The 288358-nt window shown below is 41.4% G+C and overlaps 6 protein-coding genes across 8 annotated transcripts in view; 1 reads left to right on the plus strand and 5 right to left on the minus strand.

Moving 5' to 3' along the window:
- Positions 1-48347: 48347 nt before the first annotated feature.
- On the minus strand, positions 48348-51689 carry MIS18A (MIS18 kinetochore protein A; the record flags this gene model as incomplete). The annotated part of the gene is made up of 5 exons (XM_082498571.1): positions 48348-48643; positions 49348-49441; positions 50721-50843; positions 51278-51344; positions 51458-51689. The coding sequence occupies 5 exons, from the start codon at positions 51687-51689 to the stop codon at positions 48563-48565; spliced, it is 597 nt and encodes a 198-aa protein (XP_082354697.1). The 3' UTR covers positions 48348-48562.
- A 23235-nt stretch (positions 51690-74924) lies between these two features.
- URB1 (URB1 ribosome biogenesis homolog) lies at positions 74925-131489 on the minus strand. Its single transcript, XM_082485535.1, has 40 exons — positions 131179-131489; positions 130732-130871; positions 129184-129335; positions 126235-126367; positions 124004-124100; positions 122517-122602; positions 120447-120572; positions 118516-118646; positions 117196-117391; positions 115741-115878; positions 115179-115352; positions 114391-114541; positions 111754-111876; positions 109452-109564; positions 108115-108234; positions 104626-104742; positions 103825-103963; positions 102540-102710; positions 101099-101295; positions 100312-100536; positions 99602-99781; positions 97726-98581; positions 96254-96455; positions 95860-96037; positions 94613-94671; positions 93691-93884; positions 91937-92047; positions 91782-91845; positions 89815-89986; positions 89155-89257; positions 84846-85006; positions 84350-84461; positions 83310-83416; positions 82640-82783; positions 81762-81871; positions 80325-80501; positions 79148-79389; positions 77253-77488; positions 76886-77141; positions 74925-76244 (listed from the first exon to the last, which is right to left on the minus strand). The coding sequence occupies exons 1-40, from the start codon at positions 131336-131338 to the stop codon at positions 76054-76056; spliced, it is 6744 nt and encodes a 2247-aa protein (XP_082341661.1). The 5' UTR covers positions 131339-131489; the 3' UTR covers positions 74925-76053.
- A 10391-nt stretch (positions 131490-141880) lies between these two features.
- On the plus strand, positions 141881-182230 carry EVA1C (eva-1 homolog C). Its single transcript, XM_082497167.1, has 8 exons — positions 141881-142127; positions 158331-158527; positions 161897-162020; positions 165043-165195; positions 174895-175038; positions 179443-179514; positions 180294-180383; positions 181699-182230. Exons 1-8 carry the CDS (start codon positions 142001-142003, stop codon positions 182085-182087), a joined length of 1296 nt encoding a protein of 431 aa, XP_082353293.1. The 5' UTR covers positions 141881-142000; the 3' UTR covers positions 182088-182230.
- Positions 182231-193657: 11427 nt separating this feature from the next.
- On the minus strand, positions 193658-205289 carry LOC309680454 (cilia- and flagella-associated protein 298-like). Of its 3 annotated transcripts, XM_082494072.1 has the most exons (8): positions 205248-205268; positions 204892-205066; positions 202913-203080; positions 200520-200587; positions 197313-197471; positions 196681-196812; positions 194420-194515; positions 193658-194319 (listed from the first exon to the last, which is right to left on the minus strand). In XM_082494072.1, exons 2-8 carry the CDS (start codon positions 205028-205030, stop codon positions 194209-194211), a joined length of 873 nt encoding a protein of 290 aa, XP_082350198.1. In that variant the 5' UTR covers positions 205031-205066; positions 205248-205268; the 3' UTR covers positions 193658-194208. The 3 variants fall into 3 exon arrangements, with proteins under 3 accessions (XP_082350198.1, XP_082350199.1, XP_082350197.1); XM_082494073.1 differs by having other exon boundaries at positions 202913-203029; positions 204892-205289; XM_082494071.1 differs by having other exon boundaries at positions 204892-205289.
- Positions 205290-205396: 107 nt separating this feature from the next.
- Positions 205397-273685, minus strand: SYNJ1 (synaptojanin 1). The gene is made up of 28 exons (XM_082480685.1): positions 273521-273685; positions 261979-262065; positions 261307-261574; positions 258658-258883; positions 256820-256903; positions 255971-256032; positions 255267-255363; positions 253779-253948; positions 251649-251730; positions 248673-248825; positions 245432-245597; positions 238517-238708; positions 238286-238370; positions 236883-237023; positions 236307-236499; positions 234832-234990; positions 232475-232631; positions 231526-231643; positions 231194-231409; positions 230150-230228; positions 228968-229130; positions 226104-226354; positions 225253-225355; positions 219592-219639; positions 217710-217780; positions 214018-214126; positions 213069-213289; positions 205397-208645 (listed from the first exon to the last, which is right to left on the minus strand). Exons 1-28 carry the CDS (start codon positions 273642-273644, stop codon positions 207791-207793), a joined length of 4680 nt encoding a protein of 1559 aa, XP_082336811.1. The 5' UTR covers positions 273645-273685; the 3' UTR covers positions 205397-207790.
- A 10023-nt stretch (positions 273686-283708) lies between these two features.
- Positions 283709-288358, minus strand: part of PAXBP1 (PAX3 and PAX7 binding protein 1) — a 27226-nt gene continuing 22576 nt past the window's right edge. Inside the window, exons 16-18 of the mRNA XM_082481790.1 lie at positions 287897-288043; positions 287365-287519; positions 283709-285189 (exon numbers count right to left, since the gene is read on the minus strand). Coding sequence (XP_082337916.1) covers positions 285072-285189; positions 287365-287519; positions 287897-288043 — 420 coding nt within the window. The 3' untranslated portion in view covers positions 283709-285071. The remainder of the gene's footprint in view (positions 285190-287364; positions 287520-287896; positions 288044-288358) is intronic.

Genomic DNA, 288358 nt, shown 5'->3' on the forward strand with positions numbered 1-288358 from the left:
GCAAAACAGTTAATGTTAGTGGCAGATGCTCTATTCCTGTTTAACAAGTACTTTCAGGCTTTTTTTTGCTTAAAGAGCAGTGTCTCTTTTCTCACATTAACGGAGATGGTTCTTCTATAAAGCAGCAAAGAATAAAACATATTTATTCTGAATGGAAACGCAATTACCTTAGTGATGTTCCCCTGGGCATAAAAATCTACATGCACTACTCAGTGGAGTTACAGTAACCTGCTTTTTCCAAGTCGTTTAGCAGGTGGAATTGAGTTGTTTTTAATTGCTTGTTGAATTTCCTGGGTTTTAGCTCTCAGCCCTTCCAGTTGCAAATTGGTTACAAGCTGAAGTGGGAAATACAGAGAAGCTGTGGTTTTAAAAGAAGCCTATAAAGTGCTTTCCTCCTCATATAAGGAATTTCCAATCTGAATTGAAATTGTTCTTCTATCAGAAAAAAAGAAATTGCTGGGGATGCACCATTCAAACTTCTAAATTCTCATTCAGGTTCTCCCAGATGGAAGGAGAACAACTTTTAGGTGGTTTTGACTTAGTTTCTACCTATCAAAGACAATAGATTGCCTCAGTGTTATCTACAGCTAATATGAAGGAACAGGTTCGCACCCATAATAACTAGGGTTTTTTTTTTTAAATCCTTTGGTGTATGAAAAGATGAGATTAACTGGAATTTTTAAATGGATGGGTTTTCTTGAGTTAGCTGAGGATCCTGGCTTGGATGTTAAAAAATCCGTTCTGACCCCTGCTGTTAGTTTTAGGGAAAATAACATTTTCAGCAGCAACAGTAATGCAATCCTGGAAGCTGATCTGGAGAAGAAATGGTATCACCACAAAACGTCAGTGAGTTGAAAGCCAATTACTTGAGGCTGAACCAGACTTTACTGGTTTCTACAGTTCAGCAACTGAAACTCCCACCAAAGTCCAGGACAACCAACAATGTATTTGCTTCAGCAGGGCCTGGCCAGGCCTGGCCTGCTTTGCTGTATCTCCCACATTGTCTCTTGCTTGGGGGCCTCAAAGTCCCTTCCTCTGCTCTGGATCTGAGCATGCTTCTGTAGAAGCAAGGCAACCCAGCTCCTCTCGCTCCTCTATAACCAGAAATAATAGTAAGTGGATTTTTTTTCCCCTCAGTCTCTTGCTCTTCCCATGCTCTTTTTTGTGTGACAGTGTTTGAATCCCAGAGTTCAAAGATCTCAACCTTCTATGCCTCTGAAAAAAACTTCCTGTGTCCTTTAAGCAGTCCTCCTGTCCACAGCTCTGTTCCTGTGCATTTGCACTGACACTGTGTTGAGACAGTAATGATGCTCTTGTGTCATCTCCACAGGCATGTAATGACAGGCTTCTGTGTTGTCCCGATGTGGAAATTCACCCTCTGCTCAGCCAGATGTATAGCTACATAACGACGAAGAAAAAAAGGAATGCATCACGAACTGGAGGAAAAGGACTGCTTGCAGACTGGAAGATTTTTAACATTTCAAACACCGGGGAAGCTGGAACCTCAAAAGCAACCCACACCCGTGCTTCAGAGCTCTATAAAACAAAACTGTGATGGCAAGTAGAAGCAAAGCCAAGCCCCACACTGAAGATACCACTTAATACTTTGCAAATGTGCGTATTTTCTTCTGTCATATTTGTTTGCTAAATTCCATTCTGACGCAATTTGAAGCAGCTGGGACCTTTACATCCTGTGGTGACCTTGGCCTTCCTAAAATCAGAGCTTTCAGCACCATGCTGTTCCTTGTCACCACAGGACTCTGCCTCCTTTTCATCTGGCAACAAGGGCTGTGTAGTTGCCACCAGAGCCTTCAACACCTCCGGGTCTTCTTGGTTGTCACAGTCCTGTACCTTGGAAGGAAGCTGTCCTTCTGACTCCCTGCCCGGCCCTTTTTTACCATGGGAGTGACAAGGACATAGCCTCATTCAAATGCTAAAGCTCCATGCTCTCATTATCTTTGAGCCTTGGTGGCTGTTCACAGTGGATTTCTCCAAATGCTTTGTACCCTGTGTGGGTGACTAAATCCCATCCTGGGGAAGGTAGTATCAGCTGTTCCCACATGCCACAGCAAAGAGCACGCTGTGTATCCTGTTTTGTGTAGCTTCATCCCAAAGTTGCTAGGATTTTGCCGCCTAGCAAGACATCTCCCATTTAAACCGGCCAAGAAATCTGGGATTCCACCTCGTTTGCTGCTCACAAGCAACGAGGTTGGAAAGTCAGTCAGAGAATAAGCATGTGCTCTCTGCTGGAGGAGCACAGATGCTACATAGTGACCCTACACCTGGAGGTCCAAACTAGGCTGTGACAGGAAGCACCAGAAACAATAACACACTAAAGGTAGAACAAACATAAACGAGTGTTGAGCTGAATACAGTGGAGGGGCAGCCAAGAAAATCATAGTCTCTGTGTGCTACTGCTTTTGCCAAGCTAGATCCTATAGCATGTGCAGCCTATAGACTCTCAAGGCCCTGCTAGGTTGTGTGTTGCACTGAGCTGCTGACTCCTGCAATGAAAACTCAAGGAGGAGTAAGTTCAGTCAGCACATACATTACATCACACTTTTATTTTCGTTTTCCCCTGCAAATTGTAACTGGCATTTTTTTTCCAGTGTGATTCAAATACCAGTCTGAGGAGGTCATTGAGAGGAAGGATTTGTTCTTTTCTTAGCTGGCTGGAAACCAGCATTATGCTTTGGACACGGCTGTGCTTTGAGACCTGACTAATGCACAAAAAGCACTGTTTAGATGTCCCGCACAAAGCTGTGGCCTCCTTTTTCACTGTTCTGCAGGGAGTTACCCACTGGAGTAAGGCAACGAGGTATGTTTTTCTGTGCTGACGTAGCCATCATTGCCAGAGACAACGGAACTGCAGCACCCTCAGGTCAGGAGTTCTGTGTTTCACCCTGTGGCTGATTAAAAGCTCATAGACATTGCTGGAAAGTCTCCTGTTGACTCTGATGGTCTCTGGGGCAAACCTGCACACAGCATAAACGCGGTGGTAGACTGCAGCTGCACATCAGATAATGTTCGGAGCAGGGATGAAATCCAGGCTCATGTCCTCGGTTCTGCAGATCATTGCTACACGTGCTTACAGGGGAGAAAGAGTGTGTATGAAGTCAAGCAGGAGGAGATTTACTGAACAGGAGGGCCCGACTGTCCCGTCCCATTAACCACAGCTGCTACCACATGTATGCTGTCAGCTGTGTGATGCGGTAGAGGCCACGTAACTCCTGAGTGCCCCCTGCTCTCCATCCTCACAACAGCTGCATCCAGCCCTATATGCATACAGAAATGCCCCTGTGGAAGTCCTTTCAAGCCCGTTACAGCTGTGACCTTGCAGAGTCCAGCTCAGCAAGCTGGCAGAGCCAGAAGCACACTGAAGCTGTTTTTGACTCAGAATGGGTCATTGTAAAATTCCTCTCTTCTTTCTAGTTATGTCTTCCTTACAGGAAGTTTTTAACATGGCTTTGGTCCAGCTGGTTCTCTGAGGAAAGGAGAGTCTTTCCACACATAAACCTGCTCTGAACTTTATGATATTTTTTTTAAAAATTACAAAGTTAAACATGTCCATTGTCAGTTGGTTTAATGAAAGAAGGGAGAGGAAAGAGGTAGTTTTAGGCATGTGAGACATCTTGTTCTTAAAAACAAAATGGAATCTTAGAACCAATCAGTGCTGCAATGGTTTCTGCAGGCAATGGGAATGCAAATAAAGAGGGTTATTTTAAGAACTCAGTAAGTAATCAAGTTCCCATTTAGGCTGGACTGATCACAAGCAAATGAATAGGTCCTTCAATTTCAGAGCACAGCCTTGGGAAGTCCCAGTACTGCAGTGGCTAGCCTTTAAAGCAGTTTGCAGCCTCTCCGTGAGAGTTAATTTGAGGACAAAGGGAATAAAATCGGAAGCATACCACTTTGTTGATGTGTGATATGTGTCTTATCTGTTCCAGAAAGCATTCTCCCACAGGGAGGAAAAAGGACTGATCTTTACTGGCACAGCAAGGCCTTTCTGCTGACACTCTTACAAAGGGTCTGAAGTAGATAAAAAACCCTCTCCAAAATTCGTCCAGATCATCCCTGCCTGGTAATGTTTTCAGACACTTTTATGAGAAATGAGGACTATAGAGATCTCTTTGAAAGGAGCCAATAGTGCCACTGTCTCCAAGGAAAATTACTCCTGAGGCCACTTACGGTCTTAGAAATACTCCTTTTGGTCCAGCGCAATAGGTACAGATGGACTAGCAACAAAATGAATATGACTCTGACTGCAGTGCACCTATCTGGATTGGCAGGAAGGGACTTAGTGACAGACCAAGGGATTCAGCAGAAAGCGGACCTCTGAAATGGGAAAGGCCAGATTCAGCTCTGGTGTAAGCAGCACAAGTCTTAGCCACTCAAGACTCCATTTGTTTTAAGTACTCCCCAAAATGAAGCCATGCCTTCCTCTGGTGCACAGCTATGTATCCCCAACGCAGTATGAGTCTCACGAGCACATGACTCTCTGCTGGGTCTTACCAGACCCCAGGAGCACAGCCGCAAGGTCCCACGTTGAGCTGGGTGGCTCTATGTTAGCTCTCTAGTGACTGACAAAGAAGTTGCATTTCCCTCGGGCCCATCAGGGAAACTGGGCCCATAAAAGTGAACCAGAGACCAAAGAGCACTTTGTGAGCTTGCCTCTACCAGCATGGGGAGGTCAGTGGATTCCTGAGCTTGACAGAATTTAGATCTGACCCTGTTTTAGCCTCTCATTGGAGATAAGCCAGCTAATTCAATCTGCAAGTCTGACTAACTTGAGTAAGAGACATTTGTACCCAGACAGGCAGCATAATTATGTAATAATTCAATTGAATTTCTGTTGAAGATGTATTCTTAGAGTAAATACAATTATTTAGACATGTAACAGGAATTCAGGATGAGCATAACATAGAAATTACTTATGTTGAGTGATCTTCCTGGATGTTTTGTGGCTGTGCACAGATGATGAAGACATCTAATCTAGTGAGCGAGGACTTATCTCAATGTCTTCCCAAGGTGAGGACTGACATAAAGAATTTTCAGATCTGGTCATCTACATGGAAAACGGGAAAACGGACAAAAATACACAATGAACAGACTGAAAGGAATTTGTGGGAAAGCTAAATTACCTTAACTTTTATTTTAGTTTTGTTCTGCTGCTCTAAAAGGCAGATGAATGAGTTGACACGTACTGCAAAGCCATTTTTTTGTGTGTCTGTGCGTACATATAGGTATCTCTCTGCCTGTACTAATGTACAAAATTTGCCCAGAACCTGCTTCTTCTACGAATCGGCAACCCATTAGGCTCAGGGCAAAGTGCAATTTCTATTGAAAAAAAAAAAAGGATAATTGCAGTTCATTAGTAGACTAGGCACTCCATTCTCTTTCACTTTTGAGCATTTTCTTTTCTTTCTATTGAAGCAATGTTTAAAAAAAAAAACCACAAAAGCAGTATAACTGTAAATGCCAGTAAGGAGGAGAAAAACACTTTTAAGCCTAGAGAAATCCCCCTGTTTTTTAAACTTTGTGGGTAAAATCTTGGACTTACAGAAGCCAAAGGCAAGACTTCCACTCATTTTAGCGGGGCCAAGATTTCAACATGCTTTGTGTATTCTCAGTGTGTATAACTTGAACCCTTCTTAAAAGATTTATAGCAGGCAGGAGAAACTACAACACTATAAAATGTTGGTGTGTACATACAAAGAGAATTAGTAGACACAAAAGACTTTGGCACTTAAAATAAGGTTTGAAAATGTAGCCCTTTATCAGCTTGAGCAAATGTGTGTAGTAAATCCTGATAATTCCTGTAGAACTGCTTGCACTTTTTTGAGAATGTGGTTTCTGTGTACTATACTCTTTCCTTGTCTAGAGCCAGTCTGCAATCAGCGGCAGTTCTGTCTGAGCAAGGACTTAAGACCGCATCCCTGTAATGCATTACAGAATATTCTGTTCCTCATGTATTATCTCCACAGACAGTAAGTATAGATGTTAAATCTGGAAACTTTCTGTGGGGAATTCAATTGATTTTCCGTACACAAAAATACTACCTACACATTGAAACACATGAGTTCTTATTTGCAGAAAATGGCACACCTGGATACAAAGCAGAGTTTTAAAATGTTATGCCGTGAATTTTGCATGAAGCGGAAACATGATCGAAGAAGTCTAGCAAAGTCAAGCTGTGACGTTTTAAACATACAGCCCAGCATTAAATGAATACATCTGAGATTCCTCCTGGTAACAAAAGACAGAAATCATATTCACTGCACTACATAGATGGACTCAAAATTAATCTTGAAAAAGATCTTTAAGCAACCTAAATTCTCTGGCAATTATGAAACTCAAAGTTGATTATTGATCTGCAATGAAAATTCATTTTTAAATTTCAAGGTTCCCTGTGAAATGGAAAGGACAGCTGACAGGCAAGTTAGTGTAAAATTGGCTCTGGATTCACTTTCATAGCCGGTCAGACACAGGCCACCTTTGACTGTGGCACATGCATGGCAGGGATCTGCTCCATGGCCTTTCATCCATGAATTCAGTGCCTGGACAACAGCGATAACTTCAGTGGAAGCACTTCCAAGAATTGTCACATTCTGCTTGACTCCCCAGCCCTTTTCTGCCTGCCCGGTGAGGCCAGCCGTGCACGGCACCGTGCTGTGGCAGCCTGTCTGCAGCCATGTCCCTGCAGGCGGCTGGGAAGGGGCTTCCCTGCAGAGCAGGAGCCCCACACGGGGGGTCATGTTGGATCAGGTTCCAGAGCCCTGGCAGGGGAGACACAAATGCTTAATTAAGCATAAAAATAAATCTATTATGAATCCAGCTAGCATAACCCGACATTTTCTTTTCAAATGGCTCCAAGGAAGCTACGTATTGCTGCTTGCTATTACGAGGTCTTTCAGGAACACGATGCAGTGTGCAATGGTGCCTGCTGCTCACTGGGCACCCACCTTTGAAGTGACATGCAAGTTGTGTGCCCCTGCCTGGGTAGAAACGAGCTGGTCACTACTCTGTGGGGGACAGGCAGCACCCACAGCCATGGAGCTGCCTCTCCAGCCACTCTGGCTGGCCATACCTTGACTGCAGCTTGGGGAGGTAGAAGATCTGCATGCAGACAGCACACAACCAACCCATGCAGCAAAGCACCATCTTTTGATGTTCTTGCTCCCATGCTGCCCCTCCCTGCGCCCGCTCCCAAGACTGTGGGGCTGAGTGCCTGGCCATGGGGAACGAGAGGGGCAGGCCTGTGAACCTGGTCCCTCTCTCTGAATGTAGCCAGCAGGTGACCTCTGCTGTGACAGGCAATGGCAGACCGGGTGTGGTGACTTTGCTGGCCCCACATCTCTCACCCCATGGGGTGCTCAGGAGAAGGCTGGTTGGGTGCCCATGCCACCCCCAGACCCAGGTTGTCCTAGCAGTGAGGAGGTTGTAGGGGAAGGATTGCCCAGGGGTGTTTTCCCTGCTTCTCCCCACACAGTGGGCACTGTTTGCCCACCATGAGCTCAGAGCCGGCTGGGGTGGCAGTGGGGCCATGGGCATCCAACTGGGGATGATGAGCTGTCTTGACTCTGGGGCTGCATGGGACAGACAGCCCCTGGGGAAGATCACCCACCCCAGGGGCAAAGCTGGGTTTTCCTGCAGATGAGAACAAAACAAGTCATGTTGGGTTAAAGGCACGTTCAGCCCCGATGGAGCCAGCAATGGGGGCGGCTGATGGGGAGGGAGCTGGGCTCAGGCACCGCAGGGCAGAAGTGGTGGCCTCTTCAGGCCACCCCAGCCTCCATAACAGGGGAGTGCTGTGGTGGCAGCCACAGCAGAGGTGGCAGCACAGAGGACCAAATACGATGCCGTCTCCACAAAGGCACCCCGGTGGAGAAACCACTGACTACAGATGGTGTCTGATCCCCCACAAAACAGCGTGGGGCAAGCTGCTGTGCAGACACACATGCTTCCCACCGCAGCCCGGTGTGCCCAGGACCCATTGGGTGCCCTCGCCTCCACAGGGGACCACCTTCCCACAGTGGACCCCAGGGCATGGCCCAAGTGTAGTAGCCTGATGACGCTTGAGGCTTAGGCCCCCACCCCACTCCCACCTCAAATTTCACTAAAACTGGGGTTTATGAGTTGCTGTGCTGCGGCACTTTATAAAGGGCGAATTGGAAGTGCAGAGGGCAGTGACTCTGTAGGCAAACAGAGTGGCCATTATGTGCTTAGCAGTGTTCAGGGCCCTGAACGTTAGGGTCTGTTTTATGGAGGGAATAAATACAGGTCAGAGGGGTGAGGTTATCCTGTCCTCACTGAAAAATGCACCATGACTTCTTTAAATACTGTCTAGTCAGCAACCAGAGAGACCTCACCGAAAAAGGCTCTTGCAGCTCTTTCAGTCAGATTACTTTTCAAAGGTGAAATATCTGGGCTGATAATAAAGGTATTAATCTGAAGTGCTGCCTATGCATTTACCTAAATGCCCATAAACTGTCAAGCTGTAAAAGCAAAATGTTTTATTGAATTCCAAAATAGACTTGCATAACCTTAACTCTCCAGCTTGGCGAAAGGAAAACATCATGCGTATAAAATACACTGTCCAAGATCCAAAGGCAGTACGGTTTCACCCTCAGGCTTTTCCACAACTGTTGTGCTTGAGGCTGCAATTAAACTTTTCAACTTCAAAAAGAAACATTTTTTAAAACAAGAATAATCCTCCAAATTATTCTGACACAAGCTAGAATGTTTACTTTGCATAAATCAATAAGGACTGAAGAACTTTAAACAGGATTCAAGGTGCTGCAAGAAATTTACCACCTACAATACTGAGGCAAAGGCAGCGTGGGGAGTGTTTCAGTGACAGGCAGAGGTATGCGATGGAATTAGTCAGGGGAAAGATTTATTTTCTTCTGCCTGTAGGAAATGGATTTCCTAAGATCTTAGAGCTATTGAAACACAGTTCCTAACCCTTTAACAATCTAGGTCATACATTATGTACATGATACTCCCTTGCATATTCTACAAAGGATTAAAATGATGAGTAGATATTATAAGAAGTTGCTGACATGAACAGTGTGGGCTGCAGATGGTTATAAGTGCATCAGGAGGAGCCTGATTCTAAAGATCCCATTGACCAATGGTGTCGGTCTTCCTTCCTTTCTAAGCACAGTGAAATACTTGAAAGTTGAGAAGGTTTTCAACACTAATCAACACTTATGGAATAACAGATCATTAAATAAAAAGAGAAAAAACATCAGGGCAAGTGTATAGACTTTTAATACGGGAAAGTAGAGTGATCAGAAGAACTGTCCCGACACCCACCACACAAATGTTTCTGGGATGGGGCAGAAGGGCAGCTGTACATCCACACAAACAGGCTCTCCACTAGCTCACCTTGCCAGGAGTGGATGTTCACAGGTGTTTAGGGAAGGCATACACAGAACAGGGTTGGTAAAATGTGCTCCTTCCCCAGCAAACCATCTATACTTCCAGGGACTAGAGACAATAAGAGGCTCTTTAAATCACAAATTTAAAGTCAAGGGTCTTTCTTTAAAGTTTGCTCTAACTACATGCTTCCCAGATAAATCCTTCCATACTTTAATTCCCAGGATACTTTACTAATTTTTATTTGTTGAACTGTTTCAGTTCAATCTGAGTTTAGAGCAACAATTTCTCTTTTGCACTCAATTCCCCACTTCTTGCCCTGCCCCATGCTCAGAAGCAAACTGTGATATTGAGTACACATGGTGCTTTTCGGCTAGTTTTTGTTTCTCATTCACACAAAGATGAATGACAAGCCCACGCACTGAGGGGCCTGACCCACTCTGGGTTATGTGTGCTCCTTTGCCTCAGTGCAAGCATGACTGCCTGCACAAGCGGGACATTTGCCCCTGTGTGACTGATCATTCCATTTACCAAGAAAGGCTGTTTGTGAAAACAGTTTAAGCCATTTGGCCTTTTCAAAGTGGTACTTCTTTCTGCTCTTGCCAGGCAAGAGAAGAATTACGTTCCCCTTTATATGACAATTTTGAAAGAAGTTGGTTCAAAACAAACAGTAAAAGGAGCTTAGAGGAATTCCTCACTCTATCACAGAATGATGTATGTAGCCTTCTGAAATATTTGCAGTTTGTTAGAATCATCAAATTGCTTAAAGAATCCAATCATCCACCAGACAAATACTTTCTGGTTGACATGATGTTATGGTTTCCTTGGCCTCCATCTGCCTTTCGCTGGCTTGTGTTGTATTCATCTCACAAATTCTCTGCAGCAAGGAGCATCTTCTTATCCACTGTTCTCAGTGTCCCCAGCATAAATAGGTCCCAGCTAAGGCTGGTGGGTGTTGTCATGACAGAAATAATTGCAAATATCAGATTTACAGTGGATCCTCCACGGCCCTTCTTGAGGTTAAGCAGCTCTGTTTCCCTTAACTTTGCAGCCTGGTTTGCAAACCACACTTATTCTGGGGATTTTCTGACAGAAACTTGGCTTGTAGTGAGGACTTAAGCCCATGAACTGTTGCTATTACACTGTATTGAAATGCTTTCTTGAACAGGGGTGGACTGAAATCCACATATACATATTTTGCTGTACGTGTTTTTTAAAGCCCACTTCCCTGGAAGACGTGTTGTCTGTCTTACTCCTCTCCAGGCCTTAATTTCATGTGCTTTTGAGCCAGATAGTTTCTCTGAGGTGGCACAGTTCCTCTTCCGGAGTCTGCAGTGGGCTTCTAGCCACATCATTAGTGCCCTCGGGGAGGAAGTGTGACCCCATGCAGAATGAACCAAGCTTCCTACCCTGGGCCTTGAATTACTGGACCTGCAATCACTGCACTTTGCATTATTCATGAAAAACAAGCCTTTCCTCAAGATCCCTTCTGCCAGCACCAGTGGACAATCTGAAGCATCAACTGCATATGCTACTATTCTTGCTGGGATTATTACTAATATGCATTATAATAAGAAAGCTATTCCCTATTCCTAACAAACAGGGAGGATTTAAACATCTCCCTTCTAGAGAAAACAGGTGATTCATCTCTCTTACTGGGAGGAAAACTGACATATGCTGAGCATATTGTACCCTCTCTTGTGAAGTTATAAAGCTTCCTCTGTAGGCAAGGATCACTAAGAAGAAAATGCCTTCCTTTGCTCTCCCTTCCCCCCTCAAAATGGAAACCATTTGATCCTTCCCTACGCTATAAACAAAGCTGCCTGTGTGCAATTGAGAAGAGCTGTTCAAAGATGTGAGATGTACAACTGAAGTCAACCACAGAAAGAATGGCTGAGGCTTGGCTAAATTTAATTAAAGTCATTCCCTTACTTAGGCTGGGAACCCAGACAATCTAAAAATACTCTGGCTCTTTTTTCTGACTCTGATTTTAGGCATGTGCTCTGTATTTATTTCTTTTCGGGGATAGAAAACGTTACCTAAGAAGTTGTTGGATTTATTTTAACATGGGCTTTTCACAAATCCTTTTCTGAAAGCTGGACCATAGATTTTACAACAGGTGGGGAATAGCACACATCCTGTGCATTGGTAAGATGTGTTTTAATCTATACCCATTTGTCTGTTGAAAAAAATGCAGGTACCTGTTTTATGGTGGGATTTTTTTAGACTGCAGCCTAGCTGAATAGCCAAAGCAAAATTCCTACCCTTATTTTTTTTGAGCTTGTCACACAATTCTAATGCCACAATTCTGATTCTTTTGCTTCTGCAAAATGGTCCTGAAAATACTCACACCCAAATTTTCTCTTTGAGCAGAAGGACTGGATTAACAAAAAGAACGCTGCTTTACACCATACTGACGTCTGTGTATGTGCAATGCTGCCGTCTCTGAGAGATGGTCTGATCTGATCTTTCTGGCTAATTTTGAAAGAAATCAAGAGGAATTCTCCAGCTTCCTCTGGATGACTTTGTTTTGAGGCCTGGATCATAAAAATATATTGAAGATCAAGGAATCCAAAGGACGCAAGCTGAAAAGTTTTCAGTAAATTGATTGATTGTCATTATTACATACACAGAAGCAGAAAACAACTTTTTAGAACACTTTATACATTGTTGATTTCTCCTTTCAGTTTTATTAACTACTGAGAAAGAATGAAATGACCTGCCAGTCACACTGGCATATAAAAAAAATATAATTGAAAAATGTATTTTTTCCCAAACATGGTCATGGAAATGCTGTCTTTTTAACCAAAAACTTCAAATGTCAACCAAAATGGTGAGTCAGTTTCAAGTTTTTATAAGCTTTATAGCTGATTGGAAACAAGATTATATTTTCAACCTTTTCAGCTGAAATTGTTGATCAAAATGAAATATCTAGACCTAAACAGCAAATTTTGCGTATTATAAAAGCAACAGATCATTTTTTGCGCATATAAAAGTAAGTGTCTCATGGTATGGCTGTAATATCTACATCACAACACAAGATGTTATGAAAGAAGAATGCAATTAAAATAACATTTAAAAAAAATTAACTAGTGAATGGACAACGGTACAACAAGAATAGGAGATGGCGGAACTCATTCTTTTCTCTTATAATCTTAAATTGAGACACTCGTCCTCACTCTTGCAAAACATTGATCTTCGGGGTATTTTCACAGAGCACTTAACATACTGCCACATCATTCTTCTCAAGCGCCTTCAGTATTTTTCTAAGGGCTTGGGAGCTCTCCTATGGGTGCTCTGCCCTTGCCTTTTGGGAACAAGTTCCCCCAAAACTTCTAGGAAAGCAGCTTTCTCACTCCAGCTGCTGCAGTAACCCTGGACACCCAGCGGTCCTCTCTTCTGACCTTTCAGGTCCATTTCCCAAGCCCAGACACTACTGCACTAATAAAGGAGCTCCTCCAAAACAGTTCCCTCTGGAGTTAGCTCTGCAGTCCTGGCATCCGCCTCCTGCTTCCCTTCTCCAGCCGACTTCTCCCTGGCTTTTTTCTCAGCCTCTTCTAGGCCCACCAGCAGCTGGGGAAGAAACTGCTGCTCTGACAAATGCGTTCATCTACATTTGGATAGTCTGCAAAGCAACACATGTGTGGGAGAGCCCTACTGAATATATGCATCCAGGCACTGGTGGTACCCCTGCACAGAGAGCTGCTGCATTGCTAATGTGCTTCGAAGCTTGAAGAGACAGCGACTACCTGCAAAGTGGTGTCACATCCTTCCCAGGGAATCTCCCCATCCAGAGAGTAGGGCAGCACAGTGGCTCAGGTCAGATTTTCCGGTCTGCCTAGGAGGGCACCAGCAGGATGAGCCTGGAGGCTCTGGGTGAAAGCTGCTCCCCACAGGGACAAGAGCAGGGAACGCCGGGACAGCAGGCTGCTCACCTAGTCACAGCTCCTCCGCTGCGCCAGCAGCCCCAGCCTTGCAGGGACTGCGTGATACACCCCCACGCTTGGCTCCCGCCGCACCTCCCGCAGATTGGAGGTTTCATCACATGTCCTTGCCCCACAGAGCAGCTGCAAGAGCTGCACCAATACCGCTGTACAGCTATCGCACGTCCACCTGAGCTACCTGCAGCCAAGCTCCTCTGGGTACTAGAGAAGCCCATCTGTGGCAGCAAGGGGCCATGAAGGAGCTAAAAAGCAGATGAGCCTCACGTGGGCTAAGCCCTGCATCTAGGGGTCTGCCAGAGGAGGGATGTGCTGGGGGGCTTAGTTACAGTGCCAGCTCTGCCCCGTGTGGCCCCGTAGCCTGCCCCGTCCACAGGTCGTACCCTGATAAGCAGTGCAGCCCCATGTCCCTGGAGTAGCCAGGGTCTCAGAGGGTGAAGAGTGGGTCCCTCACCCTTCTACCATCACCGCCCATGGGTATTGTACTTGGAAAGCTCCTTCTCCCACCAGCGTGGGCCTCCCACGCGCTCTGCTCATAAAACTTCCCCTCCACCCCTCCACACTCCCATCGCCTTCAACTGCTGCAGTCACATGCTTGGGGGAGGCATCGCAGCTTTCCCAGGTGATGCAAGTGATGGTGAAATACATGCAGTAAAAACTTGATTAAAAAAAGCTACCTCCTGTCAAAACGGGTCCTGAGCTCTGAATGGGGACCAGACTGCAGAGGGGTTTATACAAGAAAAGAAAAACACTAGATTTTACTTTTTCTGCTAAAAAAATATATGAATAACCACACTTATACTAAGCATATAAGCACACATGTGGAAAGACTTGCAGTAAAGTATGATTAAGACCCTCAGCATTGCCAAAGCAGAGCAATGGCAAGCAGATGTTTCATAGGGCCGTTTGGTACTCCGATATCACGGCAGCAGGGAGTTGCACCATCACTAAGACTCTTAAAAGCCTCTCTGTGGCTCGATCCTATATCCCTGTGAGTTTTGTCCCATTCACAGCGCCCTTGAATGTAAAGGAGATCAGGAAATGCAGACATATACCTTGGGCAGTCTCTGCATGAACTGAAATAGGTTACTTGAAGTGACAGCTTGACAAAAGGGTCAGGGAAAATATGTTAAGTTAGTTTCCATAGTAGTGGCTGCTCAAGTACTGAAACCTGAGAAATCTGAACCAAGTACACCAGCTGCTGTCCAAAAAATCCAGTAAAGAGTGCAGGTAGGAGGAACAGGTACATTGCTCAGGGTCTATGTTCTTGGCACTTGAGCTGAACTTTGAGTGGCTGCATGCCAGACGAGGCACAGAAATTTATCCCAGTGTGTCAAGTCGTACCATTTTCTCCCAACCCATGCTTTCCTTCAAGGTCCCTGCCCAGTGCTATTGGGGAGCTCCACCATCCAGATTGCATGGGCTACCCCAGCACGGACCAGCTGTACAGGGACATGTCGGGAAGGCTGTGCCCCGGCGACCTTCCCCACAAAGCCGTTGCTTTTCTTGCAGCCTGGAAAGGTAGCCGGACCCCTGCAACGCAACTCCCAGGTCATTGCAGGGCCAGAGCAAAACTCTCTGATGCCTGGCAGACAGAGTGCCCAGGTGTACAGACACCCTATCTTTCTTTCTTTCACACATATTTTTTTAGACTTTCTGGTGCGGAGAGAAAGCAAACACTACATTCTTAAAAAGGTAAGATTTTGCACCTCTAGGGGCAGAAACTATCTTTTCAACAGGCGTGTAATCTCTTCCCAGCCAGATGTTACGAGTTGAAAATATTTCCCTTTTGGGTGTTCTTTTTTACTCCCTCTCACACAGTAAAAAAATGACCACAATAACTTTCTGCCTCTGCTTTTGCTGATCCCTGGTAAAGGTTGTGCAGCTGGCTGAGATTCTGACTAGTTAATCACAGTAAGTGATGCTTTAACCTTTAGATATCTGAGAAGGGGCCACCCGTAACAGATACAAGGCTTGAATTTATGGTCACATTGCAATTGAGAGCTTATGGCACTTTTTCCCAACATTTTTGTGTGTTACTGCCACGTTGAAATTACGCTACATAAAAACTGTCAAGAAACTTGCAGAAAATGGACAGGAAAAGGAAAAACAATTGAAATTTTAAAGTATGAATAACTTAAGAAAACAAACCAGAAGATTCCAATAATACCTGAAACCTTGGGTCAAAGGAACTTCAAAACATCAAGATATATGTCAAGTACTCTCCCCCAAAAGTTAGAACACTTTGAGCAGGTGACTATTGTTTTCCAAGCAATAAAATCACAGAAAAATGTAGTTCTTGGTTAACCAATGCTATTCACAACTTCAGGTCAAAGTATCATACATTGTTTCAGTTAAAAAAAAAAAATAGGAAAAACAAAAGCATTCAGAGAATTCAAAATGTTTCAGCTTCTATTTGCACAATGGCATTTTCAACTCATTTCACAATGACATTTTCATTTCAAATTGACCTTAAAAAAGGATTTCAAAATGGGATAAAACATTTGGATCATCCTCAGGCAATTGTCTCTTTTGTCCTCCCTTTCTTTACTGCTCAGGATCCAAATCAACCCCCCAAACCATTATTCGTTTACCTGCATGTTTTTTAAAGACGAAAGGAGTCTTCCCAGAACTGGAAATCTTTTGCATACCAGAGACCTCATATTTTTTTCCTGAGTTACAGAAGTGACCAATATAGTAACAGATCCCTTCAGACTGTGGACAGATCTAGTAAGTGCCAAACTCATTTAATCCGGAATACTTGCAGCAAATGCCAAGGATGCCTTCATTAATATTCCACAAAGGTTTTAAGATCAACAGTAGCATGCATAATAGTATTTAATGACAGCAGGGCTTATTATCAGAATGATTCGGCCTCATCTGGCCTCTTTTGGCAAAATAATGTGCATAATAAGGTATGTTAATGTTAGGCTCTTTGGCAGGTCTTAGAAGATGAGACAGTACAGCTGGCAGGACGAAATGGGAGCAGCTGGAAGAGGAAGACTTGGTTTCTACATATTAAAACATTTGACATTTGGTATCTGAAGGGAACACTGTTTGTTTAGAGCTAATAAATAACTCGCCAATGATGACAACCTGTAATGACAGCTTTTATTATGGTCTGGTTAATCCTCAAATTCAGCTTTGTCCTATTAGACCATCTGCTGTCATTTTTTTTCTTTTTTTTTTTTTCTTTTTTTGCTTTGTTAAGTGTCATGCTCTTGAAAAGTTGTAGCCATGCAAATACGGAACATAAGTCTTGGAGTCATTGCTTGCACGGGGAGGGGAACTAGCAGCAAGGGTCAAAGGAAAAGATGCGGAAATGAGCACACAGAGCATCTGAGTGGGGAAGCGGGGATTTTGCCATAGATCATCTAGTGTTCTCCCTCCAGATGACGGTCGATGGATTCTGGCTTCTGTGCAGGTCCGGTTGAATGCACTCTTCTTCAAGGATTCGCATTTCTAGGCATGGGAAAATGCCACTTTTTTTCCCACTGAATGAACGTGGCCTGTTTCTGCCAGAGAAATTATAAGCCTCTCGCTCTACAAACATCAAACACATCAGCACCAACAATTTCTTCAAAGCCTGAGGTGATAACCAGGCAAGGCCATACATATTCCTTGCAGACACGTCTGGTCACCATGGATGTGGTGTTACTGTGTCTCTTCCAGTCCTCATGATGTCTGATGTCACTCATTTTCGGTCCGTTGTCAGATCTAATAACTCTGCCTGAAAGACAGTCATTTTCACAGATAGCCTGCCAAGATGCCAAATGTCTAGGAAATCCAGACGAAACACCATAGTCCGTGTTCAAATTGACTGCAACGCATGCACAGTGTATTGCATGCATCTTGGAAGCGACAGACTGGTTGCAAATACGCCATAGGGCTGATTTCCAGGTACACAAACAGCACCAACCAGGAAAGAACTGCAACTCAGAGCAGAACATGTACTAAAGAATAAAAGGAGCACTTAGAAAATTATGAACCGAGGCAAGTGGTCTGGGAGGGACGACACCTATAGCATGTCAGGAGGTGTTTGTCAACTCGTTAAGGAAAAGGCTCGTTTGGCAGTGTGATGAGTTAGATGCACTCCTGTCTCAGAAATTTAACTTGCCAAGTTAGGAAGGAGGAAAAGTAGTGGAGGCAAGTTTGGAAAGGAAGCCGGTTGTGGACAAGTCTGGAAGTTGCCCATTTCATAAATCAGCCCTTTATGTAGAACAGGTGCAAACACTACAGAAGTTAAAAAAGGAAAAAACAAAAGACTCCACATCCCACTTAAAAACAATAGTTTGCAGAAACAACCGCTTTGCCCAGAGCTATGCAGATGATGATCTCTGCATTCAAAACCTTGGCTCCAGTACAGTGACAGGACTTTCCTCTTTTCTCTGTTCTCTGGGCCCGTATTTTCTCATCTCACTGGAAAGGCCACACCATGGATGCCCTCTCTGAGCACCACAAGGGAGCCGCTGAGATGCAGCCACCCTGGAAACTGCAGCTGCAGCAGCCTGCTCTGGAAGTGGATGCTGTCCATATCCTCAGGGCATTGAGGTGTGCTTAAAGGTGGCAGTCTGCTGGTTTTCAGGGACCTTGAGACAGGCCAGAGGGAGCCAAAGCCTCGAAAAGCATGTCCCACAGCACATATAGTCATAATCCTATGGTGCCTCAGACACCTTACCAGATGTCTTGGTGTTTTCCTGGCTCAGGCTTCTGAACTATGCGGTTTGCACTTTAAAATTCCACTGGATCTCTGCTTTGGGAACCGGTGCTCTGCTCCCACCTGCACTATAGGTTTCCAGCATAACCTTGAGTGAAGTCTTCAACTTCTTTGTCCAACAGGGGTCCTACCTGTAAAATGGGAGTAACAACCTTCCCCACCCCAGCCAGGTTCTGTGAGGTTAACTTCCCTCGCATTAGTAAGCACCTATCTGCAGAGCATTTAGCATATAGGATGTAGTATAAAAACATTTTTTAGGCCAAAAAAGAGGGATTTATAACACTGTAGATGATAGTATACGTTTTAAAAATATTCTTCAGCTGCCCTTAGGGAAGAAATTAAAAACTTCCAAACGAATGGTTCAGCCTTCATCTGTGTGGGTTTCCTTTTGTCGTTTAATGAGTAAGATCCCAAGGAAGAACTGAGTGCCCTTTTCAGATAGCGTTTCATGTACCAGCGTGTTTTTTCACCTGTTAATTGATTTCCATCACATTACTCACGTTGTGAGATATGCATCACAGCAGCCTTCTCTGAATATTAAGTGCAATGTATAAAAACAGGTCTGTCTACTGATCATGCACTTAATCATATCTAATAATGCTTAAATATAACCATGGAGAGTAATTAGAATCAAGAGCGAACATCTTACTACTGATTTCACAGCATTTTTTTCTGTGAAGTTTCCTTTGAGATACTGAATGAAATGAATCAAGCAGAATATTTTAACACAGTGCTACTCTATGAGTAGCCTAGAATGACCAGCAATTCTAAACCTATTCAGAAAAAGGCTCTAATTAGGCCACTTACATTAGTCGGGCAAAATCAATGTTTACATAAAAAAAAAAAGCCTTCAAGTGAACGCAGCAGAGTGAAAAATATTATCTTTTTTCCACCGGGGCAAATTAGATGGGGCTGTCTGCCAGGTTGTCTATTATATACATTTCCATCAGGACTGAGAAGTTGCAGAGCCAGCCCAGCTCGGTCACGTCTGACCTACCTCAGCACTGTTCAGCCCAAGAGGGGACAGGCTGTGAGGAAACAGGTCCTGCACGGGAAGGCGCTTATATCACCTAGTGCACGGCTTCCTGATAGGCAAAGTAGTCGTCATACTATGAGGACAGCAAACAAATTATTCTTGTGCTATACCACTCCATTTTGAGCAGGCTGATGACTCTCCTGGGAAGCCTGGCTCAGAGGCAGTCTGGATCTGCTTCACTGTATAAGGAAACGGCATGCCGAAATGGGCTGGTTGTTCATCTTTTGCTGCGTCCTGTCTCCGGTGCCAGTCCCGCAGGGCTTCCCCAGCCACATGGAACAAGGACTGCTCCCAGACTCTGAGTACAGGATGGGGGTGAAGGTGCCAAGGGTCTGGAGATAACCTCCCCATCACGTATTTTCAAGTGAGAGTGACAGGGGAGTTGTCCTAGTATGTAGAAAGGACCCCAAGCATGGCCTCCAGCACTGTGTGCTGGGGAGGTTTAATCTCTGGGAAACACCATCATAATTCCTTTAAACTCAGGAAAATTGCTCTTTCCATGTGCAAGAGGGGTCCATTGTCTCTCACCTCTCTTCTGGCTTGGTAAGCTCACGGCTGCAAGAGGCTGGCACTGTGGTGAAGGCATTAGCCTGTGTCCAGTGCACTCAAGGACATCTTATGGGACACTGGGCAACTACCTGAATCTTTTTTCCTTTGGGTACCTCTTTGTAAACCAGGTATGAGACTTGCTTATGTCCAAAGATGGTTTAAATTCAATAAAACTTGTGAGGTCCTCAGTGAGCAGAAATACATTTGCTGAGAGACTTAAAAATGTGTTAACTCCGACGTCAAACGTATTTCTCCAGTCACGTCCATATTTTTTTAGCCTGCTTTAACCCAACTATCCTGGTTTCCACAAGAGTGTAGAAACAGCATCACTGCAAATCCTGCCCATAGCACTGGGCAATTGCCCATCCATCCAAGCCATGCCGCGCTCCATGGTGCCATGGCCACACTCTTACCAGCACCCATGCTTCCTACTTTAAAGCTCATTTGGATCTATCTTTATAAGCAGTTGCTGCACCTCTTCTTGGAGTGTGGCCTTACCCTTCCATATGGCGGTACCCTGGGACGCTGGGTTTCTAGCCCAGCACTGGTGGCTTCAGCAACAGACAGCTTGCTGGTGTTATCTGAGGTAGCTTTCTCTGTCTCTAAAATAAATGCTAAAATAATGCCTCTTTATAAAGTGCTGATAAATTATGTGACAAACACTAAGAGAAATTCAGGACACTGGAGGCTTTTTCACGCTACTCATGGCATGATCATTACAGAAACATACATAGAAAAAAAACCTCATACCAGACAGTCTTGGCTTTTTTATAATAGATGAGCCACAGATGTCCTTTACAGAGTAAATTATAAAATACATGTAAACATTTGTCACTGAGTGGTTTTTTTTTAATGTCTCACTCCTGTCTTTCAGTGGGACTTTGAGTTGACTTCTTGGGAAAAGCAATGAAAAAACCTTAATTAAAATTTTGTTGCTCCCTGGACATCTGTTCTTGAGTGTTATATAAAATATTACACATCGTTATAAATATACATTCATATTTTATTTTAAACACATTAGTAATTGGGATTTTATAGGGCCATAGTGATTTATTAGGCATAGGATTGCAGCAATAGAAGCGTATATGCACACACGCATACACACTTATATATAGATGTTGACATAGATGTATGCATGTATAAAATTTTGTGATGTCAACAAAATTATGGGAAAGCTTTTTGGCAAAGAAGCAGTCAACTTCCACATTTACAGTGTGCGTTTTGCTTCTGATGTTCATGCTAGACTCACCATTGCTCTTGCCACTGCAAAAATGACTCAGATGTGCTATAAATGAAGGGGTATTCAGGGACAGTAATAACCAGCAGTATTTTTCATCCTTTTTAATGCTCTATAAATGGGTATCTGCTACAAGGCATGCTATTTAATGAAAAGCATCTCCTAAGGATGCATTTGTAACCTCTAGCCAGTCAAGACCATCAATGGAGAACTTTACAATGAACGCTCCAATACTTAGAAATGATGCAAAGAAGGCTGTGAAGGCTCATCATTCATTTATTCACCTGCTCTGGATGATCCAATAGATGAGATTATTTATTTTCCAGAAAATTTTGGAAGAACTTGCAACGAGTTTAAAAATAAAAACTTGCCTTCAGTTATGAACCTAGTTACCATTACAGCCCTGATCCATTTTCAGAGTAAGTCTAAGGAGTCTCAGACTTTCTGAAGCTTCTCTAATGATCATGGCACATCATATGAAAAATGCATTGCTAATTAATAGCAACTCTTTCTTGGCAACTGCTCCCAGTCTGGTTCACCCCCATTTAATCATCAGCTAGAAAGTCTAGAAGCAGAGGCCCTTGAGCATGCTGCCTCAGAAGTGCTACTGCACTTTCAAGGCTGCATGGAGTCCTACTTTCAGCAGCAAAGGAGACAGCATGTGGACAGTTTCTCTTTCACAAACCTGAGCACTCCAGACCAAAAGCTGAAGGTGATGAATAGACCAGAACAGTGCTAGCAGAAGAAAAATCTCAGCATTTCTTCCAGTGTCACATCAGACTACATGGGACAAATGTAGCAAGTCAGCCGCAACACAGATTCTGTCAGATTAGTTGCCTGTTTGACTTGGGACTTTCCCTGAACTCCCATCCCTCTTTACTTTTATTCTTTTTCCTTTCTGCACCATCTTCAGAGCTGTCTGTCACATTGGCCTCTCCCAACCTGTGCAGATGCACAGAGCTTTACAGCTCAACAGCACAAGCTCAAAATGGAAACAGTCTGATGCTGCCGACTCACTGAATAAGGAACATTTTGTCCGAAACAAGCGACTTCAGTGAGCTTATTATCCAGCCCAGTGCACAGGACACAGGGAAGAACCTGGGTTAGATTCACGGCACATTGCCCTGGAGCTGGCATCCTCGTGGACATGCAGCCTGGAAATCCACAACTACCAGGAAAATCATAAAATCTTCACTACTGCCTGGACCACAGCTGCAGGCATTCGCACCTCGGGGGTCCAGCTGAGCTGGTATTCTCCTGAGCTCTCTGAAAACACCTGGTGCCTGAAGTTTCTCATTTCATCTCATAGGACTGTGAGTTGCCAGGCAGACTTTGTTTGGAACTGTTGTTTTCAAATTAAACTTTCTTGGAATTCCACAGATTGTGGAAAAATTGCAAATATTTCTGAATTTGATCTGGTTTTGGGTCAAAGCCAACAGTAAAAAAAAAACAGCATGGCTCACACATCCTGCTTTCTAGCCAGTTTAAGCATTTGTGATGACCAAAAATAGTAATTACACTTGCTGCTTAAGACTAGAAAAGGCTTCCTCTTTACAATTAGTATAACCCACCAACCAAAAAAACCAACAAAGGGCCAAGTTTAGGATTTCAATGTGAATGTTAGCTTGGGAGCATGCAATATGAGCCCTAGATCATTGTATTGTGTCCACCACGCTGCCCTTGACTGCACACATGATATATGAAGCTCATTGACACTGCACTTGACTTGCACAGTTAATGCAACTTATGTCCAGGTCTGAATTACCAAAGCTGCAGTTTCCAGAGCAGGGATTCACAGCCTACAAAGCTATATCAAGCTTCCCATGGTTTCTCTTGGGAAGTGCGTGAGATCTGGAACAGTCTTCAGTAGGAGTTTGACATGGAGGCATGAAAGTTCATAAGATCTGCCGACAAATGGTCTGTGGGACACACTGGGCTATTGCACATGTGTCTAATGCTGGATTTATCTACAGCAGAATGAAGCTTTACAAAATGTTTGCTCTTCCCATTTGGTGGTCAATGGTGGGAAGTCACATGCCTGTTGAGTTACTGCCTCAGCTAACATGTGCCTCTGCACTGGCAGTATCAATAGAGGCCATTTATTTAGTGTTATATTATATATTTTTTCACAATTGCATATGAATTTTTTTCCTGTCCTCATTTCTCAAATACTTTGGTAAGCCAGGGACAAGAAAAGGGTCAGAAGAGGAAAGATTCCTCCCCCAAAGGTACTTTAAGGAATTTCAGGGTGGTTTGTAAAGTTCCCCAGCCATGCAAGAGAGGTTTCCAATGATTCCTTATAGCTAAATGTCTGACCTGGGTTTTGCAACGCCTCAACATTATACCTGTACTTGATTGCAATTTGAAGCCTCCAACTTATTGATGTAGCTTTTAGGAAGACGTGGGGCTGAGGCCTTGCAGCTGACATAAGTTTCAGAGCACCCATCCTCATATCATGTCACTCAGGTTTAATTTGTGTTACGCAACGAGTGAGGAAAATCCGTCCTAATACCACCCTGTCTTGGGAAACAGGTGTCTCAGGACATGATGTCCTTCACAAGGGGGTTATTGCAGTTTGCATGGGTTATAGGAGATGCCTCACTCCGTGAAAAAGGATTAAAACATGAGTGAGCCTCCCTTTTTCAAGCCTGGGAAATGATTCCTGGAACCAGTGAAACTGCGTGAGCTGGTTCACTGCACGCAGCTTAGCGATCTGAACTGCGCTTTGTCCAAGGGGTGCACAGTCATTCTTGACAGAGCAACCGAAACCTCAGACCATGTATTAGTTCTGGTGAATTAACGCTGGATCTCCTGTCTGCCTGGCATAACCGTGGATTTCCCTGTCCTTCTCCAAAGCTTGACAGAAGCCCAAGCTGCCTGTTGTGGTGATGAAAGCCAACTCACATAGCCCATATCTAATGCCTTTGGGCATTGTAGCCTCCCTCTTTCTTGACTGCTTCCCCAGCCTCTGAGCTTGCTACCACCGAGTCCATCCAAAACACAGATGCCTCCCTGGTATGCTTGGGCTTGCCTTACCTTGGCCCCTTCCTCTCCAGATCCCAGTCCTTGCTAACAGCAGCGAGACTAGGGATGAGCCCTCACCCCTGCGATGACTCGCCCTGGTCCCAGGAATCACTTTAGACCATATAGTGTTATAATTTTAGCCTGTGCTCAAGCCTTTGGGAGGATCGCTTGCCACGGTCCTTCCACTTTCCTGCCATGGACATGGTGCTTGTGCCCAGTGCCAGACTGGGAGCACTGGAGACACTGCCACTCTGTCACCTGGACCCTTCTCCAATGCTTCGTGCCATCAGCCTCGAGTTTGCAGATAGCTGGCCACCCTCACAGGCCTGATGCAACCAAAACCCAGCCAGTGCAGCACAGGCAGGTAACTTTCTACTTATTTTCTCACCCGAGGCATCAAGAAGCCATCCCTCAGCTCTAAAGCAGAGCGAAGCAGCCACCGGATGGCAGGAATTGCCACAGGAGCCTGGCCATATCCTGGCAGAAGGAGAGGCGGTGAGGATGTGCGTACCCACCCCCTGGGGAAGAACACAGCTTGTTTCATGCAGAAGTGGACTTGGCAAGCCTGACCTACATTGTGGATGGCTCTGGTGCAGCAGACTGGAAACTCAGTGGCAGCTCCAGATAAATTAAAAATGGGGCAGGCTTTTGTTGGATTATGGAAATTATTAGCGTGAAACATGAGTCTGTCTTACTTAATTGCATTAATTGAATGTCCCCACATCGTGTTTCATATTCAACATGCTGCTGGATATTGTATGGAAAATAGCCACACAGAGGGGAGCTGAATGTCCAGCCTAGCAGAGAGAGAAAGATTGAGATTTTTTAACTGTGAAAGCGTAAGAATATATTGGGAATGAGTCTGTACATTGGATGTTTCCACTAAAATGAGAAGTAGGTAAATAGTCAAAAGCACCAATATTTGCATTTTCATTGTTAGGTTCTAGAGTCAACTGCCACATACATTGAAATACAAGATTTAGGCCCAGGACTCAGACTCATTGTGGGGCTGTTTGCAGATTCAGACAAGCCTTGTTGACAGATTTCCTAGTGGGTTTCTCTGAGCTCCATGTCAAGATTTACTTCACAACTACGTTAGCTAAAGATTACAGCTGGTTAAAAACTGGTATTTCGCACATTCACACAAAAATGCTCTAGGTCTTCCTACTCCCCTTCAGACTTAGAGGGTAATTTTCCTGAGAAGGTTATTTGTGATGCTGTAGCAATTTCAACCAGACTAGTCAGTAGCTGTTTGAGGCTAGTTTGGGTATTTTATATGCTCTGTTTTCCTTATGAATATGCTCAGCAAGCTTGCAAGTAGGCAGTTGTTTTAAATCTTCCATCAGCTCTACACAGACAAATAAATATGCACTTGTAAGAGAGAAGTAATTTTTCCTGATGAGCACAACGACTAGCTACTTCAACACAAGCTTTGTTGTCTGACTGAAAGGTCAAATCAACAAGTTCAAGCCAATATGACTGCTCCAGTCAATCCACAGTGGTCCACTGAATGATTTCCTAAATGAACCCATAATTACTTTAAATTGATGGATCTGAAAGGCAGTTCTATTCTAATATCTTTAACTTTAGTAATTGCGAGGCTGATACTTGGATGTCAATTTTCAGGCTGCTACCACAGGAAAATGCTGAACCATGTGCATCACACTCTGTTTCTATGAACTGAAGAGGGTTGCCGAGCACAGGGAAAACGTGCCTGCAGCTCAGGGTTTGTTAGCTGAGCATCTGAAGTTATGAAGACAGAAAGGCTGAAACCAAATTTCTGGAATGGAAGGTACCTGAGTTTTGGCTGTGGCTAAATATGGCAAGTTGTGCAAGTAGCTACCTGTAAAGGTGGCTATGCAGTGAAGTCAGAGGGCTGCAGGTGTGGGCCCATCTGTGCCGCCTCCAGAGAGGGGGTCCTGGGTGGGTCACAGCACCCCTTGCCCCTGGGAGGTGCATCTGGGACACAGCTGCCAGGGAACTGCGAAACACATTGCTGCGTAACCAAATGCCTTCTAACTTCAGCCCCTCTCCGACCAGGGAAAGCAGGCTCTGGAGCAGGTTGTGCTAAACTCCGGTGCTCGCCCTCAGACAGGTATCAAAGCTGCCCTTCCCCATTGCTGCTCTCCCTGCAGACTCTCCTTTGTACTGCCTTTTTAAGCAGTTACGTTTGGGTTTTTTTTTTTTTCAAAGGGGCTCCCCATTCCCCCTCCTTTGGCCCATCTCCTGACTCACAAGCTGCGTTCCTCATCACACAATGTAAAAAGTTCCAACAAGGCAACGTGGTTTAAGTGTCAGTACTATGTAACTAAGGTCAAAAGCCAGTTGCTGTGTAGCAATGGGGTGATATTGTTGGAGTGTTTGCTGTTATGTCAGGATACCACCCCCCAAAACCAGGTGCATTGATCCTATTAGAGGCATTAGGACACACCTCAGCAGTTCAACCAAATGAAATGCTGAAGTGACATGTGGTATGGGCTGGACTAGAGCTTACAGCTGGCACAAAGCTGGGAGGGAGCACTGGCTGTCATGCCAGTTGCCTTTGGTACAAGGACTACGCTGAGAAAAGGGGGTGTTTCTGGGCAGCAAGTGATGTCTAAGCTAAGCCTATATGTATGGTTACTACATTGCACAGCTATACCTTCTAATCCAGCTTGGGACCAACGCTGACAAGTCACCCAAGAAAGGATGATAGTTGCCCTTAGCTGGGGAATTGCCATTCCTTCTTGGCAAGCTCTGAGGTGTTCTGCTGGGAAGAAGAAATGCGTTCTGCAGAGGCAATGGCAGCCTGTTAAGATTTTTATGTCTTCAAGCCCATGCTTTGATTAGCTTTCTCCTTGCCTGTTCAAGGTGGCAGACTACAATTCTGTATCTGAAAACAGAAATAATATAACCACTACTGGCACTGTCTACATGCACGCAGGGGAATTGCGTTGCTGATTCCTCCTGGAATTGTTTGAATTGAAACATTCTTACTTTTACAGACATTTCAAGGAAGATCATCTTTTATAGAAGTTCCTCATCTTGGAAATGACAATGCATTTCCACGTCATTCATGAGCAAGGCAATGGATCATCTGCAAAAATTTATCCTTGACCTGTGTATTTCCATTCTTGGATTGCTTCCTCATTTTCTTCAAAAAGAGCAAAATGCAGTCATGTCCTGTTCATATCACCTGCCAGGTGCCACTGAGCACTCCTTGCTGTGCTGGCCCATCTTCCTCAGATGTTGTGTTTGGTCATAAAATGTTCTCCTCCAGAGGAGGTAACTGATGATGGTCAGCCAGATCCTCCACTGCTGGACATGTCATCATCATGTTACCCACAAGAAGTTGTGTGAAATGATTAAGCCTCTCTTAGGAGCTGTGTTGCCACTGAAAATTCTTCTTATGTCATATAGGATTTGGCATGTTTTAGGTATGAAGAAGCCAATGTTACGAAACTTAAGTGTACAGCATGAATTTTATAAGCCCGTGTTTATGCCTCTAAACAACAACAGCATGATTTTCAGAGGGGTCTAACCTTTTCAGCTTTCATTGCTCCTTTCCTGTTCCCCCCCAGGAGCCAAAAGTGTTTCACTTACTCCATAAGGATCAAGGCTAAAGGGCAGAACCTCTGTGGGAAGGACTTCAGAGACTGAAGCAGACAGCTTTGCCACAGACACCTCCTAAGCTACATAGGGCAGAATTTGACCAAAGGGGTGAGACCATTAATTAAGCTGATCTGCTGAGAGATAAGTGCCTAGCAACAAGATGGAAACCTCCTCTCTGACTCAGAAAAGCCTTCCCCAAAACTGGGCCAAGGCACCTGCAGGCAGTACTGTTCACAAAAAAAATTCATCAATAATTCAACAAGAGCAAATTGCTCCTTCTTCGGACACAGTTAGCTCCGTCCTGTGTCCTTGCCTCCATCCCAGATTCCCAGCCAGAAGGACATCATCTGTCAGTGCTGATCTTGTTTGTGATGCTTCAGGCTTTAGATAAAGGGGAAGGGATAGACACAGACCTCAAGGAGCATCTTGGAAGGGAAAGAGCAGAAGAGCTTCAAGTGCTGGGTAGCCTGAAGCCTGTGATCTCAAGAGGCACCTGCCTGTTGCAAGGGGAAGTTGTCTCTCTCTAAAAATCAGTGATGTTTTCTACTTCCTCCTCCTAGTTCTTCCCAGAGAAAAGCCCCCTGTGCAGTGCTGAGTGGAGGTGGAGATCAGCCGCTCCAACACAAAGATTTCAAAAGGACTGGATGCTGACAGCCTCAAAGGAAAAACAAAACCCATGGGACATATCCTCCTCATCCCGTGAAAAGGTATTTGGAACACACAGAGTTTCTTTTCTCTCCTTTTTGTCTGCAGCTGAAGAGGGGCTGGGGCTCAGCCCCTGAGCTCCTTTGCTGGGGCAGGCAGCCCTAATTGGTTTTCCAGCTGGATTGCTCGGCAGCATCCCCTGGTCCTCCCTGGCACCCTGTGAATGAGCAGCATTTATGGAGGTCTTCAGGGCTCTTTTGTTTTCATGGCCTGGGCACAGAGGTACTTAGAGAAGGGCCAGGGCATTGACACAGTCCTGCTGGGTCTCTAACAGAAACGTGAAAAATTTTGGGTGCCCTTGCGAAGCTGGTATCGTTCCTGTTTAGATACCGCTGCGGATGGGTAAGCTCTTGGCTTAAATTCCTGGAAAAGGTTCACACACCACTGCGGTCCTTCGGGTCACGTCATGGATTTCAGGAGAAAGTACAGCATTTTCTTTGAGAAAAAGCTTTAATATTCACATTAATTATGATACAGTGTGACAGGAGGGGGAGGTGTGCGGTAGGAGAGAAGGGGAGGAAGGCTTTTACCAGCAGACAGCGGTTTCCTCTGCTGCTGTGCCCAATATGGAGGACACACAGTGAGGTTTCCCCCAGAAAGCCATAAATGAAGTAGTGCTGTGGGGGCCTGTTGGGGATTGTCTCCAAAGAGAAATGGAATATTTTCCTTATGGTGAACCACAAGAGAATGTTACTACATCCTGCTCCTTGCATGGTATATAAATAGAAGGAGGAAAGGAATAACTAGTTAACTGTTTGACCTCTGTTTGGGGGAAAAAACTCACAAGAAACCTCAGGAACTCACCCCATTAAGCATACAGGAAAATGTCACTGATCTGGCACCTTAATTATATGCTAATGACATCCTACCAGGAAGAAAAGCTTCACGGCTGAAAGAAAAATATATGACTGAAAAGGGTTGTGTATGCTCACAGAGCTTTTTCTGACAACTATTCCCTCTTTCTTTTTGTCTTTTCTTTTAGCATATGAAAAACAAAACAAAATACAAAAGCAGAATGAAGAACTAGGTGAACCTTTGACAGTTGTGTTTGATTTTGAGCCCCTGGGCATGAACTGAAAACAAAACAAATCCTGCTGCAGAGAGGTTTGTCAAATGTGCAGACTTTCAATGACCCTTCTGTTAACACTTTTCTGATTCACTTTTAGCTAACATTGCAAATGGTCTTTACCCATCACCTTCTGGTGAACTTGCCTGCAAAATACTTATTATTTTCCTATAAACTTATTTGTTCCACATGAAAAAAAAAAACTAAGCTAGTATAAATGTGTAGCAAAATTAGTTAAGGTATACCCAGATATGCAATCCAAGTACCTTGTATTTGTTGACTTACTGGTTTGTTCAAATTTTTATTTTCCAAGGACTTCGCGTTACACCTGAATGCTTAGAGAACCCTCTACTGATAGCAGAAGCTAATGATGACATCTATTTGGACAGTTTTTCTGACTCATGTTTACATCCATTCCCATGTGGCACATTTATTGACACTGAAATTATACTGTATTTGATTGTTGAACATTCTTCTGCAAAGCTTTGGATCTTGGTTCACATGCCATTTCAAACCTCAGTTTGACTGGTACTGAAAACCAGACCTGAACCTGCTGACGAGGAAGCCCGTAACCCATCTATGGACCCCAAAGAGGTGGGATGCAGCCTGATGTGCCCAGGTCTTTCCTTCAAGAAACCTTTGCACAGTGCTCGGGGATGGGGCGGAGGGGAGCCAGGGCAGGGTCCTCGCCTCATGGAACTCACTGTGGGAACAGAAGGGGCCTCAGCTCTTGTTTCAAGGTCTGCAAAAATGGTTCTGCACAGACATCAATTGTGAATGGAAGCAAAGCTGTTTGCATATGTAATAACTGCAAAAAAAAAAAAAAGAAAGGAAAGGAGTATCTCCAATCAACGTCTGGAAATAATTAGAAAAAAAAAAAGGAAAAAAAAAAACCAAACAGTTCAGGAAGGACTACTGAACATTTATGGACCAAAAAAAAAAAAAAAGAAGAAAAGCCTCCATCATTATAAAAGCAATCCCCAAAATCATGCTAGAAAACTTGCCTTTGTCTGCACCAAGCGGAAAAAACACTTGAGTCCAGACTGGCATCTCCAGGCCTAGCCAGCACAGGGCTCACAGGCAAAGGCCGGGCCCGGCTGCACAGGGAAACTAACAGAAATGGCAATGGCAGAACAGATACTGTTGTAAAAGAATTAGTGCGTTTCCAGAGAGAAGTCACTACTCTGGAATAAAATCATTTCTACTCTGTAAGAGTCCCCGCCCGAGGTGGTTATTCCAGGAGAGCCTGTGTGGGAAACCTAACGAGACACTTGCTATTGTTTTCTCCAAATGGGCAAGTCTGTACTTACAAGACTAGTCCTACTGACTTCCCAGGGACGTCTCATACAGGGAAATGCTGCAGACTTGAGAACACTACCTTGCTTGTTACAAAACCGTGAAACTATTTGGCTTTCACTCCCATTTTTTCCCCCCTTTCTCCTTTGGGATGGTTATTTTTGCTTTTCATCAATATGGGGTCTATAATTCTCGGCAAAGGCTATGTGATAATCCCATTAGGTTTTATTTAACATTTGGGAAACAGCCCTGATACTTCTGCACTAAATAGGGGTTTGGTTTCTCCTGGAAGACATAAATGGGGTTCACTAGATTTAATTTATTAATGGAATGAAAAAAAAATGTTCTATTTAAATGATACTAAAAACATTAGCCTTGTGTCTGTCACAAGGAGTAGCAGGCAGGGGACACAACAGCATGGTTTTCAAGAGATGTAGAAAGCAGACAGCTGAAGCTAGTAAGAGGTTTTCTTCATTGCTAAAAGATGTGCCGTTTACTTCGATATAACCAGGCCATATGGGCTAGCCAAAAGTGAAACCCCATCAAAGCTATTTGAGGTGTGTTAGATTTACTTTGAGACAGTCTTGCGAAGATTAGCCTCATCATCCTGCCATTTGGGTTTGTTTAAGGATAAAACAGGACTGGGTTCCTCTTTGATACCTCTTAGGGCTTTTAGCTTTTGTCCAGCAAAAAAGATTCCCCTTTTGTGTCTTCCCCTTTTTCAGTAATGAAATCATCCTGGTCCGGGAGCACGTTACAGCGATACCTGAGCAGAGCTGCACAGATCGGTGTGAGCAATGTCAGCACATCCCCTCCACCTAAGGGAGTAAGTCCCAGCCCTCCTTTGCCATCTTCCTCCTCCCTCCCTCCCTGCCCCAGGACATTCGCTCTGGTTGCTGCACTTCAGGTAGCCCTGCTGCTCAGCTCATCAGATTCAAACTCCCCAGTAGAGCAGAAGACAGCAAAGAAGCAAGCTTTTTTTCCAAGTTCATGACTCACTTAAGCGACTCGCTTGCCTGCCAGAGTGAGTGCAGAGGCGAGGAAGGATGTCATGGTGGGGTGCAAGTGGAGCAGGAAGCCAAGACGAGGAAAGGAAACTCTTTGTCTGGCTGAGCTGGTCTGACCCTGAAGCCTCTCGTACTTGGAATCCCCACAACACTCAGGAGTGGTGGATCCCAGCATAGACATGCCATCCTCCACTCTGCATCCCGTCTCGCTACCCCTGCTCCACCTCTGTTCCTTGTGTTGGGGGTGGGATACAGACGCCCTTTGCAGTGCTATGCAGACCCAGGCACTTTCATATCTAGAGATGCATTCCTCTCCTAATTTATAGCCAAGTAACTCAAGGACAGGTAAAATAGACAGATAGGGCTTTTTGTGGGAAAGGCACACGGTACCCTGTTGGGTCAGCCAAGCATACCAAAGGTTAAGCTGTCAATTAGATATTTGCTGTGTTAAATTCATGACCATTCATGCATTATCAGCCTTTCTAAAAGAACAATTATCATGTGTTATTGATACCTGACAGATCTCATAGTAAGTTTCTCTGGCTGGGCAAGATTTTGAGGACGGTTTCTTCCTGTCACTTCCACCCCAGATGAGGGGATGTGGCCCTCACTCCTTATTGGCATTATTTGATGTTCTCTCTGCCAATTAATTGGGAAGACGCTGTACTTACAGAGCCATCCCACCCGTAGCATGGCTGTCTTCAGCTGAGAATTGAGCAGCTAAGAATTGAGCAGCTAACATGACTGCTTCCAGCATGAGCTGAGCAATCACTGAACATATGTGCATAGGACCTACATTAATATGAAGAGAGAAAACATGCCTGCAGCTGTCCAGAAGTGCATGGAAAAGTGGGTGTATGCTTGTGGACATGTATGGGTGTGCATGCAAGTGTGTCTGCACACAAGAGTCCACGGGCTTGTATATGCAAAAACAGAGAAAGACAAGCAGATTGTATCTTTGAAGCAGTGGGAGTCTGCATGAGTGAAAATGAACAACAGGAGCTCCTATTCAACCAAGACGGACAAATGGGGTCAAGGAAGTTCTCCCAAAGTCTCCGCTGAACACTTCAGCTCACACAGCGGCACTAAACTCACAACTCTTCCCTCACCTCTGCTCGATGGGCCTGCTAACTCTTTCCAGATGAACGTTGTTTATTTAGCTTATTGATTAAGCCAGCTGCTGCAGCTAACAGGAACCTCACATTTTCCAGAAAGACAGATATGAAACTTTAAAACTGGTGACCGTTCCCATCCGCCCCCCTTTCAAGAGGGTATAACTGCTCTTTGTGAAGAGGGCCAGCTTGCGTTATACAAGGCTGTACAGCTACAGAACCAGGAGTCTGAAGAGGAAATGAAAGCAAGTTCTGCTTGAAGGAAATTTCTAGAACTTGAGTGCCTGTTTCTTTTTTTTTAACACAAAATTACTAATTTCCTTTAGTATGAAAACTGAGATGGCATCGGCAAATACAGTCACTAAATCAGCTTCATTTATAAAAATCTTCAGACTACCTTGTCACACTGATAAGTGAAGTGATACGCTAGACAAAAGGCTTTGGGTTTGAATGGAGGAGAACAGGGAATTTCTTTTCAGCCGTTGCAGCACCACCTACGTTGGGAACGCCGCTCTCAGTGACCGTAAGAAGTTACCTGCAGACTGACTTCCCAGGGGGTTCACCACTGGTGAGCACTCGAAAGCTAAGATCCCATCCCCTCATGGTGTACAGCTGCCTTCTTCTATCCTTGCTTCCCAAGCAAGGAACAAAGAGCGATCTGGACAAGCCAACACAGCAACCCAGCAATATACCTGGAAATAGGCCTCAGCTCACCTCCATGTTTGGTGTCCTAGGCACAAAGCCAGCTTTCCTTGCTGCTAGCTATGCCCGTGGCCTTCCCTTTTTCGGTGGGAGGTGATGTGGTTTCTTTCTCTGAGGAAGTTGTTGACACATCTGTGCACCTGGATCCTTCAAGCCCGGTGGAAAACTGTGTTGCTCCTGGTTGTACTGAAACCAAAGGCCACTCACTGCCTTAGCTGGCGCTCAGGGGGAGATGGTGGGGCAGCAAGCATGGCACAGCTGTCTCCTGGCCTGGGCTGCCTTTCAGCTGCACCCATCCAAACTGCAATCTCATTGTCGGTGGGTCAAGGGTTGTGTACTGGCTTCAGCAAAATAAACTGCAAAGTTTTCCTTGATTTTACCAGGACAAATCAGAGGGTCAGCTCGCTCAGTCTGCCATTCACTTTTGCTTAGGACATGCTGGTCTTATAGGACCCCTCTGGCATGTACAAACAAGATCTTTCATTCCCAACCTTCGAATCTTTTCACTTGCCTTTGCAACACCATTGAAAACCTCTGGAGGACAAAGGAGCAAAAGGTTGAGTATTATTATCAGACTCTGAGTCTGAATAACGGCTTTGGATCCATAAAGTTGTGTAAGTACTTCATGCCCTAACAACTGAAAGGAGAAGCTGGGCAGAATCTAAACCAAAATGCCAAAGAACATAATTTCTTATTATGCCCCATGCCCAAGACAATGAGGAGCACATCCAGCCAACATAATCAGTTAGACATTAGGACACCCATCACAAAATCAAACATACAGTACAAAAGCTACAGGATTTCTTAAGGAGTGATGTCCCTGATCCGTACTCCCTCTGCCAACACTGCAGTAGCTCCAGCTGCTCCATGTCCCCATCACACCCATACCAGATGAAAGCTGTCATGTGCTGCAGTTCCTCTGAGGCTATATGAGTCCAGAATGTATAATGATTTAATTCTGCCCGCTTTTCCCTTAGTAGGACACTGTATATTGCTTCCTCACCATAGTCCTGAATTTCACAAAGCTTATAGCCCTAAGTTACCTTGGACACTCTTACCACTTTCTGAAAGTTGGCTGAAATGCCCATGAAAAGTTACCGCAGGGAGAGACAAACAAACAGGCAGACAAGCAAGCCCATCTCCATATATAAAAAAAAAAAAAATCACACATGAGGACTGGCACAGTGCCTGCAAAACATGTTCAAATGCCAGCTTGTAGGAGACACAAAGCCATGTGATGAGGCAGTGCCATCGGCTTTCCTGCGCACCACTCTGGTGCTTGGTGAGGGAGCTCCTGGTGAAGCAACCACCCCTTGCTTCTTACACTTCCAGAGGGAAGCACTGGGGTTGCTGCAGACAAATGTCGAGCAGTCTGCAAGGAAATTGCCTTCTTGTTCCCTCCTGATAGGGAGCTAACCTCAGGGAGCACCTGACTGAAAGCTGTGCGTTTTGAATCTGCTCCCTTCTGCTAAGAAAACATCCAAGGGAGGACATCTTTCCTGCAGCTTGGAGAAATTCCAGCAGTCTGATAAAACATGACGGCTGTGATACAAAAAAATCCCAGAGGAAAAGATAGCTCTCAGCGATCTCCCTGCTGACTGACACGTGGCAGTGAGCATTGCACATTTCCTCGGGCTCCTATGCTTTAGTATAATTCTCCAAGATTTCTTACCACACAAAGCAGAGAGACAGCAAACAACTATTTTGCTGTGAGATGCCAATTTATCTGTAATACATCTAATTGAAACTCTGGTTGTCCTCATTTCTTTTTCTCCAGGAAGGAAGGAAGGGAGTTTCGGCTGTGCTAGAAACCAGTGTGCATGAAATGATTGAATTAGTGAGCATTTTCAAAGTTCACTTCAGCAAAAGACTCAGTGTTTGATCTTCCTTCCCCTGCCACCACTGGCAATACTCCCACTAGTTTCAATGGAAGCAGGAGGAGAGCTTCAGAGCCGACACCACAAACAGCACTGACCTCAGTTACCAGAAAAAGAAAATAGAAATGAGCCTGAATGCAAGTCAGGACTTACCCATCTAGGTTAACATGAGTGTTATGTTTGAGAAACCCATAACAATTTATTGTCGTTTAGACAATTCATTCTATCACCGGATGACCCCTCCCCACCTGGGAAGGGGAATCAGGGAAAAACAAGGAAACCCAGGGGTTGAAATATAAAGAGATCTAATAGAATAAGATTAGATAATTAACATTAATAGCACTAAAGAACCAATATTGATCCCAATACCAATACAGAATATGCAAAGATTATACTCAGCCAATTCCATCAGTAAAAAGCTGTGCACTCCCAGCAGTGACAGCAAATGTCGGACACTGAACGCTACGGCTTTGGGAGGAAGGGAAGGCCTCAGGGGTCTGGCACCGGGGCAAGAAGTTCTCAGGATGGCAACCATCAAGGCGGAGAGAGAACTTTCTAATTTATATTGAATGTGGTGTTCACGGTATGAAATAATCCTGTTCACCAGCTTGGGTCAAGAGCTCAGGTCTTGCTCCTCCTCATCCCTGCACCTGGTAAGCTCAAAAACACTGAGACCTTGAAACCCACAGACCGTAGCTGGCTATAAAGTAAATATTTTCACAAATTCAGACACCAGAGTCTTCTAAAAGTGCAGTCTTCCCAAGTACTAGAAGATAAACTAGCCTTGTGTCGCTCAAACCAGGACAGCAAGCAAAGGACACAAGTTAACCTAAACACAGTAAAGTAACGAGAAGTAAATGAATGCACTGCACTATTCAATGCTGTTGAAAATCAGATAAATTTTATTCAAGTTTTACACGGGATATTTGAAAACTTTGGCACTTAGCAAATTGTCCTTCTTCTGTGGTGTGCTCATGACTAGGTGCACACACTCAGGCAGCCAAGCACACCAACAAATATAGATAAGATTTCTCTTCTCCCCGTTTAGTACCTCCACTCATTGCACCTTTTTCAAGTCCCATAGAAGTCTGAAAGGCACAGAACAGCTTAAAAGCAACCTCTCAGCCATGCCAACCAGGAGTGCTTCTCCATCACCCTTTCCTCTGTCAGATAGACCTTACCAGAAGAGAGAGCACAAGTGATGGGGACAATGAACAGGGCTGGGTTTTCCATTATCTTTTTACATGAAGGGTCCACCAAGCCCTCTTGAAAGAAACAAGCCAAGCCAGTAGCACAGTAGTGCAAGAAGAAACCAGGTTTGCATGAAATTCTTCAACCCTCCCGTGAACCCTAACACAAGCTATGCATGGGTTTGGATGAAGTTTCCCTCACAAAGCTCTTCTTTTCTTTCTTTCCTTTTCCTTTTTTTAAAAGTCATGAAGGAAGACAGCTGGCAGTGGCACCCAATCTGCCCTCAGTTCCTTCTGCGTGTCCTTTCCACCCATCCAAAAGACTTCTCAAGAGAAAACAGAGTGCAGATAGGTACTACTCCCATCTTGTGCTTTGTGACTGAAGTATGACTTGGAACTTGTTCATTTAGAAATAAGAGATGGATGAAGAAATGAGGGAGCGAAAGACAAGCTCTTCTCCACCCCCACAGGAAAAATGCCCTCTTCAGTCTGTGAAAATCACTTTTCCAATATAGCATCCTGAGGCTTGAATGCACAACAGGTTTTGCTTATGCTACTCAATAATTTTCTTGTTAAAATAAGGGAGAAATACTTTTGCTAGCTTTAATGAAACCAAGCCCTAGGCTGGCTGGTGTGAACCAGCATTGCTCCTATAAGGGCAGACAGATTCCCCTAAAACTGCACCTCCCAAGGACTGGGGTGCATTACAGAGGCAGCAGGTGAGAGGCACACTTATTAAAGGCCATATTGTTAATGCAAATGAAGGCAGATGGCATCTCCACTGCAGGGAACACAAACCTCTCAAGAGCTTTTGAACATCCTGCGAGTTTTAATGACCCATTCAATGCTTTAGTGATTTTGCCCTTCAGTCACAATTCAATAGCTTTAAACATGCAGGAAGCCTACTGTCTATAAGGGAGAGTATTTCTTAGGTCTTTACTAAATAACAGTTTAAGTTGGCTTTCTTTCTTTGTTCTGTAGTGAGTATGATTTTTGCAAGACAGAAATCCAGGAGGAAGATACTGGACTCGTCAGAATCCATATAGTACTTGAAGCAGTTACATGGCTCCTGTGTGAAAGCATTTTTTTTTTTTCAGGCAGTAACTCCATCCAAGTGTGTATTTTGATCAGTATCAATGTCATCATCTGTGGTAAGGTAGCTTGAAGGTGTCCCAGCCAGGCTCAGGATTTCATTCTCCTGAGCTTTGGTGACAGCCAGCTGGAGAGCTGTAGCAAATTAAAGGGAGGTAACGGAGAGGAAGGAGGGGGAGAAGCGTGGATGATTGCATAGGATAGCATAGGCACGACCTTGTGAAAAGACTTTGTAAACAATAAAGTGGTTTAAAACCAAAATACAAACCCAGTAGCCACCCCCTCCCCACAGTGGGTTTTTGTTATTTGTACACTGAATGCCCATACGAATTCCCTTGAGGAAGGGAGCATGAGAAGAAACACACACAAAGCTGTGGTATAAGCTCCTTAACCAGTACAGGGCACAGCAGGCTCTGTTATCAGTCTCCAGAGATCAGATGCTTCTCAGAAAATCACACCAACTTCAGTTCTCCCTCCAGATACAACAGCCAGCTGTGGGGTCCAGGCTCCCAAACCATGAGAAGCCGTTTACTGAAAGGCTTACCGTGGTATTGTCTCTGTTTTCAAAGATAACATTCACTTCTTCCAAGTAGAGCAGAAAAAAACCCACCCCAAAACAAAACAATATCTTCAAAAAGGATGTGATCATCCCCCGAAAAACCTGTCATATGTCATTGGGGCAAACAGGTGATTAGATAATTCTCATAAGGGTAAAACAGGCAGCAATTTAAGAGGTACTAGGGCTCCTACTGCAAATATTCTGAAGCATACTTGAGAAACAAAAGAGGAAGCAGAAACTAGGAGATGCCTTTTGGATTAGCAGTGAATAAAATCTCACCAGCAGGAAAAGCATTGCGAACAACCAAGGCAGTGCTAGCTCCTTGCCAGTTCACGATGAGATACTGAAGTTGAGGCACTGGTCCCGTGGGAGCCAGCCAGCCCTGGGCAGCTTACCGACTCCAGCAGATTCAGCATCTCCTGCCCTGTGTGGTGGCACCTATTTGCTTAGCTTCATAACCAACATGTAAAAAAAAAAATTCTGGGAAACAATATGTGTTTTCTGGCATTTAAACTATTTGAGTTGGGTTTTTTTTCTGAGCTATCTGGATTAGATAACAAGTCTGTTAATGGTGCTCACTGCTGCATTGACAGACTCTGCTCTGTGTCATGTTGGGGTGCTATCTTTCTGTGTTTCCTGATCAAATTTACAAACATTATGTTGTTTACTAAACTTTTTAAATGGTATTTCCTCCTCTCAGTGTGGAACTGGATCTGCCTCATCTGAATGACAGACCCACGTAGCCTTGAATTATTTGGGGCCCTGTGGCCCCATTCCTTTCTGACTCAAAGGCTTTTCCTCTCAGCCTTATGCAACCATCTGTTAGAAGTTGTGTTTTACCCCCGTAGGTGCCAGATTTAACACCAGCAAGTGCTAAGGAGGTTCTTTGGCTTGGGCCAGTAATTCTCTGCAAGGGCAGAGTAATCCAAAGGACATCACTATCACGTGTTGCAAAGCTTGCAGCCACTCTGAAACTGTGACGGACCTCTGACCCCTGGTAGATGTCCACCATCTGCCATCAGGGAAGCACCTTGGCAGTGTTCTGCAGGCAGCTCCTGCAGATACCATGATCACAGCTGGTCCTGGCAAGGGACAGGGTTTCTTTGTGTCAAAGACGTGGTTGAGGAAAGACTCACTGGAAACACCCACCCTCCCCCACCACATCCAAGAGCAGGTGTTTCCCAGTGGGTGTGTATAAGGTTGGGACTAGTGCACCATCAAAGCAATAGTCCACGTCTGTGTAAAAGGCAGCAAAGGACTGCTGTGATGGTGGTGAAGCTAGAGAAGAGTTGGGTCCCCATTAAGCAGTGGGAGGCAGAAGCACGTCCACCATCCCAAACACATTATGGACTTATACCAGGGACAGAGGCAGTTGCCACACAGGAATGATGTTGGTGACAAGGGCCTGAGGAGGTCACAGCTCTTGGAAGCCAGGATGTCTGTGCTCACCTGGTTGCTGAGGGCCCACCAAACACCTGGACAGCAGAGAGGAGGGCTGGGCCATCCCTAACATCCCATCTGTGGGAAGAGGGAGGCACGATAGGAGGCAAGCTCCATAACAGGTCCCTGCCTTTACCCTGACACAGCAGGATTATGTTTTGACATCTGGCCAGCCTTGTGACTGGCCAATGGCTGTGATTGTTTACCCCTGAAGTTAATCTTTTTTTTTTTAAAAAAAAAATGTTAAACGCCAAGAAGTCATATTTGGCCAGAAGCTGGACAATATTTAAAATATCTACTGAAGCTGACTTTTCATGCAGAGCAATGTTTGTACCACATTATCTGACTTCTGCGCTGATGTGGTGTCCAGTGATGAGGCACCACACCCATGGTTTCTCTTATACCTGTCCTAGGATCAGATAAGCTTGACCATTTCAAAAGGACCATACATGACCTGGCCCAACACCATTTCAGTGAAAATTGCTGATCTGACCATGTAAACATGAGGCAGTTAAATATGCTAGTCTTCAGTGGAAATCAACAACAGTAGGTAAAAAAATCTATCCAAGAAAAAATCTGACAAGTTTTTGGAAAGGAACACAGCATACACACACAATGTGCAAGTTTTTGTACCTCAACTGCTGCTGCAGTAGCCAGGGTAGAGGAGAGAACAAAAATCATAGTTTGGGAAAAGTCTATTTCTACAAAATGATGGATTCCAGATTGAATTTTACAGTTTCAGTGATGATTTTCCATGCACATTACTGCCTTTAGTCGCACCGTCCATCTTGGGCTAAGTAAGAGACGGTTGCTTATGCCTAATATTGAGTCAGTAAGTGCCATCAGCAATTCAGTCATCCTGGTCTGATCTGGCAACAGAGTTTCACAGCTGGAGACCGTGGACTTAGCAAAGACCCTGGTGGCAGCAGAGAAGGCTCAGTGAGGTGGGGGAGGACTGTGGGTCATCTGAAGCATGTTCACTACTCCAAGCACCTCCAAATGCCTGATATTTTTGCACATGACTTTGGCTCTCCGCTGCCTTGGCCTTTCCCGACTCCTGCATGCTCAGAAGAGCTTTTGCGAAGTTTGTGGTGAGTAAAACGCAATCACGAGGGATGCAGAGCAGTCAGAGGGAGGAGCTGTGAGCTTCAATGCCACATGGTGGGAACTCTGCTTCTGCAACCAGAGCCACCCAAACAAGTGAGTGGTGGCGTTGGTCATTCACAGCTGGGACTGACATCCTGGGGAGCAGGTGCCAGCACAGAGGTCATTGCTGTAGCACTATGTGTGATGGGCTTCAGTGTGTTGCAATCTCTGGCTGGGGCTCAGAGTCAAGCTTTGGGCTGGTGAGTGCCCCCACATGGAGTGATGTAACAGGGACAGCACAGTCAGGGCTGCAACTGTATGACACTGCCTATTCTTCTGTTTTGAGTTCAGCAGCAATGCATAACCAAGTGTGCAGGCAGAAAAGACAGCCGGACCGGGAAAGAGCACAACAGCAGAACAAATGAACTCACCACCACCACTGCAGGAGCCTCAAACCAGGACAGGGTCTGGCACCACTTATATTTGCAGAGGGAGAAGAGCCTCCATGGACTTTTCCAGTAGCTACAAGTCCTGCTTGCAGTTCCCCTGCAGAGGACTTTTGTCACCACACAAGCCTCTCTGTGTTGAGGTCTGCTCTGGTCTTGTGAGCCAGGTGACATGGGGTGCAAGGTGCAGAGTGGTGATGGACGCATGTGTCATTGATGGCCAGGAACTCCTAGGAGGTGGCTCTTCCCTTGCTTGCCTTGGGGTAGCAGGTGCTGCCCAGCCTCTGGCGTATGGGGTGTCACAGAGAGATGTGGCAGCACTGTGTCCATGGGGTGAGCAGAGCGTGGGGAGGGGGTGGATCGGCTGCTCAGACCATGAGGGATGACCATCTCATGCTGCAGATGCATCCATGTGCTTTCCTTCTGGCTGACCCACTAATGATAATGCAGGAGCTTCAAAGCAGTTAGTGAGGACTCTCCATCGCCAACCAACCATCTAGATTTTTTTGACTCAAGACAGCTAATAAAGACAATTACCAGTTTAAAGTTGACTGGCCAATGGTTTGCCAAGGAAAAGTTCCCTGAAGGGAATCCGGTCCAAGCACCTTTTTGTGGGTTATTCAGTATGGCTTATTTCTGCTGAATAAAGCCTTTGGGACTAACTAACATTGCAGTCAAAAACCCATCCAAATAAGAAAACTGGTTTGCAAGTTGTGTCCCTGAGCCCTGGCTCCAGCTACCCAGCTTCCACTGTGCCTAAGGGGCTGGGTTAATGCTGCAGCAAGGGGGGTAAGGAGGCACAAGGCTAGATAAAATAAGCCACTTGAAATTTAACAGCAGCATTATGAATGGAGATTTTCATGGCTAAGCCAACCCAGCCCTCCATATTTATTGGGGTTGGGGAGGAGACGCTTCAAGAAAAGACGACTTCTGACAGCAGCAACCAGGAAGAGCTTGTGTCTGCAAACTGCTTCCAAGCCTTGTTAATTCTTGCTCAAATATGAAGCTTCGTAAGCTTAACCCTCCTTTCTCATCAGCTTCTTTCAGAAAAGCCCTCCCGGCCTGATATAATGCAGAGCTTTGCTTATGCAGCACTTAAAAAACAGCCATTAAAAAATATCATTAGTATTGAAGAATCACCAGTTTTCAGGAGTTCACCTTAAATCCAGCATTCTTCTCTGGATGCGTGTTACTCAGCTCAAAAGAGGATGCAGAAATTGGTGATGTGGAAAAAAATATGCAGAAAACAATTGAAGTGTGAACAATGAAGAGCCTATTGTTACTCATACAGGAATCAGTGCACAAAGTCACTCTGTCCCAGGATATTTTTAAATACATACTCAGTGGGTAGATGTTTTGGTTCTTTTAGGAACTGTTTGAGATTTGCCAGCAGTGTTAATTACCTAGTGGTGAACGGTGTGCAGTTTGGCATTCAAAACTTAGGCTGTGGGCTCCATTTCTAAAGTATCACAGTGCCGGTGGAAACTAGATTATGGTCTATTTATAAAATCCTGAAATAGGCAAGTTTTCATGTTTTTGACCTTACCTTACTTTGCTTTTTAAAGATAAACTAAATGGTTTTAGTTTCTGTCAAATCACGGAAATTTCCTCCCCAATATGGATTAAATGAATGCTTGCTACATTTTATTGCTTCTATAACATCTCATATATCAGAAACAAAAGACAGATGTGAGCCCAAATCTACTCCCAAGATTAGAAAAATCTGTCTTGTTCTCTTTTTTTGTTTTCCATAGAAAGCATTACAGTAATAATAGCACATCATCCCCAAGGAACCCCTGGGGAAGTAACAGATGAGAGTCCTACAGACTCCTTTGTGGCTCTGTCTTAACAGTTTTGAGTCTAAACAGTATTTATTCAGCAAACCCATACCTCCAACCCCCAAGTAACAAAGCAGGGCAGCTGGCAGTCTCCAGCTCGCCTGCAAATTCATCTTGAAGAGCAAACAGGCGAAGAAAGCAAGGCGAAAACCTCGCAGCACTACATAGTGAAACACCAATGTCCCAAGTGAGCAGAATAAGATGGAGAGGAAAAACCTAATTGTCAGTGCTAAGCATCAGTGAAATCTCTTATGGAGATGTGCCCTCTCCCGGCCTCACCAGGAAAATGTGGTGGGACCACAGGTGCCTGGGGAGGACATACAGGCACCACCGGGTGCTTCGGGAGCCTGTATTACTCCGCTGTGACATAAGCAAGCAAGAGAATGAAATGCATATCAGCCTGGCAGTTACATATTAACAAGTCCTGTGGGTCAAGATTTAAATAAATGGAGGGGCTGCCCAAAGTTCAGCTCCCAGGTGGCCATTTAAGCATCAGTTTCTCACAAGCCCAGGAGCATCTGAGCATAAAGCAGACTTCAGTTGCATTTGGGCAGTTGCCAGCAGCTTGGAAGTCACACCTCCTGTTTGGATGCTTGAAGATGGCTATCTGAACCCAGCTTTCATCCCTGTTTTTTTAAGTTGGGTGGGTTTTTTTCCTATTGTTGTTGTTATTGCTGTTCTTGTTTGTTTGTGGTTTTAAATTGGGGCCCAGGGAAGGCTGCCCATACCCAAGCCCTGCCAGATGGCGCAAACCCCGCACCTCTTGGGGGCTTCTCTGAACAGTGCCACCCACACAGCTATGGCCCAGGGACCCCGCACAAACCCAATGCCAGCTCTGAACAGGGCCTGTCTTACACATTTCCAGCTGTGCTCAAATAAAGGATGCTCCACATCAGTGCATAGGAGTTGCCTTACTGATTCTGTTAAAAATCCTACACTGCCAATATGATTTTTGCCTAAGCTCGCAGTCCAAACCACTGCTCCCTCCTGTGCCGCCAGGCTCAGGGTCCCTGCAGTAACAGAGCTCTGTTTCTCAGGAATGAGCTGACAGACAACACTTAAACTTCTGTTCCCTGAATACGCTAAATATTTGGAACAGTTAAAATCTTTAATGAAATAAAACATATTTTGCTATCCTTAAAACATTTTCCTGCCCTCTTCAGTATCACCACACCCCTCAAACGACACACATCAAGAAAGAACATGGTCTTCCAGGAACAGCCTCCCTGTCCTAGCCTCTGCTAGAGTTAGTGCCCACTATTTAGTTCTTCCATCTGAAACACCACAAGAAACACATCTGTGCCTGACCTCTCATAGCAAATTCTTATCAGAGAAGAAAATGGCATAGAAAATTATTTTGAAATGTTAAAAGTGGCTCTACTAACAGAGTCGATTAGTGTGATGTTGTACAGTAACATAATGTCATTTTGACAGTCTGGCATAGCTAAAAGTAAGTCAGAAGAGCCAAATGCATTTCAGGTTTTTAATTCGTTATTGTTTGAATCATCTACTTGCTGTGCTGAGAGATTTGGGAAGAGTTTTCTCTCCATTTACAAAAGCTTTAAAACAAATCTTCTCTGTCATCCTAGTATAAGCACTAGCCCTCAGGGGTTAGGGGGGAAATTTAGCTTTCACACCAGCAGGGAGTGAAAACAAGGGGATCTTTCCTGATTTATGTCCCCAGTGCTTTTGTCCTAGCAGTAAACACAAAGCCCTGTACTATAAAGTTACATAGGTTTGGTCTCCTGGGTGACTTGGCTGAGCTTGGAGTTCTTGTTAATTTAAAAGAAAACACAATTGTGTTTCTGTGCTCATTTTCAAGCTGACGACAATACTCCACTCCTCTGGCCACACGGTAGGAAGCCATGGGAGACATATGGAAAGACTTGCTGGGATAGTGTCACACTACTTGGCATTACAGAAACGAGCCTTACTTCTATTGTAGCCCCATAGCACAGTCAATATAGTGCCACCATTGCTGTTAGCAGGCCACAGACCTTATTGCCATGAGAATGTAAGAGGCTTAAGGGTTTGAGAAACACAGTCAATATGCTGTGTCAGTTTACTCTCCAGTAGCTGTATCTGTCAGTTTGCCTGTGTACACAAGACCTAGAGGAATCTGGTGTTCAGATCTCTCTAGAACTAAACCAATTCAGGTGCTTTGCCTGGAATCACACTTCTATTTTCTTCATGCTTACTCCCACAGGATCATGCTTTCCTGTCAGGATATTACGTGCCAGTTTCCTCTTCACCTTCTGTTCCTTCTGCTCCAGTACATTTTCTCCAGTTCAGGCTCTTCAGCTTTTCTCCATCCAACCAGCTGAAGAGGAAAGAGGCATTGATGGAGACAGTTTTCAGCTAGTGGATTCTCAAAGCCCAAGTGTGAATAAACTACTACAGGTCACTAGTGGACACTGAGGGTTCCTGCCAAATGGTTCATTTCACTTTACACCTCTACCTCAGGTCTCCAAGTGAGGCTGCCACGTTCAGTCAGGCAAGAAGCCTCTTTTCCTGTCAAAGGAAGACAGAGGGACCCTAACCTCCCGATCTAGAGACCTCAGTCAAGGGCTGTTCTCCTTTCTCATGAGCACTCAGCATAGCAATAAGTGTCTTCACCTTCATCTCAGTCCCCCTGCCCCCAATCCCCTTCTCCCTCCAAGACAGACCTGTCCCACCTAGAATAGCAGTTGTTTCACACTTGCACTTCTTTCCTTTCCTTGTGTCTTTACAGCCATCTTGCTTGCTTGGTGTCTTTCCAGGCAGCCGCAGCTGTATCCATGGTGCTTTAAGCCTACCAGCAGCAATTACCATTTTCAGGCAACTGCTGGTGCTATCTGCTGGACCTCTGCTCTACTGCATCTTGCCATACAGTGCAAATCTAGACTGTTCCCTATGCTTTTTTCAATGCCTTTTTAGAGCAGCAATCACATCCAGATAAGAACATTAGTTTCTGTTTATTTCCTACTCATCTCCAGTGTTTTATTACCAAACAGTTGAACAACAGCTAGGAAAGTTTTGGGAACAACTACAGCTTTCTTCAATGGTTAAAAATTGTTCAAGTGTACCATAATACACATTTATACATTTAAACAGAAAAAAAAAATCTATTATATTACCTTCAGCCCAGTTAACTACTTAAGATACTAGTTCCTAATTGAACTTCACAGTAAAAAAAGTTATTTGAGCTTCTTGGAACAATGTACATACCCAAATACACACATTTCCCCATGCAGATATAAGTATCTCTACATCCATATGAAATTTATTCTAAATTTAGACTGTTCATTGCACACCTTATCAAAGCAGCAGCTGGGAAACCTTGAGAGTGTGGAAACACTATTTTAAGAGAGTCTGTTGTGTTAATGTACTCCAGCTCCCACCTACAATATGCTGAGACATTGTTCTAAATATACACTAATACCAAATGCAGGTATTCAATAAAGATATAGAAGACCATAATACTAAACCAAGGATAAAAATGGTTACTTAACACACACTTTTAAAGTGTTACCTGTGTATGTTCCATCACAGGAACACATAATCTAATCCAGATTCTTTGTAGTCACTTTTGCCTGCGGGTTCAGGGACATAATGGTGAGATTGTTTTTTGGGTTCCTTCTTCAGCAGGTATCTTCCCTACAGTATTAGGAAAGAGGGATCATTATGGAATTCACATGCTTACCTTAAGATAAGCAACAATTTCTTATTTTGAATACTTGCTTACATATATGCACTTCACTTTCATTACACATAGTAGCAACATATATAGTACAGAGACAGGTGCTAGGAATCTACCTAAATGAGTCTCAGAAGGAACTCAGCTGGTGAATCTATTTAGGGAACTCACTCTAAACCACAGTTAGCTGCCCACCATGTTTAACAGAGGAACATGTTTAAAGCTGCAGGTGGTGCTTGAGGCCAGCAAACCTGTTTTTTTCCATCAATTGGAGACCCAAAATGGTTATTTCACAATATAATGGAACAAATACAAAAGCCCACTTAAAAACTACTTCCATGTTGATAAACATTAGGTTATTTAATCTCCCACCTCTAACATGCCAACAATTTGGGTAGGGAAACATCAGAAAATCATGCAAGCTTATCTTTGTACCTTTGTGTCTTGCTGCTACTTCGTTGGAATATAGATGTAAAAGATTATGCTGTCTTGTCTCAATCTTCGGTTAAAAAAAAAAAAATTGAGCACACATTCATCTAAAAAAAAAAAAAATCCTTTTTAAAAAAAAAAAAAAAAAAAAAGATCCTTATGGGCTTGTGTCCCTGCTCCCATAGTTGTCCTTAAGAGAAAAGGAAATCCACATGTTGAAAAAAATACATATCTGAAAAAAGCATTACATCTGAAAAAGTAGGCCTATTAAGTCATCAACTGTTAACATCTCAACAAAAATATACTCCACATACAATGAAAAACATCAACCAACCTTCAATTAAAGGGCAGAGTTCATGGTTCTCTTCAGACATCCAGGATGAAGTCTACTATGTCACCTCTCTAACAAGTTTTTGAATGTTGGTAAGAAACTACCTCAAAAGTTACACTGGAGTAATTTGATTGGAAAGATTAGTGCTTTTAACAATTCCTTTGGCAGGTGTGCAAGTAACAAAGTGTTTTAGTTACCGGAAGATGAAAGAATAAGAGACCCCATCACTAAAGAATAAACTTCAGTACTACTTCAAAACAAAGCAGTAAATAGAGAAAAGGGGGGGGGGGAGAAGCTTTTATAAAGAGAAACAGTGCCTTCATTCCAGGTTTTTAGAGAAAACCTAAAAAAAACTTGCAGTAGTAAAATTAAGTACTGTCAGGTAACAAAACCAAACCTTTTCAAAATTATTCTTCCTTTAGACTACAACTGGAACACTCACACTATAAAAGAAACCCTGACAATTAGTTAAATACACAGAAGATCAAAGACAAATAACCAAAATATCTGCATTAAACAAAATACTGACAAGCATCCTTAATTGGCATTTTGATTCGTTGCTCAAATATACACCAAGCTTTGCTTAAAGGTGTGCTGTTACCAGCCTTGTTTATTTTCCTCCCTTTGAAGCTGTAAAACATATGGCTTTCCACACAGTATTGAAGATCATTTTATCTAACACTTTTAAAGCTTTCTCTTACATTACATTTTAGCCCCAAGCTTGCCAAAAAAAAAAGACAATCAACAAACCACCCCAGGCAGTTGTTGGGCCATTCCCGTCTCTGAGCACAGGTCAAGCAAAGGCTGTGGAGACAAGAAAAATGACATATGTTGTTCCTTCAGACAAAGGGTTTGGGTTTTTTTATTATTGGTTTAGGAAGGAGAAGCACACCCAGTTCAGTAGATATTGAGTAGAAGCGAAGTCAGGAGATAAATGCTTTGCTTTCACAGATAACAATTTAAATAAATATTTACACTTAAACCAGAAGTCTACAGAAACTTGATTAAAAAAAAAAATCTATTTCTTTCTGGGGTATCCTTTTAATAGAAAAGAAAGGCACTCCTTGTCTATGGTGAAAACTCAGTCAGCATTGTTCTATTGCAGCACAAGCCAAAAACGTCTTTCAGTTCTTTGCACAGTTTTTATAATGTTCCCACAGATTCCAGAGGATTACAAAGACAAGTTTCTCATACACCATTCTCCAGCAGTTAAACTTCCTGCACGTAATTTCTTTCAGACTTTATTGTGAAGAGAAGCAATACTTGATTCAACAGCAGTCAGTCTTGTCTCCAGAGCCTTTAATACAGTGTCCGCCTGTAAACAGGGAAAGATGCTTGGTTATAAACAGAACTTGCCAATACAAAGAGCAAGAGTAGATGCAAGTGCTTGAATCTGATCTTGCATCACCAATGCTATTTGATTCTATTCCTGCAACTTTCATAGTTTGAAAGTTCACTCAACTCTAACATTAACTCTCCATACTTTCTCAACTCTCTAATTGTTTCCAATCTGGGTGTCAGTTCCACACATTCAGCCTTTGCTAGACAACCATCAGCTTTCAGAAATGACTTTGACAGAGCTGCTCCCAACTGGCTGCTACCTGCAATCAAAAGTTTTCAGTGGAGCAAAATGTCAACTTTATTTATAATATTTCAATACAAAGTTACAGAAAAAGCATTGTCAGTTTACATGAAAGACAGAAAAGACATGACTAAAACAAAGTTAAGTGAAAATCTGGAGAAGTGAATCAGAACAAATTAGAAATGAAATTTCTAATTACGGACACAGATAGGAATCTAAAGCTGTGCTTGGTAAACAGAAAATGCTAATTATCATTAAAATTGAAGGAAAAGTTACTGAAAGTCTTGCATAACACCAGATATTAATAGCATGAAGTATTAAAGCATATGTTAAAACCCACAGAACTGTCTGGATGAAATAAGCTGCTTTGTAGAAACTAGTCATTCAGATTTCATGGAGGTGATTTAAACAAAGAATGATATAAGGTTAAATCTTACCCTTTGTAGCACCTCTTCCAAGACAGCTCGACTTTCAAGAGTTAAAGGTTCCTCATCAGTAAGAGCTTGCTTTTCTGAGGATCCTAGAATGTAACTGATAAGCTACAGTTTAGATCATGCACTTTTCACTCTGAAGGCAAAAATATAAGTGTAGGACTCATCCATTGTTCTCAATGATTATGATTAATACACTAGCAGAGTGAAAACACGATTCCAGTGACAGTAAATAAAATATCTATATTTGGTAATCTTGTAAGCAAACTGTACAGTGGAATGAAAACAGTTTTAAGCACAGAACTACCAAGACACCACTGCTTAATGAAAGTTAGACTCCAAGAGACGGTCAGGAATTCTGGTGTTACAGGATATGGTGAAAAATTATGCAGACATTGAGAACAGTGTAGCACTAGCTGGGAGAACCAGCCATCAGCATTACTGCCCAAGAAAATGTCATTTTGTCACTATGTTAGTGTTTCAGAGAATTTTACTGCCACGGAAAAATCAGAGTATCACAGCTGTGGGAAGAGGGGAAAAAAAAACCCCACACCTGTCCTGATTGGGAAGGTGAACAGCCACATAAATACAGCAAAATAAACTGGAACTTAACAAAAAGCAGAAACATTCAATCTAGCCCAGACAGAAACAAAGGTAACCTATCACTGTTTACTACAGTAATCCTTGGATAAAAGCACTCTGGTGTGGAGACTTAACTCAGGATATAGTTGTTGAAGAGCATTTTAAGACCACTTTTAAGTGCTGTAAACCAGTTAAAACCAATACAATAGCACATCTTCATTATCTAGACAGTTTTTGACTGTAATACAGTTAAGTAAGAGCCTCAAGCACACATTCAGTTTTAAGATTTACTTTTGCCTACCTTAGCAAGGAAAAAAAAGCAGATTTGATCAGTGCAGGTCAGATGTCAACCTAAGTTCTGCTTAAGCACCTCTCCCCATGTTCTCTGCTGATATTTACCTCTAACAGCTAGGCCTATTTGGTACTACCTATGACTACTGGCTCATTTTATGTTGTCGAAAGCAGAGCACATACATAGTCTTCTGATCAAATGAGAAGGAACCCTCCTGCATTGTATACCTACTATTATTTCCTTGGGTGGTATGCAATTTCATATACAAAAGGCAGCCCTGGTATTTTCTTTTTTCTAGGATTTGTCTAATGTTATGCAGGTGATATTCCTCCCATTTCAGCACTACGATGCTAACAGCAGTAATTCAAGAAAACAACTCTGGAACAGAGCAGCAGAAACAGCTACCTCTAGGCATGCCACAAACACCAACAGGAACATCCCTCAGTAAGATGGGTGGCAGGTGAAGCACAGTTAGCAGGCTTACTAATAGAAATCCCGCCTTTACCTTTCAATTGAGTCAACATTGAAACAGAACAAATCCCTCTTGTAGTCGAGATGCTTTGGGGTGCATCTGTAGATGTTGCCAAGTACCATTGAGCAGCCAGAGCAGAATAACGTTTCAATCATGCTGTAAGTGAAATATGTAACATTTATTCAGGAGAAAAGAAAAAGAAACACCTCCCCCCACCCCTATTCTAAAAAAAAATTGTGAATTATGATGTTTTTAGAGCACTCACTCCTACTGTACATACTGTAATTACAAGCACTTATCTTCCAGCCTATGTTCCCAGCAGCTCCTCTGGCTGGCTCACCCCGGCAGGGCTACCACAGAACCACTTTGCACAGACCACCCAAAAGAAGCGTTCCAGGCCCAGACCCAGGCTCCCCAGCCCTGCCCGGGGGAACAGGACCCGCGGGGTCCGGTATCAGGCTTCTTCTTCAGCGCCTTCCCCGGGGGCCTCTCGGCTTCCTCGGGAGAGGGAGGGAGGGAGGGAAGGGCGCTGGCGGGGACCCCCCCCTCCCACCCCCGGGGGGGCAGCAAGCAGAGCTCCGGGGCCTCACCATCCGCACTCGCCGGGCCGCTTGGAGAGCTTCCGCTCGGAGTCCACCGAGACGCTACCGGCCGCACCTGCGGAGAGGGGGGAGGGAGGGAGGAATGGATGGAGGGAAGGAGGGAGATGACCAACGGCCGCCGGGCGTGGCGGGGCGTGGCAGGGAGTGGCGGGGCAGGGCGGGACTCACTGCTCAGCAGGATGCAGCCCGCCTCCTCGTCGTTGGTGACCCAGCTCAGCGTGTCGCCCACCGGCCGCTTGCAGCCGGCGCAGAGGAACACCATGGGCAGCAGATCTGCGTTCTCTGCGCCCGCCTGCCGCTCTGCTGCTGCCGCCGCCTGCCCACCGCCCGCCTCCAGCAGCGACAGGGAGGAGTTCAACTCCGCTACTAGGCCCGGCGGTGGGTAGAGCGCGCCCGCCATCGCCTTCAAACCCCCCGCGCCGGAAGCGGCAGTGACGCCAGCCCGCTGCCCGCCCGGGCGGCAAATAGCGCCTGACCCGCCTAGGGGGTGGGGATGCGTTGCGTGTGGTTACGCCTCCCCCGCGCGCACACACCGAGGTCCCGCTCCACCTACTCCCTCGGCCGTTAACGGCGTCGGTGTGGGGCGGCAGGTGTAGCCCCGCCGCTGTCCCCGCGGAGGGGGTGGGGCTGTTCCTGCAGGCCTCAGCGGCGCCTCGGAGGGGTGGGAGGCACGGGGAAGATGGCGATACGTGTCTTGAAAGCCGCCTTTAACCGAGCTGGGGCTTTATGTGCTGTGTTTGCGTACCTTGCTGTCGGCTCCCGTCTTTCCCCCGTGAGGCCCAGGCCGGTGCTTGAGTGAGCAGCCCTGGTCTACCCGGCCGCAGCGTAGCCCAGGGGCATTAGGGATGCAGCAGAAACCGGGCTGAGGGCCTGTGTCACAGTTGGGGTGAGCAATTGCGGGTCTGTGAACCTCAGCGAGGCTCATAGGGGTATGTTTGCCGAGGTACAAGACCGCTGTGGGCCAGACGGCTTCCACTGGCCTGCCTTCGTCTTGGTTGGGAGCCTGCCTGGCCATGCATTGCCTTCGGGGTGGAGGGAGTGAAGAAGCAGCAAGGCGAAATGCATGGTTATTCCACTACGGCCTTTGTTCGCGAAGCTTTTTGTCAGGTCTTACCTACATTTTTACATCAAGAGAAATACAGAAATGTCTTTCGGGCCAGCTGTTTTCAGTAGCTCCAGAGAGCGCTGCATTGGTGCAGGTTTCTGAGAGGGAAGGGTTTGTTACCCAGCTGGCACTTCTCCAGCCCATTCTTGGGTCATTTGACATCCGTCTGAGTTTAAAATATGCCAAGGAATATTTAAAATACACTGAGGAATAACAATTGTCCACCAGGAAGTGAGGATTACATTTTAAGGGCTGCAGTTTCATATCTCTCAGACATTAATATTCATTGCTGCTAGATGTTTTTTAGTACCAAGGCAGTCCTTGAGCTGCAGGACCCCAGAGTGATTTACATAGGCATCAGTTATGCAATCTCTTTCTGAGGGCGCTGAAGTACAATGAAAAAAAGTATTTGGTTGGAGTTCTGAGCTGGTTTAAAATGCACTACTGAAATGGCTAACAGAACTAACTCCTCTGAATATTTTTGGTCGTATGAATATTATTGGGATTACGTAGATCCAATTCCAGTAGATGGAAGCAAGTTGAAGGTTAATAAATGTAAGTATTATAGAGTAGTAGGTGCTAATCTGGTACAGGAAAAATACTGCATAGCTTGTCTCGTTGACTTATTTTTTAATTTTCCTTGCAATAGAGACCATGCCGAGTTATATGTGTGTGGTTTATATGGATGGGTGTCTACCTTCCAAAACAACTATGCTCTAATGGCAGTTTTTACTAATACTGAAACTCTTTGCTTTATCTTACAGTATTTGAGATGGTATGACTGCTGATACTAATTCTTATTTAGAACAACAGATTCTTTTTTAGCCATTTGCTAAGTGGATATATAATGAATTGCAAATCTGTAGTTTGGGGTGTTAGTTACCTGCATGCTACTATCAGAAAAATTGACTGAATGAGCAGAGTTTTTCATAAGACTATCATGTTCTCGTCTTGGGATGTAAGGCTTACGTTACAACTGATAAACATTCAAAACCTTAGTAAAAGAAGAAGCGTATGTTTCCACTAGCCAGGAACAAGCTGAACACATATTGTATTACCTTTGCTCCTTTGACTTAGTGCTACTGAACTGTAAGATAAAGTAGTAATATACATTATTGTCAAAATACTTTATTGCCACGAAAGCTGATTCTGCTGGGTTTAGAAGTTTATTTTCAAAGTATATAACATGAAATAGCATTCATTAAATTCACTGTGGGACAGTTATTTCTGCTTCACAATTGATTTTTGCACAATGAGATAGCGATGTCTTTTTATAGTTACTTAAAGTGGCAAGTAATTTTTTTTTTTCTAATGTAACAGCATTGGTTAGGTTTTGATAAGATAAAATGACAAGCTATGTCATGAGAGATTAACTTAACCAAGTATGGTTGGATGGATTAACGAAGATCGAGGGAGAGCGGGTAGGCATGTTTGAGTCACTTAGGCTATAGGCAGCATTTTTCCTCAATTTCTGCTGAGTCGCTACCTATAGTTGTGTCCTCATCTGAGTGACAAAGCTATGGGCTTTGTTCCTGTTTAGTTTACTGGAGACAACTATGACTGCTCAGATATGGTTTCAGAGACTAAAATTGCTTTCCCCAAGATTATTATAGTGATCTGGTACATAAGGAAAATGTGATAGTCTTTCAAAATATTTTCACGTCTCTCTAATTAACTGTGCAAGAAACTGTCTTTCTAATATTGAAGATTAAACTGGACAATGCTAGGAGCTTCATGTCCTTTGCTTGCCTTACAAGAGCAAGAATAGGGAGTAGAAACTCTTATTCTGCGCTACCTCTAGAAAAGCTTTTCTGTCCACTCTGATGAACCTGGGGTTTATTGCCTCCAAACTTACAGCACCATGCCTTAAAGTAGGTGGTGTAAATATCCACATCCTTTTATATCTAAAATCTTACTCCATAATGCTGTAGAGCAACATTTGGTGCTGCTGGGATCAGGCAGGTTATAGGCAGCTTCTCTAATTCTCTTGATTTTAAAGTTAGGGCAGATAATTACCCCCAAGTTCCACCAGGGAAACCCCAAACTGCTGAGTTAAGCTAGCTCTAAGTCCCTGACATGTGTCTGGCTTTGCAAAAAACAACAACAACAACAAAAAAAAACCAAAACCAAACAACCAAAAAAAACACCCCAAAACAACAGAAATGAGGAATCTAATCTTTCTCTTTTTTTTTTTTTTTCTCATTAATGACATCTTTCTAAAATTTGGGTTACCTGATACACAATAGAGGTGGAGTTTGTGTGACACCATTTCCCTCCATGGAATTTTATATATATATAATATTCTCTTTACCCTGCTGCCTGTTTTCTTGAAACTTGTAGAAATTGTGCTTCTGAGAGAAGACGCTCCCCCTCTGTTAGATTTAATTTAAATTTGTTGGTAGTTTCATGGAGGAAATTACCACACACACGTGTGTGAGTGCTTATGAGTCATCTCATAAGCCTTATTTCATTAAAAAAGCTGAGTAAACTGATCTCTCATTAGTTTTAGAGGTGGTTTGTTTTTTTTTTTTTTTTAGTAATTCTCTGCTCCTAAAGAAGTAGAGTTCTGCCACTTTTCAGGTCTTTTTATATTCTAAGGGGACAATTTATGCAATGATACTTTGTTTTTATGCACCTCATCTGCTACTACAGTAACTCCAACTTCATCTAGTTACAAAGGAGTGGATGCCTCAAAGATATAAAATATCTGCAAGTTCCTACAGCTGGTAACTAGATAATAGATGAAGAACATTGTGAGTGAAGACCTTTACTGACAAAAAGGCTGCAGGGTGAGATCGTGCCCTCTTGGACACCGAAGGAAATCACCTTTGGGCTCAGCTTTGGGAAACAAATCTGCAAGAAGCCAGGCTTCTGTATTTCAGATGCTCAGCTCCCAGGCAAAGAAAGAGAAAGATGCAAGTGTAGGGTTAGGGATGTACTTTTTTTTTCCCCTCAGCAGGTTAATGTTAAGGCAGTTTGAGTTCCCTGGGGCAGCTGTTTATGTAAGATAATTCTAGGCAGCTTGTCAAAATGGAGTTCTGCTCCATGATTTGTGTCTTTTTTAAAGTGCCCACAATGACTGTACTGATTTCTAAACTAAAAGTGTTGGGTTTGGTTTTCTGATAGCCAGGGAAGTTAAACTGTTTTTCTTTTTCTTTTTTTTTTCTTTTGCTTCCTATAAAAATAGACATTTTTCCATGTCAGCAGTCTAGGACGAATGGAGACTGCGTCATCTTGTTACTTTTATTTTTCCTTCTCCAAATACCAGTGGGAGAACAGTGAGTTACAAGTTATAAAGAAAACACCAGGGGAAATAATTCCACAGTTGGTCATTTTTTATTTTGTTTTGAGTACAAGCACTAGTCAAGCTATGAATATACTTCGTAAGTTTTCCTGTCTTTGCATAATATTTACATTCTTATACCTTTAAAAGCCCCTGTTGGGATTATTGTCTTCACCTGCTTGGAAGTATGTAAACGAAATAAGTTCAGCAAGTCCTTGCCCTTTGTGCTGAAGATAAAATCTGATAATTTCCCCTCAGATAGCCACAAACATTCCAAGTTTGTCAAAATGTAGGATATCTCCAGGATTATGGTAACCGCTGTGTTGATGTTCCAGAGGGCCTTTGCTGATTGACTGCAATGGGACCTGAGCATTTGTTTAGGTGCATTGCTGAGTCAGCCCAAATGAATCATACATTTGTCATAACCCCTGGGGTAGGATTATAGCTCCCTAATTCAATTTTGCCTGTTTTTTTTTTTATTTAATGTAAAACAGAGACTTGAATCTCTGCACTTTCTTTCCTCTTATGTGGCCTGTCCCTGAAGTATTGTGAGACCATGTTTGTCTCATGAAAATGAATTGAAATCCAGCTATAAAGTCGTGGTCTTGCTTTCTATTAATAGAGTTGTGCAGCTCTCTCAATTTTGTATACAAATAATAAAAAGCTTAATTGGCCCATGAACTAATGGGCTATTTAAAAACATATGCACGCACACACAAAAAAGGTGACTGTAAAATTTAGCAATAGAAAAGCTTTTTACAGATTGTTAAAATATGTTATCCCAGTTTAAAAAAAAAGCAAACCTGATTTCAGAACTTTAAAAACAGTCAAGAAGTTTCTGTTTATCCCTCAAGAGTTCAAACTCGCCCTGAGACCTGAAGAAAATTTGATTAGACTTAGTGAATTCCATGAATCGTATTAAAGCTGCTTTTAAAAGATGAAACCAAAATAGCTCTGATGATAGGGAATTCTGTAAATCCAAACTCTTCATTTCTGTCCTGATGGCTTTGCACATTTCAAAACTTTGAGCTTTTCAAAATATCCCTGGACCATGAGCTTGCTTTTTGCCTTTTTTTTTTTTTTTTTTTTTTAAAAAAAAAAAACAGAAGTCCCCTAATTGTCCCTTGAGGAGTTGGAGTTGGCCAATAGCACCCTGTCACTTTTTCCCATAATAAGTTTGGGAAGAGCAGGTCAGAATATTTGCCCTCACATGCTAATTTGCCATCCTCAGAATTAAAGTTCAGTAAAACTTTTTTTTTTTTTTTTTTTTTTTTAACAGAGGAAGAATAAAATAAGCTGACCTCCACATTCTTATTTCTCAGTAGCCCAGCCAAAACTCAGCTTTCTGATAAGACTCTGGCTGGGTCAGCTCTAGTTTTAGGTTTAAAAGGAGCTGGGATAATTCCCCCTAATCTCTTTGTGGCTCTGATGACAACACGTTCTGAACTTTTTCACAAAGAAACACCTAATCAAATATATTGGACCTGTTTCAAAGAACACAATGTTTTCTGTCCTTTGAGATGGAAGATTTATTTTCACTTGGTCAATATTTGTCTCTGGAGTCAATGACCCTTCTTTTTCACCTCACACTGAGTGAGTAGCCGGTTATGAATTCAGGGCATTTCTCAACTTTTGCCCTGCAGAACACCCAACCTTTTCAAGGCTTTAACTGGGACATTCACCACCACCACTCTGATCCCAGGAAAGAGCATTTTTGAAACAGTGACTGAATGTGCTACTGGGGCAGGAGGAGATTCATCCCATCTGACAGTAAGCCCGTAACTGAGGCAGTAATTTGCGCAGCACCGTAGCCTTCATTCATGAAAGAGCAACTCGCTTTTCTCCCCAAGCCACCTTAGACTTCCATTAGTTCTGGTCACCAAGATCAGGGATCAGTTCATCTTCTTTTTTCTTTTATTAATTAAAAAAAAAGTTTTCCTCTGAACCAGGATAGCAGCAGTGACAGGTTCTTGGGCTGGTTTAAACCAATTGTGAACAAATACTTTGGTACTAGGAATCCACTTATTTGTTCCTTAAAGAAACCACCTAGTCCTGGTAAAGTAGACTGCATTTTGAACTGGTTTATGATGATTACAAAAGTATTGCAGCTGAACAGGGGAAGGTTCACATTCTCTTCCACTGGACTGATGTGCTGTGAGGGTCACAGGCATGTTTCAACAACCTTTCTTTGGTATTTCTCTTGGTAGAAAATGTTTTCAAGGCTAGAATTCCCTCCCTAAAAGCATCGTCTTAAAGATCATGGGTTGTTGTACTTTTTCCCCCAAGAACAAGATTTGGCTACGCACTGAGCAGTAACGGCTCAGTCTTGAGTACCACACTGCTTACTGCAGTGTGATGTAAAAGGAACCGTATCCCTTGCAAAGAGATGAGACTGTGAAAAGCATCTTAAGTGTTCAGTATTACCTTTTAAATATATGCACAGTACTAGTGACCGTCACACTTACTAGGTTTTTTTTTTTCCAACCTCTCCCCCAGCCCTGACCATGCACTGTTACAATAAACTGTTAGGAGGCTCTTAAGATTTTCAACAAATTGGCACTCAGATTCCTCTCTCTTAAGGGTTTAATTGAATTGAAATAATTAAATTACACACCTTTCTTGGAGATCATAAATTATATTGCTGAGTTTTATATTTGCTATGGTACCAGTGACAGAACTACTGTGTTGTATCCACAGATTCTATTGTCATAGCCTTTTGGGTTGGGCTTGCTGCGTTTGTGACGTTTCTTTTCCTTATTTTACTGTATATGTCCCGCTCTGGATCAACTCCCGTAAAGTAAGTACAACCAGAGATAAAGTAAGTATAGATCAGTGTGATAAAATAATCTGCATGAAACATTCATTCACTGCTTCAAGTGATTCAGAGATGACACTTCTTATGTTGTTATTTGGTTTGAGTGTCTCTCAACCCACTGCTGTTTGCTGTTTATATTAATCACCTGGATAAAAATAAATTCATAACTGATGAGGTTTGCAGATGACAGAAAGATGGGGGAACAGTAAACCACGAGGATAGGCAGAGCAGTCTGGACTGCTTGGTATGTTGGCAAACAACATGTGTTTTACTTACGCCAGCTGTCCAGGTTGCATGCTATGGAAGTAAGAGTGTGTGTTTTACACACAGAGTGGGAAAGTACCTCTTGTAAACCACACCTGAGAAGGAAGTAGGAATCATGGTGGTAAAGCAGGTGAACACAAGCTCCCAAAGCAATTCCATAATGCTTAATCAAATTAAGAAAAAAATTATTAGTGAGATCAGGAAGATAATAGTATGTGCACCATTGCTTAGATCACCCCAAGAATGTTGTACTTACATTAGAATGCACTCTTTAGAAGGAGTATTAAAGAAATTGGGAAGAACTGGGAAAAAATTATTTGAGTTCCAGAAATGCATCCTACAGTGAGAGAAATCAACTCAAATCAATTAGTTTCTCAAGGAGCAGTGGCTCAAAGATGCTCCTTGTGAACTATCTGCATCTTTTAGAACTCTAGTGTCTACACTAGTGAGGGTTCACTAGAACACTAGTTGAAGAGCCCCATGATAACTATCAAATGGTAAAGTACCATACAAAAACGCAATGGCTGGAAGCTGATGCAACACAAACTCAGATGTACCACATATTTTTTGTGAGGGTAATGATTCACTGGAACAATTTAGAGTAGAGTATTAAATGGGTTGTGATTAATTCTTTTTTTACTTGATGACTGAACATCTGAAAAACATGCATTTGTATTCATCCAAAAATTACTGTGAGGAGCCTATGGTCTATCATTCTCTGGCCTGTTATGCAGAAGGTTAGGCAAGCTTCTTTCTTGCCTCAAATAAGTGTATGACTCAGTCCCTAAACACTTTTAAGTTCTTGTAGGTTAAATTAACTCCGTGAAATTATTGATTTATAATTGGCTGAAGATCCGAGCAAATTTCCCCCCCCCCCCCCCTTTTTTTTTTCCCCAAATGCTGGAGGATTATGACAATACTTTCCTTTCCAAAGATGGCCCATATCTGAACTTCTGTCTTTCAGCATAGTAAGCCCACAGTAAAACTACAAATACACTTAGAGAGAATATTAATCAGTTGGAAGTATGGTTGTGAAATGACTTGAAACACCTGCCAACCGTGGATGGGTAACATTCACAGTACGGATCAGCTTAGGAGTGAGACAACGTGGTCAGATTGGGTTTTCTGTTGGGGCAGAATCTCCTGGAATTAGCCTCAGGCCATTTCATTAGCTGGGCTTGACAAAACAGGGAGATATCCTGGACAGGATCGATGGAATAGCTAATCTGTCGAGTGCACCCTCAGCAAGTTTGCCGATGATACCAAGCTCTTTGGCGAGGTAGACATGCTGGAGGGGAGGGATGCCATCCAGAGGGGCCTGGACAAGCTGGAGAGGTGGGCCCAAGCCAACCTCATGAAGTTCAACAAGGCCAAGTGCAAGGTCTTGCATCTGGGTCGGGGCAATCCCAAGCACAAATACAGGCTCAGCAGGGAATGGCTGGAGAGCAGCCCTGAGAAGGACCTGGGTGTGCTGATTGACGAGAAACTCAACATGAGCCAGCAGTGTGCGCTCACAGCCCAGAAGGCCAACCGTATCCTGGGCTGCATCAAAAGAAGTGTGGCCAGCAGGTCCAAGGAGGTGATTCTGCCCCTCTTCTCCACTCTCGTGAAACCCCACCTGGAGTACTGCATCCAGCTCTGGAGTCCCCAACATAAGAAACACATGGACCTGCTGGAGTATGTCCAGAGGAGAGTCACAAGGATGGTCCGAGGGCTAGAGCACCTCTCCTATGAGGAGAGGCTGAAAGAGTTGGGGCTGTTCAGCCTGGAGAAGAGCAGGCTCCGGGGAGATCTTATTGCAGCCTTGCAGTACCTAAAGGGGGCCTACAGGAGAGCTGGGAAAGGACTTTTTACTAGGGCATGTAGCGATAGGATGAGGGGGAATGGCTTTAAACTAGAAGAGGGCAGGTTCAGATTGAACATTAGGAAGAAGTTTTTCACTTTAAGGGTGGTAAGGCACTGGAACAGGTTTCCCAGAGAGGTTGTTGAGGCCTCATCCCTGGAGGTGTTCAAGGCCAGGCCGGACGTGGCCTTGTACAACCTGGTCAAGTGAGAGGTGCCCTTGCCTATGGCAGGGGGGTTGGAACTCGATGATCTTCAAGGTCCTTTCCAACCTAAACCATTCTATGATTTTATGATCTGTCTAGTAGGGTGTGTCCACCTGTAACCTCCATGACTGAAAAAAGAGGCTGCATCAATACCTCACTGTTGATGGGCTTGTCCCCAGTCTCCTAAAAGATTATAGAACCTGTCCTGTGAAAGTAGCTGTAGTGGATGTGCCTGATGGAGATGCAGTGCCCGCTGACATGCACCCCTCATGTGTTGAATGGGAATGTAGTTTAATGCTGCCTGTGATTTTGAACTTTGTTTAAGGAACTTTGTTTGCTGCTAGTTTTTCTGGCAAACACGTTTTATGCAAACAAGGATGCATTTGCCCACTGCACCTCCTAGTCTGATGAGGACCCAGAAAATTCAGCTCAGCAGATTAGGCAGAAGTTCAAGATTGGGTCACAAACAAGCAGAGGGAATAGAGTATAATGTGGTAGTAAAAAGGAGCACTAATATTCTAATTTATTTGCACCCTAAGGCCTCTGGCATGCTCACAAAAGGTAACAACAACAATAAAAAAGGCAACTTGCCCAAATAAGCTACAAAGTAGGAGGCAAGCTAACAATACAAGAAACACATGGAAATGGGCGTAAAATTACAGGGTAACAGAGGCATGTTCTCATTAATTTACTGTTCCTAAAAAACTGGCAGGAAAGGTCTATATACATGAAAATCTCAGAGCGTTTGGAAGACTTAAACAAAGGTGTTAATTTATTTTTTTTTAATTTTTCACTTTTGCATCATGTTACTGAGTGAGTTACTTGGCTTAGAAATATCCGTATTTATCCCTAATACGTTCATTTTTGCCCATCGAAAGAGCTACTGTGAACAAAGCCCAGGAATCATTATTAGAAAGCAGTATTGGATGAGATTTGCTTAGGCTTTGAAATCATCCTATCTTATCATTTTTCTAGGCTTGAAATATACAGTAAGAAAACAATTTTGGGACTGAAGAGACTATTACCGCCACGTTGCCCCTTTTGGTTGAGTTCCATTTGTTTTTTAGCCCCCACTCCAATTACACCTCTCCCAATTCCAGCAGTAAAACAAAGTGGGGTGCCCAAAAGAACTTCTTCCTGTTAACTTCCACCATCCTCCCCTATCGTCTTCTTTTTATGTAATCTATCCATTACCCTTGGCATGACTATCATCTAATTTCTGTATTGAAATCTCCTGCCTCTTTCCCCATGATAATTCTGATACATTCACTCAACAAATGTACAGATATGTCACTGGTCAAGGCTAGAGAACTTTTACTTTCACTGTTTCTGTGCTCATCCATCTCTCTGTCAAGCCCAGGGACGTATAGAGCAGTGTGTACTCTTCCAGATTGCTCAACCACCTGGTGAAATAAGCATGCTTTCAAGTCTGGTAGTTCATAAGAGCGTACCTTCTTGCTTCAGTTGACTGTCGAGCAAACCCCCACCACCCTGTGGCAGCTGTCTTTATTGTCAGCTGGATCTCTGTGGGATCCCTGAAGGTGACATTTTGGCCTTGTATAGCATGTAGTGAGTACCTCTCTTCCAGCACTGTGTGCATCAAGGCCTTGCTATTTTGTCAACAGCATGCCATCTACCACAGTGTAGTCTGCTGATTTTTACCGTGTCCGCACAGAAAAGAAGTTGGTGTCAAAGTGTCTTCTGAAAGGCATATCACAGAATGGTTTAGGTTGGAAGGGACCTTGAAGATCATTGAGTTCCAACCCCCATGCCCTGGGCAGGGACACCTCCCACTGGACCAGGTTGCTCAAAGTCCCATCCAGCCTGGCCTTGAACACTTCCAGGGATGGGGCAGTCACAACTCTGGGCAACCTGTTCCAGTGTCTCACCACCTTCACAGTAAAGAATTTCTTCCAAATATCTCATCTAAATCTCCTCTCTTCCAGTTTAAAACCATTACCCCTTATCCTATCACTGCACTCCCTGATAAAGAGTCCCTCCCCATCTTTCCCGTAGGCCCTCTTTAAGTACTGGAAGGCTGCTCTAAGGTCTCCCTGGAGCCTTCTCTTCTCCAGGCCGAACAATCCCAATGTACAACAACTAGATCTACTTATGCTACAGCATAATCCTTAGACACTGAGAGGTCCTGGACCTGAATCCATGGTCTGATTGCACCATGCTCTTCTCTGCAATACAAAGTAATTTGGTGCCAAGTCAGATGAGTGAGTTCAGGACGGGGGGAGGGTTGATGCTCGCAAGAGAGCTGTAGCAAGGAATCCATGTCCCAGTCCCTTTTGTCACTGTTACACTATCCCTACAGAAAGAAAGAAAGAAAGAAAGAAAGAAAGAAAGAAAGAAAAAAAAAGTTTTGGGGCATGGGACCAATTATTTCAAACCCATTAGCATGCCAAGGCAGTTGATTACCACACTGCTGTAATCAAAAGCCAGCATTAATATTTGCATCAACTATATCTCTTACCAGCCAAAATGATACAGAAAAATAAGGGTTAGTGGAAGGGGAGACAGTTCCTGGCCAAGGCTGGAACTAAATGCGGTGGAAGGGGGAAGTTCCTTCAGGGACCTCTCCAGAGGACACCCGGGTTTCACATGCATTTCACTGGAAGCTGTGCATTCCTGACAGCCGTGACTGAGACCGCTGTGGACATCCAAAATCTTCTGGCTATCACTTTACTCCCACACAGTATAATGTAGAAAAAAAAAAAAAATTGGGTACCCGGAGTGTTGGAAAATCTGCATGTCTCATCCGCATTTCTTGCTGTTGTAGTAGCCTCAGAGAGGCTCAATTAAGGGACTCTGGACTCCTTGGCAGTGTGAGCCTTGCTGGCTTCAGACCGATTTCTTGCAATAAGAAACCTGATTCACTGTTTAGACATTTTTTTCCCCTGACTGCCACCAACTTTTACCCAACGTTTCTGGGGCATATGGTAACATAGTTTGAGGATACCACTTGCCAGACAGAGATGTGTGAGTTGGCTTGAAAATACTTATTCTGCAGTCAGCTTTCTTCTCAGTTCGCAGGTGAGAGTTTCCTTCATGGACAGACAGATAACCACAGATTTGGTGGACAGACTGTACATTGTCCACGTGCTCTTTCAAATTTTTGCTCCATCCAGATCAATTGCAACAGCTGCGTCATTCCTGGAACTGGGGAACTGATTTGGATATTTGGCAGCTCAGGGGTTTTGGTCTGTATGACAGAAAAAAAAATCCTAGGAATATCCTAGATGTCACATGAGGGCAGATGATAGTTTTCAGAGGGTTTGATTTTTTTTTAGCTTACCTTCAAGACTGTAATATTCATTAGTGAACAATATAACCACTGTATATTACAGTAACAAAAAAAGTACCTATTCCTATACACAAAAGCAGCGAATCTGACACTCGAGGCACCATGTTCCTCCAGATGATAGTAAGATGTGTCATAGTTCTACCAGGGCATGCTACCTTGTCTTTGGGAGAGGAAGTCCTTTTTAATACTATGGTAAGAAGGTACTTCTCTGGCTAAGCAGACCACGCTCTTGTTTTCTACTTAACGCAGCTGCTCCTGTTCCTACTTTCTTCAGCCCTCTCTTTCCTATGACAGTAGACCGTTTCCTGGAGTCAAGGTAATTTGTCTGTCTATAAATTCACTTAAGATATACTCAACTGTGATCTCTACCTACTGGCTCTCACTGGCAGTAATCATGTATTCTCACATGCAGGTATCTTGAACTTCCTAGCCAAGATTGGCTAAGAGCTCAGAAAGAACCCACTTTCTCAGTGGTACTGAAATCTCATGGTCGGGATTCTCACAAGAGAGTCTATTTGTCTCCTATTTGAGGTCTGCATAGATTGCAGCATCATTCCTTGTGTCAATAGAAGCTGAGACAGCTAAGTCTTTACAGTGGGCTTCCCACATACAGTGTTCCTGGGGATCTATCCCAGTTTCTCCCCAATACAATTTCTGAATTTAATCTCAAACAGCAGATAACAAATCTTGCTATTCTCAAGCCTCTGGTTTGAAGGGATAAAGCTGTCTTTCACACCTCCATCATTAGGAGAACTTTCTCTTTTTATGTTGACAGAACCAGCTTCCTTTGATATAAGCAGCTGTCAGACCCACAGGAGCAGGAGCTGTGAAAATGGTTAGCTATAAACTGGCAAAGCCTGTTATAAGACTTCAGTCACCAGCGCTCAAATTATGGAGTCTTCACAGGAAAGTATTCTCACTCCTGTCATCTAAAGAAACATGCTCCATACCTTTTAGCAGGTATCACGCCACTGGAGAGAGGCCTGGGACTGGTATCACACTTGGTAGGGTGGTGCTGAGGTTGTTCAGAGATAACTGATCTCCAAGTGAAAACTAAAGGGCTGGGATTTTGTTTAGCACCAGCCACTGTGTGAATGTATGCGTGAACTCAAAGCCAGGAATAGAGGTCACTTACCAGTAGCCAGTGTCCCTCCAGAACTCCCACGTGCTGAGACTCTGCAGCTGAGAGGACACCGTCTGCTGAACTTGAGGTCAGAACATGCCCTCTGCAGCTGCTGCTTAAACATGGGGCCACCAGACAAACATCCATCCAGCTGGGCCCTGCTCTCCAGGGATGGCACTGCTGAGGTACTGGGAAGCAGGCTGGCTGTGTTAGCATTGAGGTGCTCTCTGTTGCTTTCTGAAATTCTTTGTAGTTCCTGCTCTTTCTCCTACGCACTGAAATTATAGGGCTTTTTGTTTTCAAACTGTTAAATGGTTTTAAATGACACAAAAAGGTTTCCATCTGATAGTGACCAGACAGACATTTACTAATGACAATGAAAAGAGTGAAATAACTCTTGAGCCATGCATTCAAATAGTGTCCTGTGAACAACTGTATTATCTAATCCAACATTATCTCCTAAGAGGGTGCAGAATGCCCAGTCCTGGCAGTCTGGAGATTATGTCAGCTCACTCTCAAGGGACGTAAACCAAACCACAGACAACTCATGCACTGGAAGAGATTTGAGAGTGCTGCCCACTGCGGGCAGGGATGCAGGCTCCCGAAGTCTCTGCCCAGGTCCTATACCTCTGCAGAGGAGAACAAGTTCTCGTGTTTATTAAGCTGGTCAGTATTTCTTATTTCTCTACCTAGTCAAATCACAATGCTTTGGCATTGCATCTTGGCTTAACTGATAAGCTTCTTCAATAAAATTAGAGCTAAACATGCATTTGCATTAAAAAAATTATAATTATAGTTCTTCATTAATGAAGAATGCCAAAAAGTGATCACTGTGGATAGATAGTGTGATAAATATAAGTAATTTTGGAATCACAGTACCACCTACTCCAGGCTTTCAAAGATGATGTCTGTCCCAGGAAATCCATAGATACAAAATATTAGCTCTACCTTTTTTTTTCCTGAATATTTCAAGCTTTTCTGTGTGCCACAATTCACTGTCTTTAGGGATAATAGTTTATGAAAAACCTGCAGCTCTTAATGAAAATTATTATTGCCAGGGTTGAGGCTTTAAATTTAATATATTATTTTGTTTGAATAGGTCCATCTTAACTAGCTGTCCAGTCTGTGCTATATGACTGTTTGCTCCTCCTCGTATTGCTGTGTCTTTATCTGCATCTTTCATTCAGAGTGAGTTTATTTTGACTTCCAGATCACTGATGAAAATGCCGAACAGGGTGGGGTGCCTATGGAGCCCTGCTAGAAACAGCCAGTCAGAGATCATTCTCCAGTTACTCTTTGAGAAGCCTAATTCACATAACACCTGTTTAATGGGGCTTGGGTATAGTTCTTTTTGAAGAAGGCAGTATGGAATACTAAGTCAAACGCCTTACTGCAGTTTAAATAGCGACATATGTGCGGCTCCCTTTATCCTCCAAATTGTGTTCCCCTCAAAAAATGACATCAGACATTTTTCGCTGTACCTGTCTTTCTATAAAACCACACTGTCTGGAATTAGTTTTTCTGTCCTTTGAAATACTTTTGTGGTTGCATCTTATCTTAGCTTTAATTCCATGATTTTGCCTGGTGCTGAGGTCAATTGCACTGCCTTACAGTGACCTGGCTTGACCAGTTCACTTTCTTTGAGTACTGGGACACTGGGGCTCTTCCGGCCTCCTCAAAATTCCCCACTGTTCCAGGGATGGTTAACGATTAACAAGAGCCGGCCAGAGTTCTCCTCAGACAGTTCCCAGGTCTCTGGTATGCAAATTCTCCAGCTGATTTTAAAATATGGATAGCTAGCTAATGATATTTAGCTACTTAATGGACTGGAAAGAAAACATCCTGTTTTGGTAAGAATATTTTTGCATTGCTTCTGTCAAACAGAGAGAAGAGACATCTCTTGAATATGCCTACATCATAGCAAAGAAAACCCCAAACCTGCCTGCCTCCATCCTGCGGTGGGCCCATGGCTGAGACTTTTGGAGTTTGTTTTGGTTTGGTTTTTTAATTACCTTTCAGCAAAATCCCTGCTGTGTTAGTCTTGTCAGGCACAGATGTTTTAAGCTTTCATTAGCAATTAATGAATATAAATTTGAAGTTATAAAGTTGATATTTTCCTTCCTCCATATAATTAAAAATAATTATTTTCCTTTTCATCCCATTTATTTTATCATGTTTTTGAGATTTTCTTACATTTGTCTAGCCACTGAAACAAACATGGCTTTTAGTCAAAGATGTCTTCTTTCTCATCTCTAAAGCCATGGCTCCAGGACATTAATAAGACTTTTCAAAAATTTTCCATTTTCATTCTTACTTTTGGATTACATTTTTCTTCTCAATATAATTTTCCTCCCCACCTTTGAAGCCCTAAGGATAATAGTAGTTGTTGGGATCTTGCGTTTAGCCATACTGAATTGAACTTAGTGCTTCTAGGCCAGGACTCATCAGCTATCTATTTTTTAAGGGTGAAGTCTGGGAAGGTGCTGGGAGGGGGACTCAGGGAGGAGGAGGCAGGGTGCGCTCTGCTATTCTCATATCATCGCCCCCTCCACCCCACCACTAACTTGTTTTTCCAGCAGAACCATACATCTTTGTGCTGTTATTATTTGTACACTGGAAATTTCCTGCTATCCTGGTCCTACCCGGTCCTTTTTAGTCCTTCCCATTTTCTTGCCCCGATCTGCACCACCCCTTACAGCTGTGTCTTGCCATTTCCCACCCCCAGTGTCAGGGAATCTCCCCCAGATATCCCACAGCCCTCTTGTTCTTGCCCCCAGTGTGGCCGTGTCCCTTATTCACCCATTCGCTGTCACATGAAGCTCTTATCTCCCTTCTCTTTTCCCTGGGAAAGTGAGAGCCATGACAGTTCCCTTCACCCTCAGTACAGAGCAAGTCATAGCAAAGTTTCTAGTTTCCTCTTTAAAAATCCAGCTAAAGAACCATGCTTAAGGGCTGGAGTGAAGGTCCCGCCTTGAAGGGGAAGGGGGGAGTCACGAATATCACCCACAGCTCACACTTTTGCCGTTGGTCATACTCCATTTCCAGGTAAAGACATGATTCTTGTGGTAGATAAAGAGAGCTGAAGGCCAAAAGCATCTCTAATGATGGATTCAATGTCTTTGTGTTAGAAGAACCATCTTCTGTACTTTTTAAAATTTTGATAATGTACCTCCTCATGAAACTGCTGCTGTCTGTCTTCCAAACTGGTGTCCCTGATAACTGTACTTTTTTTTTTTTTCCTCCACACGTTACAGACAGGTGATTGTGGGGAACCAGGTAGAAGAAAGAAGTTCCAATGGGGAACAGCCTCACCGCAGTGATCTCAGTGTCTCATACTCAGATGTTGTCGTTTCTGAAACACCTTCCTCCCTTTCACATGAAACTGGCATTCATGGAAGGATCTGAGCCTGACTTAAAACTGAAACAAGTTAAACAAAACCTGCAGTACAGTCCTCCTGACTGCAGAGAAAAGTTCAGTGCTGTGACTGCCTAATAAACACTGATAGAATGAACCTGAGTTAGTTCAGAAGAAGAAAAATGTCTTTCAGCAAAGGCCAAACCTGAAAAGTCCTGGATGCATAAAAGGAAGTTGCAATGGCCATATTTGAGCAACGTTGCTGGGGTTGCCTGCTAGAAGAGCAATTTAGATCCTCATGATCACAGTATCACAGTATCACAGTATGCTAGGGATTGGAAGGGACCTCAAAAGATCATCTAGTCCAATCCCCCTATCGGAGCAGGAACACCTAGATGAGGTTGCACAGGAAGGCGTCCAGGCGAGTTTTGAATGTCTCCAGAGAAGGAGACTCCACAACCTCCCTGGGCAGCCTGTTCCAGTGCTCTGTCACCCTCACTGAGAAGAAGTTTCTTCTCAAATTTAAGTGGAACCTCTTGTGTTCCAGCTTGAATCCATTACCCCTTGTCCTATCATTGGTTGCTACTGAGAAGAGCCTGGCTCCATCCTCATGACATTCCCCCTTTATATATTTATAAACGCTAATAAGATCACCCCTCAGTCTCCTCTTCTCCAGACTAAAGAGACCCAGCTCCCTCAGTCTTTCCTCATAAGGGAGATGCTCCACTCCCTTAATCATCTTAGTTGCCCTACGCTGGACTCTCTCCAGCAGCTCTCTGTCCTTCTTGAACTGAGGGGCCCAGAACTGGACACAATATTCCAGATGCGGTCTCACCAGGGCAGAGTAGAGGGGAAGGAGGACCTCTCTCGATCTGCTAACCACCCCCCTTCTAATACAGCCCAGGATGCCATTGGCCTTCTTGGCCACAAGGGCACAGTGCTGGCTCATGGTCATCCTGCTGTCCACCAGGACCCCCAGGTCCCTTTCCTCTACACTGCTCTCTAACAGGTAGCTCCCCATCCTATACTGGAACCTGGGGTTGTTTCTGCCCAGATGTAGGACCCTACACTTTCCCTTGTTGTATTTCATGAAGTTATTCCCTGCCCAAATCTCCAGCCTGTCCAAGTCTCTCTGGATGGCAGCACAGCCCTCTGGCGTGTCAGCCACTCCTCCTAGCTTAGTGTCATCAGCAAACTTGCTGATAGTACACTCAATTCCCTCATCTAAATCATTGATGAATATATTGAATAATATGGGCCCCAGTACCGACCCTTGAGGCACTCCACTGGTTACCGGCCTCCAACTGGACTCTGCCCCATTGACTACGACTCTCTGGCTTCTCTCCTTCAGCCAGTTCGCAGTCCACCTAATTATCCGGTCATCCAGTCCACACTTCCTCAGTTTAGCCATGAGGATGCTGTGGGAGACCGTGTCAAATGCTTTACTGAAGTCAAGGTAGACCACATCTACCGCTCTGCCATCATCCATCCACCTCGTTATTTCCTCATAAAAGGCTATGAGGTTGGTCAAGCATGACTTCCCCTTGGAAAAGCCATGCTGACTGCCCCTAATAACCCTCTTATCCTTGATATGCCTTGAGAGGGCACCAAGGATAAGCTGTTCCATCATGATGATGACTGTAAAATTTCTCTTCTATTCTTTTTCTAAGGATTCAGACTCAAATTCCTCTCCCAGTTACACAGTGCAAAGAGCGTGCTGCTGGTTGAGTGATTCTCATTAAGACTCATTTGGCCGAGAGCAGATTCACTCCTCCAGCAGTAAGTCTATACCATTTCCAACCCAAGCCCCGTAAAGAGTTCTGCCTTGCTCACCTGAATGCGCACTCAGTCCTGTTGGCTGTAGCTGTGCAGCATCAATTTTCAATGGGTTGTCTTGCTGTGAAAGAAAGCAGCATCCCATTGATCTTACTCAACAGGCAGCATAACCCGTATTGTTTATATATCATGGGAGCCACAAGTCATCTGTTTCTGGCTCTGCCCTCAGGTCACACTCATCAGCTGCATCGTAGTGACACCTCCGCTTGGTCTTCTGCTGAAAAATAAGCAGCAATGTCAAAGGCAACATCAACAATAAAACTCTGCTTCTAGAAAGGTTACGACTTGCTTCACTATCTTAAAGCTCAGCAGTTCCCTCGAGGATAGAATATGCTTCTTATTTACATTTCTGTTGAAAAAAATATTGGGTTATTTAAAATTTATTAAAACACTTTACCTAGAACAGCCTTTAAAAAGCTAATGGCAGCACTAGCTGTCTCAAGCGAGTGTCTTACTGAATCAAGCCATTAGTTTTTACCAGCTGCCCAGAAATGCACTTTTGCTACCAATAACCAATTGCTTTTTGCTTTCATTTTGAAATGGTAGGTGGAGAAGAAAATGTTAATATTGAACAGTCTTGCAATGGTACCTGCCAGTTGCCCAGGCATTAGGAAAAAGAGAATTCTGTCATATTTTATGGAATAATACTGGCAAAACCACAGAAGCAACATCGTATTTCTGCTCGAGTTGTCTGCTGTGAGCTGGGGCTGACAAACAGCTTAAGAGAAGCTACAGCCCTCTTGAGGATCACAGAAGCTTTTTGGTGAGGTGGAGAGGATGGGTTTAGCTCAGCTGGAGCAGAGTCAGAAGGGCCACTCGCACTCCCTCCCCCTTCAGTGGTCTCTGCTGTCTCCACCTCTCCTCACCCATGGAGCTCCACCAAACCCAGGCAGAACCAGGCAAAGGTCTGCAAGAAGGTGAAGAACTCTTAGAGCTCCAGTAAGCGTGAAGCTGGGACTGCAGAGTCGGGGCGAGGAAGGCAGTGAGCGCTGGAAGGTGTTAAGAGTGCATGGCTCATGGCTAGTTGGTGGGCTGAGGACAACTCAAAATTCATTCGAAACTTCAGGAGAAGCTTAGAAATTCCATGTCCCCAAGCAGGCAGCAAAAACTCCTACAGCAAAGCACTGCCAGAGCTTCATACAGGGAGAGTGGGCTGTGATGTTACCAGAGAGTGGGTGGGTTGGGCTGTGTTAAAAAAGCCTTAAACACAAGAGACAGACTAAACCACCAGGCATATGTTTGTATTGTGGTTGGGTGGTGGTTGGTTTTTTTTTTTTTAATCTCCAAATTTTTTAATCTTTGAGATAAACACTTCTGCAGTTTGCTTTTTGAGCAAACTGACTGCTGCTACTGTATTGGGCTTGGAAACCTGGCAAGGTGTAAAGTCTGTTGAGTCAGACTGAGTCATGGGCAGATGGAGAAAACAAGGAAAGGCTGCAGGAACTGAAGGTGCAAGGTGGACAGATATACATCAGAGAACCAAAGACTTCCATCAGTCAACTCAGATGGCCACAACAGCATTCCCCTGCCCTCAGATACCCTTACCTTTTGCTAGAGCTGAGGTAGTTCTCACAGGAGACATGAATCAATCCCCTTGTTGGCACCAGCTCTCCCGCTGCAAATTGGGATGGTGACCTTTAGCCCCACTGCAATCACACAGCATCATCAAAGACAGCTTGAAGAGGACCTGACCATGTAGACCCATTTTCCTTCTCAAGGATGCAGCAGCTGCACTTCGATCATTCCTGCCATGTGTCTCTAACCTGAGCTAGAAAATCTCCCCTGCAACAGTTCTGCACCACCTCCTGGCATAGTCTGCTCCACTGTCCTCCTCCTAGACTCACATCATCTTGTTTTTCAAGAATCTCTTCTCTACAAATGGATTCCAAGGGGATTTCTGGAACACATGAGTGCTCCCATTCGTAACAACTGGTGTTCTTTCATTAGTTGCACCGGAACATGACTCAAAGTACATAAACACTGAAAAGACTTGGTTTTTTTTCCTTTCAAATTACCTGGAAGGCATATAGTATGAAGTATATAAACAGTGATAAATAATATGCAAAATGCAAGCCTATCTTCTAGCACCTAACTTGGGAGGAGGGGAAAGAGGGGGAGAGATGGATTTCCTTCTGCGACGTTTCCATACGTACCCATTTCAAGGCCCTTCCAGTGCTTTGCTCTCCGCAGTGAGCACTTTATTTCCCCTTGCCCCAGAGTCCTCCATTAACCGAGGCCTTCCCTGTGTGGTCTGCAGCATTTGCGGATGGTTGCAATGCTGCACCCCTCAGTCAACAATGCATGACCCAAATCAGCTCATGCTGCTGGTTCAAAGACATAGCTGACTTCTTTAAAAATGTCACCCCAAACCACTACCCCCACTAAAGCCACTTCGTTCTGCCCAGTTGCTCATGCTATGTGAGACACTCTCCTGCCAACATGTCAGATGTCCTCGTCTGAGCACTGGCACTAGCAGCCCATTGCTGAGATCCATTTCAAATCCTGAGGACCCCCACCTGCAACTCAAACCGTACATGGTCTATACACCAGGTACAACAAGAAGCAACATGTTCTTCTGGGCTGTTGACTTCACTGAGGGTTTGTGAGTTTTGAGTAAAAGGCTCCAAAGGCCTGTCCCGGCCATGACTTCTGCGAGGACAGCCCAGACCGCTGGGCCCCCTGCAGAGGCCTCTGGAGCTTCATCCACATGGTTCTCATCACAACAGCATCCAAGCGTGTAACTTGTATTAAACTGTAGAAACTCTCTGTTTTAAAACATAGGCCCATATCTGGAGCAAGCGTTCCATTTCCAAATGCTCTCCACAATTTATTTTAATCAAGCTTAATTTCTTAAGATAATGACTCTCCATCTATGTAATTTATTAAAATGCATTTTGAATATGTTGGCAGTAACTCACACATACGAGTCATTCAACTGCTAACCATCTACGGCTTTTAAAGATAGTTGACCATTATTTCTAGAATGACTTCATAATTATCTTTTAATTGCCACATGACTAGAATATATTGAAGCTCAGAGGCAGTGAGAGATTAAGCCTTATTTTTAAAGGTTTCCATACACACAGCTACATTCCCTTTACTGATAAGCACATATGGGCTACGTATCTTTCTACATGACAGGCTAGTAGCTTTAAATTGTCAGTTCATTTGCGTTATTTTTCTTTTTCTGTTTCCAAAATCACCATTTGAAAAAAAGGAAAAGAAATGCGTATGAACCACCCTCTCCTCCAACCTTGAGTAGTTTGATAATAGCAGTATTGGAGATAGTAACAAAATGTTACAAGCTAGGGAGAAATACTCACTGCTGGGCCTTTCGGAATACTTAAGGCCGTCAGAAAATCATCATTTAAGTATGACCCCTTGGTGTGGATTCACATGCAATCGGTCAGGATTTACATGCGCTACTGTAAGAAAGCGTACCAACGTGCATGACCAGCCCTAGTCGTAGTCGCGGTCTCCTGACACTACTTTCCACTTCTATAGCAGCGTGCATCTCATTAGCTAAAGCCCGCTATAGGCTTGGAAGTCATCTTACTTATTTTAGCAGCGACAAAACTGCATTCAGAAATGCCTATTTCCATCCACAGAGGGAAATGCCAAGGTGTACAAATAGCTGTTCAAGCGTAAGTAATTTAGCACACTTGTTTGCATCTGCTGTACCTGTGTCTAGAATCAGATCTCACTCAAGAATGACTCTTCCAACTGGCTGAGCTTCATCACATCAATTAAGCTCCCGCAGGTGCCACAGTTACACAATTATTTTTTTTTTTTAAGTAAGCTTGGCCAAAGGGCATGTGAAAGGCTACTGAAATGCACGCGAGTGCACACCTGAAAACATTCTGGGCTTGTGACTTGCTGGCTGGAGACAGTGTAACAATGAGGTTTGGGGGGTTGTTAATTTATTAAGGGATGGGATGGGCTACGCTACCCCACATTGCATATTGTGGCAGGTTGGGCTTGGCTAGCTGCCCCGTGCCTACCCAGCCGCTCTCACACTCCCCTCAGCAGGAGGACAGGGCAGGGAAATGGGATGACAAAGCTCCTGGGTCAGGATTAAGATAGGGAGATCGCTTACCAGTTACCATCCAAGTCAACACAGATTAAACTTGAGGAAAATTAATTTATTTTATTGCCAATTAAGACAGATTTGGGTAGAGAAAACATGTTTCTGCATTACTGGCGTTAGGTTGGTTGAACGGTCTTACCTCATTAATTCTCTCAAGAAAATCATACTATAAACCCCTGTTAGATGTGCTCAGTCCCTCAAAACGGCTGAAAAACTCTTTCCCTATGTGTCATGAGTATTTTCTTGTCCAGTTAGATGAGATAGCAGGACACCTTTCATTTTGGAACTCCTTTGGTTTCATTTTACCTGTTTTTTTTTAATTATTGCAATTATTCATTGCAAAGAAAATTTCCTGTTGTCACACCCTAGAGATTTTATGAGACACAAAAATTAGCCTCTAAGAGGCTCACAGCTCTCTCAAGAAGTATTTTTTACTTTTAAATCAAGTCTCGATACAGATACTGTGGGTTCTTTAGAACAAGAATATTTACCCGCAGAAGCAATCCTCATTATTTGTGTCTCATGTTTTTTTATTTTTTTAAAAAGGACATTACAGAAACATCACAAGGAATGTGCATTTTTGATTTTTTTCCCCGTACAGAATTTGTACAAAGTACCTAGGCACAGCACATATTCATGAGTCAATTTAATAAATCCTGTTTTACATTTCAAAGGTTCAAGTTCAGGCTCTGTATGTTTGCATATCTGGAATGGTATGTTAAACTGCCCTCGAGGCCACACTCAAGAGAAATTTATCAGATTTCACAGAGAATTTCCAATAAAAGCCATGTATAATCAATGAGCAGCACGTCATGTGGGTTTTACTTCCATCTCTCATCTTTTCAGAGTGGAGAGAAGATGGGCCTTTGTTGCAAGTCCCAGCAGTGGTGATGGTCAGGGCTTTTTCTAATTAAAAACCCAAACAAAACAGAAAGGAGAATAAAACCAGACCAGCTCTAATATAAATGCTTTCAAAAGCAGTATAATTTTAAAATAAGAAGAATCCCAGACCATCATGATTCCAGTGTTCAGAGTCTTACATTCATACTAGTTTTGATATCATATATCATGAAAGAAACTGGGTTCTTCAAGAAATAGTAAATCGTTGTGGCTAATCCTCTGACTACTCCTTCTTTGCACTTATACCACATTGTAGTGAAGTTCTGCAGCCTTTTTCCCAATCTTCTGTTGGAGAAAAGATGGATTTTAAGTACATGGGGACTGAAATACAGTTCAGAGGCAATGCACTAATCACTCTTTTTTGGTTCTTCATAAAGTTAAAAATTCCTGTAATAAAAATTATATAAATAACATTGTGTCCCATACTGTTCAAGAAAAGGTAAAATTATGGCTTTAATGTTCCACCGAGAGATGACAAATACAATTTTCTCCCTCTGAGTTTGCACACAGTAATAAAATATTGATCTTTACGACAAAACAAGTTAGATTTGTATGGAGAACAGTTCAGGAGGGTTTCATGGCTCACAGCAATGATGGCAGAGCATATAACATTAAAGATTAAGTGTCAGTTCACTGAATTAATGCCCCAATGTAGCCGAGTAAAGGGTTTTACAAAGAGGCATAATAGTTTCTTCTCCTTGTTTATGAGTTTCCGATTTATCATCTGTAGTACCGCAGATCAGTTTGACATGGGTTATTAACATATCTGGCTCCTGTGCTCCAAGCCATATGTCCCCAATGTAAACAGAAGTCAGGAATACACAAACAGCTGTGGAAGAAAAATTAGAGAAAAATCAGAACACATATTCTTCTATTTCCACACAGTAATACAAAACCAAACCACTTTACCTCCAGACCCATGTTTTAAAACAGTTTCCTAACTCCTTCCCTAGATGGAAAATTTGTGGGGTTCTTGCTCACATAAAGGCAAAGATCCTTCCCACACTAACAGAAGAAAACAGTTTCTTGTTAGCATACTCTTCTGATACCTTTAAATAAAAAGGTCTGAAATCGGACCTCTGGTTTTTGCAATCAAATGATAACATTAAACAGTATATGGGTCAGAACCCAGCACCCATATGGACTATGGCTATGGCTATGCAGGCTATTTTTCCCCTTGGAATTACATTTTATATACCTTACTGAACTCCATTTTAATCCTAGAGAGGACAGTTTCTTTGGGGGAGTATGACTGTTGTACTGTCAGAAACTTCTACATGTGACCCTATTCTGCGCTACCAACCCCTGTGCCCATACCACCAAAGACACAGTTTTTATTTTGTGAAGTGACGAGCACAAGAGACGACACAGGCAAACTTCAGACTTTTGATGAATTAACAATAACATGGAACTACTTATTTTCTACCATTTGCGCCTTGTAATGTAAGTGAAAAGGAGAGGACTAGTCACCTTTCTTGTTCGCATCCTCTTCTGTCATTGCCGACAGGCACAACACTTTCACGAGTTCATGAAAGCTGTTGTTGGTCAGGCCCTGAGCATCCATGAGGTGAAGCATGATTGAACTGAACACACAGAGCTCTTTAAGGAGTCCAGGCGTCCCACTGCTGGCCTCACAGACCCGGGTGTAAAACCTGAAGATGTTGTTTCTCAGTGTCTCATCCCTGAGCATCTCCTGCACTGCCACCGGGTGAGGCAAGATGCAATTCTGTAGCCACCGCAGAGTTAATGACACATTTTGCATATTGAGGCTGTGCTCAACCATGGACTTTACCAGCCATTTAGTTACTATGTAAGTGGATACACAGGCAAGACTGACTGTTTCATCCTTAAGGTCAGCAGATTTGAAGGGCTCCCCTGGATGTTTGGTAGGCAGTGCTGGGAAAACAGGCTCCCAATGGGCAAATATGGAATTCAGATGATCTCTGCATTTCTCCAGCTCAGAGACTTTCAGGTCTGCAGCAATGTTGTCTTCTCTTTCTGTCACATTCTTTTTTCGAATGTGATGATACGCATGAGATGAGGCTTGAGATTTGTTCTTTTCTTTAATGTTTCCTGTAGGAAGAAAAACACCACCACCAAAACAAACATCTGATATTTCAAAGGGTTTTCTTGGTACAAAATTATGTAAGACAGACAGTATCGCGTTGTTTCCATTGCTAAAAGGGTAAGTATTAGCCTCATTTGGCAGCCTAATTGAACCTATGCAATTCAGAGCAAAGGGGCTACAGGCAGCTCCCAGTGACTCACAGGCTGAAACACTTTTTGAACTGGATTGCTGAACTTTGACGTGAGCTGACCCAGGCCCTGGCCCAAAGCCCAGCGAGGCCAAGGCAGTATTTCAGAGGTCCACGAGAGGCAGTTTTGCCAGTGAGGCTACATTATTTACACCACCTCGTGAGAAATGCTCAAGCTGCTGTTCTGCGGGCTAGCAGAGGCACAGCACACGCCTGCCTACGGAAGGCGACAGCAGCACAGCTACGGTGCTTTTGAATGACGGACTAAAGCAGCGAAGACAGCCTTCCTCCAGCCCAGCCACATGCTGGCCGAATGTGTGGCTGGTGAGGTGCTGCTAACCAAGGGCACGTGAATTTTTCACAGCCCCAAGGAAGACACAGGCAGCTGAACTGCGTACCAGCGGGGCTGCCCTCCGTTAGATGCTGCCTGTGTCATGGGAGCAGCAAAGCTCCCAAACAGCAACAGCACTTTGCCACCAGTCCACTGCACAGGGCATTTTATGGCTATCTGGTTTTGAGGAGTCATTGAGAAAATCATCAGAAATTTCAATTATGTTGCACTCTGCAGCTTAAAAATCAACCAAATGCTTTTCAATATTTTTTTCCCAGGGGCTGTGGGGGATGGGGTTGACTCTTGAAATGTAACCTCAGAAAAAAAATTCAGATAAGGATCCATATTTCTGACTACTTTATAAGCTGCTGAGGCTTGGAGCAGCAGATTTTTTTAAACTTCACATATAGTAAGTTGCAGATGCCACTATAATTCTCTAAAAATCCTCAGAAAGACACTAAAAGGGTATGAAAAAACTTTAGAAAAACTAAAGCTTTTATAGTATCCCTTAAATACAGTGATACTTTAAAAATCAGTTTAACTGATACAGAACATTTAAAGAAACCTAGAGAAGTTTTAATGTGCACCAAGAGCACTTGTATTTGCAGGAAACTAGCGTTGTTTAACACCTCCCACTACAAAATTCCTTCTACATTTTATTCACAGAGATAACAAGAGAGAAGTCATACAAGTCCAAATGTATTTTTGCTTTCTTCCAACACTGACAACAATATGAAAAATTAACTATTTCATTTTCACTTGCTTTGCTGCTATTTTTTACTCAATTTTTACTTTCAGATCCACCATCCACACTCAGAATGGCTCAAATCTTTGAGCACAAATCCTCCAAGCACCAGGGATTTTTTTTCAAAGCCTGATGCCAGATCTGCAACTAAGTTTCATTTTAAAGCTCTCTGCCTTTTTAAAACCATATTTCTCCAAAGCTTCCAGAATTGTGTTAAAGTTAGAAATCATTACAACAAAGACCTGAAAAATGACTTTCCATTTCCGTTCCTCCTCCCCCAAGCTATATCAGATTGTCTGGCAAAAGTTATTAATACTTCCATCTATGAAGTTTGCCTCACTTGCACGGTTAGCTTGTAACAGCCTCAACAATATTTCTTTCTGAATTATTTTAGTACTTACTAAGCAATTCTTTGATTTGGTATTTCTGAGCAAGAGTCTGCATATCCTCTTGCAGTTGCAGGTCTTTTTCAACGACGCTCCACTTATGCAGCAGCAGCAGGATCTCTTTGTTTGAGAGAACGCTGTCATTCACAGTGAATCGGCTCATTTCTTTGAAGGCCTCAACAACTATAGCACGATATTCCAGCACAGAATTGAGCGTACTGAAAAACTGAGTCAGTTTGTCTAGATCTAAATTAGTCCTATGAAAAGAAAACAAAAAGGGCCATGTATTTTTCTGCATGCTAATTAATAAAATAAGCACAGGTTTTTTCTCCTTACAGTTTTTCTTCCTACAGTTTTTTCCTGCAGTTCTTTAGACATATACTTTTGTTTCTCAGGATGTAGTAATAATTAGTTTCGTGCCCACCAAATCGCCAGTACTTTGCTCCATTAGTGTTTGGCAGAACAGACCATGAAACACAGTCTTTGCCCTCCTGCCTGTAAATAGTAAAGGCAGATGGCACACAAGGAAGAGGACACAGGTCTGGAGATTTACCTACGCTTCTTTATTTTGCATGAATTTTCAAAATTTTGAGGACATAAACATAGCTTCTCCAGGTTGTGGCAATACTTGTCTGCACAAAGAGCTACAGGTGCTTATATGAACCCAAACAGAACTGCTTACCCATTTGCTTTCTACTATCCCTGCTGCAACTGCTGCGCTTAGACAGGTTAAGTGCACTAGGTCTGGAGAGAAGAGACTGACTCCTTCTTAAGATTGTCATGTAGAACTTTGCACGGTTACTCCTTGTACAATTTGCAGACATGGTACAGACACAGAAAGTCTAAACCTTCACAGAGTATGGAAGATCTTTCCAGCAAAGACCATTGCTAACTGCATGCTCTAATCCATCAGGAAAAAAGGTTAAACGCAGCTAAAAATGGCCAGTAATTAAGGATGTAGAACCTGACAGTAACTGTGCACCAGCTGTTATTTTATTCCCCATGTATTTAAACAGCTAAACCTTCCTGTCAAAGAAATCTCATCAAAATTCAGTAGTCAACATTCAAACTGAAGGGAGAAAAAAGCATTAAACTACCAGAGATCAAGAAATTCTTCTGGCCTTAGTAAATTTCAAACTGGACAGAGGATGAGATGCAAATTGATTAAAAAAAAAAAAAAAAAAAGACTTACCGAATGTGTTTGATTAGCGTGATTAAAACATACAGAAATTCATTTACGAGCTGAATAGGAAGAAACTTTCTGTTCTCCTGGGACTGATTCTTGCTTTCTCTCTTGCTTCCTAAATTTGTTAGCCACAGAGTATCAAGTAAGGAAATAATTCTATTTAACAGCTTGTTTTCCAGAAACCTGAAAAACAAACAAAAAAGAAGCAAAAAGAAGCGTTTGGAAGGCAGATCCTAATCAGGAACCAGTCCATCACCTAGAGGGGACCATACCCTTGTGCACTTTTGGAGCCATGAATGCCAACAGGTGCCACTCAGCCAGGACCGCACCAGGGCACGAGAGCTCACCCCTTTGAAGCTCCAGCCACACAGAGGCCCTGGTTACTGCCCTCCTCAGACAAGGAAAACAACCAGTACCTCCTCCTGCCATAATGCCGCTGGGGAAACACAATAGTGTATTGCAGCCCCTGCATGAGACTAGTGATTTCTGACTGGCATCTTTCATTACAGACCTCTGCCAAGTATTCCATTACATTGCAACCATTGCCACCGTTTCTTTAGAGCAGTTACTGTTCAATATAGCTTGGTTCCTTACGATCTTAAGACTTTAAGTAATAACAGCAATGCTTACAGCACAATACCAGGAGCCATATTTACTTTGTTATTTTAAGGGGGGAGGGAAGAATCTCATTTTTGTGCAGAGCATGCAAGATGAATATTCCTCAAAAGTACAATCACAAGTATTGGGTGCCAGAGATGAAATCCAGAGTTTTTAACTTCCAAATGTCCCAAAATGTACCAAACGTGTGCACGACAAGGGAGCAGTACTTGTCCCCAGCACCAGCTCGTGGGAACTGTATGCACTCTGCAGTTCCTATTGTGGGGTGCTCACTGGAAACCTGTTCAGGCCTATCCCACTGCAGATGGATCCTGAAACCTTGCTTGAACCTGCCAGGGGAATCTAGGCAAAAGAGATTTTTTGTATGTGTGTGTGCACTTATGTGAGGGAGAGACAAGGGGAGGAGGAAGAAGTGGGAGGAGGAATGTTATAGCCAACTCAAATTCATTATCATACCAAGTACTGTGTAGGAGGTCCTACAACAGGATGTGAGTTGTGGGTATTTGAAATGAAAGTGTCGCACATGTATATATATAAAAAATAATGTGCCATTTTGTTTTCTAAGTTTTTCAAGAAAGCATTATCAAAAGCATGAAGCCCCCCCTCGCATCATCCCTCCTACTACAACCATAAAGTGTCTTGGTTTTGTTTTTAAAAACACAAAGGAACACTTCAAAGTTCAGCGAGTATGGCCCTAAGTGCCAAATGTCACAACCACTGACAGGCCATCTCCATATCTGTCACCCTTGGTTTATACTCATTTGCATAGTTATTCTACTGTGGACACTAAAATTGTTCCCATTTCACTAGTATTTCCCTAGTTACCTTTTCTCTAAGATGTGCAGTATCCAGGTTAAGAGGCTATGATCTTGTATCAGCTCATAGGCAGCTCTTGTGACATGGGCAGCATTTTGTAGTATCTCCAGAATACGACTCTGAAACAGAAAATGTAATTTGTTCTTTTACAAAATTAGAATATAGTCAGGATCTAACTATTATCAATCTTTCAGAAGGATATAATTAGCAATCTGACTGGTATATGGGATCTGATCAACTTAAAGTTAAAATGTATTACCAAACACCACATGTTCTTAGCAACCCCCGGGAAGAAAAGACATTCTCTTTGCAAGGCTTCATACACACAGGCACAACTCTTCAAAAGAAGTCTTAAGGTAGCAAGACAATTTTCTCTTTTTGTCCAAGATTTTGCTACCTAACTGAGACAGTTATAACAGACTGGATTTCTCAGGGCGGATGCTTATGAACATGAGAGCTTCTGGCATGTGATTTTTCTTCCTGCTAAAGCACTGTACAGGTAACATGCTGGTTAGGGAATAAGGAGACCTAAAAAAAAAAAGCAAAGGCCCTGACCATATGAGCAAAACTGCGGTATCTGCAATACTTTCCATGAAGCAGTAGAAATACGACTGGAGCCAGACCACCAGTTGATGAAACTGAGTGAGGTTCCATGATTTCAAGGGACAAGGATGTGACCGTGGTTTAGACATAAGTGATTATTTCCCCCTCCACACATACATAAAATCAACAAGGAACAGATTTTCAAGAGGGCAAGGAAGAGTCAACTGCTCCTTTCTGCTTTGTAGTTGTATAAGATCTCCAAAACATACAAACTTTTGTGGGTTTGAGGGTTTTTTTTGTGGATGGGTGGTTGGTTTTTTTTAAAAAAAAAACCCAAACCTTACCTGGGAGCCCTCATCACACAAAGGACTGTTGAAAAAGGAAAGAATGACGTGAAAAATCCTTTGGTAGTCATAAAGCTCGTAGCAATGTTTATCACGCAGCCCTTCTCCAAGAAGTCTGAGAATCCATTCACGCTCTGTTTTATACTAGAAGCCATAAGAAAAATACCACTATCAGACGTTTCAAAATAATGCCTGCTCGTAAGAGCACAAAAAAACTGGTTGCCTGAGAGTGCCAGCACAGTGTTTAACAGCTTCTTCTGCACTTCTCAATTTTCATCCCTATCAAATTTAATCAATAACATCCATCAGGAAGTTACTCTGCAGCCCAAATATGCACTCATAATGAAGCTTTAAAATTTGCTGTTTCTAAAATATCTCAATTGAACTCAACATTAATATTCTAAAATCAAATATGAATGTAACCTAGCTAGGGCAGAACATTCTGGGTTTTGTGCTTACAGAGTGCGCCCAGCACAACTCATGATTTCATTATGTGTTATTAAAAAAAACAAAGAAACCCAGAAATAATACTTCTAATTCAAATACAAAACAAACCAAATATGCCTCTATAATTACTTATAGAAGAATAATATTTTACTGTATTGTTATGGTTTTTTTTCTATTATTTTCTGAAGAATTAGTGGATACCTAATATGGATTCTCACATTACCTCGAAATCAAAACTGTAGAAAAGCTGGAAAAACCCTGGTACTTTCCTCAAGTCCAAATACTGGTGTGACAGAAGGAATCTGTTTACCTTCATATACATGTGCTCCTCTGTGAAGGGAAACAATTGCTATTGTGGAGGAGAACAATATTCACAATACACAGCCACGCAGAAAAACAAATGGAACCTGTACTTTCCAGTGTTTCAGCTAGCTGTCAGAGCAGTATGTTAAGTACAATGAGAAGGGCTTTTGCTCTGAGGCTGTCCCTCCTCTTCTCTTCCCCAAAATGAAAAGCTTATTCAGAGTGCGCACAAAGCAGGTGAGGAGGTAAACATTCAACATGACTCTGATTTCAGCAAATCCAATGTTACTTCATTTACAAAACAGAAATCTACAGCACAGTAAGAGGCAAATTTCTCCACGTATTAAGCAATCATAATTTTTAACCTACAGACCAGATATGTCCCCCATAAGCAGTGACTGGATCAGACTGTACAGTCCCCATCCTTGGAGACTTTCTAGATCAGTCTAGAGGTCTGGAGGTTTTCTAGGATAAAGCCCTGAGCAAAGTAGTCTGCCCTCATATCTTTCCCTGCTTTGGATTTTAGCTAGAGTCTTCACAAGGTCCCTTTCCAGCCTGAACTACTCCCAGTTGCTAGGATTCTCCTTTGCAACAGTGACTTACATTGGTTCAGTGTCTAAGGACAAAAGGAGAATTGGGCCAACCTACTCTGATCTACTGAACGGGATCCACACACTCATCTAGTCCTTTGCTCCCCTCCACCCCAAAATTACGAGGAGGTAGTGGCTTCATCCCTGATGGGTCAGCCTGGTTTTGTACACAAATCAAAACATCACTTTCCACTTCTCCAGTAAGGCAGTCTACACAAGCATTGAAAGTTTTTCTTCGAAACACAGGAAAGCATACTTCATGGCTCCTACCAGTGTCACAGCTATCTCATCTTCTAGTATCGGTCACGGACATTACTCCATGCACCGTGACTCACTCCAGGAGTTCAACATGCGCAGTAGGTTACAGTACCTGGCTTCAGAATCTGCTGTGCCACACGAGCAATGTAGAGGGTCAAAGAGAAGGTAAATCTGAGGTTTGGCCGCCCGATTCCATTTTGCACAGCATCCAAGAGATACAGCAACTGCAGCACAAGAGCACAGGGGAGAAAAGCTTGAACCATAACCCAAACAATCACAACAGGAGAGCACAAATACATAAACAAACTTTTAGGATATTTCATAGGCCATAAATCAAATACTAATCCTATCAGGATTTCCATTCGTACAAATAAAATTTGTAAGAATTTCTAAAACACATTTTCCCCCTTTTTCTGCCCATTGATTATAACAGGAGGAAACATTAGAGGGAAACAATAGAGGGGAAACAGTGGAATAGAGGATAAAAAGCTTCTTTTAGCTCTTTCACCATATGCATGTAGATGGATGAGTAAAGCAGCCACTCTCCCATAAGTGTTCACAACCTAAAAGGTCTAACCTGGCAACCTATCAATTGATCTCAGTCTTACCTGACTCTTCTCTCGAAAGCGAGCTCCTTCCAGATGAGAACGAAAGGAAGCCAGGACAAAATATGCAGCTGCTCTCATGTTGGAATCATAGCTGCTAAGGGCAGCTACTGTTAGACCCAGGCCATTGACTTCGACAAACTTGTGACATGCCACTACACACTCTGAGTAGGAAGAGGGAAAGAAACGAAAGAAGGACACCCCGTGAATTATATTGACATGTCATAGAGTATATAACAGCACTATAATCCTTTAGAAAACTTCTATTCATCAACACCAATTTCTAGTTCTACCCATACAAACTATTACTTCACTACATGCTGAAGGCTTCTTCAGCTAACAAAGGCATTCCGCAAACCACTGTGAACAGGAATTCTTTACCTGGGCCAAAATTAATGTGGTTAGTCTCGTGTACATGAGACAAAGATGATTCTGCCTGCTAGACCATGCAAAGTTAGGAGTAAATTCTGTAAAGACATCACATATCTCACTGTTTCAGGAAAGTTAAGTACAAAAAAGAACAAGAGGGAAAATTCTCCTCCTTAAAACATTTTCTGGGCGCTTGATAAGTCTGAGCCTGAAAGAAACATGAGGATAGCCAATGAAAAGCCTATCTGCACTGAAGAGCTTCTGTAATAGAACGGACAGGAGAATAATACATAAATAAGCCATTAGCCACACCAGTTGTTACCATGCAGGCATAAGCAATTCTGCTGGTAAGGCATGCTCCAAACAAAGTACTAAACCATACCCCTGTGCCCTTCTGGGACAAACAAAATCCAGCAATAAACAGTAACCAGTCAAACAGAAAACAGAAAACACACCATTGAATCTAACATTTTTCTTCCATAGATAAGGATATCAATGCAATCAGGATTTAGAGTTTCTCATTTAAGGGCCGTGTGTTTTGAAGAGCTGGTGCCATTTCTACCCACTGATGTCTACAAATGACTTAATGTAAAACCTCCAGAATATCTCCTGTGCTATTTCTATTCCATTCACCAGTAATGGAGTGCAATGGCACCTCAGTTGTGTTTTACCAGCTAAAGCGCAAATGTATTGTGGTTCTGAGTTGAGCAACAATATTCACATATTTTCTTGTTATTCACACTGAAGGTCAAGAGGAAGTTTCTGAGAAACAAATATTCCTTTTTAAGAGGAGGCTGTAGTCTTACTGACAAGTACCTGTATTTGGGCCATTGATTTCCTCCCCCCCCACCACCTACACACAACTTTTATATATATATATATATATATATATATATATAAAATATATATTTATGTAAAAATCACAGTTTATGTATGTCCCTGCAGCAGCAGCTGGGCTGTTTCTCTCATATTTTCCTCAACTGCCAGAACTCCTACTTCAATTTAGTGACTGCCAATTTCATACCCAGCTCTGGTAGTCATGGGCCAGGCAACGGCACGGTCTCCACCTTCCAGAACTGCCTCCCAACCAGCCCACTGCTACGTGACCAATGCAAAGGCATCACCAAATTGCAATAACAAATCTTTTCAGTGAGTGGTTTTACAAGTTATTTCAATGCTAGCAATCACCATACACTTCGCTACACCGCTCCTCACCAAAGCACATCAAGTTTAACTGGCGTAATGCAAAACACCTCAGTCATTCTCCCAGTGAGCAAAAAGATCCCTCATTTGTTAGCATAGGATACCTCCCACATCGTCAGAGCTCGTACAGATACAGTTCTACTCCCCTTCTACTTCCAGGCACTGGGAAAGGCCACCACCTGACTGTCAAAGTAAAAATGGTGAGAGGAGTAGCAACAACAGGGCAGGAGAAACAGAGCCCAGACAGACACCTAATCTGTGCCTTCGACTACTTTCTGCCTGTGGCAAAGCAGCTCTGCACTTCCCACTCTTCAGGAAAGATGCAAGGGTGCAAGGTAAGCACTGGGAAATGGATGCTTTCTGTTAAATCCCAAGGGAACATTCAAAGACGATCTAAAACTCATCTGCCTGCAGAGGATTCCTCATCACTTATGGACATACCACACACAGCCCTAGCATATACAACAACTCCTCTTCAGTACAGAATCAAATTATGTGTTGTACGCCCTTTCACAGCAAGTCACCACAGGGCTCTCCTTCAAACTACTACTGTACAGCAACTAGACAGACAAAGCGGATAATTTTATGGGGCGGTAGCACATAGTGAAATCCAAGGTCCTCACTTCAGCAGTGAAGTTCATGCTGGTCACAGAAAGATTTATTTGGAAAACCTTCTTTCACTGAAAACATGCAGTGGAAATATTTTCCATCCAGCTGACCTTGGAGAGCGTGTTCAACAACTAACATAACATAACAAGCTGTTATTAACAAAATAGTTAATTCTATGTCTGACATACAGTTTGTTTTAAGTACCTTGAGAACCATGATGGAAAAGCTTTCCACAAGATGCTTATCAGAGCTAAAGTTAGACAGAACTTGCTATCTGCCCAACTCTAGACTTACTTTTTACTCAGTGAGCATTAAACACTGTGTAATAAGTCTACGATTATAAATTCAGCAGTTATATAACATCTGTGCACAGGGCACTGTGCAGCCAGTACACAGAGCAAATAAATAAAGAGGAACTGGGAATTCCAAGAGCAACTGACATGGTTTAGGAGCACGATGGGACTTGAACTCATATATCACTCGGGCCTTTTAAAAATGTCTCTTAGGACACAGACTCTCAGTGTGGAGCAGTTAAGAGAACTACTTTTCCCTTCTCCAGTTTTAGAATCAGCCTATGTTGGGATATCCACTGCCTCCACAGCTCCACAAGAACACGATGTGCAAGAGATCCCCCAACTCCACTGCTTCCCACACAAGCTGTTGTCTTCGCTGCCTAACTGTAGCGCTGCTGAGGCTGACCAACAGCCACCAAACACCTCCCACCAGTTAAGGTGGTGGCCTCCAGGTGGTGGGTGATGATGACAGGCACATGATAGCAGTGCGTTTTTCAACTACTACACTCAGGTGCAAAACACACTGGCTGTCCATGCTTTTCATCAGTAACAATCCTGAAGATGCAACATTAACTGGATTGTCTAAGATCTATCCTACTGCAAAACCCCAAATAGTTCTGGTACCCTTTTTTCCTGAGTAAACTAAAAGACAGGGTTTTTTACTGCTGTCAAAATTATACAGCATGGTTTACAACTATAGCTAAGTATAGTCTAAGACCACACAAAACAGGTACTGTGTTATAAGGCTACAGGTGAACAAAGAAGGACCGTTAATTATGATTTCACTGAAAGACAGTTATCAGCCTGCCAATCACTTCTGATGCTATTGTGGAAAGCAAAACCCAGCTGTAACTACACACAGTGGTTAACGATCATCAACATAGGGAGGGAGCTGGTTAGGAAATTCCTTATGATACTTCCCCATTCTATAACCACAGCCTGTAACAGGCCAGATCTTCAGTCAATGCAGTCATGGTGACCCTCACAGCAATCAATACCCCTGCAAAGATTCACTCAGGTCAGAAAACACTTTCACCATTCCCCAGCAATGGTGGTTTCTGCTTTACGCCCAGAGAACTCCTCCAACATTGCAGGGTATGTTCTCCAACCTGCCCCCTACCTCTGCCCAGCTGCCACTGAGAGCAGAGCTGAAAGGAGACGATCACAGCTCCCAAAAACTCAGCCACAAAGCAGCCTCAGATCAGAGCAGTCTGATCAGCTGCAGGTGGGGCACTGCATGTAGCAGCAGAAGATACCATCCTTCTCATGCCCGTTTTGCTCATCACGTTGCTGTAACACCATAGCTGATTCAGAATACAGCTCTACATGTTCACCAGAAAAAATATAGCCTTCCAGTGGGGAATATTCTCTACCGATCCCTCATGCTATTTTATAATTACATTGTGCTGGGTTTTGTAATATACAGGATTCTGTTTGATAGATCAGAGAACTACTTTTTGTCTCTTCCAAGTTATTCCCAGTTCCAGTTCAAAAACCTCTCCTCATCTTAAGCAGATCAATCTCTCTACACAGGGTTAACCCACAACATTTAAAAGAGCTATGAGGGAGCACCTAGTCCTCTGGACAAGAGCAGCTTGGCAGGAACACCCGTCTGCTGCTACATTGCTCTATTTCTGAGTAGCCAAATCTCACAAAATATATTGCATTATTTGGAAAAGTGCTTTAAAGAAACCCAAAAGACTTTATGATATATATTTCTTCTCTCCAAAGCCAGGCACAAATTTCTTTGTAGCATTAGCTCTTAGATCAAGAGTAACAGAGCTACAGATGGAGCCATGCAAATGACGCTAAATATCAAAGAGAAACATTCACTTTACCTGGTCTGGTCAGTTCACTAAAGAGCTGAAGTAGAAAACAAGGATCGTAGAAGTCATCAAGACTCTTGACACTTTCATCTCGATATAGCGACTCTTGTACCTCCTGAAACCAAAAACAAACCAGTATTTGTACAGAACACCAATTCCCAGTTTGGTTTCAAATTTCCCCAACCACCTCATCCCATTATAAAGGAAATGATAATAAACTTTGCAAAATATAATGCAACACAGGGTGAGACATCCTTGTGTTTAAATCTGGCTTTCACTACCAGGGTTCCAAAATTATTTCCTCTGACTAGCACAAACAGGCATAGAAGCATGTTAGCAAACTGTATGAAAGACTGAAGAGCCCATTGTCAGTGGATCCTTGGACAGTCAAATTTAACAACTGTTAAAAATTCAAATTCTGGTATTACTTATACATGGCAATCTTTTCAATTCTACACAATCACACCTGCCAACAAGATGTGGTCTATATATTGCAATTAATCTGAAAAGTGTTCCCAAATAATTAATTCCAGCCCTCCTATGCATTTAAATTACTCTCCTGAAGTAAACATATTGCAATATATTACACGAATGCAAGAAAGAAATTACTAAAGTGAAAGGCTCTTTTTCTACATCAAAAGAAGGATAATTCAGCAGTCTGAACCAAAGCACCTGTGATGACAGCAGACGGCGATGCTGAGGGAAAGACAGAATTGTCTTCATCATCTTTTCTCGATCTAGCAGACACAGAATCTCCTCCATGCTTGGCTGCTGCCATAGTGACTTCCCTAGACTCTTGCAAGTCTTATGATGCTCCACAGCAGCTGGACCCCATAGCAGGATTCTTAAACATTGTTAAGAGTAAAAGCATTAGTCAACAGACTGCTAGCACTGAATGAAAAGCAATTACAGAGGATATAAATTAGTATTTAAATTTTCTCTTCACTTGTACTTATTATCCTGTGGGAACTTGAAATTAGAACTTGTTTCCCTGGCAACACCTTTTTCATCCATCCAAAAGCTTTTCAAGTTCAGTCTGAGAGTGTCTCATTAACTATTTCCTACCCTAATAATCAAAGTCAGAACTTCTCAGAAAAAAAATACTTTTTTATTTAAGCTATAAATGCAGGTAAGTATGATAGCAGCTGCATGAAGAGGCAATGATCAAGACCTGGTCAGACAAGGTTGTCCCAAATGCAATTGATATTTCAAACCAGCATCACCGTGGGTCAGTAAAACCCCTTACTCTCCTCCTCTGAGTTGCTCCTTAGACCCCACTTACTTGCTATTATGCTTTAAGTGCTATTGATATTGCCATTTATTATGTGGGTACTGCCAGCAGCATGCCTTACTGTCAGTGAGGCAGCTGAAGGGATGGTGTTAGGCTTCTTATCACCCAGAACCCGAAGGCTCCCATTTGTGACACAAGCTGAGCTCTGCTGGGTTGCATGTACAGCACTTTTCCTGAATGTTCCCTATATTCACTCAAACCCTTCAGTGCTGGGATCAAGTGTAACCGAGTGTCTTGCTACCAATTCACTTCAGATTACAATATGAAATTGTTTTTCCTTTAAATAGCCTACAAAAGTTTCAAGACCTAACTACCTCTGAAATCACTCTCCTCCTCGCATAACACCCTCCCATTTGCAAACACTTTCAGTAAAGATTTACGCAAGATGCAGCTAGTGCCAGAGCCCTGCCTTCTGGAAGCTTCTTCAATTCTGTGCTAACAAGAACCTTCATTTCCTGTCCCCCTTCACAGGCCGCAAGGATTATCTATATTGTCAGACAAAGGGAGGTTCCTAATTCAGAGTCCTGTCCAGCTCCAGCTGTCTGAATCAGTACTCTTGCATTGCTGTTAATATTTATGCCCATATCTCAAAGACAGAAAAGCGCATTTGAGCAAGGCAGAGCAAAACCACCAGTGTCTGTAAGAACGAACTGTTACTAACAGACTTCTCTGTGGACTGCTTGGGCACAGGGCCTGAAAAGAAACTTGATTATTTTATACAATACATGGTTCTCTCTTATGAAGCATATAGACGTATTGCAAGGCTGTGCTATAAGGAAAGATACAGTTCAGACTGGTGAAAGACAAGGAAGGCATCGATACCATGTTAGTACCCCAAAACTAACAATACATGTGTTCACGCAAGAGGTTATACGCTCACTCCTCCACTGGCATATTCCTCTCCTCTCCAGCAAAGCACCACAGCCGAGTATCACACATACAGGGGCAAGGTCATTGAAAAGGGGAAGGGCTGTGCCGAGTGGTGAGTCCTGTATGCCAAGGGAATAGGGAAGGGGGAGAAGTCCTACACTAGCAACTTGTGCTTTGGCCTTCAGCTGTGATGAAATGCCTATAGCGGGTTCTTACTGTAGAGAGTGACGGACTAGTGAAATCAGACAGTTCCTCACCCAACCCATGCCCGTGCCCACCCAAAAGTTTGGGCAACACACGAGAATTACGTTAAGAATAGGAAATATATGGGAAAAATGTTTCCAAAAGCAACATTCACCTCTAGGTTTGACCTTACATACTGTTTATCTCAGTTAAAAATAAGTCCCTGGAAAAACGCTAGTTGTGAGATTGCTTATTTGCGTGTAGTTAGTCGACCAAAGGAAGGTGGTCAGCTTACCTGGAATTTATGAGACTTTGATTATTCTTCTCATATAACCGAAGCAGTAGCAGTACCTTCTGATCTAAAAAACAAGATGAAACACAAAGTCAGTCACCTATGAAGATGAAAACCAGATATAGTAGGAAGTATCTTTCCCAGGCTAACACACTTACCTACAGCACTCAGCGTAGCCCCATAGGCACCCAGCAACACGGCAAGGTGACTGCTTTCACAGAGAGAGGGGCTGAGTTTCACAACTGTCAGCAGTATATCCACCAAGGCCTCTGAAATAAACACACAGCTTTAGCTTTGTTGCTCTCTCAGTTAGATAGTGCATATATAAATACCCCTACACATATATACCCTCTCTAAATAGAAGTACACACAGTACTGTACATTTTAGATCAAGATCTATCTCTAAGTACCAAAAACCATTTCCCCAACTACACTAAAGGATGATTATAATGCATTTAATTCAAGTGGAAAAACTTTTTTGAAGACATTAAAAGAGTGTTTCCAAGCTGGACACACAAATATTATTGTGAGGTGAGGTCCACAATGTGGCATACTACCCTGCAGAAACTTTCCATGTGTACACATTTGCCCTCTAGCTAAAAAGAAGTGCTATCCCCTATCCTACCTTACCGAGTTCCCTCCTCTCCCAGGAAGGCATCTTAAATTAGCTCAGGAGATGCACAGAGTAACTCCCCAAGCTACTCAAGAAGTTACAGCTAGAACTCGTAAGTTCAGACCTCAGCTGCAGTAACTTATCAAAATGCTTCTACACTATGCATCATTGCAGAATCCAATTTGTTAGCAAGCTACAGGAACTCTGTCCTGGAGCGTACAGAAATTATCCACCTTTATTTTATAACTAGCTGGAAAACAGATCAAATAAATGATAAGGTTACTCAAAGGCATATAAGGTATCTGTGGCAGATTCAGGACCCGAATTCAGATTTCTTTACTCCCAGTACCTGAAAAGGCACAGCCTTTTCCCCCTAGTATCTACAGGAATATAAAATGTATGTCAAAACAAAACAGACCATAAAGACAACAGCCTGTATGATGCACTCTTGACACCAAGTTTCTGAATTACTGAAGTTAGCCTCAAATAATCCACCTTGCTGCTCTACAGACATACATTCAAAAGGTTAAACACACATAGTATGGAGCAAAATCTATTACTTATTTTTAATTTCACTAAATTTGTGATTTCACAAGAGCTTTTTGCTATTTTCAGGCGATTTACAACTTTAAAGTTTGTTTACATGTTGCTCACAGGTTCTTTGAATCTCAAAGCCCTGAACAGTGGGGAAAAGCTGAGGTGTAGGCAAATTAAATGACTGGTTCAAGGTCAGGCAGTATTTCAGTTGGCAGAGACAAAGAAACAAAGCCAATCCAACACATGAACTAGCACCCAATTTATATTACTCACGGAAGGATATTCCTCGTGAAAGGTTGCAATATCAAATACACATGAATTAAATTAACATTTTTGATACAACTTGCAAAATCAACTTAAAATCTTCTGTATCAATCTATTTTAAAAGAAGTTTACATGTCACATATATTTCTAAATGAACCTATCTGCACCTATAAGTGATTTTACACTAACAGCCTCACAGAAACCAAAAGAATCAATTCAAGATTTCAACAGGGTTTAAAATCAACCAAACAAAAAGCCCCAAACCCACCTTTTCAGTATTTTTAGAAAACAAAAGTGTTTAAAACTGGCAGCCATAAAATGAATGCAACATTTGGATCCAAGTAGAGATAGAATTTAAAATTAAATGCTAATATTCTGGAATTGCTTAATAGCTCTGCAAGTATATGTAGGTGGGTAGGTTACTGGATGGATAAAATACAATGCGAGAAAGACAAGATTACTAAATATAGTTAAAGGGAAGAAGATGATAAAAAATACCTCTTGTCTGGATGTTCATGCCATCTTCTTCTCTTGACCTTAGTATGGCTGACAAAAATAGAGAGTGCTGCGTGACCATCATGTGAAGTTTGGAGAGCTTGACTAATCTCTGACTAAGTGAGGATTCTTTCTTGTATAATAACTGAATAGCAATGTTCAGGACTTTCAAAAATGCTTCATCTCTGTAGCGGTACCTTTAGGAGCAAGGATCACAGAAAAGTCAGACCCCCAACCCAAGCTACAGAAACCAGCTTGAAAAAATCTGTTTAAGAAATGAAAGCTTTGCAAAGAAAGCAAACTTAGTAACACCAAAACAAAAAAAAAAATGAGCACACATATACCTCTTTCCCTGAGCCGTTTTAAGTCTTTTTAAGCTATACTGGTATCTTAATTATAAAAAAATAAAGGAGAATCAACACATAGTCACACTTGCAGCTGCACTGATCTTAATAAAGGATTAAAATTTTGCCTACTAACCCAGATTAACACTTCTACCTCCACAGAAGGTAAAAACTAGCTTAGGATAATCTTTTTTCCTTTATTTAAATGGTCTAAATTTAAAGGTGAAAGATCTGATTCTGCTTTCATATGAATTGTATTTAAGAAATATCTTAAATAAAAGAAGTTATATGAGCATAAAGCTTCTTTATGCCAGTTGAAAAGAAGCTAGTCCAGCTATCCAGTTAGCTATGGTAGTTGTGCTAACTGGAGCACAAAATCCAAATCTGCCTGCAGCTGTGCAGGTTCAGGCTCCAATGAAGCCAGTGGATGCGACATAAAGTGCACCTTGAGAAACAAGGAACACCACCAAATTTGACAGAATTCAAGGGAGACAGGGTGTTTCCAGTAAAATGCAGGACAAGGCCAAGTGAACAGAACTGTACGTCCTACAGTACCCTTGGTGTATCTCAAAATTACTTACTTGAGTCCTGTCTTCACAAAGTTGTACCAGTCATCTGGGTCCACTTCTTCAACAAAGTGCTGAGCATGCAGTAAGTAGAAACAGATTGTTTACATTTAGTACATAGAGCTTCTACAGATCATCAAGACCAGCAGTTTTTGTTCAACAGACACACTAACAACACGCAAGCCAAACACTCAGGTGGGGTGATCAAAGGATAACGGGGAAGAAAGCTCTTGGATACAACAATTCTACTTCCTCATTCAAATGAAACCGCAAGTCTTGTTTTGTTGGTCCTGAGATCAAGGGAGCAAGTATGCAATTAAAAAGCAAGCTGATCTGAAGGTACCAAAAAACCCAGTCTTAAACTCTTCGCACTTCCAAAGTGTGAAAGGAATAAAAAGTCAGCAAGTCAAAGCAAGAGATACAGGTACTGGGTTTTTGTGAACCTACAATATGTTTAAGTTAATCAACCTTTGCATGCGGCAAACAGGGGTGACTGGGTGTACGTGTTATTAACAAAAACAGATCTTCCCTGAAATACTATAAACCACAATAAACAACAATTGGTTTTAAGAAGACTGACAGCTGCACATGCCAGCTGTCCCAGTGTTAGCACCAGTAGGTGCTAACCTTGTCAGGCCTGCAAACACCATCAGGGTGAACGTTATGAAGTGGTGCCTCAGCTCCTGCAAGACTCCCATCCTGTACAACCAATCATGTACTAAAAGGGAGTCTCACCAGAAGCCAGCAAGAAGTCAAAGGCATTTACTGCCTGCAGAGACCTTCATTTTTATGCCTTGCATGGATCCACCTACCTTACTGAACTACAAAACAAACAGTAGTACAGAGGCAATGATCAAGTAGTGTTCTTTATGATCAAAGTCTGGATTTCCATGATCAACCAGATTTCTGCCACAGAATTCAGAGGGCACCGTAGGTGGGTCTTGTCAGAAGTGTCTCTATCACTTGTTTTTTTTTAATAAAAACATCCATTGGCAACGTTTGATTTTGAGCACTTGAAAACCTCACACTCTGATTTTCTAAACGGACTGTAGCAGAAAGCCATCATCATGAACAACCGAAAACTGCTTCTTATAAAGGATTAGCAGGGCTAAGTTAACACTGTAAAAGCTATTAAAAGCCAACAGAAGCCATAATCTATAAAATAGAAAATAAAGTCCTGTCTGTATTTACCCAAGATAGAAGAGTACAGTAACATACATGGACACAGTCACATTCTGGTAATGCAGATAGAGAAGACTCACCAACAGTTCTTCTAGCCTCAGCAGCATGGACCTCTCCACTTCTTGCTTGCTTTCTTCTTTGCTGCTGTTGTACATGACAATTAACCCCTTCATGCAGGCTGATAACAGGCGTCTCCTCCAGGAATGCAGCTCTTCAGAGTTTTCAAGCACTCTAGATACGGCATCTGCCACTGTCCAACTGCAGAAAGATATTTATTTATTTATTTTAATGTTATAACATGCTTTACATGCTTTTTATATATGCTAAAGATGTCTTGTTGCCAAAGCTTTGAAGTGACAGATTCTCTGAGGAGAGGATGCTATTGCCGTTCACAATATTTGCATTCACACATATCTATCACAATGCTTTATGGGACAAACCTAGTCCTGAAACAGGGCAACTGGATTTGCCTACCTCTCATTATTTTCTGCATTCTCAAGAGCAGCAGGAAGCTGGTCGATAAGCTTTCGCAGCCCTTTGCTTTCTGAAGATGGCAACAACTTTGAAAGAACTTGCAGTTTCACAGTGGTCTCATGCGATGCTTCTGTGTCTTGAAATACACTGCAGAGCTCCTTCCACAGAGCTTTCCTCAAGACAGGTATAACAGCTGATGCAACTGTTGGGAGAGAGCAGGGGACGCAGGTTTCACCATCTAAGTGTGTTAAGCAACAACAGACTTATAATTACAAAAGTCCCAAATCACTTTTCTAATCAAGCTCCAGATTACTTAGTTTCTAGGAAATTACACACAGTAGCTGCTAATGTGCTACAGAGAAACACGCTCTGTATTGCTCCATAGCAGCATTAGGAGGTATTTAGCATATGTACCAGACAACAACTTGCACACAGCTGAAACGATTAGACATAAGCAAACAATGCAAACCTTGAAAAGAGGGACAACTTCCTGATAAGAGGCCTTGTCCTTGCATCTCAGGAAGAATGAAACCTTACCAGTTCTCTGACCCTGGGCTCAAAGGAAATTTTCTCTCACATCAACAGACAGCTAACAGATACCTTATAAATCAAGTCAGTCAGACAGCAGTTTCCCCTTCTAGTTTCATGCACGAAACTAGTTTCTAGTTTCCCTTCCCCATTCACGCACGAAACCACCAGTGTGCACTACATGCTAGAGAAAAACTTAGTTCTTTAAACGTTCCTCTACTTTCCTGTGTTCTGACATGGTCTTTTCACTACTTGAACTTCTCCTAGATAGAGCTATCCTTCTCCACCAACAGCTACAGTCAGCCTGCTTCTGTTGCTATTCACATTTCTACGGAGTAAGAGAAATTAAATCAAAGTGACCCTGTTCTGTCAAGTTGAATCCTAACTCGTAGTTTTGCTAGTAGAAAATTTAACAGTCTTGTCAATTTAATGCTGCTATTCGTTTGGAAAGTTTTGGACTGCCAGCTTAGGAAGGCTTTACTGTAGGAAGCTATATTTGGAGATTTATTTCAGAAGAAAGTCTTGGACTCTTACACTAGTAAAAGTGAAAGCTTACGTTCTGCAAGACCATATGGCTATGGCATTCCACTCACCAGACAGTGTTCTATCTATGCCCAAGAAAAAGTTTTTACCTCCTATACTAAACTAAGATAAGCATGAAGACAGATTTCCACATGCGCTAAGTATTAAATAAGGGCTTCAAAAGAGAAAACTGGGCAACAGCAACTGTAAGAGTACTTTCCTTCAATCCAACAGTCAACCTTCACTACAGTTCTTTACATTTTATGCTGCAGAGGTACTTATAAGACAATCATTACAAGTTAGACCTGTAAATTTTATCACCACTACTTATTGTGCAGAGGATCCAAGACTTTAAGGCCAGCAGAGCCTACACTGGGAATTTGGCCTCCCGAATCACAAAGAGGTATCAGCTGTGGCTTTACCTGTGGCAGGTCGGGTGAAATCATACTGGTCTCTGCACTGCAAATACACATTAATGAGTGGAAGAAAGCTCTCCATGTTTTTCCTGAGGTACTTTCCAGTGGCACTGCTCAGACACCACAGCTCAAACTGCAGCAGGTGAGTCCTACTGTGTTTTATCAGCATGGCTACGATGGCAAGGGAGATTTCTGACCTCTGGTTAAGGCAGTGAACGTGCACCTCTACACTGACTGCGTGTGCAAGGACTGGCTCGCTTTGGAGAGCCTGAAGGAAAACTTTCTCCAAATCTTTGCTGGCTGATGCTGACATCAACATCCCCAAAGCTTTAATGTGCTCTGTGGATAGCAGTAGTTCTCCTCGTTGGGGCTGCCTTTGGTAGCTCACTATGAGGAGTTGCACCAAAATCTGTCCGTAGAAGCTTAATTGTTTCCCTTTTTTAGGGTATTTTTCAGATTTCTGAGTAGTCAAGCTCATCTCAGGAAGTCGCAGCATGGTTAAAGTGATCTCCTTCAGCTGACCTGCAGCCATGTATATGTGCAACTCCTCCAGAGCCTCTAGCTGGTGAGACTTCTTGGGAGAGACCTGGCTTGTGTCTTTCCCCGCAGCCTGTAGTTCTTTCAAGACACTTTTTGTGATAGCTTCAAAATACTTTGATAACACATGCTTGTGATCCATGCTCTGCAGCATCGGGGCACCCGTTTTCAACAGCTGGAGCACACCAGAATTGAGGTGAGCTGACAGAAGCTTCACAGTGACAGGGTTTAAACTGTGCTGAGGAAGAGAACGTTGCTCTAAAGCCAGGAACCAATTCTCCAGCATAGGATGTCGGAAAATCAACAGGAGCACATCTTCTAGTGTCTGTAACAAATGGTTGTAACATTATCACTGAATGGGTAACTATAGTTTGGGGAAAGAAAAAAAAAAAATCATTCATCTACCTATTTTCCAGAGCATGTTTATTACAGTTACTGAACATGAAATTGGCTATTAACTGGTCAGAGGATAAAAATGTTAATGAATTACAATCACATAAATACCATTCTTCCAACACTTATGATGTGGGAGGCGTGCCTTCACTCAACATTCTCCACACGTCTAAGCACAGTTCCAGGGGAAAACTGTATATTGTGGGGTTTGTCAATACAATTCCATTCTAATCTCCACAAATCCAAAGAACAGATGAAAGGGGGGCAACAATTCACTCCTCCAAGTACATAGGTTTCATAACCGGGTTTTACACAGGGCTTAGGGAATACAATTTCTTCTGCAAAGGTGAGTGATCTGTCAGGACCTCTCCTGACTGTATTCGAGCTCAGGGGTGAGACTGTGGATGATGCAGCTTGGCCAAATCTCAAGACAATAATTTTGTAACTGCTAGAGCACATGCTCAAAGTTTGTAAGTCCTCCTCCTAGACCATAACAGCATATCTCTGCATCAACCAGTTTCCATTCAACACAACTCTGTGAAATACAGAGCGTACAATAACTCCCTGCCCTTCTGAGGACCTGGCAAAAGTTATAGTAATACTTCTACAAAGCAGTAAAACCCTATTCAAGCCTTTATACAGCAAGCATGTGACAAACACTTTAAATCCTAACTGAAATCCCAGAAATCCTCATGACTATTATCAAGTTGCAGCACTCATAAAGCCTGATCCCTGCTAGATCACCTGTCCTCTGTCACGTTTAGCCAGTTCCATGTTTTGGTGATCGGTGAAAATGTATCAACGTAATTTGTGCTCAGAAATCATTCATGTTTAAGATAATTTTCTTTAATTAATGGTTCAGCAAAACTTATGACTATTTCCCTAGAGAATAAATCAAATCAAAGTTTACCAACAGGTGAACTTCTGGCCTGTGTATCAAGGGATTTGGTACCTTGTCATTTGAAGACTCTTCTGTAATCAGAGATTCCTCATCCACAAAGAGATCTGATTCAGTCTGACGCTCTTCTCGTTTCTGCTGATTATCCAACTCTATCTGATTTCCCCGGCACAACAAGCTGCTCAGCAGGTCCACATAAAGGTCAACAAGGTGAGGACCACAAGTTTTACTAAGCTGTGAAAATAACAGATTTGAGAAAAGAGAAGGATGGGAGCAGAAGGATAATTATCCAACAGAACAGAAATCAACTAAGAACTTCCTAGATTCCAACCTTTTCTGTGGAAGGAATCACTCCCATCTATAGAAACCTGATTCTAAGAAAAGTCTCAGGGTGCCAAATAAGTATTTATAGATTTTCATCTATACTGTGACTTCTGGCGTAACACAGACCAATGAATTTCACTCTCTGGAGAGTATTCTTATGGAAACCCAGGAGCTAGACTAAAATCTGGAGTTTATCTGCACTATGCACAGATCAGTAAGGTAACCCATGCAAAGTAAATCCAAGTCTCCTCAACAATCAGAAGCACAAACATTTGTTTACAAATTAGGTGCAGGTTTGGTGCTCTATAGCCTCAGTGAGAGCCGAGTATGTGAAAAAACTGCAGAACTGAATCACTAAGTTTTAACAGCCAAGTCATCTGTATTTTCTGCACTAAAATAAAACAAACAAACCCACAATATCATCACAATACTGCTCTTACACTGCCGAAGTTCTCCACTGTGGATTTTAGGTAGAGCAACACATGCTTTACTCCTAACAAAAGCTGTTCACACGGGAGCTGGGAAGCCAAGTCTCTCAATTTTGTCTGGATATCATCTTCTAATAAGGTATTGCTTCCTCTCTCATAGGCTTTCTTTAGCAAAGTGGTAAATACAGAATCCAAGACCACAGCAGGTTCTTTGCATACCTCTTTGCATTTTTTAAACTGTTTAAAATGGAAAAAAAAACATAAAAGAAAAATAACCATGAGTATGAATCGGAAGTTTCTTTAGCTACCTCTGTTTTGAAATTACTTCTGTGCTGAAAGCGGGACTGAAGCTCCAGGAACATACGTGTACACTCCTGCTATCACAGAGCTAGTCAAAGGTGTCCCATGGCAAATCTGTACATGGTCACTGCTGGATTAACAGAAAAACACAGCAACCCCCAGCACAGCTGGTCCATGCATTCCCAACCCACACCTGGGTGAACTCCAACCACTGTAAACTGGCTCCTCTGGCCACATCATACATTATGCTACACTCTGCCTGATAGGAGCTGTAGTCTGGGTGATTGTGTACAACCTTTGAGCCCTGGCTTCACTTCCCAACCACAGCATTAAAAAAAAAACCCACCCTTGAGTAAATTTTTGTCTCAATGTCATCAAGAAGCAATACAGAATAAGCTTAATGTAAACGCACTTTCTGATGAAAACGTAACCTTTATACACTGTGACATTTTATAGTAATACTGGCTCAAGCATTCAAGTGACTTCAGGTATTCCATACCACAGGTTCCTGAGATTGCTGGGGTATCCAAAGTTTATAGTACTGGTTAAATTGGTAGAGCTGAGGATACTTAGAAACTTTCAGGGACTGCAGATCTTTATCATAGAGCTGGAACATCAAGCAGAGGGCGAGGGGTTCTCTCTGAGAGTGTAAGAGGTCAGTGAAAACGGCAACAAGATACTCTACGATGTGTGCTCCTACATAAGCAAAATAAAAAAAAAGAAAAGAAATTTCTGTTGAGAGAAGTAATCTGCATGAGCACAAACACTAGGGCAACCCTCTTTCCTTAAACCCTGGGCAAATGGCCATATAGCATCATTTAGCAAAATACTGAATAGGATTAAAAGGTGTTTGTGGCAAGCTAGACAAGTGTTCCTGATCCAGTGTGGTATCTGGAAAAATACTCCATACAGTAATCCTTGTTGACATAAATAATCACCCCACTTTAAGATACATGCTCAGGTTGGCCTGTTTACTTCCAGACAAGCATAAAACTAACTCTGCCTTTGCTGTGTTATGCTAAACTTGTCTGTATTTGGACGGATAAAGACCCCAGCCAAGCACCACCTAAGAGGACAACTGATTTGTACTGGGGGAACACACCCAGGTTTACATGCACTGGTTAGATATGTAGGATTTTCTTTCAGAACTGGGACTTTCAGTCCCACCCCATGTGCTACTCAACCGCCAAATATACACAGGACTTAGGTGCTGTGCAGTTGGCAAATCCTGCTCTGAGGCCAACTGCTGCCCCTGTAACTCCACACTCCAAATCCTTTCCTCAAGGAGGTGGCAGAACTTTGCAACATTCACCCCTGGAGCTTCATCTCTGAAGAATTTTTCTTTGGAAAACACATCCATTTTCTATTCAACAGTACTGTCCTCTTTCCTACTGACTGGTCTCAGTGGAATAGCTGCCTACAGCCATTGAAACCATCTTCCTTTCACGATCTGCACACTCTGTGCTTAAAACAGTTATTGAAGCGCAACTGCCTCCAGGCCAAGACTGTCCATGCAGGGACAGTGTCTCTGCATTGTGTCTCAGTCCCCATTATACTGTGCTTAGAGCCTGGGGTCATTCTCCTCCTCCACTTCCCTGCATCTCATCGAGGAAAGGTGGGCTCTCTTTTTCGAACCTGGAAAAGTTTGTTTTACCACAGTAGGAGCTCTCTAGAGTCAAATGGCAGTTTATAGAATGCCTGCATTTCCATCTATTTTCCCTACTCCAGAAACCAAGAGCAAGCTTCTTTAAGGTCAGGAAAAAAGGACAGAAGCACTTCATAAGCTTTAATGCCTCTCTTGAGCAGGGAACACCACGGATCTGCACCTCCTTCTGCTTGCAACGAAGATGATAAAATGTCTCAAGGAGCTCATTGGGTAAGAATGATCCCACTTCCACTCCACCAGCATAGACAATACATAGAAACAAAAAATTCTGTACCTGTTCCATTTTCAGTCTGAAGCAACAGTATATTCCTGACTTCTAATGCAGCAGGGACAACAGCACTGAATGGAAATGTTTGGACAATCATGTCTTCGTTTAAAGCGAACCCAATTTCTTCATCTAAGCCATCACTGCCCTCAATTAGGACATCCACCATATCCAGAACATCTATTAAGTGAAGAAAAAAGGTAAGCCGATGATTTAGACTAACTAGAAAACAACAGAGGTAGAATCCAACACTCCAGGAATACAAGGCAGCTTCTGAATTCCAAAAGCAGAAAAAATTATGAAAGACATATTGGTCTAGCAATGGGGTGAATGGGGTGAATGGTAAGTGCAACTGTAAAAATCACTGCCTCTTACTGTATGTTTAACTTTACTTTTTGCCTTTCAACATTGCTGTCCAGCTGACAAAAGTAAGGGAGGGGAAGAGGTGCATCACCTACTGCTATCTTTATGGCATTAGGTAAAGATGATCAGAGAACAACCATGACAGGAAATGAGTATGAGGAAGTACGAAGGAAGCATGAAGGAAGCAGCCATTTCCCCATTAAAAGAACATTCTGAGCAGTCCTTGAAAAGATCCTCCGCTCTGTGGTTAGAGAACCACACCTTGGTCATGAAAGAGTCAAAGACAACTTTAACATACAAAGAAGATACCATGTATTCCGTGGCTGACATTACACCTCTGTAATACAGTCAACTCCAGGCAACTTAACCATCTGCTACCAAGTGTTAAACTACCTCAATTATCTTACATTTATGTACTGCAAAATCCTATGCATGGACTGTTACAGCAGAACAGCTAGCACATGGTAAGTTGTCCAAGTGTCCACATCTGCAGAATTCTGAGTTTGTCTGCAGTAGGGCTGTGACTGGTCCCAGAGAGCAGGAGCAGCAAAATTCCAGCTGTGCGCCTGGGAGTAAGAACATTCCCTCGGCACCCCAGACCCTTTCTCTCAGATGAACAGATATGAGCAGCCCCAGGGAGAGGAACTGTAATAGTTTTCATTTTAGTTAGAAAATGCTGCTGCAGAAGCCTGAAGAGAGACATTTAAAATACTGTTAAAACAGCTTAACTGCATCAGAAATTAATTTTGGAGGTAAGGTGATAACTTTGCAATTCAGGCTTCCACTTCTAATACTAAATACAACTGGAGGACTGAATCCTGTAGGTCCTTACTTAAGCAGGATTTCCATAGTTATCAGTTTGCAGATTAGGGCTAGAAAATTTATCAACAAAGTCTTGGAATTCTCTGTTGTTGAGGGAATCACCACATACCATCAATGTGAGAGATGGGGATGCTGACGTTATCAGAGTCTTGTTTAAACATATTAACTTGGAGCATACTCGCTTCCTGTACAAGGTCTGCTGCTTTATCTGTATATGGATAGGGATTTGTCACCAGTTTCAACAGGACCTGTTAACAAAGGTTGAGAGAGAAACATAAAGTGCACAGGCTATTAAGTCTACGGGATCCATATCTTGTTAAGAAAGACTATGCTCTAAAAGTGGTTGGAAGCTGGGAAAGTTTTAGGAAGACAGCTTCCACATACTTCTGCAGGAATCTACCTATGGTTATTGCTGTACATGGGACACTGGGTTTGATGGAAAAAGAAATGTCCACTGCAATTTCACACCTGAAGTACTACCACAGACTAAGTCCCTGGGGAGACTGCAATGAAAAGGAAGCACTAGGCATTTAACATCCTGAAAAGTAAACAGGAAATATAAACTTTTCTTGTAAAAGATTACAATTTACTCAGGTCTGATAATTTTGGCAGATATTGCCACATAGAGAGGAGATAAGAGCTACCCACACACAGAATACTCTACTCTTATAACAACAATGCTGTAATAACAACTTATCTTTCTGAATTTAATTTTCCTCCAAATCATTTCACTGTCCTCCCACCCAAGACAAGAAAGATGTCAACTCTGTATAAAGAATTACAAACACTGCTTTTCTCAGAATTCATTCACTGATCTTTGACAGGTTTCTCAACAATAGCAACAAAATAATTAGTTTCCATTAATGCTATTCTTGGCATTGTTTATCCAGCTAATTTGAACAGTTGTTACCCTTTCCAAAAATTGAATCACTGCTTCCTTTTTGTCTTCTTTTGTATTATCCAAGTGCTCCAGCCAAACTGAAAGTTCCTTCCATGTGTACTCAAACACTCCGCTGTCACGTAAAACCTGTTCAGAAAACCAAATGGAAGGGTAAGAAAAAAAAAAACAAACCACAAAACCAACTTAAATACAAAACCCCCCAAAAGTATAGATCTTTTTGTATAGCAATCTCATGTTTTCTTTTTCTTGGAAAGAAAAAAAAGAAGAGCAAGTTTATGAAAAGAAGTATCTGTCATTCTCACCCTCACGGTTCAAAAGGCCTTATTCCCACTCACCAGGGCCACTCTAACTCTGTAACAGAGGGCAAAACTGAATGCATTTTTTATAACAAAATCTCTGAAGACTGTATCACCTGACCTCAGCCTAACTAGGACCAAGGCCTAGTGTCTTTGTCACAGCCATTCGCTTACTGCTTTCTGAGCAAAAGCAGTAAAAAGTGAGGCATGACTATGTTAGAGCTGACGAATGAAACACGCTGAGTTTGGCGAGACACAGAGGCTCTGTAGGAAAAGGGCAGGAAGCAGTCCTGGGGCAAAGGAGGGCTTTAAGAATGACCAAAATAAGAGGCAAAACATGGCTTACTCTCTCACTACTGGGAAAATCAGCTGAGAGCAAGTTCTTTCTGGTCCTGTCTTCTCAGAGCCTCTCCTCCTCTCACCTGCTGCCTGCAGCACTAATCCACTTGGTTCCTGCTCTCACAGTGACCACGTTTATGGGATGGATCCCATACGCACCTCATTCAAGTATGCTGCCAACAGCTATTCACTGGATTGGACAGCAAGCGCGTGGTGATCTCACTATGAACATTCATTCCCATGCATCTGGAATACAAGACTTCTACAAGCACTCAGGGCACGGGAACCTGCTTCAGCACATGACAGGGCAGTACACACCAGACTCAGAGGCCCTTGTGCTACCTGCAGTGCTGTTCACTGCAGCAGCCTCTCTGCCGCTTCCTTGCTCAAGGCGTACGGTGCAGGGACAGAGAGGAAGAGAGCTGGCTGCAGTACAGAGCCACAGCCAGCACCAATCCATCTCACCGGTCCCAGCCTGCAAAAGAGCCTTATATGTTGGACAGCTTCAGCGGAACTAGTGTGTCCCCTGACCCATCACATGGCCTAAAACACAAGATGTGTCCCCTGCAATGGGGGCTACTACAATGCTGTCTCACACGCTGGCAAGGAGGGTCTCTCCCCAAGGCACAGCCAAACGTAAGAGCCGGGATAAAGGCTAGAAGGACTTTTGGTCCAACCACATAGAGTCCTTCTACTGTCAGCAGTCAGTCAGCACAAGCCCTGCTGAGGTCAAAGTTGCCTGGACACAGAGCATTCGTTCCCTCCACTTTAGTAAATCTTATTCTTACAATTTCAGGAGAGCAGGCTATACTGCTTTAAAAAGGTTGTACATCTTCATACCATTATAGCAAGAAACAAGAAGAGCCATACCCTTAAAAACAGCCTGTAGGGGGGCTTTTGAAAACTACTAAGGTAATATAAAGAAAAACCACTGCTAAATTAAATCAAAATCTATCTGTGCTTAAAAGAGTAGGGCAGATGGGTAAATAGTCAAATGAACAGTGGATTGTGGCCACAGCAAAGTCCAGAAGGAAGCGTAGGCATACTCACGGTTGCTGTGGGTGGTGAGGTAGACACAATTTTACTACAGTCAAGTAATAGGGAATAAGATATTTTTGCCCACTTTCATGCTATCTAAATTCAGGCTCTTATTTGAGGCACCTAAATTAGGAACTTGGTGACCCTATGCTCTGTCTGTAAAAGAAAGAAAGGAGGAGGAGGGAGAAGAGGAGGAGGAGGAGGAAGAATGGCTGTCCGAAGGACAATCCAGATGACAGGCAATTTGAACTGCACAGTGGTAGAACCACCTGCCCCTCACTCTCAACAACAGAAGAAACCTTGACCAGCTTCCTAACTCTGGCATCTACGTTAAATGACTGTAATTATGCAGGATGAATTCGTCTGTGCCTTTGTTCTTCCTCACACATAAAATACAAAGGAAGCTATCACAGCTCATTTGCTCTACGTTTACTCTGTGTACACCACCATCAGCTATAAAAATAACATCACTGCTTACACGAATCTGACAGGATAGTTCATTTAAAGAAAGAAAAAAAAAAACACGATTTATTTTTAAATAATTAACTATTTTTGGCAGTCTTGAAATAGAAATACATTTGCAGCTCTCATGAAAACAGGCAGGAACAGAATGTGAAATCCAAAAACATGCCTTCCGATTATATGGCACTGCTGAAAAATAAGCAAAACACGCTCATTAACATCTATTCTTAGCAGCCTTTCTGCTGACATAACTGCCCTAACTTCACTGCTCCTGTATTCTCTTCAGGGAATACGAAATAGACTGAATCTAAAAGAGGAAACAAGAATGAGTCAGGCAGCCCACATCTCCACTCAGCAAAAGAATCCAAATACACTAAAAAAAAAACCCTGTACTGGGTAGCTTTTGATTGAGATATTCATTACTGTGAGAAAAAGTTAACCTGCCTTTAATCCCTTGCAGAGATCAAGGGCAACTAGTACCTAATTCAATCACTGTAACTTTGGTGTGGTGGTTTAAACACTACAATTGCACCCTGTGACTGAAGCTAAATGCAGAAATTAAATGCACAAAGCTATATACAAACTTGTATGCCATTATTACCATGGGACACTCCACAAGGACCCCTGTTCAGGCCTTCGAACAGCTTTCTGGGTTTTCTTTTGGGGGGTACAGTTGTTTGGTTGGGTTTGTTTTTCATGTAGGTCTCTACTCCTACTTAGATAACTAAAACATGCTCAGTTTTAAAATGATACCAGAACTGACAGCCGCTGGTGCCCTCATGAGATTTGTAGTTGATCAGCACTTGTGAAAAGTCAGATAACTTACAGAAGGGGAGATTTTAATTCATTTTTAAGACAGAAGTACTCTTTGCATCAGAGGCTATATCAGACTGTAAGAAACAAGACTATCTTGCAAGGCCAAAGCAAACTAGCTAAGGCTTTAGGAAGGCTAGAGTGATGAACTACAGATTAAATAAACGAGCATAAAAAAGAAAGATAAAAAATAATCTCTTCTTGATCAACACCAAGACCTTTACAGGTACAAATTACATTGGTTTATTACAGTATCAGAATTAATTCAGCCTAGGGAGGGTGGGCGGGCAAACATTAAAGACATTTTCCTTGCTATTTCATCAACTGTTGCAGCAAATTCAGTTGACAGCATTTACTTTCAGAGAATACTTAGCTAATAGGTAGTTACCTTACAGCGATTTCCAAGAACAGTCACAGAAAATGGGAAGGACAACAGTTGGCCACACAACTATGCAGTAAAGATATCAGCTTTAAGAAAAATTTTAGAACACAGAAATTTTAGGTTAATGAGATATAGTGAATATCCTGATATTTCAGATCAAACACTTACCTTGATGATCAGTTTTTTGGTTGAAATTTTCAGATGATAATGGTTACTTGTAACAAACATTTTCATCAGTAAATAGAATACTGATTTTTCACCAGATACCTTCTCTGTCTCAGAAACATCCTAGAAGAAAAACATATTTAAATTCCCCTGGTACAGCAACACTGTCCAGGATTATGTTGCACTGAAGCAGATATGTAATAAAAGTATATTATTTTATAGACCTGCCCAAAAAAAAACAAGGCCAGAAATGAATGGGATCATTTATACTATTTTGCATTCAGTGAACCAGGAAACTGAGTACAACATTTTTTTTGAAAGTTTAAGGAGAGAGAAGTAACAGAAATACCAATACAAGGGTCCAAGATAAAGCCACCTTCCTCTACAATCATCCATCCTACTCCTATTTCTGTTCTCCCCAGGATTCACATTTCCTACAAGTACTGTCTGAGTAAGAAATATAGTAATTTAAGAGACTGATCCCCAAATAGGAAAACAATGCAAGTCACGGGGATGCTGAACGCTAGGTGAACATCAAATGACGATCCTTCAGCTACCTCCCCTGCTTTTCTCACTGACTTGCATTTGATGTCTAACAACCATAATCCTCTGTAACATTGCCAGATTTAGCTTTTATCTTTTCTGTTAAAACATGTCTATACTAGAAGGGTAAAGCCACAAAAAAAATACTTTAGCTTCTTTGCCTGTTCCCGGGTTTTCCTTCACTTGCTCTTAACTCTCCACAGTTCTCCTTTGTTGCCAACCAGAAAGGACAGAAAATCTCCTACAAAGCAGGGTCACAGTCACACTACCATGGGTCTCTGCTTCCTTCCAAAGTTAGGCCTGCTCATTTCTCCAGATGTGAAAAGCAAGGCTCTCTACAGCTCTTTTACTTTACAGGCCTGCAGTAAAGAAGACAGCAGGGGCCCTGAAGGTTTCCAGTAATCACAGAGAAGAAGAACAGCCTTAATAAATGACAGAATCTTCCCTGGGAATGGGCGGGATGGCTCCTATCAGCAGCTCAGTTCCTTGGTCTGAAATTTCAGGCTTTCCAGACAAGTGGAAACCAGCAAATTCTCACTCTTGCCCCTCTCTAAGGACAAGAAGAGCTGAAGGAACCTTGTCCAGCCCTCTTCGAGGCGGCAAAAGTTTCTGTCCTTGTAGAACAACTTTTCAGCTCAGAAGGGATTCTTCACTAATGCTAAGACTATAATTCTTACTGGTCTTACAAAAGTGTCACCTCCTAAAATGACTGGACTGGGACTAGTTTAAAGCTAGGCAGTGCGGGATGTAAAGATTTGAGGACAATAGGAACATAAATCTGCCTTGAAGTCTCTTACCTGCACCCTGAACCAGGCAAATTTATTTGCAGGAAGTTCCAAAGCTACTTTCAGTATATGGTGCTGCAGAACAGGAGGGACCTCCTCTCGAAGGCCCTTTTCAGTGACAATACCTGAGGTTTGAAAGCAATATAATCAACTTTATTTCGGTATATCTTCCTGAGATTTCAGGAATACAAATCATTTAGGGTTTCAAACCACCACTGTGAGATAAGCTGGCAATCCACAGATTTTGATACCATGAGATCCCCAGACACACTATGATTGTGTTTGGCCAATTTAAGGCTGGAATCCAGCCCTCAGCAGGGAGAGTCTAACACCTGCCCCTGGCACAAGCCCATTGCTGGTGCATGGGAATACAAAATCTCTTTTATCAGTCTCAGCAACCCCAAAAAGCTGTGCCCTACAGGAAATAAAGAGGATGGATAAACTGGAGACCAAAATACGAATTTAAGTCAATAACAAATCTTAATGCTTATACTATTACAATATTTGTTACAGGCAACTGAACTTTACACTTGTCTCTCCCTACATCACTTTTATCATCTGCTCACTACAACTGCTTTGGCATAGCCTCAGAATTATTCACCTTACAAGTCACACAGCTGTGCAGAGACCCTCGCAGCATGCTCCAAAAAATTGTCCTGCCCACACTTTAACTGCAGTTAAGTTATATACAGAGATCAGCTGTAAAAAGCTTTGGTTTCAGTGTGCTTTTCATTGTCTGTGTAGAATCTTTGTCGTCCACATTAGAGAGAGAACGACAAATTTTAAAAATGCATCACTACAAATTCTAGGCAACAGTAAGACCAAACAATCAAACTGTACCAGCTGTGTAAAGCACATATTGCTGTTACAAGGTAGAAAAATATGCTGCCTTTGGAGTGTATGTTTCAATCAGGGCAAGGGGAAGGAACAGCAGAACTCTCAAGCTGGCATCTCAGAGAGGAAAGTTTCAAGATTAATTTACACCACAATTTTCTACAGTATCATCTGCATCAAAATTAACATTCAGGCTCATTTCATTACATTTGTTTGAGAATGACATTTTATCTTCCACTCTATTCAACTTTTTAATTTTATTATTTTACATTGTAACAAAACACACCATCAAAGAGATTTCTGCCTCATAAAAACGTGTCCTGCCTTTCGTCCATTTTGAAAAAGCAGACCAACGCAAGAAATAATGGGATAAACAGGATATGTGATTTGGTGAGTCACAAGTATACAAGCCAATTAAATATGCTTTGACAGGCGGGGGAACCTCACGCATGAGACAGTTGATTCTGAAGGGTTTTTTTGTTTAAAGCCCAAACTTTAATTAAGGCATTTACATAACTCCCATTCTTACACATCCCAGACCTGCCTAAAACACAGATAGTTGCTCTAGTTTGGTGGCCTACAAGCTCTAGCGGCCCACAGACAGCAATGATGCCCAAACCACTTTTTGCTCTCTCCTCCAGTACTGATTTTAAATGGCTGTATTTATTGTACCACAAGCAGTATTGGAGGATCTTGCCTACATCCCATAATTTGCGGCTCATCATCCTTACTGCATTAAGCAGGTACAGAACATCTCTGTTTACTTCTGCTGTATGAAGAGGAATACCCTCCATGAACATGACATCAGAGACAAAAATACAACAACACTGCTAAAATGCTTCCATATACAGATCTTCCACAGGAGATAATACCATACAGAATACTGTTGTTCTCCCCACATGCTGCCAAACTGTGATAAAATAATTCAAAACACAGCAAATGGAAAAAATACTTGAATATTAAAAGATTTTTCCAGAGGAGACTGGTGAATTAGCACGTGCTTCTCCCCCACCCCAAACTTTCTGTGAACTACCCTGTTAAAAAAAATTCCATCATTGCAGCTAAGAAGAGTTTGGAAATAACTTACTTATGTTGGATTGTTGACATAGGTCTAGGAGAATTACATACCCAAATCTCATTAAGAGTTGGACATGTCTTCCTCAGAAACATCAGAATTAGAACCCCATAAAGACCAAATTTTTGCAAGAATATGACACACAAGGAGGAAGACTGTAGGGCAACCTACCACTTTCAACAACTGAGTGTAGCAGAGCAGCTATGGAATTTAAGAGGGGAGAGTGCCAGAGCACTGCAGAAATATCAACAATAAATGCCAATACAACGAAGAAACTAAAATGGGTTACTTTTAAATAACAGTTTTTTCTCCATGTACTAAGAAGAGCAAACATTCCCTTCAGTTGTGGATTTTGTAAGCAGCCAGAGAAAGAAATGAAGGTAATAGAAATTACCCATCACATACCTTTTAGCAGCTTGCTAAAATCAAAGTTGCTCCGTGCTACCAAGTGGGGCACAACCTTCTGATAAAGGCATATGACCTGAAGCAGTGCAGCTTTCAGAAACAGTGTCTCAGCATCATCTGAAGCTAACAAAGCATTTACATAATTAGTTTCTCCTTCCTTCATACCAAGAGACCACAGTGTAGTACCTGCATTATTCAACATGAGAATTACTTACTTTATTTCCAATAGTCTTACATATGAAGTAATCGGTTATCTTCCTCATTAAGAAGAAGAAACAGAAAAAAAAAAGAATCCCCCATTTCCTTCCACAGCATTCCTGTGTGAATATTTTACAAACTAAACCAGCTTATTCAGTGCTTAAATTGGCATTTGTCATTTCTAATTTGATTCTAAAGTGCTCACACATACAAAAGACAATCTCAGCATTTTAACACTCACTGTAACAATCCAATCAATCCCATTGCTGTTCAATTTAAGGCTGAACAACAGAAAAAAGTGAAGGCAACAACATAGTCACGCTGCTGGTTTCCGGGGACTCTATTTTTAGTTAATGCCAGGTAGGTTTGACTGGGGAACTGCAGGAGACAGTATACTCATTTATTACTAATTTATTACTTCAGTTAAAGGTTTCTTTCTTTCCCTTCCCTCTTCAAAATAATACTTTCTCAATGTGACCTTTTGGCAAGCGGAAGACAACAAACATCTGTATGAGAGAAACACCAACTCCAGTTAAGGCAGCCGTTTACTTCTTAGGAAAAGCTGTTTCAACAGCTAAATATTCTTTTAGTTTATAAAATGAGGACGCATAAAAACTACTTGTTATCCAGTCGCTAATGAAAGGAAGCAAAATAAATTAAGGGTAGCCAAAACTTTTTTTTAACACCTACTTTTTTGCTGTTAACTGGGTCGCCCCTCAGGGAGCCATGAAGAACTGGATGGATGCCATACATAAACTTTGTCTTTGTTTGCCTGAGTCTCAACTACCATTAAAAAAGAATTCTCCAGTGGCCACAGTGCAAATAAAGCTGTAAAAAGTGAGCTGAGAGTAAGTGACACAGTATTATCACCATAGTGTGCAGAGAAACTACAGCTACAGTACTTTAGAGATTAGCTGCTCCATTGGTTTCAGCAGGCACTCTACCAAAGAGCCTCGGAGAGTCAGCGTTGACAGCTATTTTGCTGCCTGAAGCCACACATAGGACATACAGTGATAAACTCTCTGCTCCAGGAAGTCTCGCTGTGGAATATGCCCTGTGAAGGGCGTGAAACTGGCTGAAAATTTATCTTCCCTCTATAAGTAAAACATTGCAGGCTGCTAGCCAAGCTACAGAGAAACTTCCAGTTCCCTGCAATGGGACTATGAAAGCAAGTCCTTCAGGAGGGATGCTGGTTTCAAGAGAGGAAAACTGAAGCCTTCACTCCAACTCTCTGTCCCTCTTCGAACTCTTGCATGTTTTTACTCCTGTGCTACAAGTATTTGTATAGCCACAGTAACTAACTACTTGAAAAAAACATTATCTCATAGGAAAACACAGAAGGCAAACTAAAATTCCTCAAAAAATTATTTTTCAGTTTCCCTTCCTGTTTTATTGTGTGGCTGCGAAATACTCCTACTAGCATAAAAGGGTCAAGATCAGAAGGGTTAAGTTCAACAAGAGGAATTGCAGGCTCCTGTACCTGAGGAGGAACAACTCTATTTGCCAGTACGTGCTGGGGGCCATCCAACTGGAAAGCAGGTTGGCAGAAAAGGACCTGGGAGTCCTGGTGGACACCAGGTTGAACACGAGCCAGCGATGTGCCCTTGCCGCAGAGAAGGCTACCAGTATCCTGGACTGCATTAGGCAAAGCATTGCCAGCAGGTAAAGGGAGGTGATCCTTCCCCTCTACTCAGCTCTGGTGAGCCCACAACTGGAGTACTGTGTCCAGCTCTGGGCTCCCCATTACAAGAAAGCCATGGACATACTGGAGAGAGTCCAACAAAGGGCCACAAAGGTGAAGGGATTGGAGGATCTCTCCTACGAGGAAAGGCTAAGAGAGCTGGGACTTTTCAGCCTGGAGAAGAGAAGGGTGAGGGGGATCTCATCATTGTGTATAAATACCTGCAGGGAGGGTGCAAAGAGGACAGAGACAGGCTCTTTTCAGTGGTGCCCAGTAACAGGACTAAAGGCAACAGGCACAAACTGAAACACGAGGTTCTCTCTGAACATCGGGAAATGCCTTTTTTACTGTGAGGGTGACCGAGCACTGGCACAGGTTACCCAGAGAGGAGTGTGGAGTCTCCATCCTTGGAGATACTCAAAAGCTGTTTAGACATGGTCCTGGGCAACCAGGTTGAGGCAGGGGGGTTGGACAAGATGACCCCCAGAGGTCCCTTCCAACCTCAATCATTCTGTGACTCTGCGACAGCAGAAAGGCAAATTGCTTAACATCCTTGTAGCATTGTAGAAGCGTTCTTAGGCACTTCTGACACTGGTCAGAATTAAACTGCCCAAAGAACTGAACAAAGCAAAGATGAATACTAAATGCACAAGTGACATCTGGACTCTGCTGAAGTTAACTACCTTACGTGGGATGAGGATTTCACAACATCCATTCATGCACATGTAAGAAGGGGTAACTCCACCTGCTTTGCCTACCATGCTGTTCGGCAACTTCTGCTGACTCAGTCATCACCTTCACAGTGGAGATATCACTTTCCCTTTTCTCCTGTTGGCCATCAGGGTGTTCTTTCCCTTGCTTCAGAAGGGACTGCCAGGCAGCCACTATATTGTTCATGTCTGGTAAAAGCTAGAAGCAAAGAGAGTAAATTGCAATAGTTCTCCTGCATGAGACAAAGCTACTGTGATAAAAATATTCACAATCAACCAACAAGAGGATTTGCTGCTCGTCACAAAGGTTGTAACTGATCTTGTATGTAATTGGAAAAAGATCTGAAATCAAGTAGTACACTTTAATTTTTGCAGAACATAAATATTGGAAAGAACATCTTATTGAAAGGTTTCCTGTAAAAAAATTACATTTGGTTCTTTATCCTCGTGGTATATTTTCAACCCAAGTGCTACCTTGTCTAGCTAGTAACTTCTAACTCTGAATGAACTCTGCTGGCTACAATTTCCTTGAACCAGGAGAATTTGCTTCTGAGCCTGCTCTTGAAATTCACTTGCAGCACAGTAGCTGCCAATGTTACGAATCTGTCTCATAACAAAATTTTATTTGCATTTCCATCAGACAGCTTTGTTAGTAAATGTAATCTATTACCACACCAGTTATTAACACCTTTTAACCCCCAGCATTCCCCTCCCCCTGCCCAGAGATACTATCTCCTGGCTCACAGGCCACAACCTCTTGGGGAGAAAGTGCACAGGAGTAGTTATCTGCTGCAAAATGACTTTTGTTAGACCCCGATTTTCTTTTTACTTTGTACCTTGCTGATGGCTTCTCTGTATAGCTGTACGAATTCCTGCATCATTGACAGTGTGTAGATTTCTGACTTTTGCCAAGTTTCATCATTCAAACAGTACTCAATATTCTTCAAGGCTCTTCTCAGTACCATTGATACAAGTGACAGTATGCTGTGCTTTACTACTGTGCTGGGTAACTAAAAGAAGGAAGTTGAATTAATGACATTTCAGTGCTTCCTCTTATGCTTTCCACATAACCTGTACTCTGAATATATGTTAAAATTTGTTAACGAATTAATTACTTCCTAAACCTTGGTTTGCAGGGAAGAATCTGTAGGTTTTCAGATTCCCAACCTAAACCACTAGTGAGCATTAGCAGCATCGGTGCTTGTGAATAGCTCTTGGAAACAGTATCAATGCGTTTTAATTAATTTTCCAGTTCTTCCCTAAGACAGCTTTATGCTGGGAAAGAAAATATAAAACCTATGTAATTAACCAACTTAAGAAACTTCTTGGATGATCACACACATCAATCAAACGGTATTAACTCAGAAAAACCCACTGAAATATATAGACTGCTCTTACATTTAGTCCTTGGGTGAACATTATTTTATTACACACTGCAGGGACTGTTGTTACCATCACCATAGAAAGCAACCTGGTAAGAGGAATAAACTCTGAAGTCTTAAAAGAATTGGAAATCTCTGGTTGAGCCTCATAGATCTGAAATAAAAATAACAATTTAATCAACATTGATATAGTCCTGGAGAGAATAGGTTCTTTGGGGGAGCATTTCACAGAAGGGTTTTCACTTGTCAAAAGTAATGACAGCACTAAATACCAATTTTTATGCAGAAATGCTACAGAGCATCCCCCAGACTTCTATTCAACTAAATGGAACATCTGTATGTGACCTGCGTCCTTGCTAAAGGCCACCTCTTTTCAACAAACAGACTACAGATCCTACTTGCCCATTTTAAGCTAAAGAAAAGAGTCAGAGGAACACTCAAAAAGGACAAAAGGTTTTTCTTGCAGAGCTTCAATGTTGCTACATCTCAAAAAAATTTATCATCAACATGATGTTTCTCACCGCTTCTTATGCCAATTCCTTCTTTCTCGGTTCAGTTAAATGTTTATACAGCCTCCTGCTCCAAGTGTGGCTTTTTACCAAATGACCTTCCAACTCACTCTATGTCCACACTTTTTAAAGCAACTGTGGCTCTGAGCCATGGCTCATTTTCCTCAGCACCCACCGAAAACAGGATGCCATTTTCTCCTCTTCATTTACCATCTTCAATATTTAACAGCATCCTGCTGCTTCTTTTGTAACATACCTACAGTAATTGACAGTGTTATTTCAGAACCATTAAGTTCTTCCTGTTTACCTCACTTAAAACTCAGCCCCCTAACTTCCCCAGTGCTGGACTAGTTTGTTTTTAAAATCATTATTTATGAAATATTGTGCCTGCCTGCTTTTTAGAGATTTTAATAAACTCTAAAGCACTGTGCATTTACAGCTGTGAACACAATACATCTTCAGACATGTGAGTTTCCTCTGATACAGAACAGCTGCTTCTGAAACAAAACAAAAACAAACACCCACTCCCTGATTCCCAGCTCAGTTACTCTGAAATCAATGAAATCTTGTTGCTTTAGGAGGATCCTTCCTGAGGAAGACCTCAGCTAAATTCATTAATTCAGAGTTAGTTTATACCTAACATGGCCACACCACAGGCTGGCTGAGCTCTTTACTGCACCGTACCCAAATTGAAATGACTTTTACATTGGAATGGCATTAAAATATACATCTGTAATAAAAGCAATCAAAGGCAGGCTTACCAATCTCCTACCAAGTTCCCTGGCTTGGTCACTTTTCTGTAGGTCAGGAACATTTGACTTTATCATCTTTCCTATTACAATTTTGCATAAGTCTGCACTACTGTTTAACAAAAACAACTTCAACTTTTGGAAAAGAAAAAAAAAGAGTATTGGGATTGCATTTTTCTGTGGAGATGTGGTATGCGTCATTCATACTCTTACCTTTCTGAGTAACTTCAGATTGTCCATCCAAGCTGACTTCAGTCTAGGAACAAAGGAATACTGGGTCTCCTTAAAGTATCTATTCAATAAATCTGGGCATACTTTAAGGATATTCACCACGAGATCAGCAACCATGTCATCTTCTGTTGCAGTTTTTAAACCAAGCAGAAAGCGCAGAAGCACCACATTTCCTCCCCTATTGAAGACAAAAAAATAGTTTAAAAAAGAAATCCCTGTTTCAATACTTTACACACAGTGCTAACTCTGCAACTCCTGTAACTGTTGCTGGGGTAAATTCAAGGCAAGACCTTTCACACTGCTGGCATAATTTCTGAGTTTACACTCAGAAAAGTAAGAACTGAATCTACCCCCAGGTTTTCTGCATGACAAACAGTAATTAATTTTAATTAAAACCACAATGTTTCAGAAATATTCTAAACAAACTTCACAAAGCTAGAAGTGTAGAATTAAAACTTAATATTCAACTTGGAAGTATTTTCTGGGTCATTCAGTTCTTTTTTAAGTTTTCTCCCTAAACAAAGTGAGAATATCACAGATGCCAAATGAATACCAGTTAAAATTTTGCTCAAAGCAAGCAACAACCTGCTCTAGCACCACTCAGTACCAGCACTTGCTACTACAATCTAGTACCTTTCTTGCCCAGCTAATGTCATGAAGCATAAACTCACCCTATGAGAACCCCTCCATGGAATTACAAGAATCTCACTTATTTTCTCTATCAGTCATAACCTTAGTGCACGTGTATTTTAACTAGTTAGGAAAAAGAAACAGTAGGACAAATAGGTGCTTCCAGGTGTTGCAGGCCAAATTCTGGCACTACTGATATCAACGCCAGTGTTTTGCCTAAATCTGGGATAAACCACGTCCAGTTCTACAAAATGTAAATTAGACTAGATATTTCACCACCCTCTGGTTAACAGTGCAGCTTTGATGCTTTATTCTCACATAAAAAAAAAAACTATGGTCTAAAAACCACACCTTGCAGTAAGGGACTTGGTATTCATGGAGACGGCTCAGAGAAACATAACCATTGCCTAAGCCCCTATGAATAGGGCAGAGGACTCTACACTAGAACACAGAGATATAAGGAGATCCAACAGTTTGATATTGGGAAGCTTAAAAAAAAAAACAAACCACACAACAAAACCCCCAATTTATTTCTTCTGCCTCACAGAAAGAGAGACAGAAACAGAATTCAGTTAAGTTATGGCAAAAGCCTGGAAGGGCAGAAAAGATAACTAGTGTGGCCTCTCTATGTGCATAAAGCACACATACAATCTCAGCTATCTCACAACTTACTTGCCAGAAGTTCCGAGACTTGGATCATAGAAAGTTATGCCGTGTTTCAGAGAGCAGCAGACATCCATTAAGAAATTATGAACAATTTCCCGTACCATCATCTTTCCAACCTCTTCAGAACCTTGAGTCACCTATAAAAAGGTGTAAAAAAGGCATCTGATTTTTGTTATCACATAAGAAAATCTTACATCAGTGTCACTCTTCTCTGAATTTTATGAAGCTCCTTTTATACAGAAATGCTAAAAGATAGTTTGGCTTTTGTTCAGATTAACAAGACAAATTTCAGTTTCTGTACTAAACACATCAAATATTACAATATTTTTTGTTTCAAGGAAAGCAAACCTCCCAAACTTAGGTACATGTCTGTTATCTGCAGGCCATTACTGAGTTAGGGCTTTTTGCAAAGAAGTCAGACAGAAGAAGACAGAGAAAAGTCAAGCTAAAGAAAAGAAGTGATAGAAAACTTCCATAAATTGGGCAAGGCCAGCCTGGGATTGTGAAGTCAAGGACCTAATATTTAATCTGAAATAACCAACGTTCAACCTTGCAGACCAGGCTCACTATGAGAAAGTTCAGAAAGACCAAAAAAAATTAAAAAAAAAAATATCACTGAAACATTCAGCATAAAGCACGCGAAACAAGCACGTGTATGTTTTTTGGGCCAATTTGGGAGAAGATGGAACTTTAATACAGGGTAAGAAAGATAGATAGCTAACACACTGCATATGCCAATGCTTCAGGGAAATGTGGAGCATCAATGCCATTACAGTCACCATACAAAAATGGAAGAAGTGACTAAATATCCACGTCAAGCAAAAACTTTAAAAAGTGAACCCAGATTCCATTAACCTCTTACATCCAGCACAACTTAAGATCCCTGCAAATGAGAAGTCGCTTGAAAATTGTGGTTGGGAAATCACAAAGCGTATGACTCACAAGGACCGCACAGAATTGTAAGAATTTAAAATTATTCAAAACCAAAATGCATGTTTATGAATAGGGTCATGTATATGCATAGCTCCAAGCAGACACCTACTAGAAACAGATCTCCTCCAAAAAGCGCTTACAACACATCGGGATTAGAATGGCATAGGCATAAACATCCAGTAGAGGAAGGATAAGAAGGCAGTTGTTCAGTGTTAGAAGTTTTGAAGAAGAACAGTTTGACTTCTAAAGATCAAGCAGTAATCAATACAAAAATGAAAAGTCTGTAGCCAAAACCCAGTGGAAGCATAGAATTTTTTCTACTATTTTGCACTGGGTTTATAGCCATGCCTTAGATATTCCCACAGTGAAAGGGGGGTAAACAGAGACTACATGATTAAGAAAAATAAAAAAGCAAAAACGTAAGTTATTTATGAAGAAAAGATGACAAAACATCTGCAGTACTAACACACACACACCAGTTGCAGCCCTAGTCCTTGCCTCATCTATGAATTTAGGAATGTGATTTCATGGACCAGTAGAATCAATAACAGCTCAGCACTCAAAAATCCAGCCAGCCTCTCAGACAATGCAAGCTAAGTCTGGCAACCATCCTGGGACTTTAGCTCTGATATCAGATCAGTGTGTAGGATGGATATGAAGCATGCAGTAAGAACACTGCTTCAGATATATCCTCCTATAGAGACACAAATGTGTCTAGGCAATGGAATACAGTACTCACACCCAAAAGCCTCATTTCTCCCTGGTTAACAGATCTGCACTGCAGTTCTGGTAATCAGGGAGGGGGAATAAACCCTCCTTCTCGAGCGGTGAGAAGCAGCAGAAAGTCAGGGTTTCTTTTTAAGTAGCCTCAGCAGATCCCTCTTCTTGAACTCAACAAGGCTAGAGTAACTGGAAGCTATTTCAAAACCTGTGGGCTGCAGGAGAGGGCATGGAGGAAGAAGCAGGATAAGGACTAGGAGTTACAAAGAAATAAGTTACCAGACCTTTAAATCCCCAGGGCTGACATCAGTAATCCCATTCCACCGGTAAAGTGAAGCGATGTGAATCAACACCTCTGCAGTAAAAAAGCGCACCTTCTGGGTTTTGGTGATACTTTTATTTTGAACCACCTGAAAACAACAAAAAAAAAAATTGAACAGACAACTCTTCTATTTATGGAAAATTATCACAAAATAATGGCAAATTAGCAACACACTTCATTCTTCTAGTACACAGCTCACTCTCCTCAGTCCAGCAGACATAAGGTTCTGCCTGTCCTGTTAATGCTTCTTTCACACGCTCCTGCTCCCATCTTGACATGGTTGAAGCCATACGGCTCTACACCAACTTCTGCAAACACTGCATGTGGTGAGCAGGGTAGACTTTCAAGTTCAACTAAAAAGCACAGAACATTAATTTAGAGTAGCACAGCCACAGACTAGGATCATGGAAACCTGCTGGAGAGATGGTAGAACCCACTACAAATAAAGTTTGAATGAGAGGGAAAACACAGTGGAGGAAATTCTAAAAAGTTCTCCTACTGTTTTCTGCAGTACTCATTTTTTTAGTTCTAATTTTCCTTGCTAAACTAAAGAGTCATACAGTGTATTAGGTCTCACCAATAACGTAACAGTACATAATGTATGATTCCCACATGGGAAAATCTTTGTTTAGAAAACAAAGCTTCAAGGAGGTTTATTTTACATTTAAATGCTAGCTTTTTTCTCCTTCTCCTTCTTCTTCCAAGGTTATTGCAATAGAAAAATGAAAGAATACTTTTGAATTTAAATTGTCAGTTGTGAAAAGCCTGAGTCTGAGGCAGGCTCTTATGGTTACACTCTAAATTTGAAACTATACTTTCTTCATTCTCTCAACTGGTCATACAACAGCTTGTGCAACATTGCTACATTAATTCAAAACAGAGATTCAAAAATCATAGATACTGGAACTATAAACATTTTAAAAAACATTTTTATAGAAATAAAATAAAACTCTGGTGCACTTGCTGTACCCACAGCAGCAATAAACTGGTGCATCACAGTGAAAGAGTCACTATCGTACTCAGAAGCTAAGGAACAACAGAGCACAGGAAAGGCAGTCAAGACTAAACCAACTCTCACACCTTTCAGCAATTCCTGCTTTGAAGTTTTCTGTCTCAACCCTGCTATATCAAGAGGTTATTTGTCTGCTATGAAAGAATCAAAAAGAACAACTTCAAAGAGGAGCAGACTTACCTCTCCAACAGTACTTTCTGACAGCAGGTGGTATGCACCCTTCCTTTTTCACAAAAACTTCTCTCATTTTGGGAAGAAAATTTTATCATAAAACTTACCTTTTCCTCTACCCCACCAAGAAATACCTGTGACTGAATTTATCTCCTGCAGCAGAAATTTTGCCATATTAACAGCAAGCAAGTCCAAAGACCAACTAACCAGGACCACAGGACCTCAACAGAGCCCTGCCAAGACTGGTTGGGAAACAGTACCCCACACCCTTCAACTGCAACCAGACAGCTTGTAGAAACCCATTTCATGGCACAGTCCCCATACTAAAAACACACAAAATCCTTTTTCTCCTGGAAAGAAGATTGTACAGCATTACCTAGTTCAGAGCTAACAAAGCTAGTCAAATCTAGCTGACCTCCCCATTTCAGCATTAGACACATTAATCGAAGGACCAATCTTACTGTCACGGTCACTGGACACAATGACTCTAGTTCTTTTGACCTTCAGGCTTGACACTTGTGCAATTGCAACCCATGAAACAATGGGAATCAGTTGGACACCACACACTAAAGATGAGCTGAAATTAGCATCCAAGTACAAGCTATGCAATGACTTCCTTTAAAAGAGGGCATTAGAAAAGCATAAAAAGCTTCAGTCCCGAAATTGTAATACAGCGAAGCTATCAACCTTCAATATTATCAGTAATGGACACACTGACAAACTTGCAGCAGCAGCACAGTGCCAACATCTTAAAGAGCTGTACATTTTATGAGAAATTACTGCAAAACTGTTCCAGCAGCAAAGAAAATAGAAAACAAGAGACAACACAGTTTCAAGGGTATACCATACCTTAGTTCTCAGTGTGGAAAGCAGGAGATTGACAGTAGAAACTTTGTCTTCCTTTATTTCAGAGCGAAGAATATCTGGAATGAAATCTAAGAAGACATTTCAAATGTTAAATGAAAATGTGAAAGCTATTTTCACACTAAAATGCTTCGGGGAATTCATACCCATTTCTCTTCAATATTATATTATTCACCTTGGTGTTATATTTAAGGATGAACCAAATGGCTGCAATCAGAGTTCAGAAGGATAATCTGTCTGTAACTAAAGTGATGAACAAGTAATGCTGCCAAACCGACTCTCATCGTAACTAGCTAATTTGCCAACTTGGTTATTAACAGTTATTGCAACAGCATCTGTCAACTTCAAATATATTTTATGCCCTAATGTGCTATGCAGTATTTAAACTTGAGTAAATGCCTATCCTTTCCATTGAAGGACTCACAATTGTTTCACTGAGTGATTCTCAAATGTTTGGAGGTTACATCTTCAACCACATGCATCACTTTTTGGCTCACCTGTGCATCCCAAAATTAAAGAACTTCAGTTTACACAGAACTTCAGTATCTTACAGGGGAATGAAAGCCAGCTGCGCTGACTGGGTCTAGGTTTGTGCACTGCCACTCCCTGTTCTAAAAGAACTGAACAACTGCAAGCAATTAAAGGAAATCAGCAGCCTCCAGGGTAGCATGAACAACAGAAGTAATGATGACTTACTCTTAAAAAAAAAAGTATTTCTAGATCCTTTCTGAATTCTTTCATAGGCTTACCAAGGGTCATCATTCACAACTTGAGAAATATCATCAGTAGATTTCAAACCACTAACGTCAACAGAAGTTTTACATTATCTTCAGCACATAAGGGATCAAGTATTAATCAAGTGTTTGTAAGATTCAACTTTCTGGATCCTCTTTTTTGTCAGTCATGTTTGACTCCCTTCTCTAAGAGACATGGATGTAACATACTCCTGGACTGCACTCCTGTGGAATGCCTCCACAAAGGATGCAAAGCACATTACATTGGCCTTCTGAATCATTGACAAAAACCAGTCTAATGGAGTACACAACAGTTGTCCTGCATGAGAACAGAAAGGATACTAAAGTATGCACAGTCTTTAACACTTTAAAAATATTTTTTAATGCAACGTATCCACTATTACTGTGTTACGAGCAAGGCTGGAGGCCATGAAGTTTTTTTCTGTTTATTGAATCTATGGCCTCAAAGTTATATTTACTTTTTTTACATCTGTGCCACCAAGGGCTTCCTATTTTTGCAGTTTTTGCAAACATTATCCACAAGCAGAAGAGGCACTCACTAGAATACTGAAGAAGTTTAAAGCTGTTCAGCTAAGATTAAAAATACGTATTTTGTATCTTTTTAGTGCTGTTTAACTGGTTCATGTTTTGAATTAGCTCATATTTCTCATCACCTATAAAAGACTCTGCCTTAAAAAAAAAAAAAACAACAAAAAACCCCAAGCAATTATGAAGTACCTTTTAATTCCAGCACCTGTATCAAGATTGCATTGTCACCAGCAATTAAAAAGGAGAGAGCAAACTGAATATAAGCCATACGGACATCAGTTCTCCCCTAGAAAAGACAAAAGGCACTGTTAGCATACAGATTGTACACAACTGCAAAATTAATACTGCAACAATTGATTATCGTTATAAGTACTATAAACAGGTAAATTAAACAACCTCTATAAACATGTTGCATATAGCCAGACACATATATTTATATGCAATACATCCACAGTATATTCATTTGAAAAACTTTTTGTGCTTCTTGTGTTAAGCAGATCAAAGTCTGTTAAAGTCACCATCAAAAAGGAAGTTGTCCTAGTTCACATACTTTTCAATTCTCAAGATAGGAGATAGGCTGTAAATAAAAAAGAATAAAATGTTTCATGCCATACCCTTGTGCACACATCACTGAACATCCGTACTTCTGCACTACTTGATACACTGGTGAATCCACAAAAATACCCAAGGATGGTAATGGCAGTAGTGCTGCTACAATTTCTTACTATACAGGCTTCCAGAGCAGTGCTAGTCTCAGGGACCCCTGCTGCTCATTGCCACTTCTGAGCTGCAGTGCATTACTCCCATCCCTCAGCTAATATAGCTGCTCACGCAGCTATCTGGGTCATGCAACTAAGACTGGCTAAAAAAATTCAACAAGCTCTTAAAAAAGAGGCTAATATCTTGTAAAACTACAGATTCAGGCACAGTGGAAGTAATGAAAGCTTTGCCTAGAAAGCATCATAGGATATGAACATGACTTGTAATTTTTTGAAACTTACATGAAACTTAATTTTGGACAGTAAAAATTCCTGAAAGAAGATACTGACTAGGTTAAACAGAAGGCAGAAGTGATTCATGAAAGGTTGAAAGAAATAAAGTGAAAGAAATGAGATTTTGCTGTAAGCTTTGGGCCTGATATTTTTGTATTAAAAAAATCACCTCTGATAGCCAGTTGTGACATAACAATTTCACTGACAGCTGAGCAAGAGTAAGATCTTCAATTCGTTTCTGGAAACTTTTTTCCTTTACCTTACTTGCATATCTAGTAAGCTCGTGGTCAAAAGACTACCTACGTCCAAGTATTTTGATTTAAGGGGTGGAGGCACACCTAAAGATAACTTCTGCAGTAAGGTCAAAACCCACGAAGACTGACATTCCCGAAATTGTTTATATATAAAGCAATCAAGCAGAAGGCAAAATACAAACACACACCTTTCTCCCCGACACCACCTTTTACAGTGTCATTTGTCACCACAGATGGCACAAACCCAACACAAACGTACAAGTTCTGCAAGTCATCCTTAAAAAACTAGAAACAATCTATCAGCATTGAAAATAGTACTGGATTTATTATACACTTATATTTGGAATGAAATATAAATAGTCTTGTTCTGAAACACTGGTTCAGGTTAACCCTGATTATTTTTAGCAAATGGAGAGGAAACAAGAAATAGTTCCATTGGGAAAAAGAGGAGTGACTTTTTCTACTCACTTCCATATCCTCCTTAAGGATTCCTGCCAAGGGATTGTTTAAACCTGGTTATACTTTCAAGTGTAATTATTCTGACTGTACTAGTACTGGGCAAAATCCTCCCTCCATTTCTACAACTGAAAAACCTCCGTTTATCTCAGTGGGCCAAACTGCAATCCACGCCTTTGAAAAAAGAATGAGCTCTTCCCAAACACATCACTGAATAGTTTTCAGAAGTTTACCGTCATTTTCACTCCATTTTAGACACTAGAAGTGTAGCCCACAGAAACTATACATTTATATTTCACCACAGCTTATTAGAAACAGACAAGGCGCTTTTAAGTTTTGCAGCAAATTCTACAAAGCAGTGTAAAAATAAGGTTATCCTGAGGAGGTCTGCACCCGACAAGATGAGAAAGACCAGCATGGGATGGAAAATGAAGTAAGCAGGCCAGCTCTCCCACTATCGCAAATACTCAGAAACATCCCCTGGGGATTTCCTATATAAGTAGATGGAAAGCTCTTGCCCCACAGATCAGTTCTGCTGCCAATTAGAAACAATCAAGAAGCATGTCAGCCTGACACAGGACAGGAAGAAAGAGTTAAGTTCTTGCAGATGAAAATACAGCAAAGAGACTTTGGCAACAGCTTAGTTTTAAATACTTGGCAGAGGAAAACTGATGGAGCGATGGTGCAGCATTTCATGGCACACAGCAGCTTAATTTACCTTTTTACATCTTTTTTTCAATAATCCAGGCAGAAACTTATTATTGAAATCAAAATGGCTATACACATCCCTTGCTGAATCTGGGCCCTGAGCCACCATTGCTGATAACAGGGTAAGGCACACTCGGCTCAGCCTAAAACAAAAGGCAGAGGAAAACCTGCAGGTTATTTCCAGGATGACAGTTATACAAACCACCAAATCAAGAGATTAAATTTTAAAGACAGACCTTTTTCCTGTAAAAGAAATTATCCCACTCCACCTCCAACATCCACCCAAGCCTTCAGAAGTTTCAGGCATGACGCAGTTCTGAGCCAGTCCCAACACAAGCCATCAAGATAGCCGTTAGGAAAGTATCCCCAATCATGTAAAGCTCTCACTGCAGTTGATGGGAGCTTTAGTTGAATATGTAACCAAACATTTTAATTACCATCACACTATAGATTTAGGCCAAACACAGATCATTCCCTTATTCACAAAGAACTTCGATCTTCTTTGTGAACAGCCTATTTCTACAAGCACATTTCTTGGACAGACCTCCTTATCATGCAAACGCTTATGCGCTTTACTGCCACAAGCAGGTCCATAGGAGTCATAGCTGATGCTGAAGTTAAGGACACACAGAGCGTAGGCCAAAGTTAAGACTGCATTTTTTGTGTTTTAGCTGAATGACAGAGCTTTTCTTCAGTTTAAGTATGCAGCATGGTCTTGTCATGAAGTAAATCCCAAGATCTACACTCAGTTTTGATTCTTGCTCACTGATCACTGGGAAAATTTGCCTGAGAAAATGGAACATAAGTTAAAACAATTAAACCCATTATTTTAGGCAGTGATAATGGCAACTGGGAAAGAGGGGAGAAAGAAGAAAGGAATGCCTATTTATATTCTTCGCAAAAATTAAGTAGCAAAGAGAGGCTGGATATTCACTTTATAAAGTAGGATAAAAGGAATAAAATGCCAAAAATTAAGAACTCCTAAATTCGTGGGAGTCTGTCATTTATTTCAATGGGAACATGACAGGGCCATCGGATACAAGTCTGCAGACCTCCATCATCTGAATATCCACTGCCCATTAAGGGTTTGGGAATCTGTCCATCACGTTTCATTCATGGACAATCTGTAAGAAAGCCATGTGATTAAAGCAGAGATCCCATCTAGACATACCACCACAATAAAATTCCTTTGCACATCAAAGAGGTAGCACTGAAAAAGCAGAGCATACACCATCAGAATACCATCAGATATCCACAGCCTCCTCTATGCAGGTTCTAGAATGACTTCTCCAAAAGCTGTAATCTTTAAAGGCTAACAAGAAGTGTAGATCTTGTATAGTTTCAAAGTTTATTTACAATATACCTATCCATCTGTATTTGGGATTCTATGTACAGTAAAATCAGCTGAGTGGTGCAGGAAGCATGGTTATGTCCACGAACCTGAAAGCAGAAAATGCTTTTCTAATTTTGGCCTCTCCAAAGACTGTCCTGGTTTGAGGTAAAACAGAACCAATTTTGTTCAGTAACTTTACTTCTTAGCTGGGCCTCTTCTAACTACTGAAATTAACTGCATATTGTGCAGACAGTGTTCACTCTCTCAGAGTGGTAAGACCAATTGTTTACAGCTGATGCCCAGGCATGGTATGCAGAGAGGCTCATGCTTATATTTATTGCTATAACAGCCAAGGCCAACCAACTTTGTTATTTGCCCCGTTGGAGGGTCAGAAGCAGAAAAGCATAGTGGGGTCCCACCTGCAGGGAGGAGCGGACAGGACAGGTGACCCAAAACTGACCAACAGGGTATTCCATCCCATCTGCCTCATGCTCAGTATAAAAGCGGAGGGATCAAAGGGTCAGCTCTCTCCTTTCAATGGCCGACGTCTGAGGAGGACTCCGTTCATCTGCCTGTGATCCCAATCCTGAATGCAGATCCAGAATCCAGTTCCCGTCCATCACTGAGTCCAGCCTGGGACCACCCCAGGGCCAGCCAGTGTTGTGACTGTCATCTCGGGAGCTTGATACAGTTTTGTATATACTTCATTATTTCTTTTTATTTTATTATTAATATTTCATTAAAGTAGTTTAGTTCCTTCTAAACTCATATGTCCCTTTTTCCCTCCTCTGCCTCTCTCTTTGAAGAGGGGTAGAGGGGAGAATCTGTCAGTCCCATCTGGGGTCCTCCAGATCCCTAGTAGCCGATTTGGCCTAAACCACGACAGACCGAAAGACAAGCCATCGGCCTTGGACAAGTCATTTACAGTCTCTATTTTTTTCTCTCCCTTCTCTTCCTCCCAGGTTTGTATTAAAATGTCTCTGGCACTTGGAACTTCTCTCACCCTGTCCACAGAGCATGAAGAAATGGTTTAGACTGGACTAGATAATACATGAGTGCTTTAATCAGCCTAAAATGGCCTTAGATTTAACAGGCAGGAAAAGGCAGTCTGAAAGAAAAAAATCTATTATAAATGTGGAAATCTGACTACAAAAAATACAGTGAAATAAAACATGAGCAGCTCTTTTTGCCATCACAAAACAGACTGCTCAGCCTCTGTGAACTACAAGAAAGCTTGTTCCTCCCTGTTCCATGCAGTACGTTTCACTTCACAAACCAAGTAGCATTAAAATAACAGGACTCAAGATACCATCCACTTTACCTCTCACTAGGAGAGGCAGAACTGATGAAAGCTACAGCTTCAGGAAAGTATCATATAGCATTAGAGTGTGTTATATCAGAGCTTCCACCTTGCAAAGAGCTTCCACCTTGCAAAGACTCCACAATTATTTTATGCAATTATTTTATGAAATGTGGAACAGTATCATTAAATAAAGGTGTATTATTAGCAGTATGTCACACTGAACTTTGCAAAGTCTTGTATACATGTGCAAGACCCAGACTGCCCCTCGGGATCAATTCAGAGCAACTGAAAGAGATCTCCACAACAGTGTAGAGAAGACTTACCTGTGATTTTCAGAATACAAAGCAGCATAGACCAATCTCATGTAGGAATGGATCAATTTTTTGACTATGTTCATTCCCACAACAGAAAAATGGGAGAGGTCACTGGCTGTCCTCAGTAAAATGGCCTCTAGAGCTTGAAAGATTAATAACATCTGTAAGATAATAGAGACATGTTAATATCTGACAATATCAGGTATGGCTTAAAATTATTAGCTGAGCAAGAGTAATGAACACTGTTAAAAGAAAGAGTAACCCCACCACAAGAGGAAAGCTCCCACATATGAAGTGGAAGTTAAATTCCAAATTCTCTCCCAAATTAATGCTGCTTCTTCTAAAGGATTAGTTCTGAGAGTGCAAATTTTCAAGGAATCCCCTATACAAATACTATATCAAAGACTAGAGAACAACAGGAGGTCAGCCAACTCCTCTTTTTTTCCGTTACTAAACTCAAGAAATTCAGTAGTAGGGAGGGACAACCTCCACTGGAAGCCCAAGCCAACATGCTGACTGAAGGCCTGGATAAATAAAACTGAACGTAAAAAAGGGTCCCTTCACACGTGAATTGAGACCTACATGAACGATTCACCTCCATATGCACAACAGCCACTTCTGGGGATGCAAACACCAACTACAGTGCAAACCTCAGCACAGGCTGATGGACCTTGAAGGCCCTTGTCAAGCTGCAGGCCAAGGTCTGCGGCTAATGAACCAATGCTTTAAGAGACACCTGCTAGTAAGTGCACGATGAAACATGCTGAAGAAAACCATCTGAGCTGCTCCAGTCTTGCAAATAACTCCTAGATGAGTCCAGAGCCCACACAGCATTGGGACAGTATTCATTACGAGTATTAGCCTCTGTTGGTAAAAGGATCTTACAGAAAGCAAGAACATTGTGTCACTGAACATGACAGGTCATCATCACACAGAAGAAAGTGATAATCTAATGCAAAGACCTACAAGTGGAGGTTAAAAAAAACACTATCCAATTTCACATTGTAAGCAGATTTAAGTTAATAATGCTGCCACAGTATACACAGTGAAAAGTTTTTTTAATTCTTTAGTTTATTCATTATATTCTGATGAGGAAAAACTGGGTCCAGCTCAGATGAGAAAAATGAGGTCAACTTTACCAGTGGCTTCCTAGAAATACTGACATATCAGGGAGATGTTTAGTTACCTAAAAACAATTACTTTCACTGGACTATGTTGTTTTTCCTTGTATAACTGCTTCTGTCGACCCCCTTATTTCATAAATGGTCTTTTCATAACACTTAAAGAACTTTAACAGCTTGATTTTGGCAGAACTACTCATTGGGTGTATCATTAAATCCAGGACCATCTTTGCACTGAAAAGGACATTTCCTACTTGATCAGTCCTTCCGCCACTGTGATTTCCAGAAAAAAAAAAAAAAAAGGCGAAAAAAACCAACCAAACCCATACCAAATTTTCAGAGTTATTTATGCCACAAAGCATTTCTTTAGCAGTTCCTCTCCCAGTCAGGACGCACGCTGCCAGTCATTCAACTGCAACACCCACAGCCAACTTACCTCACTTTCAGGCTTCCTTTCTCCATCCAGAAGCTTAAATATTTCGGCACACTCCATGGAAATTTTTACGTATCCCTCCACGACATCGTATATTTCAGGCGACGGCAGCGTCTTAGCAACGGAGACGAAGGTCTCCAGACCTGCAGTGACAGAGTTTCACCGGGGAGCCACAGGCCCGGCCGGTGACACGCTACGAGCCCCCGCCCCCACCCGGGCCCGCACACGCCGCCGCGGCCGCCCGGGCTCTGCGGCAGGCCATTATAGTAATAGCATCATCATCGCCATCATCATCGTCATCCCCACGACGTCGCTCTGGGGACAAGGAGAAGCCTCCGGGCTCCCCGGGGAGCCGCTCCAGCCCCTGCTGCGCCGGTGGAGCACGCCTTTACCTCAGGAGCACGCCGCACCCACCCGCCCGGCCCGGCCCGGCCCGGCCCGGCCCCTCACCCTTCCCGGCGGTGGCGGGGTCCCGCAGCAGCGCCTTGAAGCGGGTGCCGTTGAACTCCTCCTCCTCCTCCTTCTTCTTCTTCTCCTCCTCCTGGTCGCGGCAGGCCCGCTTGGCCGCCGGCGGGCCAGTCGCAGGCACGCCGCGGCGCTTCACCGCCATGGTGCTGCCACCCCCGCACCCCGCCAGGGCCGCCCCGGAAGCGGCAGCGCCGCGTCCCGGCAGGAAGAGCCGGCGGCAGCGGCCTCCTCCCCGGCGCGGCCCCGCTGCTAGCGAGGAGCCGGGGGGGTGGCGATGCGCCCGGCCCGGTGGAGCGGGACTGGGCCTGGGCTCTGAGGGAGCGCGGCCGGGCGGGAGCAGCGGGGCCGGGCGTCCCCCGCCGTGAGGAGCCGAGGCCCGGCTGCAGCGTGTACGGGCAGCCTTCCCAGCCCCCACCAGCCACGGGCCGATCTCCCTCTGTGAGATTTCCCGGCCGTCCTGCCCGGCCGCCTCCCCCGGCCTCCCCCCTTTTCGGGGCTTTCCAGGTGGAAAACGGCCACCGGCGTGGTTCTGTGAGGCAGCCGCGGGCACCGGGCCGCGCCTTTCTGCTGAGGGACCTGTCCCTCTCAGGCATTGCAGCTGACTGTCCCCTGCCCAAAAGTGCCCCCTGCGTGTGGTTATTGCGTGTCAGCCGCCCTCCCGGTGGGGCATTCAGTCCCCCGGGGGAGAAAAGCAAAAGTGCTTCCTACGTGTGCGGGCATAAAAGCATAAACTGCCCTTTGCGTAGTGTGTGTATGCGTTTGGTTGTCAGCGCAATCAGTGCCCAAGTGGACAGAAAGCGTTAAAAATAGTTGTCACACCTTTTCTTTCCTCCCACTTCTCTCTTAGGCTGCTTCGGTTGCCTCATTTGAAGTGCACCCACATGGTCCCAAGCTGGTACATCCAAGGGGTGAAAGCTTCTGGAGCCGGGGGGCTTCAAAAGCAGAGCTCCAGCACAGCTGTCTCTCATCCACCGCTGCTTGCAAGGCCAAGCAGGTTTTTTGTCTCAGCTGGCATCACGGGTTCACAGGACTGCAGTCCCATGCAGTCCTGAACCAAGGAGACACAAACTTTGGAGTGGAAGGGGAAAGCACGGGATGCCAGGAGCAGGGAGGGAAGAGAACTTCATCAGATAACTAGGGAAAAGGTAGAACGATTGGCATTTGCAAAAGCAATAGCCATAAACTGCTTTCCGATTAACAACCCATGTTTCTGTTACCTTTTTAAACCTGTCTGGTTAAAAAGTCTTACATAAACACTAACAATTACAAACAAATAATACAAGGGTAGTGGTCACCTGTCAGCCTGTGAAGCACATTACTCAATGTGGCCAAATATATTGTTCTCTAGACTTAAATTGGAGAGGTTTCGCTTTCAGCAAGAGATTTTCCAGGAGAAGCACAGTGATAAGGAGGAATAGAAAAAGTCTTGTTCCAACAAACTGTTAGATACGAAATGCCAACAGTTGAAACAGTAGTGGAAGATAAAGGAGATTTTTATATGAAGCCAGTTAGAGAAAATGAAAATCAAATTGAGAGATCTATCCAAAGTGGATTCTTTTTCCTATTTACAAGTAAAAAAAGCAACATTAATATTTTTCTGGGTTTTCCTGACATGAGATTTTGTTAAAACTGTTTTTTCAAACAAAACACTGTTAAAAAAAAAAGTGATCCAGAAGAGGGCAATATTAACAGCCATTCTAACTCTTCGGATGGACAAATGCTTTAATGTGGTGGAAGATGCTGCATTATTTTGAGAATGGGTGGTAGGGTAAAATAAAAGAAGGTGGAGTTAGAAAGCACAAAAGGCTAAAATGAAAGGTGTACATGAGACTGGGGAAAAAAGGAAACGTGACAGTATTACTTGCTAGATGCTAAGTCCAAGGGGTTTTTTAAAGTAACTTAGAAGAACAAAGGCTAAAAAGCATCTTGATGCTGCTAGTTACATCATACTCCAAACTCTGCTAATCATTTGTGATATTTCCAGAAATATTTAAATTTTAACTCAGTAGATTTAAACTATTTTTCTGCTTGTTTTGATGGCAGTTTCATTTGGAATTCACCATAGTATAGCAAATTCTGTGCAAAGGCACAGACTGTCCAGTTCTTCCATAAAACCTTATTGATGGGTTGTTCTGGATGATGGGAATCCTTTGTTTCAACCTTACGGTTTTCCTGGAAATTAAATGAAGGTGTGCAGATACACAAATACATTTGCAATTCCAGAAACTGGGGGGCACGTAATATGGAAATTAAATAACATTCTCAAGAGGGATTTGTTTTGTTTGTAAGGGGAAGAAAAGGAAGGCTAGAGCTAGTAGAACGGAAAAGAAATGATTTAACACAGATTTTAAAAGGCTCAAAGCACCCGTACTGATATCATCCAGGTAAAAGTTGTAATTTTCAGACTTATGAGCCTGGCCACTATCATCACACCATATTTCATAGGATATGTAGTATCAAAGCATTACTGCAAAATGCTAGTGAAAATTATTTTAACTTCAACTTTAAATTCAATTATTCTCTCCCCTCGCTGCCTGAGTAGCTGTCATAGGCTTTAATGACAATGGTGAGGAAGACTGTTAGTTTCTCTTCAAGCCATATTACTTCCATGTTCTTGCCGCAGTGTACTTTGAAGCTATGTCCTTTTCTTTCTCTATTGTATCTATGACAATTTTCCTCCCTCAGGTCTGTTTTTTGGCAGGCTTGATTCCTGGAGGCCCAATGGAAGAATGAGACATCAAGCTCAGACAAAGTTCATCTGCTCTGTTGTGCCTACATGTTTAACAGATGTAAGCAGTGAATGAGTCAAGTATTAATTTGTGAGCTGCACAGTTTTCAGTAAATTGAAATGTACTTCTGTGATTCTTGCCAGATGAATATATAATCATATCCAAGATACACATTGCCCCTTTGGCATTTGCAAGTCTGAAAACTAATTCCCAGTCCCTCACATGAACCTTAGCTCTCGCCCTTGTTCAACGAACAGTTCCAGATACAAAACTAACAAGCCAAGTGACCCTTTCCTGCAACAGCCATAATCTGACTTCTGAAGCCTTTACTGGCTTGAAGAGTGTCTAAAGTAACAACCCCCAGCCCTGCAGTTCAGCCTAATTTGCCTTTGCCTGCCAAACTTGAACATTATTCCTCGCTCTAGGATCCTCACTCATGCAATCCTGAAGACAAAATCTGTTTTGGCAAATTAGGCCACTTCTAACCCAATAGCTTCATCAAGGTCTGTCTTCTGATTTCAGCCACAAATGCTCCTGTCCTGCTCACCCAGCTGCTATCTCTAGCCTTTAGCTATAGCTCAGCAATCCTTGCTATACCAGCCCTCGAGCTTAAGTCTGTTAATACGAACTTACATCTTCCCCTAACCATGCCCTGGTGACCCTTACTAAACTCAGCCCAGTCTCCTGGCCTGCAACCTCACACTATAGATGAGCGACTGTCCCTTTGAGTAGGGCTGTTGATAGACCCATACCTAAATGAAGCCATACAGCCCATGCTAATCCCACATTAGACCTTTAAAAACACTCATGTTTCATTTAGCGGAGCCTCTGCCAGTTACAGTACCCCTGCATCACTATTGGTCTTAGTGGTGGTATCACTTGATGGCCATACACGACCTGTGATCCCCTACTCCACGCTAATTTTGGCCCAGAGCATGTAGGAAATGCAGTAGTTTCTTATCATGAATTTTTCACTTGATGTATAAATTAATCATAGAAAGCATTCAGAGGGACTGAATTTCATCAAAAATCACACCTTTAAAACTGCTGTTCTCAATGTTCTTTCATGGTTTACGGAATTATTTCACAGAAAAGTTTGCTTCAATTTTTCCCAAAATTTCAAGTTCCTGTGTGAGATATGTCTGTTTATCAGATCTTTCTGCTTTCCAGCCTTTGACACCTGAGGCATGGGATTGCAGAGGGACAGAGGGTGGATGCTGCCAGGACATGGGCTAAGTGTCAGGACCACTTCTTCAACACAGCCTCGCAAGAAGGGAATATTCCCAACACAGCCCAACACTATCACTTATTCATCATCACATGTCCGAATGCCCTGTGCCCCATACTCCCACCATCCTCGCGCTGATCAGCCCAGTGCCAGCTCACGCACTTGAAGATACGGACATTGCAGAGCTTGAATTCCAGAAGTTTAGGAACAAGGGGTGTGGGTGATGCACGAGAATGGTGTATGGCCTCAGGAACTGAGTGGGGAGGCTGGGCTGAGGCAGTAATCCCGGGGAAACTGCCCTGCAACACCAACGCCACTCTGCCATAAGCAGTTACAGCAACTTAGTAAACCCACAACTTTTTGTTGCACTTGATGCCGAAAAACAAAATCACCCCTCCTCCTTCAGTCCCTTAGTTATTCCAGCTGGAGCAGCACTTCTCTGAATAACTAAAAGAGGGCATTTTAAAACCTGACTAATGACAGTTTATCTTCCCTCCCATTACACTAGAGTCCTATCGATATCAAAGGACCTAACTTGCCTGCGGCGTCAGCAGTATGAGCGTGCATTAGCACCAGGGTTTTGAGCCAGAGTATGGTATGAGTCGGGAATCAGGCTGCTTGCCCAGATGCTGAAGATGGATGGAAAGATCAGAAAAGAAAGGAAGAGGACAGAAGAGCAGGAAGGTCAGTGAGCAGGCTGGGAAGAGTAGAGGAGGTATAAGCTAAGAGCAGCTATGGGTATCTACTTGCGATAAACTGAATAAACCCTTTAGTTCAATGTACAGAACAGGACCTTTGGCACTGTGTGATAGTTACATCCAGAGGCAGAAAAAGGGTATCTTTCATGCATACTGAAATCCTTCCCACCCTCTATACATGGAATAATCTTCAACCATCATCAAGCCCAAGTTAGTATAACATAGTCACTGAGCATCTCTTCAGAATTTACCATGGAACCCTTACAGTCCTGAGGAAAAGCAAGCACTTAGAAACAATGTAATATTATTTTCAAATTTTGTTATTTGCTTCTAATTTTGGGGTGCTCAGGTTGAATTAGTGTGAGGTCTGGATCTCAAAACTATTAACTCTCACTGATTATACATTGACATGGGTTACTCTTTTCCGAAACACTACCAGTGTTGCATGCCTTTGCATACCTAACTTGAGAGACCTTGAGGCCTGATTTTCCAAGGCTTTTGGAAAAGCCACTGCTTTTTCAGTGCTTTGACATTGATTCTGTGGCTTTAAAAAGCCGCTGCCTTGAATTTCAAGTGCATAAGATCATTAGTCATTTTGGAAAATCTTAGCCTAAATACATGTTAATGGAGAAACAGTGACAACAACCAGCCAAAAGGCAGGCTCATAAACCCATAATAAGGCACTTTCATGAGTAAACAGGCTGATTTCCAAGATTGTCGTCCACCCAGCAGCTCTGTCCTAATGTCCTTCCTAAACTGAGAGGCAAGACACATAGTTTTTTCCAGTCTTTGAAGATTCATCTCAGGAAGTGACCAGGGATGACTTACGTGCCTTAGGAGGGCAAGGACAATGAAGTCAGGACCTTTTTTCTTGGTGCATTTGTTCTTTCTCCACCTTAGGTCCTTTTTTTTTTTCTTGTTTCCAGCAGCAAGCTGTGTGAGATGGGGCATGCCTTTTACTTCGTGTCTATACAAGTGCCCAGGTGTACTGCTAGAAAAAAATAATCTGTATACAGGAGAGGTGCCAGTAAGACTGGCAGCATTCAGCAGGATGAGGAGCAGTGACCTTTCCATGGCGTGTGATGAGGAAGTTGGAATGAGATTTCATTCAGATGGAATGAAACATGAGGAGATTGATTTTACAAACTTCATCTTACTGCTTTTTTGTGAAGTGTTCAGGGTCCCTATGATGTTCTGATTAGTTCAGCCAAGAGCTGACTACACAAGAAGCAGTTTATGACCACAAAACTCAAAACTTGCTAGCTAACTTGGCTCTCTCTGAGGTGAGACAAAAATAAAGGCAGAAAACAGCAAATATTTTCCCTCTTTCTAACCCTGCTGTGTGAAGTACTGTACTCTGTATTCATTCAAACTTCTGCTTACATGCATGAGAATGTTTCCTAACTACAGCTTGCAGAATTGGTCCTCTCAAGTTCAAATTACTGCACACTTGAAGATCTTGTTAGAGCTTAAAATCTGTAGCACCCCATGAGAACTTACAGCATCCAAAGCACATTTAGAATTGAAAAAATACAAGAGAGGCTTCTCTACCACTATTTTCATTCTTGTATCCATAGGAGTAGCAGTTGAATTGGGAAAAATGTGCTATGTTATTTTAAATAATCACCATATAGTGATTACTGTAAAGCATGTGCTTTGTTTTAACCGGTCTGATACTCATTTCCATAGAAACAGAGAGAGGATAGCAGCCCACTTGTTTGAACTGTCTTGTAGATTGCATCTGTGTCAGAATGCAGGAATATAAAGCATTTAAAGATGTGGGAAAAGCCTGGGGTTTTGTACTTTGATTTTTTGTTTTACCCCCAAACCTGAAGAGTACATTAGTGAACTTCTTGGAAGCTTTATTCTGGGAGAAGAGAATAAAAATGACATATACCAGCTCATAGTAAATGTATTGGGGAGAAAAGACAAATCAAAAGTAGTAGGAGGTATAACGGGGAGATGTGTATATATATGTGAAAAAGTATTTCTGAGATTATATATTTCTGATAATTTTTGTCACTGTGCTATAGACCTTGTTATGATTTTTTCACTAATAGAAATTTTTAGGCCATCTAACTAAACTAAACTGCCTTCTATTATTTCACATTGTTTGTTTATTTCCTAACTGACAGCACCCATTTCATTTGAATTTCCATACACTAAGCCATGATATGAGTTTCAAATTGGCAGTTTGGCTGAAGTTCAGAGAAAAATGAATAATATGGAGAAAAAAGAAATTAAGAGCTCAGATTTTGGCTTTGCTGTTGCAAAGCTTCCACGCAACAACACAGTTCCTGCATTTTTGACACTGTGAAATGATTTCTTTTCTCCGGAAGTTCAAAAGAGAGAAACTGTTTGAAGCAGACATGTATCTGTCCTGGATTCTAACTTACAGGCTTTCATTTTGACTTTGGGGAAAAAATGAATCTCACTTATGTTGCTTATAAGGAAAGGCCAAGACTGAGAAATTCTGTAATTCTACATGCTGAACATGTCTGGATTAGTTACACTGTCTTCCAACTATTGAACATTGCCGGCTTGTAGAACCTGCTTCAAGGCTATGGCAAAGAAACGCATTTTGCGCATTGGGATAAATAATACTTTATCCCTTCCTACCTTTGTGTTTTACACTGCTGTCTCTAAGCTTACCATTTAAGCACTACCCATAGCAGGGAATAGCAGGGATTATCAGAAACAGTACAGATTTTAGGTTAATGTTGAATAGCAAAGTAGCCCCCATTCAGGTAATAACTAACTAAATAAAAAATTTCAATGCCATTTTACTGAAAGCGTGTCTTCAATTCCTGTTGGCTGCAATGTCCATAAGTTGCCCTCCTCCATAGAAATGCTTCCCTAAAAGGCAGTTATCTACACATAGGAGCACCCAGCTGCCTCTTGTGTTGTTATTCAACCCTCTCTGCTTCACCTCCCTGGAGGTTACCTACAACATTTTGAACCTCTCCCAGTTCAGTCATTCCACTTGAAAACTGCCTTTGCCTTTGGGTTATACCTGCACAATGCCAAAAGCATACCAGACTCATTCCTGCACTGCTGGATGGTCTTTTTTGTACAGCTCCACAGGGCTAGAAAAAGCAATGTTATCTCATTGGAAAGAGAAGATTCACAAGTTCTCACTAGGCAAACAGCCCTGCAGGATCTTCTGATTCAAAACCTTTGAAGCATAAGTACAGGATCTCTCTCAGTCATTTTTGACGTTTTATATATTCTTCTGAATGGGTTGTGTACTTGTCACAGATCCATTGTCTACTCAGTCACACACAGCAGACCAAGTTGCCATCCTTGACATCTATGTTCCTGGGATCAATGGGCAATTCAGAGAGAAGGAGGTGACACACTTCCTGTTAGAGCTATAACAGGTGGCCTGAATATGAGATATCTCTCCATTGACACTATAGGGAGTGAGAGTCTGGCATCCTGAAGCCATAGATCATCTGACTGCACTCACTTGAAGTTATGGTAGGTATGTAGTTCATAAAAGCATAGAATGGTTTAGTTTGGAAGGGATCTTAAAGATCACCTAGTTCCAACCCCCCTGCCATGGACAGAGACACCTCTCACTAGACCAGGTTGCTCAAAGCCCCATCCAATCTGGCCTTAAACACCTCCAGGGATGGAGCTTCCACAACTTCTCTAGGCAACCTGTTCTAGTGCCTTACCACCTTCAGAGTGAAAAATTTCTTCCTAATATATAATCTAAATCTACCCTCTTCCAGTTTGAAGCCATTCCCTCTCGTCCTATCACTATGTACCCTTGTAAAAAGTCCCTCCCCTTTAGGTACTGGAAGGCCACTATAAGGTCTCCCCAGAGTCTTCTCCAGGCTGAACAACCCCAACTCTCTCAGCCTGTCCTCATAGGGGAGGCGCTCCAGCCCTCTGATCATTTTTATGGCCCTAGTTATGGTAGACGTGGCAGGTATGAAGTTAGGGTAGACAAGTAAGTTCACCGTAGTCATCTAAACACCTTTTTAGAAGATCCAAGTATGGCCCCCAAATGTTTTCTTTTGTGGAGGGGTAGAAATCTGTGCTCCTTATACCATTCCCCTGGCATTCATTTCTGCCTGTGGTGGAACTGACCTGTGACAGCAAGAGCAGGAAATGTCATATTAAATGACCAGGTAGGGGATGATCAAGGGAAAAAATGAGAGGAGTAGGCAGGAGACTCCCACAAGTGTCCTTCCAGTACCACAGTTGGAAGGCACAGGGTAACTGGGTTCAGTTCAGAGGCAAACACTGTCCTTATCTGAAGCAGTCAGAAGGAAGAGCTTCACACACCTGGCAGAGTTACTGTTCTCTCTTCCTATCCGTTTTTGCAGTTGCAGATGCTCAGAGCTATTCCATTTTATCCTGTTACTTCGGCATCTTTGATCCCATTTATCAGAGTTCAGTAAAACTTAATGGAACGCCCCTGACCTCAGGCAGGTTCATGTGAAACCTGGTCTGCTCTTATCTGCCCAAGACTAAGGAAGCATAACTATAATGTATGTGTTACCCAGTTGTTGTTCTGTGTGTGAAGAGGGAGAGGGTGAGGAAAGAAAGTGGACTCAGATTCAAACATGAAGTTCAAGCTGGTGAAAGTTCAGTGCAACCTCCAGAAAGAGGTTCCAAAGTTTGGAAATTCAAAGCTGGACGTCATCCAACTTCAGTTGGAGCAGGAGAGGAACGGATTTAACAGAATTAGTTTGGTTCCGTCATCTTTCACCTACTCCCTCATGTTTGTTTTTTTTTCAGGAGAAAGGAGATCAGTGTGAACATGCATGCCAGGATGTAAACAGCTAGATGTTCTTGCCTACCCACTTTATACCCAAGCACAACCCCAGGGCAGAAGATGCTTTCATGCTCTGTTTCCAACGTTGCTTCTAGGCTCTCTTTCCTGAGGGCAGCTCTTACAGGAACTAGGAAATGAGTGCTCTGATTTATTTTCCTTAGTCCAAATTATAGCTCCAAATTATATTTGAAGGTGGCTTAGTAGGTCGTAACGACAATTTGTTTGAACTTCCCGCTGGTTTACTTTTCAGTCTTACAAAAGAACAACATGAGCTCTCTCCAAGTAACTTCAAGATGTTTTCTCACTTTGCAACGAAAGCTTTAAGCTGGCCTACACACTTCAAACTCAGCTATGCTGAACTACGTTGAGTCTCAAAGCTAAGGGCTGCGATAAGGTGTTGTCAGGTGACAGCATGAGGAGATGAAGCAGAGGAAGGGAGAGTTTCTTTGGCAACATGGAAAAGTCAGGGCCGTTTCTTAACGCAGCTGTCTGCCCGCTGAAATCCCTCACCCGCAGATCCTACCAAGCATAGCTGTCCGCTGGGTTCCCCCCCCCCCCCCCCCCCCCGAGACCTGTGAGACAAGGAATAAGGACAGGAGGCAGGCTGGAGCAGCAGACTGGGCAGGGTCTGGCACACGGGGCAAGGAGGTCCGCAGGAGGGGAAAGCGGGGAAGCAGCGCTGCGGGGGACGGGCAGTGATGGGGGGGGGGGGGGGTGCCTCGCACCTATCTTGGGGAAAAATACAGGCAGGGAGATATTGCCACATGAGTCAGGGGGTGCGTGTAAGTCTCCGACAGCCCTCCAACCACTGCCAAGCAGGAATGAGGGGGAAAAATAAGTTAAAAAGAAAGACCTTCGCACGGGGTCTCGAAGGCGAAATCATGCCTCGCCGCCAAGAGGGAGGTGCCGGGACCGCGAACTGCCCGGAGAGGGGTGGAGAGAGCCGGGGGAGGGCGGGCGAGGTGCAGCCGGCTCTGAGTCAGCCCGGCCCGCACGATGTGCGTTGAGGGCAGTGCCAGGCACGGCGCCGCCGAGAAGCCTCTTCTCTTCCCCACCAGCCCCACGGGCTCCCCCGCGGCGGCAGCGACGCGCCTCCCGTGGCCCCGCGTCGGTCGGGACAACTCCCCCGCCGCGGCGGGGGGCGGCTGCGCTGCGGCCTCGGCCTCGGGCAGGGCTGCTCCGCCCTCCTCCTGCTCCTGCTCCCGTGCCCCGCCGCCTGCGCGGTCCCGGGGCAGCCGACGCTGCCCCCGGCGGAGGGCGCCCGGCGGGCCGGGGGTGGCCGTGCCGCCAGCCGGGGCCGGCTGCATCATGTGAGGCGGCGGGTCAGCCCCCCCCGCCCCGAGCTGCCCTCTCCCGCACCATGAGGGACGGGGATGCGGGGCAGCACCCACGCCGGAGACAGGTAGAGCCCCGGCGGCTCCTCCAACTCCTCTCCTGCGTGATCCTCGTGTGCAGCGCGGAGGTCGCGGCGCTCGCTGACTTCTCAGGTACGGGGCGGGCCCGCCCCAGGCGGCGGCGGGAGGGCCGGGACCGACTAACGGTCCCCCGGGACGGACTAACGGTCCCCCGGGACGCAGTGCCCGGCGCGGCGGGGGGGCACGACACGGCACGGCACGGCACTGAGGGGCGCAGCGGCTAAAGGGGTCCCCGTGAGGCTCGACGGCGGCCAGGGGTCTGGCGGCGCTCCCTCCCGGCTGCCAGCCCTCCGTACCGCCTCAGGAGGGGACCCGCCGTACCCCGGCACCCCCGGACAGGGGCGGGGGTGAGGTGAGGTGGCGGCGGCTCTCCGGCGGGGCTGCCCGCTTTCCGCGCTCCGCGGCCCCGCTTGGCGGACCCCGCCCGAAACATCTCGGGAAAGCTGCGTATTGCCGGTGGAGCTGCAGGCACGTCGTGTCCCGGGGCCGGGGCGCGGGCCTGCACCCAGGGGAGCCGGGGCCCATGATTCAGATGCACCCTGTGAAGGAGGAGGGAGGGGGAGAAGGAAGAAAGAGAAGGGTTAAAGGGGCTTCCAGAGGGGCCAGGTGGGAAGGGACGTGAAGACTTGAACTGTGGGTTTGTGCTCAGCTACGCGGTGGGAAGAGCCGTGCGTGAAGCAGCCAGGGCCTGACCAAAAGTGCGTGGAAGTCCCTGGAAAGGTTCCCACTTTCTCCTGGAGACTTGGAGTCGGGCCCTGAGCGAGCCGTCCTTTAACTCCGGTAGCCAACGAACGCCGCCGCGGTTTCTCTCTGCTGGGAGAGCGTTTCGCCTCGCAGTGCTGGGATGGGGAGAGCCCCTTCAAAGTGAGCAGAGGCGCTAGCTGTCATTCTGAAATCACATACGCAATCACTGCAGGGGTGCTGCATCAGTGCAAAATTAAATGACTGTAGAAGCTGGAAAGATGTCCTTGTTTCCGGCAGAAGGAAGCAGCAATCTTTTCTGTTTGAGACAACAGCACTCTTGTCACTTTTCTTGTGCTCCAGGACATCTCGCTGCTGTTAGAAAGTTATTCAGAAGCGCAGTTCCTCTCCTTTCTGTATTTTGCGGTAAGCACAGCGTATTCCTGGCAGTTGCAAGCTTAAGGAACTGCCTCTAGGGCAAAAAGCAAACCTTACCCTTAATGAACAGAGCAGAACTTTCCAAAAGCCAGTCAAGTGCACCAGAACAAAGTTAGTATATAATTAATAGTCCAAATGTGTTGTTATGCATCTTAATAGAGCTCATGTTAATACAGTTCAAAATGCTGGTGACGGTTCTCTAGAAACTATTTTCTCAGCAACCGGAAAATACAGTTTGTGTTTTTATTACTGTGTCCACCACAGTAAGCTTGAACATTTCTAAGCAAGCAACCACCAAATATAAAGACCAGAATTATATACGTGGATAAACTATGTTTCTCCTATTAGATTACTTTCACACGTAAAAAGCTTTTAAATGCTTGCTGTCTCATTCTTTGGTGTTTTGTTGGCTTAACTGCTGGCTTGTAGATGTTAGTTTTGGAATCACATGGTAGCTCTCCACAAGAAAATAAAATAAATGTTCAAATTTTCCCTTTCAAATAGCCGCTGAGTTAAAAAATATCCCTCTCATTTATCTAGGAAAGTTCCTCTCACAGAAGTCCATTCACTCTTCAAATGAAGTTATTTAGATAAGGTTATCCCAAGATACGTTTCAGAAGTGCAGCTGTGTTCAGTATTCATTGTGCACTGAAGTTTCTGAATAGGTAGAATGACCAAGGAGAAACCTGTATCTCACCCCAGAGATCAGTATTAAAAATGTAATGCAGACAATTCAGTAAATAAGATGTAGAAAATAAAGTCAGATTCCAAAATTCTTGCCAGACTGGGAAGTTTCCAGGCCTGAACAAATTCTGCTCCCATTTTCTTTTACTCTTAATGTGGAGATCTCATCCAGAATGACAGAAAAGACCAAAATGTTGATGGAGCCTTTTGAAAAAAGGTATCCAGAGCACATGGAGAAGTTTTTAGCTACTTCAAAAGTATGTGCTGTGGGGCCAGGAGCTGTCAGAGGTAGGATGACACCCTGCAGTGCCATCCCCAGTCTGTGTAATACCTGTTGAAGAATTACAGTCTCCCTAACAGCAGCTTCAAGCTGAGCTTCTCGAGCTGCTCAGTTTCCTTATTTGCTCCCTCCCTCCCTCCCTCCCTCAGCAGGAACAGCGACTTGATTTTCATCGGCTCTGCTGAATTTACATGAAAACAAATCTGCCCCGTTTAAAGGGGCAGGGCCCTGCAGCTGCCAAGGTGCGGGCAGCTCCTGGGGGATTATCCCGAGGGATGAGGAGCGGGGAGCTGGCTCCCCCTGCTTAACCCACCACCTGCCCTTTCACTTTTCTGCAAAGTGTCAGGTCTAACCCTGCCTTTCTGAGGGTAAAGCTCCCAGGCAGCAGGTTATGGGTTTCCACGTGCAGCCCATATCAAGGCAAAAGGAGCTGAGATCTGTGCCTTGAATGTGCCCTGCACAATTTCACCTGGCACTGGGAATTTAGGAGCGCACAAAGAGTTGGAAGGCCAGTTGATTAAACTTTACCTCCTTTTCACAGATTTCAGGCTTTTATACTCAGATTATCAGATGTGTACTTTTTTGGGGTCATTGCCTTTTCCACTCTGTGTGTTTCCAGCATCAGATCTCTACCTCAGCAGCCCAAACCCTGTTCCCCTCTCCCCCCCTCCCCCCCCAGCTTCTGACAGCTTTCTATAATCGCTTCCCAGACTGCTGTCAAATTGCAACAACTGCACGTGTGATCTTTGTTGTTCTCTTTATGTGTTTATTAAATCACGCTAGCAATTCTAACCTGCCCAGAGTCCATCTGTTAATCACAAGACCTAGCTGCCTGCTTGTAACAACACAGAGATGACCCCCCTCGGGATTTGTTTGATGTTTTGGAAAGGGGAGCAGGGAAACAGTGTATGTGGATAGGGAAGGGTTATTCTTTTTTTTTTTTTAATGTTTGGCTTGTATTTATTTCCCCATTTAGAAAACTGTGGTCATTTTTTATGGATCACTTCACAGAACAGAAGCAGTGAAACTAGTACAGTATTTATCCCTCCCTTTTCATACGAGAGAGTTTGGCAGCTCTGGCTGCAAGTAGAATCTCTTCATTTGTTTATTGCAGGTCAGTTGCCATTGTGGTCTTGTTACTACTCTTCCCCTTACAGGATGTAGAGCTGCAGATTCTTGTTCTCATATGTCTCAGTCCAGCTTTTAACCATGAAAAAAAATGTTGTTGATCCCCCCCCCCCAACATTTCTTCACCATGCAATAATGTTTTGGGAATTGGTATGTGAATTGGTATTTTCTAGGGAGAAAAATGTTCTGAAACAAGACTCCAGTAGCAGTTCTAAATCAAACTTTGTGAGGAGGACTCCATGTCACTAAGCAAAATTAGTTTCTCCTTTTAATAACAGGAGGTATTTGAAGTAAAGTCATGTTGATACACATGATACTTAAAGATCTACATAATCTATTCTTCTCTAGCAGCTTGGTGGCAACAAAGAACATATTTATTAATTGCATTGGTTATTGAAAGTAAAGGTTTGCCCTGAGGTTTGCAGTCCTCTACATCATTAATTTTTTTAAGTGGAATCCAAGTGCGTATGCCCAAATTTGAAACTGAAAGCTGAAGGTTTGGAAGAAGAGGTAGGAACTTAATCCACAGTTCTTTCCTTAGATCTTCATGCAGAAGATCATACAGCTAGAGAATTTTTTTCCCCTCATGCCTGCTCTTCAAAAGACATCTAAAATCCTTTTTTACCAAAATATTTATGTCCACAGTTTCATTCCTACTTGACAAAGCTCTGTCCTCACGTTGTTTTTCTGTGATCACTTGCAGCTTTCACATTTCAGATCAAATCCCAATCCAGGAGACTAAAGACTGCTGTGAATTTTGCTAATTCTCCAGTCTCTGGGAGACAAAATCCTAAATACTCTGGGTTCCCGAGACACTGCTGGATGTGGAGGGGGACACATTTTTCAAGAAATCAAGGCCACAGGACAGATGTTTCCTCACAGCTCCTCTATGTTCAGGGACTGTTTCCCAAACCAGGCAAAATAAGGAGCTGGCAAGACCCACAAACTTATACTACTAGTACTTACAAACTTCTATTGGTGCCATAGAAAGCCCAAGTGTCTGCTGCCACTGCTGCTGAGGGAGGGTTGGTTTTGCTGGGGATGGTGGCCATTGCTCAGGAGTGTGTACCTTCGCAACAGCAGGAGTCACTGCTCCCTCATCTCACCCCCCTGCCCTCCTTGCTGGCAGTGGGAAAGTGCTGGGCTCTCCCCTTGGCTCTCTGTCCTAGCCCTGCTCCTTCTCCCACCTTTTCTGCATCTGTGGCAAAAATGAACTGTCCTCTTACCCTTCTGAAAACAAATTCCTTCTCACAAGCAACACTGAGGAACATACATACATTCACCTTTTTTTTTAAAGATTTACTTGTGGGTATTTTGCATCCATCCTTTCACTTCTTCCTCTTTTTTCCATGCTACTTGGAGCTTAAGGGTTTCTGCTTTGAACTGGCCTTCTTCGCTCACTTAATCAGTCAATCTCCCTTTCTTTACCTGAGTCCCAGCCAGGTTTTCTGGGCAGCTTTCAAGAAACGTGGCTGTAACCGAAGATCAAAAATGAAGTAACTGTGTGATTGCATAACTGGGCTGAAGAATGACTTTCTGCATGCGAACAGAAAAAGCAGCCCATTGCTTAGGTAGAACCTTTTGACCTTTGTCCGTTGGTGTCAACTTTTCTTTCTTTTTCCCGAACCATTCGGACAGAATTAGGCATTCCTTTAAAACCATAGACTTGATCTTATGACCCAACAATAGAAAACAAATGGATCTAATGAAAAAGCAAACCAGTTCACCCAAGAAATATAATCTGATTTTGTGGCCTTTCTGCATTAAAAGTTTCCATTAAGTTCTGTGGCATTCACCCATCCCAGATTCCCCCAGGCAAAAGGAAAGCAAACAAATGCTTCGAGCAAATGCTTTGTTTGTAATAACGTGGCAGGATCAATCATGACCAACCACAATGATGCAGAGGTTTTTTTGTTGATTTTGTGTTGGTCAGATAAAATCCTGTATAAATTTTCTTGAGCCTGTTCTGTTGACTCACTGTGGCAAGTGGAGTTTGTCCTTCGACCAGGATATTTAAAGAGGTGCTAAAAGGAGTGATGTCAATGATGCATCTTCTTGATCCTGCCTTGTAAATGTCAAATGCAAATTTTGGTTGCTTTGTTTAAAGAAAAACATTTCATTTTAGAAACGTGTTTCATTTCAGTAATATGGGAGTTAGGCCTCAAAGTCTGGTTTAAAGTTTCTCAAAGTGGAGCAAGTTTTGGATCTGGTATTTTTTCTGCAGAAGAGGTGTGTGTCAGAAGTGAGCTTTTAGTTTAGATCAGGGTGCTGAGATCCAAGGTTTTGTTTCAGGCTTGTCTGTGCAGTTCTTGCTGCTTTCCTGAGGAAGTGTAGCTTATGAAATCCCATTTAGATGTGGATTTTGCCTAACATTGTTGTTAAATCCTCTGATCAGATTTAATCATCCTTGTTAGAGAAGTAAAAGCTTTGGTCCTATGAAGTTACTACACATTTTGTGAGCATAAGCAGCTAGGTCCTACTAGCATCCCCGAGAAAAGATGCTGCTCCAAAAGCTCTCCTGAAGTGAGTTAAAGCGTAACATGATGCTCTTACCCCTACAACAGATGTTGGGAAATTCAGGCACAAGACACAAGCCTATAGGAAACCTGACTTCCTGAGTTCCAGTGCTCAGAGACCAACATGTTTGAGTCTGTCTTTCAGATTCTTATATCTTTGGGGCAGGAACTCTCTTTGTTCTCACTGTGCAGATTGCTGGCACCTGACACATCATATGTTATTTTTATTCAAAATAAATAACAGGGATTAGCTCCCCCCTGCTTTCCTATTCCATCTGCTGCTGATACCCTTCTTAGTAAGACAGAGCTTCCAGAAAGTCTCAGCTTTATTAAAGGGGTTACAGACTTGTTCCAAATTTTGATGGAAGTGTACCCAGACAGAGAAAGCACTGTCTGACCAGTCACCAGTTATCAGAATTCTGTCATCTGCCAACCATAATCTACAACTAACATTGAAATATTTTGATACATTACCAAACACAGAGAAAATAGTGTCTTAAATGGAGTTGAAGAGCAGAAGGAGGCATGGTTGCGCCTTATTTGTTCAGCATTGGTGAGTCATTTCATCTGAATTTCTATGCATTTTAAGAGTTTTGTTTCAAAGGTCTATTGTGTGGCTTCTGGCAACAAATTAAATACCAGTGATGTTTGGCTCTTAATTTAGAATTAATTTTAAAACATCACTCATAAGACCTGATTGAAAGCCTGTGGAGGTCACTGGAAGGATTCCCAAGGATTTCACTGGGCTTTGGATGAGGGTCTCAACCCACAAATAACTCTTTATTTTTCTTCATTGTATTTATTCTTGGATGGGAAGACAAGAATTAACTTTTCATAATCATTTTGCAATTTTGGACTTTTCATTTCTTCAGGCTAAAACTGAGTTGAGGACCATGAAATGATGTAGTAAAGAAAATCATTTTTAAGGGTAAGGTGGGTTTTTTTTGCTTTTCTGCCTTGGACTCACTATAAGGCATCATAACACTGCAGATCTGTGAGCTGCCAGAAGATGGACAAATTCCCTGATCTGTAATTTATCTGATTTTTTTGAGTGCCAAATATAAATGGGAATACAAAAAAAAAATGCAGACTTTGAGTAAGAGTTCTGTTTGCAAAAGGAAACCTGTATTTTGTTTTCTGAGGAGCTGTGAATGAACAGCCTCCCCTCCCCACCCCCCCCAGCCTCAAGTTTGCATGGAGGTTCAAGTTCATAAATCCAAGTTTTCAAAGAAATATTTTCCTCTAGTCCCTGAGGTTCTCCTACTTGCAGTCTTTGGAAAGATCATAACTTTGCTGTCTCTTGGGCATAATGATTCACTCATTCTGTCTCCAGAAGCAGTTGCCGCCTGCTGAGCCTTTCTCTTGTTACTTCTTGTTAATGGTACTAGAAGAGGCTACTCTGTCTGCAGTCAAAAGAAGGATTTTTTGGCAAGGGCGGAAAAGAGCCTTACAGTCTCCCTTAACAGCGCTGTGCCTCTTGTCAGCATCTTAGGATAGGACAGAGAAAATCTTCCTTTTCTACTGTAATAGTTCCATATTAAGTCCCAGGACAAGTGTTTGCCCCTATGGCTTCATGGAATAGCTGAGAGAAGTATAACTGACCATAGCATAGAGTTTACTACAGACCAAAATCTTCAGGGGTCGGTAATAGTTTGCCTCTTCCTAACACAAGAAGGGAAAAAGGAAATAGAAAGTGAGTGAGGAAAAGGAATTGCATAGGGATCTCTCCAATTTCCTCAGAAAGCTATTGGGATACAACGCAAATAAGCATCACTCCTAGGAGACAACACAAGGGAATACGAAACTGTAGATTTGAAGGAAACAGAGAACAGCTGTGGCAGTATATGAGAGAGAGAATAAGCATCTGGTCTGTGAGTGCAGCATTCATGGATTTTCCCACTCTGCAAAAATTTAGTACAGATGACTGCAAGCGTGGACTGAGTGGCACGGATATGAAGAGGTTATGTGGTTTCTGGAGAAACAATGCCCATTTGGCATAACCAAAAAGTTACAGGAGGTCTATACTTTCTTCATGATGTCTTGGTTTTGTTTTTCTAAAAAGAGCTCATGGCTTGGCTTCTTGCGTGTGCTGCTACTCACTGAATAAACCTTGTTCCCATACTAGAGTTTGATGGGGTTTCACACTGAATTACCTGCTGGTTACCTGGATCTGATGCTCACATTTAGCATACAGTGGGAGTTAGGTTCAATAAGATGGTTATGATCTAAGTTAGGATCCATGAGGTATGACTATGAGGGAAAAAATGAAACAATTCCCTTAGGAAAGTGCACATGTTGATAAAGCAGTTCATGGAAAACCTGACTGAGGTCTTCATCACTGATGCCTGCTTTGTTTGCCATACTATCCCAAAAGCATTTTCACTTTTAACTTAAACGTTTTTTATTGAAGGCTTAATCCTTCATCTGTCATTAAGGCCAGTGGAAACAAATTACTCCAATAGTAGCAGGCTGATTAGCTCTCTAGTATATGTATGCTGTCTTTTCAGCAGTAAGTTGACTTTTAGCTTTAGTAAGGGGTTGAGTTGGAAGTGACAGCTCCTATTTTGACCTGTCAGCACAGTGTTCAATTTTCATGAAGATTGTAGGAACTTTATTTCTTTAAGTACTACTGTACCTCTCAGGTTTGAAACTGGCCATTGAGCTTAAAAGTTGTCGAGTAAGGGAATGGTACGTGGACTGAGATCGTGATCTCATAAGCTTCATCTCCTTTAGAAATGGTCAACTGAAAACTCTCAAGGTCTGATGCTAAGAAAAGTAACAGCTTTAGATGCTGTGAAACCGATATAGATATTTGGAAGTGGAAGGGGTTTTTTGTGGTCACTAGCTTGTCACTGCAACTAGATTACCACTAGTTTTTCCAAGTGTACATCAACCCCCATGTCAAAAAGGTGTAGATAATGTAAAAAATACAATGATTATGCAAAAATTATTTTCCTTGCATGGCAAACCAGCTTTTCATGCCATCTCCTGCAATACAAGCAAAAGGATGAAGTTAGTAGGACAGCAGTCACTGGTAAAGAGTATGAGTGTTAAGAGGAATAGTGGAAAAAGGCACACTGAAGAAAAACATTCAATGAAGGGAAATTAAATTGGTGACTGCAAAAAAGCATATATTAAGCAAGTGTAGATTTTTCTATGTATCTGCTGAGTGAAGCTGTTACGCTCATTTCTGAACAGTAAGTAGAATAAACAATGCTTCTGCCTAAGGGTGTTTCTTGTTGATAAAAGACTGTAAGACCAAGTCGGGCTAGAATGACTCAAACAGAATGCTTACAAGACACTTGGATGAAAACTAATAAAACAATAGGGCAAGAAACAGAGTGTTGTGAATTTTAGAAACAGTGTCTTTCCTGGATAACATTTTGCCCTCTGTCACGATTACTAATTCTAAAAAAGAGCTACCATAGAAAGAACTTGCAGACAAGCAAGGTAAGAGACTAAAGAGAATGACATGAGGCAGATCCTTGCTTCTGTTAACGAAGGCAAATGGACACTGTCACATCCACATGCGCAGCCCGGCTCTGAAAGCAGTGATTATGCAGTAGCCCTGAACAGCACGGCCTGTGGTGTAGCTGCCTCTGAAGACCAGTGGAGGGTATAGCAGAGGGGATGGCAGTGAAACTCAGGGGTTAATTTATCTTCAGTGCTTCCTTCACAAACCGATGGAGAAAATATCAGGTTGATGCTTCTAATGGTGTTTGTAGCAGAGTTTATCAACAATTCTGTTATCGCTGCATGAGATCTCCTTCAACCTTGCCAATCTTGCTCGTGTATTTTTAATGACTGTTGGCACAATTCTTCGTAAAACTGCGGGAGCTGATGTAGATTTACCGACTGGATTAGCCTTCTGGGACTCCCACAACATTATGTGTGCTATTTCAGTCTATTTTGATCTAAAATGGATTTGTATGTTTTTAAAACGAGCTAGCAAATTGCTGTGCTAATTAAGCTAGATTGAACGATGCACAGGAACTAATATTACTAAATCTATATACGAAGTCCTGATTCTGAGAATCCTCGTAGGCTGTGTGCTACTCAGCTTTAGGCTTTGAAAATATTACATTGCAAAGCTGCTTGCTCGCCAACAAGACATTACATCAGTCAATGCTGAGATTGCATTTAATATGTGCACGGCTTTAGACTCACAGCTTGAAATGCTGTTCTCCTTGATGCTTCCATATGGTGAGGTTCATACCAGTGCAGTGAGGCTGGACATAATGTACATATTTCTTTTTTTACTCTATTGCTGACAACTGAAAAAGGGCCTTAGGGCCTTGTGTTAGCATCCTCCACCATAAGGAATGAATCCAGCAAATCTGAGTACCCTGTACTGTCTTGTGCGGGACACGTAACGCATCTCTTGGCTGACTGCTTCCAGGCTTTTTGGTAGTCATATTGTTTTAAATGGAAACTTTCTAAGTTCAGTTTTTCAGTGGTTTTAAGAGAAAAAAAAGTCTTTCTGCTATTTTCATACCTTCAGGTTCATTACTACCATTATTGTTGCTATTCAGAGCAATCATGCCAGGAGCAAATGTTGAATATAAAAGCTATAACCTTTTAAGAGCTCTGTTTCACACAAAGAGATACCTATTTACAACTTTTGCTCCTTTAGGCCAGTTGCTTTTGTCTGTCATTATTACTACAGTTTATCAGGCCTCCTTTGCAACAAGAAGAGATCGGTAAGGCTTAAAGCTTTGATCAGCTGTTCAGCCTCGGTGTTTTGTGTGTTTTTTCTGGTGCTATGTTTTTTTAGTTGAGGTTCTTTGTCAACACAGTGGATGCTGTGACTAATTTGGCTAATTCTGGAAGAAAGGATTACGCTTGGATTCTGCATTGGTGTTTTGAGTCTCAGTAGAAAGTTACAATGCGTGAGTAGTCTGGGTTATGCAGACAGTTGGGTGGGATGATACCTTCTGGCCTTCAAATCAATGGGATCTGTTTATTGCCGTATGATTCAGGCTTAACTTCTGAGCCAGTCTGTAACTGGCTTGTACGTGATTTTGTATGCAGAGCACCCCATACATTGCTTATGAATGTGTGTGCTGGATAAATCATAGAATCATAGAATCATAGAATCAGTGAGGTTGGAAGGGACCTTTAAGATCATCAAGTCCAACCACTAACCTACCCTGATAAAAACACCACCACTCCTAAACCATGTCCCTAAGCACCTCATCTACCCTTTTCTTAAACACCTCCAGGGATGGTGAATCCACCACCTCTCTGGGCAGCTTATTCCAATGTTTAATAACCCTTTCAGTGAAAAAATGCTTCCTAACATCTAATCTAAACCTGCCCTGACATAACTTGAACCCATTTCCTCTTGTCCTATCACTTGTCGCCAGGGAGAAGAGGTCAGCTCCCATCTCTCGAAAACCTCCTTTCAGGTAGTTGTAGAGGGTAAGCTCCTAGTGGGAAAGCTCCTAGTGGGGCTTTCACACAGAGGCATAAAGATGTTATTGGGACACTGCAGTATTGCCAAATTTTTCTAACTTAGACGATTCTCACAATAGTTGACATTTTTTTATAAAGTTTCATATTGTTTTAAAGAAGAGTGACACATTATTTTTGAAAAAAGAAAGAGGAAATCTGTAATCCTCCTCATTTCAGAATAACGCTTGGAAAAGTGATTGCCATAGCTAAATACCACCTCCCCCTCCAACGCCCAACAACCCAGAAAACAAAGAGAAAAAATCCAACATTAGGCTTAAAACATTGTCATCTCCCTCCATCACCCAACAACCCAGAAAACAAAAAGAGAAAACCCAACATTAGGTTTAAAACATTAAGTCATCTGAGGATTTCTTTTATGGGGTCTGCTTAAGATTCTGTTTGCTCAGGGTAAGAAATCCCATAACTCACAAATCTTCTGGTTTCCCAGTCCAGGCGCACACACAGCCATGACCTGGCTCCATCCATGCTGGGGCGAGCTGTGGTTGCACTCCAGCCCTCCCGGTGCCCTGCTTTCCAGGGAAAGGGAATCTCCTCGTGTGCTGACTGGAGAGCAGCTAGTGAGTACTTCCCTTGTACGCAGGGGGCCAGGGCTTAGAGGTGTGTTGTAGTCCAGGCACAGCCTCTAGCTCCCGTATTAAGTATTAAAAAAAAAAAAAAAAAGTTTTCTCAGAATTCACAACTAACAGATATTGATTAACTGAACAAATACAAACCGAGAGATTCTGAACAACAAATAGTGCCCTGAAGTGCCTGGAGCCTGGGTGATGTGCTGGGCCAGTGCCTGAAAGTGACACAATCCTGCTGTCTGATTTGGACGGTGACACAACCCCGCTGTCTATTTTGGATGACCTGATTTAACTGCGCCAGTTGAGAGAAATGCAGAAAAGGAAGCATGCCTCAGAAAGACTGACAGACCCATTCAACTGTTACAATGCCCTCTCTCCTGATAATCACGGCTGTTATTAATTGTGGAGATAAGAACATATTTTTCCCCTAACCTTACATTGTCATTTGGCTAAACTTGCTGCCTCGAGGGAAGTGTGTCTTTGTGCAGAATTTGGTAAACAATGTAGGGGTACTCATGGTCTCAAGAAGATGAAGCTTTCTACCAGGGTGACTACAAGGCCACGCTGCCCAGGGAAGGAGGGAAGGCGACTGGAAGCTGCTCCCTCCTGCACAAGCACCACTTGGGACGGTGGTGAGAGGCACCAGCTGCCGAGAAGACTTTATTCCCTGACCGAGCCCCATCCTCCGGGTGGGCACAGGGCAGGCAGCGCCCCGGCACGTGGAAGTGGACCAGCATGAGGAGAGGAAAGAAGCTGGAATTTTTCAGGGAAGAGCAAGAGAAAGTCGTGACTTTTTGAGTGGGAATTCCTTCCCAGCGTGGGCTGTCAGCTGCCCAGTCGGCACTGCTCTTCCCAAAGGGCTGACTGCTCCACCTGTGTCTACGTAGTTTGTGTGTATAGTAATAAAAAATGCCGGTTTATGTGGTCTGCCATGTGAGACGAGCAATTTAGATACTAGTACGTCACCACTTCTCTTATCAGAGAACATTAGGTTTCAGCCAATTTCCATTACTATTTTTATCCTTTATTGTGTGCAAATACACAAAGATTTTAATAACAGCAGAGTAACTTTAAATGCTGCTTGGAAGGCCGGAGAACATGATGTCTTATTTTCACCAGGCCATTTAATGCTATTTTGACAAGTGAACCATATTGCTTATACAGAATCAGAGCAAGTTTTTTAGAAAGGCATTTTTTAAAGGATTGAATAGTTGCAATTGTTGGAGAAAGGTGCTTAGATACTGGATTAGGAATTTGCAGGATCAAAGTAGCAGTTAAGATGCCAGGGAACTCATCCAAATCACAACATAGCTGATATTCTTTAGGGAATACTGGGCTGTTTTGTATACAGCACTCTTGGCTCCAAGTAACTTAAAACCTGAAGAACTGAAATGATTACAAATATCGGGCTAAATCTTTCAAGGTGTTGAGTGCCCGCAACTCACGTTGGGCTGAATGCTCTTTTACACTGTGGCCCTTTATGCTATGATGGCAACGTCAAAGGCATTCAGCGGCAGTAAATGCCACTGGAGGCCCCTTTACAGTAGTGGACCACAGCAAAGTCGCTTGGGTGCTGTTGGGCATTCGGCCCATTTTCCTGGCAATACTCAGCACCTTTCAGGAGCAGGCTGACAGAGGAGTTGCTCTGGCAGGGAATCTCAATTATTTGTGATCTCAATTACACAGAAAATGTAAGGGATGGATTTGGTTTGGTTTTTTTAACCTGTGAGAAGCCGTGGGAATTTCTGCTGGGCTGGTCTCCTTGAGATCTAGACTGCAAATACAGGGCATGAATTTCTCTCCGTCCTGATTTTAGTGCCAGTGCTCACACTGAGTTCAATGAGTTGAGGAACTCACCTGCATCTTTGCTGCAGTGGAAGGTCCATCTAGCTGACTCCTGTCCTGTCGTGGGCTCTAGATGAGAAACAGCAAAGACAATATCAGAGCAGGCTTCTCCTTTTTCAAGACTTAGTAACTGATAGGGGAGCTGAATTTTCCTATCTGATTGCACAGCTGGAGCTGGAAAAGATGCTAGAGAATTGAAATATTTTATTTTCATATAATTTACTTGGAATGCTTAAATTTATATTTAAAAAACTTTTTTTTTAATTGCTCATCTTTGGTGAAAGGTTTAAAAAGAGGAGAAAGTGTGAAAATTAAATGGCATGAGCAAACTCTTTTTCAGTATTTTCTTTGAGAAAACTAATGTTTGGTTTAATGATACAAAAAACTTGTAATTCTAGTTCTGATTCAGCCACCAAAACAAGAAAATATGCCTTGGGTTTTTTTCTGTGTTATACTTAACAGTAATAATGTTGCTGTCACCACAATGGCGTAAGCAAGGCTTCTGAGGAGAAGATACTAGCTTTTATCTTTAATTAGACCAATTATATGTTTGGAAAAGAGGCAAAGAAAGGAAAATTATAATTTTTGAAATAAAAAAGTTACGTATGTGTCATAGTTTCAGCTGGGATGGAGTTAATTTTCTTTTTTTTTTTTGCTTGCAGCTGGTGTAATGCTATGTTTTGGATTTGGGATGGGAATAGTGGGATAGCGCACTGGTGGTTTTGGTTGTTGCTGTGCAGTCAAGGCCTTTTCTGCTCCTCATATCGCCCCACCAGCGGGTAGATGCGGGGTGGGGGGAGGCCCAAGAAGTTGGGAGGAGACACAGCCGGGACAGCTGACCCCAACTAACCGAAGGGATATTCCATGTCATATGACGTCATGCTCAGTATATAAAGTGGGGTAAGAAGAAGGAAAGGGTGGAGGACGTTTGGAGTGATGGCGTTTGTCTTCCCAAGTAACCATTATGCGTGATGGAGTCCTGCTTTCCTGGAGACCGCTGAACACTTGCCTGCCCATGGGAAGTAGTGAATGAATTCCTTGTTTTGCTTTGCTTGCGTACATGGCTTTTGCTTTGCTTATTAAACTGTCTTTCTCTCAACCCATGAGTTTTCTCACTTTTACTCTTCTGATTGTCTCCCCCATCCAAACTCGGGGGAGTGACCGAGCGAGCAGCTGCGTGGTTCTAGCTACCATCTGGGGTTAAACTACAACAGTATGTAATCATGGTCTCAGTTTTAAAACCTCTACAAATCTTTTCTCAAATAAATCAGTGGAAGCTCTTAATGCTTTCTCATTACTTAGTATGTTGGGTTTGGAGAGTGTTGTTTGGGTTTTTTGACATGAATGTGGATGAACTTGGTGTTCTAGAAGTTGTGAATTTAGAAGTATACAGAATGTAACACACGTATAAGAATAAGGAAACTATTCAAATATAGTTATTGTATGCAGATTAATAAAAAGTTTGGCTAATAGTGAAAGAATAAGAAAATAGATTTGCTTTGATTGTAGTGTATTGGGTTGCCATAAAACTCATGGGGAAAAAGTGGGTTTGGGTCTAATTTCCATGTGTTTATGGATGAGAGATGAGGAAGGATATTGCTTCATTTGTAGACTGGTATTTTGTATCCTTTATCTCTCCTGTTTCTCATGCCTCTTCTTCCCCTTCATCCACAAGCCTTTTCTGCTTAAAGATAGATTCCAATCAAGTGTGATGGAGTGGTAGAGATATCAAAGCCTCATAAGTATAGGTGAGGAAAGTCTTTGAATTAAATTACACCAAATAGTTTCCCCTCACAATGGCTAATTTATAAAAGTCAAAGGTAGCAGCCTGCATGTTTCCATTAAAGTATTCTGCAGAACAGAGAGAAGGGCAGTAGCGGGTTAAATTTATAAATATTTGTGGTGATAACAGAAATCTTGGCTAAAGAGACAATGAAATACAAATCAGAAAAATAGCTGTCATTAGCTCTGCTGTGCATGGACTTACTTATTAGAAGATGCAAACGGATGGTACAGGTGGACAGCTGCATACAGATCCTACCTCTCCCTCTCCTGGTAACACTGACAAACTTTCTAGCAAATACAAAATTCTATGTATCTTACTTCTGGGTTTCTGTCCAGCACCTATGTGTCCAGCACTTGTGGACCACCTTTCCCCTGTTATCCTAGCATCTGATTCGGTGATACAATCACTTTTATTATCACCTGTGGGAAACACGACTGCCTAGAAGCCCAGAAGTGCAAAGCATCAGTTTAAGATGAGTTGTAAGAAAAACCTTAGCCAGCTGGAATATGAGACTCTAGCTGGCAAAACCAAGTATTATCCCTTCCGACTTCTGCAAACATGCCATGGGATTTTAGCAATGACAACAGGCAAGGGCCTGAACCCATTTATTGTCTATGAAATTACATCTCCAACATAGTGCTGCTGCTGGAGTGGTGGTAGGGCCCTGACTTACTGCCACGCGACCTCTTGTTTTCCAGACCTGAGCGTTACTAGCATGTAAAGGTTGACCCATTCACAGAACCATGTGGTGTGGCAGCGGGCCATACATATAACCTTGACTACAATGCCCTTTCCAGAGACTGATTGTGGTTTTCTTATTATTTAACGAACTTGTCATTTCCTGTACTAGTTGTAACAGAGCTGAATATTTTCTAGGTTACCTAACCAAACTTCTGCAAAATCATACTGCCTATGCCTGCGATGGGGAACATTTGAGTCTGCACTGTCCTCGGCATTCAACAATAAGTGTTCAGTCAGCATTTTACGGGCACGACTACCACATGTGTAGTACTCAGGAGCCTGAATCCAGGATGACAGAACCCATAAACTGTGTGGCACCCACCTCTTTACAGGTATTGCATGTTGTAAAGGCTCTTAATGCACAGAATGTTTTTGATGGTTTCCATGCGGTGAGCTATGCTGTGTGAAAACGGCAAGTGTTCACAGTGTTGAATGAAATGACATCGTGTCTATGTCAGTTTAGCATCAAAAGTATTACAACTGAAAGGATTTGTCTGGCCACCAGGATATTACCATAGGATTGTGAAAGCTTTGTAGATTGCCTCTATTTTCATAAGCATTGTTTTGGAAACCCCATTCTCAAAGCTCCCTAAAATAATCAATTCCTTTCTAAGCAAGGGCTGGTCATGGCTGAGCAGACCAGTCTTTATTTATCACACAGGCCCTCCTTGTCCCCAGGAGAGGATACAAACATTGGACAGAGCTGGGTTACAAATCCACTGAATAAGGTGGTGTTCTGGTTGGCGTTAGGCAGATCCTAAGCACTTGTGCAGATATCTGTATTTCTGTGAATACATGATTTGTATCACTATGATTTGTTTGCTGGGTCTGCTTAAGTATAGCTTGAAATGATTTGTACTTCATAAATCACTTTCTGCTGTGGAGTCTTTTGTAACAAGGGTTAGAAAGTCTGACTTACGCTGCTGTCAAAGGCTTATTTCATCATAGTGAAAATGCCTAGTGTTAGGCCAAATTCAGTAAATCATTGCAAAAATGAGTAGTCAGTGGAATCTGAACACGCTCTGTTGGTGAAACTGTTGTAAATGCTTTAAAGAAACTTTGATGAAGCTTGCACCATTTATACTTGCAGCCGAGCCATTGCTTCTTGACAAGAGGGAATGTCTGTTGAAGAGTTTTACGGAGTGGTTTGGCAGTAATATCCTTTCTCCAGAAACAACGTTAGGGCAGTTTTATAAGTGTGGCTTGCCCATGCTGTACTGCAACTTCTAAAGACATTCCAGACATGACCTATGGGCCATGTGAAAGTACATCTCTCCACCAAAAACAGTAGGCCAGATGCCTCCTTGATGTCATTTGACTGACTACAGTGAAGTGATATCAGTGATGGGCTTGTGAGTGCCTTTGTGAGGTCTCCATGGGCACTTTTTTCCCTTGAATATAATAAACACAGCATGGGATAACTGTTGTACAAACTATCATCATCATTCAGGCACTGTCACTGATCAAAGGCATGAAAGCATTTTGACGAGGCCACAAATGTGAACGATACCAATGCTCTGCATCTCAGGGAGTTCCAGTTCTGTCAAGGAGACGAGACACATCCTATAAACTGGTTTCTTAGGAAAGAGCACCAGTGAGCTCATCCCTCCTCCCTTTCCCTTTGGAACTGCTTCTGCAGTCTGCATAATCGGGTGTGATGCTACCCTGCAGTTGGGAGGAAGCATAACAGGCATTTTTTACAGTGACCTCGTATTAAAAGGTTCACTGCAAAGTTAGATCTGTCTGGAGATATTAACAGCCCTCTGCTATCTCATTATGAGTATCAGTGTTTGCCTTTGTGGTTGCGTGTTTTTGCACAGCAACATAATAGAAAATGCAACAGCTGTTTGCATTAAGGAGGAAAAAATACAAACAGGAGATGATTCAGCTCAGGTGCAAACAGAAGGTGACTCAGTAGGGTACAGCTATCTCCCCTTGCTGAAGAAGTAACTCTATTTCACTGGCCTGTTCCAGAACAATCCCAATTAAGGAGGAGTTATTTGTTTGATTTCCAACTCTGTAAAAGAAGAATTGACTGATCAAATTAAGTCTGCTGTGCTTTTCCTTCCCTTTTAAACTCTTTAGAGTGCACTTAATGCTGCACAAAAAAGTGTTGGATGCAAGTCCTCTTCTTCTACCAACGGGAACAAAAAGGCAAGAGTGTTACAGGATTGCTGCAATGTGCTGCCTATGTATATCATTTCTGCTGGGGAGGGATGGCTTCCAGGGATGACAGGAGAGATTCAGCCACTGCCAACTCTCTCAGCCTGGAAACAAGAGTGCAGCTTGTGCCATCGCAGCGGTAAATTTCTGATTTGGCCTCTTGGTATGACTGAGAACCCTTCTGATGAGAAACAAGGCAAAAATTCCCCTAGATTTTACGTGAGTGCCTAAAACTATCAGTGAATGGTATCTTACAGTTACTCCTATTAAGAGCAGGGTGACTTTGGAGACAGCACCCTCCTTATCACAGTCGGCTGTGATTTTAAACATCAAGAATCCTGGGCACAACAACAGAGACTATCCAAAAATAGTGTGTAGAAAGCCCACTATAAACTGGGCTTTGAAGGTGAATAGGAATTTCATAAGTATACTGCTGCATTTAAGCTGGGGTTTTTTAGGTGCTTTGTCTTGTGACTGTGTTAAAAACTGGACTCAGACTCATCTTGGGCAATGTCATTGTATTTTCTATAGCTACAGCTCTGAAACCACGGATGAAGTGGGAACACTAATGTGAGCACTAGGAGTACTCAGTCCTTTTGCTGGACTTGGAGAGGGCCCACGTGACCCTCTCTCTTTAACACTGTTGACCTTTTTATTGTCCTCCTCTGTTGCCACTCCCAGTGAAGCAGCACAGTAAGAACCATGGTATGTGGCTGGGCCAAAAACTCTGGGGTTGATATGGCCTTAGAACAGCATTTAAAAAAAAAAGAAAAAAAAGAGAAGCAGGTGTAGGATAGACAGGCACATCTGTGCTATCTGATCAAACCACTTCTGAAATCTGTTCAAGTGGTGAGTCAAGTAAATATCTGATAATGTGTGTAAATGCAAGCAAGAAGTAAGTGCCCTTTCAGCAGGAGGTCCTACGTATGGCTTAAAGCTAGGGGTGTGCTTAAGTGTCACTAAGCACACCAAGTCATTAGTTAGAACTCTTTCAACTGAAGATACTACAGACCATGATATGGTAAACTTGAGAAGATTGGGATGAAATGATTAAAAATATATTTTTTTGAGTTACTATACTTCACCTGAACATTGCAGTCCCATAAATGCTATCATCAGGAGGGTGTGAGTGCCTCAGGCATGTTGGTGAAGAGGCTGAGAGTTGAGAGTGTTCCCACTTGCTCTGGGCTCTGCACGGAGTCCCAAGCACCGCTGAGGCTGTGGTGGCACACAGCAAGATGTGGCTGACTGGCTGGGGGCAGAGGGAAAAGTGACAAACAACAGCAAATTGGTAATATCATAAGTTGCCTTGGGCATCGCTGTGATGAATGTGTTCCCATAAGCTTGGCCGTGACCCAAAGTCCAGTAGAGATGTGGCTTAAATCCAGCGATACAGATGTTTCTTACATGTTCATAGCCAAAAAGTTGTGAAGGAATGATTTCTCTTCTGTATAGAACAAAGTACAACTACATGTTCTCATTGCTGTATAGCTTCAATACCTTGTGTTCAAGCTTATCCTTTTTGCCCGTTGTTCTAGAAAGTACTGGATGAATGCCAAAACCTGAGATCCTGCCAACTCCTTGTCAATAGTCGGGTTTTTGGACCTGATCTGTGTCCAGGGACCACTAAATTCCTCCTTGTCTCCTTTAAATGCAAACCTAGTAAGTAATCCACATCAGGCAAATATGTTTTTGTGTGTGTTTTGTTGTTTGTTTTGGTTGAAATGCTGCTGCACAAGGCTTTGCATAAATCCATGTGAAGTTTTGAGACTCTTAGATTAATACCAAATTATTTTTTTCTGTTTTACCTTAGTTCTCCATTGTGTTTACAACTTCAGTGTGCTTGCTGCCAGTTTAATGACCAGTGTAGTTTGGCAGACTTGGATGTCAGGCATCAGACTAGAAAGGAAAAATGTTTTGGAAATTATTTTTAAAGAGATGGCAATGATAATGTCATATTACAAAGATAGAGCTGAACAGCAAAAACAGATGCTTGGGCCAAGGATCCAAGTTATGAAGAAGATACCATAATAAGGAATATGCAAAAGTGCTTAAGGAGGTAGGACCAAAGCTTTCAAAGATCTTCTGTTACTACCCCTCATTTATAGAGTAATGGCTGGAGGATACACATGCATGGCTAACTTTATTACAGAATTTCATTGTAGAATCACCTTGTATTCTATGCAGGTAATTGACATTGGTATGTAAATGGATAACTCCTGCCTCAAAGAGAATGCACTTTGTAAACATGAGAAAAGTGTAAGACGTATTAAGACAATCATCATGAGGTTTCATTTATTGGTGTTTTTTAATTGTTTTTCTTGTTGCTATTGTATATGAGAACAAGCCCCAGTAGCCTGGGGGCTCAGCTTTTTTTGGCAGCTAATCCCCAGTGTGGCTGAAATGGGTCCCAAAGAAAATAGTTGAATGATGATTTATGGGTAGGTTTACCAGCCAACTCAGAAATACCATCCCACCACTAAAGAAGAAAGCACAAAAGAGATTTTCTTTAATCAGCGCATTAAGATAGACATCATTGGTGGAGTAGGAACAGGGGTGGCAAGCAAACTGAAGGGCAAAGTATTGAAGTCAGAGCAGAGATATGGGAATGGATAGGCAGGTGTTACTTTTGGCAAAGCATTGACAGAAGAACTCCCAGGGAGATTTACTGGGCCAATCATCAGGGGAAGAAAAGAGTCTGAAATGTAACATTTTTATCATTTTTTTTATTACCTTATAGTTTAAAGATTTTTTTTTTAACACGATGCGATTACTGCATTATTGATAGTAGATGGATTTGAAGATCATAGCTGTGTCTGTGTCATTCAAAATCTCTTTTCACTAATCAAAAGTGGATTGGGATCCTGTTTGTTGCTTTGATAAGCTGCTTAATATTTTTCGCACTGGAAATGAGCTACTTTGAGTATATAATATTCTCTGTAATCTGGATTTTACAAAAGCTGGTGAAAAGTGTATTTAATAGCAAGTGCTGCCTTCAGAACTGAGGAATAGTCTAGTTGCAGTGCAAATTACATGATTTCACGTGACAGGACCAATATTGTTAGGCTTGGCTGTGGAAAACATCCTTACTGAGGAAATTACTGGCATATAACTTCAAGTATATTTTACAATCTTGCCCCTTCAAGCGGGCACTTAAGCAATTGCCTGACTCCCTTAGTTTTTAATCTATTTAGAAATATTGTGTTTTCCTCTGTTGCTATATCTCTGCAGAGGTCTCTGTTGTATTCCTACCTTTGTCTTACACCACTTGCGTTTTTTTTTCTGTTGTCTGCACTTCCATAGCATCCCAGCAGTCACGGAGCGCAGCCGTACAGACACAGAGCTCCACTTTAGGCTATCAGCCCTTGGGTCACAGCCTCTTGTCTTGGCATGATCCTCACGGGTGTAGGGTATGGCAGGTGCTTCTGCAGAAGTAACAATATGCAGCAGGTTAGGTATTTTTAAAAATCACTCTCTTTCGACTGAAACTTGTGACCGCTGATGAGCTCAAATGGAAGACACTGGACTGTTCCCAAGAACATTAACCCATTTTTTATCTATTCTATTCTAAATGAAACAATGTTTTCTTTATTGAATAGATAGAAGGTTTTTCTCTCTCCAGTTCCCCTAGCACCACCACCCACACTCCACTCACTGGGATACCACTCAGTAACAATAAGGTTTCCCTTTTCTCCTGCTCAGCTCAGGAACCTCCTTTTCCTGTTTTCACATTTTTGAAAGACAAAAAAATGGAGCAGAATAAACTCTTCTCCCTGGCCTTATCTGCACTAAAAAGATTTGCCACCGTACCTAGACCAGGAAGACTTGAGCGATAAAATGCTGCAAGCAGAGTGGCTGCTTAGGCCAGCAGGAGACCTCTTTGGCCAGATGGCAGATTTTAACCAGTTCCCTAGGAAGGATAAACCATGCTGTCTGGAAGACGATCTCACTGGCTTCCCCACCTCCGTGCTGAGAGCACTGCCAGAGTGCCTGTGCCAGCTGAGAAAGGGAGGGGGTGTATTTTTTCTCAGCCTCCCGATTCACAACGCTTTGTCAGCAAAACTCTCAAATGAGGCGGTGCTGGATAGTCACACCCAGGGAAACTCACTGACCTTGGTGGAGCCATGCAAATGTAGCTGAGAGCACTGTCTGGCTCGGGACGCATAGCCCGTCCCCATGCCTTTGTGCCTCCCATTCATGGGCGCCCGCTCAGTGCTGTACGCAGTGGCACAGGGCGATGCCAGCCATCCCCATGATTGATGAGTGGTCGGAGGCTCTCAGCGCTCAGGCAGGCATCTGAAGTAGGCGTAGAATGCAACATTGTCCCCAGGAGAGACAAAAGGAAAGGACGAGGCTTCTCCTACTGAGCAGCAGGGGAAAGCAAGCCAGGAAATCAGGGGGGAAAGGGGGAGGCTGTTCCACTGGGAGGGGAGATTGGCAAAAGTTAGCTGTTCAGTTCCTTTCAAAAAGGAGCCGGAGGCTTTAGATAGTCATATGGGAGCAATTCAGTTGGAGGAAACACTCCGCTTTGCTGTTGGCTTTGTCTCTGTTTGTAATAGTGCCACATATCGCTCGCAACAGAACTTGCAGAAAAGCTGTTTTCTGTCATGCTGCTATTTGCTACTAAAAGTCCAGCCGAGTAAACTGCCTCATGCTACCATATTGTTATTTGCTTCTATTTTAGCCGAATACAAAACCAAATCAGCATGTGAAAACCAGGAACTGAAACTCCACTGTCAGGAGTCCAAGTTCCTTATCATCTACTCTGCCACCTATGGCAGATGGGCACACAAGGAGAACATCTGCTCGACAGAAGCGGAGCGCATCCCCCCCTTTGGTATGTTTTTATGCTGTTGATAGACCTTCTCCAAGCAGGTGCACAGAGAAGAGGGGAAACAGATGAGGAGAAAACTTCAGGTGCAAGACCAATGGCATTTTGAAAGCACCGTTGATTGAAATATAGTAGAGATTATTTCTGAAGCTGGAACAAATTGCCCAGTATGAGAGAGAAACATAGAGTAAGAAATGTAGCAAAGTAATAAACTTTCATGTAGTTAATCAGTCCTTTGTACAGTTAACATCAAAAACTCTAGTTCTCTTGGCTGTCTTGAACTTAGATGACTTAGACTATCAGCTCTTTGCCTCTCTTCCTCCAACTTCTGACAATGATTAGGCAACCCGAGTGTCACGACACCTTGTCTTACTGTTTGCTGCCTTCTCTGATCTCTGTTTCTGCCAGCTCTTCCTTGCCTCAAATGCAGCCTGTAAGGATAGGGTCCGTAGGTCAGGGTCCGTTGCTTTAGATGCTGTTGTATGACCAGACTCCAAAACTGTGGTAGTATACTAGAAAAGTACACGTGCCAGGGACTTGTCTCTGGCATCAAGTCCAGCAGACAGGAACGTCCGATGTATGTAGTATGAAACTCTTACCCTCCAAAGCAGGATGACTGCATTCAAGCTGCTTCAGTGCAGGGACGATACTTAGTAGCACTGTGTTGCAGTACCAGAAACATGCCCTCTCACTGCTGATTCACTAGCATAGGTGCATCCCAATGTATATACAAATATATAATATTAATGTCACTATATTAGTAATGAATATATAAACAACATATTAATGTTGCTATAATATTAATATTACTTTGGTCAGACTGTGAGCACTTTTATAGAATCATAGAATTGTTATGGCTAGAAAAGACCTTTAAGATCATCAAGTCCAAACATTATCTAACTGTACTGGGCCCCCCTTCTAAACCATATCCCTGAGCATCATATCTAGACACAGACCATTCCCGCTGGAATAGGTAGAAGAACCGAAAACATTGTAAGTAGTTGTATGGTCTACATCGATAACCAGTTGTTGACTTCACTGTACAGTCTCAGCTGGTATATGAAGAATGACTTAGGACTCACTTTTTATCACTGAATACCTAAATTTATAGTAGCATGTGGTTGTGACAATGCTTGATGCTTTGCATGAATAATATGTTCAGTGGTTGACACCGAAGGTATGAAGGTAAATTTTCATGCCATGGAGAAGGCCAGCACAAGTTACGTGTGCTGTTCAAATCCCTGAATACCATACAGGGAAGGACTTGTATGACTGATGCCAGCCCTGTGCAAAGACTGAACATGACTCCTAAGAAACATGCTAGAAGTGAAATCTATAAGAAGCATCTCTGAACATCAAGAAGAGATCAATAATTAGTCTTAAAAGCCATTTGTCTGCAAGCCAATGTTTCTGTTTATTTATATAGATATTATTTAAAATGTGTTGGCTGAAAATTTTAATCTGTTCTTGACAAGAATGTATTTAAAATTGCCAGGTCTATATTTCACACTGGCTATCTTGTGTGGTCCTTCACACAGGCTTCAGCTCTGCCTGTCTGTTCTGTGGAGGAAACATTTTAGCAGGTTTCTGACAGACCCATACATCCTTCATGATGGTGGCGTTAGTGTATGATGCAAGGCAGAGCAGAGAGACCTCAGTTGATCAAGAAAGGCTGCCATCATACTTATTGCTTGCACTCTATTCACTTTTGGAACTCGCTCACTTGCCTCTAATGTCAGCACTTACAATTCACAGATCAGAATACTGCAAAGCCTTCTTACGGGATACAGTTTCCCAGGACCAGTAGAGAAAGAATTTGCAACAGCAACAAACTCACTGCTGTGGCCCCCTGCATACGAGCACCTCTTGAGCAACACCCTGGCTGTTGCTGGTTTTGTGTTCTATAAAGCAACCTAAAACTGAGGTAATAAGAGAGAGCATAAAACCTGAGACAAACACAAGGTAGATCTATAGAAGGTAGATCCTTGTATAGATTTCCCATTGCTTAATGAAAGTGCTTGGCCTCTTTGGTATGGTACCAGTAACCCTCTGCAGTGAGTATAATTTTCAAAAGTACCTATGTGGCTTGGGAGTACAAGTTCAGTTATCACAAAAGACTTAGCAATTAAGAACCAAACCCAACTGACTCCAGATCTATCCATCTCGAGCTTAAATCTTATCTATGTGGTTATTTAAGCACATACAGATGTGAGTGGGTGCATGATTAGACTTTTTAAACATCTGTGTACCTTTCTCTCAGGGAAAGCAATGGTAATTTGAATGTCAATCTGATTTTGACAATTTGAGAAAATTTAGAAAACTAACTTCAGCTGCTCTTCATTCCTGAATCAGAGCCCACGTACTTGTATAAGTTGGCACCAAAAGCTAAATCTGCGACAACACACATCCATTGTTGTGCATCTCAGCCTAAAGGCAGTGCTTGAGCCTTTCCATTTCTTTCACTGCATCACGGGGAAACTGTGAGGCATTTTTTTAGTTCTATGCAAAAGAGAAGTTATCTGTAGGTCCTAATGACAAGAAAGTCTCAGTTAAGCTGAAGAGTTTTGCATCTACCCTACTTGATATGGTCCTGCTAGGAGTACTGGGTATGGAATTAATCAGATACTTCTCTAGATAAGATCTGGGTAAAAATTTGAACTACTGAGTACAAAGAAACTCTGTAATGTGTACTGTAGCTGATAAGACAGCACTACTTCAGTCCCAAGATTGATACCTAATTACATATGTAACTTGCACCTTTCATTTTAAAATGTTTCTTTCTTTTGTTAAAAATGACCAGCAACAGAAAGCTGTGCTTAGAACAGCTCGTCTTTCTTGGTGCTGTTTGGGGAAGTGGGAGGATTTGTCAAAGAATGTGGAATTTCCATGTAAGATCACTGTAAAACATTTTTCCTGTTTTTTATCACTTTCACCATCAAACTGAAATATGGTATTTTTACCTGGTCTTGCTCTCTGACTTGTCATCAGGGTCATTCGTTCGTATGAGTGGTCACCTTTGCCCACTTCAAAGAACAGTACGTAAAATCTTGTCTCCAGGCATTTTAGGATATTTTGCCTTCAGGAAAAGTTTCTTCTACAAAATGAGCTTGTACATAAGTAACAGAGTTCATTGAAGCACAGGGAATTATTTCCATTATAAGATCTCTGGATCATTGCAGGAAAATAAAAAACTCCAAGCTGTGTCCTGCTTCTGCAGCTGTTCAAATCACTGGCACAGAATTTACAGAAAGTCACTTCCCTGTTTTACTAAGATTATCAGGAACTTCAGAAGAAAAGTAAAACTTTTTTGGGTGCAGTTTTGTAGCAGATGGTTCTGCTCAGAGGAATCTATTGTGCCCAGCACCAAAGCAGGAAACTGTAGCTGTTTGTTCCTGATTGAGTTATTGCCTTTTCTGACATATTGCCTCTTTTATGTTTGTACCAACGTGCATAAGGAAAGAGAAAATTTATTGGCCAAAAGAAGTGAAAGAGTTGTGCCAGGACAGGTTACCATAGAGAGTATAAGGAAGATTCAGGTCAACAAATACTTCTCAAATCATAAATTACTCTTGTTAATACATGAAGGTACTTGAAGGGAGACTTGGTAGTGGGTCGCCTCTAGCTGTAACTTGCAAGGTAGAACACTAAAATGTCCTTCCCAGAAATTTCACCTGGATGTGTATTGGCTGGTCAGATGTATGTTCCCTCAAGCACTAATGACCAGCAGAGCCTGGAATTACATATCTTCATTGTTGGAAGGTAGGGTCCTTTCCAGCACAGCCCTCTCTTTCACCTGTTCCCACTTCTGGGAGGTTGAGAGGAAGGGTGGAGAATTTGAGCACTCTCATCACAGCTTGCACCTGTGGCATGGCATACCCTGGGGCTGGGTTTTGTCCTAATTCCCTCTTCTCAGTGAAGTGGCATTCAGCTAAGAAGAAGGGGTGTTAGCAAGGCAAGAAAGAGAGATTTCCAAAATCCTGCAGGTTCCTTCCAGCCAAACAAGGCATCATGATTTTGTTATATAACAGTATTTAGTGACACTTTGATTCCTTTTTTTTTTTTTTTTTTTCGGTATCAGTATTGTGGACAATTCAAAGGGCCTATACCTCTTATTCACTAGCAGTGATTGAAAAGCTTTTGGTTTCTTTCTCTTAGTAAGAGATATAGATTCCTCCTAGTGTGAGTCAGTCTCTTGTATAAGTCTCTTGAGAGCAGATGTAAATTAACAGGAACACTGAGCCCAGTCTTCTGCTGGGGGAAGAAGCAAGAGCTTGTAGCTCAGAGCTTTCTAGACTGTAGGTATCACTGATTCAAGGCATGGGTATACCCTTCCATTCCTGAGCGTGGGGCTGATTTGAAGGACAAGCCCTGTGGGCAGTCGTGTGAGTGGCAGGTTCCTGAACAGGAGAAACCTGAGGCTGCAGAGCAGTTATTTTAGTAACACAGCATAGGACCTCTTACAGGGACACAGTGAAAGAGGAAATGTGCTCCAGCTGTGAAGCCAGAGAGATGGTGTAAGTGGGGTAGACGCAGAGGCAGGGTCTGTAGCAGGACCAGGGCTCAGGGATGTGGGGTAGGTTCACATCTCCCTTTGCACCTTCTGCCACTAGTGCCTTGACACTTGGGTGTGGGAAACAACAGTCAACTGAATTTTATGGGTGCAAAAGTAAGGATAAAATTGTTCAGTTTTGCTTCCACTGCAAAAATCCTTAAGTCAACTCTCTGTGTGTGCAGACATCAGATATGAAAAATTCCTCGTCCATGTCAGCCTGAGCAAACTGGGAAGCTTAGTAGGTGTTTTGGGCCACAAAAGGTGCCAGTAGGAGCCATTGCACGCCTTGGGCCCAACAAATCTTGTCAAGACAAAGCTCCCCCAAAAAAGAATGCTGTTCAAAGCAGTGGCAGGATGAGAAGCGATTGTTTGAAGGGAAGAAGGGAGCAGCCACCATTTTTAGAGTCCAGTTTACTTTCTGCTGAGATGAACGGGGAAGGTCGCGTTTGGCTGAGCAGCTGTTTGAAGTTGCTTGGAGCACACTCAGACCCACATCACTTCATCCATTAATGTTTTCTTTAGTAGCAGTTCAGGGGTTTTCTTGCATATAGTTCTTTCTAGCTTAGATTTTTGAACTGTTGGAAAAGTGCACTTGGCACTCGAGTCTAAAATAAGCCGAGGAACTCCTGCCTGTGTACATGCAGACCCAAACGGTGCAAAACAAAGCAACGAGCGTTTGAGCAGAGGGAGTCTGGTTCCTGCTGCCACCAGCGAACATGGAGCTCTACTTGTCTCTTGCCCTCGGTGTTGGTGCTGGCAGATGGATCCCCCACTCTGTGTATATGCACGTGCAAGAAGGAGAGAAAGACCAGGGTTGTTGGGGGTTTTTTGTGCAAAATTCTCAACAGACTGAATTCTGAACTTGGAGCCGCTTGTAAATAAAACCAAGCAATGGGCTAATCTCATGCAGGCTACAAGGGCCTCACACCAGGCGCCGCAGTGAGAGGGAGAGAGAGGGTGCAGCTTTTCAGAAAGCCTTGGTGCTCTGTTCACTTCTAAGGAATGGCCTGTGCTGACAGCAAGTAGTATTTTTAGTGTATCATACTGCCTTGTTTACTGACAATACTTGGACTGGAATATAAAGGTATCAGCAACACTTTTCATAAGTGCTGCTGATCATACTGCGTGTTTTTGCTAGAATCAGTGGTTCAAATGGCCCTTTTCTGATGCATAGGCAGGACCCTGTGTGCCATGCTCTTGCATAAATTACCATATTATTATGGTAAATTTCTTTAGGAGTCTGCAGCCTTAGTTTGCTCCGAACTCCATAGTTCCCCCTTGTCAATTCTTATCCGCAGAGCTGATACTTGGACCCCACAAAGCACAAGCCATCCCGATTTGGTAGTGTGAAATCTTTGCTTTCAGTTGATTTTAAAAGCAAGCTCCTTATTCTTTTGCGGGTCGGCACAGCCCAGAAAGCATAAAGCAGCATAAGCCAGCAGTGTGGGATGAAAGCAAGAAGCTACTGCAACTGGGCTCCAGGATTGGAGCGGCAAATTGTGGAGGGATTTCTTATTTTGGGTGCCTTGGTCCTTCACCAGCACGTTACTTCTTATGTCATGCAGATCTACGTTTGAGACGCATCCGCTACTCACCATGTCTTGAGGCTCAACCTGTGCATAATGATGTGGGAGAAGACGGCTGTTAGTAACATTTGGAGCGGGTGTGACAGGATCCTATTGCCGGAGCTTGGCACAAGATGCTCAGGCCAGCTCTGGCTGCTCCATCACCTGCAGGTCTTGTGTGGCAGGGTGGAAAGAAAGGAAAGGAAAGCTCCTCCTGTCTGAATTGAGAGAAGCTTTAAGAAACCAGAAGACAAATTGCTTCTCATTAAAGCCTGCATGATTTATGGCATGTCATTTGCATGCCAAAACTTTCCTAAACAAAGCTAATTAGGGAGCTGAAAGAACCTTTCCTCCCGAAACAAGGCTTTCTACTCTAACTGTTAAATAGCTGCAGTCAGATTTGATAGTTGATTACTGCATTAAGAACCTCTTCTTGACACCCGTGTCTTCATGCCATCCATATAAGTGTCTGTTTCAAAAGATCCACCAACAGTCTTGGTGTGTAACAGGCAACTTTGGGAGAAAGGCGTAAAGAATGGAGTTTTTTCCCAGCCACCCATCGCTGCCTTTTCTGCCACTGCTGGTGGATGCCACCAGCCTTCTAGCATGCTAGGAACGTGCCTTTCAAGAGGCAGTTTATTTTAAACATATGGTACCAATTTACCAAGCCCCGTAAATGTATGTGTAGCTCAAACATTGCTTAGATATTCAGAAAGAAGACACATATTTATGTTTATCTCCTGATTGGTGATTGCTTTGAGGCCGTTCAGTGGGTCCATTCACTCGTTTACTCAAAATGCAGCACTGACTGAATTCTCCTCTCATTCAGACACTGCAATAAGGTGTTTGACCAGAAGGAGGATAAGTTATTCCTAGTGTGAGCTCTGCGTTGCCACAGCTGGATTGCTATTAGACCCCAAGCAAGTTCGGTTGAAACTAGCTTGAACATCCCTTCAGCACACACTGATTCTTCTGACTTCAGTGCAGATACACTTCCGTAATGTCTGCTTGTGCGAGATTGTACAGATGAAGCTGCAGATGTTGGAAAAAGTGGCCTTCGGTACCGAGTACACAGAATTCCTCCAAGCTGAAATCATTGCTCAGCTGGCATCGTAGCTGCCAGGAGAGCTAGTGGAGAGATGGCAAGGAAACACATAAAAAAGAGAGAAAAAAAAATAGAACATTTATTGATTGAATTGCTAAAAGCCAAAATCTTGTTAGACCACAGGAAGCTGTTAAATGGGGGGAGGGGGTGGAGGGGAGGTGTTGTTATATGTCTTTCCAGTTGATATCTGTGGTGTCCTGCAAAAGCAAGCCAGCCTTGGTTTGCATTTACTCACCTGTGACACCAGGCAAGCCTTGGGAAGTTCTCCAAAAACTGTCCTGCCAAGAGCCTGCAGGCATGTGACGACTGGCTCCTCAGGTAGAGGAGCCAAATCCAACATGAATATAGATGATAAGGAACTATTAACTCCCACAGAAACATGAGCAAACGTCTACCCAAGGCAAAATGAAACATGTACTCACTGTATCACTGGATTTGTAGAAAACCATCAGCACAACAGACTCCTGTTTTTTAAGACACTGTGAGTAGCTCCCAGGGTAGGAAATTTTGTAGAAAACATAATTCAGTTTGCCAGATTGCTGTTGTGCTCCCAATCCATTAATTTATGAATCAGCTGATAATTCTGCCTGATATTCTTCAGTTGTTTTTGTACTTGCCAAAATAAGCTACTTGGCTGCCTAAAATGTCCACCCAAATATATCCTTACTCATCTAAAGTCACCAGGGAGGAAAACTAAAATGTCTGTTACTGAATCAGAACTACTCAGTGTTTTAGGTCAGCCTTCCCTGCCTGCCCAGCAGCCTCCCGGGACACATGGGCATTAGGATTTTAGGTCTCTGAAAAGACAAAGGAAGAGTTGCTCTCCCAAAAATCCATATCCAAAGGTAACCCACGAGCCCGTTGCCAAACAAACAGATGAGCCCAGTATCTCCCGATGGCTCCACTCAAGTATATGATTTATTTGGTGCTGGTGTCAGAGGATTAACTCTAAAAATTACAAATCTGCCCCATTTTCACATATTAAATGTCAATCTTCTTTGTCAAGAGCTCCAGTCTCAAACCTCCTCTTTCTTTTCAAACAAGACTGAACCTTTGGGGTGTCTTTGCAAACACTGTTTCTCCTTCCTCTAAAGAGACAAATGAGCTTCAGCACTTGGAAGATGACAAGATGCCATCCTTGTCGGAGTTTTATTATAGGAAGAAGGACTGTTTTAATGCCAAGGGAAATATGTTTTCAGACCTCTAGAGTGTCCCTGCCTTGGAAGACTAGAGTGAGAAATATCTATCATCCACAGAAAGTCATAAAATGTGTGAGGTAATGCTGACCTTCAGAAGAGCAGAGAGCTTCAGAAAAGTATTACTTACTGAAGGCTTGTCGTTTCTGCGTACTTCCTGTTTAGAAACCAAAACGAAGGGGTGTTTTTGCTTTGCGGCTTGGAGTTTAGCACATGCGGATACTGGGAATTCAGTCAATCACATCTAGAGACATTCTTTATTTTTTTAAAGCAGATTTTTTAAAGTTAGTCTGACTCACACTTTCTCACTCAAAAAATTTCAGCTTCAGTGCAAAACCCTGCTAATAAAGTTTTATTCTTTTACAAATTGTGGTAGAGGGTGTAAGTCTTGAATAAAAAAAATCCCAACTGCGAGCGTAGATGTGCGCAAGGCAGGTTTTCACACACAGCACGTGCTGCTTGCCCAGTCCACAGGGAGAGGTTCAGCAATCTGTACTTTCTTCATCTGCAGTCAGGGGTAGTTTAGGCTGCTTTGAAAATGATGTGGGTTACCTCATGTAATTAGGGCGTGAAGGCAGTGCAGTTTAGATGCCATTGAGGTTGCTTTAGGCATGCGAACTTGGCTTGTGGTGGCAGCCTTACTAGAACAGCCTGGAATTTGGTATGGGAGGAAGAAGCCAAATGTTTCCCTAGTTAAATATTGAGCCCGTTTTGACCTCTGCCACAGCAGAATGGCTCCTACCAGTGTAATAAAGCAAAATCTACCTTTAATACACCAAACTTCACTGTAGCTGTAGCTGTTGCCACACACAAATATTGATCTCACCTGACTTGAACTGAAATTAGGAATCCAGTCAAATCATCTCAGTAACCCAGGGACCAAGAGAAAGACCTGCAAACAGCATTGCCTCTCCCTTTATTTGCACACTCATCTTGAGATGGAATAGATAGAGAGCTATTTGGATGTGCTTATTTTTTCCAAGTCATCATGAAGGGAACATAGAGGTCTTATACCGGGCACCTCGTTTGGAGCTTGACATGAATCTTACTGCAACCTCAGTATGCATCTGGCAGTTAGCCTGAGGTAGTTAGCTTGCTGCAAGTTCACATTTTCATTGCAGCTGACTTCCTTGAATTGACAAATCTTAATATTTAATTCTGACATCCTGCTTAGGCAAACATAGGCCTGAAATCAATAGAACGTTTGTATCTGTAGTCGTGTGTGTAGCAGCTATCATTTCTGATAACACTGTTGTTGTATAATTATTGTATGTATTTTTCTTTCAGACTGTTTATCTTACACAGCGCTAGAAGTTTTATCAAAAAGGTGTTATGGGAAACAGAGATGCAAAATCATTGTCACTAGCCGGGATTTTGGAAGTCCGTGCCTACCTGGAGTGACAAAATACCTTAACGTCAGCTATGCATGTGGTAAGAGCAAATGCATGATCATTTTAAAGCCCTCGTTCTGCTTGCAGAGGAAAACAGTGCCAAACACAGACACACATGCACACAGAGGCTTCCTAAATCTCCCCTTTCTTTTAGGATAGGAAGTTTGCGACGTAGCCATACAAGAACAACCAAAATATCTGAACAATCCCGTGGGCAGAGGTGCACCTAATGTAAACTCAGGCATTAAGGCTTTTTTTCCTATAAAAATGCAATTGACAATAAAATATAAAGTATGTGTTTTAATATTTTGAGAAGTACTATCAAAATTAGAGAGTCTGTTCTACGGAACTGACCTGCAACAGAGCTAGGAAGAATAACCTGGCATTGCCTGCCATCAGTGCAGGTAAAGCAGTTCAGCATAATTGAAGCACTGTATACAAGCCCAGTCCTGAAATCTGATTCACATGAGCACACCTACAGCCTTCAGCCTTGCAGAGGGATTTCCTTTCTCATGGACAAAGTCTCACGAAAAGTAAAGGTCTGGGGTTATACATGCCTTGCAGGACTGAAGCCTACTTCAGCTGGTTCCTCAGACAAGAGGGAACAGTTTTCCATACTCTTTACTGTAGGCTAATATGTATTTACATCAGGGGAAAGCAGAATTCCCTACAGTTCTTTTTCTTAAAAGCAAAGACTGTGGGACGGCAAAGTGTAGTATCGATAAAGGTGAGAGAAAAGTGGTTGCAGAACTTCAGTGTAGTACCTTATTTTGGTATTGCACATGTGTAGGAACGGTTGCGCGTTTCTTAAGCCTCCGACAGGTTTCCTCAGGCTCTGCTTTCTGCTGCTGGCTAGCTGTGGGGTGGAAATGTGAGGGTCAGGGGAGGTTGTCTCTCACACACCTCTGCTTCAACCAGGGGACGCATAAAAACGTTTTCACCAAGTTACCGCTCTGCTTACTGTGCGCCACTTGGAAAGCTGCCAGCCCTGCTCTTTCTGGCTCTTTCTGGTCTGTAGGGAGTCACAGCAGTAGCTCCACGGGGACATATCATAGAGTCCTTTCGCTGCATCTCTAGTGAGTAGTGGTCAAAGGGCACAGGTTATCTGAGACGTGCTTTTGGGAACAGCAATGTAGGATTGATTACCAGATCACCGTGTACCTGAAGATCAGAGGAAAATGAGCCCTGGCGGCTTCCTTGCTGGCATGAGAAATTTTCTTTTTTAGTCTCCCCGTGAATTAATTGTCAGGTGAGAGGCATTACAGTAATTCAGCTTTATATTGTTGAAGAGAGCTGGAGATCTGCCTTTGCAATAATACATTATATTATTGTGCAGTTGCCTTCATGCTGTAGTAACTTTATGAATAAGTTAATGGAATTCTCTTTAATTAGCGTGAGGATAATTGTAACAGATCGTTCTTTCTTGCACATCTGTGTACTAGAAAACCAGCGTATGTTTGTTTGCAGTGAGGTTATGCATTCTGTTATTTAGTGGAGTGGTTTTGCAGAAACACGTGGGTAATAAATATTGGTTTTGTGTGTTGCTGGCACATTTTGAAGTCTTTGTCTTCTGCCAAACCCTACTGAACTGTGCGATCTGAAGCATTAGCCAATGATTTGCGGGTCTAATTTTTTACAGATCATCTAGTGAACATGGGAAGAGTTTGGGTATATTCCAGAATGACATTTTACATTCTTTCCCCTCACTAGAAGACCCCTGCTAACCTGATGGTTCCAAGTTAAGGTAAACAGGCCTCCCCCTGAAGTGACAGGAGCACAACAGAGCAGACTGTGGTCTGCACTGGCTGTGCCACACCTGATGGTCGGGAATGTGAAAAAGATCATCCTCCCCACCTCAGTGGTCAGCAACCCTTTAGGGTTAGTGTGTCTGGCTGCATTTTTATTTTTGCAGTTAATTCCTGCTAGTAAAATCATAGCAGGAGCCAGGAGGTGCTGGTTTCTTGCAGTCTCAGCGCCCCCAATGACCTGCTCAGCATAGTCTGCTGTCTGTACGAGGTGACATTGCCTGGCTGTTGCTGAGGCTGCACTTCAGGAGCATCTCAGGAAACACAGCTTCTGATGCCGTGTGTTGTATCTGCACTCCCTGGATGCCATTCAAAGTCCGTCTGTGGACTGCCTTTGGCAGCTTGCAGTAGGTGACTGACTCCTACCCTACTTGACAAAGTAGTGCTGGCACAAGTTGTAGTATAGATGTGATTATCTTGATAAAAATTCCTGGTGCTGGTACCAGTTATTCTGCTAAGTGACCTGATGCAGCCTATCCTAGTTAAAGTCCTTCTGTCTGAAATGAAGCCATAACGAAAATTAACAATACAAGCAGTCATTAGCATTTTTTGTCCATGCCATTTTGAATTAAGCATCCCCCTACAACAGATATCTGAATGGCATATTAAATAGCTGTTCAAGCCCAATGGGAAGCCATGGGGAAGGGATTCAGTCCTGTAGCAAGCAAAGCCCTGGGAAGTTCCCCCTGGGAAGGGAGCAGGAGGAACATCAGGACAGGTGAAAGATCCCCCTCCTGGGCACCAGGCCATGCGACGGGAGCTTCGGGTCACACCAAGGCGCTGGGGAGCGTGCGTCCTCCCAGGACGTTGTTCATAACACATGCACATTGTTCGTAACAGCCAGGCCTGCAAATTCAGAGTGCAGTCTGAAAACAAACCAGCCTGCTCACTGTCTGCCTCACGCACCAACAAAAATATTCTGCCGCTGGAAAACAGTTAAGAATTACGATGAGGTACAAGCCAAAATAGAAATGAGCTCATTCTCCTCTATCTCTGTTGGCCTCCTATTGCAAACAGGAGCTAAGAGTCCCAAAAAAAATCCTTCAGCAGGAAAGGAAACAGCTATGACTTTGAGCCCACACACAAAGAAAAGTTCTGCTCAGAAAGAAGCGCTATTTTTAGTTGTTTTTCAGATTAAAACTGTGGTAAGCCCCAAACCTCAGTCTCCTCTGTTCCGTTTAACTTTCCTTAACACTATTTATTGGCAAATGTTTCTATGTGGGATAGAGGTGAGCTTCATACCTGACATTTCTTCCTTTTATTCCCCCTGTCACATCAGTCTGAAAATCAATCAATCTGCCTTCACATAGTACAGGGAACAGGTGCCAAGATCTGGGTATCTGAAGGGCCCATTCATCTAACACAGAATACGTGAACTCTCGATGTCTGCATGATGCACTTGCTTTGTAGCTCTTTTAATTATTTTAAGAAGAGTATGAAAACTTAGCAAGGGAAAAAACTAATGAAATGAGAAGGACGCAGCCCACTGCCACCCAGCGCATCTCTTCCCATCCTGAGCACCTTCCTCCTCCATGACCATGCGTCTCAGAGGCTTTGCAGAGGATGTCGTACAAGACTTTAAACATTTCTCTGAGAATTACAGTGAATTATCCTCAGCGAGAAACAGTATCTAGATGCAGTTTAGCATCTGACCATAGGCCAGTCTGGAATTTGTAGGCCAGTTTTGTCTCCTGACCACTGGTTGGCACACCCCTTATGGAGTGGAAAACAAGGGGGCAGAAAACAAGGGGGCAGGTCCCCGCGCGGTATGCAGCTGCACTGATGTTCCTGGAGCTCCAAACAGGCTGGCGTGTGAATCCAGTCACAGGTCCTGAGCTGCCCTTACTAGTCCCTAGCAAGAAATGGCAGCATTATCTGTCCCCGTTGGTGTTTCACTGATCTTTAGGTGAAAATTATTGTCTCTCTACCTGTGCATCCCATCCCTCAGGCTTGCTCTGCCTGCCGCACTTGCCCTTTTCTCTCTTCTCTGCTCATCCCACCTTCCTTTCAGTCTTCTTCCCAGTTACTTTATTCCCTTTCCCACCTCCTTTTCCTCCTCCCCAGTGCCAAGCCTGTGAGCAGCATGCTCTTTGCCACCATCCTGTACCAGAGCATCTCGGTGCCGTGCCTGCCGGTGCACCAGATCTGTGGGGGGTTGTGGAGGGAGGAGGATGTGTCACTGAGCACAGCCCTTCTCCTGAGGCTCCCGCACACACAGGGTGCCGCATTGGCCAGCTGTTGGGGTTAGAGTATCACCAGGTTAGCACAAGTCAAGGCAACGCAGTGGAGGCCGTCCCAGCCGGGGCTGGTACAGTGGGGATAAGCAGCCTGGGGCTGCACCATGCACCACCTCTGCAAAGGCTCCTGTCCTCCGGGTGTGAGGGAGCATCTCTGGCCACCGAGGGAGCTCAGGCTGGCTGCAGCGCTGCGGCCAGGCTTGCACACCGGCAGGACTGGCACTTGCCCATGGTGGCTCAGGACACAGCCACCCACTCTGATCTCTGAGCAGTGGAGCCACCTGCTCCAATGCCTTCAATACCACCCAATTAATAAACCCAGGGTTAGCAGTGGGATTGGTAATTAACTGGGGACCTGGTGCCTGAAACTAACAGTACACAACTTGTCCTTTGTCTTTTCAGTTCCTAAACTTATCCTCACAGCTGTCAACCCCCTGGTCACTGATAGCAAGTCTTCTGTCAAACAGAATGATGGTACGTACCATCAAAAAAATGCAGTGTACTGCTTCCCTTTGTCTTTGATTGAAACAAGACATTTTCCCACTGCAGAGCTTTGTCTGAGGGAGTTGGGACAAGGTAATGGAAACCCTGCTGAAATAGCTGCCCTTCCCCTTGGAGGGCAGCGTGACGGGCTGGGAGCAGGATGGGACCCGCGTGAGCACAGTCCTGCTGTCACAGCAACGCTGCGAAACAAGTGACCCATCCAGACCTACCCATAACCAGCGTGCTGTCTTCTAACTTTGATTGAATCATGAGAAGAGTAAAAGTGAAACTGCAGTTTTTTCAGGGTGAAGAGTCTTTTAAGAGTTATGCCAACACCTGCTTTTCTTAAAGGCAAATGAAATTAATGATGTGGCTAATGTGTATTCACTGTCATCAATAATGGGAGTGTACTGCAGTGATTGGGCTGGGAAGTCCATTTGAGAGCTGTGAAACTGAATGGAAATAAATTATTTCTGAAAGCTTAATGGGAATAGGCAAGGCAATTTCACTTGGTAATAGTCTTTTAAATAATTTTGCCATTTTCTTGATACTCAATATTTTCAATACTTTTTTATTTATACTTTATTTCAGTATTTTTTTATTTATCAAACATTGTTTGGTCTAATATTCTGCAAGTTTCCTATGGCACAGCACTGCCACGCCTGTGTTTTAGACAGACTTCTTAGTTCAAAAGTTATTGGGTGATTATCAACTTTGTGGCTTCATCATCTGTGATATGATTGAATTTGCTTTCCCTCCTTGTGTCACAGGTGTTGACCTTGATCCAAAGGAATCAAGACTTCCAAAGAAAGATGGAACTATTGTTAGCAACTCCTTGGCTACATTTGCATACATTAGAGGTAGGAAAATGAGGATGAGATTGTTTGGTTCATTAGATTGTGGCATTCTGGGAAAAGGGAGGATCACCTCGGAAGGTCACAACTGGTAATCCCATGTTTATAGTAACGGTATTATTACAATATAATCACAGTCTTGTGGCTGGGACAATCGCAGCATAATTGATATTTATAGAATATTTTCCATCTAGAAGGATCCAAACTCTTTTAGAGACTGCAGCCAAGATTTTTTTTTACTGAATATTTTCAATGGGGACTGTTGGTTGTTCAGTATTTTTGAAAAACCTGATCCTGATCTGGAAGCAGCCCTGGAGACATCCATTTTTGGAAATGTTGTTTTGCATACATATAAGGATTGTCGAGGGGCATAAAAAAACCTGAAAACACCAAACCCAGCCATCTTTGGTATGGGACATGGCAGGTTTTGTAACTTAGCAACACTAAGGCAAATTTTATTTAGGCAAATAAATTCGTGATCACCAGATCTCTAACACCACAGGAGACGTCGCGAATTTTGGAAGTGAGCAAAGACTGATGTTGAGAAGCAGCTCTGGAGTGAAGATTTCTGCTCTTCTAGAAAATGGCAAGAACCACGCAGCTGACGAGCATCATCCCACAGCCTTTGCGAGGGCTTCCCCTGCCAGCATGAAGGGTGGCCGCAGCCTGCTGGCACGGCGAGACAGACTGTCCCTGCCAGCAGCACCCAGCTGCCCCCAGCAGCTCTCCCCAAGCCCCCAGACCCCACCGCCCCTGAGACCTCTGAGCAACACCCCAAGCAGCCAGGGCTGGATTTTACAACCCGTGGAGAAAGGCCATTTCCACATCTGTCTCACTTGTTGCTATACTGAGAAGTGATCTCAGACTATGTCAAGGAAGAAAAATGCTCCCTGCTCAGCCTGGCCTGGTGATGCTGCTGTGGCTCCGCAGAGCCCAGAGGTGCTCTTCCCATGCCCCCTCTTCATGAGAGTAAGGCCCGTTTTGGCAGGATGGCTGGAAAAAAAAAAGGGGGTATGCTGCTTCTAGCTGGTTGAGAATGCTAGTGAGCTGCTAATAAAAAGATGGGATGATGTTGTTACTTTATAATGCTACTAAGAGGCTGGGATTTTTGCACAGTAACTGGAAGAGGCAGAGAAGGCAGCGTTGAGACTGCAAATGCAGGGTGGGTTTGGTCTATGACAGAAAAAGCCTCCCCACCCTCAATCATTATGTCTATGATGTAATGCGGGGTGCTTTGGAAATGGCAGCTGATTTTTTTTTTTTTGGAGCTAGCCTTTGGCAGAGTTTGTGAAGTGTTTAAGGACTGGCTTTCTGATTTCAGATCACCGTGAAAGAGCCGCTCTCCTGTTTATGTCCAGCGTTTGTGTGGGATTAATCTTCACGCTGTGTGCTTTGGTGAGCCGCATGTCGTGCTCGAATGACTTCCAGAAATTGCACAGAAAGGAGGAGCACTTGGTGCCAGAAAGTGACAGAGCATCCGAGAACAGTGAAAATGAGGAGGAGGAGGAAGATTCCTCTGATTCGGATGTCCAGGATGAGATAGCGGGACTTTACAGACCTTCTTACTCAGGTTATAATTCAGCAGAGGCGGCAGAACTGGCTGAAAGGATAGAACGCAGGGAGCAGATCATACAAGAAATTTGGATGAACAGTGGTTTGGATATGACACCTCCTAGAAATATGAATACATTTTATATTAACGAACAATAAATGGCTTATTTTGGATGACGCCCTAGCCCTTTTTTTTTTAAAAAAGAAATGTACCTTCTGTGAAGGAACATTTGTATCAGTGCATATAATTATTTGTAAAGTAAGAAGAAATATATGCAATAAAAGGAGAGTCTCAAACCCTTGACTGTCTATAAAAATCATTCTGTGAAAAACACTTTTACAAGCTTTCATAGTTTTATGCTATGTTATGTTTTCACTGTAATTTGGGATCAACTACCATATGCAGCTTAAGGACTATTAAAAAAGGAGAAAAATGTTTAAGTAGCTTATCATGGAGAAACAACTTCTGCGTTAGTATATGGCACTTGTAACCAGTTAGTGTGTTGCAGCTCATAAGTTACATGAGAACATGCTCTATTGATGAGAAATATGAGTATCATCAATACTCAGAGAGCAGAACAAAGCAGAATTGAACACAGGTTCTTGAAGCTTTTCTGCTGTTTCCTTAACCCAACCTTTCCGTGATAAATCCCATTCCTCTGGTAACAGTGATCCTGATTACAGGGGAGTTAAGTTTTTCTCGCTTGAGTCCCGTTGATGCCGTTACTTAAATGAGCGATGTGAAAGAAGGGTCCCTCTCTCTGGGCTGGGAGATCTGGAAACTAATCTGCAAAGAAGTGCCCGGTATGTCAGGGAAAATTTTCATGGCTTGAGAATTAGTTTCCTTAGTAGCAGTCCCCTTGATTGTAATGCAACAGCACCTGAAGTCAGGGAGGCTTCGGCATAGAGAGATTTCACAACACCTCTCCAAGTCTACCCCCTCTTTTTTAAAGCACGTAGCCAGCAGATAAGGCTAGCCCTAGGAAGAAAAGCACCGCTGAACCATGGACATGAGGGCAAAAATCAACCTGCGTTCAAGACCTTTGGTGCCCTGTTGTTAAGGAGAAGGTCACCGCTCAACAATCAGAAGATGCCTGCCGGAGATGTAATTCTGCTGTTACCCACGCTGGCAAATCTGTGAAGCACAAGATTGAGAATGGCTGTTCTCATAAAAGACTCTTGAAGTTGACACATACTAAGAACACTTGCTTCCTAAGTGAAATGCTGTGTTAATTTTTCTGATCCTAAAGCACGGCTGAGAGCCAGCACTTGATTGAAGGTCATATTCTCCTAAGTTTTCTTATAAGTTTGCCATCTTCACTTGAATATTGTTCAGACTAGTCAGATTCGGTTTCAGCCAGACAGAAAATTAAATCAGAAATGTATCTAAGTTGAAAACACAACCTTCCTGTCTTTAAATAAAATGTCTCCAATATTTTAACTGCAGTCCATAGGGAATTTGCTGAACAAAGGGAGGAAAAAAGTCACTTCCTATTGGTAATACTTCATGAGTTCATTGTGCTTTCCCGCTCAGACGCTGTGCATCTAGGCAGAGTGAAGTAGTATGAAACACTTGGAAAGAAAAAAAGTGACATGACTTGTCATTTCCTACTGATATAAAATCGAATTAAGCATGGGAAAACTTTAAAGGGAGGAAGGGGGCTTGCTCAGATGACTAAGGCGCAATCCCGTGCGCAACTGGAAAAATCTTAGCAGCAATTAGCATCCTATCAGCGGAAGGAAGAGAGGCTGAAGAGACGGACGGAGAGCTTAGGTCACCCATGCCACTGGGAAACTGCATGCAACGCTGTGCGCAGCCCGGGAGCCTGGCTGTGCGCCCGCCAGGACTCGACTCTTCCCCTTTCCAACAGAAAGTCATAGTAGCCTGTGCCACTGCGCGATATTGATGAATAGGTTTCAGGCTGGAAAAACCCTGTGCCTTTGTCCTGAGGGTGGAAGAAGGCAGGTTTTCCTTTTGCTGGCCCTGTGGGTAGGTGTGGGACAGCTCTGGTCAGGACCTAGCTCCTTCCTCCTGACTCATGGGGGCATGTGCCACCCATTTCCCAGTCAGAAAGAAAGGGTACTGATCTACATCCCAACAATTCTCCCTGCTGACAGACTGTACTGGTGAAAAAAAAATGGATCCTCTTCCTCTTATTGATGCTACAAAGAGGCTGTCATTCAATGGCAGAGAGCAGGCTGGGCTCCAACGCAGGGGCTGAGGGCAGGGGCTCCCCAGAAGCTGCCCCTTCCCCAGCGCAGGGCCCTGCTCCAGCTGTCTCCTGAAGACCCTGGAGCCCACAGGCCAGCTGAGCTCCAGCTGATCTATTTTTGGAAGTTATCTGTCCGGCAGGCAATATTTATACTCACGAAAATTTGTTTATTATCTTTCCTCATTCTTCATCTGTAAGCCCCTGTGAGGTTTTAGTCCTGAAACTAATCATAACAAAATCCAGGAGTTTTAGTCTTTCCACCAGACTTTCACTTTGCTCAAGTCCAGGTAAACTTAGCATGTCCTAGGGGTGGCCACAGAACCACAGACTGGCTGAGGTTGGAAGAGACTTCTGGAGGACATCTGGGCCAACCCCCCTGCTCAAGCAGGGCCTCCTAGAGTAGCCTACCGAGGGCCGTGCCCAGATGGCTTTGGAATGTCTCCAAGGACAGAGTCTCCACAATCTCTGTGGGCAACCTGTGCCAGTGCTTGGTCACCCTCACAGTGAAAAAGTGTTTCCTGATGTTCAGAGAGAACCTCCTGTGTTTCAGTTTGTGCCTGTTGCCTCTGGTCCTGTCACCGGGAACCACAGGTCCTTCCCCTGTTTTGTTTACTTCATCCGTGCATGTCTTCCATTTGCTAGTCCTGCTTTGGGGTACCCAGCTGAAACCAGGGGTGTTCGTTCCTGGTGATGAAGCAACTGAAGTGGCAGCAGAGCAGCAGAAACCAGTCTGTAACTTAGAAGTTAGTCCCTTCCTTGGAGCAAAACTCCAAAACACTTCACTTTTCCCATCTCCCAGTGTTCTCATCTACTTCTTCAGCCTTGGAGGAAAAAAAAACATCCTTTGTATTAAAGTGGAGATTAGCAATTTATTTTTCTGTTACTTCTGCATATTGGCCTGTGAATGACTTAACAGACCCGATTCCCTTCTGATTTTCCTCCCTGCCTTCCTCCACAGGCAGCAGGCGGGCAGTAAAAGATTTCCGTGGGTGCCAGAGAAGAGCCTGCTTCCCAACATGGAGCATTTCACAGCTGCTGGGAACGTGTTTTGAGAAAAAAAGAAGTGCTTAATAATGCATGTCTGTTTAAATGTATCCTCAAACGTGGTGGCAAAGCCCTATCGTGAGCCCCAGCACCAGGAGTAACTTGGCAGGGCAGGGAAAGACTGGGAGCTCAAGCTTCACTCAGGAGCTCTTCCCTTGACTGAATAGTTTATAGCCTGAGTTTGGGTTGCTATTTCATACCTTTTGCGTAAACTTTCCAAGTTTAATTGGGGAAAGCTACCAATTAGTGGTTCAGCTCATTCCCAGATGTTCTCTGTTCACAGTAGTCTGAAAGTTAGTGAAAACAAACAAGGACAAACCCGAGAAACAGACACTGAATTATTTCTATCTTTCTGAACTGACGCCTTCTTGCAGAAAAAGCATCCAGCACAGAAAACAGAAAATTAACGGGGAACGAACTTACCTGACCCAAGCCCACACAAACCACAATTTTATGGGAAAACACAGCGTATGCCCATGAACGAGAAACAGTGGCTACAGTGAGCCAGGCTCGTCTCAATGGCAGGTCTGCTTTACTGGAACAGGAGCAATGGCAAGAAGCAATTGGATTTGGCTGGTTATTAGTGGGATGCATAAACTGAGAAAAAAATGAGAAGCAGAAGTGCCGTAACTGCTATCTGCTTCATTTCCAGGCTAAGGGCAGAAATATCATTGTGGAGGGTGCCACAGGGCAGCAGCAATGCTCCAGAGAGGGCATTTGGGGGCTAGCAGCAGGATGAAATTTCAGCAGTAAAATCCCTGCAGCTGCCCGGAAAAGCAGCCGAAAAAGAAAATATTACAGAGGAGAGCTTGCAGTTTATTTGGCTGTAACTATGAGGTTCATGCTACATGCACGGCCGTGGGAATGTCACGCGTTTGTAAATTATATGAATTGTTGGTAACACCTAAACTCACTGGAAGTGCAACACCGGTGCGGCTGTTTTAACTCCCCGCTCCCGCCTTTAAAATAACCCAGAGTTTTCTGCCAGGAGTCCCTGGGTGAGGTTGAAGGAAGCGGTAAATAAATCCTTCTGAAACTCGCACCTTTTATCAGCAGCCACTCAGGTGTGGCGTGCCTAACGCTTGGCATGACACTGTGGCCAAAAGCCCCCGGCGTCACCCCAGTGATTTCGCAGGAGGTGCCTGTGATCGGCCCGGGGGGGGGGGGGGGCGGAGGGAGGGGGCGGTGGGGAAGGAAGGGTCGGGCAGGGCTGGGGGCAAGTTGGGGTGAGGGCAGAGCCTGGAGCAACCTGGGAAGGCAAAGCCTGGGAAAACAAAACCATATGTACGCAAGCAAGGAGTGAAGGACAAAAACCAGGCATGGAAACCATCCAGTTGGCTTCAACTGCACGTTGGGAAGCATGAGGGATGAATAACCACAAACATCCTTTTTTGCAAGGTGCGTGGCTGAGCGACAGTGAATTCAGGCACGGGCCAAGGCAGGGGATTTCACGTCACCTATGACATTGCCTGCGGTGGGTTTTGTTGGGCTCCCAAAGCCCACCTGGACCCTGCGAGGCAAATGGGGGGATCACTCTCCAGCGTGCTTTAGAGGGAGCCCTGCAAAGCACCATCGAGGCAGCGGTGCTGTTGCTCTCAGAGGACATGCGGGTTTGGGTACCAGAAAGCTCAGTTCCAGCTTGGGAGCACAAAAGGGACATGGAGACCCTGCCAAGGAGTGTGGCTCGGCCCCGCTGTGTTTTTGGCACACAGTGCCCCATGCCAGCATGCCATACTGCCCAGGCCTGTGCCCAAAATACCCTGTCTGCCGGTGTGCCTCACCCCATGGTTTCAGCAGTGCTGAGGGTGGTTCCCCACTCTGCTGCCAATTGTCACCTTTAGAGATGAAGAGAAAGTGGGGCTCCTGCCAGCCCACGAGCACTGCCACCCCAACAGGCCCCCTCAGTAGCTGCCCCACAGTGGTTACCAGGCGCTCTGAGATGCCCGTGGCAAACCAAGTCCTCCAGGGATCTCCTTCAGCCTCAGGGGACTGATTTATTTTCTCATTGTTCTCATTTCTGGAAGGAAAAAACCCACCTGGTTACAGCCTGGGTGGGCATCAGATGCTGGGAATGTGCCTTCAAATGCACAGGGCACCTGAGAAATATGCATCCGGGGGGGAGGGTGTAGGGGGTGCGCGCTAGTGACTCTACATTAACAACCCCTGTTAGAGGGGCTGCAGGCTGTAGAGGATCACTGGGATGCTGCCCATGGGGTGAACACTGACCCAGCCCTATGCAACTCCCCAGACTCTTTTTTTAAAACTGTTGCATTTTTAAGACCCGGTGTTTTTAAGACCCGGTGTTTTTAAGACCTGAAGACAGTAGTGCAGGGATAGGACGAGGGGTAATGGTTTCCACCTGGAAGAGGGGAGATTTAGATTAGATATTAGGAGGAAATTTTTCACTGTGAGGGTGGTGAGACACTGGAACAGGTTGCCCAGAAAAGTTGTGGATGCCCCATCCCTGGAGGTATTCAAGGCCAGGCTGGATGGGGCTTTGAGCAACCTGGTCTAGTGGGAGGTGTCCCTGCCTATGGCAGGGGGGTTGGAACTGGATGATCTTTGAGGTCCCTTCCAACCTACACCATTCTATGATTCTATAATTGTAATGCCCAGTTGCTCATCTCCTGGGGTAGCAAGAGCTTGAAAGCATCAGCCAGAGCTCATACCTTCTTCATGCTGTAGAGTCAACCAGCTGGGAGATAAAAATTCGTAGGTAACGTTGGTAGGTCGAGTCACAGCAGAGTTGCCTGTTGTTTGCTTTTCTTTTGAAAAATCAGGACCCTGAGCATCACGATGTAGTTTTTAAGCTGGATCTAGTTCAGAACCAGGCCCCGCTCCAAGTGAGTGGTAGGACCAGCAGCCCTCAAGAGGTCCTCCCAATGTAAGTTGTTTTACAAGCCTACGACCAGCTCTACCCACACCTGGAAGCCAGTCTTAGGAGCTGCGACAACCCCTGCTCTCCAGCCTTTTGGTCACATTGCAACTCCAGAACCCTGCTGATATATCCGTAGCAAAAATTTAACATGTGGTTTCCAAAAAAATCCCTCATCAGGAAAGAGGTGAAATGTCCTTTTCTGAATGGGGCCGCAGGGTGTTGCTGAGGGCGGCAGAGGCAGGAAGCCACAGAGCTGCAAACTCACAACTGACCACTGCGCTGGGGACAATTATGGGTTGAATCCTTAAACCGCAGGAGCTTGGGTGAGAGACAAAGCAGAGGTGGCGTGAAATATCACACCACTGACACAGCGGAGCCCCCAAGACCCTTACAGGATGACGTGAGCAGCAGCTGTATGCTGATTAGCAGGGCAAAAAATAAATATCCCCACGCAACAATTTTTAACGGCAACATTATAAGTCCTTGGCTGTATTACTCAGCCTTTGCTGAGAACTGCTCTTACAAACACAGCCCTTGGGATAAAACAATCATTACCTTCTCTTTTTCCTTGAGGAAGTGCCAGATTTCCTATTTTTGCTATAAACTTCCTCATTCTCAACACAACCCCACTGTACAGCCCGTACTCACCGGAGCACAGGACGGGGACACGTGCAGCCCTTGACGCAGGCGGGCAGGTGGGTTTGGGTGACGCAGTCGTGTCCCCAGCACGTGTGGGACGCCGGGACTGGGTGGCAAGGAGAGGACAGCCTGTGGGTGCCCCAGGCCACTGCCTCCCCATCACCCAGAGCCCTGAGGGGCAAGGATGGGAACAGCTCGTGCTCTTGGTGACTCCCAGCTCACACACCGATGACAGCCAGGCAGGAGGAAGCAATTCATTGCATCTTCCTCTGACTGGCGTGCCAGAGCACACTGACTCGGGAGGACACCGGCAGCTGGAAAATCCTCCCATCTGCTGGAAGGGAGATCTTGCTGCCCGTGATGACGGGTGTCCTCCACTTCTGGCCCCATCAGGCCAGACTTTTGCAGGCTCGGGGCTCCCACGGTTGTCGGTGCTGAGCAGGAACAAGAGCTGCACCCTGGTGGGACATCAGGGCTGCCGAAAGCAGCGTCTCCAGCTCCCGGTGCTCTCTGGACCTCTACCTCTGGCACCAAGTCAGGGACCAGGTGCTCACTGCTCCCCCGGGGTCACCTCTGCAGCAAGGACAGCCCACCACAGACACCCCATCCCACAGCCATACGGACAGCGGTCCCTCCCTGGCATTTGCAAAACCTGCAACTGAGCACAAGGAATTGTGGGGTGGAGGAGGGGGGAACAAAGATGCAAAATAATCAGGAAATATCACCGGAGTATCTTAAAACACTCTGTGTATTAGGCTGACCCTGCTCTAAGACCTTCCAGTACAACAGCCAAATCCCCGCTTCCCGATGGCTTTTGCCTGTGACCCTCACGTGGTGAAACAAACAGGAAAATACGTTTGCGAAGTCAGGAGAACCCACCGGCGGGCACAGGGCAGGCCAACCCCTGCAGCGGCATCAGCACCTCAAGGCCGAGCAGCACCGGCGGAGCAGTACCCGTCCCCCAAGCCGGGGAGCAGAGCCGACCCCGCGGGGACAGGGGGGAAGCAGCGCAGGAGCCACGTCCACCCAGCAGCCAGTGCCCGTCCCTTGCTTCCTCTCACGCTCCTGTTCAAGGAAACCCCAATGGTATGTTAAGGACTACAACGGCATTAGCACTTCGCGCAACACATAATATAAATTTCCATTAATCGGGATGGTGATATGGCCACAAAATAAACATTTTAGCAACGTTCCGCTGTGCGTGTCCTTTGATAGAGAGCAGATTTTTCCCTCTAGAAGGGCACGCCCGCTATCAAACTTCCAGAAACAGTTTGAAAGAAAGATAAAACCCTTTTGCAAATTTGCAAACCTACGCGTGGTATTCCTATCTCACAATTCTCAAATTCTTTAGCTATTTAAATATCCATAGGCTTTGCTTTGTTCCTGTACTCTTTCATCTTTCTCCAGTAAGTTCATTCAATTCCAGCCACAACAAATGAAGCCGGCAGATCCACAGATGCTGTTGTGAGAACTCAGAAGAGCTTGATCCTGTGGACTGTTTTCTCAGCTAAAGCAAAAAACGGCCAGTTATAGCAGAGAAGAGCAGTCAAAGGTACATAGAATAAAAGGGAGTTCCTTCCGTGTTAATTACTTCCTATGCCTGATTTTCCCTCGCTTCTGGAGAGGAAACGACAATATTATAAACCACATAATCAAAGGTCCTGTTCAAATGCCCCCCTCGGAATCCTCCATATGGTAACTTTAAAGTCTCTTTTTCACTGAAACAATAACTCTCAACAAGTCTTGGAAATACAATAAAGCTTCTTGGGCTCCTTTGACACGTCTGCCAGCTGCAGAGAGAACTCTGCTGGGAGGAGGGCGCTAGCAACGCGTCAGGGTTTTGTCATGGAAAACCAGCTACTTGCTGTCGTGGATGTGCAGCAGGGTTTAACGAGCAAGATCCGGGGCGTATAGGTACTTCACCGCTTATTTTCATTTTGCCTCTTTTGCTATTGAATACTTTCCTGCTATCAAGGTCATCAAACCAAATGGCCAAAAGCCAACGCTGACTTCAGTTATTTACAGGACTGGGAGCTCACAGAACAAACTCCTCGAAATAATACTAATCTAAGATGAAAGCTCCATTTGTAAGAGGGATTCAGTTGGATATTTTCAAGCATTCATTATAACTGATCCAAAACATCTGGGAAGCTTCCTGCCAAGGCCACTAGTCTCAATGCAGTTATGACTAAACTAAAGTAACTACTCTCAAATGATGAGGAGCAGGCCACAAAGTGCCAAGAAATAAGCGCCGCTAGGTAAGGTCACATAGCAACGCCTGATCCTGGAGCAGATCTCCACCTCAGGTAGCTTATGGCCAGTCCATCTTTCAGGAATCTCCCTCCCCGGTCGGCAGGACAAAATGCACATGGCACAGCTGGCTGTCCTCAGCCAGCTTCTTAAACAGAAAAGATGAGATTTGGGGGAGTGGGAAGCATTGTTACAAGCAGCAGAGGAAACAAAGCAATCCCTGGAGAATTTTAGTTTGAGAACCGCCGGGTTATAAGCCCACCCCCCCCACCCACCCCCCCCGGATACAACATGTGCCAGGCTGCCACACAACTTGCTTTAGAAGCTTATAAACAGGGCTACATTTTTTTCTGGCTGCCAAAAGGACATAAATATTTTAGAACATTGCTGGAAAAGAGGAAAATGAATGTAGAACAACCCTAAGTCATTAATCTATAAGTAGTCATTTGATTTTGTTTTGAAGGATATATATAATTGCCCAAATAAAATAATTGCTTTCCTGAACCTGTTTTGAAATTTGGGCCCTCAGACAGCATTCGTACACATCCCTGTGAAACCCATTAAGGAGAGCAAAGCAAGAGAGAGGGGAGAGGAGGGAGAGGTTTTCTGTCTGTAGAAGCCCCCTTAAAAGCCACAGCAGCTCCTCTGGCAACCTGCGTGTCTTACAGCCAGTAAGACTGATCAGGAGTCGGAGCTCGGTGACTAACAGCTTTTATAATAAATAAATGAATTTTATGATTTTATAATGATTTCACTGAGTGCTGCCAATCCCAGTGACGGATCGAGAAGATTCATCATATCTCTGTGGGTTGCAATGATGCTGGCCATATTAAGAAATTAAATATTCGTAGATTTTCTTCACTTCACCCTTTGATGATGGAAAAGGAGCACATTAGTGAAAAAAATCCATCAGCTATAGAAATGGTTAAAAACCTCCAAAGAATTGTACAGGATGCTGATTTTCATCTGAGTGGTAGAACAAGGTATTCTTTTAAAACCGACTCCATTTTCTTCATGCATTGAAATAATTCCAAGTAGTTTTAAAATATAAAATATTTGAAGTTTTGCAACTTATAAAAATCCCACATACTGTTTTTTTTTTTTTTGTAAAAAACATGTTACTGTAAAGTTGATATTCCAGAAAAAACTACCAGACACAACACTTTCCTAAAAGTAAAAGAATCAGTGAATGAAGTAAAGACACCATTAACAGTAAACGGCATTAATTCTCTTTTCTGTATTCAATCTTCCAGCTGCGAGTTCAACAAACACTTCAGTTTAACTTGATCGGCGTCTCTTCAACCATACTAATACTTAAAGAAAATGATGTTTTCTTCATTGCAATGGAAAAAAGCAGCTAGCAAAATGTTTTCTTTTTGTTATTTTACAGTGACTCAAGCAGAGAGATTTAAGCCAGCAGTATTGAGATTCGTGAATCTGGAGAGCCACAGCCAGCTATTTTTAGCGGACAGTCAACGACCACAGAATTTACTTTCATCTTTTTGCACCGGTAGGTTTGGCAAGGCAGGAAGCTTCTGGTTGATAGTATCTCAGACGTTTGTGTTTTCAAATGTCTCTGCCACTAAGCCCTCCTGACATGAGGATTAGGGCATGAATAAGACAAAAAAACTATCAATGAAAAACGTCAAACGCGGGCGTACAGCAAACATAACCCATCTGACTTCCAGAGTTGCTGAGCAGCCCTAGCGCCACAGTGCCATAATGTGGCACCTGCAAAAAATATTTCACATTAAAATTTGACATAAACTACGTGCTGATGAGTGCCTGTTCTCCAGACTGATGGAGCTCGTGAACGGGATCTGGTTTGGCTCAGGTGGAAGCAGATGTGTGCAGGGGCAATTTGGTAACCTGAGGTACACTGCAAACAACAAACGCAAGGTCCTCAGGTGGCTCGCCTTTCTGCGCTGCAGAAGTGAAAAGGTGGGCGTTCTCCGCTCCCTGCTGCCCAAGGGACAACTGCTCTGGGGTGTGAATGAAGACATCATTTTAACTGTTGGCCGTAAGTACCCACATCGGTTCACTTCTTTTTAAAACACTCAGTTGACCTCACACAGAATTTTCAGGGCATCCTGGCTTTCCAGTGCTCAGCGACCTGATAAAGATGCACATCCGCCTCCATAGAAAAGCACCTCCTTTAAAGAGGACAGAAGCCTAAACGTAAAACTTGAGCAACTTGTTTCTAAACATCAATTATCTAAATAGATAATTCTGGAGATTTAATTACCCATTAGTCACACAGCATCCCAAATCAGAATCCTCTCTTCAAAAACACACACAAGTGCTTCAAGTCTACTCACATTTCCTTTGTTAGTCTTGAACCCAGAACTCACTGATAATAGATTTTGGAAATGGTGACAGGACCCTAAACATCAAGCATATAGTGGAAACACTCCAATAAATGTCATGATTTCTCATTTTAAAACGCTGATTTGTTAGAAACTAATCACTTTCAATCCAGTCATAATCTTAGAAGTACTTCCATGTTAGAGATCTTGGTCTTATTCTATCCAATCTACTTGCGAATAATGCTTACTTTTGTAAACAGATTTCTACTAATCTTTAGGCAAAAGCATCATGGCTAACAGCTTGTTAAACTGAATCAGATCACTAGGATGGCTTCCAATGTCAATGAAAGCTAAACCAAAAGAATAAAAATGAAGCATTCCACAAGGATTTTTGTGTTATTTGTGTTTATATAAAAATACTTCCTTTAAACAATTGTTAAGAGGTCAATTCATTTAAAAATGATAGCTTGGAATTAGCTATGTTGAAATGCAAATAAGCACATAAAAATCACTAACTTTCACAGGATTAGCCCGGGAAAACTGATTTGTTATAAAATAAATTACCTTCTACAGACCATGCTATCTAAAAGAAATGCAAGAATCAGGGACAGAGTATAAAGATCACTCAAAACAATACCAAACATTCTAGTGCATATTTACTAGATATATTATCTATGAAAGTTTAATATTTCACTCTTCAAATTACAAGTTTCTAATAAAAATAATAAACTTCAACAGGATCGATTTAATTCTTTGCAGAGACAAGTTCTGCTACAATTACACAGAAATGTAAACATTTATTGAAACTCTATGGCTGAAACAGACACCTGCTACGGAAGTGACAATTTCAGCTTTTGTCAGAAGAATCTACCGCACACAACACAACTCCTTTTTGCAAACAAGCGTATCAACCAAACAGCTTAAAGAGGCAAAAAGGTGTTTGCAGAGCTTCATCTTGGACCCCATTTGATGTCTTTTACACCATGAAATTGCCTTTTCAAAGCATGGTTGTCTGCCCACTCAGCATTTAGAAATGAGTCGTCGTCATCCTCTTCTAGTTTCTGTAAACAGAACCGACAGGTTAAGGCGGCAGTAACGAATGTAACCTGCAGTTAGTGTCTACAACAGCACAGCTCACATACAGGAAAAAGACTCTGTTACCTTAAGTTCCTCCTGCTTTCTGTAGTAATACAGCATCATCTGTTTTTGCTCTTCATGACTAATCAGAGGTTCACGCCCTGGAGCTCCTTGTCCTTTCTGAAAGGGAAACCATAAATTTTATTTATGATGGCATTTGTGATACAAAAGAGAAGCTGCTACGCAAAGATAGCAAAATCTTTCTTCAGACAATAGGATTTCTGAAATTTAATACGGTCCCTCAGGACAGGAAAACAACTGTTGAGAAACTTCTGCTGCATTCAAGTCAATTATGTTTTCATCTCAGCATCTGAATCACACTGTCAATTTTGTGGACGTCGATGGAAGCTGCAAACAGGACTGAGTCTATTTTACTTAAGCTTCCACTCTAAAAGACGTAATTAATCTCTCTGCTTTAAGGCTGTTCTAGATGTCTCAGGATGGACCCATCTATCTTTAGCTCCCCTGCTAATACAGACTCGGGACGGCATACGACTTTGTAAAGCAGGGAAGGAAGGCAGTTACAAAACACTACAAATAAAAGAAAATTTATTTGTTACTGCAAATAAAAGAACATTTTTTTTTCCAGGCAACTGTCCTCATGGAAGAAATGATGCACACAGCAGAAAATAGCTGATGACAGCTATTGTCAACAGTAGCAAACAGAACAGTTTGAATGGAGATGGTGAATCCTCTCTGAAACAAAAAGGGTCCGAGGTGGTTTAAATTAGCTCTCCAACCCAAGAATGCAGGCATCTCTTCTCAGATAGAAAAACACTGTACTACTTTGCATTCTCTGAAGAGGTCCATCAACTAATTAAACAGGAAGACAACTTTCCTGGGAGCCCACATGTCAATGGCTGTTGAGTTGTCACACAATTTTTCAGTCACCCTGACAGGAAAGCGAAAGCAATGCTGGTCTTCTGAATGACAAACACATAAATCTCTCGACTTCTCTTTGAGTAATTCTATTACAGACAGCTGTAGATAATAAGATCTGCTGTAACCACTAATGCTTTCCGTGGCAGAGAAGCTCTCACTGACATGGAAGTGAAATGCAGCTCCAGAGTAATTCTGAGCTATGGGTAAGTACTCTAAGACATTTGACATTCACAAAAGCACCCTTTGAATGTGATTTTATACATAGAGACACGCACACATACAAACATGGCGGGCATCTTCTGACAAAGCTCTGAAAATTAATTGAAACACCAAACATTCTTCCCTTGAGTATGGCATTCTCACCAGAGATGAACACAACTGCACAGTTAGTACAAAATCATTTTGTCCAAAAAATAGTCCCAGTAGCTTGGTGCTAATTCTGATACTGCAAGAACATGACCACTGCGTGAGACATCAATATACACTTAATTACTGGCTTTTGCTGAAGCATCAGGTCTATAAACAGAGGAGCAGCAGGATGTCTTTGCCTCATTTTAGCTCATTACTCCATAGGATGACTCATCAGACCTGTGTTCACAATTAATACAGAAGGCCTCATCTGCTTCATCACATCTGATGACTGGAAAGTCTCATTTCTTTAGAAAAAGTTCAGCTGGGAGCTTTAGGTGAGCTGCAGCTGACAGTGCCACTGGGTGGTGCAGGCCCAGCAGCTTGTTTTTCCTTCCAGCACTCAGCGAGTTCTCACTGAACGCTTCGGGAGACCGTAAGTTCAGGCTCTTCCACAACTTGCATCCTCTCAAGCAGGAGGCATGTCCACATTTCCAAGGAAACAGAGAGAGTTTGAGGACCTGCCATCAAGAAACTCAGGACATCACAGGCTGGAAACTACTGAGTTACAGACAGTGTCTTTCAGACACAGAACAGACGGAACCGGGATGAGAGGTATCCACACCACATATGCACAAAACATTAAAACTGTTTTTTAAAGGCGCCAGAATATGGCGAGAAAAACATTCACAAGTACAATTAGAAAAACTGGGCAGACTGAATGACTGGGTCTGCCCAGTGCTCTGCACTGAGATGGAACTGACAGCCAGTTGAGGGTTTTTTAAACTTTTCAGTTGGTATTTCGTCTATTTTTAAATGTCTCTTTGCTGTACTTTAGAAAAGTCCTACGGAGAAAGTAATAGCAACTACAGTATTTAACTGACAAGCAAAAACATTACTAAAGAAAAACTGAGAATATAATAAATTAAAACCTTAAAATAGATGTAGCTTTAAGGCACTCAAGCCAGAACTAATCTAATCCATTTTATACACCTACAGACAATTAGACAGCCAAAGGTGAACAACTTGTAAAGAAATCTCCCAGCGATACTTACTTTCTGAATCTTGACAATGATGGTGGTTTTCTCATTTTTGCCTACATAGTCAGAGAGCAACTTTGTTTCTTTCAACTCCTTTCCTGCCCACCATAATTGTGCTTCTGATTCTTCTATAACTTCAAGTCCAGCCTGTGACAAATAAACAAACAAGGTAAAGTGTTGGGGGGATGTTGCTTTTTTGCTGTTTTCAAAACTAGAAAATTTTTCAGGGAAAATCTTTCTGGAATTCCTAACAGAAAGGCCAACATAATTCACCTGATTTTACATTATACTTCTGCTACATTTTTCTCCTCATATTGATCTACAGCATTTTGATTCATATTCCATTCAATCTTGATCTAATAAACTTTGGGCAATAAATTCTCAATACCAGCATTAGAAAGAAATGACAAGCTATTTAAAATGGGTCCAAGGCTTACCTGAACTCAACTTCACAGGTAACATTGCAAATAAACTTAGTTCATTTTATTTCTAGTTAAGTTATTGGTATGATTTACATAAACTATCAGACAAAAATTTTAAACAAAATTTGTCATGCAAATGAAAAAACCTTCACTGATAAAATGGAGAACTGTATAGCACATATTTAACCCAGGCATTACATAAAATCCAAATACATTACTGCGTACATGAGTTCCCGACAAGTCTTCTTTATCTTCAAACTCCATCCTAACTGGATCATGTGGAGGCAATCCCATTGGATACACAATCATCACGGCCCCTTGGAGCTGGTCCAATGCATCTTTCACCATCTCCATATTAACACACACATTGGCCTGAACTTGTTTCTGAAACACAGGCAGGGATCATTGGTAATTAAAAAAAAAAACATGCAGAAAGACTTTGCTTTGTAGTCAGCTCAAAGGTAACAGTGGGATATCTGAGCAAAGCTAACTGGCTGCACAAAGATATTAGCAGCGCAAATCTCATCTGCATATCGACTTCTGAATACATCACTACACTTTTGCCTCATCCATGTAGCTTGCTTACACTGGGGGGGGGAATCTTCACTAAACTGTGCAGGAGGTATTTAGTAACAAATGTCTGTTGGACACAGGCATTCAAAAAAGTATGTGTACGAATACAGAAACTGGATGGGGAGTCTCTTGTTCTAAGTACTCGTGATTTGTGAACAACATTCAAAACAGTAAAATTCAAGTGAGGGCTAGAGAAGGGGCCTAAAACTTGAGAAAAAAACAGCATTTGTGAGCAGAAGAGTAAAGCTTGGCATATTACACAGCTTATGCAGAAATCTGTAAGATCAAATACTTGAGATCATTCCAAACCCTACTGCAATGGATAGAGGAAAAACAAGACACATCTGGAAGAGAAGAAAGGTTTTGGTTACGGATTTAACCGTTCCAATATTTTAAGTAACAAGGTTTATAAAAAAGAGAGTAAGAGAATGTTGCCTCCTTGTGGACATTCTTAAACTATTTAACTGGCAAGTACAATTGGTTTCTCAATGTCAGATATCAACCATTTTTTTTAAAATGCACAGGCATATTTCTTCATTTTCATCATTATAAAGTGATGAACCTAACAAACCACTTCACAAAATATCCTTAACTTCATTCACCAGTGCATGGCAGTAATTTCTGGAGTATGTCTGCACGCAGTGCAGTGGGGCCTGTTCTCTTTTATATCTGTATCAACGATCTGGACAAGGGGATTGAGCGGACCCTCAGTAAGTTTGCAGATGACACCAAGTTGGGTTTGGGTGTTGATCTGCTTGAGGGTAGAAAGGCTCTACAGAGGGATCTGGGCAGGTTGGATTGATGAGCCGAGGGCAACGGCATGAGGTTCAACAAGGTCAAGTGCTGGGTCCTGCACTTGGGTCCTAACAACCCCATGCAGTACTACAAGCTGGGGGAAGAGTGGCTGGAAAACTGCCTGGTGGAGAAGGACCTGGGGGTGTTGGTCAACAGTCGGCTGAATATAAGCCAGCAAGTGTGCCCAGGTGGCCAAGAAGGCCAATAGCATCCTGGCTTCTATCAGAATAGTGTGGCCAGCAGGACTAGGAAAGTGACTGTACCTCTGTACTCGGCACTGGTGAGGCTGCATCTCAAACACTGTGTTCAGTTTTGGGCCCCTCACTACAAGAAAGACATAGAGGTGCTGGAGCGTGTCCAGAGAAGGGCAATGAAGCTGGTGAGGGGTCTGGAGAACAAGTCTTATGAGAAGCGGCTGAGGAAACTGGGGTTGTTTAGCCTGGAGAAAAGGAGGCTCAGGAGAGACCTTATCACTCTCTACAACTACCTGAAAGGAGATTGTAGGGAGGTCAGGGGTCGGACTCTTCTCCCAAGTAATAGGCGATAGGACAAGAGGAAATGGCCTCAAGTTGTGCCAGGGTTGGTTTAGATGATTGGATATTAGGAAAAATTTCTTCACTGAAAGGGTTATCAAGCATTGGAACAGGCTGCCCAGGGAAGTGGTTGAGTCACCATCCCTGGAGGTACTTAAAAGACATGTAGATGTGGTGCTGAGGGACATGATTTAGTGGTAACTTGGCAGCGTTAAGTTTGTAGTTGGACTTGATGATCTTAAAGGTCCCCTCCAACCAAAATGATTCTATGATTCTATGAATTTTGCAACTTTTTATTGTAAAGGACAACATAGTTGGAAGTTTCACCCAGGAAGAACTGAGAAGTAGAGACCAGATCTGCAGATATTTTTGACTCAAGAAGTAAAACTATATATTATTAATTTCCTCCCTGTTTAGAAATAGAGTTACTGAGATGCAATCCAACCGAAAAAAAATTCCATCTGGAGAAAATCTTTAGAGTCCAGAAGCTTTAATCTGAAACATCTCTCATTTTGTGTAGATTTTGCTATGACTCAGAACAGTTTGGCTGGAACCCTGCCTCAATTCAGGGAATGTTTGCTGCAACTCAGCGCACTGGAAGCGCTGCCAGGCGACAGGGCAGCTCCTCTGCTTGCCTCCACCAGGCCTTTGGAAACACTGAGCTGCTCACTCTAAATCACTGATATGACACTGTTATCAGCAACAAAACAGCCAAGAAGGCCAATTTAAGTGCACCAGCAACACTAAAAATTCAGTTACGTTATCTATTTGCGTTACTGATTTAAAGCTGTTTTAAAGTTCCACACATACCAATTCCCAGAATTGTAGGGGTAGGAAGAAGAAAATTACTTGCAGATGTTTACAAAAAAAGCAATCTGACAGTAAGTATTACTTAATTTGTGTTTCAAAATCGTATGAAAGTTGAGACACAATACAGAGCATCCGCAGATTTGGTAAAGTGAAGCTGAATAATTGAGACCGTAGTACCATCAGGGCATATCCTCGCGCTTATCTTTAAACACACAAACTCATTTGGACTGAGCATGAGGCCAAGTGCTTGTAAAACCAAGGCCTAATCTAAGAGATTAGAACATATATTTCAATTAATTATACATAAAACTCAAAAGACTATGTTAACCAGCAAAAGGTACTTTTTTCCAGGAACATCACAGAATGCAGTTAATTTTTCACCAGAAAACACGACAAGAATTCACCTAAAGAATGCATCAATAGCAAATTAAGAGTGTGTGGATAAAATTAAATGCCATTTAATCATTCAGTGTGGTCTCAGTTGCCAGCATTCACTTCGAGTTTAATATCTGATTCCTTAACTTGTTGAACCAGCTTGCCAAAAGCCATTAAGAAAATCATTAACAGAAATGTCAGTTTTTATTAGACTACATCAATTCATGATACTCCTCAAAAATTCTCAGCCCTTGCACTGAAAAAGTCTATTTTTATTTAAGCTGCCCAACTACATAGCACCTATTAAGAAAGTAATACATACCAAATGCTACTTCAGGAAACTTACCTTCGAGATTAATGCCTTGGCTTCCTCTATTGTCTTCTTTATAACTTGCTGCATTTTCTCGTTTGGAGCTAAAAATAAGAGACACATATTTAATAATCTACACTTACTATAAAAAAAAAAAACAAACAAGCAAACGACCCGTCAGGGTTATTCTTTACTTTAAGCAAATTAAACATTGTTAAATCACAAATCAAGAGAGGCACTACTATGTTGCAGTCTATTTACCTGTTTGATAGTTCATTGCCATATTTCTCACTATCTTAAGAAACAAACCAGTATTTTTCCTGGGGGAGCCAAACTTACTTTTCCACAAAGACATTTGACTGGTATTTAGAACTTCATTCTGGACAAAATTACTGAGTAGAAAGCAACAGCCATAATTCCATACTCACCACAACCAAAACCAAGACTCCCTTTCTCATGCCATACTTATGGCTATGGTGGGCTGTGCTGGCAGATGTGCATAAAAGGGGACAAGAGCTTGGAGTTTTCTGACTTTTTTCTAATTAAGATTTCAAACACAGTTTTGCAAATACAACGTGCATTTCATACATTATAGTTACCTATTTTAATTCTTATAAAAAGCCTCTCCTCAAAAACAAAAATCCAGTTAAATCATATTAATTCACAGCTGAACATTTAAATGCATCACTTGATGGTATTTAGTTTGGCCCACATTTACATGCTGTTCAATATTATAACTTTGTTAATATTACAAAGCTGTCCTCCCACTAACAAATAAATAAAAACTACAAGTAAAAGTGGTACTGTCCTTATGTTAAAGTTGCTTGCAAAGTTTTACTGTAAGGTCTGACACTGCTCACAGCCATGCCAAACAAGACAGGCTTTGTCCACATGCCTACATACGAGACACTCAACTATTTCTGAGAAAAGTTAGGAGGGAAAACATTTAGCTATAATATAAGCTCTTAATCAAGTTCAGCAAGGGCTTAAATTTGACTGAGCAATGTGTTGTGTTAGAAGAATTCTCTTCCCCAAATTAAGACAGCTAGAGTAAGCTGTTTGTACAAGAGGTTAATCTTAAGTTATTGAAAGATTCCTCCTTAATTGAGCTGCCCTGCAATCAACATCTAAAGGGCTGCTGACCCGACAAGGACTGCTGTGGTGTCAGGAGTACAGGGACAGAGAGCAAGAAGACAATCGCAGTCTCTTCTGTGCAATCAGTCCTCATGCTCTTGACTGTAAAGTGCTGCTTGATACACATACCAAGTGCTAAGGCAAAACCACTTGGCTGGAGTTGCAGAAAGAAAAAGTGACAGGAGCGAGTTCAGTAAGTCTGAGTCACAGTGAATGAGAAAACAGGAGAAAGTAGAAAAACAACCTGCTAATGTATCTTGGAGCCTCTGGAGAAAAATAGTACACGCATATACATTTACAAATTAAAGTGAAACAGTCAAACTTGCTTCTGATAATTGTTTACTTATCTTTGGAGTTTACTTTCAAGTACTACAGTTGCAAAGTTAAACTGCATACATGCTGAAGAGATATACTACTATTTTGGCTTTAAATCGCCATTACACCAGGTCCTAATCCAAGATAGAGTTATGTATGTAACTGATAGTTTAGCTGATCTATTGTGAAAACAGTCTCTTCAATAGCTACTACTTAACAAATCCATGACTGCCTTTAATATAGTTTATAGGATGATTTTTATAATTAGCTGTCCTGGTTTCAGCTGGGATAGAGTGAGGTTTCTTTCTAGTGGTTGCTGTGTTTTCAGATTTGGTATGAAAGGAACGTCAATAACGCATAGTTTTAGTTGTTGCTAGGCAATACTTATACTATTCAAGGACTTTTTTCAGCTTCCCACAGAAGCTGAGAAGGAGCACAGACAGAACAACAGAATGGCCAATGGAATATTCTGTACCATAGACATCATGCTCAGTATATAAATGGCGGTTGACCAGGGGACAGGAATCCAGGATCACTGCTTGGCAGGAGCTGGGCAACCAATTCACTAGGTGGTGAGAATGACTGTGTTGTATTACTTTATATTGTATATTCTTTTACCATTGTTATTATTATTGTTATTTTCCTTTTCCTGTTATTGTTTAATAAAACTGTCTTTATCTCAACCCATGAGGGTTTTTTTCCCTCCTTTTCTCCCTGCCCTTCTGGTTGGTGAAGAGGGAGAACCGCGGCTGTGTGGTCCTAGCTGCCAGTAGGGGTTAAACCACCACATTAGCAAATAAACATGAGCCAGCTAACATGCTGGCCTGAAATCAAATGTATACTTGGTATCTATTCGCTTTTTTTCTTCTTGCAAGACAGTGAGGTAAAAGTGAAAGGTCCAGAATTATGGGGTTTATGTTCTTCATTATATTACAGATTATCTGTGTCTGCAGGGAAAGAAACATTTACATTCGATTTACCGTGTCCATTTCTTCGCCCAATTTCATCCTTCTTGAAGACGCTTCCGCCACTCGGTACACACTTTTCTGCCCACTCGTCCTTTAACTTCAGTTCTTCGATTTGCTCATCCGTCAGTCCTTGCATATTATAAGGCAAGAAAATACCATGCTCTGCCAGCTCCTCCATCTCTTTGAAGTGTTTAGAGAACAAGATTAACAATTTGTGTTATTGAGAACACACCCTTTACCAAACCCCTTCACATACATACATGCAGGCAAAACCTTACTCCTAGCCTTCAGTTTTTAAAGAGCTAAGTATATGGAATAAATAATAAGGTATATAAATATACACATATAGATATATATGCTGTAATTACATCACAATTCATACATTTCACACATATATGAAACAAGGTAACAAATGATACAGTGCAGGTATGCAAACCTAGACAATACTTGCTGGCCATAAACTTTTTCTTTTTGGTATTTCCTTTGTCAGCTTTAGCTGACTGTGTATTTCTTTTTCTAAGTACTTTTGGGTAAGCAACTTTTTTCAAAATGGAAAAACATTTTACTGTTATACAGTAATTAATTTCTTTGCAGTTGAGAAAATATGTAACTGGACTACCTATAGCTTTGCCCATACCACATCTGACCCAAAGGGTCAGATTCACACCCAGTATGAAATAAAAAATAAACAAAAGTCTCTGTAGTAATTTATGTCTACTCAAGAAGCGACAGTCCAGGATAATTCTAGCTGAGACGACAGAGAGATGTAAATGCTGGTTACCAACACACAGTCTCACACAGTGAGAACAGACAGCGTGTGGATGCAGCTTCCTAACCCTGTTATATAGTGTACAGCACCTGATCCACAGCCTGCAAGATACACTCACTACTTTCCCCCAGAACAACTTACCCAGCTGTCAGCCCACTTCATAGCATCCTTTCCTTGAAAACCCTCTAGCCTCTTTACCATCACTATATAAATTAAAGCATACCCATCTCACAACAGACACAGCAGAAGTACCCCAAATCCCAAGAAATGGCAATTCTGTTCCCATGGTTGGGAATATAGGCACCCATATGAAAACATAAAGGCTAAGACTAAATTAGCTAAATTAGCAAGTACTGTGGGGCAACAACAGAAGATCTGCAGAAAGAGCAAGTGTTGAATATATGGTAACCGTGGTGTCTGGGTTTTGGATTTTTTTTTATTTCAGATTAGCCTCAGTATGCCCTTATACACTACATACACATTTGCAGCTGGAGCACATCAGATGTAGATAGGCTGCACCCTTCAGGTCAGTCGCATCTGAAGGGAATCTCAGCTCCTGAGTTCCCAGGCTGATCCGCAATGCAAACCAAAGTGGGTCAGCAGGGACAAACAGTAAATGTTTAATGTTTTTCAAAAGCCACCTCCTGAATTGAACTAAAGCACTAATTTAGACATATCCAGCAACTCTCTGTCACATGACAAGCGGATGCCTTGCACCAAGCGTGCAGTAGGCAACACGAAAATTTCATTCATGCGTAGGGTACACCACTGGTCGCAAAGGATTTATGCAGCTGCTTTGGGACAGGACACGCTGCAGTTCAGTCATGCAATGGATGAATTTTTAGCCATGTACAGTGGGAATCTCAGAGCCATACAGTCCCTAAAAAATAAGAACTACTAAAATACCAGAAGGTGGGAATTTACAGGTGGTTTTGGTGCGTATTGGCTGTTCTTAAATTTAGGGGAGGACGGCTTATCTGCTGCTAAGGCTGGCATTTCAGAGGTATTTCTGAACTTCTGCCAGCGCAGAACTCCTGCGAGGCCGCAGCCAAGTAACCCCCTCAGCTCCCAGTCTGTGAGCCAGCGGGGCACGAACACCCAGGAGACGGAGCAACGGCCGAGCCCGGCCGCCCGTTACTCCCAAGGCCGCTCGTCCCAACCGCCGCCGGAGCCGCCGGGAGGTTGAGGCGGACGGAGCGGGGGTAGGCCGGCGGGCCGGTACCTGAACAAAGGCGCTGCACCTTCAGCCTCCCGTTGTAGATTCGGGCGACGAGGGGCGCCAGGTCGGCCAGGCGGGTGCTGCCGGCCGCCTCCAGCAGGAACTGGCTCTCATCGCCGCGCTTCACATGCAGCCGCACCATGGCGAGACCGAGGCCGGGGCCCGCAGCGGCGCCGCTCTGCGCGGGGAGAGGCGGCGGCCGTTAGTTCCGTTGCACCACCCCCCCCCTCACAGCAACCCCCCGCGTCCCTGGATACCGGCGGCGAGGAGGGGGGGGGGGGAAGGCGGCGCCCGGCGCTTCACTGGCCCCCCTGAGGGGGGCAGCACCGCCCACCCCTCACAGCCGCCCGAGCGCCCACCGGAGCCGCCCGCAGCCCTATCGCCCACCCGGCGCCGGCCCCGCCCTCCAGCCCCCGGGGTGCTTCCGCTTCCGGCCCTCCCGCTGCCATCCTCAGAGCCGCTTAAAGGGCCCGCGCCGCCTCTCCCTGCAGCCGCTGCGGGGAAGAGGGTGGCGGGGCGGTGCCTGAGGTACAAAGAGAGAGAAAAAAAAGCTAATGTTTCTTAAGGGCAGGTATGTTTATTTCATGAATACACCGCCGCCTTCCACCGGGGAGACGCGGAACGTTGTTCAATACTGCAGCGGCGGAAGGGATACAGGGCCGGACGTACGCGCGGGGAGGGGGTGTGCGTCACAAGCGAGAAAAATCGTCACGTTTCACACAGCGGTTTACCACGGGGAACACAGAGTTCATGAAAAGGCGCCGAGCGATTCTGATTTTAATTCTTGGTATTTTCAGAGCTTCTGCTAGTAATTATTTTCATTAATACACGTTACAGCGGTTAGCGCTATATATATATATACATACACACACACACACTCTCTGTATTTTTGGAGCTTTTCTTTGCAGTACGTCGCTGTCGGTCTCCGTAATCCTGTAAAGTGTAGAGGTGCTGTATACCAGGTACGTTTTAGACAGTAGTTTTTAATCACTGTAATTAAATATTGAACAAAGAACATATTTATCACGGAACTCCCACTAGCAAAAAGTTCCCCCCACCCACCCCCAAATCGTTTTGCTAATGTAAGAATATACCAAAACACCGATCACACAGATGTGTAGAGCAACAGTTTAAAACAAGGTAATTCACACAGCGAAGCACAAAGCGTACAGTACCGCTGCTGTTTTAAATGTACAAGTACTGTTTAATGACCGGAACGGAAACAAAAAAGCACGATATAAAACTCGCTATCATCGCTCCTGCAGCTTGTGGCTAACCAGAGACTGTTTAAAGGAAGAGTGGATTATTTTATAAATAATGTTTTGATAGCATTTGAGATTTTTTTTTTTTTTTAAAAGTACTGTCATCATGTATTTTTGCTGCTATAAAGCTAACGCTAGTACGTTGCGCTGCGGTCCCTGGTTTTGCAGAACCAGTAGAGTTTGTTTGCAAGTAAGCCCATGGTGTAGGCATGTATTCGCAGTCCCCCGAGAGATGACAGCACTGTGACGCATTCGGCTTTGGGTGAAAGTATGCAGCTGCATACGCAAGTTATGTTTTAAGACACTGCAAATTTTAAGGAGAACTGCAGGGTTTTATAGCATACATAAATGGAGCTAAGGAAATCAGTTATTTTAAACTGCCTCAAGATCACAATGTATCGTATTTTATGTAATCTCATGTGAGCTTTAGAGAATCATAAAAGCACAGACAGTTGGGTTTTTATAGCGTGATATGTAGAACCGTGAGTTAGCCTTCACTAGCCTCAAAGCAGCACCACCGTGCAGAGGATGGTCCCTGCCTCTGGGACAGGAAGAGTCACTCAGTTTTAACTGCAAAAGTGACAGAATGGTACAGTTCAGCTCAGAGAATTACTGTTCTCCTGTTTTCTTTGAAAGTAAGATTTTAAAAATACATCAGTAAGTCTAGTAGATGGGGAGGATGGTGAGCAGACAGCCCAGTCACCTAAGATGACTTTCTCCTTCTCTGATGGTGGCTGCCCATTCCCTAACTCAGGTCTTTCTATAGGACAAGAAAGCCCTTCTGACGTGCGAAAGAGGAGACTGGGACGAGCCAGCTCCAGTGTGTTGTCTGCAACTGGTAAAGACTGCTTTGTATCTCAAAACCCAAGGAGAATTTTTTTTCCAGCAGTTAAAGGAAAACTTGTGGTATCGGTTGTTTCCAATTTGGGGGAAAAAAGTATCTTTCAAATAGTAATGCATAAGTGGACGATACGGAACAATTCTTCTGAAGTACTGCTAGTGAGTATGTGTCACAATAAGATTGAATAGCTGAAATGTACTGACACAGAAAATTAAAGTCAAATATTGAATATATTAATACACAAAGTTTTGTTTGTATTTTGAAATTAAACTATTTCTGTTGTGCCTCAGGTTCAAATATAAGCCTTACAAATATCCATAGCCTCTGTTATAAATTAAACAACTTCTAAACAATACTTGTCAACATTCAAATCTCAATAAACTTTGGCAGCTCTTTGGTAAATACTTATACATATCACTCAACAAAACAGTAAAAAGGGAGTGGGGAGGCTACTAGCAGGGAGCCTCTTTTTTTGAAATTCCACGAAGGGGAACAGAAGTGAGAGCACTCCCAAAGCAAAAACTATTTCCAAGACTAATAATATTAGTAGCTCATCCTTCTTTTCTCTGTCTATTCAAATACTATTACATTGGGACTTTAATAAATTTCTGATAATTTTTTGTGCTCTACCATATATACATATTCAAAATTTATACACGAACAATAGTGGCTGTTTATGAGTAGAGTTACGTTTCAGTGCATTCAACAATTAATTATTGCACACAGAATAATCTCAAATGCCCAATTATTCTACTGGATAAATGTAGCAACAAATATAACCACTTATATTTTTGAACATCTATCTTTCTGTAAAATCTTGTGTTGGTGACACCTTAGGTGCCAAAGAAGTGAAAGGATCAGCAGGGGATCTGTTGCTGGTTGTTCTTGATGGTATAGGAGGTGCAGGTGGTCTTCTTGCTGGCATTGTATAGAAGCAATCAGTAGAACTTTTATTCCAGTCATTATCAAAGTTAAAGTCTGAACCAAGAAAAGCATTCTGTTCAGTGCCCAGCAAATCTGGAGATCCAGCTGACTTCCTGGAACTGATTTGCTTAAAATCTTGAACACTTTTAGATGGCTTTAGCTTTATGTTGAAATTCTCATCATCATCATCAAACGTTACCCATCCTTTTGGCTGTACATTTTTTACCATGAGAGATTTACTTCGCAAGCAAAAAGTGTTTTCAGATGCATCAACAGAAAATTCAGGCTTGCTTGTGTTACAACTGGGGGGATTTAGAGAAGGGAAAGGATTGCAAGCGGCACGTCCTTCTAGTAAATGTGAAGTTATTTCAGACTCTTGCGTCTCCACTCTAAATGGGTTTCCAGCATGAGGAGTTCTTTCAGTGAATGGATTTGTGCAGTTCAACCCAGTAATAAATGGATTTGGAGAGCTGCGCTTATGTTCCTGGGATGTGTTAAAGGTTGGAATAGGAGGCATTGCTGGCATGCAATTTACAGCGTTGAAAGTATCAGCATTTCTTTGTGTTGCTGAAGGCAACTGTATCAACTCCTTTTGGTTTAAAGTCGTAACAGGTGATGTTCGAACCGACGTCTGCATCTTTGACACAAGCAGCTTAAATGACAAATCTTCAAAAGGGTCACTGTTTAACTGCGTTTCAAGTGTAGTGCCGTACGTTCCGTTTGTTTTAATCTGGAAAGGAAACAAGGTGCTTAGTAATCACGTGGCTGGCTGTTCTAAGGTTATGACTAAGTCCCCATTTCTTACTCTCCTATGGAAGAAAAGAAGCTCTTGGGCTTAAACTGAAACTTCAATACAATTTGGTTGTAACTTGCACAATGCACTTGTAGTAGAATGAGATTGCTTCTTTTCTGGAAAACAATAGCCCTTAATCCCTTTTCTGGAGAAAAGCCTACTAGTTGTTAAACACATTTTTCCCCCTTGTTGGTTGATGCAGCTTGAATCTACTTCATGCAAGCCAGAGTCCTAGCCAAAAGCACTAGTGGACATTGTATAAGAAAATCTTTAAGAAACTTGGGAAATGATGCTGTATTCTAAACAAGTGATAACCCGGCACAGATATGAAATAAAAAGCTCTAGGTTTTGTTGTTTGAGAGTTTATAACACTGATGTTACAAGCAATATTTAAGCATCACAATGAAAGGAAAAATTAGTGTAATTAGTATATGGACTTCAGACATTTCTATGTAAACGTATGCATCCATAGGCATCTCCAGTGCTTCTTGACATGTGAAGGTATGATCATCAATTTGTAATATTTTAAAATGACAAGTCATCATTGTTTAGAATAATACTAAATGGAGAAGACAGAGTTTTCTCCACAGAACTTCTCATCTTTTAAAAACAAAATATTCCTGTTTTTATACATTTCTTCGAACAACAACGCAGCTTTTATACCTTGTAACAACTATCCAAAAAGGTAGAATATCTACCTTTGTCCAAGTCATCACACTGACAACAGAGTTTGGAGCTAAAACAGCTTCTGAAAATTCAAATTTCACAAATTTGTCTTTTTAACACATCACCTTAATATACCCAAACATTTTAGATATTTAGCATGAAAATTCTGTTAACTAATGTTTTGTTGAGCTAAAACTATCAACTAAAATACAATATTATTATAACCTAACCTCAATCTTTAAGCCTCTTGTTTTACCAAATTTATTGTACATATTTTGGAGCATTTCTGCACACATCCACTGCCTAAGCAGCTGTGCAAAATTAGTCTATGGGCTTTAAATTAGTCTATGGGCTTTAGAGACTCTTAGGAATAAGAAGAATATTGTAATTTTTTCCCCAATGTATCCAGCATAGCAATTTCTTTTAAAAAACTGCAGTTGTGGCTTGAATTGGTTGGCAGGAGAAATGAAGTACGCGGGCAACAATTCATTTGCTCTGGTGGGTTTTTTTTGAAACAATAATGTCTGTTGCACGCATCCCTGGTACTACTCTGTTACAGAGTTTCTAAAATAGATGAGGCCTAATGTTACCAAACCATAAATAGAGTAGCTCAATATTGGTATTTTTAGATCTATATAGTAATTGTTTTGGAAAATAATATTAAACAAAAGCATCAAGTAAGTGAGGGGGGAAATGTGAAAAACTGAACTGTAGAAAGAATATAAATCAAACGCAACTTGGCATCAGCTTGTTAAGACCTGTGTTCATTAATCAAATCAAAAAGCACAGGATCCCAAAGAAACTATGAATCCCAATTGCTCTTTATTGTAAGTAAAAATTTGCTCTGAATAATTCTGGAACCAAATGCTTTTAAAATTCTAACAAACCATGTATTTTACTTTGGTTAACAGTAATTTCTTTGTTCTTTGAGAGATGTGAAATATGGGTTTTATTTTGAAAAAAACTTTGGCAGTGCAATTGCATCAGGATTTATTTGTATTAAATGTTAACTCCAATGCCTACACATTTCTTTCCAAATAGATTGAGACCAGGAGATTCAGCAGTGACTAAGCAACATACGTGGGGTTCCAATTGTTTCATAAAAGATGATGAAGCAAAATATTTGCTATGGTGCTAATAAATACAGTTAACAGTATCAATTTTAATTGCATTATGAAAGGAAAAAGCAAACTATGGTATGGCAGTCAATTCATTAATGTAGACAGGTGATTTTTAACGTGGATGAGACTGCAGATGTATGAAAACAAGATTCATACATCTTTTCTGCTTGAATAGATGGAGACCACATACAAGATTGGTAAATAGTCAGATACCTGTTACCCTGATGGTTGCTCCTGCTTGTGAAAGAGAAACAGACATCAAAGGAAAGAAAATTAGGAAGAAAATCCAAGTAACAAAGCAACCTCATATTAAAAATACTTTAAGTTTTCACAAAGCCATTTTTTGAGATATGAATAGAAACCAAAAATACTTACGACACACTATACTAAATTTTAAATTTCTGCTGTATTCTATTGTAAGACTTATAAGCTCTACCATTAAGAGTAAAAAAAAAAAACAGCTCAAGCCAATACTAATGTTATTTCCATACAGACATTCATTGTGCAGCTGATTGTGCTGTTTTTTCAAGACTGATTGTAAGCATTTGATTATCGATGGTCTAATTCTAACCATCTGTTAACATGAAAAGCACTGTAGCCCTCATTCTGGGAACTGTGTTGGCATAATCGCTTACCTATAGTAATAGTTTTTCAAACTGGAACAAACCGTAAGACTTCTCATCCAATCAAAAGACAAAATATCCTTAATTTACAATAAATAAAGTCTATATATCTATCCCACTGTATACAAGCAATTAGTTTTATAAGCAGAAATTTAAGTTCTTAAATATCACAATCAAGCTTTGAATCAAAGGATGGGTTTGGAATCCACTACCTCTCAAAAGATTTCGTATTTATTTAAAGACCTTTTCTTAGAAAACTTCATATTTACAAATGATAATCAAGAAATGAAATAAACATTGTTTAACTAAACTAAAAAAAAAACAAAACAAACAACAAAAAACCCAGAAAACCAAAATAAAAAACCTAAGGTGGCGACAATAAATGAAGCTCAAAGTGGGCCTTGTGACTGCACAGATTGCATTAATCAAAGAAATCTGATTGCAGAGAAAATTATGGCTCTCTGAACTAGTCTTAAACTATCTGGTTTGGATATTATTAACAATATAGTGACAGCATTAAACAGCTCAAAACCCCCCCTGTTTACAGTGTTCTTAAGCATATTTTTGATTGCTGTGTATACACACAGATAAACGTAATTTTCATAATAATTTTCAAAGAACTGTTTGCACTTCTTGCACAATATGATTGGTGGTAAAACTACATTTAGAAGGTGTAAGGCTTTCAAAAGTGACACAATTCAATCTTTTCCTATTCACAAAATTGGTACGTTCTCAAGTATCTTATGCCTCCATGTATATTCTCTGCTGGCAACACTTCATACTTTTTAACAAACTACAAGAAGTCCTGATATTCTACCTGTATATTCAAAGATATCCTCCGTTTTTTGGCCTAAGTTTCCAAAATGAAAAAAAGTTAACAGGCAGAGAGAAAGGTTCAGCAGAAAGAAAGGAAGAGCATTTAAAGATTTTTCAATTAGAATTCAAAATCAACTCACTGAGGACTGAATTTGGCTGCTTCATTGTGGTACAAAATAGGTATTAACGGCTTTAGTGAAAGTGTCTTCAGATATAGAGATAAGGTAAAATCTAAAATACTGATGAAAACTTACATAGTCATAAATATCCACAAGTGAGTTTATGTTTAAAAAAAATCCCAAACACAAGAAAACAAAACCACAAATATACTCTTGGTAAGAAGTGGGCACAAATCCATCAGCTTCAATAGATTTGTGCTTTTATTCAGATAGTGTAATTATCTGGCCTAGCACCTGATACCATAAAAATGAACAGCACTGGCTGTTAGTGAAGAAGCTTAGCCTTATGTATATCAAACAACACTGAAAACTTATTTCTGCATTTTTTTTAAACAGTAATAAGAAATTATGGCTTTTCCTAGAAAAATACACTCTAAATGGCCCCACAGAATAGAACATTAATGTTACTGTATTAAATTTTCAGATTATTTTGATATGTTTCTACATTTTAATTGACACTAGGGAATGGGGAGAAATGTATTTCTATCAAGTATCAATCAGTATTGTCTTCCTGCAATGAATTATCATCAACATAAAGCACTACATAATGCAATCTGTAAAGCTTACTTTATAATCAAAACCTGCATTAGCTAGTTACTATAAGTTTGTCATGCATGTGTCATTATAAAATTAAATTTCTTAGATTGAATATTTTTCCATACAAAGTTCTCAAATGAGAACATAATTTTAAAAACAAGCTGTCCATAAGTTGTAACTCTGTCATAAGAAATCTTAAGTTAAATGTTTAGTATTTAAGATGTTAGTTATTCACGAACAATACATAAGCAATTAAGTATTATCTTATTAGAACTTGATTATCTTTGAATCCAATCTTTTGACCTTTATTTTTGTTTATTTGCTTGCTTTAGGAGTTTCTCACAAATCTACGGCATTCAATACAAGCTGTGCTAATTTACATAATGAAAAAACATATATACAAGGTTCTTTTACTTACTTGCTGCTGTGAAGGAGCAGATTCAGAAGGCAAACTGTGAGATGATCGGCTGCGAGGAGGTGGTTGTGGGGGTTCCAGACTTTGTGGGGCACTTGTCTGAGATGGATGTGATGCCACAGGTATCAGAGGCTCCTGCATCCTTAGCACAGGCGGTGGCTGAGTGGTGGGCTGAGCAGGTCCAGCAGCCTGAGGCTTTAGTGGTTCAGGAAGCAACGGTGAGCCTGCAAATATATTTGCAGTGTTTTTCATTATAAAGAATTGTAATAGAAATTTTAGGAATGCCATGAATAAGAATACGTGGCTGTGGAAGCACCGGACAGAACTGCAGAAGAAGGAGCTTTAAGAACAGCAGGTGTTCGTGGCAACCAGATTAGAAGTCATCGAAAGCTCAGCATATCTCCATTAAAAAATATTGCTATAGATACAAAATAAAGAACCAGAAACCACGTAATTCTTAAAATGTACTTCAGTTGTATTTAAAAGGATTTTGGAAGTCACTATTTTAAAATGCATATTTTGATATTACACAATTTAAAAAAAAAAACCACAAACTTTAAGTTTAGGAAGTGGCTTTGAGAGTTAAACACAAACACCATTCCAAATATTATGATTACAGAGCAACCAGTGCAGAGACTGGTCCAGTGATCAACACAACACACATGATAAGACACACCAGTGTACTCAGACCAAAACACAGCAACGTGATCAAAGTTTCTCTTGATAGCATGAAATTCATGGGTCTAGATCTCATCTGACTGATGCCTGTTATCCGATAAGGGCTTACAATACTCATGGATGGTTAACAGAAACTGCCAAAAGTTACTACATTTGAGAATCTTAATTTCTAGTGAAAAACAAAAGCATCTGTTGAAAACAAAGCATTCAAATCAGACATGGTACCTCTTGACTGAATAGCGACATTTATGTTTAACTTCTAAAGTAAACTTACCCCTTGGTGGTTCAGCTGGTTTGCTCTGAGTTTCAGGTGCTGGTCTTCCCCCAGAGGGACGGACATGGCTTTGTGGTGCACTAATAACTCCAGCTCGAGGTGGAACAGTCTGACATAATAATTGGTAACAAGAAAGTATTTTAATTCTACTTTGGATCTGTAGTCATCTACTGCTAAATGACTCAGGATAATTAGGACTCTGTGAAAAATAAATTCTTTGGTAACAGTTGCTGAATTAATTTTTTATGTACATATAAAAGCAAAGAACACATTCTCAAAACATTATGAGGATTCAGTTCAAAGCAAAGTATTTTTACAGCAGTCTTCAACTTTATATAAGTATTTACCTGTGCAACAATGTTAGAAACACTTATTATTTTGTTAGTATTAATAAGTTAATTTTACCTAAGTCTGTGAATTGTTGCAAGCAACACAAACAACAACAGCAATTACTTCATTTGGACATCTTGTAAGGACACATTGATAACCTACCATCAACGCAGATTGCAGACACCATCTACCTTTTAGGCTATAATGGTAGCCTGCCATTTGCAAACAACAGCTACAGTTACTTTTATATAGTGAAAGTCCAAGATATACTAGAAGACCATGGTTAGTTCTTTTATCTGAAACTTATGTTTGCTAATTGTAAGACAGTTACTCCTGTTCATCAGCAAACAGCATTAATAAAACATACATTCTGCCTCATCTGAAGGCTGGAGTCCACCCAAACTTGTTGGAATAGAAGTTAATAAGCTAGGAACAGAATTGCTCTCATAAAACAAAACTAAAAAGTCCATATCGGTATTTAAAAAGAAATAGAAAACTATTCCAGATTACAACTGAAGCTGAGTGAATTACAAAAACCACACTTGAAAGCTGAATGTAATAAAAGTGCTAGATTTCATGAAAAAAACAAACAAACAAAAAACCAAACCAAAACAAAACAAAAAACATCATGAGGCAAGATAGTTTGTAAGATTTGTTTCCTCTAAAATTTTTTGTACTTGGTATATTCAGACAAAACCTTAGTAACGGGATGTTCTCGAAGCGGTTTTCAGAGCAAACCCTATTACACATCTCTCTACACAAACATGATTTAAGAACAAGCAAAGAAACTTCACTACAAAACAATTATTATCCTTGATCTTACTTTCACTAGATGTATGTACTCTACTTTGAAGACTCTGTATAACATCTGATTCATTGTGCTTGGCTGAATCTCTTTAACAACTTTCTAAATGCTTTAAACCACCTAACCTCTGAAATATCTATCTTCCCCTTAATTGCCAAGATGCATTTTGTCATTTCTTTGAATATTGTGGAATTAGGCAGAAGGATGATTGGATTAAATGCCAAATGTATTTAAAAAAAAAAATAAATCAAAAAAAGAACAGAAAAGAAACAGAAAGGAATTCTAAAATAATCCTCAGGACAACGCAGTGGGAAGCAGCGCCCACCGTGGCTACTGTCCCTGGTCCTGAAATCCTTGCCGCCCAAAAAACAACCTGAAAAAAAAGCAAGCAGCAATGTCAGTTAGGAAAGCTAAACAAGAGTTGAGCTAAGGCTTGAAAAGCCAAGAGATGTTTTTTCAGACCTTATATTCCCTTTCTTGGCTTGGTTTGTTGCTTTGTTTGTTTGTTTGTTTTGCTTTGGTTTACTTGGGTTCTTTTTTAAAGAAAATCTCAACATCTGCAGAAGAGATGCAGTCAGCTTTGTCTTGTAAAATTATGCTGGTAATTGCAGTACCGTCATCCTTTCTGGAAACAGGTAAGCAACTCTAACTCTAGTCCAGCCTGGGTGCTGAGAAACACAGCACAAGAGAACAGTACTACATTTTTTTTTTTTCTAGTTCATATGAACAAAAATTCTTGCACTTATGCCAGTTCCAAGATACTGGTAGAGTTTCTTCTGTAGACCAGATTTTTTGATTGAATTATTTTGATTTAGAAATGGTAAATCCTGTGCTGGCTCCAGATTAAAAAAAAAAAAAAAAAAAAAAAAAAAAAGAGTGAGGCACATGGTGATAAATGAATACATCGTTTCCTCTGTATACCAGATTTTCTTTATCCAAATTTTAGAAGAGGGCGTTTTACATCTCTGGGAAAATAACAAAAAAATGCAAAGATCAAGAACTGTTCACTGTGAGAATCAATCTCTCTGAGAAAAATGAATCGGCAAAACCTGATTTCAATGGTGGCTTTCAACAATAGTTTTCAAATGGTTTCAATACTGTACAAGAGTACAATAGAAATGGCAATAGCAGTAAGGTACAAATCCTTTAAGCTCTACAAGAACTCTGATATCTCTGCACAGTTGGCAGTGTTCTTTTGTTTCTTGCTCATTTAAAAGGTGGAAAAGGACTCTACAACCTTTATAAAACAAATTTATATGGATTCAACTTAAACTCTTGTGGTTAGCTGCATCTTTATTTTAATGGCTTCTTGACACTGTCTCATTTGCAACAAGTGGTCTATCACTTTATCAGAAAGAATGATACAGCATTAAAGAAGAGGTGCCATATTTATAGATATTTCAGAAACCTCATCAGTATCTATCCCACTGACACTTATGCAAGCGGAATGCTTTTTAGCCTTACTAAAGACTCATATCTGTGCTCTCCATCCTGTCAAGTATTGTTGTGAACATCCCAATGAGAAGAACGAAATGCCTTAGACAAGGAAAACAAAGTTCTCTAATGACCACGAAACTGATAAGAAAGCCAACTTTTGCTGCTTTTTAGTCTATAAGATGTCCAGGTATAAAGAGGTATGATCTAAGTTAAAGAGCCTGGAAATGCCATAACAGAGGGAACAAAGTAAGCACAAATACTGTGGTTGATGTAGACAGAGAAAGAAAAGTCCTTCATGCTGCTGCAAAAATTCTCTCTGAAATATGCTGCAAAGTCTAAAGAATTATCAACGATATAATTTCTTAGTAACTCTTTAAGATGACCTGTAACTATTAAAACACTTTCTCCTTCCCTACCGCAAGGCTCCTATTTGCTGCTGTTAAGAGAAATAAAGCAGATGTCTCCCATCTCTTGATTTCATGCTTGTAGTGAAGCATTCAAGTGCCCATAAATCCTTCCTTCAGTTCCTTCAGTTCAGTTCCACAAATAAAGAATGAAATGCAAGAATGAAATACAGAACTAATATTTGTGGAATGTTTTGTTGAGATAGTTGAATGTTTCACTTTTACATGAAGACCCTTATCAAAATTAATTTTTAAAACAAGGTACAAAATTCCATTACACACCAAATAACGATCAATCAACTGCCTATATAATACCTTAACTGCCTGCAAGCAATTCACTGCTGTCAGGATATACATTTCGGCACAGAGGATAATACATTTTTTCATACCAAATCAGCAACGTAGTCAAAAGGAACATACAATATAAAGAATAACTTTGCAGTTATTTGAAAGTGGACATAAAAGGTGGTATTATTTGGAACCCTATGAAGTGACTGCATAGAGTGCAAAACAATAAAGTCATGTCCAGAATATATATTGTGAAGTATTTTTAGTCAACAGACAAGAATTGCTAAGGGAATTAACTCATATAAGCTGTAAAATGACTAGTTAATTTTGCAGTTTTCTTCCATCTGTTATGACTTACAAAAACCCACTGCCAGTGTAATAAACTGTAAAAACTTAGGAATAAAATTATTTTAAGGCAAAATACCTACCGGTCTGGTTGTACCATATCCAGCAGTTCCCGCACTCGAAATTCCAGTTGAAGGTGGAGGCTGATTACGAACTGGAACAGATATTAGAGATTGCTGACTTAGAACATATTTCAAAATCAACTTCTTTCTGTATTATAATTAGTACAAAGCATGTATCTGTATTACCTAAGTTATCTTTTCTCTGTGTTCCAGGACTTTTTTGTGCTTTGAAGCATGGAAAAAAAAATTAGATTATCTTTGTTAGATAAGCCATAAATGGGTATTATATGGTAATGGTACATTATCACTAATGGAAATGGGAGCAAAGAGACATTAGTGATTTTTTTAAAGTTGTTACATATTAAAGTCTATCCATCAACTAAGCTGTTACTCTAGCACACTCTTATCCTATGGCACACGTGAAGTAATTTGACCCTTCTAATTACAAGTTAAGTCAAATCACCTCCTATTTGTTGCAAGCTAAAGACGCCCACTTGTACAGGTACCCTGTGTTCTCAATCGTGCTAGAAGTTGTTTCCTTTTGTACTGTATTCTGCAGATATTCTAACAACAGTCTTTAAAACATGTAACATGCCGATTCAAAAAAATCATGCGATCAGAAGAGTACATCTGTAATTATACATGGTTCAGCAATCTACAGGGTCTACGCCAAAGTTCCTAAGCCTACTCGTTGTTTATGGGGTAAATATATTACAGCACCAACCTCAACATTTACATGCTGATGCTAATGACAACCTTGTATGCAACATTCAAGTTGTGAAGTGCAAGATATGAAAAAGTTACCTTTATCTCAGAAAAGTGCACAATTTCTAACAGGCAAAGAAGTTTACGATTCTGGCTTGTGTTTCTGTTGCCTATTTCCCAGGAAGGTAAAATCACCATGTCAGTTACAGTAACTGGGAGCAATTATCTGTGGTACATAAGACACTTAGTTTATCAAGTTGACTTCCAGTTGTCAGACAACCCTGCTTTCTTAGAACCTGTTAGAATGGGGTTTTGGTTACAGTTCTCAGTAATGCAACTTGTGCCCTGAGCAAGCTGGCACCAACTTTACCCTACTTAGAGCAGGACGTTGGACTAGATAACCACCAGAGGTCCCTTCCAACCTGAACTATGCATAGGCTGATTTTGCCAATTTACAAAAATGAACCAGCAATACAGCCAAAATTAATTGTAGTATACAGGAGGACATCTTGATTGTGACTGTATTAGGACTTTCACTGCTATACCTGTATTTGCGAAAAAGGGTCACATTCCTGAGGGAATAATAAGAAACCCAAAACCATGACTCATGACTCCACTGGCATGGCTAAAACAGAACTCATTCAGCACACATACTCCAACTAGAATAATGCAAGAGAAATGCTTCTCATAAATGTATATCACATGTATTTTCATTCTGGTGCCTAAATGTATAACACTGTATTTTGTACATACATCTCTTTAGGAAGTGATAAAAATATTAAATTACAGGCTAAGATATTTATATGGAAATTTCTCTCCCCAAAATATATGAACGTATGTAGTTCTTTATGGAAAAACTAGACTGCCTAGATTCCTGATTTAGTTACAGGAATAGTATTTACTCTAGCTATCAGAAAGTTACAGCTTTCTCTGAGGGTCAATCTTCAAAGTATTCTTCTTGATTAGTGCAGTCTAAGCTTTCGCTTTGTTTTTCATAAACGAAGACTGCCTTCTATAACAATTCACACCACCACTGTAAAGCAGCAAGCAACGTGCCCGTCTGAAAACTACGTTAAAGAAAAGAGATCCTACACAATAAATACCTTCATGAGACCACCTTTAGTATCACCAAAGCAATAATATTACTCAGGTATTAAATTAGAAATCCATTTCTAGAATACAAAAATTGTTATGTTACCTTCTACTTCTCTCCTAGCTACCCCAGGACTGGGAGGAGCTCCAAGACCTTTTCAGAGAAAGAAGAGAAGCTGTACATTGCATAAGAAAAGCAGTAGATTGAGAAAGTAAAACCAGAAAGAACACTGCCATAAGACAGGTTTACATAATTTAAAAATGGTCTAGCTAGACTGTAGGAGATAACTGCTTGCAGCAGCATGGGGAAACCAGACTGATATGAACTAGAGATCAGCAAGTATGATCACGTTTAGAAACATGCTATTATTTCAGTTTTACATTACAATTGAAAGAGAATTTCATTTCTTCAGTATTCACTGTCCACAAACTTTTAAAAATTCAGAATGATATTAAAAGTAGGTCTTGAAACTCTTCGAAAGCAGAGCACGTATCTATACTCTAACACTTGAAAATGTACATCAGTCATACCCTGCAACATTAAGTCTGCTTCCTGTAATTCAGGAGAATACTATGTAGTATGTTTCTGCCAAGACTACACACGAATAAGCAAGTTTATGGAATAAATAAGTTTCCCAATTTATATATGTATTGTATCCTACAGAATTGTATCATTATCTCCAAGCAGCACTCTGTACTTGGGAAAGCTGTATTAACTGGCGCGCAGTAGATGTTACAGTTCAGATTGAGAGAAAGAAGATTTTCAATCATGCATAACCATGCTGTATTATTTTACTTCTGCAAGATGATCAAGCATATACTGGGTCCATAAAACTGTATGGTAAAAACATGGCAGGACATAGATAACACTAAACGGTATGCAAGGAGAAATCCTTAAGGCATGCGCATAGGAATAAGTAACAGTAATATCTGGCAATTCTGGAGTGGCTCAAGTATAGAGGAAGGAAAGGGAGCCAGTGTTCAAGAAGCCTACCTTAAAAGCAACTTTTGCCTTAGCGATGACACAGCCTCATGCTTTCTCATCATGTGCCAATGTGTGGTATCTGCTCAGGAGCTCTCTATGATCTGGAAAGAGTGCTGTGAATTTTGTCAGATATGGGTGGAGGTGTCACTCAGAGTAGGAAGAGTGAAGGCTGCAGATGAGGCTGGTATGTGATTATCTCCAGAGATGTCAGATCTCTGGTTTTGCTGAACATCTGGTTCAAAGATGTTAAATACTGGCATATGTTATATATTCTGAGCGAGTTCCAGGCTCTGCCAATTAACCTTAGAATTTCCATTGCAAAAGTTTCTGACAGTGAACTTCTCTGCGAGAAAAGCAGCACTGAGGAGGGATGAACAGAGAGCATTTGTGCGGAAGGGGCACAGGAGGAAAGCACTGCCTAACAACAGTTCATTGCTTTCAGGTACCAGCTCTGCCCTTCTCCCATGCAACCCAGAGGAACCCTGAGGGAGAAAAAGTGATAACCCATAGGCTGGTTAAAATAAAGGCGAAAATAAAGGGAGCAGCCCAGAGTACAGGACACTCCTGTGAACCCTCTGTGGTTACAGAGGCATAAAGCTAACCGATGGTCTCAGAGTATTAATGGAAATAGATACAATGAAACCTCTCCAAGAACAGGGAATTCGCCTGTTCATTTCGCATATCTTCTGCACTTTTCCCTCCCAAGGCTCAACTCAGCCCATAATTTGAACAGGTGTTTTTGGATGCTCTTGTTAAGCAAATCTTGTTTTATGCAAGATGATTAATCGAGTCAACTCCTTTCAGGAGAAGGAAGGCAGAGAACCTCTTTACCGCAGCACATAGACATATTCCTATGTTGGTGGACCATACAGAGGAAGACTTCTGTGCATGAGGATTTAAAAAGGTTTTGCAAATTTAAAAATTTTCATTATATGGGAGAGAAAGGGCATAAAGGTCAAATCCCCCAAATTTCACTTGCTAACAATACTCTTCTACAGTGATAAAGCAAAATTATGGTGCTGAGATAATGCTATACCAATTAGCAATAGAGGAAGATTTTAATTTTAAGGACAGTGAAAAATGTACATCTGAACCTGAAACACATTTTTGGGTATCACTTTAAACTGTTACTGTAATCTGTATAGAGCTTGATATCTCTATTTTAGTTTGAAACAGTATTTTGCAAGTGAAGATGTCATAAACTTGTTTTTAGTATTTTAAGGAAAGGAGTTGGATTTATACAGAAACAATTTGTAACTTATGCCCTGATGTCTTTTAGACAGAATTGCATGTTTTGCAAAGATTACGTTTACATTTTAGCTAAATGGAAAATAAAGGAACCCCAACTTCTCATAAAGTAAGATATGCATATATGCCCACATGTGTGTGCGCGTGTGTATGTATATATATGTGAAATCTAGGTTATTTGCCATTTGAAGAATGCATTTACTGTTTTCACATTAAGGCTTCTTGTTTCCTCCATTACTGAACATTCCTTCTTCAGCAAGAAAAAAAAAAAGGTGCTCTTCCCCATATTAAAAACAAAACCAAAAACCCAACAACAACAAAAAGCTTTTTCAAAATGACTGACATATCCTAATGCATCCAAACAACCTGAACTCTGCTCTGCAAAAGCTACAGGGAAAAAATAAAGATGTTGAATGGTTCTTGCAAGGCTAAGTATAATGTGTGACAATAAATAGCAGTGTACACTAATAAGTACTTGCTGCTTGGGAGCATGTATTTTCATAGCTTAACATACCTGCATTTCTTTTAATGTCAACTTTATTACTGTATTTTCTAGGTTTATTTTATTTATTTGGAGGGTAATCACAGTAAAAACGTAATGCATTTTACCCAAATTATTGCATATACGGAAAATATTGTGCATTCTCTCAATCTTAACGCCATTTTAACAATTTAAACCAATGATAAAAGACAACTATAAGTTTTTCCTCCATCAATTGGGAAAGGTCTGACTAATATTATTAAAGGGAAAAAAACAAACCAAACATTATTTTTTAACTTCAAGTAATTGACAGTTAGCAGCCTTTATAATTTTTAATGTTGTGTAATAATTTACTCTGTAATGTATTAAAAAAATCTTGGGTAAACAGCATGCAGCATTTTAATTTTTAACTATAAACAATTGAGAGCTTAGAAAATCCTCAGTGGAAATCTTTCATATTAGCAGACGAAAACAAGGAAATTTTGCACCTCCCGTTTCCTTGAATTCTGAGTTACTTCTGATGTAAAATATGACCAAACTCTACAACAAACTTGGATGCCCAAATCCTGCTTCCATCTTCAAAGCATACTGAGCCATTAGAAGAAATGTTATGGGCACTGAAGGGCGTGAAGCACCCAGGAAAAAAGGTTAAAACACATGGGGAAAAAGAAAAAAAGTAACATTTAAAACGCACAGCATTTTAAAGAAATGATCAAATGTCACTTTGCATGTGCTACAGAAGTCTAAACCCAAAGTTTAATACACTTTTACATTACACAGAGATATTTTCACAGTGCTTTAGGAGCCTTCATTCTAGGTAAGAGAAACAGATGCCATTTCCCCGAGCATAGTAACACACCGTGACATTTATACGGCTTCCAGTCCTGTGCTAGCTGGCTCAGAGCTGAGCTCAGGTACTGCTGAAAAGCAAAGCATTATGCCTTATAAATGTATGCCATGAGTGGAAAATGAAGAGGAGAGAAAAAGTGGGATGAGCTTTAGGTCAGAATAATATATGAAAAAAATATACTACAATCTCTTTTAAAAGATTGCGTAAAACTTGCTTTTTATGCAAGCTACAGTTCTTTATGGAAAACTATGTTGGGAAAGAGGGTAAAAAACAGAGGCTAGTTTTTGCCCAATTGAGACAAACTAGACAAACAGGATTGTGTCAGTGCACATAAAACTCTATAGAACTGAAGCAGTGCAATGAATTAAACGTCACATATGTTATGCGTTATGTATAAACTGGCTATTTTCCAAAACTTTAGCATTTTAACTAATTCAAAAAAACTGTGCCTTTGGCATAATAACCTCCTCCCCTCAACAGGATCTAAGAGCCATACGCATCTCCGCCTGACATCAGAATAAGTTAGCTGATATTCATATACTATGTAAAATAGTTTACTTATTTTCTGAGATTGCTCAAAACTTTTGAATTATTTTCTGAAAAAACGCTTTTTCCTACTGAGTGGCAGTGTCTGAAAAGCCATTAAGAAAGTATTTCAGAGCCACTAACTATTCTCACTCTATCCCACATATTAATGAGCTGATTGAGGCCCAAGCAGAACAGCTCAACTATGAAGCATGTGACAAAAAAACCAAAGATTAGTTTTAAGAAGCAGCACTTTTGAGAACACGTGAGTTGTTATTACATGCAAAAGCAGATCAAGCTGGAAAAAACCCAAACTAGCCTGAAGGGTTGATAAGGCCATCAGCATTATTATTTTTTTTGTGAAGACCTGTAGCTCTCGAGTGTCTTCAAAGCAACTGAATAAATTCTTTTGCTAACTTTGTGGTTTTGAATTACATGCTAGTTCCAAGAGCTATGGAGGATGTTTTGTGTCTCTAGGAAGGGCTTAGGAGCACATTTCAGACTTGGAAACAGAAAAAACCTACCCATATGCTAGTGTTCAGCTTAGAGACAAATATAGCTCAGTCATTCGGAGCTCCCTGTTAACTGGTGATCATCTGGGAGAAACTGGGCCAGACCAGCAGTAGTTTCAACTTGTACAATTAATTAATGGATAATCGCTGCAAGTAGCTACAATCACAATCGATTTTACAGTGCTCTTTGTCACGGGCCATGAGGAACAAAAGCTAGCCTTGTCACAACTAAAGACAAGTTTCCACTTCTACAGAAAAGCTAACTAACCAGGACAATGTAATAAAAACCTGGAACAATTTTAATCTATCTGACTATAATGTACCAACTTCTGGAGAAATATTTTCTCACTAAAAAGACAAATATAATTCAGAAGAGGATAAAAACCCTGAGAACGGAATTACCTTGATCTTTAAGAATTATGGGGTTTTATACCTTTGGACATCATCATATTAAGTACTGTCACAACAGACCACCACAGTAATTTTGCTACGTAGTCATATTGAAAACAATTAAAATCATTACCTCCAAATTCTTTTCTAGCAGGTGCAGGACTCCTAGCGCCTTACAGTATTTAAGAAATGAATGCAGCAATAATGAAAAATATCAGTACAGTAAGAGAGAAGAAAAAGAATGAGAAAGTTAAAAATGACAAGGGTCAATTTGTTAGTAACTATGTTGCCCATATGCTTCTGAACATCCAGTTTCTTAGTGCTCAATTGTTTACATTTTCAGATGATCCAGATGAACTCTACATTAAAAACTCAGACATGATAACAAGCATACATACTGATGCCAAAATTAAAGGAATATAAATCAATGAATGCACAAGATAATTTATCTTTTATTTAAAAAATGAAGATGCTATAAAAATGAAAATGTCAAGTAAATGCTGCTGTAGGAGCCCCACGTTTTTTAACTGTGAAAATAAGTTTATAAGAATTTTAAAACTTATTCACTAAACAAAGACAATAATATTTAAATGGTACTGAAAAATGCTGTTATTGCTATTAAATGTAGCAACTAAACATTTTAGTGAAAAACGAGTATGTTCCACTGAGCCCCAAACCAACAATATAATATGTAGTCTGGGCATGGAACGTCAGAGCTCATCTCACAGACTTGAAACAAAATATTCCTGGCCTCCTGATATACATCATCACATTACCTGATGGTGGAGGTGGCCTCTGCGGTGGAGCAGGGCGTGCAGGAGGAGCAACGGGGCGAGGCGGTGGAGGACGCTTAGGCTCCAAGCTCTGAGAAGACTCTTTCTGCTGGGTGCCAAGCTGAAATTCAGCTGGAGAACATGACAGAAAAGAATGCAAAAATTAATCACTTGTACATTCTAATCACAGTAAGGCTTTTCTAATAGCAAGTTATTTTCACAGAGAGGACAGTCAGTCCGCAGCCCTAGAAACAATGATACAGAAAACAAGAGGAATAAACCAGTGGTGAAAACAAGCAGATTTCCTAACCCAAGATTTTAGTCAGTACATGTTCTTCATGGAACCCTAAATGTTCTTAAAAATTGCAGAGGTCCAAATGTTGATTTTGATGCTAATCTGTGAACTAATTTCTCTGGCAAAAATGTTACAAGGGTAATTCTGGAGGCATTTTAGCAGTCTTTGTAAAGTTACTCGGAATTACATTGGAATAAACTGTTCTAGAAGCCATTCCAAATACTGTAATTCTAAATGTCTACTTTGTCACTAAAATAAAGTTGTGTTTAAACAGAAGCTTTCATATTATACACCCAATTTATAAATTTGCTGATTACAATTTGCATATGACAGCTGATAGAAGCATTAATTGAAATGGGCTGCATTTGGAGAGTATGACTAAAGTGAACTAGGATTATATTGACACATTGCAGCAGAATGTGTCTAGCAGAATGTGCCCAAGGTCACTTATGTGTAAAGTACTAGATAATGACAAGAATAGCCTTTTATATTAATCTAAAAGCTCTATTAAAAATAATCCATAAGGTAGTAGTCTACCACCGGGCCATACAGCTGCCACATTGTATAGCAGTAATAGAGGCAGCTGAGCAATGTAATACATACTGTGTGTGGAAACAGGGGGTCCAGGAGTCTTTGTAGGTGCTCGGCTCGGTCTGACTGGGAGCGTAGGTCCATCTGACAGTGTAGGGGATTGACAGGGACTGGAACGCGGTGAAGAGCTTGGGGAGGTTCCAAGACCAGAACTTGAAGTTGGCTGTAGATGCTGAGGAAGGATTTCTTCTACTTCAGCACTATAGTCATCAATGTCTCCTAAATAACAAACCCCATCCCAAAACCCAAAAAGTATGTAAAAAAGGGAACAATAGATCCTTGTTTTAAAAAGTGGGGAAATTATAAACTGATTCTGGGCATGGGATTTTCTGCAAAAAGCCCCCAAGTTCCAAGGAATTAGCTCAACAACCAAAGTTTGATCCTTGAATCATAAAAATACATATGAAGAATGTGTATGTATTCAAACCAGTTGAAAATAGTCCAAATGCACAATATATATTTCAGGTAATTATAATAGTGTGGCAACTGTAATGTTGCTTAATCTAAGAAACAATTAGCCTTACAAAGAAGACCTTTGCAAAATTTTTTTCCCTGGCTTGCAATAGATGGCAAGCTTCGCTTATTCTTCAGAAGGCTGGGCAGGGGATTTCAAGATATCTGCTATTTATAATGCCTTCTGTTTGAATAGGTGGAAGGATGTTTAAAAAAAAAAGGTTCAACATGGACATGCTTTGAAAGGTAAACTGTCAATTTAGAATATTTTTACGTTGATACTCAAAATGCCTGAAATAGGAAAAAAATCCCATCACACTCCAATAAGACCATAGTAAACCTTTCTTCCATAACTTCTAGGCTTGTCTCTCTTCAGGCACATGAACGACACACAATGTTCTACAGAAGTTCCAGCTTCAACTCTGCACTGCTCAGCACTAACACAGTAACCAGACTGCTAATTAGACATTAGCTCTTGATTTAAGACTCTTGTGGGATTTGAGATGTCACATTTTAAGGGAATCATAGCATTTCACGTAGGACTAATAAAATCAACCAATCATACATGTGTCTAAACTAAACTGTGAAAGTCCTGTTTCCTACCTGCACTGGAAAACATGAAGTATCCCATGATACCGTGACTAGTGCAAATTCCAACCTTTCATAAAGGTTTCCCATATCTGTACTATTATCAAAACATATCTTCCATTATGAAACACCTGTACAAAAAAACCTTAGTCTACTCCTTCCAGCATACATAGCTACCATCTCTTTTCTTGAAACTGTTGCAACATAATGTTTGCCACTAAGAAGCTTGGATAGAAATTTAAAACAAACGAGCTACTCACACTTAAAATAAATGAATACAGACACAATGACTACATCTGGAAAGTACATCTGTTCAAGAAATGACAAAAAACAACCCTGTAAGATACATGTGGAAATGCAATACACCCAGGAAATGTCAGCAGGAAAGGTGTGGGGTTTTGTTTTGCTGCTGTTCAAAAAACAGCTGTTTTACTTGCCAAGGAGATAAGAAGAATATACTTTAACGTAGAGAAGAAAGTGGAGCACACCTTTCATAAAAGTTAATTAATAGGTTGAAAAATAAGCTGCGACAAAGTACATATATTAGAAACATGCAAGGAAAGAAAAGCAAAAATGCAGAGGTGCAATTGCTGCAACAGTGATATCGAGTGACTTGAGGATTCTGCTAGAAAAGTATGACATGAAAAGATATAAAAACCCTTCAGGGAAAAACCAAAACCAACAAAAAACAGGTGTGCTGGTTTTGGCTGGGATAGGGGTAATTTTCTTCATAGTAGCTAGTATGGGGCTATGTTTTGGATTTGTGCTGAAAACAGTGTTGATAACACAAGGATGGTTTAGTTACTGCTGAGCCTTTTCTGCTCCTCACACCACCTCACCAGTGGGCAGGCCAGGGGGACACAAGAAGTTGGGAGGGGACACAGCCAGGACAGCTGATCCCAACTGATCAACGGGATATTCCATACCATATGAATATGCTCAGCAATATAAAGGTGGGGGAAGAAGAAGGAAGGGGGGACATTCAGAATTACGGCGTTTTGTCTTCCCAAGTAACTGTTACGCGTGATGGAGCCCTGCTTTCCTGGAGATGGCTGAACACCTGCCTGCCCATGGGAAGCAGTGAATTAATTCCTTGTTTTGTTTTGCTTGTGTGTCCAGCTTTTGCTTCACTTTTAAATTGTCTTTATCTCAACCCATGAGTTTTCTCACTTTTACTCTTCTGATTCTCTCCCCAGTCCCACTGGAGGAGTGAGTGAGCAGCTGTGTGGTGCACAGTTGCTGGCTGGGGTTAAACCGTGACACCAGGGAACTAGAAAACAGCAACAATGCCAACGATCAGCCTGTTCCAAGAAGCAATAGAGGTTGAAGGCTTCCTTAACGATTCATATTTGCCTGCCTGTCAAAGGCTCACCAGGTGTCTTCTTGGGGGTGGTAAGCATATCAATGCTTAGCATGGGAGCTCATTAGTCCTCCTAAACTATCATGCGTATTGGAAAAAAAACATTGCTTTGCACTCTGACGTTGTGTATATCCTGCTTATAGGGTGTCTCCATGAACAGTAAAATTTGCCTGAATGAAGTAACCCTGAGAGGTAAGTCACAGGATAAGGTGAGAAAAATAAAGAGAATGTCAGTAAATTAGTAAAACCTAGACATACAGTGCAAACTGACACTGCCCAACAAGATACTGTTGGAATTAAAAGGATTGCTAATTTATCTGTTTTAGATGGGCATAAACTTGCTAAGTAAAGTACTGATATATGCATTAAATTAACCACATTATTTAGAACTCTATGCATTTCAAAACGAGAAATACTTTATTTCAACAAACCTTCCATATCATAGTCTGCAGTAACCTCAGCATCTTCACAGAGCAAAGTGGAGCTTGTTGATGAAGGCAGCCCAATATTAATCTTCTCTAGATTCATTTCATCTTCCAAACTTCTGATCCAATCTGGATTTTTCAAGCTTATGTTTATAATTCTTCCTAGTAGCTGGATTGCCAAAAAGGTATGCACAAAACAGAAATTGTTAAGAGTAGGAACATTAAAACTCAGCATTCTAGATTTAAAAAGAAAACAAAAATTCTGAAAATATCACAAATAAGGTGACTAAAGAATGTCACAAAAATAATTGTGCTTTCACTTCGGTTTTGTAATTAAGTACTTTTATGTAGTTTAAACTGTTAATTACAACTACTTAATATTTTTTTAAGAAAAACTAACAACTTGTCTCATAAGCTTTTCCTTTTCAGTTAATAGAAAAGCTGCTGTTTTTTTTTATTATGACAGATACACTGCTCTTTGTAAAGAAACACAGACTTAATAAATTACTTTAAAAAGTCATTTTTTAGAGACTGATAAAACAGCAGGCCTTTATTCTGCACACTGACACATGACACCAAGGCCCTATCCTGCATGGACTGTCAGTGAAACTCTCAGCAGATGCAAGGATCCATCTGTGAACATCCCATTACAGAATCTATGTCTTAACAGGAACATAGATCAGTAAAAATTGGAATATGAAAATTAAAAATTTTTACAGAGATTAAATACTGGTGATACAGAAGTCAACGAGAATTTGTGACATTTTAAAATTACTGCAGTACAGGAGTACTGAATTTTAAATAATTTCAGACTATAAATATGATAAACTGGTTTATACTACAAACTCAAGGTAAAAGCTCTGCTTTTAAAATCATTAAAAAAACAACTAAAAATCTGTCATTTGATGAAGATACCCCCCAATATGGGATCTTCATGTCTCTAACAGTCGTCCTCATAAAAATAAACTGTTTGGTACTTCTCTCAACTGGCTTTTGAAACTCAATATAATGCTATGTGGCTATCAAAATAAAAAAAAAAAAAAATAGATGCAAAAGTCTAGTAGGCAACATGAAAAACTTTTAAGAATTAAAAACAAAGAAACAAACAAAAACCCCAACCCACCCAAGTATTCTTTAAAATGTTGGATTTTCTCTTGATATATGAAAGTTCAGTAATTTTTACATTACCTCAGTACCATTCAAATTCATAACATTCAAAGCAGAACTTCCTTCCAGAAATGTTACCCACATCTTGTCTTCCACAAACCTGCAAAGTCCAGGTTTAATTATTGTTAAATAATTAAAATACTTTATCCTACGTACTAACTTTGGAGGCCTCTTATCTTAAAGGTTTTTCGATGTTTTAGTTCATGGAGAAGAATTATTTTAAGTTCATTAAAATAGATATAATGGGCTAATAAGCTTTAATTGAATGTATCCTTGCAGCAACCACAAAAAAAAAAAACCAAAACATAAAGCAAAGAGAACCAGGTAAATATCACACAGCCAAAGTATAGTCCTCTTAAAAAAATTACGTGACTACAGTTACACACATTCAATAGCAATTGTGTGGTGACAGGTTATATATTTGTATTAGGTGTTCCACGTTACATCACACTATGAACTTGGGACTATGCTCCTAGTCTTATGAAAAAGAAACAAACCAAAACACCAACATGCCACCCCCCCCCCCAAAAAAAAAACACTAAACCAAAAAAACACACCACATCACCAAAACCCAAACCAACCCCCCAAAAAACCCAAACAAAATACCACAACACTTATAGTTCAATTAACAGCATAGTGAAAATGCAACATTCACAGGGATCCTCTCATCTTCAGTTCATTTAAAACTACTAACCTAATTTCAGAATACCAAATTTGTATAAAATTACATAAATAACAAATTTTACATATGACTGATTTCTGACAAAGTCAGCACGATACTCTATCTCAAAAATAAAAGAGTATCTGAAAAATTAAGTCTGAAAACAGACACGTACAGATATGTAAAACTAATTTTCAACTGTAAAGACAACTTGAAAAAATTAAGTCTGAAAACTGAGACACAGGCAGGTATGTAAAATTAATTTTCAACTGTAAAGTTGAAATTTAAATGTTGAAGATTAAGCAGATCATAACTGAAATGCCTGCTAAGAAAGTAACTTCATTCAAGAAATAGGTGGGAACAATGAAGAGGAATAGAGATTGCAAGTAAAAATTCTTTTTAACCTTATAAGTATAACTTCACCATAGCTTGCAAATTTTTGAAGAAGATCATCAATCAAGTTATCATCAAAATAGTTTTCTTCTGCTGAAGAACTTCTGATGGAGACCATTACAGTACCATCAGGTGGTCCTTGCATTGCGATCACCTCCTTATAAACTTTTTGTCTCTCTTCTGCTTCAATTTCAAATATGTCGATGTCAATCAGTGCAACCACAGGCCTTGGAAAAAAATACACGAGAAAAACCCGTAAGCAGGGCATCTGAGCAACAAAATACATAACATGAATATTAAATCTTCCATGATTAGGAAGTAATGTATAAAATAAAACCGAAACCTATGATCAGATGTTTTCAGCTCTGCTCTTCCATAGTGCAACAAAGTACCAGGATTCCATGTATAAGGAACGTTACTGTCATCATGAAAACTAGCATTCAGAAGATCCAGGTCTTCAGCTACATTCAGTATTAATGAAAACAAAAGGGGAAAACCACAGTGATTGCAAGAATACGCTTTAAAAAACAAGCTATTTGTAGAAAGAGAAGAAAGTAAGTAAACCAAAACCAAGAGTTTTACAGAAAAAAAACCCAGAAGTTCCTTTTGAACTACTGAAATATCAGTAACTGGTATCTGATTCTTGATCCTCCTGTTCAGCGTCACTGTATTTATTGCAGACGCTATTCACAGAATCACAGAATTATCAGAGTTGGAAGGGACCTCTAGAGATCACCTAGTCCAACTCCCCTGCTAAAGCAGGATTGCCCAGAGCACATTACTCAGGACTGCATCCAGGCGGGTCTTGAAAATCTCCAGAGAAGGGGACTCCACAACCCCCCTGGGCAGCCTGTGCCAGTGCTCTGTCACCCTCACCGTAAAGAAGTGTTTCCGTGTATTTGAACGGAACTTCCTGTGTTCTAACTTGTGCCCATTGCCCCTCGTCCTGTCACTGGGAACCATTGAAAAGAGCCTGGCTCCATCCTCCTTCAACCCACCCTTTAGATATTTGTACGCCATAATAAGGTCTCCCCTCAGCCTTCTCTTCTCCAGGCTAAAGAGTCCCAGCTCTCTCAGCCTTTCCTCATAAGGCAGATGCTCCAAGCCCTTAATCATCTTAGTTGCTCTTTGCTGGACTCGCTCCAGCAGTTCCCTGTCTTTTATTATAATCTCTCCGTTTCATACAAAGTCAGGGACAGAAGCTCAGCATCACTGGCACTGTGAATGTCATTTAATGGATTCTATAAGCCAGTTAAAAGAATATTTAAAACAATTTAAGGAAGCACTCAAACCTGATCGGTCAAAAGGCCATTTTCTTCTTCTCCAAAGAACACGATCTGTCCATGCCGGTGTGCGACATTTTTCACTGGTGTCATAGTCATCAGAAAACAGATCATATTTGTATGTAGGAGCAAAATTTATTTTCCCTTCCAAAAATCCCCTAAAAATCTGTAAGAAACAAAGCAGTTATGTGTCATGCCAGAAGACAGAAACAGATGGGAAACAGCTTGAAACTAATCAGGATTCTCTTTTCTAACAGCGAAAACCTGTATACACAGCTAAAAAAAAGAAAAGTCATCTGATAATATGAATCCTTCTCCAAATGTTATCTGCTGAAAACATTTTACATTTGCCACTAAGAATAAATAGCGACCCAGACTGATCATCATTAAACAGAAGTATGTCAACATTTATATCTTTAAACCCAGGTTCACGAGCAACATCCTGTTCCTCCTATGTCATTCAGAACTTGAGGTCATCTAGAACACAGATGCTGTCCACAACACTTTAATTAGTTGGGTAGTTACTCATGTGTCAGCAAATGTTGGGAGCTAAGGTTTATAGTTTATGTACCTACCTGAACGCCAAAGCGTTCCCCAAATTCGCACAAGATGCCCCACCAGTAAATAGGAATTAAGCAAAAAAAAAAAAAAAAAAAAGAGAGAAAAACAAACAGCCCTTAATACACTCAATATGGGCTGAAAGATTAGAGATATAATATCACTATTTCTTCTCAAGCAAATAGGAAAACAGAATAAAAAGAGATATTACATGAAATTACCTGCCAAGACTACGTATGGTATTTAGAGATACAGAGTCAATTGAAAGGAATAAAAAATCCGTTACATACTTTGCAACATAAACAGATACATACAGCCAACACAAGACCCTAGAAGGCCAGGAGACTTGCTCACTTTTAAAGTGTTTAAACTAGACGTAAGCTAAAACCCTTTAGTTAACTTAACCAGCTCCAGTCTTGAGTTTAATCTTGTATAGGCAGTTTTACTTCACATCAGAGATCCGTAAAATATAAATCTAACTTAGATCTTAGAGTCAAGTGTGCATCAAATGACAGGTTAGCCAGGTTTTCCTGTTGGAAATATAAATTGCAATCCAGTTGATTTAAAACTCAATGTCACAAGATCGATGGCAGAATGTCAGAAGATCTGCAACTTCTGAGACAATTTTTTAATTATTTTTTTTTTTACCTTCGGTAATTATTTCTTAGTCTACTTTTACAAAGAAAGTTGCTATGTAAACACCTTTGCTGAACAGCAGATACACCGGTTAACAGCCACCTGCAACAACCATGGAGCTACCCTTGCTAGCCAGCTCATAGCCCCTGCTGCCCAGCCAGCCACATCCAAATAATGGAATATTACCCCAACAGTGCAATACGAGCCCTTCTTCTCCCCTATTTTGACTATTTTGAGTCTTTTTATATTCTGGCAGTTTCCAACTTTATAACTGCTGTAAGTGTCCCCAAGACCTCTACACTTGTCTTATTTTGGTCAAATTAATGACAATTCTGCTGTCTGCCCATTTGAACATATCTATCTTTCTCTCTAGGAACTAAACTATAAAAAGCAAATTAAAAATTATCAAGTGTTTTTCCTTCTCTTCTGGTGTACAAGACACCAGCACAAATGGAAGAGAACTCTAATTCAGAAAAAACACTGCTTATGATCAAAGTGCTGGCAAACAGAGAAAACTAAAGCGAGAGGATTATCTCTCATTTTACCATCTACAGCATTCCCACATCAAGCTGGAAAGAAAGAATACACACTTTCACACAAAATTTGACTCATTACAAATATTCCTTTAATTACTACATGCTGCCTCCCAAGAAACCCTAAAAATCTAAAACCTGAAGCTTTGTTCAGACTTTGTTATTCTACGCTTTTCTTTCTTTTTAAGTGAAAAGACTACTGTTTGGACTATTCCTTTTTCCAACAGAATGACAGTAACAGCATTAGACCTATTACTGCAGCAATTTAAAGAAAACAGTAACATTACCAAAAGAACTTCTATAAATATTTTTAATAGTTGCACCTGATAAAAAGAAAAAAAATAAGTAAACTCCAACACAAAACTCTAAAAAGATGATAGTTTCCTTCTTTTTTTTCAGAAGAGAAAGAAAAACCTCACTCCTACAGCTAGTCCCTGTATTTGCATCACTGCCTTTTCAGGTCAGTTACTGCAAATAAGGCACTAAATGTTGCTATGTGCCATCCTTCCATATCACTACCTGGACAAAAGTAGTAAGTAAAACATGCTGAGAATACAGATTTACAGAAGCACCACAGAAAACTGCTAAAACCAAAAAGAAAGTAAAGTGTTCTTAAGTGTGGTAACATTTTTAAGATACCTGTCCAGAATTTTTCTGATTGATAAGTTGGTCTCCTGCTATAAGGGCATCCCAGTTCTGTTGTCGTATTAGGTCCTTAACCTCCTCATTTGGAATATCTATTCGATAATTAAAGTCACCACACCAAAAGATATAGTCATGGGAAAAGAGCATCCTTCCCTGTAAAACAGAAGCACACAATGAAGTTCAAAACTACCAAGTGATAAATTTACTACTTCCAGGTGCAGAACTTCAGTTTTTAACTGTAAAATATGCATAATTTCTAGCTGATGAGGACAACTGAAATATATGTTAGTATTTAGTCTTCAGATGGTTAGAACATAGGCAACTGTATGGTATTCACACATATAGAATACGAAAGAAGTAGTAACATTTCTTACATAGCTTGCATTTCTAAAGAAATATGAATTATCTGAATTGGATTCTAAAATTTTTCATCTTTCTATTTCTACTCCTGATTTAGAAGTCTGCTCTAGGATGACGACTGCCACCTGTGTCACAAAGAGGTTACAAAGGAGAACAAAACACCACCCTGGGATCTTGTGGTACAATATCCTGCCAATCGAGGGCTTTATTATTCAGATTTCATTGAAGACTTTTCAGTTACATACAATTTTCATGGCTAGGGAGAGACAGAAGGGCTCTGTTAGTTTAAATGAAGCCTAGGGTTTAAAGTGAGAACTTTTATGCCCTTCTTTGCTTTGACTTTCCCATTGTCCTTAAGTAAAGCAAAGCAGATACACTGGCAGATTAAAACAGCAGTGTTTAGGTAACAGTTTCTGGGGACCATGAGAATATAGTATTTTCAAGAAAAACTGAAACATGACCGGGGACAAATTTAGAAATTAAAAAAACTCATAAAATAAGATGTCAGACTTGTGCACAGTGACACGGAAACTAACAAAGGACAGTTTGACTGCAAAATTTAAGACAGCTTTAAGTCTCAAGGAAGCATTTTGTTGTACTGATAAAATTATCAAGTATTTACTTGGTGTTTGATGATCCTTTATAAGAATATGGTACAGAACTTTACAATCCAACTTGACAAAAATAAGTAAACAAGAAGTTAAAACAAGTTAGCAAAAATTATTCTTGTGTACTGAAAATAGTGGTTTCCCATGGATTTTTTTTTCCTCATAGTTTATTAACCCTGGTGCCTACAAAAGTTCCACTGCACATCAGGAATCTGTAAGGTCTCTTTCCTATGCTAAATCCTTGATGCCTAATGCAAGTGAATTCATGCTTCATCATCTCTATCAGTCATTGCACTGGAAAGTTCTATTTTTTCTGCAGTCATCTATTTTAATAAAAACTGTGGGAACTTAATTATCTCTGGGACCTATAACCCAAGGAAATTTGATTTCCACAGGAATCTGGGGAGGGGCAAAAAAATAAATAGAGCTTTTGGATGACACTGCTGAAGCTCAAAGGGTTTAACTTCTCTTTCATTATGGAATTTGAACACTGTTGCTTACCATTGGAAAACCAAGCTTGCGAGCTATTTCTACGAAGTCTTCATTTCTCTCTTTAACTTGTGATTGCCCTGCAGCAAAGTGACTGCAGACGAAGCAAAGACTGGATGTATGAAACAACATCCGAATTGCTACTGCGCCTTTATTACCAGTGGCGCCTCCCATGCCAGTCTTTACAGTATCAACAGCAACATCCCTAAAAAAGTTAAACAACTATTAAAACTTCAAATACAATGGCACAGAAGTTAACAGCTTTAACTATGTCTGAACATGACATTATGTTGGTAAGAGAACATTTTCACATTGTTCTTTCAGCAGTAAGGCCACTGGGCTATTTTAAAAAAAAATGCCAACAGCTGTTGAGCAGGTAACAATATAACACTTCAGCTTTTCAAGCTTTCCTGGCAACTGATGAGACATTTAAAAACCAAGAAAAAAAGAATTTAAGCAACTCTTTCCCCAGAAGACAGAACAGCTCTTTTCTAGCCCCGTATGCTTCCCAGTGTGCTCGTATGTTAGCTTGCAATATAAACCAAACTGAAGGTGACCCAACTTGGGCACAGCTGTGTGTTCACTGACCTGATAAAAGGAGCGTGCTGGGGCCTGATGAACACAAAAAGGCAGACGCCCACCAACTGCTCAGAAGCCAACAGCACATACTTGTAATCTCTTGATATAGTCTTCTGCAGTTCAGCCGCCCAGAGCTTCTGATTGGTTGTGCTAGCAGCGAGATTAAAAATGCCGGTTTTAAAATAAATCAAATTAAGCAGGTATCTAAACTGTCGATCTACTTGAACAAACTTCATACAATAACCTTAACTAAACCTTGGGGTAGTCAGCCAAAGCCTCTCCTAGCAGAGACACAGGCTATGGACTGTTATGACATTATCATTGCAAATTCAGCCTCATAAAATGCTGCCTCGCTTTTCTCAACACCACAGACAACGTTAGGACCCAGGGCTATCTTTCCTGTACTTCTGAGGCTAGACTAGAGGAGCAAAACCTAAGAACTTTTCTAAGGCATTACTTCCTAGCCTAGAGTTCAGTCAATACTGGAAAACACAGAGATCTCTGTGGTCTTGAATCAAGAAGAAACTTCCTTGGAGACCTAACAGACTATGGTTTTCAGAGCTAGCAGCAGATAGAAATGAAAAATATCAAACCTGGAAACAGCATTAACTAGACATAAGTGTGAAATTAGGGGATGACAAACTGCCACTTTATCCTCAAGACAAAAGCTTGTGCAAAGGCTAACAGCGTTATAGGCTTTAGATGTTTTTTCCAATGAGTTAAAGCTTGCTAAACACCAGAAAACATGCAAAACAGGCAGACAAAACAATGGACAAAGTGAATACAATCCTAGGACTACATGTAAAAAGATTTCATCACCGGTATCACCTACCACTGATAAAAATGTATTTTCATAACCCACTCCGCTAGGGGTGTAAAATCCAAACTCCACGATAATACACACATGTATTACATGGCACACCAGTGAAAACTGACAGGAAGCCTTGCCTTATACAGATCAAAATCTGATGCAAGACACTATATAAAGGCATACCAACAACACATGCTTTTGGAACGAATTTCGTAGGACTCACTCTTCCCAGCAGTAAGAAGACACAGAGACTGCAGAACACTATAAGCATTGGAGGTAAATTCCTTCAAAGTGTTAAATGAAGGAAAATGTTGAGGGGCTGCTGAAGGTGCAATCCAAAATATGGTCAAGTACTGACTGTTTGGATCCTTGAGATTACATTACACATGATCTAAGCGATCGCAGCTTTGCTAGGGAAAGCTGAGTTGAAGTCTGCAATCCTGGCACAGAAACTGGCAGAGACAACTGGAATACGGTCAAAAATTAATCCAGGCTAATCCCAACCATTACAAAACAGGACAAAAAAAAAAATCTAAATAACATTTTACTCAAAAAATATGATTATCAACTATATTAGTACTGTATAGGTTGTATCGCCTACCTGGCATTCACAATGTTTCCTGCATTTAACTCCACCATTTCTTCAAATCCAATGGCAAATATGTCTACGGGCTTGCTTTTGCGATCTGCATTTAAATATTAAAAAAAGCTATTTGTCCTTCATAATTAACGTAACAACCAAGACTTCATATATCTATTTTAATGTTCATGATCTAATTATGAAAATCAGAGTTTTCAAGAAAAAATTGAAAATAAAGAATATAAATCCTACCTTGGAATTCATGAATACCAGCTAACTTTGGTGCATCCAGAAGCCAGTCAGTGAGTGTCTGATTTCTAAAGGCAATACTTCGAAACTGCTTCCCCCCATTGACGTTCCACGTCCCAACGCAGACTCTAATTTTTTTCGGTTTGGCATACTTATAAAAGTTTTCACACATACTCTTTAGCACTTTTACAGATGCTGCAAAAACATTTGAAAAGACATTATTTTTATATACAATGCTTCTTCAGAAAACTTGGCAATGAGATCTTTCCCTTAAAAAAATGGCAACAAATCCATGCACAGACATATAGAAAGTTAAACTGTGAAAGCAAGATGAATGCAGCTTCTCACAAGGGAAAGTACATTTGCAGACATATTACTTGTCTGGGTAAGATGCTGACTGAATGAAAGAGTAGTAATTTCTTCCAAGTAATATATATATAAATAAATAATACATAAAAGAAACATAATTTCTATGTTTTACAAATATCTGTCATTCTTTCACCCTGTGATTCTCTATGGAAACCATTATTTTTCATACATCCCAACACAGATATCTACATCGTTTTCACAGATTACATTTATGAAATTCAATCTCCATTACCAAAACAACTTACAGATATGTTAATTTCTAGAAGTGAAAAATGAATAACGTACTACCTTTACTAAAATAGATAACATACAGTATTTTATCATATTAGAGTATGTCTGTCTAACCCACAAATCTGAATTATTTTCTAGGTCAGTTGAATTCCTAAAATTATGCTTTAGTAAGGAAAGTAGGCTAGGATTCAAAACAATTAAACTCATTTCTCTGTCACACCAGCCTTTCTCTATGTCTTGTTTCTATCTGCCAGATGGGAGAGAGAGTAATGACCCAACTGTAAAGGGCATTGTGAGAAACAAACAAACAAAAAAGATTATTCAATGGTCAGACACCAGAGTTACAGAGATTTTAAAGTCCCTTCATAAATCAGCTGCATAATATACTCATACAGATATATTTCCTAATGCAAACAAACAGATCTGATATTTTTTAAAATTACACTCCTTTTTTTTTTCTTTAATCTCAGTGGAATAAAAATTGTATCAGGTGAAACAGTATTGTTGGCATTGTACTTTACCTAAGTGATACTAATTTACCTATTTTGAATACTCTTATCGTTATGACAGTGTGAGAATTGTATAAGCAATGTAATATGAAATTCTTCCCTTCACTGTGTGCTGTCTTGCAAATTGATCAGCTACTGGGCACAATATTTTCGTTCAAATCCCCAAAATAGGATGATTAGTGAGCTGTTGTTTTCTTTTTAGTTATTCTTTTGAAGTTTACAACCTTTAAGTTTGCTAAAGAATATTGGCTACCCAATTGAAATAAAAATCGGGGATTCTCTAGCCCTCATGGTTTTGAAACAAACTGGAAACAACAGAAGGACTTGGGGATGCTGGTTGATGAGAAACTCAACATGAGTCGGCAATGTGCGCTTGCAGCCCAGAAGGCCAACCGCATCCTGGACTGCATCAAAAGAAGCGTGGCCAGCAGGTCGAGGGAGGTGACTCTGCCCCTCTACTCCGCTCTCACGATATCCCACCTGGAATATTGTGTCCAGCTCTGGAGCCAACATAAGGACATGGACCTGTTGGAGCGAGTCCAGAGAAGGGCCACAAAGATGATCAGAGGGCTGGAGCACCTCTCCTATGAAGACAGGCTGGGAGAGTTGGGGTTGTTCAGCCTGGAGAAGACTCTGGGGAGACCTTATAGTGGCCTTCCAGTACCTAAAGGGGAGGGACTTTTAGAAGGGCATGTGGTGATAGGATGAGGGGGAATGGCTTCAAACTCAAAGAGGGAAGATTTAGAATAGGTATTAGGAAATGTTTCACTATGAGGGTGGTGAAGCACCAGAACAAATTGCCCAGGGAAGTTGTGGCTGCCCCTGGAAGTGTTCAAGGCCAGGCTGGACGGGGCTTTGAGCAACCTGGTCTAGTGGAAGGTGTCCCTGCCCATGGCCAAGGGCATTGGAACCAGATGATCTTTAAGGTCCCTTCCAACCTAAACCATTCTACGATTCTATGATAAAAAAAATACACTGTATTTGCTGTTTGTGAACTCTTTGACTGCTGAACAAGTCATATATCCATATACAGGCTAATCACATATAAAAGACAATGAACTGACCAGCGCCTCCTTCAGGTACTACAAGCAGATCTTGCTTGGGATCATGCTTTCCTTATCATAATCCAGCTAAATGAAGCCAAGAAAAAAGCAAGGAGCCAACAGAACACTTTATACCTTCAGGTGAGAGCCAAATACTGAGTTTACTTCTGAATGTATTTACGCACTAGGTAACAGTCAATTCAAGAAGTCCACCAAATGCCAGAAAAGCCTCCAAGGGTCCAGGACAGAAGCTACCCAAGCACCTGACCACTGAAGAGAAACCAATCCACGAAGTGTTCTAGCCACCATACATACAAGTACCCAAATTATCTAAAGGTTTAGCTGAACCCAAGGAACCCAAAATAGCATCACAGACAGCTTTGAAGATCTGCACAGATCAGCCTTTGTAGTACTCCGAGCAAGTTTAAAAGCAGAGTTTGGACTTTTGTGCTCTCCAGTTCCTTCTTTTTCTTTTGCAAATTTAGCAATTTTCAGCTTAATTGTTAAAGAGTTACTCCAAATAATTCATATTTGCTACCAAGCAGCTTTTAAGAAAAGCTGCAAAATTGAATTGTTGTCTACATCTAAGTCCTGACATCATCATGAACCCCTAATGTGAAAAATCTTACCAGGATAGAATCTAACTTTACAAGTGAACTGACAATATGCTTATTACAAACATGAATTTCATACTTTTAAACTAGGAAGCTTTTTAAATTGTAGAATGACTTTTTTTTCCTAAATTAGAATACATAAATTTAAAAAGAAAAGATTACATTTTCACCTGTTTTCCAAAATACTGAGCCAATTGTTTTTTACAGCTCCTGAGCCTCCCACATACATTATTTTCCTACACATTTCCAGTTATTTATCTTTTCAACAAAATTGTGTCTTACTCTACAACGTTAAAAATCCAATCAATTACATTTTCTGTTATTTTGCAGCAAAAATACTGTAAATGCTGTTCATACTAGGCAGGCAAACATTTGGAAATCAGTTCTACAAAGGGAATATTAATTTAAAATTCTTGGTGCAACTGAACTTGATTGAACTATTTTACTACAACATCCAAATTACTGTAGATATGTTTCAAAATATGCAACTTGTATCCAGATGAAACTCACAGTGAAATCTTACATCGGGAAGTTAAAAAATAGTTGACATGTATGACTCTTCATGAGCTATAAGCTAGGCTGATACAGTCTAGATGGTAACACCATAAATGACAATGGGACTGTTTATTCCAATAACAGTTTTTAACACTCACAAAATGTCAGTGAATCAGTTATTTCAGGTATATATTACCTGTGACTCAGATTTCATTATTTAAGTACTCAGTAAGAGTTAAGTAGATACAGTAAAACACTAACAGCAAAAGCAAAGCTAAAACGAATGTAAAGGGAAAAAATATTTAAAGCTCAAAAATACAGATTACGGATCAAATGCTTTTCCAAGGGGGGTGGGGTGGGGGAAGCTTTAAACACTTCAGATGTGTTTGAAAAACGACCTAGCCAACAACAAGTCCTAATGCTTTCTTCCAAGGATCCTCCCCTGTCTATCTTCAGTACCAGGGGCTCGTGGCTGCTACCCGAGCACAGAAGTTCAGGGGATACTGTGCACAACTTCACGATTCTCTTAAAATGGGAGATTTGCCTGAACAATTACTAAAAGCTTCCTTGTTTCTTCACCTCCTCCTTTCCCTTTGTCTTCCAAGGTATTAAGAACACACTTTTTTGTTCTCACCCAGAAACTAAGCATCTGATCTGGTTTCACTGAACCTACTTCCAAGAGGTAGCACAATGAACCCTATTAAGGCAATAGCTCAGAAACAGCTGTTTAAATTTTCTCAACACATAGTAAAATATGAACATAGGAGCATTAGGAATATTTTATTTTCGATAAAAGTTTCTGGGAACAAGGAGATAACGAAGCGTTGCACAGCTGACAAGTGCTTGCAGGTCTCCCTTTAAAAATACAGAACATGTATATAACGTATCTCGCCAGATAGAACAGCTTCATGTAAACAGCTTAAGTTACAACCAAAAGGAGAATTCCCACAAAAAATTAGAAAATTTTGAAAACAAAGTTGAAAGGATTTATGTTGCTTATGCTGCTAACTCACAATGATAACAACTAAGAGTTTTCAGAAGGTTCTTAAATTGATCTTTCATGCCATTTTCCTCTGTCTGGCTCATCTCTACACATTCTTATTACTACATAACACAACTTCATGTTCACAATATTGCTGAATCCTCCGAAGCCAACCTTTCATATTTTAAGCACCAACATCACAGACATTGGCCAAGATATTACTGCAATGTCTCAAAGTAGAAGATGAGGAGTTAACTATAAAATTCCCTCTTCAGACCTTCTCCGCGCTGTGAGTTTTACCTAAGTAGATGCTCTAATACTTTCATTTTGTGTCATGTGCAGAGGTAGCTGGATCTCAGTGATTTTGCCTGTACTTTTGCTCCACAAAACACAAGTATCAGCACATTATTTCAGATGATTCCAGTACAATGTTAACCTTTGCTGAGAGATATTACAAAATCAGTCCGTCTCATGCAAGAACACAAGCCAGTAGAGACTTCTAATGGCAAATAAGATGAAGTTACAAATTGTACTGAAGAATTTTACCTCTTATCCTAAACAAAACATTTAGACGAAACAAAAATAATGAAGCTCCCAAACCAGACAAAAAAGCAAATTCCTCTACAGCTAGAATAAAGCATTTGCAAAAATAAAACCCAAAGAATTGGTTGCTTTATTTCATAACTCACACCCAAGCGGAACTGCAACATTTTTCACCACTTGTATTTTTACTTTTCTTGTATTGAAGAGCTTTTCTTGGATTAAGGGATTTTAGGGCACAGGAATGCCAGATCCAAACACTACGAGGAAAATGTGAGCCCACAACCAAAATATTATGCAAACAGGCACAAGAAAAAAGCCAGAGAAGAACAAGAGCCGCTCAGATATTTACAGCTTAATTTACTATACTATACCTGATTGTAATGATTGCTCTGAAACTATGGATGCAGTAAGAAGGAAACAAGAAAAAAATTAGTCAAATAAGTAATTATTTTTTTAATTTTTCCAGCAATATATGACAGAACATGCTGTAATACACAATTTATTACACATAACCATTTGCATCAGTTAAAACACATCTTTTATGCTGCAAAATCTACAGAGTTCCCCAACAGTATTAACAAATTCTCTTTTCTTGCTTCATTAATAATTGATTTCTGGACGATGGAGTATCTCTCTAGCTAATTCACCACCTAGCAGACAGTGCAAAGACATTATGTTCAGTGAAGAGGGACTAATGATCCTCAGCTGACAGGAGCTGCAAATATTGAAAGGACAGCTCGCATTCATGGAGAAAGTGAGAAGAAATGAAAACTCATTTCAACTAATTTTGAGGCGAGGCCAATTTAGCAGGTTTCAGATACTGGAAAAGTTACGATAACACAAAACCTTGTGGTGAAGAATGAGAGGAAAACAGTCTTTCATGTTCCACATAGGAAATGTATAAATACCCACAAGATGAAGACTACAATTGGGCAAGAATGCTTTTTCTTGTGCTACAGATTTGCACTGAAGCTTTGACACATTTTTCTCATTCTGGGTTGAGAAGTGTCCAGGAGAAAGGGTGGGCGGGGAGAGAAGGAAAAATTAAGCACGTTATTAATCCCTAAAAATGACAATAGCTCTCCATTTCAGACACTCTTACCTGGGAACTTGGAAAGACAACTCAAATTTAAGTTCCGTCTTTGCCCAAGAACTAGCTCCTCTATTTTTTATATCGCAGGAGAGTACTCTAAACACAGCCTTACACCTGGCCCGCTTACTATTGCCCTGCCCATCAGACCTGCAGAAGGATGGGGCATGACAGTAGTCCGGGGGACCATGTAGGTTACACCTCTGTTTAGGGATGCAGGATGCTGCGGTTCAGCTCCCTGCTCTGATTAGGCAAACCACCTTCCTGTAACCAGACCACCCCTGTCCCACATGGCTACTCTGCCTAAGCAGAGTTTCGTACGGAAATCTCTTGGATTGTTAATGTAGAATTTCACCCACAGCCTGACAAGCTTTTGTGGTGCACACATTCCTAGGAAAGATGACTTCTCACAAAAAAAAACATTTTGTGATGGAAAATCATTCATCAGGAATTTGCTGATAGCTCTTGTTATCTTAAATTTTCTTCCATCACCAAAACCTCTTTTGTTCGTCAGTACCTTAGAATCCAAAATGAAGATAAATACCAGCATTCTTAAGCTTGAGAAAAGAATAAATGCTTTCCATCCATTTTAACACCATGGTGAGAATTTCTTCACTGACATGACAGATCACGTTAAGGAAGACGTTTAGCAAACAATAAACCCCCCTAATATTTTAATAAATCAGGATTTTTTCCCCAAATCCACCACATAATTGTCATGATTAACACCTGCTATAAATGGATTTGAAGAACTGAACAGAACATATCTAATATGCATCTATAGTAAAGTTCTGACAAATACGCTCCACAAATATTTATGTATTACACCACCAGACATCAACAAAATATAAACAGTAAAGAAAGTACTGCAGCATGTTAGTTTGGTAATATTAGTAAAGCAGAAGTAACTTTCATCTTTTAATAAGCCAGCAGAACACAAAATAGCAGTTATACTTTCCAATATTGCTTTGAAAACAAACTCCATACAGCTTTCTTACACCAAATAGTTATCAGACAGATTAAAATCCTGAAAGACACATACCGCGTAAACTGCTGGTGGTTAAGAGAGCCCGTGCTTTATCTGCTAAATCACTATTTAGGGTATTTCCCAATAACAAAACATCAATGGCCTCCTGCTTGGAGCTATCAAAAAAGTTATTTTGAATCGTTCTGGTCACAGAACGAGCACCATCCTTCAGCTTTCCAGCCTGTTAGGGAGGAACATGTATAAAATATTTTATGTTGGACACTGCTCACAATAACATTGGCAATATTCAGTAACATATTTGTAAACGGCATTAATTATTTTAAAATCTAAGGCAGTTTTCTTCTTTAAGTGTTAAATAAAGTCTTCTGAGACTACTGTACTATGTGTGCTTGCCCCCCACACCCCCTCCAAATGCTAAACAACACAGTAATTCTTTCAAGGCATAGCTAACAACCAGATTATTCCAGTTTAAATTATTTAAAGTAAACAAAATACTGCAGGGAGGGGAGTATTTTTTCCCCCCCTAAACCCTTGGTCTTTGAAAATTAAATGGATATAGTGCTATGTTTAGACCATGATACAGGATTTTGGGCTTTTCCCCCAAATAGTGAGAGATGAGCAAGCACCTGAGTACAAATGTCATGATACATGAATATGTACGTATATGCACATAGGAGCATATTAGTTCAGAATTCACATTCTGAATATGCATGTTAAAAAAGGGATAGCTTCAACTTACTAAGACCCCTTAACTTTTTAAGTAACATGCAAGTCTCATGCAGTATCCCAGGAGGAACATAGATACTAATCTATAGCTACATACATATGAAGACACTGTCATTGCACACGCTGTACACAAGTGGCACGACTGAACAGTGCTCCAAAAGAAGAGTCTCCAACTACCCGAACTAAACAAGAATCTCCAAGAGGTGTACTGCTACTACAGACATTCTTTGTGGGTCAGACACCTAGAGGATAATGTAATCAACGTGTCATGCAGTCTCGTACTTGATTCAAAAATCAGCAGTGTTAATCTGCGTACACAGCACTGACAATGATTCCACAGACACAGAGACATTTTCTTGATTACAGGGTTTATTGTGCCTTATGCACTTATGTGTATTTCTGCCTGTGAGGTGTATGTCAACACGTGCTATTACATTTATATGAAATGTAGACTGTAATCCATCAGGGATGCTGCATGGTATTATCTTATTATAAAAAAATATTCGAAGTTCACAGCTTGCAGTGTTCGCGAACGTCTCTTAAATGCATAAGAAAAAAAGGAAAAAAGGCAAAAGCTTATGAAAAATATAAAACCAACGCATCATTTAGTTCTACGAATTGCACCAGACAACAAGAAAGAAATTACTCTTTTGTCAAGGATAAGTAGCAGTAAATTGGCACCATGATTTCTGGGAGACAATGTGGATGAGGTGTTGGGGAGCATACTATTGCAATAGGATTTTAATAGGATGCTGCTCCCTTTCTGTCAGAAAATGTGTAACTTATGACATGATCCAAAAAAACACACTCACCATTCACATATCAGGCAATTAATTGAAAGGAACCCAGAGAAAGCAAAAGAAAGAGTAGGTAAGGAGTTAGATGTAACGAGTATTATAATACTTTAAAAAGGACTGTTTTTCAGTAGAAGTGTACATTAACACATTCAACATCAAAATATTTTTTCTTCTATCCCAACATTCCATATTTTTACTTCTAAGTTCTCTTGGACTTCAAAGAATGGAAACATTTCAAACATCAAACTTTTCATTTGAGAAATAAGAATAAGAATTGCGACTTAAGAACTACATTTTAAAATATACTATCAGAGTACTCAAGAAGGTAACGAGTAGTGACCTGGTCAAGTTTCATTGCAAGAATAGCAATTATTGTATGGCAAATATTAAAGATCTTCTTTGAATAGATGGACTTTTATGAGGGATGCTGTGTTTGATTTATGAGCTGTGGTACTCATTAAGAGTTGTACCAGGGCAGGGGTGCCTGGGACAAGGACTGACTATTCTGTCTTATTACAAAGACAGCAGAATAAATGTACTCTGTATTTCACAGATTAAAAAAGGAAGTGTAAATACAGTAAAAACATTTTACAAAGTAAAAACATCTAAGTAGCCAAATGAATGGCAGAAAAGTATTAATTTAGGAAAAGAAACAAGTAAGGTTGAATGAGAAAGTCAGGAGAAGGGGAGACACCCCATGAAATACTTACTGTAGTTTTCCTGATGGTCTGTGTGACATTTTTGTAAGAAAACAACACTAAACATCTTTAACCAAATTCCACTCTATACTAAAATACAAGCAACTCCCAAATGAAAAAGTCTTGTATGCACCAATTAAGGGTAGAATAAGCAACAAGTCTATTTTTCTTGTTATGTAGCTTACTGCAATGCCTTGTACATGTGCAGACAAGGACCCTGATATGGTTTGAATGAACAAGTGATGGAAGAACAAAACAGACTACGAGAATGGTATGAAAATAAATTCTTGAAGGAACTAAGGACAAAATTTGCTATGGTTCAGCATCTGTTTGTCTTGACAGGTATCACCTGATAAGAGAGAGAATTATGGAAACAAAAAAGCAACCTTGTTAGAAGAAAAATAAAGGACAGAAAAACTGAACAACTCAGGCATCAACAAGGACAAAAACAAGTTGATGAGAAAGAGAACATTACACTGTCATGTAGTACGGAATTGTTCACAACATTAGAAAGCAAGGTAGAAACAGAATTTGAGGTTTTTTCAGTAACTGCAAAACTAAAAAGAAACAGCTGGAGGAGCATGCAAACAAAAGACACCCAGCTGCAACTTGGTTAATTTTAACACTGTTAACAAACACTAACAGCATGAACAACATCATCCTGTGAAACACATTTTAAGAGAAAGGAGATACAGTGAATGAAACTGAAACAATAGGAGGCAGATGTACACGGAGAAAAATGAAAATATTCAAAGAAACTAAAGCTGATTTGAATACACATTTTTCTGAAGTATGATCTAAAGAAATAAAAGTTTCGAGCCTCATCCTTTCCTACGGAATGGTGTTATATGGGAGGCATGGGCATGAGTGAGAAAGGTTGTACTGAAACAAGATCTGGTTATCAACACAGCCAATGTTTTAGTGTTAATTTTTTTTGGTTGGTTGGTTGTTTTTTTCGGGATTACAACAAAAACACATTTTAAAAACCAAAATCTCGTAGTTGTTATATTAATGACATATTTTTTTAAAACCCATACTGAACACTGCCAAAGCTTTTAATAAAATGTACTTTACCTTAGCTTTTCCTTCAAGGGCTCCAGTTCCAGCATAAATTTTACTGACAGAATCACCATTCACAGACCACATGGATCGGAAAACTTCCTGAAAGCGAGTAACCAACTGAGGTTTCTCAGCTAATCCTAATACCTCCAGTTGTTTTGTTAGCATCTGCAACAGTTGAAGACAACATTTGCAAAAGAAAAACCTTCAAATGTATTTATTAAAAGGTACATCATAATTTTTCAGCATAAATGCACAAAAAGAAAGATCTTTGGTTTATAAGTATCATTTTGAACAAACTGACACCATGTCACGTTTGAAAGGCTGCATCATACATATAACTTAAGCACCAGCACTTCATTTTCTTTTAAAGATAGGCAGTAATATAGGAAAAGAATTCTATAGTTGATTTGTAAATATTTTAATCTAAAAATTCACTAGTTACACGGTAAGCTATTTTTGGTTCTCAAGTCTTTTTACTTACATAATTTAGAATTAGAGCAATTCATATTCCTCCCCAAAAAAGTTTAGTACCAAACACACTGACCTCTATTATGAAATGCAGTAGCAACAGAGCTCTGTGATGAGTGAAATCGCAATGGTTTCTGTCATTCACTGTTTCATGCGTAATACACTGTAATCTTTACCCCTTACAATCAATATACCTGAATTAATTTTCCACAATGCAGTCTACATTAAATGCATTTTAACTGTATACATATTATATATGTAAATGTATTATTTTACATTTAAATACATTACTTAAACGTAGCATTATGCTCATGGCTGTAGAATGGGACATTGGACCTTGTTTGAAATCCTGGTTTATGGAATCATGATTATTTTAAGAGAGTCAAGTAAGTTTCTAGTGTTTGTGGCTACCAACATAATACTGAAAATAAATACCAAAAAATAAAACTAAATAAAAAAAGCTGTTTTCAAGAGTTTTTAAAAATCTTTAAAACTTTGAGGTGTCTAACAGCAAGAAGGAAGAGTCTAAAATGATGAACATAAAAATGACATAAAGGCAAAATTCTGAAGGTTGGGCAGGAACTAGGAAAAATTACAAAAGGAAACTTGCAGGCAAAAATTAAGTAGAAATAAACAAGAATCTTCAGAAATTGGGTGCTTCATCTTGTAATTTTAAGTGGTCATTCACAGCTCAATACTTGTTATATGAAGTACCTATCATGTTAAAAAAGTAAGAATTTAAATACCTCATTTAAATAGATTTTTAAAATTAACTAAGCAGCTCATGAGGATTCACTGTTTTCCTTCATATTAAAGAGTTTTATACTTTTATATTTTAGCTGAAATCATACTTTAGCTCTCACCAAGGAAAAACTTGGCACACACGATCTAAAAATAAAATGATGATATTTAATCCAGTTCTTAAAAGGATAAGAAAGGAAAACACAGAGCTGCAAAGCTAAGTTTGCCATATAAATGCTATACCACATTAAGAGCGTATGAAGATTTGTTCTTTTGCCATAGAAAACTACTGTATTATCAGTAAAACACAAGAGGCAATGTTTCTCATAGCTCATTTAAGAGAACCTAATTGCTTACTTAAAGATTGCACTTCTATCTGCAGTGAACTGTTAAATTCCAACGAACACATTCAGGACCAGGAAAGGCTTTAAGGTAATAATTTGTCTCTCCCATGATAAAGTCGAACAGGACAGACAGATACACAAACTACATAACGCAATACAACGCCGTGAGATTTTCAAAACATGCCACTACTCTTTTCAACACACAGTGAACTAAAGAAAAGCAATAGAATTCTAAATTCCACCAGAATTGGTATAATTAGCAGGTACTAAGAGATGTGTTTATTTTTCTTAATTTTAGTATATTAAAAGGCACGGCCCCCTACGGTACATGCAGAGCTGAAACAGTGGAAAAAAAAGGCATTAGATCTCTCAGACTGTGTTGTATCTGCTACAGTATGTACTGATGTTGAATGTTAAGAGAAAAAAATTCAGAGTACTTGCATAAGGGCAAACAGTTCAGTATTCTGTTTGACTAAAACACCAATGAACTGGCAACAGTATTCACTAGGTAAACACAGCAGCAAAGCACTACATATTCCAGAATCAGAAATGTTTGTTCTACAGCCAATGGGTTTTGAAGTCCTCTCAGAAATTCCTCCTATAGACACTAAACCAAGAGCGTTTTAATTAAATAAAATTCAGAAAACAAAAGAATAATCCTTTTACTTAGGTCGACATTAACAGCACCCGTAATTTTTCATTTTTAAACATGCTAAGTATTTTATCTTTAGGACTCAAACTTAGTTTATTAAGATGAGTGGAGCTGTCAAACGTTTTTCAGAACTACTCTTATAGCCCAATCAGTACTATTTTACTCCATCAATTCCTATCAGGTTCATGTGTTCAAGCTCTACTGTATAAGCCTGCAGGCTAGAACCTTTGCTTCAATAGCAAGCCAATGTGCTGAAACACAACCCTGCCGGAGGACTTAATCCCATGGTTAATTTCCAACTACTCAACCTGAGCAGGGCCAAAGCCTCAACCATGGTATCGTCCCATGAAGAATTCACAGCACAGTGCTGTGAAAATATGAATGCACAGCACTGGCAGATGCTAAAACGACTAATCCTATACGCTGCAGAACTTCATCTAGTAGAGTAACTGTGAATGCCAGTGTTTTTGTGAAGGACTACAATATTACTACCTCTTCTAGAATTGCAAGCCTGACCCTTAACAGACATAAGAAACTGACACCTAAAAAAGAATGAACATTTTTCACAATGCTGCATGACTACTGTTTAATTACAACTAGTACACAACTACTGTTTCTGTAACTACTAAGATCTGGAACAAGAAACGTATCACGCTATAAATCAAACTGCCACCTACGAAACACTTTCAGTCATCTTTCACAGGGAAGGTAACGCTACTTTTACAACCTAATTGCTACAGAAGCATCAGGAGTAGCTGTGTATCTGGACACTGTTTTTCCTACCTCTAAGCCAAAGAAAGCCTGCACGCTGTTTGTTCTATCCAGACAGTCCAAGCAGTTTGTTCTGACAGTACCGCTTTGAGATCTGTGCCAAGGACAACGAGAGACAGAGAGAGAAAACAACTGAAATAACTCGTTTAACACACATATCATCAACAAAGACAGGGACATCAAGATCTGAACCAGAATAGTATATCAGGGCATTGTCAGTGCAATGTTACTGTCATCGCAAGTATGTTTATAAATGCGTCAGCAATAGAGGGTTAGCTCCAATAACAGCAGTGAATTTTGCAGCAGTGTTCACTATACAAAACTAATATATTTTCTGCAAATAACACGAGTCTTTCTTCTTCAGTTTTTCTCAATTCTACTTGCTTGCTCAGTTAACGGATTGTTTGAAAAGAAAGCATAATCCTGCATAACACAACTAACACACTTCCCAAGAATCTGAGGTAAATAATAACTCTTAGTTAAAACAAAAATGGAAAAAAAAATTATGACAGTTCTTGCATTTGTTTATCTAAACTAAAAGTAACAAGATTTTGTGATAAAACTAAAGCCAATTTCAACCCCTCATTACTTTCTCTTTCCTCCCCAAATAAAAATGAAAAATAAACCCCTCCTCCTTAGCTCAACAGACGCTTGAGGCCCTCAGGCACCCTGAGCTGCTCCCCCTTCTTTAAGACAAGCCCATTAACTCATGCTATAAAGCTCTCAGAAGGACCATATTAGGCAACATCCATGTTCTTCTTGCCTGGCTGTGAGTACAAAATCCTGATGGCTCTCCCAACGATACATACTTATTCCTTACTTTCATCATTCCCACTACACACTTTGTCCAATAAAGTCAGTAACGCTTCATCACATTTACTTGGAGATCTAACCACAAATTGTAGGAAGTTTTGAAGAACTTTCAAGATTGCTTTTTTCATTACTACCTCTGTATTTGATTTGAAATACAAAGCAACTTGCTATCTGTGAAAAAACAGGCAAGTCCCCTGACATTCTTCAAAGGAGATGGTCCACGAACTTATCAAAAATTGTCAGCGTATCTTTTAACACCACAATTATTCAAGCTACCACAGGTCACAGCCTATTTTGCTTTCGTTCTATTGACAGTCTTTTTCATGGGTGACAATATTATTTGAATCTCCAACACGATCAAATGGTGTTCTCCCAACACAAAGTGTCACACAACTTTTAAAGCTTTTTGGAGAGTGGTTAGTGATGTTTTGAGATGGAGACGGGACCTAAGCACCCTCCCATTAAATCTAATCTTATTCAGGCCTACTAAAACCTGCCTCTGGGGGATTTAATCCCACTGCCAGGTTAGAGCACAGAGTGGCACTGGAACCCTCTTCTCCTCTCCCACTGCACTAGAAGATGAAACCTCACTGCATGCAGCACAGTCCCCTCACTCAACAATTCTCCTTCTCATGGAGAACCTCGCTCAGCAGTTTGCTCTGGTATTAATTAACAGAAGGAAGGGTGTGGAAGGGAGAAGAGCAGGAATGTTGCCTATTTCTAGCCCTGTCACCCTTTTCCTGCTGAGATAAGCACAGCCCTTGCTCTAGGAAAGGGGTGAGGAAATAGGGACAGAAGCACAAATACAGCAGGACTGGGAAGTACAGAGCAGGGCAGAAAACATGCATTCCATTCATATTCTGTGGAGAACTGAATCTCTCAAATGGAGATCCAGGTGCAAACAGATTTAGAAAAAGATTGCACTGAACATCAGCATTTACAAGAAACAGAAAATGGTATGCTCCACCGCTGAGGAAAATATGAACGATATTATACAGGAAGATGGAAAAATATTCATTCTTTAATCCCATGTGGGTGCACCCATGAAAAAGGACAATTGCCCATTTTCACCAAAATCATGAGGTCAAAGGCCTGAAATTATGTCATGTCTCAGACATTTTCCACTAAGATTTTTAGAGCGTATTCCGAATGAGGCAAAATTTGAAGAGTAAGTGACTCATATTTTGGTGGTTGAGCATCATCTTGGATACAATAAAAACACAACAACAGAAGTAACATTTTTTTCTCTTCTCTTTTTGCTAAGGGTTCAAAAGCATCCCAGAATCATAATTTAATTTGAAGAAATTTACAGAAGGTATACATACAAACCTTTTAACTTCCTTTCCATCAAAATAAAAAAATCCACACTCCAAGAATTTCTGGACTTGAGGTTTAAGCACACTGTGTAATTTTTCTGCCTTTCCACCTTTAACCATTTGATGATAGTCAAAGTTCACCATTTTGATATCAGCTGAATGTTCAGATGCTTTCAAATGGCTCTGACATTGTAAAAAGAGAAGAAAAAAGTATAAACATACCAATACCTGAACATACAGTAGTATAAGCTAAATAAGAGGCTACAAATATTTTTAAAGCTGTTTTATTAACTATTTTGTTTATTACATGCTTTCTCTTATGTAAAATGAAACCATTTTATCACTATTGTTCAACAAATCACTCAGAACTGACTAATACTTCACCTGTGTTTTTTCTTTTTCTTGTCACAAAGTTGTTTTTTTTCCTTAATATACTACGGGTCACCAAGACAGTCTACAGCCTCTTCTACTGTTAAAATGCTTCAATTTGCAGAGTTATTTCAGTGAAAACACCTTTCACTAACAGGCACCATTTCACATACACCTGCCAGCAACAGGGACTGAGTAAACACTCGATAAACTACTACTGAAAAAAAACAGACAACTTATTTAGGTTGATGTAGAGGATGGCTTGAGCAAAACTTTCCTTAACATTCCCTGAAAAATCTTGAAGCGCTCACACAATCTTTGTCAACAAAGCTGTGATCTGCATTGAGCATCAATATCCATCTGGGAGCACTAATGTCTCCTACCAGGACAGCTGGATACAGAAAAGATACTAGTGAATGGCCTAAGATACTCACGCATTATAATACAAAGGGAAAAGGAAGAAGGGAAAGGGAAACAACAGATGGCTATTGACATGCTCTCTAGCTTCTGAAATAATTTCTGAAATTGTCAGTGTTTATGGACTACAACGTGACAGTTATTTTTAACCTAACTAGCAGGAGTTCATGAAAATGGCCACTTACAGTTAACATCTTCGGAACAAACATTTCTATTTAAACATAAAAGCTGCTTCATGATTAAATTGATAAATTAATTTGTGATTTTTTTAAAAAAAATATTAAGGAACATATTCAGGAATTCCAAGGGAAATATTTTTAAAAGAAACATCACAGCATTAAATACCACAAAGTATAATTTATTTATTCAACACTTTTACAGTGCAAAATATTTATTTTATAAATAAGCCACTACTAAGCATGAAATATGAAAATAACTGCAAATCCCTTGACACTGCCTATGTTGCTGTTACAATTTTTCAGTAAAGTAACCAATCTGAACATAATCAAACACTAATTTTATATAGAGTTTTGAAAAATCCATTTCACATTCTGTATCTTAAGCAGTACTTTTATGATAAATACAGTTTTCACCACAAGTGGTAGTTGCTCCAGCGCACAGCATAACTGTTTCATTTTTCAAAGCCTATATAAAAGCTTAATCGCAAACAAGCAAATTCCAAGAATATGCATCGTGAGAGAACTGTCATACTTACTTGAAAAGCTTTGCTAAGCATGTGCTCCCCTTCTTTCGCCCCAAGTAAATTTACAATAATTTGCTTGCCATATAAATTTTTAAGAGTTTGGAAATGCCTGTTAACAGAAGAAAAATTCCACACATTTTCTGGCATGAAAAAAATTAACACTGACTGAGATGTTGCAGTCTGGGTACTGGGTACTCTAATAACTGCCTCCACTGGGTACTCTAATAACTGCTGCAAGTCTTTTATTATGTCATGTCCAAACAAATCAATGTAAGTCAAAAGTAGCATACAACCATTGACTGCTATTTAATTAGGATAATAGCACCAATTTAACGTTATGCATTTAGTTAAAACCATAAGGCTGTGAAGGTGAAGTGTCATGGCAGGAATAAAATGAAAATATAAATTTTACTTTTATACAGCAGCTGGCAAATACAGGTTATTCAATGTAAACATGCTATAATTTTTGTTTGCAATATAACAAAATATTTCACAATTTTAAATTTTCTTCAGACTTTTCAACAATGCACTCAAAGGCACAAGCACAAGCAATCTTGTACAAGTTTGAAAAAGCTGCCCAGGCAGTTTGCTGTTTTTCTGAATCACACATTTGTATAGACAAAGCCTCCTGTTTGGAATAACATATCCCATCCCTCTGATGCATCACTTATCAGAGGTTTGTAGGGTATTAACAAAAATTTAAGACATTCTTTCACCTGTCAAAAGCTGGTGCATTCGCCTCAAAACCCCTTGACATTCTGACACGATGAGATCCCACCTATGACATGAAGATTACATTAAATTATTTGTCGTTACACATTTGATTAATCATTCTTCAAAGACCTCTTTTGATCCTCAATATTATCTGAAAATTCATTCACTTTCTAAATGAAATCTCCAAAATTAATTCTGCGTGCTAGGATGTGCATTCCTTTTATAGGCTTTTCTTAAATTCCTCTTCTTTTTTCTAAAACACCCTTTTTAAATTTAATATACTTAGTCACATCATCTAATCACTTCCTGTTTTGAGTAAAAGGCATGTAAATGTTTCAGCAGTTCTATTGCAAAATGCTTAAATATGTAGTTTAAAGAACCTTGAGTCACTGTGAGGCATGAACTCTTTTTAATCTTCCCTGTAAAAATTGTATCACAGTAGTAGTTGCTGGTACAATCCCTCTTTCAAGAAAACTGGGATGAAATTATTTTACAGTAACTCTTGATCCATACTGACTTCTTGAAAAGACTCATCCTCAAGAAAATTCAGAAGAAAACAGTCTCTTTTCTTTGGGTGCCCTTAGATAACCCATATTAAAATAGCAATTTAAATTAAAACAGAAAAACTCAGAACTTCAAAGAGAAAACATCTAAAAAACAACGGACATTCAAATCTTGTGCAAAACAGCATTCAGAGACTCCAGAGTAGCAGGCTTGGTGAATTAAACAATACCACCAGGATAATCTCATCTTGACAGGTAATTGTGCAGAAGAGCCTAAACGCTACTGTAAGATATTTAAAAAGGCATGAATAAGAAATATCCATATAATTAAATCTATCTCCTCCTTACCTGCAGGCCTGGCTGTTCCCAAAATAATGGAACAGATCCTCGAATCTGTATGAAAGATGACACAGAATCATCTAAAAATATGACCTGTTAAGAAGAAAAAAAAAAAAAAAAAAACCAAACATAGTATTAATAGGTATTACAGAGTGTAAGGTATTAGGTTTCTTAGCCTTAGCTAAACATACAGTAAATAAAATACATTTACATATTCCACACTACAAGCTAAAATATTGTATTCTCTAGACTCTTCTATCCCCTCTGAGCAATTCATAAAAGAAGCTCTGGCACTCTCATGCTTCCTTGCAGAATCATGATTCACATCATCTAAGAAAATACAGCAAGCTTTTATTATTTGGGTCTGAATGACTTCTGTGCTAAGAGCAACATGTTTAAAAAAAATTGGTAAGACCTTCCTGTAGGAACAGTTAAAATGTACACCAATGCATAGCAAATAAAAATGCAGCCTACTTAGACCACCTGCACAGATTTTGTGTATCTGAACCCAAAATACAACCTGTCTATTAAGTATAAAGGAAAGGAAACTTAAAGTGGAATCATATGTCACAGCCATCTAGTGATATTAGCCTGCCAGGAAACTTGGACAGAGAAACTGTAACAAGTGTTCTGACTAAGCTCCCGAAATTAGATGTTGTCCTCGTTTCAGCTGAGAAAGAGTTAATTTTCTTTCTAGTGATTGCTGTGAAAGGAATGTCAACAATATCTATTGGTTTTAGTTGTTGCTAAATGATACTTACACTATTCAAAGATTTTTTTCAGCTTCCCATAGAAGAATAGACAGAATGATGGAATGGCCAATTAAATATTACATACCACAGACATCATGCTCAGTATATAAATGGGAGTTAGCCAGTGGGTGGGAATCCACGATCACTTCTCTGGACGGTGCCAATTCACCAGGTGGTAAGAGTGACCAGTGTCATTGTTATTACTACTGTTATTTTTCCTTTTCTGTTATTTTTTCTATTAAACTGTTTTTATCTCAACCCATGAGGTCTTTTTTTTTTTTTTCCCCCTCTTCCTTTCCCCTCCTTTTTTTCCCCTCTTTCCCCCCACCCTTCTTGGGGGGGAAAAAGCAGGGGGTGATCAAGCAGCTGTGTGGTTCCAGTTGCCGGCTGGGGTTAAACCAGGACAAATGTGTACAAGCAGCAACCTTCCTGGATAAAATGCTACTACCTAGGCTTTGCAATGAGTCAGTGAGTCAAAGATACCTCCTCACGTGAATACAGTTGGAGGAACAACATCTTGGTAACTAGGTTATGGTAAGAAGTGAGCAAAGAAAGGCCAGCAAAGAATGATTTAACAGCTTCTTACATTTCTGTATAATAAGGGCAAAGATATGCAATCAAATGCAGTGGAGTTACAGTGGCTTTAAAAACTAACTTTCAGAGGAGCTGTGTTAAGTAACCATAGGAATGCTTTTATCTTTCCTGAACCACAAGGTATTGTGTATTTGCCAAAAATCTCTTGCTTGTTTCTAAGGTCTTTTACTTTACTATTTGGTCAGGCCAGAAGATGTACGCATTCACCTACAGCTCAGGAGGCTAAAAGGAAGTACGGCCACCTACAACAGGTGATGGACAACAGCTGCTTAAGCTATTGAAACTCACCCATCCACGCTCTTACCCTAAGCTACACTAAAAACCAAGATCATCAAATTATGTAACCTACTTAGATTCCTTATTTAGCAGCAAAGGAACTATTCCAATACCTATTGGTTACAGACTTGACTTGTGGTAAGTTGATTTAGGGCAAAAAATTATCCCCACACATGCTTACCAAGAGTTCATCAGCCAAGCAATGTGCACTCTAGCATAACATACCTGCTCTGTTTCAACAAAATTAGCAACATGGCCATCATCATTTGTTCCCCGGACGTTAAATCTGGTGCCAGCCCGTTCACAGCTTAGTCGTGAAATAAGACAAGCCTTTGCCTGCTTGTGAGCCGCATAAATTGTCCTTATCTCTACTCCTCCACACATGAGACGTAACAACCAGTCATCACAGTTCACACCATAGTGCTTCAGATGCAAATGCAGTGACTGATTCCTATCAAGAAAAAAAAAATTAAATAAAATAACTGGAAGGAAATAAAACACAGCTCAAATTAAGCCAGCTACTAACCTTATATTTTACGCCTACTACTACAAATGAGAAAAGGAAAATACGCATGTTATAGTTTTATGATATAACTCTTATTTAAACATACTTGAAATAGTGAAGTTGACAGGAGAACAGCTTAAATGTCTGAACAATAAGAATATGAGGTGAAGCCATGAATTCCAATGACCTTAAAAAAATAACCCTTATAGCCTCTCCTCTTCACACAGCAAAAAACAACTCTCCAAGCTTGTTTATATTTCTCCATTCAGACTTGCTTTGAGAAGCCAAAGATTACAGACTCTGGGAAAAGCAAGCCAGAATTCCAATTACATGGTTACTTTTTGTGATGGGTAAAGCACCAGTCAATTTCACACCACCACAAAACAAAGCTAGAAAAAACCCTGTTGTCAATATACAATGATTATTTCTATTATACATCACCATAACACATCACTTGCCCAGACAAGCTTCCAGGAATACATTCATAGCCAACTGATTTTCAAATTTCTGTAAATATCAATTTCAAGGTTAAATGTTGGTACATTATATACTGCATATACCATTCTCTAGTACCAATTATTGCTCAAATGAAAGAAAGATCCACAGCTTGGATATACCTGTACATTAAGTAGTACCAATCATCAATGTAGTAAGTAAATAAGACTAAAGTTTGGGTTTTGTGAGTTTTTTTGTTTTACCTCACTCTAGTGGGGCTTGGCTTTTGATCTTCTTCAGAAACATTCACTTGTATAAAAAGGAAGAAAAGTTTTCTGCACAGCAAAGAAAAGTAAACTCTAGTAAGATGGCTGGTTTTGTCACCGCCCAGAAAATTCCATCATAATTGCAAATAACATATTTGGTATAAAGGTTGAAGCTATTCACTTTAATTTTAGCCTTTTCACTCTAAACTTCCAATTAAAAGATAAAAAAAAAAATATCTGCAATTTATCAAACACTTCAGTTGAATCATTAATGAAGATTCAAATCTCGTGAATCAAGTACACATTCACTTTGCAGAAAAGTATACAGATGCATTACAATAGGAGACTGTGAAAGCAGACAATATTCTTTCCCTGGGCAATCTGAGACTGGAACTTTTGAATACAAAAAGCGCAAGAAAGCTTACTGAAGTGCATAAGCAGAATACTTTCTGTTATTGACTTTTACTGTTTACATTTCTAGATCTTGGAATCTGGGACATTCTATCTACCTCCTGCAAGGATCGATTCTTACCAAAAAAAAAAAAAAAAAAAAAAAGCCAGGTAACTTAAGATGTTTTATGACAGGCATCAAAATCAGCCAAGCTTATTTGGACAGGGTCAACAGGCATCATCATTTCTCAAGCCTCGAAATACTAAGAGATTACCAACAGAGAGCCCAGTCTTTTCCCAGATGCAGAGAGAGACAAAGAACTACGTTGCTGTAACTCCTGTAAACCTACATCAAGGCAGATGTGTTTCTGAAGACTCAAGCTTATTTTCTGTCTTAATATACATACTTTGTCTTATATAGCAATCTGATCGTATTCCTCTATCTGACCAAAATAGTTGCAGAGTAGAGTAGCACTGGCACACACGCCAGAGCTGTTTTGTTGTCTTGTATATTGGACAGAAGAGTGGGGCAGATGTAGCTTCTCACCTGTTCTAAGAAGCATACTGCCAAGTCTTCAGGAACCTTACAAGGTTCATGGACACATACACCATTTTTAACAAAAGTTTAAAATATGGGAGCAGAAGTTTTTACGTGACCGTACGCATCACTGGCATTCTTTATGCTTCTTACTGGCAGAAACACCAGTATTCCTTTTACCGAGAATTCTCCGTGTGAAAACCTATACCTTATTCACAAATATTCTGTAAAAATATAGTGAGTTCAGCAGCCAAGCAATGTGCACTGTAGCACAGCCTACCTGCTCTGTTTCAACAAAATCAGCAACATAACAATTATCTGTGTATTTTTAAAGTCCTCTCATATGTTGGAAACCCACCTGGAAACTTTATATAAACACCACACCATTTTAGAACCCAGAATGTTCAAAAGATTACAATTTTCTTTAAAGCTCCATTACCGCACTCATTTTAAAAAAATTGACACACCTGATGAAGAATCAAGAGACACCAAAGCTGAAACACAACATCATGACAACTGTATATCATAAGCAGTGAAAAATTGGTGTTTCCCAATTAAGAAATAATAACACACTTATGTCCTTCAAGTTAAAATAATGCTATTCTATATCATCAACATTTGTTGTACCAAGGTGTACATTTAAAAGCTGATAAAGACAAGGATAAAATCTTACCACAGATTAGTTTGTGCAGGCACGCACTATTTGATATATTGTTTGATAAAGCACACTATGAACTCACCAGAAAAACCTATTGTCAGTGGTGTGCTCCTGCATGCTGCGGTGAGCATTGAGACTAAGATCTAAACTGACACCAGTTGCAGACCATGCAAAATAAAAGTTTCCTGAGTTCAAAACTTTTCGCACTTCCGAAATACGGTCCTCCTCTGTTGAATCAATTCGTAACGATACAAATTCAGTGGAAGTAACTCGAAACACTTCAGAGTCTTGAATCTTTCCCACAGACATGCATCCTGTTACTAGAACCAGATAATGTAACAATGTGTCTCCTGTAAAACAAGAAAAGGCACAGGTAACAGAATGAATCTTAGTGGAGTGTGGTGTCCATGTATTTACATGCTTCAATGCACACAATCTGACCCCAGTTTGCCTGAAAAAAGTACAAAAAGAACCAATATCAAGGACTCATTCTCAAGTTCTACAGAAGAAAAGTAAACCCAAACAGGAGAAACTATGCTGCAAGTAACAGGGATTGCGAAAACGGAAGTTATTTTTGTCCACTCCCTTATTTCTGGGAGTGCTCCAAACTTGCAAGTTACTCTACAAAGACAAAAAACAAAAAGAAAAAATGAGATGAGTTCCTGTTGCGAAGATCCTGTGCTGTGCAGTTTTACAGTAGCAGCACAATTTTCTTTCCCAAATGAAAAATTAAGGTTTTACATCTTTTACTCACCAAGGTTTAATCTTAATACACCCAAGAGCCCATATGCATCCATTACTTTGGAGTAGGTGTTCTTAATTGTGTCTTTTTCTGCAGAAGCTATGGAGAGAAAACATAAGATTTTATGATGTAAAAGACCATACACTATGGCAGGGAGAACGCGTCCACTCTAAACTGAAAATCCAAGAGGTTACTAAAGTAGCACTTACATGGAAGTTCTAGAAAGAAATCAAAATGTATGAGCATATGGCATTTTATAATCGAAAATGAGTATTTTATAATGAAGTATGATCATGCTATGTTTTTAGGCAACAAAAAAAGGACTTGTAAAAACTTCAAGTGATATTAAAGGCAAACATTGGCATTTTAACATCATCATCTCCTAATTTAAAACACATCTAAAAGACAGGCAAATGAGTTGCATGAGAATGCTCTCCTGTAATTAGTTAATATTAGTGTTAAATGCGGGGTTGTTTTCATGAAAAAAATTATCCTTTTTCTCCAAGAATAAAATGGTGATGTGGTAGTATTATTTCCAGATAAGTAAACAAGATTACCACAAGTGCATTTTAACTAGTTTTAGTTATATTCCAAGCAAATCAAAACTCTTGTAGGTCCACAAGATAATGGTATTTAAAAGCCATGTCTTAGATTAGGAAAACACAATTTTCATAGACAATTTTGGAGAAAAAAAAATAATATTTTAGAAGAAATTAAAGTATATCTACTATTATTTGTCTGGGAGTGAATGTTAGTGTACACTTTGCAACTTCAATCAGCGCTCAAAAAAAGAGGTGCACAAGCTTGACTGCAGAACCAGGTGACAGAGATGCTGCAGAGCAGAAACCAGATCCCACCTGTCCTGAGATTTTGCTCATGATTGAGACTGCATCTGAAGAAGACCAACAATTCCACCTGTGCCACTGGATCCACAGGGACTGAGATTTCTAAGTCACAGTATCACAGTATGCTAGGGATTGGAAGGGACCTCAAAAGATCATCTAGTCCAATCCCCCTGTCGGAGCAGGAACACCTAGATGAGGTTGCACAGGAAGGCGTCCAGGCGAGTTTTGAATGTCTCCAGAGAAGGAGACTCCACAACCTCCCTGGGCAGCCTGTTCCAGTGCTCTGTCACCCTCACTGAGAAGAAGTTTCTTCTCAAATTTAAGTGGAACCTCTTGTGTTCCAGCTTGAATCCATTACCCCTTGTCCTATCATTGGTTGCTACTGATAAGAGCCTGGCTCCATCCTCATGACATTCCCCCTTTATATATTTATAAACGCTAATAAGATCACCCCTCAGTCTCCTCTTCTCCAAGGATCTCCAAGGATCACCAAGGATCTCCAAGTCACCAAGGATCAGCACCTTCTGCCTCCTCAGAAATTATCTGCTAATTAATTTTCACTTTGACACTAAAAAAATCCAAATTTGACATAAAAAGCATAATTTGAAATGCCTATTGCCTTGGCATTCTGCTGTGCTCTCTCTCACATTAACTATATTTTCTTCAGAATTGCTGTTGTGAATCTTTCTAATGAGTACGCCCAAAGGTTAGCACAGCCCTGCCTGTGCACAAGCCTACCCCTTCTGTTCAAATATCCGCCAGCTCTGTTATTGAAGTGGATCAGAAACTCCAATTATAGATGAAACAATTATTTAACCTCAGCCTGAAATCTAAGCTCATTCAATGTTTTATTCAGTGCATTTAAAAAAAGCTTCTTTAACTATTCACACTGATGCTCTGTATTTCAGTAATCCAGATGCTAAAGATAAGAGAGTTACTGCAGCACGATTATTTCTGAAGTCCTCACCCACAAAAAATGTTAAGACTTGCAGCCAATCTAAACACATTGTTAACGGACAGTGATTTTGTCAGCATCACTAAACCATGTTTTTCTTAACCACACACCATCAGGCTGCAAAGAACAACTTTTATCAAAACCTGGTTCTTTCAATCCATTTTTCTAGCAAGCATTTAATGATGTCAACGTACTCTTCTAAACTCAATTTTCAATAACCAGAGAACAGCCATATTCTTCTTTCACATTTCAAATTATTAATGAAAGATGAGGTTTAGTTTCAAACTTTTTGCAGGACTTTTCTTAAAGGTGCCTGCCAGCATTTAATGACATTTCAGAACAACGGCTTTTCTGTCTTCTATGGATTTATTCTCTTTTTCCATTGCATAGAACACCTGTTATCCTTGCTGAGCTTTAATAAGTAAATGCCCAGAGTAAATTAAGTTAACATGGGCTTTGCAAATTCAGATCAACAAAAAAGGCCACAGCTAATAAAGCAGCAAAGGGTTGCAAAAACAAAGAAACAAAAATGGAAATAGAAAAACTTACTGTGACTAGCCAATTATTATTTTCTTAACAAAGCATACAAGCACCAACCAAAAGCATTTCATGCCAAGTTTTTCAGTTATATTAGATCTAATACAGCGTGTAAGTGTTTCTATCTTGCACTGGCTGCACTTTTCCCATTTTTTTTTATTTTGTTTTAAGGCCAAAATTCACACAGGGAAAAGGTAAACATCACACACCTCAGAAAGTTTATTTCATCCACCCTGCCCTGGCCCACCTTCACCTACCCCCAAGCAGTTACAACTTTATAACATAAATTCATAAGGCAGATTCCCCTTCATTAAGGGTACCCATTTGAATCTCTAACCATCATCAGCATTCACAAAACCTGAAAGAATTATGAGATTTGGTGATGACTGATATTAGCCAATACAGAGCAATAAAAAATGCTTATCACATAAACCTCCTTTTCCTTAAGAAACAGAGCTAAAAGTAAAGCAGTCACAAAAGTAGCACCCATAGCAGAAAAGGGAGCAACTCCATAGCACCACATGCTGCCTCTTCCCTACCACAGCAGCACCATCCCACACCACGCAGGGATGTTTTGGATGGTTGGCTGCAGCAGTGCTCAGGCTGCTTTCAGGGTGTAATGTACTATGAGGGACTTCCCACGATCAGCAGTGCTACAACATTAAGGAAAAGCACTTGAGTTTTCTGAAAACCAAGATGAAATCGGGAATCAGGCACAGCTACACCACGCTCCTCTCCATTTTCTTCCATTTGAACTGTTGGGACACTGTGGGGACCAGCATCTCCCTGGGGACCAGGGCACTGGCAGCCATGGGGTGCTCCCCAGGGACACAGGGCAGGCTGGGGGCAGCCCCAGCCCAGAACATCAGGCACGTCCGTGGGGATGGGCTGAGGCCAGGCCAGGATGTCAGTCTGTGGGCAAGGGTCAGGCCTGGCAAGGGTAACCTGGGCCAGACACACCCCCAGAATGGCCAGGCCATGAGAACAGGGACAGGCCAAGGCTGGGCTGGGACATCAGCCTGGCTCAGCAGGGCCCATGTCCAGGCTGGGTAGGGTTGGGGAGAGCTGGAGGCCAGCACTTTGCTGCAGCGTTGCTGGGGCAAGGACGGACAGCCCTGAGGGGACTGAAATGGGGTTCTGGGCTGTGGGCAGGGTGGGGGAAGCCCCAAGGGGGCTGAGCAGGGACAGACAGGGCTGGAGGTATCCTCTGGGCCCTGATAGGAACAAGCAGTAATGCTATGAAAATATGCAAGTGGTTGTATAGTGGTTTAGACCAGAAGTCCATTTAGCCTCCAAACATTTACAAGAATTTCCTGAACCAGCACCTCCACCAGTGCTAGCCACAAGGATACCATCCATAAATATGGACGTGAAAACAAAAAAAACCCAAACACCCACATCAGCATGTAATCTATTGCTGACTGCCACTGCACATGGCATTTCCCATTTCTGAAGATACCAACCTTAAACTTGCAGGCTTTCCTATTACTCCATACCAAACAGTGTGAATAACAATGTAAGTGCTCTGGAACCATCTACACTGTCCCCATAAGTATCACATTTAACTCTTCCTTCTTCACCAAAGCAGTAAGCTTCGTGAAGATCTATGCTGTCTCACTTCATTCAGCATACAAAGTTATCCGATGCAGCCAAGAGCCACCGAAATTGCAAAAATATATGGCTAAGACCCCATCCCTATAATATCTTGTATTCAATGTATGCAAAGCCAAATTTCAGTTTCCTCTATGAATAGCTGAAACTACCAACTGGGTGAACTGCAGCTTAGAAGTTAAACCGCAGGAAGGCTAAAGTAATCCTGACAGACGCAGAGAGCATTTCCAAGAGCATTTCCTCATTTCCTCTTTAACATTCTTAATGAATGAGAACATCTCTTCGCAGAATGGTGGGTTGGCCTGCAGCCATGAGAACCCTTTTGACTTTGATTTATGAGCTCCATATCTTGAAAAAAATGCAACTAATATAAATATGCACCCAGAAAAACATAAAAGTCCTACAAATTAATGAACCTACTCCTCCTTGAGAAATTGACTTTTCCATTTATTAAATAGCTGGAAGTAAGCAAACACAGTTAAGGCTGTCTGAAAAAAATGTAAAATGTGGTCACTCGCTAAGAAGAACAAATTAAGATGTGCAGCTTCCAAAGAGAGGAATCAGCTGGAATGACAACATTCATCCCTAACACTGGACTTAAAAGATTTTTAAACTATAGAGAGAAGCACTAAGCAGTAGACAATGCAAGCATATGTATGTCTGTGTAAAGATGGACACAAAATAGTATGAGGCAGTATTTCTTCTATTACTTTGTGTCAGTTCAGATGATAAGCAGAAAGGAAATTAAAAGCAGCTTCTTCTTAATCCACTGCATTAATTAGGTTCAAGTTGATTAATTTCTAAAACAGAAATAATGAGTCACTATTTAGCAGTACAAAGAAAAAACAAACACAACAAAAAAAAAAACCAACACAACCCTTTTAATGTGGTTTTCAGGTCAAGTTGTAATGCGTTCTTGTAGAAAGCCTCATTTGCGGTGTCAAGAGAAAAAGAATAAAATAATTTTAAGTCAATCTTTATTAAAAATTAATAGGTCACAGTATTTTTAAGTGTTAACATCTCATTTATTCCAAGTTAACTCACAAGTGTGCATCTGTAATAATCACACTTTATCAATCACTGACTCATTTAAGAAAGGTGACTGATTACATTATTTTAAAGGGATTATGTCAGCCCGCTTACTGTTACACAAATGGAACGCATTAAAAATCCTGTCTTCAGGACAACTTGGTTCAACATGTATTCTGCTTAACTGCAGATTAGAAATTAGCATTGCAATTTTAACAATTATAAAACTAAAATAACGTTGAAAGTTATCATTTAGGCTTTCTACAGTTATGTTCTCGGTGGGTTCACAAGGTGCCATAAGAACACATTATAAGTTAGTGGCTCCAATTCCCAGCTAGAACATGGGACATTGAGCTGGGAGCAAAGACACACTCCTGAAATTATGTGCAGTTCCTTCAGAAAAAAAGAGTTCTCATTTAAGTTAGGTGAGAAAAAGCTCATGCTACTGTCACTTTAAAAAAGTTTAAAATCAGAAAACTTTATGAACTACTCTTACAGTTTGTTTTTGAGCTTTTAAGATTGAGATTTTCAAGCTTTTTGTCAAATTAGGACAGTTAAACTTTCAGTATTAAAATTGAAGCTAACACTTTAATATTACCGCGTAGGTGACATTAAAATCAGAGTGGAGTCACCACTTTCATTTATAAATCATCCAAGAACCATTTTATTATTTTTGACACTTTCCTGACATGAATAGATGCACAGAAAACTGGACGACAGCTGATATTTACATCTTCATCATTCATATGATATTTGCTTTGAATTTACAGGACAATTTTTTCCCCAACTCTCTTTGCTAGTTCAAATTATGAAGTACTATTATTCACTTCACAAAGACATTTATATGTTACCATCAACATGTATCTTAAGATTATGGGGAGGAACCCCCAAATAACAAAACACCTCTACCCAGCAATGAAAAAAACCCCAGACACCTCTAGATGCCTGATTATACTAGATTATACTTATATGTCTTATATACTTATATGTCTGATTAATCTAGATTATACTTAAATACTACACACCAGGAAAAAAACCACTGTTTGGAACAACAACAAAAAAATAATCGTAACAGATGAGCAAATAAAAGGCTTAGTTGCTTTAACACTATTTTTCAATACTATGCAAATTTATTTCACAAAATGTATCATTTCAGCTAACACTACTGACAAAAGGGAAAAAAACAAACTGAGAAATAAAAGTGTGAAAATAAAGCTGACCTATGTAACAGTCTCTAAGCACTTCCCTTCCATCACATTTGGGCTTTCTGACCCAGTTACATGTTCTCCATTGAAAACAAATCTTTACATAGCACCAAAAATCTACAAAGACTTTCTTCTAATACTTTGATTAAAATATAGTTATTTTATATGAAAGTCAACTGTTGCAATTTTTGCCTGTACAAGTAAATTCAAAAAATTATAAAATTTTCAATTTAAATATGTGCTAGCAAGTGAAAAAGCTACCAAATTATCTGAAATGTAGAAATTCCAACTAGTATTTCTAAATTATGTCTGAGTAACTCCAGAAGTATGCAAACTAGGCTTCCTAACAGGCCTTTAATTAGCAAGAGCTATCATTCACTGGATGTCCAGAAGGGCAAACCCAAGACTTTTACTATCACATGTGCTACCATAGAAGTGAAAAGTTACTGTATTGAAAAGGGAACATTCATAAAGAGAATTGTTTGTTACCAGTGAAATCCCTTGCTAAAATGATGCAAAGGGCTGTGGTACACATACAGAATACTCTTTACTATCGCTGTAAAGCTAGTCTATCTTACGAGGCAAAAAACCTTCAGATTGTTATAAGTAATTTCTTTTTAGTAGTTCCAGAACTGCGGACCAAAGTCTTGCAGATCCATTATGCCATTCAAAGGGGTCATAGTCCTCCCAGGCAAGAGTTACTGACTCCACCGACCTCCTGGGAAGATTCTTACTGTAGTTCTTGTACTTTGCAAAGTACGCTAGGCTAGCATACGTGTTCTTTGTTAAACCACATAATTTTGTTGAAAATGCCTGGAAAGCAATGAGCAGAACATCTTCCCAGCAGATTTGAAAGGACAGTGAATTCCAGCAGAATCCTAGGAAAGGCACCTGATGACAGGAGGACAGGTTACAGCCTCCTCCAGAAGCACAGCTGCCCTCAGCATCCACCGTAGCTGTTGCTTCCCTGCAGCTTCTCAAATATTTTAAGATACTGTTAATGGGAAGGCGCAGTCTGGAAGATGACACTTAGTCAAAACAGTAATAAAGACAGGAAGGTGAAAATCTTGTTTGCCTTTACATCCTAATCCCTTCACATTGGTCCCTTCAAATTGGCTTCAGATGAATATAATATTACACCAAAACATTCAAAAATTGTTTCTACCACAGCCTGTATTTGACCTTTCCTCTCCAACATAAACACACTCTTCCCAGAGGATAAATTACTGCTTGAAGAATTTTAATTCTTATTATTGTATCTTTATATATGTATATAAAACAGGAAAATATTTATTTTAAACTTATTTTATAGGATCCCATAATGAAAAACAGAATGTAGTAATTTATTTTGAAACATTCTCCTTCCCGAGTTAAGGGAATGTGGTTCCACTCAAACCTCTGTGTAAACAATTATCAGGAGAGGGGTGGTGAGGGGGGAGAGAATCACACAGTGGCAGTTTATCACTGGTGTCAGCAAACACCAGAAATAAAAACCAGTGGTTGTGAGCATACAGAAAGTTACCCTCTTTAATAATTATGTACATATAACAGGTGATCATCAAATGTATCTGTCGGTATGTTTCTTTTCTGGGTGTCTCAAGTTTCCTCAAGCACCATATGAACTTAAAATCTCTTGCAAAATTATATCCTAACTGCTACTGTAGATAATAGTGTATCTGCTACTCCTCCCCCTCTCCCAAGAATGCAACATGGAAGAATTTTCTTTTTCTTTTTAAAAGGAAGTGGAATGTGAATGGGTGATAAAGCAGCATTGCTAAACATGACTATGAATACCAGGACGCCTGCTGCACCCAGGTTATTACAGCTCTTATCTAGCTCTACAGAAAGCTCAGGGTGGGCATCGTGCCTCTTCCTGCTCACACCTGCTCTCTTCTCAGCTTTACCATAAGACTGAAGTCAAAGGACGAGCACAAAGCTCCTGCTCTCTCCGCTCAGGGATCTGTATTTTCCCAGATGACAGAACGTTCTCCTTTACCCATCGCAGGCGACAGGAGTAAAGACAGCTTCCCACTCGTTTCATTATGACTCATCAGAGAGGAAAAGGGAGAGAGAACACCCTCCTGCTCAGTCAATGAAATCTTTACAGGTAAGATACGTCACAGAGTCCTATTTCAATGAATAAATATACAGTCTATTTTATATGTGAAATAAGAAAAAAATCTATGACATCCTCCCACTAAATTCTGAACAAACCAGCAGTGAAGCTGCTGACATTTAAAACTAAATGCTCTTACAAGGTCTTGAGAAGCAAGTTGGCAGGGTCCCCTCAGACTTCAATATCTTGGGCTAACCCCATACTAGGAATGACTCAATAAAAGAGGTATTAAATATATAAAGGCAAGCAAAGTATTTCTCAGATGTTTTGGTCACAGTAACATTAGCTAAACCATGTCACAAGCAGTACATAGAACACCCCAGCAGAAGCATGGCTTGGGTTGCTTCCATGTTAAGACTGAATAATTACACAACAACCACCTCTGTGAACTATCCCTTCAACACTCTTCCTTTCTTCAAGCTTATTTTGTTGACTTGAGTAACAGATTCAGGCACATGCAACATGCACTGAAAAAAAAAAAAAATAAAAAAAAAAAAATCACACAACATGAGTTGTATAGCATTTCATACAGAGGCCTAACTAAGCCCTCTGAATCATCTTGCAATGCTTCATTGAATGTAAAGGGGATGAAGGTTAATACCGTTATCCTTCCCTCAGCAAAATGGCAGATGTCCTCCCTTAAAGATGACGTTTAAAGGATCAGCAAGCTTTGATTCCTTTCTCTTCGCCTGTTTCAATTACAAATTTTTATACATAGATACCCCAGAAGATGCAGTTCACTAAGGCTCTCAGAACTGAACCACACAGGTCTCTTAACGGTGAAGTGTATTTCACTAGGTTGTGCCTATATTATACATGCTACATACAGGTAAGAATTATGATAGGGTATAAGGCTGAACACCTTATCTGCAGTATTTATTAAAATCTTTTGAAAAATGTCTAACAGTTTGAGATCAGTATTGTCAGTTTTTGTAGAGTCTAAAAAGTGTAGAACTTTACAAATCTTCCCCAAGTACTAAGAATTGTATTTCTTTAAATAGGTATTAAAAAGAATAGATACCAGAAGAAAACAGCACGCAGAAAAAAAAAAAAAAAAAAAATCCTGAGCTAGGGACCTCTAGTGCTTTTTCTGCTGTCTGCTGATTGTGATCTTTCAACCATTAACAAAAGAATCATGTTTCAGTACCTAAAGAGTTTAGGTCCAAAAAGGGAATTAATGCAAAATGCCACAGATAAATATGCATTAGGAAAATATGCCCATTTACCAGACAGAAAAAGAGTAAGCAGTTTACTGGTTAAAGTTACTGAAAACAATATTCAGACTAACTACTTATAGCTAAGTATGAATGTTTACTACGTTGTAACCTACCAATTAGAATACCAAGGACAAACCTTTACAGATTCATAACATGCTATTACTAAGAACAGAACCCAGGAGGAGAGAGGCTTTCAAACTTCCTTGTGTTCCACTTCCTCTGTTTGCTAACAACATGAGGCATAGAAGAGTGCAGAAACTTTGATATGGTGTTTAATTTTTATAGAAGAAAGTTTATCCAGATGCCTGTGGTATATCACAGCACCAAAAGCTACTAACTTACTGTCCTTTTTGAACATAACTTTCAGGAATAAATTATTTTTAATACACTGCTCCTGAATTAGCTTAAACATGCTCGGTAATTGCTAAATACATGCTAAAATAAAGTTTTCTACAAATCTTCAAAGCATTTTTCCCCGGTTTATGGATTTCACTAAACCTATTCAATAGGTTTATGACTGGACACTTATTCCCAAGCCAATTCATACTACACAATGCTTTTCAAATACTGCTGGCAAAATCCATGAGATTAAATACATAGTAAGAAGAAATTGTATCAGAAAAAAACATATCTCAAAAATAGGAGAAAAGTACTCATTGTTTTTCACCTGGATCATCATACAATTACAGCTATTATGTCAATCATGATGGCATATCCCATTGCTAGGCCTCTAACAGTTAATGGCAGCTTGTTCTAATCGCACGTTAAAGATGCAGATTAAGCTGTATGCTAGAGAGCACTTGTTCATACAGCCTGTCCAGTACAGACGATTCTATGGCCCGACTGCTAAGTACCTTACACAGGACACGGGGACAGTCAAGTCCCTCAGAAAGAGACCATGCTACTGCCAAGGAGCACACTCGTGCACAGGAGAGCCAATTGAAAATACCAAAGAAAAGAAACACGTCCCACTCTTCTGTGGAAATCACCTTTCTAACTGAGTCTTGTTGGAGAACACGCTCCCCATTCAGCATATTCAACATTCTCAAAGCCAGAGCATCCTCCTGAAAGGCAGGTTTTTGAGTCCACTCAGACTTCAGCCAGTGAATCAAATCTCCCATTTTCTGATTGGATGCTCAGAATAGCTAGGCTAGAAAACCACAGTCATCAGAATGAATTAATCAAAAAGTTATTGACTAAAAAAAAAAAAAAACAAAACCAAAACACTTCCATGGTATGAAATCTTTCTATAAAAGAGCCAAAAACAAGCTTAGAAACCCTGTGCAACCAGGTGCTCAGACTTTCTGAAGAATACAAACCAAACTACATTTTAAAACTATATCTATAGGCTTCACAGATCTCTTCTGCATTTCTCATTTTAGTGTCCTCCTTCAACCATGACTTAAAAAGGGGGGGGGGGGGGGGGTAGGGACGGACACGCAAAAAGAATTTAAAGGAATCATTTAATGCATTTATCACTGAAAACAAAAAAATAAATTTGCAATGCAAGACACCTTGCTCCAAATATTACTCATTTTATTACAAGACAAATCAATACAGAGTCTCAAGATATCTTTATTTTGTCCCTGTATTTTTAACCTAAAAATCAAAAAGCCATCAAAAATCATGATACAAAATGAGATAAAAAACAAATTAAGATGATATACCATTTAAGAACAGAGAATTTTTTATTATGAAATACAACACAGAGAATTAGCTTTTTCAATGAAGTATGTATTCAAAAGGAGAAGGTTGTTTAGAATGAAAGAAATAAGCAGATTTGTTGGAAGCTATTAGAAGTAGAAAATTTAGTATACGTGAAAATATACAAGCATGATGAAATGTAATTATAGGTGTAAAATTCTCTCTCAACAGATGAAGATGTGAAAATGCCTTCCCCCCCCAATTAAATCAGAACCTCTCCATTAGCAAATAAGGAAACAGAATAGTTGCTTCTTTATATTCCATAAATAAACGGCTTACACAATGTCAAGTCTGCCGACGTTTTACATTGTAGTTATCAAAACATATCGACTTACAGAGGACAGCCACAGCTCCGGATTCAAACATGAGACATTCTTCTCTGTTTCTGGTTTCCACTATCACACTGAATGGAAGTGGATCCAGCTTGTGATAGACACGGTATCCTTTACTGAAAGCCATTTTGCCTTTATTAGCGGCAGTCCTGTCCAACACAAGATGATGTTAGTGAAACCTTGTGCGTCCAGATACCTTTTGGAAAGCAGGTCTGACTTGCATCCCTTCCTATGGATTTTGCATGTTTAACAAAAACAAACAACTAAAAAGAGACCTGCTTGCTCTTTCTCCTGCATGAAACTTATTTTATCTCATGTTCCAAAACAAATATAGGGCTATCTAAAGACAACATAACAATGTTTCAAAACCACAATTACCCAGAGAAACATCTTTCAAAATAAAGGATTTATTTGAAAGCTTCTGAGGGATGATGAGAATTTATTTCACAATACTTAATAAATAGGATTTCTTCTTAGAAGAAAAAAAAGAATGAAAATAAGGTTCTATAGCTACCACAAATATGTAAGAATGGCAACTATCATAAACTAATGCCAAATGCAGAGGACCAGAAGCCGGGGAAGGTTTCAATTTTTAGATCTATTTTACCGATTCTGACCTTGTACAAAAGGAGAGTATATTTTAAACGGTAAAGCTGTTACGACGTTTTAAAAGATCACACAGAAACGTTAATCTCTCTTGTTTTTCTTTTTTAAACGAAAGCAGGTTTTTGTTTGGATTTAAACCCTCCCCTGCAGTGGCTGACGACTGAAACATTGCAGTATTGTACTAGTGAAACTGCCTGTAAGCCATGAAGGTAAGATCTTCCTTTACCACAGTTTTAAAAAAAAAAAAAAAACAACAACAAAAAACCACCACCAGAAACCAACAAATAATACGAAACTATAAACAAACGCAAGAGCAGCCAAATTTTAAGGGCTTAACCTCAGGAAACTTACAGCAAGGAAAGATTCTTCCTGAAAGCCCGGAGCAGGATTTTTTTGCCCTCTCCCTTCCCTTCAGCTCCGTGCCCGTAACCTCTAAGGCGGACACGGACTTTACGCCGCCGGTACGGAACGTGCCGGCCCCCACCCTCCGGCGCACCCTCTGCGGGCCCAGCACTACCCGGGGAACAGCCGCCTCAGCCCGGCCCTTCACCCGAAGCCCCTCTCCCCTTGCCGGGCAGGAGAAAAGGGGCCACCGAACCGCCCGACCGAGGGGCAGCCCCGGAGCCGGCACCGGGCCAGCAGATCCCCGCCCCACTACCACCTGCCACCCGGGGCAGGCGCGCACCGCCGCCCGCCACAGCCCGGTGCCGCCGGTACCCACGACGCTGACAGAGCCTCCATCTTGTCTGGCGCCGCCGCGGCCCGAGCCCCGCAACGGCGACAGCCGGGCCGGCTCCGCCGCGCACTGACAGGCGCACAGCGTCCCCCGGTGCTGCTGCTGCCGCCGCCGCCGCCGCTGCCGCTGCCGCCGCCGCCCCCCTCCCCAGCCCCCCAGCCGTAGCGGTACCAGCGCCTCCCTCACCGGCCGCCCCACCTGCCGCCAACGGCCGCCCGCTCTGCTCCCCTCCGCTCCGCGCCGCGGGAGCCGGCGGGACCTCACTTCCGCTCCGGCCCCGCCGTCCCTTCCGCATTGCGCCTCCCGCCACCGGAAGTCGGTAGAGGGCGGGAGGGGGCGGCAGCAGCGAGGGCGGGAGGGAGGGGGGGGGCACGAGGACGGCCGTTAAAGCGGTTGCCGGCCGTTGAAGCGGTTGCTGGCGGCCCGGTGGAGGAAGGTGGTTGATCGGTGGAGGGGTGCCGGCAGGGAGGTGTTAGGCCGCGGGAGCAGCGAACGGTGGGCTGGGGGGAGGCTTTTCCAGAGCCGGGTACCTGTGAGCGGCATCCCTCGTGTAGGCCCTGTCAGGGGCGTGCTGAACCACAGCAGTGAGCGTTGGGCAAGCCCTGCTGTCAGGGTGGAGTTCAGCCTGAGGAAACCTGGCTCCTTAAGGAAAAGTGAGAAGACAGCCCTTAGAAGAATCATAGAATCATAGAATTGTTGAGGTTAGAAGGGACCTTTAAGATCAGCAAGTCCAACCATTAACCTACCCTGACAAAACCACTTCTAAACCATGTCCCCGAGTACCATGTCTACCCTTTTTTTAAACACCTCCAGGGACAGCGAATCCACCACCTCCCTGGGCAGCCTATTCCAATCTTTAATAACCCTTTCAGTGAAAAAAAAAATTCCTAATATCCAATCTAAACCTCCCCTGGCATAACTTGAACCCCTTTCCTCTCATTTAGCTGTTTGCTATCTAAAAGGATTATTCCTCCAAACTCAATATGCTTAGCAGCTCTCCTTTTGCTTTGTCTTTATGGCAATGCTGGATTGCAGGATTCAAAGTCGAAAAGTGTGCTATGGATGCGCGGTGAGGCTATGTTAAAACAGTCAGCACCAGTCCAGGTTGTGTATTTGTTACAGGTGCATTAGGAAGAAGAATCTTAGGGGTAGTCTCACAAATAGCAGTGCAAACTGAAAAACCCTGCTGTGCAAAATGTGCAATGGGCAGAGAAGCTGTCAGTGCAGATGCTCACTGAGTGCCTTGGGTTGGGTGGGAGCACTGAATCACAGCTAAAGCATACCTCTTCCTGACAGGCTTCAAAAGTTTGGGGGACAATCTGTAAGCATCTCTTTGGAAATTTCCCTTCAGCCTGTGCAAGCTGTAAATGGAGGAGGAGTACCTGAGGAGCTTTACTGTTTTGTGTTGGTGATACATTGCAAGCTGCTGAAGAGATTACAAAAAGCAGGTTTGAGAGCTACATGCTAAAATCAAGCGGGAAGTGGGCTTTGCTGCTCTTCAGATAACTCAGGGGTCAGGAGGGCAGTTTAAGTGGAGAGCTGAAGTAGAAAAAACAAAATCTGAAAAACTCTTGAGAAACTCTCTTCACTGAGATTATAGTTTGGACTAAAGAATATGCAAGGGCAAGTATGAGAAGCATAGCTACCTCCTGAGACGAGAGCTGGTCCATCTTTGATTTTTAGATTGTAGCATTTCTGCTGGCTGCCTTCTCATCCAAGATCAATTCCCCTTGCAAAGGGTAAAAATTAAAAACTAAAAGACTTTTTGGTTCTTGTAAACTTTATATTGAAGCACAAAAAGTTGTTTGATATGTATTCTCTGAATAGCTCTGGTCTATTCTAAGGAAATAGTAGATTGTATACATAATCTTTTGATATTTATGTTCTTATTCCACATACCTACCATAGGCTAAGTACCAGTTGTGTGGAGTACACTGGTGGGAGAGAACACAGAGCAAATATTTGTGATGTAAAATATAGTGTAAGTCATCTTTGTGTATTTTTAGCTGGCCAACTTCCTCTATGCATTATGGTGACCCCAGTGAAAATGTTCTGTAGATAAATAAAAGAACGATATTTTAGAAGACTATTTAAAGATAAGTTTTATGGGTTTTGAAATTACTAGAATGCGTAATTGCTAACAGCTTTTTGCAGCTTATGCTATTTCTTACTTGCTTACAATAGACACTCATGTGTAATCGAACTATCTCTAGGATAGCATCAAAAAGAAATTCATGAAACTTTTTTATGATTGAGAATGTAAAAATAAAAGAATGACAATGTGGCTGCTGTGGAAGGAAAGATAGAGTGACCTGTTTTTATCCATGCATAAAGATCACTAACAGGGTGTTGTGGTTTCAGTTGGGATAGAGTTAACTTTTTTACTAGCAGTTGGTATAGTGCTGTGTTTTGGATTTGGGGTGAGAAATGCTTTTGACAGCGCACCGGTGGTTTTAGTTTTTGCTGGGCAGTCAAGGCCTTTCCTGCTGCTCGTATTGGCCTGCCAGCAAGTAGGCTGGGTGGGGACACAAGAAGTTGGGAGGGGACACAGCCAGGACAGCTGACCCCAGCTGACCAAAGAAATATTCCATACCATATGATGTCACGCTCAGCATATAAAGCTGGGGAAAGAAGAAGGAAGGGGGGGACATTTGCAGTGATGGTGTTTGTCTTCCCAAGTAACTGTTAGGCGTGATGGAGCCCTGCTTTTCTGGAGATGGCTGAACACCTGCCTTACCATGGGAAGCAGGGAATGAATTCCTTGCTTTGCTTCACTTGCATGCGTGGCTTTTGCTTTACTTATTAAACCTTCTTTATCTCAACCCACAAGTTGATTCGTCTGATTCTCTCCCCCATCCAAATGGGGGGAGTGAGCAAGTGGCTGCATGGTTCTAGCTGCTGGCTGGGGTTAACCATGACACAGGGACAGCAATTTAAAGGTTGGTTTACAAGATAGACCCAAGGCTAAAATGGTACATACTTGTAAAACAATTGATGTATCAAGTTTATTCACATTTTTTTCAGCAGATAAAATATGTAAAATGTGGTTGTTTTCTTATGAACACATATGTTTTGCCTCAGGGCAATATAATTTTTTTTCTGATAGCTAATTATTATGCAGTTGAAGATGAAATACTCCATTATTTGTGTAGTGACTTTTCAAAACATCAGAGAAGTTAATCAGTTGAAAATGTAGTCATAGAATCATTGAATTACAGAATGGTTTGGGTTGGAAGGGACCTTCAGAGATCATCTAGTCCAACCTCTCTGCCATGGGCAGGGACATCTTTCACTCAATCAGGTTGCTCAAAGCCCCATCCAGCCTGACCTTGAACACTCCAAGGATGGGGCAACCACATCTCTGGGCAGCCTGTTTCAATGTCTCCCCCCCCTCTCATCATAAATGATATCTTCCTTATGTCCGATCTAAACTTACCCTCTTTCAGTTCAAAACCATTGCCCCTTGTCCTGTCACTGCCGGCCTTGGTAAAAAGTCTCTCTCCATTTTTCTTATAAGCCCCTTTTATATATTGAAAGGCTGCAGTAAGGTCTCCCTGGAGCATTTTCTTCTGCAGTCTGAGCAACCCCAACTCTCTCAGCCTGTCTTCCTAGGGGAGGTGTTCCACCCTTCCCAAGTGGGAGGCCCCTGTTTTTGTGTCTCTCCTCTGGGCCCACTCTAACAAGTCCATGTCTGTCTGGTGCTGGGGACCCCAGAGGAGGAGGCAGTACTCCAGGTGGGGTCTCACGGAGGGGAGCAGAGCAGGTGAATCACCTCCCTCCACCTGCTGGCCTCGCTTCTTGTTATGTGACCCCAGATAGAGCTGGCTTTCTGGGCCGCAAGCACGCATTGCCGGCTCACGTCCAATTTTTAATCCACCAATATCAGTTTACATCAGCTGAGAACGTAAAAAATGTATTGCTCTCCAATAGTGGGAGCTTTGATAAAGCTATTGTTAGCTTCAGAAAATACTGCTCTTTATAAGTTAATGGAAAAGGAGAATGAATATTTGATTCTAATTGCCAGTGTAATATACTGCATAATATAGCCAAGCATATTACAAATAAAGTTTAATTTGTTCTTCAGTTTCATGTGGTAAAAGGTTTGGGTCATTTTTCCCCACCTGCCAACTGAATTTCAGAATCTCACCTACCTTAAATATATGGAAATGTTGGAACTGGAGCTCAGGGAGCAGGGAGGAGGCAGAAGAGTCTGGAATGAAGAAGTTGAGCCTGAGATAAAGGGGTGAGATGGGGAAGGTGTTGCTTCAATTATCTTTGTTTCTTGGTATTCAAATCCATTTTAAATGGCAATAAATTAAATTAATTCCCCAAGTGAAGTTTGTTTCCCATAATGGTAATTGTTAAGTGATCTCCCAATCTTTGTCATGACCCATAAGCTTTTTTCATCCCGTTTTTCACCCTGTCCTATTGAGGGGAGTGAGAGAGCGTCTGGGTGGGTGTCTGGCTGCACTCCAAGATCAACCCACCATGACTTCTCTGGGCTTCAGAGCGGAGCCTGTTTAAAACTTCGTTGCTGTCTGAAAGCAGTGTTGGCTCAAGGCTTCTCAGCAACCCAGGCAACATTTGCCTTCGGTATCAGAAAGGTGAGGGAGCCCAGGGCGCGCGCTGCATCTGCCTCAGGGCAGGCAGATGTAAGGGCAGAATTAGGGTGCCTGAAACAGGGAGAGGAAGGTTTCTGGGCCCGCAGATCCTGCTGCAAAATTGGGAGGAGCGCAAAAAACAGCAACGGCAAAAACTGGGGAGAAAAGTGAGCCTCGGCCGCAGCGGTGTCAGCAGCCTCACAGAGCCCACGTCTCCCTGTGGCAGCAACAGCAGCCCGGGGCTGCCAGGCTCAGGCACGTCCACCGCTGGCAGCGAGGCCACCCGCTGTTTTACCCATGCCCACTAAGTGTTCCAACTGCCATGCGTGGGGCTGCACAGCGCTAAATTGGCACATCAACATCAAATAAATGCAAGTTTGGAAATTATATTTAGTTTGCCTATCCTTCCTGGTACTTACCATAGGCCTTACTCCAGCAAACTCCTGCCGCTCATTAAATCGTTCAAGCTGAGTTTGCTCTATCCACCCCTTGTTTGCAGACGCAGGTTCTTCTCGGAACTGCTACCCCCTCGAGGTAGTAACCCTGTGTGTACATTATGATTTTAGTATCTTTAGTTCAATGAATGTCTTAATCCTGATTGGAGCGTTTGGGTAAAATGGCAATATGTAATTTAAGTGTAATGCAATGATTTTAAGCCGCATATCCCCAGGGTGTGTGTGAGGCCCATCGTCATGCAACCTACGTCCCACTTAATGTTTCCCATTAGCTAGGTGTCACAAAAGTCTTAAGACAGTAAATAGGAAATACTCAAGAATTTGTATGAAATCAAGGCTATGAAAATTTGGGCTTAAGTGTGTAAGAAAAATACTAAACCAAATGTTGGAGGTACATCTGTGTTCCACTGCAAGTCTCTGCTCTGTGAAAACATTTAACTATGCACATAAAGCACAGAAGTAATGTAAGTGGTGACAGTGGGACAGTTCAACATATTTGAATAAAACGGTATGCTTAAGTCATTGTTTGGGGCAGAGCCCTAAATTACAGGCCCTTACATTATTAAGTTGGTCTCAATGCAATTATTTTATCCCCATTCATTTCTTTCTGCATATTTAGGGCAAGAGTTTTAGTTATATACAGAAATTAAGTACTCTTAGTCAAAAGTTCCTACATTATTTCATGGTGCAGACAGACTGATTCAACTACCAAAGGCTACCAAAGTTTGATATTTGCGGTATGGCACGCAGGCCAAAACTGCTCAACTCTGATCCATCCTGTTGGCTGCGTGCGAGTTTCTCAAAACCCCACAACCATCCTCCCTCCTTGCAACAACCATTTTTGAAGCCTCCTTGGAGTTCTCTCTATGGTACGCGCCACAACTAACTCTTGCAGAAATGCAACTTCACTGGTAAAACCGATGAGCAGATCACAGGTATTGTTATGTCTTTTTAGGGCACTGATCACAGGACATTTAATTTTCATGGGGCAACTAATAAATCTAAGGTGACAGGGATACTGCTTTGAAGCACAACCACGCATAAGAGGACAGTTCAGCCTGTTAAAATAAACCTCACCAAATCATTCTACCAAAGCTGTACACTACATCAAAACTGCAGGGGCATATCCCTTTCTAAAAAAAACTAAATGCCTTTTTCATAGAGTAACTTAGGGAGAACTGAAAGCAGAACCAGTGATTAGCAAACTTTTGTAGAAAATGAGATGTTTCCAAAAGGAGGAGGAAGAAGAATCACGTGGCTCCCTGCATCTGCGCATTTTTTCCTCAAACTTCTCTATTTCACATTTCAGATTTCATTTTGTTTTTCTTTGTAGTAAAGGACAAGGTTTTCCCTTTGCTATTGGTGACCTTTAGGGTAAAGGTAATTCTGTAATAACTGTAATCATACATAACAGCATAATAATTATAATAATTAAATAACTGTAGTAATTCTGTAAGATATTATCCTGTTCATAAAAATGTCAATGACTGTCTTACGTGCAATTTTTTCTTACATGTTCTACATCTTTCCTTTTCCTGGACCACGCTCGCTACTGGAGAGGTTATCAGATTTTCTCAAGAGTCCCTGTAGAGTTCTGAGCAGGAATAAGATTGTCGTGTCACTTAATGTGTTGGTACCTTCTCACATGGGATTTCATCATCATCTAGGACATCAGTCTCTTAAGATGTTATAATTATTTGTTAATTTTCATAGTGAACAGTGAGATACACATGGTAAGCTGTGGGATAATAATGTTAAAGCAGTTTTCCTCAGATTATACCTCAATCAAGCAGCAGTTGTGTAACACTGTTTAAAGGTCATTACGTAAAGTATGACCACTTCGCTACTAGCATTTAACTTGCGTCAATAAACAAGATATGGGTGAAGTGGCAGAAGTGGTTATTTTGTTTATAAATAAAACTGGGTAACATTATTTACATACAATCTTTAAGTGCTTCTAACCATTTATACGTAGGAAGGGCGCCACACTGCCCCAAAAGAGAAGTCAGATTGCTTATCACCCATGAGCATGCTTTGCTGCAAGTTTCTTCACGTTACTGTTCTCCAAAGGTGACATTGTATGGGGAGAGGAAGGAAAAACTCCTCAAGCGTGCAAGGGCTGAGGCACCATAGCCACGTGGCATCATTGTAGTAGAAGGGGGACGGGCTAAGCAGAATACGAATAGCTGGCCTTCTGCAGCAGTTAGTTAGGAAAATGACTACACACTATCTTGAAGAGAGATTCTCTGTAGCTACAATTTATAATGAGGTTACAAGGAGGACATTCTCTTCATTCCCTCCCTTACAGTCCTAGTCACAATCCCAATTGGAACAAAATGCCTGTATTTTAATAATCAGCGTCTTGAGCTTTGCTGCTCCATTAGTCTGGAGCTCCATTGGTGGTTTGCATGCCTACTGAAAGGGCAATTACAAACCTGCATTTAAGTTTTGTAGTGTTTTTTATATATATAAGAAAAGCAAAGTTTGAGATGATAGGCAATAGCTTGAACCTACAGATTTTCTCCTCCCTGAACTGCAGCCAGGGAGAGAGAGAGGGAATGACTCATTACAAGCATTCTTCCCAGAGAGGCAGTAGAGAGCGTGAAAAAACATGATTTCCAAAACTGAGACCAGTTACTGTCATTTTATTAGCCCAGCTAAGCCTCACCACAGGGAGACCAGGTGGACAGCAGAGCAAGGCTGAAGAGCGCTTTCAGAGCAGAGGGATTACTGTTGACCAGCTTTTGTGAATGGGCCACCTTTTTTGACAGAGGTACCTAGCACCAAAAGAGAATAGTTTACTCCAATCTTCTTCCTGCACTCTCCAGCTTTATTACCCCCAGCATTTGGAAAATTTCATCATTGAAAATTCAAACTCTGACACTTCCCGGTCAAATACTTTCCTTATTTTCCAGCATTGAAATCTTTGAATGTGCCACCTTGTAACTTCAGTATTAGATGGCAGTCAAAATTCTGGGTGTAGAAAAAACAGTGAAAAGCTTTGGCATTTGAGGTTGTTAGTGATTCTGAACAAATTTGACACCACACAATGTGTGCTTATGTTAATATATTCAGAGAGGACAGGCTTCCAAATTTCTGCAACTGTTTCAGCAGTTTTAGTCGAAGCAATTCCATTGTTTAAAACACCCAAATAGAAATAAAGTACATTTTCACCCCTGCAGTCATATTAGCTGTTTACATTCATTTGCAAACAATAACTATGCTGTTGGACAACCAGCCTAACTGAACAGTACAGGTCTGACAACTGCTTGAGCGTATTTTTTCTGTCCACAGAATATACCACCCACCCACCCCAAATCACAGGCGTACGTACAGGTAGCAGCTATTCCGAATACCAGCACTAGTTTTGTTGTACTGTAAAAGCCTGTATTAAAGACTTTATCCTGAAGCCAGGAAGTTATCCTTCACTGAGCTTTATACTGTAGTGGCTAGACTAGAAAGAGTAGCCAAACTAGACTGTGCAAAAGGTATCTGAACTCTGCATCCTCACCCCTGGAGATCCTGTGACTAGAAGGCAGACATGCATTAAGATGCAGAAAAGTCTCTATACAGTATTGTTCCTCCTCATAAAAAAAAAAAAATAAAAAAAAAAATCTTTGTTTATCCTACTGCTTTTTCAAAATAAAGACAGTTTTGTTCACTCCAAAAAATCCACCTTCTAAGGACAATTTTTTGTCTGACATATTGAAATAAAGTCAGCCAGCACACGTATCATTTCCTTCAGGAATTCCTTCCTAAAGGAATAAAGCTTACCAAGTTGCACTGAGACAGCTCCTTGACAGACCAGTTTATTGAAAGAATTTTTAAAAGCAGATATTTCTGAATGTACTCCATCAATCCCAACAGTTCAGAAAAAACAACTGTTCAGTGTCCAAATGAAGTGTGCATGTTACAAATTGTACATTTTTAATATACTCATTTATACCACATGACATGAGCATAAGATACAATGATTTCTTATGTTATTCAGTATGCCAATTTATTGCTACAGTTCCCCCCAAAAGTAGGGCACACCTGGAAAGAGCTCTTAATCCAAGGCTATTGCAGCTGTTCCTATGCTTTGGACCTCAAGATCAAGTCACTAGTGTTCTGATGTAAATCACCAGATTTTTAAAGTGTTTTCTTTTGAATTTACATCTAAATTAAATGCTTTGTTTTGCAAGACTATTCTTAGATGGTATTTAGTAGGAAGTAGGAAATATTCAAATGTTACACAATATAAATACTTCAAATCATAGGATATAAAATTTTCTTCACCTTCATTTTGCTTGACATCTTTAGCCATACCAACCAGAAGAAACAGGTTCCATGTATGAAATTACAAAAGAAAAAAAAAGACCCCACAAACAGTGAATTTAACCAACTTGCACAAGTTACTCCTACAAAATGAAAGGTGTTTGGGACTTTGGAAGTGCTGCCATGTATATTTACGCGATAATCACAAGTTCTGATTGTATGCCTGTATTAAAAACCAGTAATTAAGCACTGATTTGGGTTTTCCTTTCTGTTTTGTTTCTAAGAACAGCCTTAAGAATTTCATATTCTGACTGCAAATAATTTTTTAGCTATTCCAATTTGAGTGCAGCACAGCTGCTTTTTAAAGGTCAGGTTCCATTTGAAAGTGTCTCTATTCTTCAGCTCAAATTACAGTTACCTATTTAATGTTTTGCCAGCCCTTTGGACCAATACTATGATCATTTTCCTGTCAAAATAAGTATTTCTTAGCAAATGAAAAGCTTATTCCAACAGTACAAGATCTCTATATCCAGTGTGAAAGCAACATGGTGGTATAAATATATGCATACATTGTATTACATGTAATCTATTATACACATTCCAGTTAACCATGGAACAATTAACAGGAGTAGATGACTACTAATCATGGGTACAAAGTATTTTTGTAAACAATATTTTGAGAAACTTTAAGGAAAATCTGATTTCTGGAAAGATGACAATCTTGGGATTTCATTTTTGTTTTCAAAGAAGTCAATTTTTTTTTTCAGGATGCTGTATATAAGAATGCACTTTGTATTAAAACAAAGATCAATACTTTACAGTTTAAGAAACTTTACATATGTACATAAATTACACATCAGGAATGGTTTTAAAGCTCAAAATGAGTTGTCGGAAAAGTCTTATTTTCCTTCTATTAAAATCTTTAACTCTTTTACGTTGTGATCATTCGCAACTGTCATAGCATGATCCAGTGCTCGGATACTTGCTAGAAGCTTTATGATCTGCTTTATATGCTCCCTGAAAAAGAGAAAGGAGAAGTCAATACAGGAATGGAACATTCATGTACAAGTATTAATATTTCAACAGAAGACTACATTAGGAATCCATATAGCAAATCAGGATAATTTCACATCATCTTCTCCTCCACTTGCTTAGTCTGATGAAATAGTTGGTTATCAGCTTTGTAGCGAAATTGAAAAAAGTATTTTGAGAGTAGGAATTAATCATACAATATGGTTTAATACTAGATGCAGTATAATCTCCAGAAAAAGTCTTGGATTACTTATGGTACTGTGCAATGAGTCACAGCTCTCTTGGTAACTAACATGTAAGCCAAAAAACAAAAATAAAACCAAGGCAGCCAGTATGCTTTAATGCATGCCTTAAAAGGGTATGAAGCTTGCCAGCAATGAACGGCATTACAATTCAGGTAAATCTAGGAAGCTTAGAGGGAACAAACTGCTGAGAGGACTGTACTTCTCAGCTGTCAAGAACAATTTTGCTATCTTTCTAGGAGGATGGACATGAAATTTAGACCAGTCTCACAACAAGCACTAGAAGTTCAAAATTGATCTTAAAAATGTACCTAGCTGATATGTGAAAAAGCATCCAACATTTGGAAAACTAGCACCAACAGACATAGGTGAAGATACACTTCCCTCTCAGCAGAAATTAATGCATTTCAGTTTCAAACAACTAGGTTTTATATGAAAAGACATGACATTCTTTGATTATAAAAACTAATATTTCTGCTGCAGACTTATCTGCTTAATGGGGGCAATAGCAACAGATTTGTTAAATGCCAGGAAAAAGCAGGCGGACAGAAGATAGAAATTAAATTAGAACTCACTATGAAAAAAGGATTAATTGGATGTTTCTCTTCCAATACAAAGTTTTACCATGTTATCATTTCAGCTGGTAAAGAAAGTTCTTTCAAATTTAGAAGCAGGCTACCAGAAGAAAGTTTAATCTCTACTGGATTCAATTCCAGTATCATGCTAAGCTACACATTTTGGTTTTAGAAAAGAGGGAGTAATGAGTCTACTTTGAATCTGAATCATGGGGAAATTTACATTGGTATGTGACATTGCTATTGTACTTTGGACACAAAGTTCTGAGGCATAACCTGAGAGTGGATAAAAAGTTGTTTGAGCACAACCCAGTGTGGCACAAAGCTTGGTGTTCTCTGAAAATGAAATGATTCATATGCCACAGCCAAAAGTGACTCTAAAGGCAGAAAAGTATCTAATAACCAACATGGTAACTGTAAAAAATACTGTTACCAGAAAAAAAAAAAAAAACAAAAACAAAAACCAACAACCCCCCAACTCTTAACACAGATTTTTCTGCCATGGTTTAAGGGAAATTTCTGTCTCTCTGTTTCAGTGCTATGCATAAGATCAAAAAGGGAGAATCATCTAATCCCCTAGACAGCCTCAATAATTGAAGAGTAACTCAACAATGGCTCAAGCAAGTTCAACTATCAAGAATGACTAATGCAGTTAGCAAGGGTTCGTCTTTCCAAGTTTCAGGTTTGCTGGAACAACTGAACTGTTGACCTTGAAACCTCTCCTTCTCATGCAACAGCACAGGAGTAAAAAAAACTCCAGTCTTGTTACATTTCTGTGTATCCATGCAACAATTTGGTTTTTAAGTTTATCATTGCTTAAAATGATACACCCATAGCATTTCAGGTTACTTGGCCAGCAGTAACATTTATGCATCTAACCCAAACTTTTAATTATGCTGGTTACCAGATACAAATAAAATTACTCTTCAGTCTAGAGGAAAACAGGTTCATCTAGTTGGCTGTGAAAATAAAGCCAGAACTTTTGGACTGTATACAAAAGCACAATTTGTAATTTAGAAGTCATTATGTAAGAATCTGCCACAGGCTTAACAAGGTGGAAAAGTCCAAAACCACTAACCACAAAATTTGCTAGAATCAGGGACACTAAGCAGTAATGCAAAATGCATTACAAATGTTTCAAGATTTCCAGCAGTTGCCATCTTCACACACCTTAAAAATCTCCCCATCTACCATACCATAATATTTTTTAAGTTTGAATTCAAAATTGTTTCAAAAGGCATGTTGCAGTATGGGGATATTTACCTCTGTTTGCATGCATCAGCAAAATAACACAAAGCACAATATTTGCACTGCAAGAATTGCATTAACTCAGAGTAAGTTACCTTGCATTTCTCTTCTCTACATCAGAGCAACCAATGCTGTTTCTATAAATTGTATCGGCCAGATGAACAAGGTATCTACAGAAGTTTTCTAACTGAGAAATAGTCTTGTCTCCTTTTAGATTAGTGAACCACTGTTTAGGAAAGCAAGCAATTACCTAGACATAACAGGAAAAAAAAAGTTAAACAAAATGTAACAAAATTTTATAAGATATCTAACATGATGTGCAAAGTCTGCCAGGTAAGACTGCAGTGACAAGGTCCAACTGACTGAAACTGGCTGGGGAGCAATCCAAAATTCAGGCAGTAAAACACTGAAACCAATACCCTACCTAAATTATACACAAGTATAAGCCAGAGAAGCTTGCTGCTTTTTTTTTTTTTTTTAATACACAAACTAATCTATTTTTTTCACTGACTTTACAATATTGATATATCAAAGCCAAGATTTTATAGGTAACCTCAAGTTTTAACTACATTTTTCCTTCACTCACAAATGTCAAGTGATTTAAAACATTTTTTTACTTTTACTTACGCTTTGAGCTTTCTTAATGCTGTCCTCTCCATACTCAGAGTTTTGAAAAGCCATAAGAATGTATCTATTCAGCAGACCATCTATTGACAGTTCCTGGAGAGTTTTATTTGAAAGGATTCCATACCACTGGAGAAAGTTTCCTAATAACTGAAAATACAACACAGGGAAAATAAGTATCTAAAAATGTACTGAAACCAGGAAGTTGATCAAACACTCTAGTGCCTCTTCAAATGCAACAGGATGGCCAACGTGAGCAGTGGAAATATGCCTTCTGTTATGTTTCAAAACTATTCAGAATCCATAAAGTACCAGCTTAGAGTGTTATGAATTCTCATACAACCACCCCCACCACAACTTTGCTCGTGTTTTGCACAAGACATCAGAAAAAAGAATTAAAGTTTTAAGCCACCTTGTTCTCAGAATTTGATGTCAATGTCAAACCAAGTGAGGCCTAGCATATGC

Source organism: Vanellus vanellus (assembly GCF_965231255.1).
Source record: "Vanellus vanellus genome assembly, chromosome: 1".
Classification (NCBI taxonomy): domain Eukaryota; kingdom Metazoa; phylum Chordata; class Aves; order Charadriiformes; family Charadriidae; genus Vanellus; species Vanellus vanellus.

What these genes read in the sequence shown, in the direction of transcription:
- URB1 (XM_082485535.1), bottom strand. Translation starts at nt 131,338, where the DNA reads ATGGCGGTGAAGCGCCGCGGCGTGCCTGCGACTGGCCCGCCGGCGGCC. An exon ending in CCCCGCCACCGCCGGGAAGG is followed by an intron (nt 130,872 to 131,178) that starts GTGAGGGGCCGG and finishes CTGTCACTGCAG; the next exon opens with GTCTGGAGACCTTCGTCTCC. An exon ending in TTGCCTGGTTCAGGGTGCAG is followed by an intron (nt 108,235 to 109,451) that starts GTAAGAGACTTC and finishes TTTTTCTTCTAG; the next exon opens with GATGTTTCTGAGACAGAGAA.
- EVA1C (XM_082497167.1), top strand. Translation starts at nt 142,001, where the DNA reads ATGAGGGACGGGGATGCGGGGCAGCACCCACGCCGGAGACAGGTAGAG. An exon ending in TGGCACCCACCTCTTTACAG is followed by an intron (nt 158,528 to 161,896) that starts GTATTGCATGTT and finishes CCGTTGTTCTAG; the next exon opens with AAAGTACTGGATGAATGCCA. An exon ending in TAACGTCAGCTATGCATGTG is followed by an intron (nt 175,039 to 179,442) that starts GTAAGAGCAAAT and finishes TTGTCTTTTCAG; the next exon opens with TTCCTAAACTTATCCTCACA.
- LOC309680454 (XM_082494071.1), bottom strand. Translation starts at nt 205,030, where the DNA reads ATGGTGCGGCTGCATGTGAAGCGCGGCGATGAGAGCCAGTTCCTGCTG. An exon ending in CCAAGGCATTAATCTCGAAG is followed by an intron (nt 197,472 to 200,519) that starts GTAAGTTTCCTG and finishes CCTGTGTTTCAG; the next exon opens with AAACAAGTTCAGGCCAATGT. An exon ending in GAAAGCAGGAGGAACTTAAG is followed by an intron (nt 194,320 to 194,419) that starts GTAACAGAGTCT and finishes TTCTGTTTACAG; the next exon opens with AAACTAGAAGAGGATGACGA.
- SYNJ1 (XM_082480685.1), bottom strand. Translation starts at nt 273,644, where the DNA reads ATGGCTTTCAGTAAAGGATACCGTGTCTATCACAAGCTGGATCCACTT. An exon ending in CAGCACGCTCCTTTTATCAG is followed by an intron (nt 236,500 to 236,882) that starts GTCAGTGAACAC and finishes TAACTTTTTTAG; the next exon opens with GGATGTTGCTGTTGATACTG. An exon ending in GAGGCCACCTCCACCATCAG is followed by an intron (nt 219,640 to 225,252) that starts GTAATGTGATGA and finishes TTCTCTGAAAAG; the next exon opens with GTCTTGGAGCTCCTCCCAGT.